This window comes from Leucoraja erinacea, chromosome 39, assembly GCF_028641065.1.
Source record: "Leucoraja erinacea ecotype New England chromosome 39, Leri_hhj_1, whole genome shotgun sequence".
Classification (NCBI taxonomy): Eukaryota; Metazoa; Chordata; class Chondrichthyes; order Rajiformes; family Rajidae; genus Leucoraja; species Leucoraja erinaceus.
This window is the reverse complement of record NC_073415.1, coordinates 421,976-710,333: the sequence shown is the minus strand read 5'-3', so window position 1 is coordinate 710,333 and position 288,358 is coordinate 421,976. Positions and strand designations below refer to the sequence as shown.

The 288,358-nt window shown below is 47.0% G+C and overlaps 10 protein-coding genes, 1 long non-coding RNA gene and 1 other non-coding gene across 12 annotated transcripts; 3 read left to right on the top strand and 9 right to left on the bottom strand.

Annotated features, from left to right (window-relative positions):
- Positions 1-3,833: 3,833 nt before the first annotated feature.
- LOC129714497 (calreticulin-like) lies at positions 3,834-25,802 on the bottom strand. The gene is made up of 9 exons (XM_055664140.1): positions 25,552-25,802; positions 14,375-14,476; positions 12,334-12,537; positions 11,765-11,859; positions 10,348-10,557; positions 10,142-10,255; positions 7,330-7,473; positions 6,251-6,343; positions 3,834-5,129 (listed from the first exon to the last, which is right to left on the bottom strand). Exons 1-9 carry the CDS (start codon positions 25,637-25,639, stop codon positions 4,926-4,928), a joined length of 1,254 nt encoding a protein of 417 aa, XP_055520115.1. The 5' UTR covers positions 25,640-25,802; the 3' UTR covers positions 3,834-4,925.
- A 30,722-nt stretch (positions 25,803-56,524) lies between these two features.
- On the top strand, positions 56,525-104,055 carry farsa (phenylalanyl-tRNA synthetase subunit alpha). Its single transcript, XM_055664157.1, has 13 exons — positions 56,525-56,824; positions 61,593-61,730; positions 63,417-63,515; positions 65,677-65,795; positions 71,116-71,208; positions 73,152-73,280; positions 76,294-76,409; positions 78,137-78,221; positions 80,542-80,641; positions 84,116-84,284; positions 86,022-86,099; positions 95,421-95,535; positions 102,947-104,055. The coding sequence occupies exons 1-13, from the start codon at positions 56,675-56,677 to the stop codon at positions 103,050-103,052; spliced, it is 1,497 nt and encodes a 498-aa protein (XP_055520132.1). The 5' UTR covers positions 56,525-56,674; the 3' UTR covers positions 103,053-104,055.
- An 11,237-nt stretch (positions 104,056-115,292) lies between these two features.
- Positions 115,293-156,840, top strand: LOC129714586 (synaptonemal complex central element protein 2-like). The gene is made up of 4 exons (XM_055664311.1): positions 115,293-115,829; positions 144,255-144,367; positions 154,440-154,659; positions 156,291-156,840. Exons 1-4 carry the CDS (start codon positions 115,788-115,790, stop codon positions 156,483-156,485), a joined length of 570 nt encoding a protein of 189 aa, XP_055520286.1. The 5' UTR covers positions 115,293-115,787; the 3' UTR covers positions 156,486-156,840.
- LOC129714585 (skin secretory protein xP2-like) lies at positions 127,103-139,927 on the bottom strand. The gene is made up of 2 exons (XM_055664310.1): positions 139,828-139,927; positions 127,103-130,911 (listed from the first exon to the last, which is right to left on the bottom strand). The coding sequence occupies exon 2, from the start codon at positions 130,782-130,784 to the stop codon at positions 129,132-129,134; it is 1,653 nt and encodes a 550-aa protein (XP_055520285.1). The 5' UTR covers positions 130,785-130,911; positions 139,828-139,927; the 3' UTR covers positions 127,103-129,131.
- Positions 156,841-160,987: 4,147 nt separating the features above from the next.
- Positions 160,988-163,970, bottom strand: LOC129714361 (uncharacterized). The gene is made up of 2 exons (XR_008726340.1): positions 162,346-163,970; positions 160,988-161,788 (listed from the first exon to the last, which is right to left on the bottom strand). It is a non-coding gene; the product is annotated as an uncharacterized LOC129714361 (long non-coding RNA).
- A 218-nt stretch (positions 163,971-164,188) lies between these two features.
- On the bottom strand, positions 164,189-190,000 carry LOC129714353 (glutaryl-CoA dehydrogenase, mitochondrial-like). The gene is made up of 11 exons (XM_055663903.1): positions 189,772-190,000; positions 179,833-179,871; positions 179,001-179,144; positions 176,716-176,778; positions 174,255-174,425; positions 172,726-172,855; positions 171,409-171,625; positions 170,043-170,146; positions 166,222-166,347; positions 165,970-166,130; positions 164,189-165,141 (listed from the first exon to the last, which is right to left on the bottom strand). Exons 1-11 carry the CDS (start codon positions 189,869-189,871, stop codon positions 165,068-165,070), a joined length of 1,329 nt encoding a protein of 442 aa, XP_055519878.1. The 5' UTR covers positions 189,872-190,000; the 3' UTR covers positions 164,189-165,067.
- A 3,118-nt stretch (positions 190,001-193,118) lies between these two features.
- On the bottom strand, positions 193,119-213,435 carry LOC129714357 (uncharacterized). The gene is made up of 5 exons (XM_055663906.1): positions 212,326-213,435; positions 205,754-205,856; positions 201,878-201,998; positions 198,298-198,364; positions 193,119-195,211 (listed from the first exon to the last, which is right to left on the bottom strand). The coding sequence occupies exons 1-5, from the start codon at positions 212,558-212,560 to the stop codon at positions 194,826-194,828; spliced, it is 912 nt and encodes a 303-aa protein (XP_055519881.1). The 5' UTR covers positions 212,561-213,435; the 3' UTR covers positions 193,119-194,825.
- On the bottom strand, positions 197,189-197,261 carry trnav-cac (transfer RNA valine (anticodon CAC)). Its single transcript has one exon. It is a non-coding gene; the product is annotated as a tRNA-Val (tRNA).
- On the bottom strand, positions 208,390-210,854 carry LOC129714352 (anoctamin-10-like). Its single transcript, XM_055663902.1, has one exon. The coding sequence runs from the start codon at positions 210,314-210,316 to the stop codon at positions 208,439-208,441; it is 1,878 nt and encodes a 625-aa protein (XP_055519877.1). The 5' UTR covers positions 210,317-210,854; the 3' UTR covers positions 208,390-208,438.
- Positions 213,436-214,291: 856 nt separating the features above from the next.
- LOC129714410 (uncharacterized) lies at positions 214,292-238,866 on the bottom strand. The gene is made up of 9 exons (XM_055663989.1): positions 238,386-238,866; positions 235,522-235,629; positions 234,333-234,527; positions 229,493-229,621; positions 225,305-225,427; positions 222,803-222,927; positions 218,007-218,232; positions 216,387-216,534; positions 214,292-214,533 (listed from the first exon to the last, which is right to left on the bottom strand). Exons 1-9 carry the CDS (start codon positions 238,533-238,535, stop codon positions 214,292-214,294), a joined length of 1,446 nt encoding a protein of 481 aa, XP_055519964.1. The 5' UTR covers positions 238,536-238,866.
- Positions 238,867-248,936: 10,070 nt separating this feature from the next.
- LOC129714358 (uncharacterized) lies at positions 248,937-255,146 on the bottom strand. The gene is made up of 4 exons (XM_055663907.1): positions 254,311-255,146; positions 252,983-253,071; positions 251,074-251,213; positions 248,937-249,297 (listed from the first exon to the last, which is right to left on the bottom strand). The coding sequence occupies exons 1-4, from the start codon at positions 254,517-254,519 to the stop codon at positions 249,100-249,102; spliced, it is 636 nt and encodes a 211-aa protein (XP_055519882.1). The 5' UTR covers positions 254,520-255,146; the 3' UTR covers positions 248,937-249,099.
- A 9,244-nt stretch (positions 255,147-264,390) lies between these two features.
- LOC129714354 (ankyrin-3-like) lies at positions 264,391-275,118 on the top strand. The gene is made up of 2 exons (XM_055663904.1): positions 264,391-265,236; positions 273,453-275,118. The coding sequence occupies exons 1-2, from the start codon at positions 264,532-264,534 to the stop codon at positions 273,825-273,827; spliced, it is 1,080 nt and encodes a 359-aa protein (XP_055519879.1). The 5' UTR covers positions 264,391-264,531; the 3' UTR covers positions 273,828-275,118.
- Positions 275,119-288,358: the final 13,240 nt, after the last annotated feature.

The following is a 288,358-nucleotide window of genomic DNA, read 5'->3' as shown; positions in this document are numbered from 1 at the left end:
TACTCGCAATATTAAACTTTGTATAAAGGGATCTTAAGAAGCCCTTTTTAATGTAAAAATAAACAGCCTACCTTCTGTTGTCTGCTGTATGAGACCCTGCCGGTTGCTGGTGGTCGCGGGTTTAGAGGTTGATTTTTAACCTACTATAACAATTATATAAAGCCTTTAAAACTAAAAATAGCTAAAACGACAGAATCTTCCAGCGATTTTCCGTTAATAATTAACTAGGCTGAACATCCTCAATTTGAACAGCCTAGTGAAAAATCGCGTTTTAAACCCGCCCCCGCTAAACGGTGCCAAAATCGCGCACACGGGCTGGGACAGATTTTCAGCGACGCTTCAGGTAGGCTTTGCAACATACCTACAGAGCTTGGTAGAAAGCAGAGATGACCCGAGATCCGTTCTGTTTGTATGCATCCACAATCACCTTGATCACATTATTTGAAGTTTCATCTAGTTCTGGCCTTATCTCTTTTGTAAAGTGGTCTCTTAATTGCAAGTATCTAAAAAAATCTTTATACATCGCCGTTATGCCTTTTTGTGCCCATTCTTTGAATTTTGAATCATACACTGCTGGCTTAAACTTTGAGTCATATGCAAAGCACTTCAATGCATGATAGGCGATAAAGTCTTTAGCAACTGGAAGACACAGTAGGTCTTGGCGGACTGAATGCAAGCATTCTGTGAAACTATCACCTGCTCTATGCTTATAATGGAGACTACATCTGGAGCATCAAATACAGCAGATGAGATTAGAGGAGAGGCGTGTGTACCTCCGTCTCACCTGGAAGTGCTGCTGGGGTCTGTGGATCCCATTTCCACTGACATTTCTGTCCACGGCCTCCTCCATTTTCAGAGTGAGGCCACATTCAAACTGGAGGACAAATAGTTTTGGATAGAGTGGATGTGGAGAGGATATTTCCACTAGTGAGTGGTCATCGCCTCAGAATTAAAGGACGCTCCTTTAGGAAGGAGACGAGGAGGAATTTCTTTAGTCAGAGAGTGGTCAACCTAATGGAATTCATTGCCACAGAAGGCTGTGGAAGCCAAGTCAGTGGATATTTTTAAGGCAGAGATAGATTCTTGACAGGTGTCAGGACCTCTTTACAGGTGTCAGAGGTCATGGGGAGAAGCCATTTCCTCCACAGATGCTGCCCGACCTGTTGAGTTCCTCTAGTATTTTATGATTTGCTCAAGATTGCATCATCTGCAGTTCCGCATCTGCTTTAAGCCCAGGTAGATCCCGATGACCTGCAGCTCCCACTCATGGCTCCAGCATTTGCTTAATCAGCATTTCCTAAGCAGCATGATTTCACCCATTACAGGTGTTTCAAAGTTGTACCAAAGTGCAGAAAGTTTCCTCCATTCAATCGACAATAAGTGCAGGAGCAGGCCATTCGGCCCCTCAAGCCAGCACTGCCATTCCCGTTCCTGCCTTCTTCCCATATCCCCTGACTTCGCTATCTTTAAGAGCTCAATCGAACTCTCTTGAAAGAATCCAAAGAACCTGCCTCAACTGCCTTCTGAGGCAGAGAATTCAAGATTCATAACTCACTGTGTGAAAAAGTATTTCCTCATCTGTTCTAAATGGCCTACCGCTTATTCTTAAACTGTGGCCCCTGGTTCTGCACTCCCCAACATCGGCAACATGTTTCCTGCCTTATAGATTTCCTCACGCTAGACTCCCCGTTACAGCCCCAGCGAGCCCGGTTCGATTCCGACGACGACTACTGTCTGAATGGAGCTTGCACGTTCTCCCCGTGACCGGGTGGGTTTTCTCCGGATGCTCCGGCTTCCTCCCACACTCCAAAGACATACACGTTTGCAGGTTAATTGGCTTCAGTAAAATTCTAAATTGTCTCTAGTATGTAGGATAGTGCTAGAGTGCAGGGATCACTGGTCGGCGTGGACTAGGTGGGCAGAAGGGTTTGTTTCCATGCTGTATCTTTCAACTAAACTAAAATTCAATGGATAAGTTTCTTTACCCACAGTATGTAATAGAAACATAGAAAATAGGTGGAGGAGGACATTTAGCCCTTCGAGCCAGCACCAACATTCATTGTGATCATGGCTGATTGTCCCCAATCAATCTACCTCCTTAATCTATTTTTGCACTTGTACATCAAGCACAATACTAAGACCAATATACCCTTCCAGAGTCATGATGGTGGCGTTGGCTTAACAGCTGCGGCCCACCTGCAGTCCGTCTGGTTTTTTTTTCTTTCTTTTTGTTCCTTTGTTATTTTCAGTTAATTTTGTTTTATTAAGTTGTGTATGTGTGTGGGTGGGGTGGGAGAAGCATGTTTTGGCCTCTTCCTTTGGGGGATGACTTTTTTTCTGTCGTATTCGCCGTCCCCGTCTCCATCTGTGCCGAGGCCTAATGGCGGAGCTGGCGGCCTTGGAGCTGTGGCGGCGGCAGCGGAGACCCGACTCGGCCCCGGAGCTGTGGCGGCGGCAGCGACCGCGGGATTTACCATCACCCGGTGGGGTCACACCACCTGGAGCCTGGATCACCTCGGCGCAGAAGGAGAACAAAGAGGGAAGAGACAGAGACTTTAAGATTTTGCCTTCCACCACAGTGAGGAGGTGTTTGGTGAACTCACTGTGGTGGATGTTTAATTTGTGTTGATTGTGTGTTTTTGTCATTTTTTATTATATGTATGACTGCAGCGAAACAGAATTTCGTTCAGACTGAAAGGTCTGAATGACAATAAACAAATCTAATCAGAATAGTGGAACCAGAATTACCCAAAGCCCCTTAGTGTTTAAATTGGGTATTGCACAGCAGTGGTGTGATTCCTATCCTTGTATGACAGTCGTTTGGCCAGAAAGCTGCAAAGGAATGCTGAGATTTACATAATAATGGTCTATATTTCAAAACAGTGCAGCTTAAAGAGGAAGCAAATGATGAACATTCATGAAGATGCATCAGCTATCTCCTTCAGCTTTCACGGACCCGTGGACAGTCCAACCCTGTGGAGGAGACCTCTGGCATCCCCGTGACCCTTTCAAACCGGGCTTCTAGTTGGCCACACTGGCACAGCTGATCGTCCCCCATCAATAACCCGTGCCTGCCTTCTCCCCATATCCCTCGACTCCACTAGCCCCTAGAGCTCTATCCAACTCTTAAATCCATCCAGTGACTTGGCCTCCACTGCCCTCTGCGGCAGGGAATTCCATAAATTCACAACTCTCAGGGTGAAAACATTTTCTCACCTCAGTCTTAAATGACCTCCCCTTTATTCTAAGACTGTGGCCCCTGGTTCTGAACTCGCCCAGCAATGGGAAATTTTGGGGAGGGGGTGGTGTCGGGGGATACTTTTTTTTCTTCAGATCCTTACCTTCTCGGAGAGGTGATCAAGTTTCGGATCACATTCTCCGGGGTCTGCGGCCTACCATCGCTGGAGCCGGGAGCCGCCTCAGACTGTCGTGAGCCCCAACGCTGGACACGGACTTAACATTGCAGCGGATCCCTTGTGAATCCCAGTGAATTTCACTACACTAATTGGTGTATGAGACAATAAATGAAATTATGAACTATAACCAGATTTTGCAAGTGCTAAACAAGGTGTAAATATTCGCCATGAACCTAGAAACAAATGTTCGATTCTTCCAAAATTAATATAGGCATCTCACAGGGAACACAGGAGCTCAGTGCATCATCCATCGAGACAGCATCTGTGATGTGTAGAAGTATGAAAATGTCACCCATTCCTTCTCTCCAGGGATGCTGCCTGTCCTGCTGAGTTACTCCAGCATTGTGTCTATCTTAAAATGGAGACATCTCCAACATTTGCCTCGGACAAGAACGAACAAGAAATCCACAAAACTCATCACTTCCATTTGGTATTTATTGTAGAAATGTGATCAAACGTATCTGTATTGCACACAGAACTTAAGTTTTCCAAAAACACGGTCATCGATTAATTCACCAATTTACAACATTTAAATAACAGATTAAAATGACAAACTTTAGTCTTGGTCTGTACAGAAATTAAGTTTTGTTTTGTATTTTTTGGAAATAAAGATTTTCCTCCTCCTCTTGAAACCCCTATATAAAGAATGCAAAATACAAAGTAGACCCTGGATTTGGAAAGAGCCAAAAAATTATTTAATCTGTGCAGTCCTGCAAGACCTAATTGTTCTCCAAATGAATGAGCAAAGGCAGTTGTACAATTACACTTACAGTTGAAGCCCGTTAATGGTAAACCCATGGAAGTGAAAATGTTCTAATTTAATTCAGATCATTCCCATTGAATGCAAAATACCCACCACCAGATTTAATCGTTTAAGGAACCAAGTGGTTGAATAAATCTGAACCAGTGCGTGCTGGAAAATCAACAGGCATCAACTGCAAAATTTCAGACAGGCTTAAATACACTCTTCAGTGTACAAGACACATAGAAACAAGTTAAATCAACAGCATGGAAACCCTACCAAGCCTGAAATGACTGCAAAACATTTTACTGAGGGGTTGACCCTTTCGAAAACCAAAGTGAAAATCCCCAGTCAAAAAAAATATTGATGAAGCCTGTATTGATAAATGCCGCTCAGTTGATTTCCAGACTTAAATTGTGGCTACTTCATTGCAGTCAAGTGGATGTCGTCATTGTGCAAAACAATCTAGTTCCACATTCACATTGGAACTGCTGCTTCCCCCAACCCACATTGAAGGCAAAACCTTCAGTAATTTAGTACTCAATTTCTAGATTAGTCCCTTCTGTGGATGCATTTTGTTTTAAACAGGAAATAAACTGTCCCTTGCTTCCAAGCCCAAACTAAAAGAACCCAAGCCACATGTTTGTAACCTTTTGTAAACAAAAATGAAAAGAGCACATTCCAATAAGGGGTCCCAATTGCTTGTGTAAAGGTTCTCTGTACATTGCCCTGCTGCCATTTCATCTCCCAACAGTATACTACATTCTTTACAACTCATCTTTAGGAACAGCTTCTGTTTCTTCTTCCTCGTCCTCCTCTCCCTCGTCGTCCTCCTCCTTTTCTTCTTCCTTATCATCATCTTCGTCTTCCTCATCATCACCCTCATCGTCCACCTTATCTTTCTTGTCCTCTTCCTCGCGTTTCTTCCTCTCCTCTTCATCCTGTTGCTCCTTCATTTTCTTTTCAGGATCCTGTGGACAACAAAAGTAATCAGTCGCGCACATAAAACAGCAGTCAAATATCCCAAAATCTTTTCATTATTGAATTCTGCCTAAGTAAATCATTTTACTCTATTGGGAAGTTGCTGGCAAATTTCTCACTAAGTAACAGTGGCACAGTGAACCTACAATCTATTGTGCCAGAATAAAAGCAAATGTAAGGAACCCCAATTCCATTAGGTAATTAAATATGAAGAACAAGGACTTGAAACTAAACACATTTGGGATCAGCCCCAGCAAGTAATTTAACAAATCCAATATTGAACATGCGGTATACATAAAGCCTATTTAACGGGAATCATTGTGAATCTAAACATAGGAAAACACAACCCTTTGTAGTAAAGGCACAATTCATTGCTCACAAACAGAGCACTGTATACAATCTGACTGCCCTGCTATAGGATGCCATTAAAACAAAGAGTGCAAAAAAGATAAGCTGGATCTTGCACGGGTACACAGTTAGAAAATGTTTGGATGGATATGGTCCAGATGCAGGCGTGGGACTAGATTGGTTAGGAACTAGTGCTGAAGAGCTGATTCCATGCTGTATACTGCCCTAATGTGGCAAAAAGAATCAACTGACAATTTTGTCAAAATTGAGTCATTGCTTGTTTTTGGGTATTTGAGATATGCTCTACACAATGGTGAACAAAATAAGTTTTCTCAAGAGTACAATTTGAAAATATTTATACCAGAGAAGTAAGAAATACTATCACAGGGAGCTGAAAGAAAAACACGTTTTCCTCATTTACAAGAAACCGCCTTTGTCAGTTGCTTCCTTTTGTCAAAGTAGGGGAGTATAGCTGTAGGACTTTCCACCCATTCTCCCCACCCCAAAAATGGGCTACAAGATAATTGAATTGTCAACAGTTATGCATGCATTTCCCCAACTACAATGCACTCGGGTTCGTTTTATCAGCATTTTGTTCCTAGAGGGGGCAGCTTCAATTCTTGAACCAGTTCGATTGGGAAAAGTCAGAAAGTCAATTTCTGCATGCTAGAAATATTTCATCCAATATTTTTTTTAAAACACTGCTGCCTAGCTGCAACCTTACTAATGATTTTCCTTCCTGCAGAGACAAGTTGCTTCTTACCTTGGTGTTTCCCCAGGTGTCCTTTCCAACCTTCTCAGCATATTTTTCATCATCTGTGATTAAGAAGTTATCAAATATTGTTCCAGATTTAACCTGAAAAGTTAAAGTATACATCGTGTGGTTATGACAAAATGTTGAACAAAATCAAGGTACCAACTCCAGATACAATGTAGCTGGCCCATAAACCATAAGGCAGCAAAACAAGGTGAAAACACAACTCTCGGTGCTTGTGGCAGTTTGATGTCCAGCTACATGCATCTTTGATCTTGATGCCAATTTAAAATAACGAAAGTGTAATGTTTAATTGAACTACAGCCAGTGGAAAGTTGAGTTGCTAAGAGTTTGAATGCATTTTAATATTTGACTTTGTACAATAATGACCAATGGAAGAAATTTGAACCATGAAACTTAATTTTCCCAAATACAAACATGCCACCATTAACACCATTGACTCTACAAATTAAAGCACTACACAAAATGCATGCAGAATCAAACTTGGTGGAAGACTGCTTTCCGTTACTGCAGTATGTGAATTGCAGATTGAAATACAAATTGCTGCTAGCCATGGTTTAAAATACATCGCAGGATGGAGGCGGCATTGTGGCACAGCGGGTGAGTTGCTGCCTTAAAGCACCAGAGACCCGGGTACGATCCCGACTACGGGTGCTGTCCGTACAGAGTTAGTACGTTCTCCCTGTGACCGCGGGAGTTTTCTCCAGTTATACATCAAAGACATGCACTTGTAGGTTAATTGGCTTTGGTTAAAAATTGGAAATTGTCCCCAATGTGTAGGGTAGTGTTCACGATCACCGGTAGTCGTGGACTAGTGCTCTCTCTCTAAACCAAACTAATATATTGCTAATTATGTAGTCGGAAGACCAAGATTGGGAATGTCCAATCCTTTGGCCCCAAGCTTCACTTCAAAACACGGAAAGCAAACGTGAAAATGAACTCAGCAACTGCATTACACAATAGACCTTAAATGCGTTCAAAATTAAAATGGTTTTTAGATACCAAGTCAAATTCTTTGGGCAGATATATTCTTTAGCCCTCTATTGTGGAACAAGCATTGCACTAACCTGCCACAAATCCAGGCCAATCACAGAGATATCTTTGTAACTGTACAGGTTGGAGTCTGGAGTATACTCTGGATTGTCAATTTCAGGATGAATCCATTTTCCTTTGTAATCTGGATTATCAATCTGTGCTGGTTTCCATTCACCCTGGTGAAAATAATAAAATCACATTAGTAACAAATGAATGCTGTTAAGACTGGTCAGGCAGCACTCCGAGAACAATACAAACTATAAACCCAGATTCCAATTAATCTTCATTTGATTTATAAACCTGCCTGCTAGAGGGTAGGAATCATATGCATTGTAAGTGCTGATTGATTCTACAGTGCCCTCCATAATCTTTGGGACAAAGGCCCCATCTATGCCTCTGTTATTTTTGCCTCTGTGGACTCCAAAAGGTTTGAGAGTTTGTAATAAGGCAGAAAAAAAAAAAAAAAATCTGTAGATCATTGACAAAAAAGTTAATTGCCAAAAGAAAAAGGCGGTGGAGACAAAAGCACCACAAATAGAAGCAAAGTCTCAGGCATGGTCAAAAACCAGGGAGTACAAATGTGTTTTAACACTGGATTTGAAGATGGACAGTGAGGGGGCTGTGAGATAGATTTTAGATTCTTGATTAGTACGGTTGTCAGAGGTTATGGGGAGAAGGCAAGAGAATGGAGTTAGGAGGGAGAGATGGATCAGCCCTGATTGAATGGTGTAGACCTGATGGGCTGAATGGCCTAATAGTGATTCTATCACTTATGACCTAATGACTCACACGGCCTATTCCTGACCGACCGACCACCAGCACCCACACGGGCTGTGTAAAGCTAGAATTGGAATGACTTGTTCACAATAAATCTCTGCCACTGAACCTGCAGTCAGCTAGAATAGAGAAATATACATTACCGACTGATTTACAATCAAGCTGAATCTAGGAAAATCAAGCTCAGCACTCAACTGTGACGAAAATGGTTGCAAGCTTGACATTAATTGCCAATGATAAGCCCAATTTAAGTGTGGCATCTAACAGTAGTTTTAAAATTTCACAGCTATATTTCAGACAGAATGTGAACACTGACAATTGCCATGCATCTCCATATGTTGGTTAGATCAGGTAGCGACTGTCAGATAACAAAAAGGGAATTCCAAGGAACTTAAGGGCTGCTCTTTAAATCTTCAAATCAACAATCAGCTAACTTGGCATCATTCAAGGGTCTTTATGTGCACAAGGGGCACTCATCAGACCACACAAACAACAAACACACACTTGATCTCATTTGTCCACAGGTGAGAAATTGAGAGACAAGATTGATTGTAGCAACCAGCCATTTTCTACTCATGCCATAATGAAACCGACCCACAGTAACCAAGGTTGCAGCCTAGACAATTCGTGTTTCCTAATGAAAATACCATTCAGCAAACCTGCTTCAACTTGCAACTCAGAATTAATTCCAAATCACGACATCAGGAAACTTGACAAACAAGCACAACTCTGGTCTTGTACATCGCAATAGAAAATGCACGTCAGGCAGCATCTGTGAGAAGAGGTGCACTTAAAACTGCCAAGGCACTTCAGAACTGGGAGAGAGAAACCACATGTTGAGGATGGAGGGGGAAGAAAAATAGAACAAAGGATATCTCCAAAACAGTGATAAGCTGTTGGCATCACTATTTTGGTTGATCTACAACTTAGACAAGGAATGTTTGCCTGAAATGCCAACTCGATTCCCACAGACGCTCCCCACCAGGCAAGTGTTGAAGTACCAGTATGACAAACTTAAGATAACTGTACAGCACAAGGACCTTGGGACATCCTTTGTCGTACAGCACAAGGTTAGAGTCATTCTTTAATGTATAGTAAGCTATATCCGTACAGCATAGTATTATCTTTGCTAAGATTAGATGTAAATAGAGGATCGAATAGCATATAGTTTTTATTAGATATTAATGTTTAAGAACATATTGCGATTGGTAATAAGGAATAAAAGTGTGCAATATTTCCATAAATCTGTATAAAAGTTGAAACTACGTGTCTGAATGCAAGTTGTCAAGAGCCCAGTGGATTGGCGACACTTCTTGAAGGCTCTGCTGGGAAAGCTAACCTTTGCTATACAGGAAAACAAAGTGAGCCCCATCGACTGGTCAGTCCCAAATCCATGCAGTTGAAGTATGCCATCAAATTGGTTGCCAAAGTGAGGGAGGGAGGATAGCATAGCAAAGAGAGAATAGTGATTGTGATGGGAGGTTTGGAAGCCTCCCTAAGATCCTGCCAGAACCGCAGCAGTTGAAGGTCCAAGTTGTCTACAAAGCAGGGGGTCGGTTCAGGTACCATAAACAGAATTGGGGGGGAGCTGCAGCAATCAGAGGTTAGAGTCACTGAGTGGGTACCTTTGGGCCGGGTCCCAAGAAGAACATGGGAAGGAGGACCAGTGCAGGCAAGAGTGGAATGTGTACGAACGTACTGCAGATGGTGGTTTAAACCAAAGATAGACACAAAATGGTGAGGTAACTCAGCGGGACAGGCAACTCTGGAGAGATGGATTAGGTGACGTTTTGGGTCAAGACGTCTGAAGAAGGGTCTCACCCTTTCCTTCTCTCCAGAGATGCTGCCCGTCTCATTGAGTTACTCCACCATTGTGGGTCTAGCCTTCAGGGTAAGAGTGGAAATTTGATCTTGAATCTAAGCTGGCATTCATGCAGCACATCCTCAGTACTATACTCTGGGGATGGTGCCTGACCTGCTGAGATGCTCCATGGATGATATATCGAACAATACGTTGATGCAGAATAGGCAAGCTGATGCAGTAAGGAAAGCAAAGTCAGGGGTTACCTTGTACTCGGGGTTCTGAATCATAGGTGGCTCCCATTCCCCATCCATCTCATCATCCCAATCTTCAGGTTTCTTGGCATCAGGGTCAGGAATATGCTCTGGCTTATCCCAGTCCTGATGGGGGTAAAGACAGACAGTAAAGAGACCACGAAGGAAATCACCATCTAAATACGCAATCACGCCATTACCGCAACAGCCCCAGTCACCTCAGGTTTTACATCCTCGGGATCATCAATCTTTGCACGCTCATCCCAGTCCTCTGGTTTCTTGGCTTCTGGATCTTTAATCGTCTTTGGTGGCAGGAAATCCCAGTCTTCTTCCAAGCTACCCGATTCTACTTTCTGGTTGTCAATTTTTACTTCGTAAGAATTGTCAGGACGGACGATAAGGGTATACAGATGTGTGAATTCATCATCCTAGAAAAAGGAAGAAAAGATGCTTCAGCTGGTTTTGAGCACAAGCAAGGCTGCAGCAGTAAACAGCATCACTTCATCTGGTCACTGTCACCAGAACTGTACAATTATCACTACAACAGCCACTTACTACAAAGCTGTGTGCAGTAAACAAGAAATCAACATTCAATATTTAATTTTACTTCCGTCACTAAGTATTTCCAATTTAATTTGTTCTAGCATCTGTACAGAAATGTTCCAAGACTGTGGCACAGTTGGGTTGCTGCCTTACAGCAGCAGAGATCCAGTTTGATCCTGACTACGGGTGCCGTCTGTACGGGGTTTGTACATTATTGTACATTATCCCTGGGTGTCCACCACACTCTAAAGATGTTAGGTTTGCAGGGGAATTGGCTTCTGTAAAATTGTCCCCAGAGTGCAGGACAGTGCTAGTGTACAGGGTGATCACTGGTCAGCAGACTCAATGGGCCAAAGGGGCCCCGTTTCCACGCTGTATCTCCAAAGTCTAAACTGAGTGCAAGTGATACCACAGGATTCTTTTGCGAACCCACTAACCAAGTCAACAAACAAAAATCGCCACACCATAATTGACGTCCCTGAAAAGCCCCAAAGCTAACATAAAACAATGGGCACTTCAACTCCCCCTCCCATTCCCAATCCGACCTCTCTGTCCTGGGTCTCCTCCATCCCCAGAGTGAGCAACACCAGAAATTGGAGGAACAGCACCTCATATTCCGCTTGGAGAGCCTGCATCCGGCGGGCATGAACATTGAATTCTCCCAATTTTGTTAGCCCTTGCTGTCTCCTCCCCTTCCTTAGCCCTCGAGCTGTCTCCTCCCATCCCCCTCCTCCTTTTTCCTTCCTTCTCCCCGCCACCCCCTATCAGTCTGAAGAAGGATTGGGGACCGAAACGTTACCCATTTCCTTCGCTCTATAGATGCTGCTGCACCCGCTGAGTTTCGCCAGCATTTTTGTGTACCTTCGATTTTCCAGCATTTGCAGTTCCTTCTTGAACATAAAAGAATGGGAGGTACACAAAGGTGCTGGAGAAACTCAGCGGGTGTAGCAGCATCTATGGAGCGAAGGAAATAGGCAACGTTTCTTAAATAAAAGAATGGGAGATGTGTATTATTTCCACAGTTTTGATGAGACCTTATGCCCAATATTAAACCCACAACTTTGATCACTCCTCCGAGCAGAATATATTCACCTTGCAACGAACATCCTTGGATATTAAGTGATTCTTTCCTTTGTAGTTGAAAATGACATGGACTTTCTTTGTTCCTGGGCCACAGATGTCAGGGCCTAGAATTTAACAGTAAACCGTTATTCTCATTCATCACCAGAAAATAAATTAAAACAGTTGAAACCTTTAAACACTCATCCCTGCAGGAAAGGATTTTCCCCAAATGTCCAATTTAACTCCACAGTTACAAACTTTTACTTCATAATTGTAATAGATGGATGTATAAACAGACTGTCTGCAAAATACTTCAGATACTGACAATCTTAATTATATTTAACAAAAAAAATCTTGGAAATATTTGCATCAGAACAGAGTCGCAGATCAAAACTTCCCGAGAAAGTGGGTTAAGTCGACAATTTCTGATGAAAATGCAAACAAAAGCTAGCTCTCCGCAAGTGCTAAGCATTTTCAGGTGTACGTATTATGGAACAATGAAGCCACATTACAGCTTGGGCCTTTCCGATTTCAAAGTGAATAATATCACTACCACCTGGCGAGCTATAGTGCTCTTGGGATAGCTTAGGGTTACTTACCAAACATAATATTGTAGACCGAGTCTCCATGCATATCAGCTTGGTCAAGGCCTGAAGGGAAGATCTTTACGTAGCCACCTCCGCAGTCGATGGTCTGCTCATGCTTGACTGTGAATTGGACAACAAGGGTCTTCCCTTCATTGCTGAAGGGGTCAAACCTTGCTGACAGTGCATAGAATCTGGCATCCTCACTTGTCTGGAGTCCTAGACATGGAATGCAGTCAGAGGATAATGAGTCCTGCTTAATGCTTGCCATTCAGTACTGATACTAGAGATACCACCTCATTCTTCCACACCATGCACCATATTACAATCACCAAGCACAAAATGGGCAATACTGCACAGGTACATTAGTTCCACCAGAAAGGGCTAGTGGCTAAACCAAAAAGTGGTAATGTTTGTAACAAAGTTAAAAACATTGTTCAAGCATAAGTACCCAATTATTTCTAGACATCCCAATTTTAACATTACTACTTTTATACTTTTTACTTAGGCAGTAGAGTTGCTGCCTCACAGCGCCAGAGACCAGGGCTCGATCCTGACTACAGGGGCCGCCTGCACAGTTAGTACGTTCCCGTGATGTTGCGAGGTTTCTCTGGGATCCATTTTCCTCCCACACTCCAAAGGCATACAGGTTAATTGTAGGTTAATGGCCTCGGTAAAATTGTAAATTGACGCTAATCTAGGAGTGCTAATGTGTGGGGAATTGTTGGTTGGCGTGGACTCGGTGGGCCATCACAGAAACACCAGTTCTCCTAGTCTCACTGCACCAGGGAGACAACTAACTAACAAAGAAATAAAGTACTGGAGGAACTCAGACGGCCTGGCTCAGTGACTAAAGCGAGAGGTGAATAGGAAACAAGGATGTCGGGCAAGGACGCGAACAGGATGCAAGTGCAAAGCCAGGGAGGGAACGATATGGGTGGAAGTGCAAAGGAGGTTAAAAGGGAAATGTGGGACAGCAGGGATAGGAAGTGCATACAGAGGAAGGGAAAGGAGCACATGACACGATGGTGGGAGACAGCGAGAGATGCATGTGCACAGGAGTGGTGGGGCAGGGGAAAGGGTCCAATACTTGAAATTGGATTGAAGAACAGTTATAGTCAGCTAGCTCAAGCTGTGCTGAACCATATCAGCATATCTGAACAACCTGCTGACCTGAACTTCTCAGCCAAAAGGAACCAGGCATCAAAAACACTGGGCGACAGTTCCATGTTCTTCCATCCCTTAGAGAGCCAGGTAACTCAAAATCTTCAGTTGGTTAACAATGGCCCAAACTCAGAATCTAATTGGCACCATCCAGTGGACTATCTAGACGGTGCCAATAAGCATCCGAGCTTGGGCCATCATTCACCAACAAGATTTTGGTACTGACCTCCCTGCCATTGAAGGGATCAACAAGAGCCACTGCCTATCAGAGGCAGCCAATATCGTAGACCCACACTGCCTGACCACAAAGAGTCCGAAAGCAGTGATCACCAGGTTGATAAATATCTTCTGGAATAACTATGAGGCGTTTGAACACTACAGAGCACTAATTTCAACCATGAACTCATGGACTCTTGATAGACAAAATGGTGAAGTCAGCGGGTCAGGTAGCATCTCTGGAGAAAATTAATAAGTCACGTTTCGGGTCAGGACCCTTTTTCATACTTCAATCTGAAGGGTCTTAACCCAAAACGTCACCCATTCCTTCACTCAAGAGGTTGCTTGACCCACTGAGTTACTCCAGAATTGTGTCCACCTTTCGTATAAACCAGCATTTGCTGTTCCTTAATTAACTTGTGGACCATCTTTTGGACTATTTCTACACACTACACCAAATCTAAGACTGTGCTTAAATTGAATGAGAGGAAGTCATACCAAAATTGCATAAATATAAAATCAAATTTTGTAGTACTGCATCAGTCACAGGAAACTTGCGGGGGGGGGTGGGGGGGGGGGGGGGGGGGGGGGGGGGGGGGGGGGGAAGTATTGCAGCAATGGAAGAGCTCAAACCATTTACTGTTAGTAATTTCAACCAAAACAGAAATTAGCCCACCTTTATCGTTCTCTGCATCACCGAAAAATTTGCCAGCAGTCAGCTTGAATTTTCCATAATCAGTTTTGTGCTTCGATTCAGCCCATCTCTGTGTCCAGGCATCTGATTCAAAGAAACAGAAACTATCATTACACTTCTCAAACAAAACCAAAACATCCTTAAGAATGAGAACTTGCAAATTGTTAAACACTGAATGTAACTCCATGTGTACACATTAATCAGGCCTCTAGGTGGCATCTCAATAAAATTATGCATTCTAAAAAAGTTAAAACACAAAATGGAGTAGCACAAGACTGAAACTCGACATCCACACTTAAAAAGGAATACATTAAACAGTTACGATGCCCTGACTTTGGACAGGATAAGAGTGTAGATTCTCCACAAAACTGCCCAATAGTTAGACAAGATAAGTCACTGAAAAATGCCAATAAGTACCATTCAACAAGGCCAACTGCCAGCCATGATTAGAATAACAATGACTAGGATACAACTTTATTTATCCCAGAGGGAACTTGGTCTGCCACTAGTCAAAAGATAGTTACAAAGTGTCACATACATAGTAAAAATGAAATTTAAGGGACCAGTTATTGCACAGCACATGTTGACGTCCACAGCTACCCAACACACGGCAGTGTAGAAGATAGAAGTTGGTACTGGCCACCATCCTTGATGGAGACGGGGGGGTGGGGGGGGTAGGGATGTTCCTCTCCTCCCAAAGTCCACAACTAACTCCTTGTTGGTGTTCAGCTACAGGTTGAGCTCCATGGATGCTAACCTGGTCCACCCACCAAGTCATGTCACAGCAATGCCATCTATTATGCATGAATGAGACTTGACATTGATTAAACCAGTTATCCATCTCTGGTAGTGCCATTGCATCACTTCTCCACAGTTCCACACAGAACACAGATCTTGGATCAGCCCCACTCCCTGAAAGTGACAGCCTCACAAGTAGAAAGTGGCAAGTGCTTGCCTAAGTACTGATAAGAGCATTGAGTATGCAAGTCAAGACATCATGATGCAGCCCTGAAAGCATTCTATCGGAAAGCATCACAGCTTGGTTTGGGAACAGCTCCATCCAAGGCAGCAAGAAATTGCAGAGTTATGGACGACGCCCAGACCATCACAACAAACCAACCTCCTTTTCATGGACTGCATTTATACCTCACACTGCCTCACCCTGGCCGCTCCCTCTTCTCCCCTCTCCCATTGGGCAAAAGGTATCAGGCAACTGAATCATCCTACCACAACCAGAGAGCAGTCCTGAACTAATTGGGGACCTTCAGACTATCTTGGATTGGACTTTATTGGCTTTACCTTGCACAAAACGTTATTCCCTTATGTAACTGTACACTGAATGGCTCAATTGTAATCATGTATAGTCTTTCTGCTGGCGGGTTAGCATGCAACAAAAGCTTTTCACCGCACCTCGCTCGGTACACGTGACAATAAACTAAATGGAACTGCAAGTCAGGCAGTCATGATGCAAATTTATTAGAGTTTGGTTAGGTCACATGGTGTATTTCGTAGAGAGTTAGATTTAGCTCCAAGTGCTAACGGAATCAAGGGATATGGGGAGAAAGCAGTGGCAGGGTACTGATTTTGGATGATCAGCTATGATCATATTGAATGGGTCAAAGGGACGAATGGCCTACTCCTGCACCTATTGTCTATGTTTCTGGTTGCTCCATCACCAGAAGGACATGGAGGCTCTGGAAAGGGTGCAGAGCTGGTTTACCAGAATGATGCCTGGATTAGGTGGTAGTAGTAAAAGGAAGTTGGACATATCTGGATTGTTTTCTCTGGGACTAGATTGTATTGTATTGTATTCAAATTTATTGTCATTGTCTCAATTTGAGACAACGAAATGAATTTTCCTTACAGGCAGTATCATTAAAAAAATCACAAAGAAATTATAAAAAATAAATAAATAATAAAACATATTAAAAAATAAAATTGAAATTGAATTAAAATTTTAAAAAAAGCACAAATACAGAAGTCCACGACACAACATAACATAAATGGCACCCAGGTGGACCTAGTGCCAGTGTGACGGGGATGCATTCAGGCCCTCACGCCGGGATGGTGGAACCCCGATGCCGAACCCCGACGGTGAGTATCCTCCTCGATGATGTTGGTGCAGCTCTCCGTGCTCCAAACGGCGACCCCCCGGTAAGGCATCACCAGCCCCGCGATTTCCAGCGCTGTCCCGCCGCTGCTGGATCCGGTCGATGGCCAATCCAGGTAGGTAGGGGGGGGGGGCCGCTGTGGGGGGGGGGGGGGGGGGGGGGGGGTGGTGGGGAGGACGCGAAGAATAATAGTCGCGTCCTCACCAGGAAGCGGCTGAAGTACGGTATCCCCTGCACCGTGCCCTCTTCCCCCACATAAAAAACACCAAAAAACACACTTTTACATAACTAAATAAACAAAAAAACAAAAAGATACCGGGCTGTAGGTGGAGGCTGCTGGCACCAGCGCCACCGGAAGTACAATACAATACTAGAAGTTGAGAGTAGTCCTGGTAAGTTAATTGAATTTTGTAAATTGTCCTTGGTGTGTGGATGCATTTGGGCTAAAACTAGCTCGAATCATTTATCGATGATCAGCATGGACTCAGTTGGTCAAAAGGTCCCGTTCCCATACTGCATTTGTCAATCCTATGTAAAACCAAATAGCTGGAGATAGATGTACGGGCAGGGAATTACATTAAATAATTGGATCATTAGATATTATCAATTATCCAACTACATGTTAAAGCTGACTTTAGATTGGGACACCAGCACCAACCTAAGTCTCAGTTACTATCTCATTTAGAATAAATATTAATAATAATACATTTATACTATGTTGAGCTCCGAATTATTCTTTTGGAATAATCTACAATTCAATTCATTTACTTCACTTACAGTATCGACTAGATTCTTCATTTTTAATCAATAGGCATAGATTCCTCAACTGCATAACATGTTCACTCTAGAAGCACTTGACCAAACAGAAAACAGTCTAAATCAACACTGCAGACTGCATTGTTATAGCAGTGGTTCAAAGGGCAAAAAAAACCCCCACAATTTTACCTCCCACTACAATTATTCCCCATTGACTCCACCTGAAACGGCACTGTAAATATCATGGTGTACTGGAAGCAGGCTCAGCTCTGACAGTCCTTGCACTTAAATGGTTGTAGAGTATCACTGGTGAACATTGACTGAGTGAAGTTAATGATGTCCACCATCATCCAAGGATATAGAAAAAAAAAACATATGCACACCATGCCTTCATCTCTAGGGACAAGAAAGAGGTTTCGAGACAAACAAAGTTTTTAGTTAAATAAAAAGCAGCACTAGTAGCAATCCAGTAGATGGGCAAATACTAGTCCATTTCACACAGCAATATATAGTATTGCTCCCTTGCTGCAATTCTCCCATTTCACCAACACTACCCATAAATTAACTTAATGAAATAGATACTGCATCCAGTCATTAATGAATTAAGACTTGGCTTGGAAAATGCCCACAGATCTGTGAGAATTAGTGTGTCAGGCGTCCAGTCAGGTCATTTGCCCTCTTAAAGGAAATACACGCATTTATATTAGAGTAACTGCAGGAGATTTCTGAAAATCTAAATACACCATATCTAATGGTTTCTTTTCAACTAGTCACATACTCAAAGACCTCTAGTAGATTGAAGACAAAAGAGGTGCTGTCATCTGGAACGAAGGAACTTGATGGGTCAAGTGGCACCTGTGAAAGCAAATGTGCAAATTGACATTTTTGGTGTCTGCCTCAAGAGCACAAAATTGCAATTAGGAAAATATGTAAATACTCATCAGATCCAGCAGCATTTGTGCAGGGACCATGGACTTCCAACGCAAGACCCAAGCAAGTCCACCTCCAGTTTAAATTCCATTTGGAATATTTTGGAGGACCAAGAAACCAAGCTTCAGCAACTGAATCGCATATCCTCCTGACTTAATGATTCAAGAGTTTCAGCTAAACAGCACTAGCCAGCACAGAGAAAAGCCAAATCTAAATATTAAAAACAAAATGTTGGAAATGTCAGCAAGTTAGCGGGCATACAAAAGAAAAACAGTCAATGTTTTAGGCCTGCAACCCTTTGTCAATCAATAGGAGCAGCACGGTTGCACAGCGGTAGAGTTGCTGCCTTACAGCGCCAGAGACCCAGGCTCAATCTCAACCACACCTTTCTCCCGGGTGCTTCGGTTTGTAAGGTAATTGGCTTCTGCAAATTATCCCTGGTGTGTAGGATAAGGCAAGTGTACAGAGATCACTGGTCGGCACGGATTTACTGGCCGAAGGGCCTTCTCCCCCCACAGTATCTTGGAAATAAAGAATTGTTGCCATTTTCCAGCGTTTTACTGCTCGCTCAGCTTGGACTCAATAGCCCTTGGAAAGGAACCTTTGGACACGCTAGAGGCAGAAAACATGTTCCCGATGTTGGGAGAGTCCAGAACCAGGGGGCCACAATTTAAGAATAATGGGTAGGCCATTTAGAACGGAGACAAGGAAACACTTTTTCTCACAGAGAGTAGTAAGTCTGTGGAATTCTTCGCCTCAGAGGGCAGTGGAGGCAGGTTCACTGGATGCTTTCAAGAGAGAGCTAGATAGTGCTCTTAAAAACAGCAGTGTCAGGAGATATGGGGAGAAGGCAGAAATGGGGTACTGATTGGGGATGATCAGCCATGATCGCATTGAATGGCGGTGCTGGATCGAAGGGCTGAATGGCCTACTCCTGCACCTATTGTCAATAACAGAACATCTAGAAATCCTTGCCAGCTCCGCTTAAAGAAAAAAATGACTAATTACTTAATATTTTTAACATTATAGAACCCAGACTTCAGTGGTTCATAGTAACCGTGGAGGCAAAAGGTGCAAGTCAAGTGTTTCAAGCAGAAACCCAAAACATCAATTTGCACATCTGCCTCCACAGATCCTGCTTGACCCACCAAGTTCCTTTGTTCTAGATCGCAGCACCTGTAATCTCTTTTGTGTTAACACTGGAGGTCGAAGAGTATGTGGCTAGTTGAAAGGAAAATGAGAAACCATTAGATATGGTGCATTTAGATTTTCAGAAATCTCCTGATAAAGTCCAACTGAAGAGTTTGGTTAGCAAGGCTATAGAGCACATGCAAATTGGGGTAACATACAGAGCACATGTAGAAAGGAACTGCAGATGCTGGTTTATACCGAAGATGGATAAAGGGGAGGTGCAACTCAGCAGTCAGGCACCATCTCTGGAGAAAGAGTAACATATACTGATACAAATTGAAAACTGGTGAATAGACAAATTAAAGTGGGGCAAATGGACCTTACACAAGTTGGAAGGCTACAAAGGCAAGAACTAAAGTGAAGACCCAGGCTATTTACAACCAATGTGACCAAGCAGACCAACTACAAAACCTCTGAGCTTGTTGATAATACAAAAGCTGGCAGGATTGCAATTAGGGAGAAGGTTTCAAGGACATACTGGCTAAAATGGGTAGGCTGGAGAATACTACAATGTAGAAAAATGCAAGCTCATACATTTGTACAATTTAAGAAAAATAGTGATGTTGGGAGCTGCTGATATTTAAAAGAGACCAGGTGTCCTTGTGCAAATCAGTGGAGGCCCACATTTTAAGTGCAAATACCAAATGGTGAGAATGGCCTTAAGTGCGAGAGCATCTGAATAAATATCTCTATAATTACAGATTATTTGTGAAACCACACCTAGACCATGCAGTTTTGGTTTCCTTGTCCAAAAATATCATTGCCATACAGGGAGCACAAAGGAGACTCACCAGCTTCAGGTTTGAGGTTGAAGATCAGCCATGATCTGATGAATGGCATGTAGGAACAGGAGGGCAGATACCCGCTCCAATATTTTTTACGTTCATACTCCCGGAGTCGCAATTACCCAGGGGGAAATGATTTGCTTTGGCAGAATAGCAGCCATTAAGTAACAGTGGATTTACAAGATAGACACAAAATGCTGGAGTAACTCAGCGGGTCAGACAGCATCACTGGAGAAAAGGAAGAGGTGGCGTTTTGGGCAGTTATCCTTCTTCAGATTCCTCTACAAGATAGATGTTGACAGGGCAAAAGTTTTGAAACGTATGCATGAGGCATCACAGAAGAAAATGGAGCATCTAAAATTAAAATTAAACAAACCAAAAGTAGGAGTTCCAGAGTAGACAAAAATGCTGGAAAAACTCAACAGGCTAGGCAGCATCTACGGAGTGAAGGAAATAGGCAACGTTTCGGGCCAAAACCCTTCTTCAGCTAATAGTAACCTATTCCTTCGCTCCATAGAAGCTGCCTCGACTGCTGAGTTTCTCCAGCATTTTTGCCTACCTTCGATTTTCCAGCATCTGCAGTTCCTTCTTAAACAGTAGGAGTTCCAAGTTCTTTTCCTCCCACACTCCAAAGGTGTACAGATATGCAGGTGAATTGGCTTGATGTACGTGTAAATTTCCCCGAGTGTGTGCAGGATAGTATTAGCATGCCGGGATCGCTGGTCAGGGTGGACTCAGTGGGCCAAAGGGCCTGTTTCCGCACAGTATCTCTAAAACGAAAGTAAAACCTGGTTTCCAGAACACTGGGCAAGGGAGAGAAAAGGTCAACAACTTCAAGCAATATTTTTCAGACTTGGATGACAAAACTATTTCTTTCTCCAAATTTCTTTCACCTTACCTGCAGTATATTTAAAATTGTGTGCTCAATTCATAGTGAGGTTTTGTTTTAACATGATTAAAAGCTGTGGAGAAAGTGTACATCACCAATAAAACAGATTGGTAGCAGTCACTTCAGTACCAAGTGAGTCATTGATACAAGAGCCGATATCACAGCCACCCAACTGCTCAAGTATTCACAGGCTTATCTTTCAAGAGAACAAAAAAATGAACTAGTTGGAAACCAGTGTTTTAATACAAGGTTAATCTATCTATTTTACACGAGATCCAGCAGTAACTACAATGGTCAATGGTACTGCATTGATACAGCAAAAGAGGCTGTATTTCAGACTAGAAAGGTTGTATGTTTGCCTGAAAGGTCTTGACCCAAAATATCAACTATTCCTTTTCTCCAGCGATCCCGTCTGACCCGCTGAGTTACTCCAGCTTTGTGCATCTTGGTCATAATCATATTTGTAAATCCTATCACACCTCTTTCTACTTTCAATAGAGATGACTCCACAACCCTTTGGTGTTCTCATCCCTTTACACTCAACCTGCCCCACCACAGGCACTTTCCCTTGCCTGGGACCCCATGCGAGACAGAGGTTTACATGCATCTCTTCCTACCGCCCATTGCATTTCAGTGCTCCCAATGTGGCCTCTTGTATGTCACCGAGGCCAAGCATAGACAAGGCACATAGATCAAACACTTACACCAAGGCATGCTGGCGTTCCTGGTTGCAAACCATTGTAACTCCTTCCCATACCATACCCCCCCTCCCAACCGCAGTGCACACACACACACATAGATAACTTCCACTATTGTCCATCATCCCAGTCACCCTGCTGCCTCCCCCTCTTCTGTCTGTACACTCATTTCATATTTTATTTTCCCCTTCCATCCATATCGCTCTCTCCAGGTTCACATTTAACCCCTCCCCTTTCATCACGACAACCTTTTGGCTTCTTTTCACTTCTAGCTTTTGGCAGACGGGTGGCGTAAGTGACAACCACCCCCTTCCTTTTCCCCAAACAATAGGGCACGCTTTACTCCAATCCCCATCACCTCATTTCCAGCTTCCTATTCCAATCTAAAGGACCTGACCCTAAATATAGCCTGTCCATTCCCTCCACAGATACTCAGGACCAGCTGAGTTTTGCATCCTCCAGTATTTTGCTTTTGCTCTAAACTGGTTGAAGTCTCAGCATTTGTACTGGCCCAACAATCATGTTCAACAGTGTGCCGCCATTTAATGAAGCTGCTCGGCCAACTCGTACCCACCAGGGTAGACACAAAATGCTGGAGTAATTCAGTGGGACAGGCAGAGATGGAATGGGTGATGTTTCAGGTCAAGACCCTTCTTCAGACTGGTGTCAGGCCATCAGCGCTGGAGAACATAGGCATTTGTTCTTCCAGACAGGAGATTGTTTCAGAGGGATCATCTCAACAAAAAACAAGTCAAGCCTGAGGAATTGGCTGACAACAGAAGAATTTAGAGAAGACATAGCTCATGGGGAAAAATAAAACTGGTTCATATCCTAGTGAATGGTGCCAAAACCTAGTCCTCAGAAGGTCCAGACTTCTTTCACAAAAATCCAGCTCTTGTAAAAAAAAAGCCTTCCATCCACCTGTAACCCATCAGTCACACCACTCAAACAACAGGTGACAGAGAATGGAGGCGCTTTGGTCCAAAATCAGTTTACATATAGGAAATGTTCCACTGTTATAATCTAATTAGACTCAAACCACCTCTCCCCATTACCTCAAGTCCAATTACAGATCACACCCATGACCACTTTCAACATTATCTTGGTGCTGGGAATCAATCTTAACCTGTGGAATTCCCCAAATCAGCAGGGAAGTGGGAATTTGCCAAGAACTAACGGACTTGATGGCTAAATGCTCCCAATCTAAATATAAAATAATCAACTCATTACTTCCTCCTTCCTTTAAGATATCCCCAAACCCATTTTAAGACATTGGTCCCAATGTAACCGCTTCCCTTAGGGACTTTCTGTTGCTTCACAAGACTCAGGATGTTATACAAATCCAAGTTTGTGAAAACCTAAGGAAGTATCTCTACCAAAGAACCAGGGACACAGAAAAAGTTCATCATCCTAGATAAGGCAACATGATTCCAGGATTAATACAAGTGGAATGCTACATTACCAAAAAATGCTGTGCACAACACTGCATTACACCACACAAGAAAACAAATAATTAAAAACTTATAGCCATCCGTAAATGGCATTTTATTCCTGCTTCCAGTACATTTCCCCATTTTATTCTCTACGAAACGGTAAGCCATCCTGTATTTCCCAAGTCAGGCAACTAATCGCAATTCTTTTGCACAGGAAAGCTCACGAGGAGGAACTGTCTGAATCTACAAAGGTCATTAGATTGTGGCAAATTATGTAGTCGAGTTTGAGTGAAACCATGCAGTTCCTCCAATCTTGCCGGTCACTCAACAGAGGCTAGTACAAGACACAAAGTGCTGGACTTTTGTACAACCAAACCACATCAAATATCACTAACCCAAAACATCGCCCATCCTTTCTCTCCAGAGATACTGCCCGACCTGCTGAGTTACACCAGCACTGTGTCTATCTTCAGAACAAACCACAAACTTGACAGTCTGAAGGGTCTCGACCCAAAACGTCACCTATTCCTTCGCTCCATAGACGCCGAGTTCCTCCAGCACTTGTCTACCTTCGATTTTTCCAGCATCTGCAGTTCTTTCTTAAACAAACTTGACAAGAGCATTATTTACCCACTAATCATTTATTGTTTTAGTTTAAAAGGATTTTGAAATAAGGATTCTTATAACTTAACAGTTACCTTTAAACCCTTCCCAATACATTCCATCAATACAATTCGTCAAGGACCCACACCACCCTGGCCACACCTCAGTTCAGTCCTGCCATCAGGTAGGTGATATAGCCTAAAAATCGTGACCTCCAGGTTCAAGAACAGCATCTCAGCAACCATTGAACGCGACAAACACTAACTAAACTTCAAACTAGTCTTGGATGCAACTAGGTATTTGGGGCTTTTGCTTCATACAATTTTGTTTTTATTGAACTTGTTTTCCCCTCATTTTAATTCTGTTATGAATTGTGTACTGTGATTAGAGACCTGTTATGCTGCTGCAAGAATGTCATTTCCTTTTAGAAAGAACTGCAGATCCTGGTAAAATCGAAAGTAGACAAAATGCTGGAGAAACTCAACGGGTGAGGCAGCATCTATGGGGAAAAGGATTAGACGACGTTTCAGGTTGAGACCCTTCTTCAGACTCAATGTCATTGTTCCACTTCAGTACATATGACAATTAGACACTCTTGGGTCGATGCTGCCTCCTGACCCGCCGAGTTCCTCCTGCACCTTGTGTTTTTTTGCGCAAGATTCCAGCATCTGCAGTTCCTTGTACCCAATTTTTGATTTGCTTTGCACAAAATAAAACACACTCAAAACTAACAACATAACGTTAAAATTGAATGGACGACTAGCAATGAACAAAGGCATCCGTTGGGCAGAGAAGGAAAGCATGCATTTAAAACTTACAATTTTACAAAAAGCTCGCTCAGATTCAAACATTATTAAAAGTAACATGTTGGTAAAACCCCTAAAAAGAGGGGTCGAATTTGACGATCTTCAAATTTGAGATTCAATGTTTCTGATAACTGATGTTTTACTTACCACAATCTGCTAAAAGCAGCATTACAAGTGAAGATATATTTTAATAGAAATGCAGATTATTCTGATCCGATCCGCTCCCCACCCCCTCAAACCCATCTTTTCTTTTAGTTTGATAACCTCCCCCCCCCCCCCCCCCCCCCCCCACTGAGCGCTGCCGGATCACAGGCCACACACTGCATGCCCGGGGCCGGGCCACAGCTCCGGCCCAAGGGGGGGGGGGGGGGGTTGGGGGTGAAGCTGTAGATACAGAGAAGAGGGGGGAGGGGTGAAGCTGTACATACGGGGGGGGGGGGGGGGGGGGGGAGGGTGAAAAGCTGGGGGGGGGGGGGGGGGGGGGGGGGGGGGGGGGGGTGAGGGTGAAACTGTACATACGGGGGGGGGGGGGGGGGGGGGGGGGGGGGGGGGGGAGGGTGAAGGGGGTATATACGGGGGGGGGGGGGGGGGGGGGGGGTGGGGGGGGTGGTGGGGGGGGGGGGGTGGGCGAAACTGGGGGGGGGGGGGGGGGGGGGGGGGGTGAAGTTGTACATACGGGGGGGGGGGGGGGGGGGGGGGTGAAAGCTGTACATACAAGGGGGGGGGGGGGGGAAGCTGTACATATAGGGGGGGGGGGGGGGGGGGGGGGGGGGGGAAGCTGTACATACGGGGGGGGGGGGGGGGGGGGGGGGGGGTTGAAGCTGTACATACGGGGGGGGGGGGGGGGGGGGGGGCGGAGAGGTGGGGGGGGGGGGGGGGGGAGGGGGGGAGGGGGGGGGGAGGAGGGCGGTCGGCTTAACGCGGCCCAGCCCCCCCTTCCCCGTCCACCCAACTCACCTCCATCGTTAAAGTTCTCGGTAAAATAGACGCTGGGCTCCGCCGCCACCGCCGCCACCAGCAGACAGAACAACAACCTGGTCTTCATCTTTTCAGTATTGTGTGGGGCTTTTCCCCGACCTGTAAATGTATGTGTTTAGCTGGTGCGGGGCCGCCACACACACACACACACACCGACGGACCGAGGGAGGGAGCGAGAGCCGCCGACGACAACGAGCGGCGCTGGTCACGACTGAAGCCACCGGGAGAGAAGCGGTGTCCGCCCGCCCCTTATATACCCCCGCGCCTCACACAAACCTCCCTCCCGAGTCCCGCCCTCCGCTCCCATTGGCCGCCGCCCGCACTGCACCCGATTCCCCGCTCCCCCATTGGCCGGCGCGCCCGCCACTCACCCGCCCCCCCGCCGCCAGCAAGCTAGGTTGCGCCGCTGCCCAGATGGCTGCTGCTGATTGGCTGCCGGCAGCGTCATGGCGACCGGCGCCGGCCAATGGGCATCGACCACATGTTCCGACGTCGGGCTGGACCGGAAGTCCCGCCTTCCCTCCGGGTGGTCACGGGTGATTGGTCAGTGCGCCCGTCAATCTTGCCAGGCAGAGCAGGCTGTCTTCTCAATACAATGCTTGTAAATTGCAAAATCAAACCTTCTGCATGCAGCACGCACACCAGCATATGCATCTAACCACAGCTGGGGAAACCTATTCACCTATTTTAAAGAATATTAATTCTATTATGAACATATATTCCAACATGTTATGTAGCATTTCAACAGAACATTGCACAATTTTCCACCAGGCTCTGAAAGATACATATGTAGGAAGCAACTGCAGATGCTGGTTTAAACTGAAGATTGACACAAAAAGCTGGAGTAACTCAGTAGGACAGGCAGCATCTCTGGATAGAAGGAATAGGTGACGTTTTGGGTCCTGACCCTTCTTCAGACCTGACTGAACTGAAGAAGGGTCTCGACCCGAAACATCACATATTCCTTTTCTTTAGAGATGCTGTCTGACCCGCTGAGTTACTGCAGCTTTTTGTGTCTTATCTTCTGATAACCATATAACAACTACAGCATGGAAACAGGCCATCTCGACCCTTCTAGTCCGTGCCGAACACATAATCTCCCCTAGTCCCATATACCTGCGCTCAGATCATAACCCTCCATTTCCTTCCCATCCATATAACTATCCAATTTATTTTTAAATGATAAAAACGAACCTGCCTCCACCACCTTCACTGGAAGCTCATTCCACACACCTACCACTCTCTGAGTAAAGAAGTTCCCCCTCATGTTACCCCTAAACTTCAGTCCCTTAATTCTCATGCCATGTCCCCTTGTTTGAATCTTCCCTACTCTCAGTGGGAAAAGCTTTTCCACGTCAACTCTGTCTATCCCTCTCATCATTTTAAAAACCTCTATCAAGTCCCCCCTCAACCTTCTGCGCTCCAAAGAATAAAGCCCTAACTTGTTCAACCTTTCTCTGTAACCTAGTTGCTGAAACCCAGGCAACATTCTAGTAAATCTCCTCTGTACTCTCTCTATTTTGTTGACATCCTTCCTATAATTAGGCGACCAAAATTGTACACCATACTCCAGAATTGGCCTCACCAATGCCTTGTACAATTTTAACATTACATCCCAACTCTATACTCAATGCTCTGATTTATAAAGGCCAGCACACCAAAAGCTTTCTTTACCACCCTATCTACATGAGATTGCACTTTCAGGGAACTGTGCACAGTTATTCCCAGATCCCTCTGTTCACCTACATTCTTCAATTCCCTACCATTTACCATGTACGTCCTATTTTGATTTGTCCTGCCAAGATGTAGCACCTCACACTTATCAGCATTAAACTCCATCTGCCATCTTTCAGCCCACTCTTCCAACTGGCATAAATCTCTCTGTAGACTTTGAAACTCTACTTCATTACCCGCAACCCCACCTATCTTAGTATCATCTGCATACTTACTAATCCAATTTACCACACCATCATCCAGATCATTGATGTACATGACAAACAACAGTGGACCCAACACAGATCCCTGTGGCACCCCACTCGTTCGATAGAGACATCTTGGGTTGCAGAATGGGAGTGCTCTCCCCACTGCCTGCAACCTCTTCACTGTGGCTATTCCCATCGATTTTGCCTGGAAGGCAAAGCAAGCTCTACTGACACTTCAATGTACTTCCGAGGATACACTTCATCTTACATTTATCACAATGCCATGCCATTGTCAAGGCTAGTATTTAATGCCCACCCTTCCTTGTCCTTGAGAAGATGGCAGTGAGCACTTCCTTGAATTGCTGCCTTCCTTCTGGTGAAGCCACCCCTACAATGTTATTGAGTGTCATATGTACAATGAGATTATTCTTTGCTGCAACTTAACAGGCCCGTAAATACAGCAATTTGTCTGTAATTTGTTGACATTATTTGATAGATATTTGTCTTAGAACACAATCAGGACATTGAAGCCCTCCAACATATACTGTGGTTCAAGGATCATGTCAACCGGTATCTAAGCTCACAGGTACATAGGGTGTTTATTTTAGTTTAGAGATACAGAGCTGAAACAGGCCGTTCAGCCCACCGGATCCGTGCCAACCAGCGATCACCACACCACCATGCACATACTAGGGACAATTTTACATTTATTCCAAGCCAATTGACCTACAAACCTGCACGTCGTTGGAGTGAGGGAGGAAACCGAAGATCTCGGAGGAAACTCACGCACGTCATGGGGAGAATGGTCAAACTCTGTTCAGGCAGCTCCCCTAGTCAGGATCTAATCTGGGTCTCTGGCGCTGTGAGGCAGTAGTTCTACCCATTGGCCTTCATCAGTCAGAGTATTGGGATGCAAGCAGAAGCCTCCATGTGGTGCATCCCGGGCAGTGCTGACGACAGGAACTGTACCACAGTGACTGACTGAAGTAGCCAAATCTGCAACCAGCGACCGTCAACCGTCACTGACCGACCTGGAAAGATGTGATATAGAAGATGGCCGGACACGAGGAAGATGAAGTCAGAGTATTGAATATAGAAGTGGGGAGGGTCATGTTACACTTGGATAAGACATTGGTGAGGCCACACTTAGAGTATTGTGTTCAGTTTTGATCAAGTTATATGAAAGATGTTGTCAAGGTGGAAAGGGCGCAGAGAAGATTTACGAGATATTGCCAGGACTTGAGGTCCAGAGCTATAGGGAGAGGTTGAGCCGGCTACGACTTTATTCCTTGGAGAGCAGGATGATGAGGGATAATCTTATAGAGGTGTTCAAGATGATGAGAGGTATGGATTGGGTAAATGTACAATCCTTTGGCCAGAGTAGGGGAATCAAGAACAAAAGATGAGGGGGGAAAGATTTAATAGAAACCTGAGGGGTAACTTTTTTACACAAAGAGTGGTGTGTGTGTGTGGAACGAGCTGCTAGTGAAGATAGTTGAGGAAGGTACTATGGTTTTACGTTTACGGGACATTTGGACAGGTACATGGATAGGATAAGTTTAGAGGGTTATGGGTCAAGCGCAGGCTGTTGCACTAGTGTAGATGGGGCATGTTGGTCGGCGTGTGCAAGTTGGACCGAAGGGCCTGTTTGCAGGCCTTTTTCTTGTCGAGTCCACACACAAGATTAGAAGTTGTTCAGACAGAACTGAACACACTTCTCGGCATCTGCATACAATGGTGTCTGTCTTGTCACTTCTTGTGGGTGGTGGTGGAAAGATTGGTGGAAACAGGGCCGCGATCAACGTGAACGCTCTTTCCTTGACCCCGTTTCCAGGCGGTATGTCTCTATGTCATGGTGGCAGAGGTAATTTCGACCGGGCCCTAATGCAGCCTCTGATGCTGTAGATTACAAATGGAGATTACAAAAAGTGGTAGGTAGACAAAAATGCTGGAGGAACTCAGCGGGTGAGGCAACATCATAGAGTAATGCATCATAGATGCTGCCTCACCCGCTGAGTTCCTCCAGCATTTTTGTCTACCTTCAATTTTTCCAGCATCTCCAGTTCTTTCTTAAACAATAATCAAGAGTGTTTAATTGTCATATGTACCAACAACAGAATAATGAAATTCTTACTTGAAGCAGCATTACTGACCTGTAAACATAGTATTTATAGATAACGTATAATAAACTAAATAAATCAATAAATTGACAACCCCTATACTATTGCATAAAAAGCCCAAAGTCATTAATACAACTAAAGGGCCTGTCCCACTTGGCGATGTTTACGACAACTGCCGGCATCATTGCCTGACGTATCAGGTCACTGACAAATTTGCGGCGTGATGCAGCGGCGACGGGGCGTGACGATGTTTGACGCGCGGCGTTTTTTTCAAGTGCCGCTACATTTGTTTTGTCGCCACTGGATTTTAAAATGTTCAAAATCTTTTGGCGACACTGATATGACGCTGGCAGTCGCCGAAAAAATCTCCACGTGGGACCAGCCCTTTAGACGGTCCATAATTCATCATTTTGTTGGTGTTGTGCAGCGTTCAAGAGCTGATGGTTGTTGGGAATAAGCTGTTCTTGAACCCAAGAGGTCACAGTTTTGAGCCTGGCCACACTTCTTCCCGATGGCAGAAGTGTGGTCAGGCTGGTATGGATCTTTGATGATACTGGCTGCCCTTTTGAGGCAGTGCTTTCTTTGGATCCCATCGATGGCGGTGAGGTCACAGTACCTGTGACGGACCAGATGATGACCACCATTTTTGACACCTAAAAAAAAGGTTCCTGATTTTTGTATAAGAAAGAACTGGAGATGCTGGAAAAATCGATGGTAGTCAAAAATGCTGGAGGAACTCAGAGGGTGAGATACATATGAGATACAAGTAGCCCAACTGAGGTGTGTGTTCATTTAAGGCCTCAACACAGCCTGCCACAACTATTAGAACCTAGAACTCGGTGGTGCAGCGGAAGAGTCACTGCCTCACAGCACCTGACAACGTGTGCTGTCTGTATGCAGTTTGTACCTGCCCCCCGTGACTGCGTGGGTTTCCCCCGGGTGCTCTGGTTTCCTCCCACATTCCCAAGACGTGCAGGTTTGTAGGTTAATTGGCTTCGGTAAAAATTGTAAATTGTCCCTAGTGTGTGTAGGATAGTGTTAGTGTGCTGGCATCGCTGGTCGGCGCGGACTCGGTGGGCTGAAGGGCCTGTTTCCGCGGTAGACCAAAAGTACAGAACAGGAACAGGTCCTTCGGCCCACAATGTCTGTGCCAAACAACATCCCAAGGTAAACTCTACCTTCATGTATTGATGTCCCTCCATTCCCTGCTATAATCCACATGGAAGCAAAGAGTAGGAGTAAACGGGTCCTTTTAACAATGGCAGGCAGTGACTAGTGGGGTACCGCAAGGCTCAGTGCTGGGACCCCAGCTATTTACAATATATATTAATGATCTTGATGAGGGAATTGAAGGCAATATCTCCAAGTTTGCGGATGACACTAAGCTGGGGGGCAGTGTTAGCTGTGAGGAGGATGCTTGGAGACTGCAAGGTGACTTGGATAGGCTGGGGGAGTGGGCAAATGTTTGGCAGATGGTATAATGTGGATAAATGTGAGGTTATCCATTTTGGTGGCAAAAAGGGGAAAGCAGACTATTATCTAATTGTTGGCCGATTGGGAAAGCGGGAGATGCAGCGAGACCTGGGTGTCATGGTACACCAGTCATTGAAGGTAGGCATGCAGGTGCAGCAGGCAGTAAAGAAAGCGAATGGTCTGTTAGCTTTCATTGCAAAAGGATTTGAGTATAGGAGCAGAGAGGTTCTACTGCAGATGTACAGGGTCTTGGTGAGACCACACCTGGAGTATTGCGTACAGTTTTGGTCTCCAAATCTGAGGAAGGACATTATTGCCATAGAGGGAGTGCAGAGAAGGTTCACCAGACTGATTCCTGGCCTGTCAGGACTGTCTTATGAAGAAAGACTGGATAGACTTGGTTTATACTCTCTAGAATTTAGGAGATTGAGAGGGGATCTTGCAGAAACTTACAAAATTCTAAGGGGTTGGACAGGCTAATGCAGGAAGATTGTTCCCGATGTTGGGGAAGTCCAGGACAAGGGGTCACAGCTTAAGGATAAGGGGGAAATCCTTTAAAACCGAGATGAGAACAACTTTTTTCACGCAGAGAGTGGTGAATCTCTGGAACTCTCTGCCACAGAGGGTAGTTGAGGCCAGTTCATTGGCTATATTTAAGAGGGAGTTAGATGTGGCCCTTGTGGCTAATGGGATCAGGGGGTATGGAGAGAAGGCAGGTACGGGATACTGAGTTGGATGATCAGCCATGATCATATTGAATGGTGGTGCAGGCTCGAAGGGCCGAATGGCCTACTCCTGCACCTAGTTTCTATGTTTCTATGTTTCTATGTAAACTCTGCCTGCATGTGATCCATGTCCCTCCATTCCCTGCATATCCACATGGCCTGTCTAAAATCCTCTGAAACGCTACTATCACATCTGATTCCACCACTCTCCCTGGCAGTGTTCCAGGCACCCACCACCCTCTGTGTAAACAACTTGTCCTGCGCATCTCCTTTAAACTTTGCCCTTATTGTTACAACCAAGAGTAGTTTGTCACGTGGCAGGATCCTTAAAGCGGTTACAACCTTGAGGTGAGGAGAGAGACCCGACTTGGGATATGGTACAAAGTGTTTTTTAGTTAGTATTTTTACTGAAGGGGGACACAAATGCTGGAGTAACTCAGCGGGACAGGCAGCATCTCTAGAGTGAAGGAATAGGTGAAGTTCAGACTGCTGATCAGATTTGGGCCGAAGGGTCTGTTTCCATCCAGTTTCACTCTATGATTAAGTAATTTGCACCCCTCAGTTCAATGGCCATTTGAAAGCGATCAACCTTGTGCCTTTATTCCCTCCCCAAACATCAGCCCAGACGTGCATTCTCATCAGCAGCATGGAACAGCCTTTAGACGTCAGAGATACAGCGCAGAAACAGACCCTTCGGTCCACCGAATCCATGCCGACCAGCAATCACCGTGTACACTATCCTGCACGCGAGGGACAAAATACAAGTTTTACCGAAGCCAATTAACCAACAAATCTGCACGTCTTTGGAGTGTGGGAGGAAACCGAAGATCTCGGAGAAAATCCACACAGGTCATGGACGTACAAACTCTGTAGAGACAGGGCCGGAGTCGGGATCGAACCCGGGTCTCCGGCGCTGCATTTTGCAGTAAAGCAGCAACTCTATCGCTGCTTCACCGTGACTGCCCAGGGTACCATCCAATTCACCCTTACCCATTGCGGACATCGGACTTTGTCTGTGGAACTGATGCGCTACAATGCTGAGAACTATATAATGCACTCTGTATCTTCCCTTTTACTTGATTGCGACTTGATTGTATTGATGTCCAGTATTATCTGATCAGATAGCATGTAAAACAAGGCTTTTTTCTGTACCTCGGTACTCATGACAATAATAAACCTCAATGTAGATCTTGCACTCTTGTTAGCACTTTACTCAGTTAACAGAATCAGGATAAATGAGTCAACCAGGGCATAATAGAATTTCTCTCCAGTATTCAGAAGATAATTCTGCATGTCTTCTACCTCCGACCTCCTCCCCCCCTCCTCCCCCCCCCCCCCCCTGAATAGCAGAGGAAGGGTCTCTGTACACAAACTCTTCTCTATGATTGTCTCGATGTTTTCATTTCTTTTCCCCCACTCTCTCGACTTCACCATATTGGATGAAGTTCCACCACGTTCTGAGCCTCCTAGTTATTGCACTTTCAGCAGAAGTCAATTGTGTTGTGGAGTATAACATAATCCCACATTGTAGATGAGGCCCACACTCGTGTCTCCTCGGTACCCAGCAGCTCCGCTCTTGCTCCCCCTCCCCCCAGTTGCAACAGGGACAGAGTCCACCTAGTCGAACTTCTTGTACTTCCGGTGGCGCTGGTGCCAGCAGCCTCCACCTACAGCCCGGTATCTTTTTGTTTTTTTGTTTATTTTGTTATGTTAAAAGTGTATTTTTCTTGTGTTTTTGGTGTTTTTATGTGGGGGAAGAGGGCACGGTGCGGGGGATACCGTACTTCAGCCCGCTTCCTGGTGAGGACGCGACTATTATTCGAGTCGCGTCCTTCCCCTCCCCCCCCACAGCGGCCTACCTACCTGGATTGGCGCGGCCTTTCCTGCCGGGATCGACCGGAGCTCCAGCAGCGGCGGGACAGCGCTGAAACATCGCGGGGCTGGTGATGCCTTACCGGGGGTCGCCGTTTGGAGCCCGGAGTGCTGGACCTGCTGCACCGACATCACGGAGCTGCGGTTTGCAGAGCTCCCAACGCGGGCGGCGCTGATGGACAGCGCGGGGTCCTGCGACTCTGCCCAGCTCGACCTGCGGACTCAGGAGCTGCAGACTCCGGCAGTGGGAGGCGGCTGATCGGGAGGTCCGGGCCGCTGAGGAGGAGGATACTCACCGTCGGGGTTCGGCGTCGGCGTTCCACCAGCCCGGCGTGAGGGCCTGAACATCAGGCCACCCGGGGCGGCGACTGCGGGTGCTCGGAAGGCCCCGACTACGGATGAACACGGAGGGGAGGCTGGCTGGACTATGGTGCCGTCCTCACCTGGGTGCCATTTATGTTATGTTGTGTTGTGGACTTTTTGTGTTTGTGCTTTTGTTAAATTTTTAATTCAACTTCAATTTTATTTTTTAATATGTTTTATTATGTATTTATTATTTATTTTTATTATTTTTCTTGTGATTTTTTTTAACGATACTGCTGTACGGGAAATTCATTTCGTTGTCTCAAAGTGAGGCAACGACAATAAAATTTGAATACATGAATACAATACAAGAACCTTCCACGACGTTGGAGCTCACGACATCCACGGCCTCTCCCGAGACTGCGAGCGCACGATGTAAAGTCCGCAGGCCGCGGGTGGAGCAATCCCAGGCAAGGGATCGACTCCGATGTAAGTCCACGCCCCGCGGTGGGTCCCAAGGTCAGTCTGAGGAGGCCTCCAGCTCCATCGATGGTGGGCCGCAGAGCGACCAGAGAATGCGATCTGAAAATTAATCACACCTCCAGCAAGGTAAGAAACTGAAAAAAAAGTTTCTCCCTCCCCCCACATAAAACAAACCGGAGAACATTTACACAGACTTTAAACACACACTAAATATTTAAAAAGACGAAAAAACAACAGACTGTTGGCAGGCCTGCTAATCTTGCGGTGCCCCTGAAGGTCATACATACAGTGGCCATGGTGTGTCACATCAAATAGATTTTCCCAATCCTTTCAAGTCGAGTCAAGTTTATTGTCAGATGTACAGGTACAATGAGGCTCAGGTACAATGAGAAATCTCCCTTGCATCAGCAGCCCAGACTCAGGCAAATAACAACGACTAATTATCCATACAATTCTAAAAGAACGTCGTCTATGGTATTGCAAGAGGTACTCGTTACTGTTTCATTGTCGAGGTCAGATTAGGGTTCTGTAAGTTGTTTCAAAACAGTTGTAGGAAAGTCGCTGTTCCTGAGCCCAGTGTTGTGGGACTTCAGGCATTTGTACTTCTTACCTGATGGTACCAGCGAGAAGACGGTATGGCCAGGATGGTGGTGATCCTTGATGATAGTTGCTGCCTTCTTGAGGCAGCTTCTCATATACCTGGCTGAGTCCACTATCCTCTGCAGCCTCATGTGTTCCTGTGTGTTGGAATGGTCATACCAGGCCATGATGCACCCAGTTGGGATACCTTGTCGTGGCGGAGAAGCTTATGTGGACTTGTGTGGACCTGAGATCCTGAGAGCGATGCCGTCTGGAGCTACACTCCTGGTAGGGGCCACCCATGGCGGTAAGGTCGAGGGGGAGGTCTCTGACAAAGAGCAATCCAACCAAGACCTCAACATTAGAACAGGCGGAGGACGATGGCTGACCTTAGTGGAGCGTCACAACGGCTGGGAAGGCGGATGAAGGCTGCAGCACAAAAGGGTCTCCGGTCGTCTTGGACTCCATGCCACTGGATCCTGACCCAGATCTGTCAAGGACCGTGGGGTGGCTGTCTGTGCACCAGTCTCCCCACGTTAAACAAAGTCACGCACATGCATCCTCCATGAGAGGACAGTCACTCGTTTCGAGTGACCACCGAGGATGATGACATTCTACGGAGCGTCAATAACAGTTTGTTCGGTGACATGACAAACCTCTATAAACTAAGAACACAGGAGCACTGGAGTGTCGTCTTTATTCTGCCTCAACATTTTCCCACTAGTTTTCTATGCAATGTCAGTCTACTATAATTCCTACCTTGTAAGAGTTAATCCTGTTCAGACCTTTGCCTTTAGAGATACAATACAGAAACAGGCGCTGGCCAGCGGTCCCTGCACACCAACACTATCCTACACACACTGCGAAAAATTTACAATTTACAGAAGCCAATTAACTTACAAACCTGTCCTTCTTTGGCGTGCGGAAGGAAACCAGGGCACCCGGAGAAAACCCATGTGGTCACAGGGAGAACGTGCAAACTCCTTGCAGGCAGCGCCCATAGTCAGGATCGAACCTGGGCCTCTAGTGCTGTAAGGCAGCAACACTACCGCTGCACCATTGTGCCTTTCCTGTTTGTTCCAATTTGTACAGAGCATCGCTTGGCAATATTCTCAGCTTTAATGAGCACTTCTCTAATGAATACTTCTGGTTAATGCAGTAAGATCATAGCTGGTCCAATCTTACTGAAGCCCAAAACGTTGTCTGTCAATTCCACAGATGCTGCCTTGTCCTGCCGATTCATCCAGCAGCTTGTTTCTGGCCTCTGGTTATGCCTGTCTCCAGGGATATGGACCACATGCAGGCAGATGGGATTCATTTATTCTGCCCTTGTGGTTGATGCAGGCACAAGGATTGATACAAATTGCTGGAGTAACTCAGCGGGGGACAGGCAGCATCTCTGGAGAGAAGGAATGGGTGACATTTCAGGTCGAGACACTTCTTCAGACTGACAGTCAGAGGAGAGGGAGACTAAAGATCTAAAAGGGTAAGGTGTGAACATAACAGATCAAAGCAAATGAAGATAAGGAAATGTAGAATGTTTTATTGTTAGCTGAGGGGAAGGTGGCAACACACAATCAGTAATATTTGCTAATACCACCAGGTGGCGCCGTCAGTAATGGCACCCTCGTCTGTCTTTTTGTCTATCTTTTGTTATTTTTAGTGTGTTTAAAAAGTATGTGTTAATGTTCTCTATTTTATTTTATGTGTGGGGGTTGAGGGAGGGGATCGGGGGAAACTTGTTTTCAATTCTTGTCTTGCCGGAGATGCGATTGTTTTCCAGATCGTATCTCCGGTCGCTCTGCGGCCTAACATCGTGGAGCTCGAGGCCTTGCTCGGGGCTGACTTTGAGCCCCACCGCGGGGCGTGGACTTACCGTCGGAGCCGATTCCTTGCCTGGGATCGACATTAACATCAAGGATTTTGCAGTCTCGGGTAAGAGAACGGCGTTGGGAAGCTCCAAAAGCTGTACGACGTTTGACTAGTCCTGACCCGGAGATTCCCACCTGATGCATGCAGGAACTTGATCGCCCCGACGAGGAGGCCCACCACTGGCTACGGGAGTAAGATCGTCCCGTCAACGGAAGGTTAAAGGCCCCCGACTACGGGAGGACAAAGAAGGGAAGAGATTGAACTTTTTTTCGCCTTCCATCACAGTGAGGAATGTGGAGGAGTCACTGTGGTGGATGTTTATGTTAAAATGTATTTTGTGTGTTCTGCTGCTTTTTATTGGTATGACTGTACGGCAAATCAAATTCCTCGTATGTTGCAAAACACACTTGGCTAATAAAGTATGAACATGATTACGATTTAATCAGGAGGACAGTAGAACTAGGATGGCGGACGGACAGAGAGAGGGAAAGCAAGGAAAACTTGAAGTTAGAGATATTAGAATTCATTCTGCTGGGGTGTAAACTGCCCAAGTGAAATATGAGGTGCTGTTCCGCCAGTTTGCGCTGGGCCTCACACTCACTGGGCCTAATCCTGAGCTGGACTCTTCCATGTTCGATTGAGAAAAATTGATATTATGCTGGCCAGAGGTTCTTCTATTGGGAGGGATTGACTTTATCAAGTTTCCTCATCCGTAGATGCAGCAGTTTGTAATGTGTGCACAAACATTAGAGTGCTGGAGGAACTCAGCAGCTCATGCAGCATTTGTGGAAGCAAATGAACAGACAGACAGCGGGACCTGTCTTTGGGTCGGGACCTTTGGGTCGGGACCCTCCCTCAGGCTGCACTTTGTTTTTTGCTCAAGCCCTGATTATTAACTTGTACTCTCATTTTGAAGTTGTTCTTTTCACCATCATGTTACGCAAACATACTTGTCTCATATGTCATTCACCTCAATGTTACAGCAACCTCCCTTCTGTGGCTTTGCCTCAGCAGCTGATTCCCTTATATTTGGGGCACTATTTGACATTGGACTTACTATTTAATCCTGATTCCAGAGTCCATGTTTATCTGTTTTCTACAATTGAAGTACCTTGCTACTCTGAACTGATGCACTTATGACTTTAAAGACCTGAGTGTGGCCGGATGAACAAAGGCCCCGTGGGTCGCGGGCTGTAGGAGGAAGTCGCCAATCCGGCCCTTGTTCGTCTCCAGAAGACCAGAGAGGACGGACGCGAGGGGGGAAATCCGATCGAGAGTGATCCGGGGACTGGTCTTCGACACCCGCAAGGTTGGCTATGGGAAGCACTCCCGAGGCACAAACGTGGACGGGCGAGGAAAGGGACGGGGGTTCGCTGGACAATCCTGATGTTGGCTGGAGGCCCTACAGCAGCCTGGGGCATGCCTGGATCGGGCACCAGTGATAATACCTAGAGCACAGACCGCTCTATAATCTTTGGACTGGACTTCAAAAATGGCGCCAAAATCTGGCGCCTCATGCATGCCGTCTCAGTGGACTGCTTCTGTACACGTTATTAATCGGGATTGAGCTTAGGCATGGTAATACTTTACTGAAGGAAAATAATATAACAGCATATAATATAACACATGACAATAAAGCACCACTGATCCATTATTAATGACTTTTTAACTATGTTGACACATTCAATGGCTGCGGTCGAGTCAGCTGAGTAGGCCGCTGGAAGCCCTGAAGCAGCCTGGGGCTCCATTAGATTCTGCTCCGCTCCAAGTAGCTGAGCACGTGGATCAGACGCGGCTTACAGTGGCACGGAGCAGCAGCGCAGCGGTGGAGGACATCGACACGTCACCTGGCCAGGACAATCCTGGCTTGACCCTGGCAAGACTCGATGGGCCGAATGGCCTAATTCAGCCTCTGTGAGTTATGACCCATGCAACTCCATAACACAGTGCTGCCACCAGGACAACAGACCTTTGTGGCCAAGTTAAGACTCAAGATTTAAAAAAAATTCGGACTTGAAGGTTACAAGATGGCGCCTCAAACATGGCGTCCCTTGCGTACTGATGCAGTACGGTCTATTATCTCACACTCTTGTACTTAGTATGATGTGCCAAGTGTATAGTAGGACTGTCACTAAACTGTTGGCAAAAATAGAATTTCACTGTATTTAGGCACACGTAACAATAAAGTACCATTGGACCATTGTGCTAAATAACTCCCATTACTCGCTTTTCACAACGCATCATGGGATCTGCAATTGTCCGAATACATACTTATATACTGGAATTCTGTGTGGCTGCCAAAATTGTTTCAACTTTTATTTCTACAAATGGAATTATCTCGATTGCTAGTTTGAATGTCAAGTTTTGAAGGTTAAGTGGCAATCTTTATGACATTTTTCAGAATAACATTGCAGTTGCTGCATGTCTCAAGTCCTCACTGGTTAGGAGTTTCAGTTTCTGAAAGCATTAGACAATAGACAATGGGTGCAGGAGTAGGCCATTCAGCACTTCGAGCCAGCATCACCATTCAATATGATCATGGCTCATCCCCAATCTGTACCCCGTTCCTGCCTTCTCCCCATATCCCCTGATTTTTAAGAGCCCTCTCTCTCTTGAAAGCATCTAGAGAACCTGCCTTCACCCCCCTCTGAGGCAGAGAATTCCACAGACTCACAACTCTCTGTGAGAAAAAATGTTTCCTCATCTTCGTTCTGAATGGCTTACCCCTTATTCTTAAACTATGGCCATTGGTTCTGGACTCCCCCAACATCGGGAACATGTTTCCTGCCTCTACCATGTCCAAACCCTTAATAATCAATAAGATTCCCTCTCATCCTTCTAAACTCCATAGTGTACAAGCCCAGCTGCTCCATTCTCTCAGTATATGACAGTCCTGCCATCCTGGGAATTAACCTTGTAAACCTACCTGCACTCCCTCAATAGCAACAATGTCCTTCCTCAAATTAGGGGACCAAAACGGCATACCATACGCCAGGTGTGGTCTCACTAGGGCTCTGTACAACTGCTCCTATACTCTTTGCTCCTATACTCAACTCCTCTTGATATAAAGGCCAACGTGCCATTCGCTTTCTTCACTGCCTGCTGTACCTGCATGCTTACTTTCATTGACTGATGATTGTCGTTGGGGCCTAGCACCGTCGAGCGGCCTCCAACCGGAATGACCTGGGGGCTCAAGTCACGGAGCCTGCGGAGCTGCGGACCTACCATCGTGGAGCTGGCCGGCTTCGGAGCGTGGAGAGTTCGGAGTGTGGAGAGCTGCGGTGGCACGTGGCTGCGACCCGATGGTGACACCGGGAGCTCGCGGGTCCACGGTGGGAGACCGCTTTGCGGGGCACCGGCAACGGCGACTTCTCCCGCTCGAATTGCGAGGTTGAGAGTGACCTGGAGCGGGGCCTTACATTGCCCGGCGCAGCTTTAAATGGCCGCGGACTTGCTAGCGCCCGCCGGGGGCTTTGACTTTGACATCGGGAGAAGAATGGAGAGCACGGGAGAGACAAGACTTTGCCTTCCATCACAGTGAGGAGGAGATTCACTGTGATGGATGCTTGTGTAAATTGTGTTGGTGTGTGCCTTGGTTCTTTTCTTGTATGGCTGCAGAAACCAAATTTTGTTTGAACCTCATGTGAAGTTCAAATGACAAATAAATGGTATTGTATTGTATTGAACAAGGACCCCCAGATGCCATTGTACTTCCCCTTTTCCCAACTTGACACTTGATATCCTGAATTTACATATGTGCATATCTAAAAGCCTCTGAAATGCCACTATCATATCTTTCTCCACCACCACCCCTGGCAAAGTGTTCCAGGTCCCCACCTCCTTCTTTGCACAAAACCTGCCTCGCACATTTCCATTAAACCTTTTCCTTCTCACCTTATTCCTATGCCCTCTAGTGGTGAACAATTCCACCCTGGGAAAAAGATTATGACTGTCTACTGCGTCTATGTCTCCCATAATTTTATATACCTCTCTCAAGTCTCCCCTCAATCTCCGATATTGCAGAGAAAACAATCCACGTCTATCCAACCTTTCCCTGAAGGTGAAGCCCTCTAAATCCAGGCAGCATTCTGGTGAACCTCCTCTGCACCCTCTCCAAATCCTCTACAACTTTCCTATTATAGGGCGACCATAACTGCACACAATACTCCAAATGTGACCTAAACACTGTCATATAGCGCTGCATCATGACTTTTTTACTCTTATATTCAATGCCCCTAAGCATACCTTACACCTTCTTAACAACCCTTTCCACTGTGCTGCCACTTTAGGAAGTTATGAACATCGTGGAGCTGGAGGCTTTGCTCAGGACTGACTTTGAGCCCCACCGCGGGATGTGGACTTACCATCGGAGCCGGTTCCTTGCCTGGGATCGAGGCTCCAACCGGACTTTAACATCAAGGAGCTCGCAGTCTCGGGTTGAGACCGACGTCGGGAAGCTCCAAAAGCCACACGACGATCGACCCGGGGTAGACCCGGGGTAGATTGCCTGGCGCGGGGGAGTTGAGATCCCCCCCCGATGCAGGAGCTTGATCGCCCCGATGAAGAGGCCCGCTGCCGGTTACAGGAGTAAGATCGTCCCGTCCACGGAAGGTTCGAGACCCCCGACTGCTAGAGAACAAAGAAGGGAAGAGATTGAACTTTTTTTTGCCATCCATCACAGTGAGGAATGTGGAGGAGTCATTGTGGTGGATGTTTATGTTTAAAAGTATTTTGTGTGTTCTGGAGTTGCTCCTTTTAGTTCCTGGTATGAAGTTCCCTGTGCGTTCGGCCGAACGCACTACTCTCTGCAGAATCAGAGCAATTCCCAAACCAGATGGTATGTTTGACAAGATGCTTTCCACTTGGTAGAAGCACTAAATCCTCAGAGACACTCTGACTATGATTATTAAATGTTTAGTGATTACTTGACCCCCGACTCTCAAGATCCCTCTCACACATCAATGCTGTAAAAGTATTTGTGTAATCTTGCTTTTTATTGGTATGACTGTATGGCAAATCAAATTCCTCGTATGTTGCAAAACATACTTGGCTAATAAATTATGACTATGATTATTATGATTATGATTACTTGGACTCTCAAGATCCCTCTGCACATCAATGCTGTTAATAATCTTGCCATTAACTGTATATTCTCTCCTTACATTCAACCACCTCTTACTTGCTTGGGTTAAACTTTATCTGCCATTTTTCCACCTATTTCTCCAGCTGATCTATATTCCGCTGTGCAGGTCCTCCGCCATTTTTCCGGCACCATTGGTTCCAGAGCTTTGTCCTATTATCCATTTTGCCGGACCAACAGAGAACATACTGTAGCCTTGGGGGAGGGGAGAGATACTGGCTCTCAAATTCAGCCTCAGACGTCCGCTATGGGAATGGATCTGCTGGCTCCGGCCGGGCTGGAGTTCCAGTGCCCCAGGGTGATCAGCCGCGAATGTCTCAATGAGGTTGAGATCGGAAGCCTCATATATGCCAGCCAAGGTGTATAACACCCACCTTCACCCATCTCCTTTGTCATCTCCTCAAAAAACTTAATAAAGATACTGAGTCACGTCCTGCCGCCCTCCCTAATTAGCGCATTCTCTTCTGAATGAGAATAAATCTTATCTCGAGGAATTCTCTCCCTAGTTTCCCTACCACTGCCATGAGGCTCACCAGCCTAGAGTTCCCTAGATTTTCTCTGCTTCCTTTCTTAAACCAAGGAACAATAGTTTCTCTCATATTATCTGATCTGATTGGTTAGCATGCAAAACAAAGCTTTTCACTGTTGCTCAGTGCACTTATCACAATAAACCTAAACATATTAAAATGTACAATATGAATAAAAATATTAACTGTTACGAGTATCATAGATTTCACAATCCATGGAGAGGCGACTTTTTCCAGGTCGCCTCCCCCGTGGCCTAACATCAAGGATCGGTGCGGCCTTTCCCGGAGACGCGCTCAGGGCTTCAGCGGCGGGCGCAGCGTGGACACTCGTCGTGGAGCGGGTGAGCCTTCGCTGGGGCTCGCTGGAGAGGAGCGCTCCGTTTCGCTGGCCCGGGGCAGACGGCAGCCTGAAGCGCTGCCGCGGTCTGCAGAGTTCCAGCTGGTGCGGCGTCTACAGCCCGGGGTCCCTCGTGGGGGACCCGGGGGGGGAAGAAGAAGCCGCCACTGCCGGCCCGCGGCCAAACGTGAACTTAACATCACCCCTGGAGGGGAGCTTTGACCGCCGGCCCTGCAGTCTACGGTGCTTCTGGCTGCGGCGGAGACTTTAAATCTTGACCGCCGGCCTGCGGCCTACACCAACTTAAAGCCGCGGTCTCCGGTGAGGAAGAGCCGATCCTGGACTGACTCTGGACTCTGGTCCTGTCCACGGGGGGGAAATGGAGGAGGACTGGCCAAATTTTGTACCTTCCACCACAGTGATGAATGCTGTGGTGGATGTCTGTGTTACATTTTTATTGTGGTTGTGTGTTCTTTATTATTGTATCGCTGCTGACAACCCAAATTCCACCGACCCTGGTTGTGTGGCAAAAATTCTATCAAATTCTATCAATCAACGCTTCCCCGGTGGTGACAAGCTGGATGATACATTGTGCCGAAGGAACTGCAGATGTTGATTTAAACCGAAGATAGACACAAAAAGCTGGAGTAACTCAGCGGATCAGGCAGCATCTTTGGAGAGAAGGAATGGGTGACGTTTCGGGTCGAGACCCAGTCTGAAGAAGGGTCTCGACCCGAAAAGTCACCTATACCTTTTCTCTTCTTCTTCTTCTTCTTCTGCCGTATGTCTTTTAGACCTGCAGCTCCGTTGAGGCGAGCCAGGCCAACGTGTCATCGTCCAGGTCAATCAGACCTCGTTCACCATTCGGTGGCCGGTGTTTGGGGCAACTGGTGACGATGTGCTCCACTGTCTGTGTTGGGTCCCCACACTCGCTGGTCCACGAGGCCCCACCTCTTTATCCCTACTCCATAGCGTCCAATGCCTGTCCTCAAGCGGTTGAGGGTTGTCCACTGCTTTCGGGGCAGGTCCTGGCCAGGGACGTCCATGGGATCATCGATGTAATGGTGTAGCCTAGATGGTTCCGCTGACTTCCACTGGTCTAGATGCTGTCTGACCCGCTGAGTTACTCCATCTTTTTGGGTCTATCTTGGGTGATATATTGGATTGCTATTAACATAACTTGAAATTCAGAAATAAAACGTGCTGATGTTTGTTTGTCGACAGAGATATCCTTAGAAATGTGAGCCGTGGAACAAGAAGGGAATAATTGAGGAAACAGAAATAGTTGCACAATTCACTAGACAAGGGAATGTTGTTAAACCTGTGCGGTCAGGCAAAGCTTACGATAGTCAATGACGCTGTAATTAGGCTCCTGAGGGAAGAGGCTCTGGTCTCTGGCTATGTAAAAACAAGAAAAAAAAAAAATGTCCTTTGAGCCACGATGTATGTACTTCTTGTCCAGTAGATAAGGAGAAATTATTTCTGGTGATAACAGGGTTGATTTATTGCATTGGCAAATGAACCGGAGATGGTATGAAAAATAGATACAATTTCTACACGTGTTCGTTATGAAATTTTCTGACTGGAAGAATGACGGAAACAGAGTGGATACATTGAAAGACGTTGCAATAAGCCGTTAGGCTCCACAGGCATGTTCTGCAGTCAATAATATCACCGCTGATATGCATTATCACATTCAATAGGGGAATTAGGTGAAGATTTGGAAATGACAAGTTGCCAGCTGTGATAAGAGATCAGGGAATGGGATTAATTAGTTTGCTCTCTCGGGGCAGTTTATGGAACGGCCTGCTTCTGTATCACTGGAGGGACACACTAACAACTCTACTTCTTCAGAAGGCTATGGAGGTTCAACATGTTCATAATGACGGGGCACAGTGGTAGAGTTGCTGCCTCACAGCGCCAGAGACCTGGGTTCGATCCTGACTAAGGGTGATAGTCTATACGGAGTTTGTATACGTTTTCCCTGTGACCTGCATGGGTTTTCTCTGGTTTCCTCCCACACTCCAAAGACATACAGGTTTGTAGGTTCATTGGCTTGGTATCATTCTAAATTGTCCATAGTGCTTGTAGATAGTGTTAATATGCAGGGATCACTGGCCGCGCAGACTCGGTGGGCCGAAGGGCCTGTTTAAGCGCTGTATCTCTAAACTAAAAAACTCTTACTGCATTCTACAGCCCCTGTCCCACTTAGGAGACCTAAACAGCAACCTCTGGTGACCTTGCCCGCCATCCAAAAAAAAATCAAGGTCGAGGTGACCTGCAACCTCCTACCACCTCCCACGCACATGTTGAAAACCTTCCTCGGCTATGAAGAAAACCGGCTTCGACTAGACCTACGACTAAAAAATTATCGATTTTTGAAACGGCAACCTATTTTTAGTCAAGGCCGGTTTTAATCATGATGAAAAAATAGCAGCAACCTAGATGAAGCCTCGACTACGCGGAAACCACTTTCGACCATTAGGGAGAGTGACCAAAACCTCCGATGACCTCATGGAAACCTTGGGTGGCGAGCAAGGTCACCAGAGGTTGCTGTTTATGTCTCCTAAGTTGGACAGGGACTTACGGGAGCACAGTAGAGAGTATTCTATTGGGATGCATTGCAACTTAGTTGTGGAATAGCTCTGCCCAAGTCCGCAAGAAATTTCCTAGCCCAGTCCATCACGCCAACTAGTCTTTCCCCACCTACTCCACCTCTATCTCACATTACTTTAAAACGGTAGCCAACATATCCAAGGAGCACTCATACCCGGGTTCTTTTCTTTTCTCCCTTCTCCTGTCGGTTAGAGGACACAAAAGCTTGAAAGAACATACCATGAAATTCAAGAACAACTTCTTCAATGCTGATATGAGACTCTTGAACGGACCTCTTTTATGCTCTGTATGTATTTCGCATCTTCCAATGTACCCCTTTGTGGCCCTTGCACTTTTATAACCTGCACTTTCTGAACTGTAACACTAAATTCTGCAGTCTGTTTATTTTCTCTTTCGTGCAACCTGTTATATGGCATGATTTGCCTGGCTAGCACGCAAAAATAAAGCTTTTCACCGTTTCTCAATACGTGATAATAATAAACCAACGCCAATATCAAATGGAAGAGTGTATTAAATGAAATAGTACACTGAAACAAAGCAGCTATAATTGTTGGAAAATTTGAGATAAAACAGAAAATGTGAGAAACACTTGGCACATCAGGCAGCATCCGTGGAGAGAGAAAGCAAGGATTAGTTCAAGTTCAAGTTCACATTTATTGTCACATGTACCAATTGGTACAGTGAAATTTGAGTTACCATACAAATAAAAAGAACACAATACACGAGATATTTTAACATAAACATCCACCACAGCGGAATCAATGTTTCCCATTGGGATGGAAGGCAATAAAGTTCAGTCATCTTCCTCTGTGTTCACCCGTGGTCCGGGCAGTGAACCCTCTGCAGTCGCCGCTATGGATGGCCCGATGTACAGACCCTCTCGCCAGGATGATCGGAACCCCGGCGTTGGAACAGTGGTTCAGGTCCAGGATTCTGGATAAGGATCTTTGGAAGAAGGTTTTCTTTGGAAGAAGCTGAGCTAAAGCTTAACTGTGATGCATGAGGAGCCTAGATAAAAATAAATAAGAAAGATCCATTTTGATCAGCAGGGGTGTTACAAGACAGAGAGGCCATGGTTTAATGTCATTGGTAATGGAGAATTGAGGAGAAAGGTTCTCACTCAGTGGTCAGGCAGTGTGGGGTGAGAAGGTGTGATGCAGAAACCCTCATCACATTCAATAGTAAATGTATGTGTACTTGAAGAGTTTTCTGACCACCCGAGATATAAATCTTATTCTGGAAGTTAGCATTAGCACTTCTCTTTGAATGGGCATGAGCATGATAGGACTGAATGACATTCTCTGTCATATGTTTATAATTGAATTGAAATGAAAGATACAGCATGGAAACAGGCCCTTTGCCCCATTGAGTCCATGCTGACCATCAATCACCTGTTCACACAAGTTCCATGTTACCCCCATTTTCGCCTCTTCTCACTACACATTCGGGGAAATTTACAGAGGCCAATTGACCTACAAACAGTGTAGACGCTGGTTTAAACCGAAGAGTCAAACCCTTCCCGAAACCTTAACCATTCCTTCTCTCCAGAGATGCTACCTGTCCCGCTGAGTTACTCCAGCAATTTGTGTCTATCTTTGACCTACAAACTGCGTGTCTTTGAGATGTGGGAGAAAATTGGAGCACTCGGAGGAAACCCACACGTTCACAGGGAGAACATATAAACCCCACATGGTCAGCAGCCGAGGTCAGGATTTAATCCAGCTCTCTGGCGCTATGAGGAAAATATTCCATGATATAGACTAAGATTTGAAGGTACAGAAACCTGAAAAGGAGATATCAACAATACTACCGATAATTTATGGGATCCAATCATTTTCTATTAACTGAGATCTTCGGTTTCCTCCCACACTCCAAAGACGTGCAGGTATGTAGGTTAATTGGCTTGGTGTATGTGTAAAAAAATGTTCCTAGTGTTTGTAGGGTAGTGTTAATGTGCGGGGATCGCTGGTCGCTGCGAACTCGGTGGGCCGAAGGGCCTGTTTCCGGGCTGCATCTCTAAATTAAAAAACTAAGTAACAGAATTCACAGATGAAAAACTTTATTTCAATGAGCATATCTCAAAACTGGGTTTGTAATGTATTCCACCAGGTCTGATAGCATGTTTTATCCAATGAATATTCCAAAGGCCAGAGCTAATGATTAAGAAACTGTAGATCAGTGCATGTTCCTTTAACCATAGTGACCTCCCGTATTACTAACCACTCCCCATTGTCTCCAGTATAATTGTAGTGTCCCCACCTCTAGCTCGCTCTCTAGCTCCAGTGATGACCACGGACAGCTACAGCATAGTGATAAACAGTTACCTAAATAAATAGTTACAGTAAAAGACTTGTGTGTGCAGTAAGTCATTTTACATGGTGTCAGAAGTGGGATTCGAACCCACGCCACCCACGTGGTTGTCCTGACCGTCGCTCCGAACTGCCTGCTGGCGCCGCACCATATTTCCTCGTTCGCGACGAACTGGTGCTTCACGCCGGCGTGGTGGTAAAGGGTCACAAAGTCGTGGTGCCTGCCGCACTCCGGGATCATTATTTCCAGACTGCTCACAGCGGCCACCCTGGGGTGGAAGCTACTCTATCCCATGCCCAAAGCCAATTCTACTGGCCTGGCATGGCTCAGGACATCCGTGACAGGGTCTCCGCCTGCGCTGCCTGCAACACCCTGCACCCCCATCAGCAGCGCCAGCCTCTCCTGCAGCCGCCGGCTCCAGAGCTCCCATGGATGGCCGTTGCCACCGACCTCTTTGAGTGGCGCGGAAAGCACTTCCTGGTCCTGGTGGACTCCTATTCCAGCTGGTTCGAGGTCGACCAGCTGACCTCCATCACCTCTGCCGCCGTCATCGGGAAACTTCGCCGCCACTTCTCCACCTTCGGCTCCCCGGTGACCCTCCGGTCCGACAACGGCAGCCAATTCTCCAGCGACGAGTTCAAGACCTTTGCTGCCCGTTGGAACTTTCACCACATCACCAGCAGCCCCGAGTTTCCTCAAAGCAACGGACTTGCTGAGCGGGCCGTACGTAGCGCCAAGGAGCTGCTTGAACACTGCCGCCTGTTCCGTGCCGATTTCCACCTTGCCCTGCTCAACCTCCACAACATTTCCCGCGACCCCGCGCTCGGTTCCCCTGCCCAGCGCCTTATGTCTCGCACCACCAGACCTCCCCTGCCGGTCTCCCAGCAGTCCCTCAAGCCCTCCGTACAAAATCCTGCCACTGTCACTGAGCGCATTGCCAAAAAACAGGACACCCAGAAGCGCTCCTTCGACAAATCTGCCCGGCTACTTCCACGTCTGCTCCCGGGGCAGGTTGTCCGGATGCAATCCCCCACTGGCCACTACCACCTGGCCGTCGTAGTCGGCGACGCCGGTTCTCCGCGCTCCTACTTCGTCGACTACGAGGGGGCTATCTACCGTCGCTCCCGCCAGCACTTACTCCTTGTGAATGAGCCCGCTCCGCCTCCCGCGGATCCTTCTCACCCCCCCATCTCTTCTCGACCTCACGTTGCCCCTCACGCCCCGTCTACACCTCGCATGCCACGCACCCTACCCTCACAACTGTCCGCCCGTTCCCCTGCCTCGCCTGTCAAGCCAGCATCGCCCGCAAAACCTCCCTCCCCTGCCAAGCCTGTTTCTCCACCCGCAGCCCCGCATTCTCCTCCGCCCGCCTCCCCTGCCCATCCCCCGGCTGCTGTCCCTTCTGTTCCCGACGATGAGGAGGAGGGCGGTTTACGCACCCGCTCTGGCCGGCTGGTCAGGCCGCCTGTCCGCTACGGGGAACTCGCATAGTGTTGTACTGTTGCCGGTGCGGTTGGTGTTCGTAGCGTATGAGCCGTGGTCACTCTGTATAGTACCTGCCACGCTTTTGTTTCCAAGAGGAAGGATGTAGATCAGTGCATGTTCCTTTAACCATAGTGACCTCCCGTATTACTAACCACTCCCCATTGTCTCCAGTATAATTGTAGTGTCCCCGCCTCTAGCTCGCTCTCTAGCTCCAGTGATGACCACGGACAGCTACAGCATAGTGATAAACAGTTACCTAAATAAATAGTTACAGTAAAAGACTTGTGTGTGCAGTAAGTCATTTTACAGAAACCTTGGGAGTTCCAATCTTATTATGGCAGCTAGGGTACTGAAGCTCAACTAACTAAATAGATTAAGAATTCCATAAAAGTTTTGAATCAGTAATGGTGTCCACAAATTGGGTGGCACAGTGGCCCAGCGGTAGAGTTGTTCCCTCACAGCGGCAGAGTTTGAATCTGACTACGGCTACTGTCTGTACAGTTTGTACAGTACGTTCTCCCTGTGATCCATTGAGTTTCTCCAGGTGCTCTGGTTTCCTCCCACTCTCCAAAGGCCTAGAGGATAGTAGGTTAATTGGTTTCTGTAAAATTGTAAATTGTCCCTAGTGTTCAAAGGTTCATTATTAGTCACATATACCAATTGGTGTAGTGAAATGCGTATTGCCATTGCAGCACATAAAAAATAAACATAACGATAAAGAAATTTAAACATAAAAATCATCCCCCCACAATGGTTCCCATTATGAGTGAAGGCACAAAGTCCAGTCCCCATCCCCATGTCCACCCATAGTCAGGCCTGTTTTGGCCTCTGCAGTCGCCTTTATGGAGGCCCGATGTTCCAGGCCTTTCTCGCCAGATGATGGTGCTCTGGAGTCGGGAGAATCCTCACAGCTGCATGGGAAAACTGGAACGGCCGCTTCCGAAGCCGACAGGCCGTGCTGGACGGAGCTACCACCACTGGCGATCTCGGCGAGAGATCCCAGTCTCCCGAGGTAAAGCTCAGCACTGCCGCCCGTGGCTGGCCGCTCCACGGACCCGCAGCTCGGCGATGTTTTTATCAGCGGACTCAGCGCAGCGACCCAGGCAAGGCATCGCCCGCTCTGCGCTGTGCTGCTGCCGAAGCCGAGGTTCTGGCCTGTCCCCTCAGGAAACGCTGCTCCAAGCCCGCTGGTAGGCCGCGAGGAGGGGTCGAAGGTCTGGCCTGGAGAAAAGCTGCCTCTCCGATCAGGTAGGGACCCTGAAAAGCAGTTTCCCCCCCACCCCCAACATAAAAAAGACTAGAGCTCCAGAAACAAAACACTTGACTCACTAAAAATTTTAAAAAAAGGTGGAAAAACGGACAGCTGCAGGCTGGGCAGCCATACCCATACAGGACGGCGCCCCCTTTATAGTGTATAGGATGGTGCCAGCGTACAGGGGTATCGTTGGTTGGCAGGGACTCGGTGGGCCGAAGGGCCTGTTTCAACACTGTATCTCGAAAGTCTAAAGTAAAATAACCAAATGTTGATACAACTATTACTTGTTTCTGGAGGAAATATGCAGTTCCCTGCCTGTAGATGTTGACACATGATGCGAACTAATCGAAAAAATTCATCCAACTCCTTAATACAGCCTCCAGCCAGTGGTGGCAGTAATATAAACGTGACAGGGGACAACATGAATTTAAAATGGTCTCATTATTTCCCATCCTCCATCCTTGCGTTATTCTTAGCCGTACTTATAGAGTACTGTGTTCAGTTTTGGTCACCCTGCTATAAGAAAAATGCCCATAAGCTGGAAAGGATGCAGAGAACATTTATGAAGATGTTGCCAAGGCCTGCGAGCCTGAGCTACAGGAATAGGTTGGGCAAGCTAGGACTTTATTCCTTGGAGCGCTGGAGGCTGAGGAATGATCTTATAAAGGCATATAAAATTACGAGGGGAACAGAAAGGGTGAATGGGGTCTTTGTTCCAGGGTCGGAGAGATCGAGAACTAGAGGGCATCGGTAGAAGTGAGTGATACATACATAGACAATAGGTGCAGGAGGAGATGATTCGGCCCTTCGAGCCAGCACCGCCATTCAATGTGATCATGGCTGATCATCCATCAGTACCCCGTTCCTGCCTTCTCCCCATATCCCTTCACACTGCTATACCTTGACACCGCTGACACCAGGAAAACAAAAATAATTGCATTACTATGACTGTATGCACGTAAATATATTTATTTATTGCTCATATTCTATGTCGCTCTTCTAGGGAGATGCTAACTGCATTTCGTTGTCTCTGTACTGTACACTGCACAATGACAATAAATTTGAATCTGAATCTTTGAATCTGAATCTGAATCTTTAAGAGCTCTATCTAACTTTCTCTTGAAAGCATCCAGAGAATCGGCCTCCACTGCCTTCTGAGGCAGAGAATTCCACAGTGGGGAGAGATTAAATAAGAACCTGAGGGGCAACTTCACACGTAGGGAAGTGGATACGAGGAATTAGTTTCCAATGAAAGTGGGTGAGGCAGGAACTATAAAAGTCATTTGGACAGGTACGTGGATAGGAATAGTTTAGACTCACATTTGAAACTAGAGCTAGCTTTGATGGGGCATATTGGTCGTCATGGATGAGTTGGGAGGAAGGGTCTGTTTCCGTGTGATCCTGTGGCTCTACAACACATTTGGCTCAGTTTGTTTATTGTATGTAAAACTATTCCAAAAGCGAAATACTGTGGTTGCTGGATATTCAAAATTCCGATGAAACTTGATCGACCTGAAATGTTAATTCTCTTTTTCATTCCAGAGATCCTGTCTAACTCGTTGCAAACTATTTCCAGAATTTTTATTGCTTCATAACAATTATGGTCTTTTCATTATTCTGGTTACAATTTGCAGATAATTTAGTTGGATATTGAGGGAGAAAATGCCAAATCTATTAATTTTATTCTATGTTTCTTTCAAGAAGGAAGTGTGTGTTATTGAAGGAACAATTCTTCAGTGCATTGCTAATTTTCACTCGGAGAGAAAATTTGCAAAACAAACTTCAAATTTAACGGTGTATTGAAGACTAGATGAGCACTTTGGGATGCCCCAAACTTGCGATTCTACCCCCTCACTTGTGCCTTGCACCCCACTTGTACCTTCTGACGTTAGTTTAGTTTATTGCCACGTGTACCGAGGTATAGTGAAAATCTTTTGATGCGTGCTAACCAGTCAGCGGAAAGACAACATATGGTTACAATCGAGTCATCCACAGTGTACAGGTACACGATAAGGGGATAACGCAAATCTTCTTCTTTTGCGTATGGCGTGTACAGCCTAAAGTTGTAGATCAAGGGTAGACATCCAGGCCAGGACAGCATCAGTTACTGGGTGGATGGCTTTGACACCCCCAGGGAGAAGCCTCAGAGGGCAGTCATTCACGATGTGTGGGATGGTCTGGTCTGGATGTCCCCAGTCACAAGCAGGGCTGTCTGTCATCCCCCACGGATGCAGATGATGGGCTGTTCTTGCATGGAGGGTGCGGATTCTGCGGATTCTGTTCAGGGTTTCACTGTGTGTAGTCTGTGATGTTGGCATCTTTCCAGGCTCTGCCCCACTCAGTCTTGGAGTCAAAGTCTTCCAGGGATTTAAAGGAAGACCAGAAGGGTTTGCGGGACTTCAGGCGCATGTTGGGCAGATGGTTCCAGTCAGCATGGATGGGAAGGTCAGGGTTAGCCTCGATGGTGCACCAATCTTTCAACATCCTCTCCCTTCTGCGTATGCTGGGAGGGGCGATATGAGAGGGGACATGGAGCCACTGTAAAGGTGTTGACTTAAGCATCCCTGTGATGACCCGCATTGCAGAGTTAAGTACAGTGCCAACTCGTTTGGTGTAGCAGCTATTAGCCCAAACTGTTGAGCAAATCTCGGTTGTTGAGTAGACTAGGACTAAGCTTGCGGTACGGAGGGTGTGTGCATTGGATCCCCAGCTGTTGCCTGCAAGTTTCCTGATGATGTTGACCCTTGCTTTCATTTTATCAACTACCCTCTTCATGTGTTCGCGATAGGTGAGGGTGTGATCCAGGGTGACTCCGAGGTACTTGGGGAATTCTTCATTCTTCACCGGCTTACCACAAAAGGACACTCGGAAATTTGCACTGGCGAGCCGATTGCTGAGATGAAAGGCAGTGACAGTTGTCTTAGATGGGTTAGGGCGAAGTCGCGAGAAAGTGAAGTACTCCTCCATCTCCTTCAAGTCTTGGGTTAGCACTCTGCTGATATCCTCAAGGGCAGCTCCCTGGTAGGCAAGGGCAAGGTCATCTGTATATGCAAACTTCCTGGATGAGGTGGTTGGTATGTCACTCACATGAATAACGCAAATAATGTTTAGTGCAAGGTACTAGTGGAGAACAGGTGCAAGTGGGGTACAGGTTCAGTGAGTGTATCCCACTTGTACCTGTTTCGAAAGTACCTGTACTTCAATTGTACCTCCCCTCCCACTTGTACCTGTATCCTCTCTTGTACTTGAACATGGACCCGTTGCAGTTCGCATACCGTCCGAACAGATCTACGGACGATGCGGTCTCCCAGGTCTTGCACACCGCTCTCTCCCATCCGGACAGCCAGAAGGGGGGCTACGTAAGGATGCTGTTCATAGACTACAGTTCAGCCTTCAACACGATAGTCCCCACCAGACTGGCCGGGAAGCTAATAGAATTGGGGCTCAACACCTCCCTGTGTGCCTGGGTCCTGGACTTTCTCACCGCCAGGCCCCAGGTAGTCAAGATGGGAGGGAATACATCGAAGTCCCTCACCCTGAGCACAGGATCGCCCCAGGGTTGCGTACTCAGCACCCTACTGTACTCCCTGTACACACATGACTGTGTGGCTAGGTTCAGCTCCAACTCAATAATAAAGTTTGCTGATGACACTGTGGTGGTGGGCCTGATCTCAGACAACGATGAGAAGGCCTACCGGGAGGAGGTGGCTGATCTAGCACTCTGGTGCCAGGATAACAGCCTCGTCTTGAACATCAAAAAAACAAAGGAGCTGATCATGGACTTTAGGAGGGCACATCATCTGAGGACGTACACTCCATTGAGGATAAATGGGGATCCTGTGGATAGGGTGAACTGTTTTAAATTTCTGGGAGTCCACATCTCCGAAGATATGACATGGGCATCACACTCCTCAGCACTCGTGAGTAAGGCAAGGCAGCGCCTTTACCACCTCAGGCAATTGAGGAAATTCAGAGTGTCTCCGAGGATCCTCCAGTGCTTCTACGCAGCGGCGGTGGAAAGCATCTTGTCCAGTAACATTACCATCTGGTTTGGGAATTGCTCTGCCCAGGACAAGAAGGCTCTGCAGAGAGTAGTGCGTTCAGCCGAACGCACTATGGCCCCCCTGGGAACTATACATCAGGAGGTGCAACTCCAGAGCCAACAATATCATGAGAGACCCCTTCCACCCCTGCAACGGACTGTTCCAGCTGCTACGGTCAGGCAAACGCCTCCGTTGCCATGCGGTGAGAACAGAGAGGTTGAGAAGGAGTTTCTTCCCAGAGGCCATTCGAACTATAAACGCCTATCTCACCAGAGACTAACTCTACTGAACGTTTTTTCTTCCATTATTTATTATGTAATGGTATATGTGTGTTATGATTGTGTTTATAGTAAGGCAAGGCAGCGTTGTATATAGGTTGTTTGTCTTTTTGCACAAAAGTCCGCGAGCATTGCCACTTTCATTTCACTGCACATCTCGTATGTGTATGTGACAAATAAACTTGACTTGACTTGACCTGTATTCCACTTATATCTCTACCCCCACGTAGCTCTACCTTACTTCACCAGACTGATTCCTGGGATGGCGGGACTTTCATATGAAGAAAGACTGGATAGACTCGGCTTGTACTCGCTAGAATTTGGAAGATTGAGGGGGGATCTTATAGAAACTTACAAAATTCTTAAGGGGTTGGACAGGCTAGATGCAGGAAGATTGTTCCCGATGTTAGGGAAGTCCAGAACAAGGGGTCATAGTTTAAGGATAAGGGGGAAGTCTTTTAGGACCGAGATGAGAAAAACATTTTTCACACAAAGAGTGGTGAATCTGTGGAATTCTCCGCCACAGAGGGTAGTTGAGGCCACAGTTCATTGGCTATATTTAAGAGGGAGTTAGATGTGGCCCTTGTGGCTAAAGGGATCAGGGGGTATGGAGAGAAGGCAGGGACGGGATACTGAGTTGGATGATCAGCCATGATCATATAGGGTGATTTCACCAAATGTCAAATGAGCGTAGATCCCCCCTTATGGGACCGAAAAATTTAACTGGAGGACATATGTCACTTCGGTACATGTTAGTGAATGGGGAAACACGCACTTTCACACCCGTTAAAAACATGGAAAACAGCCGACTTTTGAGCTGAAATTTTCTGTGCTAGTCGGGGTGACCATGAAGTTTTGATGAAATTCAGCGAGCAAACGCTAAAATTTCCGATATTTTGGACCTTTAAATCTCCACGGCAAATGTCTGCTGTTCACTTCCGCTGTTTTTCCACCTTCAGTTCCCTCTTGTAATTACCTTACTTTCTATCTTTTATTTTGCCAGAAAATTTAGGTCGCTGTGCTTCACGGTCACCCCGACTAGCAGAGAAAATTTCAGCTCAAAAGTCGGCCGTTTTCCATGTTTTTAACGGGTGTGAAAGTGCGTGTTTCCCCATTCACTAACATGTGCCGAAGTGACATATGTCCTCCAGTTAAATTTTTCGGTCACGTGAGGGGGGATCTACGCTCATTTGACATTTGGTGAAATCACCCTATTGAATGGCGGTGCAGGCTCGAAGGGCCGAATGGCCTACTCCTGCACCTATTTTCTATGTACCTGGACCCCACTTGTTGTACAGTGTACTGATACACGATAAAGGGAATAATGTGAATAACGTTTAGTGCAAGGTACCAGTGGGGAACAGGTACAGGAATGTACCCCACGTGTATCTGTACCTCACTGCACCTGTACATGACAAATAGACTATCTATAAATATAAACGTCTGAAAGGTCCCGACCCCGAGCCATCGCCTCTCCCTGTGGTCCACAGACCCCGCGGGGTGACTCCAGCACTTTGTCTCCGACACATTTTCCACGACATTCTCGACCCTTCTTCCAGCAACTGAGGCGGCGTGGCCTCGCGTCACGTGACCAGGCCGAGCCCAACCAGTAATGCAATGTATTAAACGGCGTGGGGGATGTGAAAAGCCGAGAGTTGTGGTTGTCCTGGTGCCGCGGGGAGTGTAATTCTGTGGTGTTTTGTGTTTTATTTGTCGGTGTGCCCTGTGGCCGGGGGGGGAAGGTGAGGGGTGAGTGAGCAAGATGGCGGAGCGCGCGCTGCTGGAGACGCTGCTGCGGCGGCTGCAGGAGGCGGGAGATGGCGGCGCCGACAGCGCCCGTCTGGCCCACAGCCTGGACATCGACCACCAGGTGGTGGTGGGCGCCGTCAAGAGCCTGCAGACGCTGGGCGATGTGAGTGGGTCTGGGGAGAGGGGAGAGGGGAGAGGCGAGAGGCGAGAGGCGAGAGGCCGGCCACCGCCGCCGCCGCAGCAGCAGCTGTTGGTCTTCACCCCTCACCCCAAGGGTGGTGGTGGTCGTGGTGGGGCAGTAAAGGGGGTATGGTGGGTGGTGAGATAAAGGGGGGGGGGGTGTGGATGGAGGGGCAATGATGGGTGGTGGGTGGTAGGGAGGTAATGGGGGGGGGGGGGTGAGTGGAGGGGAGGTAAAAGGGGGTTTATTGGGGGTGTAGGGTGGTGTAGGAGGTAAAGGGGCGGAGAGTGTGATGGTAAAGTGGGGTTTAGGGTGGTGGGGGGGGTAAAGGGGGGGGGGTGATAGTGGAGGGGGAGGTAAATCTGGGTGGAGAGTGATGTGAGGGTGAAGAGGGGTATAGAATCATAGAAAATAGGTGCAGGAGTAGGCCATTCGGCCCTTTGAGCCTGCACCGCCATTCAATATGATCATGGCTGATCATTCAACTCGGTATCCTGTACCTGCCTTCTCTCCATACCGCCTGATCCCTTTAGCCACAAGGGCCACATCTAACTCCCTCTTAAATATAGCCAATGAACTGGCCTCAACTACCTTCTGTGGCAGATAATTCCACAGATTCACCACTCTCTGTGTGAAAAATGTTTTCCTCATCTCGGTCCTAAAAGATTTTCCCCTTATCCTTAAACTGTGATAGGGTGGTGGAGAAGGTAAAGGGGGGGGTGGGGTGGTATAGGGTGATTTCACGAAAGGTCACTGGAGCGTAGATCCGCACCCATGTGACCGAAAATCTGAAGTGGAGGACATGCTATACATCCGGTACATGTTAGTGAATGGGAAAACACGCACTTTCCCACCCGTTAAAAACATCGAAAACGGCCAGTTTTTGAGCTGCAATTTACTGTGCCAGTCGGGGTGACCGTGAGGCACAGCTCCCTAGTTTTTCAGTCCAAAAAAAAGATAGAAACTAAGGTAAATTAAAGAGGGAGCTGAAGGTGCCAATCCAGCGGAAGTGAACAGCGGACATTTGCAGTGGAGATTAAAAAGGTCAATAAAATATCGCGGCAAACGCGATTATTCCCGATATTTTGATCTTTAATCTCCACGGCAAATGCTGCATTTCGGCTAGATTTGCACCTTCAGTGAATTTACCTTAGTTTCTATCTTTTTTTTGGAAGCTGTGCCTCATGGTCACCCCGACTGGCACAGTAAATTGCAGCTCAAAAACTGGCCTATACGGGTGTGAAAGGGGCACTATGTACCGGTGCTGGGGTCAGAAGTGGGTGCGGATCTACGCTCCATGACCTTTCGGATCACCCTATAGGGGGCATGGGTGTGGTAAAGGGGGGGGGATAAAAGGGGGAAGGAAGGGTGGTGGGGGTTAAACGTGGGTTTTGGGTGGTAAGTAATTAGTAAGTACGCAATTGTTATTTATATAGCACTTTTAAATCAAAATCATGTTGAAGCCAAAGTGCTTTACAGCGAAAAAAAATTAGATTACCATACATCCATATAAAATAAAAAAGAAGAATAAAAGTCACAATACACGATAGGATTCAACATGAACGTTCCCCCCCCCCCCCCCAACAGCAGAATCAACGCTTTCCACTGTGAGGGAAGGCACCAAAAAGTCCAGTCCTCCTCCTCGTCCTAGTCCACCCGAGGTCGGCGCCTATTTGAGACCTCCACAGCCAGTCGCCGCAACGGTGGCCTGATGTTATATGTCTATAACATCGTGGTAAATGGTAAAGGGGTGTGGGGTGATAAAGGAGGTGTGGGTGGTGGGAGAATGAAGGGTGGTGAGGGCTTGGTGGGGATGTAGAGTGGACCGGTGTAGGTGGGGGTTGGGTGAGGTGGAGTTTGGCGTTTGTTGGGGGGGGTTGTGTGTGGTTTGGGGGAATGTGTAAAGGGTGAGCAGGGCATTGGTAGTGTGTTGTGGACTTTGGGTGTGAGTTGATGGGCTAGCGGGTTTGAAGCGGTGTTTGCGTTAGGGGTACTCAGATTGGATGGCACCCTGTGTCTAGACCCAAAGCGTCACCTGTTCCTTTTCTCCAGAGATGCTGTCTGACCCAAAGATAGACACAAAAGGCTGGAGTAACTCTGCGGGACCGGCAGCATCTCTGGAGAGAAGGAATGGGTGACGTTTCGGGTCGAGGCCCTTCTTCAGACTGAAAGTCACTGGAAATGCAACATCTGCAAGTTTGCGGATGACACGAAGCTGGGGGGCAGTGTTAGCTGTGAGGAGGATGCTAGGAGGCTGCAAGGTGACTTGGATAGGCTGGGTGAGTGGGCAAATGCATGGCAGATGCAGTATAATGTGGATAAATGTGAGGTTATCCACTTTGGTGGCAAAAACAGGAAAGTAGACTATTATCTGAATGGTGGCCGATTAGGAAAGGGGGAGATGCAACGAGACCTGGGTGTCATGGCACACCAGTCATTAAAAGTAGGCATGCAGGTGCAGCAGGCAGTGAAGAAGGCGAATGGTATGTTAGCAGTCATAGCAAAAGGATTTGAGTATAGGAGCAGGGAGGTTCTACTGCAGTTGTGCAGGGTCTTGGTGAGACCACACCTGGAGTATTACGTACAGTTTTGGTCTCCTAATCTGAGGAAAGACATTCTTGCCATAGAGGGAGTACAGAGAAGGTTCACCAGACTGATTCCTGGGATGTCAGGACTTTCATATGAAGAAAGACTGGATAGACTCGGTTTGTACTCGCTAGATCTTAGAAGATTGAGGGGGGATCTTATAGAAACTTACAAAATTCTTAAGGGGTTGGACAGGCTAGATGCAGGAAGATTGTTCCTGATGTTGGGGAAGTCCAGAACAAGGGGTCACAGTTTAAGGATAAGGGGGAAATCTTTTAGGACCGAGATGAGGAAAACTTTTTTCACACAGAGAGTGGTGAATCTCTGGAATTCTCTGCCGCAGAAGGTAGTTGAGGCCAGTTCATTGGCTATATTTAAGAGGGAGTTAGATGTGGCCCTTGTGGCTAAAGGGATCAGGGGGTATGGAGAGAAGGCAGTTACAGGATACTGAGTTGGACGATCAGCCATGATCATATTGAAGGATCATATTGAATGATCATATCGAAGAGCCGAATGGCCTACTCCTGTACCTATTTTCTTTGTTTCTATGAAAGGGAAAGGAGAGATATAGACGATGATGTAGAGAGATATAGAACGATGAATGAAAGATGTGCAAATAAGTAATGATGATAAAGGAAATTGGCCATTGTTTGCTGTTTGTTTGGTGTGAACGAGAAGCTGATACGACTTGGGCGGGGGAGGGATGGAGAGAGACGGAAGGCAGGGTTACTTGAAGCTGTAAGCTGCCCAAGTGAAATATAAGATGCTATTTGCATTTGGCCTCACGCAAACAATGGAGGAGGCCGAGGACAGAAAGGTCAGTGTGGGAATGGGAGGGGGAGTTCAAGTGTTCAGCAGAGAATATTTAGTTTAGTTAAGGGATCCAGGCCCTTTGGCACAACAAGTCAGTGCCGACCTGTGATCCCCGCACACTAACACTATTCTACATGCACACTAGGGACAAATTTAAAGCCAATTAACCTACAAACCTGTACGTCTTTGGACTATGAGAAGAAACTCATAGCACCCGGGAAAACCCAACGCGGATCACAGGGTGAACTTATAAACTGTACAGACAGCACCCGTAGTCAGGATTGAACCCAGGTCTCTGTCACTATCAAGAGTCAAGAGTCAAGAGTCAATTTAATTGTCATTTGGACCCCTGGAGGTCCAAACGAAATGCCGTTTCTGCAGCCATACAGTACACACAAATAGACCCCAGACACAACATAATTACATTTAACATAAACATCCATCACATAGCTGTGATGGAAGGCAAAATAAACTTAAACTTATCTCTCCACTGCACTCTCCCCCCCCCGATGTCAGAGTCAAAGTCATAGCCCCCGGCTGGCGATGGCGATTGTCCCGCGGCCATTAAAGCCACGCCGGGTGGTGCGAGGTCGCACACCGGGTCTTGGTGTTAGAGCCCCCGGTGTGCGCTCGTAAAGTCCCGCAGCCGTTCCAGCCGCGCGGGGCAATGGTGCTAGGCCCCGCTCCAGGAGCTCTTCGACCCCGCAACTCGGGCGGGAGAAGTCGCCGTTGCAGAGCCCCGAAAAGCGGTCTCTCTCCAGGGAGCCGCGGGCTCCCGGCGCCGTCGTCCACAGACCCGCAGCAGCAGCCTCCGACTCTCCGGTAGCAGCAGCAGCGGCAGCAGCAGCAGCAGTATCAGGCAGTAACTCCACTGTTGTGCCACCGTGCTGCCCCCTCAGCCTCAGCACATTCATGCAGAAACTGCAAGATATAGCAGGTTAACCTGTTGGTTGGATTTAAAAACAAGGATGGAAGTTACTAACTCCAGATATTTTCTACCATCAATTAAAGTAAACCTTCATGAATGGGGATGATGGGTAAATGTGATGGTGTGAGTTAGTATACAGATCTGCATGACCTTGGCTTTACATAAAATAGCACGAGGAAATCCAGCCAGGAATTTGGAGCAATAAATTGCTGGAGTTGCTCAGTCGGTCAGGCAGCACCTCTGGCGACATTTTGGGTTGGGCCCACAAAAGTATTGATAGGTGAAGGTGTAAGATGTGCCTGGTGGTTGAAATACTTTGCAGGCTGACATTTTGCAGTTGTAAGATGCTCCTTCAGAACACTGGTGCTGGACTGATTATTGATGCTTTAACTATGTTGGATGCTCTTGCTTGTTCCCCTGCAGATAATTGAAGCTGAGCAGCGATCCTACAAACATTGGGAACTGACCGAAGAAGGGAAGGACATTGTGGGGAAAGGCAGCCATGAAGCCCGAGTCTTTGATGCCATTCCACCAAATGGAATTACTCAGAGTGAACTAATGGTGAGCATGTTATCCTGGTTTCTGCACGTCTTGGCCTGCCGTGTGTAACATCAGACTCGCCCCTTGTGTCATTTAGGATGTGTATCCAAGAAAGGGCGGCACGGAGGCGCAGCAGTAGAGTTGCAGCCTTACCCAGGTCTGGTCCTTACTGCGGGTGCTGTCTGCGGAGTTTGTACCTTCTCCCCGTGACCGCGTGCGTTTTCTCCGGGTGCTCCAGTTTCCTCCCACACTCGGGGGATATGGGGAGAAGGCAGGAACGGGGTACTGATTGGGGATGATCAGCCATGATCACATTGAATGGCGGTGCTGGCTCGAGGGGCCGAATGGCCTACTCCTGCACCTATTGTCTATTGTCTAAAGACGTGCAGGTTTGTTGGTTAATTGGCTTTGGCAAAAATTGTAAATTGTCCCCAGTGTGCAGGATAGTGCTCGTGTATGGGGATCGCTGGTTGGTGCACACACACTTGGTGGGCCAGAGGGCCTGTTTCCATGCTGTATCTCTAAACCAGGTTTCAGCAACTTACGGCCCACGGGCCAAGTCCGAAATCATCCGGCCCGCAAGTGGTTTTTTTTTTCAATTTGTTTTTGCGACCTGTGAACTGCAGCCATCTCTGGGGCACGCAGGTGACCTGGGAACTGCAGCCAGTCCCAGGGCAGGCATCCTGGACGCTGCAACCAGTCCCGGGGCAAGCGGCCTGGGCTCTACAGCTAGTTCTGGGGCACGCAGGAGACATGGGAACTGCAGCTAGTCCCGGAGCACACAGGAGACATGGGAACTCCAGCTAGACCTGGGGACGAGAGGGATCTGGGAACTGCAGAAAACTAATTGAAAAACACATGAAAACTAATGAGAAAAACACCACTAGTTAGTATATATTATTAGGATGTATTATTACTAATTTATGTATTATTATGTATTATTACTAATTTAGTATGTATTATTACCTCTATTTATTAACTATGGCGATAGATGTGGCCCGCCATCCGCTCACAGACATGGGTCCTGGCCCCTATGCAGAACAAGGTTGCCGACCAAGGTGGTCTCCTAATCTGAGGAAAGACATACTTGCCATAGAGGGAGTACAGAGAAGGTTCACCAGACTGATTCCTGGGATGGCAGGACTTTCATATGAAGAAACACTGGATAGACTCGGCTTGTACACGCTAGAATTTAGAAGATTGAGGGGGGATCTTATAGAAACTTACAAAATTCTTAAGGGGTTGGACAGGCTAGATGCAGGAAGATTATTCCCGACGTTGGGGAAGTCCAGAACTAGGGGTCACAGTTTAAGGATAAGAGGGAAGTCTTTGGACCGAGATGAGAAAATCATTTTTTACACAGAGAGTGGAGAATCTGTGGAACTCTCTGCCACAGAAGGTAGTTGAGGCCAGTTCATTGGCTATATTTAAGAGGGAGTTTGATGTGGCCCTTGTGGCTAAAGGGATCAGGGGGTATGGAGAGAAGGCAGGGATGGGATTGTGAGTTGGATGATCAGCCATGATCATATTGAATGGCGGTGCAGGCTCGAAGGGCCGAATGGCCTACTCCTGCACCTATTTTCTATGTTTCTATAACCCCTGCTCTAAACTAAAGTAAACTAATCTACAGCAAATGCATTTTCAGTAGGGTGGTGTACAAAGTGTTAAGCTCTGCTTCCATGATAATTTTTTCCTCCTTTTGCGCAGAAACTCCCAAGTGGAAAAGTGGGATTCAGCAAGGCCATGTCTAATAAATGGATCCGCATTGACAAGACTGCTGAGGGGGGACCTCGGGCCTACAAGGCTGTAAGTGGACACCAAACTTCCACCTTGTGTGTGCTGTCACTTCTGGGAATATTTTGTTTAGAAACGGGATTCCAATTCAGGCAACACATGGTCCCGAGAGGCATGGAAATATTTCTGGTTGTCTACCAAACAATGAATTGCACTGCAATTTCTATCCCCAACCTAACTATGATAACTTTCAAATGCTGATTAACTGCTTTGTGCTTCCATCGATCCCTGTTCTGTTTCTCTTTGCCCCAAATTCAGCTTTTCTTCCATTATGTACAGAGTTTTGTCTTGGACTAGTTCAAGTCGAATGAAGTTAAGTTTATTATCACTTGCACAAGTGACAGTATTTTTGTCTACATTGGGTAGCTCTGGGATGACTGGATTTCAATATGAACAGACATTATCCAGAGCCTAAGATAAGATAAGATAAGATACAAATTTATTGTCATTTGGACCCCTTGAGGTCCAAAACGAAATGCCGTTTCTGCAGCCATACATACAAACACATAGACCCAAGACCCAACATAATTTACATAAACATCCATCTCATCGCTGTGATGGAAGGCCAAATACACTTATTTCTCCACTGCCCTCTCTCCCCCCCCCCCCCCCGATGTCAGAGTCAAAGTCAAAGCCCCCGGCTGGCGACGGCGATTGTCCCGCGGCCATTAAAGCCACGCCGGGTGGTGCGAGGTCGCACACCGGGTCTTGGTGTTAGAGCCCCCGGTGTGCGCTCGCAAAGTCCCGCGGCCATTCCCAGCCGCGCGGGGCGGTGATGTTAGGCCCCGCTCCGGGAGCTCTTCAACCCCGCAACTCGGGCGGGGGAAGTCGCCGTTGCGAGAGCCCTGAAAAGCGGTCTCCCTTCAGGGAGCCGCGGGCTCCCGGTGCCGCCGTCCACAGACCTGTCGTTGGGGCCTCCGACTCTCCGGTCGGGCCGCAGCAGCAGCAGCAGCAGCAGCAGCGCTCCTCCACCGCTCCACCCGCTCCGGACTCGGCCAGCCCCGCGACGGCGACGGTGAGTTGTAGCACCAGAGTCCCCGGCTTCTTCCTGTTGTAGGCCGCTCCTCGTTGCGGCCCCAACGACAACGGAAACCCGACGAGAAAAGGTCGGGTCTCCAGTGCAGGGAGAGATTTAAAAAAGTTTCCCCACCCCCACCCCCCACACACACACCCCAACAAAAAATAACAAAAACTACATTAAAACACAGACAGAAAATAAAAAAACGCGGACAGACTGCAGAGGCCGCTGCTGGCCAGAGCCGTGCCGCCCACCGGAAGCCTGGGTGGGATGTTGTACCAACTCTGGTGAATCTTGAGTTTTCCCAGCAGGTGGCTTAATAATGAGCTTGGCAACATTTGTCCACTTGACTGGGGAGGTGGAGTGAGTGGCAAGTAAGATGCACACTAGGAAGTGAGAGCTTTTCCCTCAGACCCACTGCACAGAGAAGCAAAATTTGGATAACATAGAATCTTGAATGGGTCGAAGATAGACACAAAATGCTGGAATAACTCATCGGAACAGACAGCACCTCTAGAGAGGAAAGGCTGACATTTTGGGTTGAGATCCTTCTACAGAATGGGTCAATCAACATAGTTTGAAAGTACAAAATCAATAGGGCTCTCCGAGCCACAATCGATCCATGATTACCTCTGCCAGAGTTTACTATCCCATACTGTCTGCCAGTTCTCCATATTTACTTTCTAAATAACATTTCGATTCAATTAAATTCAATAATTGCACATGACCATTAATCTATTTTCACTACAGCTGTTGAATTTGGAGATACAACATAGAAACAGACCCTTCGGCCGACTGAGACCACACTGACCATCCCTGTTCATCCTCGGTCGAAGTTATCCCACTTTCTCATTCACTCCCTGCACACTAGGCAATTTACAGAGGCCAATTAATGTACAAACCCGAGGGTCTTTGGGATGTGGGAGAATACTCAGATATCTGAGGTCAGGATCGATCCTGGGTCTCTGGCTATATCTGCTGCAGCGCCATGTCGACCTTACTCAGTGGCTTTTCAAAAATGCTAATTGCCCTGCTGTTGCCTTTTTTGTTTTACTGATGCTGTGGCACAGGAAATATAAAATAATAGATTTGAATAACCAAACTTGTTCTCATCTAAAGAACAATGCTCATATGTAACTGGCCTTTCCCTGACAGATGGATAGTATTGACGATTCGGTCAAAGCCAAGCTGCTGCTGATCCAGCAAGGTAAGGACAACGCCTTGGAAGACAAGGAAAAAAATGAACTGAAAAAGAGGAAGCTGCTGAGTGAAGTGTAAGTCTTCCAAACATTTTCTCTCCTTCACCAAAGTACAAACCGCTGGGGGAACTTGATGGGTCCAAATCATGAGGGGAATAGATAATAATAATAATAATACATTTTATTTATGGGCGCCTTTCAAGAGTCTCAAGGACACCTTACAAAAGTTTAGCCGGTAGAGGAAAAACATGTAAGGGGAATGAAATAAATAGTAGAGACATGACTAGTACACAAAGTAAATACAGAATTCAATACAAAACACATATAGGAGTACAAGCACAGTAATGAGGAAAGATCGGAGAGGCTAGAGAAGATGCAAAGTGCTGGAATAACTCAGTGGGTCAGGCAACATCAGCGAACGTCAATAGAAGATTTGATTTTTTTTTTCGCCTTCCATCACAGTGATGAATGTGGAGGAGTCACTGTGGTGGATGTTTATGTTAAAATGTATTTTGTGTGTTCCGTTAATTTTTATTCGATTTGGCAAATGAAATTCCTCGTATGTTGCAAAACACACTTGGTTATTAATAAAGTATTATTGTGATTGTGATGGTATTTCTAGTTGGGACCCTTCCATTAGGGGGCGCCGTCCTGTGTGGTATGGCTGCCCAGCCTGCAGCTGTCTGTTTTTCATCTTTTTTCTTATTTTTAATTAGTTGAGTGTTTTGTTTTTAGGAGTTCTAGCCTTTTGATGTGGGGGTGGGGTGGGGGAAGGGGGAAACTGCTTTCTAGGGTCTCCTAACTGGTCGGAGAGGCAGCTTTTCTCCGGGCTCCAGCGGGCCTGGAGCCGTGTTTCTTGTCGGGGGCCGCCCTGTACCTCGGCTTCAGCGGCGGCACAGCGCTGGAGCGCTATCGCGGAGCGGAGCGGGCGATGCCTTGCCCGGGTCGCCATGCTGGAGCTCCAGTGAGCTGAAGTCTGCCGAGAAAAACATCGCGGAGTTGCGTGTCTGTGGAGCGGCGGCGCTGAACTTAAACATCGCGGAGCCTGGAATCTCTCACCGAGATCGGCAGTTGTGGAGCTCCATCCAGCGCTGCCTTGTTGGCTTCGGAAGCCGCGGCCTCCAGTACGGAAGCGGCCGTTCCAGGTGTCCCAAGCCGCTGTGAGCATTCTCCCGACGCCGGAGCTACATCGCCTGGCGAGAACGGCCTGGAACATCGGGCTTCTGTAGAGGCGACTGTGGAGGCCTCAATAGGCCTGACTATGGGTGAACTGGGGATGGGGACTGGACTTTGTGCCTTCCCCCACAGGGGGAACCATTGTGGGGGGATGTTTTTATGTTTATTGTTAAATCTCTTTAATGTTATGTCTAATCTTTATCTGTGTGCTGCATGGCAAGACAAATTTCACTACACCATTTGGTGTACGTGACAATAAACGTCCTTTGTCCTTGTCCTTTGTCATGGTGAGTGAAGTCTGAAGTAGGGTTCCGACCCAAAGCGTTATCCAAAATGTTCTCTGAAGATGCTGCTTGACCCGATGAATTACTCCAGCACTTTGTGTTGTCTTTTGTAAACCAGCTTCTGCAGTTCCTTGTTTCTACTGGAGAGGCTAGATCGGTCCTCTCTGGAGTACAGGAGCTTAGCAGAACACGGATGAGGTGTATAAAAATATGTACAGATAGGGCAAACCTGCAGGAATCTTTTCCACATTTCAGAGGTAGATAAAGCTAGAAGGTGCAGATTTATGGTGAGGGGAAAGAGATTTAGAGAGGGGTCTGATTAGGATTGTTTTCACCCAGAGGGTAATGAGTACACGGAATGCAATGTTAAATAAAGTGGTGGAAACAGTCACTGACAGTATTAAGAGCCTAACTGAGCAGTTGAATCACCAAGGTGACAGGCCAAGTACTGAGAAATGACATTATATGCATGGGTGCCCATTTTTGGACCTGGATATGGTGGCTGAATGATCCTTTTACTTGAAATGCATCCGTGTTTTTAGTTTAGTTTAGAGAAACAGCGAGGAAACGGGCCCTTTGGCCCGCCAAGTCCGCGCCACAAGGCAATCCCCGCTTACTAAAATGTTACAATTTTAACCAAGCCAATTAACCTACAAATCTGTATGTTTTTGGAGTGTGGGAAGAAACCGGAGCACCCGGAGAAAACCCACGCGGTTACAGGAAGACTTTTGTCTGCACCTGCTGAGTTTCTCCAGCTCTTTTGTCCCATAGATGCTGCTGCATCCACTGAGTTTCTCCAGCACTTTTGTCTACCTTCGATTTTCCAGCATATGCAGTATGCAACAGAAGGCTTCTGATTGAGTCCGAGCCTGTGGACGGTGTGAGGCCGGTAACGGCTCCTGACTCGTCCGGATGGAGTCTTCTTGGAGTCTGGTTGCTTGTGAATGAATGGAGCCCAAAGCGGGTGGTAAACTCCATCTAAGGCTAAGGCATGATAGAGTGTCATAGCGGCAGAGTTGCTGCCTTACTATGGCAGAAACCTGGGTCGATCCTGACCACGGGTGCTGGCTGTACGGAGTTTTTTATGTTTGTGACCACGTGGGTTTCCTCTGGGTGTTCCAGTTTCCTCCCACGCTCCAAAGACGTACAAGTTTGTAGATTAATTTGCTTCTGTAAAATTGTAATTTGTCTAGTGTGTAGGATAGTGTTAATGTGCGGGGTGATCGTCGCGGACTCGGTGAGCTGATGAGGGTGTTCCACGCTGTTTCTCTAAAGCCTAAAGCAGACACAACAACCTAAAACGAGAGAGGAACAAGAGACCAGGATTTAAATGTACAGCTATCTGAAAGGCTTGTCGGTCACTGCCTGAATATTCCTCTTTTTCAAATTAATTTCCATCTTTTTAATGCAATACTGAGAATTTTTTTTATCATGGTTTCATCACCGTCTAGACTGTCTTCCCATAACCGTAACTAACCCACAGACAACCCCCCCCCCCCCCAATCTCCCTACTTCTTTCCCCTTACCTTGTGGGTCCAGTGCCTCTCCTGTATTCACAACCATTTCTCCCCTTCCCCCTCCCCTGCCATCCATATTCCTACCACAGGCTTCACAGTTCACACCTCTTCTATCCTTGTCTTCTCATCTCTGGACTTTGTTTACCCTCTGCCTACCAACCCCATCACCTGTATCCACCTTTTACTCTCCAGACCTTGTCCTGCCCCTCCTTTCTTCCAGCTTTGTTTCTCTCTTCCCACTCTATCATAATTATTCTGAAGAGGGGTCCCGACCTGAAACATTGTCTATCTATGTTCTCCAGAGATGCTGCCTGACCTGCTGCATTTTTCAAGCATATTGTGTCTTTTTTTGGCAACCAACATCTGCAGTTCCTTGTCTCTGCATTATCTTACCCATACTTTTTTTAAATCTCTTAGATAATTGCCATTCTGAGCTTGTTGACTTTGGGGATATTTGTGTGTTGCATGAGGAATATTTAAAACAGTTCTCGCATGATCAAAGCTTTTTGACATGATAAATGAGTTTTGCATGATAGAACTACCTTATAATGTTTCAATTACAGACTCATGAGACCACTCATGCACAAAGAAGCTATGAATCAAGCAGAATAATAACTTAGTAATTTATAGAGCCAATGACAACTAGTCTCTCAACCCCTAAATCATTCAGATGCTCCAATTTCCTCCCACATCGGTGGCACAGCGATAGAGTTGCTGCCCTTACAGCGCCAGAGACCCGAATTCAATCCCGACTACGGGTGCTGTCTGTACGGAGTTTGTACGTTCTCCCCGTGGCCGCGTGGGTTTTCTCCGAGATCTTCGGTTTCCTCCCACGCTCCAAAGACGTGCAGGTTTATAGGTTAATAGGCTTGGTATAAATGTAAAATTGTCCCTAGTGTGTGTAGGATTGTGTTAATGTGTGGGGATCGCTGGTCAGTGTGGACTTGGTGGGCCGAAGGGCCTGATTCAGCGCTGTAAAACCAAACTAAACTATCCCAGAGTCATGCGAGTTTGCAGGTTAATTGACCTCTTTTAAATCGCCCCTAATGTATTAAGAGTGGACGCGAAAGTGGGATAACATAGAACTAGTGTGAACGGGAGATCGATAGTCAGCATGGACTGGGTGGTCAGAAGGGCCTTTTTCCTCGCTGTTTCTCCAAACTAAAGTAAATAGGAACGTTGAAATGCCAGTCACACGGGTTGGTTTTGGCTTTGGTGTTGGTTTATTAATGAATTCAGATAATGCTACTCATTATTATGGACCTCCTAATAACAGATTTTGGTTCTAGCAGATGGAGTGTACCCACTGTAATCAAACAGCACTGTCTCTCTAAGAATACACTGGTAGTTACACTGCAGAGGCCATTGAAACTGACAAGCCATTGCTTCGATTGAACTTAACTCTATGAAACAGTGTTTATTTAGTACTTAGTACTAATATTTACTACTTTTAGTTTACAGTAACAAAAATACATTTTTAGCGGTTAAAGATAAGTTTGTACATTTAGCTAGTTAGGTAATAATAATAATGGATGGGATTTATATAGCGCCTTTCTAGATACTCAAGGTAGGGTCTTTGGAAGGAGAAACGGAGTTAACGTTTAAGGTCAATATCCTTTCACCCTGTCCGGGCGGGAAGTTGGTCGTGAGAATCTCATTTGGAATGGAAGAAGATTTCCTCACCCTGCCACACCGCCACCCCAACACCCCAGACCTCCCATCCTGCTCTCAATCCCTGAATGTAGGAATCAGCGGTGGGGCAGCGGTTATTGCCATTCCACAGCTGCACTGGACAAGATGGCTTCTTAGGCCACTGAGCTCTGTGTGGTGAGGGAGTTCATACCATTCTGCTTGGAATTTCCATCAGCACTTTAAGAAACTTCCATCATCGGATTTTCTGCTCATTGCCACATTGTTAAAGGGAATTTTATGTGAATAAATATGTTTAGTTTAGAGAAACAGCTTAGAAATGGACCCTTTGGCCCACGGAGTCCAAGCCAACCATCCATCGCTCACCTGTTCACACCAGTTCCACGTTATCCAACTTTCTCATCCACTCCCTACACATTAATGACAATTTGCAGAGGCTAATTAACCTACATACCCGCATGGCTTTGGGATGTGGTAGGAAATCGGAGGAAAAAGACATGGTCTTGGGGAGAATGCAAAATCTACACATACAGCACCCTAGGTTAGAATCTAACCCAGGTCTCATCAGTGTAACTACAAGCTGTTACACCACTGATGTTAAGAAACTAGTTTGATTGCTTTTAAAACATCTTTCAAGTCATGAACGTGAGGTAGAAATGTAAGTCCTGTCTCTTTTCTCTTTTTTTTGTTTCTTTGAGTTTGTCTCTTGTTCTGTGGGAATTCATGCACACGTCAATGCTTTAACTGTGTCACTCCACTTTTTTGTAGGACTTTGAAGACCTACTGGATTACTAAAGGAAGTTCATTCAGCACCACGGTGGTGAAACAGGACACTGACCTCACCCCTGAGATGATTGCCAAGTAAGATTTCAGAACTGTCAACTAAGCCGCCTCGCTTCTCCGTGACCATCCCAAATTAAGCAATCTTACGAAAGACAGTACAGATCAAAGAAAAGTAGTGGTTCGGTTTCTTGTGACGGGAATGTAGCACAGACCTGCACAGCTCGATGCTGCCATTGCGTTGAGCATGGGGTCATGCTGTGCCATAGTGCAGCATGGCGACTGATCTGGGGTAATTCAGCTGGTCAGGCAGTATCCCTAGAGAACATGGATAGGTGACATTTTGGGGGGCGTGTGGGGGGAACTCTTCTTCAGGATGATGCTTGACCTGCCGAATTACTGCAGCACTTTGTCTTTTTTTCTAAGCTAGCATCTGCAGTTCCCTGTTTTGTAATTTTGTCGGTGCCAGATGATGGCAGCCGAGGTGAGGTCTGCTATATGATTTTACCGAAGGGAGACACAAAATGCTGGAATAACTCAGCGAGGCAGGCAGCATCTCTGGAGAGTAGGAATGGGTGACGTTTCGGTGAAGTCTGAAGAAGGGTCTCGACCCGAAACGTCACCCATTCCTTCTCTCCAGAGATGCTGCCTGCCCCGCTGAGTTACTCCGGCATTTTGTGTCTACCCTCGAATTAAACCAGCATCTGCTGTTCTTTCAACACATATGATTTTACCGGGTAGTATGGAAAACAAAGCATTTCACTGTAGGTTACACAAAAAAGCTGGAGAAACTCAGCGGGTGCAGCAGCATCTATGGAGCGAAGGAAATGGGCAACGTTTCAGGCCGAAACCCTTCTTCTGAACCCAGCATTTCACTGTACCTAGGTACATGTGGCAATAATGTATCATTCATCATTGTTTCCACATTTTGGCTACTGATCAACTTCTACTTATCGAGTCCACACACAAAATTAGAAGTTGTTCAGCAAGAGCAGAACACACTTCTCGACATCTGCATACAATGGTGTCTGTCTTGTCGCTTCTTGTGCGTGGTGGTGGAAAGATTGGTGGAAACAGGGCCGCGATCGACGTGAACGCACTTTCCTTGACCCCACTGAGTGACAAAACTCGCACTTGGCAAATACCGCACCCTTAGTTTGAAGAGTTTCTTTTTCACTTTCGTTTTCTGTCACTTCTTTTGTCCTGAAATAGAACATAGAACAGAACAGCACAAGAACAAGTCCTTCAGCCCACAATGTCCCTGCCAAACATGTTGTCAAGTTAAATCAAGTTAAAGTTAAGCCCTCCTTAACCACCTCCAGTTTAAATTCCATTTGGAATATTTTGGAGGACCAAGAAACTAAGAACTAATCTCCTCTGCCTGCAAGTGATCCATCTCCCTCCATTCCCTGCCTATCCACTCATGCCTATCCTAAAGTCTGTGAAAAGTCACTATCGTATCTGCCTCCTCCACCACCCCTGGCATGTGTTCCAGGCACCCTGTAACTGAGAGCTTGCCTCGCATGTCTCCTATAAACTTCCCCCTCTGACCTTAAAACAATGCCCTCTAGTCTTTAACATTTCCACCCTGGGGAAAAAGGTTCTGATTCTCTAACCTATATATGCCTCTCATAATTTTAAATACTTCTACCAGTTCCTCACTCAGCCTCCGCATTGTAGAGAAAACAATCTAAGTTTTTAATCCAAATAAATCAGGCACGTCCACTTGATAGGTTTTCTGTGGGTTTATGTTACTAAAAGTATTGACCATTCAGCCTTGTTGGAAACGACTTCATATTGGAGAGGCAGACACGAGCATGTCAGTGAATGATTGCAGTGACTTTTCCCAAATGGGCACAGAGTGTTATTTTTTGGGGCAGTGGTAGAGTTGCAGCCTTGCAGCGCCAGAGACCCGGGTTCGATCCATAAGCAAAATGAGCTGCTTTCCTTGGTCGTGACTCGTAACGATCGCTGAAAGCAGTGCTGAGATCATAAAGCTTCATCTGTGTAAACTCTGTCCACAGCGGCTCATGGCAAGAGAGGAAGTTCAAGCCATACAACTTTGATGCCCTGGGCATCATTCCAGAGTGTGGACACCTCCACCCCTTGATGAAAGTTCGAACTGAATTCCGACAGATATTTCTGGAAATGGGGTAAGTTTTGAGCTGAATGCATCACAAGGCCACCAAATAATTTTGCTGATAATTAAGATCAATTTAACTAAGAAAAGAGTGGGTGCTTATGGTCGGTTGTAATGATGGCAGATGTGCAAACAGAAGGTGTTCCTTTGGCCCACCTGCCCATGTGGAAGTTGTCCCTCAGTTCTGTTATAGCCTTACAATCTTTTTATCTTTAAAGTATTTAGTGTCTTCTGGATCAATCCAACGTGTTGTTTTAAAGAGAAAATTCTCCTGATATCCATTTGTCTCTTTTGACCATCATCTTAAATTTGTTTCCTTGAGTTAGCGACCATTTTGGAAATGGAAACTGATAGGGGTAATAGGGGTAAGGGCTACATGGTGGTGTAGCAGTAGAGCTACTGCCTTACAGCGCCACCTACCCTGGTTCGATCCTGGCTACGGGTGCTTGTTTGTACAGAGTTGTACGTTTCCCCATGACCTGCGTGAGTTTTCCCTGAATTCTTCGGTTTCCTCCCACACTAAAGACGTACGGGTTTGTTGGTTAAATACTTTGCTTTAAATGTGAATTTGTCCCTTGTCAGTGTGGACTCGGTGCGCCCAAGGGCCAGTTTCTATGCTGTATCACTAAACTAAACTAAACTGAAAACACTTTATAATTCATCACTGTGTCCTCAGATCTTGGAAAAGCACCTTAAAGTGTGGTGCTCAAAATTTGCCACATAAATCAAGATGGTGCCTCACCATTTACTGTTATTTGCCGTTATTATGGTCATCCAAGTAAGATTGTTTAATGTTTGTTTCAGAATGCTTCAATCTGCAATAACTGAACATTCATTTCAGTTCTCTTAATTTTTAAGAAAGTTATGGGCTTTTGACTGTCCTCGATCACAGCTTTTGTGTTGGCAATGGAAAAGCAATAGAGAACAAGATGCTAATTTCCGAGTATGAAAATGGCCATAACATTTTTAATACTGAAGATATGAAAGTGAATTAGGTGTCAATTAAAACTTCTTTTTATGCTTTATCTGATGGGATAAATTGCAGACTTGATTTTTTAAATCTCAAAATTTTGTAACATTGCTAGTATGTGTCTCTTAATGAAGCCGGGGATCCCATATGCCTTTATTTTCAATCAACATCGTTTGCAATATGTGCTGATACCTTTAAATGTTTACGCATGTGCACCTGATGTCCCTGCATCTCTATCAATGGATTTCCACAGGCTGGAACCATCACTGTGCACATTGGAATGACTGTTTCTGTGGTTTCCACAAATCCCTTCAGATATCTGGTATATGTTTCACTCCCCCATCTTTACAACATAATAGATTACATCTTTGTCCCAATCTGCCCAGGATTCTAATTATGACATTAAAGTAGGAGGTATCCTAAACAGTCAAGATAGTTGTCAAAAATTACAACAGGATCTTGATCAGCTGAACAAGTGTGCTCAGTGCGCTTAATAATAATAATAAATACTTTATTGATCCCCTCAGGGAAATTCAGATGTCCAGAAGCCCCCAACCAACAAACCCACAGATTCAAAACGAATGCAGACAGAAAATACATAGACTACACTGTGGACACTACCTGAGAGCAATAAATACTTGAAAAGACCAATAATTAACAATTAAAAATTAAAAATTGCAAGAATGCATCCCCCTACAGCCTAGCGGTCCGAATTATAAAATCTAATGGCTACAGGGGTGAAGGATCTCCTGAACCGCTCCGTTCTACAGGGCAGGGAGAGGAGCCGATTGGTGTTCCGAGTGCTCTTTTGACTCTCCAGAATTACATGGAGGGGATGCCGGGGGTTTTTCAGGATGTCCTGCACCTTGTGCCTCATACGCCTCTCAAGCACATCCATCCATCCCAGAGTCTACTCTCCCCTCCAGCACTGAGCTAGCTCGTTTAACCAGTTTGACCAGCTTCTTAGGTACACAAAATTGCTGGAGAAACTCAGCAGGTGCAACAGCATCTATGGAGCGAAGGAAATAAACGACGTTTCGGGCCGAAACCCTTCTTCAGACTGTTTTTTTCACTAATACTGTTGCCCCAGCAGACAACAGCGTAGAAAATAACACTTGCAACCACAGTGTTGTAAAACATGTGCAGCATATCACTACACACATTGAAGGATTTGAGCCTTCTGAGGAAAAAGAGTCTGCTCTGGCCTTTTTTGTAGAGGGAAGTCAAATCGGGGAAGGGCCTTCACCGTGAATGGCAAGGACCTGTGGAGTGTTGTAGAGTAGAGGGATGTAGGGGTGCAGATACATAGTTCCTGGAAAGTAACAGGTAGGCACAGGTGTCCCTGGGAGCCCCGCGCATGGAGGTGGGAGTGTCCCTGTGGGCAGCGCGGGCCCGTTCCACTGAACAACCATGGCGCTGACGACCAGAACGAAGACGTGCCCTGGAAGGTCCAACTCCCCCACAGGCCTCCCGGGGACTGCGGTGAAGCCGGGCTGCGAGGCCTGTCTGGGCCGAAGGAGCTTTAGTGGCGGCGGCAACGCGGGCCTCGGTGGCGGTGGGGCCTTGCGGTCGATGAGCGTGAGGGAGGAGGGGAAGACAAAGAGGCCCAGCGTGGGGGGAACAGCCTTGAGGGATGGTGGTAGTACAAAGGGGGACCCAGTGTGGTGGAGGGGGGGGGTAGTTTGGAATCCTCTGACCAGGGGATAAAAGGCCTGTCCCACTTGGGCGTCATTTGCCCGTCATTACGCAACATCGTTTACGTGTCACGACACACGACGCGCGCATGGTGAGCATTACGCAGATATATACATTGAGGAATTCAAAGTTTTTGACTCCACCAATGATGAAGACAGATTTGTGTGTCCTTGTCCTTCCTGTTCCAGATATTCATTGCATTATGTTAGTGCACCCCCTTAGTTTATTAGAAAATACAAATTTTACGGCAATGGTCTGTATGTTTATTAAAATATCACGCCTGATGACTTAATACTGTTTTAAAAAAAAAAAAATTCTTGTCGGCCATGGAGAGACTTATCAATTTTTTTCCAATCTCTAGTTTCACAGAGATGCCCACCAATAACTTCATTGAGAGTTCGTTTTGGAACTTTGACTCGCTCTTCCAACCTCAGCAGCACCCTGCCCGAGATCAACATGACACTTTCTTCCTGTCTGGTAGGAATCAATGATACTTTATTGTCACATGTACCCAGATACAGTGAGATGCTCTGTTTTGTGTACAACCATTTAAATCATACAGCAGACCTCACCGAGGCGGTACACAAGAGTCGCCATGTTTCTGGTGCTGACAACGTTACAGTTCATTGAACAATCCTATCTTCTGCTCGCAGATCCCTCCTTTATCCTCGGTGCCACCCCCCCACCCCGCCTTGTCCTGCTACGTTTTCTGAGCCCAGCCACATCCCACCTTTGATCTCGGCGTCCCCCACCCCTCCCCGGTCAGGTCCCCCCTCGAAATAAGCGCCATCCCGCTGAATCCCCGCATCGATCTTAACGCCTCCCAGCTGGGTCCCCCCCACGTTGTTGGTGGCCCCCCCACCAGGTCCCCCACCTTCGTTTTCAGCTCGCCCCCCATCTGCCGGGTCCCCCTTCCTTCTTTCACTGACTCCTTTCTCTGGTTCAGTGGAAACGGGAGATTGAATGCTGCAACAATTTAAAGCATCGTCTTATGGGAGCTATGATGTCGCAATGCGGCGAGCTGATTTATTCATGGATGTTGCTCACCAGAAAGTGTGTGTGTGTGTGTGTGTGGAGTGGCCACAGAGTTCAGCTCAATAGAGATGTCCAGCCCAATCCAATATCTTGTTGAATTACAGAGGCTTCACTCTTCCCCACAGGGTGGGTGAGCCCCACTAGCCTGACCCAACTGCACAGTCCATGAGCAGAGCTGCCAAGTGGTACGGATTTTCCGTAATTTGTACGGAAATGCGATAAGAATACGATATACGGATTTGCATTGTAAAATACGGATTTTTTAAAAATCGGCCCGACTTCCTGTTTCATCTCGCTGCTTAAAAAATGCCAGGATATAAAAAGTCATACTGTAACTCTAAAAATTATAGCAGATTAAATCTATTTCCACAGATTTCCACCCCTGGCCTCGGTATTAAATTGAACACTGGAGGTCAGAGCGCTGGCCAAACACAGCAGGTGGGACTAGTGTAGATGAGGCAACTTGGCGGCGTGGGCTGTTTTCCATGCTGTTTGACTGGGATTGAGGTGAATTGGACAGCACACTCAGTTATGGTAGGACCATTGAGAAGCCTGATAGCGGAGGGGAAGAAGCTGTTATCGAGTCTGATAGTGTGCAGTTTCAAACTTGTCTGTAACCCTAGATTTTTGCGTTTTGTGTACCAACATTCCTTCGACTGACAAGTAGATTTGGTTCATCTTGTGATGACAAAATGGCTCTATGCTTATTTAACAGTGACTGCATGCCAAGGTCAATCCATGTGGAGTAAGTTGTGAACTGTCAGACATGCAATCATATACGAAGCATAGATCTTTTTTAAGCCAATCTTCAAATACAGTAACTTGAGTGCGCTGGAATTCTTTGCCACAGGCCGTTATTGAGTATTTTTAAAGCGCAGTTGACAGATTCTTGATTAGTACGGGTGTCAGGGGGTATGGGGAGAAGGCAGGAGAATAGGGCTGAGAGGGAGACAAATAGATCAGCCTTTATTGAATGGCGGAGTAGACGTGATGGGCTGATTGGCCTAATTCTGCTGTGATTTAGTGGAATGACAATTGCTGCATCCAGACAGGAAGCATCACATTGTTTCCCCCATGATTTTTTAGTGAGAACATTAATGACAAATTTTCTTTTTGAAGGATTGCGTGAATGTTCTGTTTTTCTTTTCCTCTTCCTTCCTCCCTCCCAGACCCGGCTGTTGCTACCGAATTTCCAATGGAATATCTTAAAAGAGTAAAAATGGTCCACTCGGTGGGAGGATATGGATCCCAAGGGTGAGTGTAATTACTTGTGATGCTGCATGTTTTCTGTGTCTTCATTGTTGCATGTCTTGGACTTCACAAATGATTGAGCAGGTAATATTATTCATGTGCAGTTAACATAACGGCAAGCCGTCACTTGAGATATGGAGCAATAATATGAGGGAGTTTGACATTATCTACAAACGACAGGGAGCTGAGAATATCTGATCTTTACCTTTTTTCAGTTTGTGGTTTGTTGCGTGGATTGCGGCGTTTCCTCTATTGCAACATTGAAACTTGCCGATGAGGGGATCTTTCCACTAATGGGAGAGTCTAGGACCAAAGGCCACAGCCTCAGAATAAAAGGACATACTTTTAGAAAGGAGATGAGGGACTAGTCCCTCTCACCAGGGACTAACTCTACAGAACGTTTTTCCTTCCATTATTTATTATGTAAAAGAATATGTGTGTTATGATTGTGTTTATAATTTGTTTGGTTGTTTTGTTGTTTGTCTTTTGCACAAAAGTCCGCGAGCATTGCCACTTTCATTTCACTGCATATCTCGTATGTGTATGTGACAAATAAACTTGACTTGACTTGACTTGAGGAGGAATTTCTTTAGTCAGACGGTGGTGAATCTAGAATTCTTTGCCACAGGCAGCTGTGGAGGCCGTTATTGAGTATTTTTAAAGCACAGTTGACAGATTCTTGATTAGTACGGATGTCAGGGGGTAATGGGAGAATGGGATTGAGAGGGAAAAAGATAGATCATCCTTTATTGAATGGCGGAGTAGACTTGATGGGCTGAGTAGCGTAAAGGCCCTGTCCCACTTTCCCGAGTTACAAATTCTCCCGCGTTTTCCCCTTGATTCAAACTCAGAGAATGTCCGTAGGCGTCCGTAGATATATTCGTAGCAGCTCGTAATGCCAGCCGTAGGTACACGGGGCATCAGGTAAGTCGGGACGTTTTTTCAGCATGTTGAGAAATGTCCACGAGTAAATAAAATAGCCCCGAGTACCTACGGCGGGCATCTCCGAGTTTGAATCAAGGGGAAAACTTGGGAGATTTTGTGAGTAACTCGGGAAAGTGGGACAGGGCCTATATTCTGCTCCGATAACATGTGCTTTTGAACATTGATTAAGTTCAAGAGCACTTCATTGCCTGTGCGGTGATGTGCAAGATTCTGAAAAAAATAGTTGTTCAATGAGCATCGGTGGAGAGTGTTGTTTTATGTTTGAGGGAACATAATCAACGAGAGCCAGTTTCCCCTCACAGATAGATATGAAGCATTGGGCGTTCATAAGTTCTAGGAGGGGAATTAGACCACCATCAAGTCTACTGCACCTTTCAATCATGGGTGATCTATCTTTCCCTCTCAACCCTATTCTCCTACCTTTGCCCCATAACCCCTGACGCCATTACTAATCAAGAATCTGTCAATCTCTGCCTTAAAAATATCAATTGACAACCTCCACAACCATCTGTGGCAATGATTTCCTCAGATTTCTCAGAACTTCTTTCCTCATCTCCTTTCTAAAGGTATGCCCTTTTAGTCTGAGGCTATGGCCTTTGGTCCGCGACTCTCCCAAGAATGGAAACATCCTCGCAACATTCACTCTATCCAGGCTTTTCACTACTTGGTAAATTTCCTCATCCTTCTGAACTCCAGGCAATACAGGCCCAGTGCCCTCAAACCTAATCATTCCTGGAATCATTCTCGTAAACATTCCTCTGGACCCAGCAGCATTTCTGGTGTTTGTCTCGGATTTAAAACAAACTTGAGTTTCTCAAAGTCAAAGTCAATTTTATTCGTCACATGCACCCGAAGTTTGGGCGGGAAAGAAAAGTGCAACTTTTATTTGAGATTTTGCTAGAGTGTATTCCCTGGAATGTGCGCGTTATAGGGTCTCAGCAGTTGGATGTCTAGCACTGCTGGTGAATGCAGCTTAAAGAGGCCTCTCGTTTAGATGATATTTGGATCATCTGAGGAAGTTATTGATGAGAGAAGTTGGGAAATGAAAAGAGTATTGTGAATGACTGGATTCTTTGCAAAAGTTCAGATTTGGGGAAATTACCACATGCAACATTGCACTCTTTATATCTAAGTTAGATAAAAATGCTGGAGAAACTCAGCGGGTGAGGCAGCATCTATGGAGTGAAGGAATAGGTGACGTTTCGGGTCGAGACCCGAAACGTCACCTATTCCTTCACTCCATAGATGCTGCCTGTCCCGCTGAGTTTCTTAAGCATTTTTATCTACCTTTGATTTTTCCAGCATCTGCAGTTCTCTCTTAAACAACTATTTATATCCACGTGCTCTGGTAATGTTTAGTGTTTGTGTGTGTATTCAGGTACAAATACGATTGGAAAATTGAAGAAGCGCAAAAGAATCTTCTGCGAACACACACAACGGCAGTCAGTGCACGGATGCTGTACAAACTGGCCCAACAGGTGAGATGATTCTTATCCGTTGACAACTAGTAAAAGTTCCAATCCCATGAAAAAGTGACTGCTCTTCACAGACAAGTCCTCTTGTGTGTACAGATTGCAGCAGTAATCTGGATGAAAATCTGTATTTTCCTGCCCTTCTACTTAGGGTGTTACAGTATTAGTGTTTCTCACTGTAAATTCAGCACAATTCTAGGGCAGCGCAGTGGTAGAGCTGAGTTCAATCTTGTCTACGGGTGCTGTCTGTACAGAGTTGTACGTTCTCCCCGTGACCATGTGGGATTTCCCAGAGTGCTACAAAGACGTACTTTGTAGGTTACTTGGCTTCAGTAAAAATTGTAAATTGTTCCTTGTGTGTAGGATAGTGCTATTGGATGGGGTGTTCGCTGGTCGGCATGGACTCGGTGAGTGATATAGACGGTGATGTAGAGAGATATGGAACAAATGAATGAAAGATATGCAAAAAAGTAACGATGATACAGGAAACAGCTCATTGTTAGCTGTGTGTATTTACGTATATCATGGTATATGGACACACTGATCTGTTTTGTAGTCAATGCCTACTATGTTCTGTTGTGCTGAAGCAAAGCAAGACCTTTCTTGCCGTATCCCCCGTCTCCGTGTCCGTCTGCGCTGAGGCCTATCGCGGAGCTGGCGGCCTCCAACTGCGACCGACCTCGAGGCTGCGGAGGCAGAGCCAGAAATTACCAACACGAGGCTGGCCGACTTCGGGGCTGTGGTTGCGGGGCGACCCAACTTCCGACCCGACTTTGGAGCCTCGGAGTCTCGGCCACGCGCCAGTGGACGACATCATCAGGACCTCGCAGGTCACAGGTGGTGACCTGTTTTCCGGAGCTCCTGCAACTACAGCTGCGTCCGCTGGACTGGAGGGCAGCAGCTTCGGCAGCTTCGAACGCCCCGGGCCGCGGAGTTTGAACCGGCCCGTTTGCGGTGCACAGATTCAGCCGCGGGACTTACTTACATCACCCGGCGGGGTCACAACATCGGAGGCTTGGATTGCCTCAGCGCAGAGGGAGAACAAGGAGGGAAGAGACAATGACTTTGGGACTTTAAACTGTGTTGAGTGTTTGTTATTTATTCTATGTTATGACTGCAGGCTAAACCATTTTGTTGCACTGAAAAGTGCAATGACAATAAATTGAATCAAATCCAATCCAATTCCATTGTCCCGCCAGGGACACATGACAATAAACTCTCTTGACTCTTGTCTTGACTCTTGACTCTGTTAGGTGAGAACGAATGCAGGCTATAATACTATGATACTGTTCTCTATCTCCTTCCTGTAGTCTGTCTTGCCATTGTTCATTATCTGGCCCACCACAGTGGTGTCATGTGCAAACCTGTAGATAGTTAGAGCAGACACAGTGAGTGCAGGAGGGGACCGATTGCATTCTTGCGGGGCACTGGTATTTAGAATTTTGAGGAGGATGTGGTCTCACCTATCCTTACTGATAGTCGTTTATGGGTCAGAATGTTGCAGAGGTGGGTGCTGACTCCAACATCCAGGAGCTGGGAGATGAGTTTGGGTGGGATTATGGAATTATAGTCAATAAATAGATGTCCGTGTTGCTTAGACGTTCCGGAGGTGAGCTTGGGGCCATGGAGATGGTGTCTGCTGTGCACCTGTTGTGACACTAGACAAACTGGTGGAGCAAAGCTGGCAGGGAGGCTGGAGTTAATGTGCGTCACGCACCAGTCTCTCAAAACACTTTGTGATGATGGTTTTCAGAGCCACTAGATGGCAGTTATTAAAGCATGCTACCTGCCATTTCTTTGTCACCAGCATGATAGTGGTCTCCTTGAAGCAGCACCTCATAATGGAGTAATGAGATCTTTGAATACCTCTGCAAGTTGAACCGCAAAGGCAGTGGCGTAGCGTGGGGGGGGCCAGTGGGGCGGTTGCCCCGGGCGCTAAATTTTTAGGGGCGCAAAAAAATTGTTGAATAAATTTGTTAAATAAAATTAAGAGGCCCGGGGAGCCGTTGGAGCGAGGAGGGGTTACCTGGAGCTGTGAGTATAAAAACAGCGCGGGCCAGGCCGCCGCTGCCACCGCCCCAGCTCCGAGTTCTGGTCGCCGCTGCCGCTGCCCCAGCCGCCGCTTCCTCTGCCCCCGCATCTGCCCCCTCTGCCCCCTATGCCCTGCCCTGCCCCCGCCCCGCCCGCCTCTGCCCCCCCCGCCCCCCCCCCCTCCCCCCCCGCTAATGAGGAGGCGCAAAACTTTAAACTGCCCCGGGCCCTCAAAACCCACCCTACGCCACTGCGCAAAGGTTTCGAGGACACTAAGGTGCCATCTTAGCACGTTTCCATATAGAAGAGGACTTTTAGATTAAGGGAGGTTAAAACAGATTAAAATGGGTGGAGTTGCTGCTTCACAGTGCCAGAGACCCAGGTTCGATCCTGACTACGGGTGCTGACTGTACATAGTTTGGCTGTGACCGTGTGGGTTTATCCTGGGTGTTCTGGTTTCCTCCCACACTACAAAGACGTGCAGATTTGGAGGTTATTTGGCTTTGGTAAAATTGTAAAAAGACCCCAGTGTGTGTAGGGCAGTGTTAGTGTACGGGGATTGCTGGTTGGCGTAGACTCAGCTTGGACTCTGCGGGCCTGATTCTGTGCGGCATCTAAAGTCTAAAGTCTAAAAGTAAAGGTTGAGAAGGTTGGCTAATACTCGAGAATGGTAAAAATGAGAGGTGATCTAATTAAAATGTGAGATTGTGAGGGGATGGGCAGGTGGATACTCTGAGCATGTTGTGTCTATGATGTCAGCATACAGACCGTTACAGCCTCTCACTAAAGGAACGTTTGTAATATTACCAAATCAGTAAGAAATTTAAGTAACTTCCACCTTGGCGAAACACTAATATTTTGCTTGCTCTTTGGATAGCATGCAGGAAGATCTGGTTAAACGGGCCTTTCTGGAGGCCAACTGTGGTTTGGGGTAGGATGGGATAAGAGGAACTCACAAACCACTCATATGATTACAAGGTGTCATTTTACATTTAAGCTTTAAACTATTTAGACTTCAGAGGCACAGTGTGGAAACAGACTCTTCGGCCCACCGAGTCAGTGCCGACCAGCAATTACCCTGCACATTAGCACTATCCTACACACTAGGGACAATTTACAATTTTACCAAAGCCAATTGACCTACAAACCTGTACGTCTTTTGGAGTGTAAGAGGAAACCAGAGTACTCGGAGAAATCCCACATGGTCACACAGGGAGGACGTGTAAATTCTACACAACAGCTCCCGCAATCCGGATCGATCCCGGGTCTCTGGCGTCGTGAGGCAGCAACGCTATCCTTACCCTTACCCTTGAATTGGGTAAGTTCTCCAGCTTACCTAATTCAAGAGGATTGCCTGAGCATAATTTGACTGTAAACTGCGTCTTATCCACATTTCTTCTCCAACTAACCCATGCAGTGATGCTAACGGTCTTTCTCCTTATCACACAGGAAGTCTTCACACCAGTGAAGTATTTCTCCATTGATCGTGTCTTCCGCAATGAAACGCTAGATGCCACTCACTTAGCTGAGTTTCACCAGATCGAGGGGGTGGTGGCCGATTATGACCTTACCCTGGGTGACCTAATGGGAGTTCTTCAGCAGTTCTTTACTAAATTAGGTAAGACTGTATCTGTATGGTTTCTGCCCTGACATGAGTCAAGAAAATAATCAGTGCAGCTCGTATGTGAGAATTGTGGAATCATGACCACAATATGGGGCGGTACTGTGGCTCAGCGGTAAAGTGCCAAAGATCCGGTCAAGCGGTAAAGTGCCAAAGACTTTACAGCGCCAAAGACCCGGCTGCGATCCTGACTAGGGGTACTGTCTGTGTGGAGTCTCATGTGACCTGCGTGGGTGCTCTGTTTTCCTCCCACATTCCAAAGACGTGTCGGGTAGAACTCGTATATGGGGCTAAGGGGTCAAAGGGCCTGTTTCCACGCTGTATCTCAAACCAAAACTAAACTCTGATTCACTACAGAGCTCGGAATTGAGTGTCTTTGTGAGTCTAGTGCAGGAAGTGTAAACCACATGGATTTGTTGACATTTATTCTTTTATGAATGACCGTGTTAGAAAGGAGGCTGGGTGGTGCTGCAGTGACTGTAGTTACCTGTAGAAATAAGGCTTTCTGAATATTTCAGCAGGCCATGTCAATTCATCTCTTAAACCATCACCCTCATTGTCTGTGTGAGCTGACCAATGGTATTTCCCCCTCCTTGTGGTGTGGTCTGTAGTGGTAAGGTTGGGATGCGTTGTACAATTCTAAAACTACCATGAGAAAGTGTTTGCAATAGGTTGATGCAGCTCTGAATGCATCCAACTGAACAGATCACTTCAGAATAGATACAAAATGCTGGAGAAACTCAGCCGGTCAGGCAGCATCACTGGAGAGAAGGATCAGGTGACCTTTCGGGTGGATACTCATCTTCAGACTGAGAGTCAAGTGAGAGGGAAACTAGGTGTGAATCGGTTCAGAACAAATCAGCCAGTACAGATGGCCAAGGAAAGGTTTAGTTTTAGTTTAGTTTACAGATACAGTGCGGAAACAGGCCCGCTGGGAACTGACCAGCGATCCCCGCACATTAACATTATCCCACTAGGGACAATTTTTACATTTACCAAGCCAATTAACTTACAAACCTGTACGTCTTTGGAGTGTCGGAGGAAACCGGAGATCTCGGAGTAAAAACACGCAGGTCACGGGGAGAACGTACAAACTCCGTACAGACAGCACCCGTTGTTGGGATTGAACCCGGGTCTCTGGCGCTGCATTCGCTGTAAGGCAGCAACTGTACCACTGCGCCAATGTGACCAGTGGTCCCCACAATGGTCCATTGTTGGCTCTAGAAAAGGCGATAATGAAGGGATATGAACAGAGAAACTAGCAGGATGACAGGAGTGGGGAGAGAATGCAAGGGTTATTTGAAGTTAGAGAAATCAAAATTCAATATTCAAAGGTCTGTAATTCTCCTTTGCTGAAATATCTTGGTGGGCCTTAATACAAAATTATTATTAAGCATTTAAGTTTACATTATTTTAGAATGAGGCTTGAACTTAAATTTTCAATTTCCAGATTGACCAGATTCTAGACCTCTGATCTGAGTCCATTAACAGAACCGCAAAATGATCTTTCTTTTGCATTTCTCACCCTCCCACTGAAAATCAACGTTTAGTCATTTGTGTGAATGGCTTAGATTCTAATTCTCTGATTGCAGAGCCTGACTCTAAAGGTCGACCATCTCTCTGCTCCACAGACGCTGCTTGACCCGCTGAGCTCCTCCAGTGGTTTGCTGTACGCTCTAGAATTCCAGTTATTCCATTAAGATTTTCCTTACTGTATCTTTTTCCACTTGACAGGTATAACCAAACTGCGTTACAAACCAGCCTTCAACCCCTACACTGAGCCAAGTATGGAGATCTTCAGCTATCATGAAGGTACAGTTGACATGAGAAATGGATGACAGGACTGTTAAAACCATGATATAGTTGTTAAGATAGACAAAGGTTAGGTTAGGTAAGGGGGAGCTACAGCGAGACCTGGGTGTCCTTGTACACCGGTCACTGAAAGTTGGCGTGCAGGTACAGCAGGCAGTGAAGAAAGCTAATGGAATGTTGGCCTTCATAACAAGAGGATTTCAGTATAGGAGTAGAGAGGTTCTTCTGCAGTTGTATAGGGCTCTGGTAAGACCACATCTGAAGTATTGCGTACAGTTTTGGTCTCCTAATTTGAGGAAGGACATCCTTGTGATTGAGGCAGTGCAGAGTAGGTTCACGAGATTGATCCCTGGGATGGCGGGACTGTCATATGAGGAAAGATTGAAAAGACTAGGCTTGTATTCACTGGAGTTTAGAAAGATGAGGGGGGATCTTATAGAAACATAAAATTATAAAAGGACTGGACAAGCTAGATGCAAGAAAAATGTTCCCAATGTTGGGCGAGTCCAGAACCAGGGGCCACAGTCTTAGAATAAAGGGGAGACCATTTAAGACTGAGGTGAGAAAAAACTTTTTCACCCAGAGAGTTGTGAATTTATGGAATTCCCTGTCACAGAGGGCAGTGGAGGCCAAGTCACTGGATGGATTTAAGAGAGAGTTAGATAAAGCTCTAGGGGCTAGTGGAATCAAGGGATATGGGGAGAAGGCAGGCACGGGTTATTGATTGGGGACGATCAGCCATGATTGCAATGAATGGCGGTGCTTGCTCGAAGGGCCGAATGGTCTCCTGTACCTATTTTCTATGTTTCTAAGCTGGAGTAACTCAGTGGGTCATGCAGCATCTCTGGAGAGAAGGAATGGGTGACGTTTCGGGTTGACCCGAAACGTCGACCATTCCTTCTCTCCAGAGATTCTGCCTGTCCCGCTGAGTTACTCCAGCTTTTTTGTGTCCATCTTCGGTTTAAACCAGCATCTGCAGTTCCTTCTTACACATATAGTTGTCAAGAGCAAGGTTAATAGGTGGATAATGAACCCTCCTGTAATCTGGTGTATGCTTGAACAACCTTATTGTCAATATCTAAAGACAGCTTTAAAGAGTGCAGAGAAGAAGGATGTTGCCTGGACTGAAGGGCCTGAGCTGTATGGAAAGGTTGGGCAGGCTGGGACTTTATTCCTTGGAGCACGGGAAGCTGAGCGGCAACCTCATAGAGATGTATAAAATCATGAAGCAAATAGTTAGGGTGAATGCACAGAGTCTTTTACCCAAGGTAGGGGAAATTAAAAACCAGAGGACATAGGTTTATGGAGAGAGGAGCAAGATTTAAGAGGAACCTTTTCAGAAGGTGGTGGGAATGTGGAAGGAACGTCCAGAGGAGGTGGCTGAGGCAGGTACTATATAACAGCATTTAAGAGACACTTGGACAGATACATGGATAGGAAATGGTTTAGAGGGAGGGGGCGGCCTGCGGCTTCACACACACACTAACCACCCCCGCCAACACACACATGCACACTAACCACCCCCCTTGATATTATATTAATATTATTTATTTGCTCCTTTTACCCCATCCCTCGCCCCATCCACTCACGCATAGCCCCCAACCCGCAGGCGTGGCTAGAGAGGGAGGGGGGTAGAGACGGAGAGGGCAGAGGCACAGGCCCGACTATGACATCCATTTCATTCTTTATTTCAAAATGTATATTTCACTTGCATAAGTTGAATGAATGTAGCTGCATTTGGCTCCCTCCTTGAGGAGCGAATTAGTGAGATTTCAACAGTCCTGTCCTCTTACTTAAGCTGCCGTTGGAGGGTAGGCACTGTCGGCTGGTCGCATGTCTACGGGGGAATCGTCAATGATTTGTGTCTCCTTGTGACACAGTTTTCTTGCCTTCCACCAGGAGCCGTTGTTGCAAACTGAATTGTTGCAGCAGCTCCATAATCAGGAGCAAGCAAGTGTGCTCTTCCTCAATGAGGGGGCGATAGAATGCTTTATGTTTGGTGCAGTAACAGCCCACCACACAAGTGTAACATTAACACAGCGTCGCAAACATTCGATTTATTTTCGATGCATCGTACATTACCCTGATGTGGCAGCGATTTAGTGCACAAGATGATCCCAACGATGTGGCAGATGAAGGAACTGCAGATGCTGGTTTACACTGAATATAGACACAGAATGCTGGGGTAACTCAGGGATGGGCAGCATCCCTGGAGAAAAATAATTGGTGACGTTTCTGGTCAAGACCCTTCATCAGACTGAGGGTAGGAGTATGTGGCTGGTCCTGATAGTATAATTGTATATTTTGTGTAGTATTTAGATACATAGGAAATAGGTGCAGGAGTAGGCCATTCGGCACTTCGAGCCGGCACTGCCATTCAATATGATCATGGCTGATCATCCAACTCAGTATCCCGTACTGGCCTTCTCTCCATACCCCCTTATCCCTTTAGCCACAAGGGCCACATCTAACTCTCTCTTAAATATAGCCAATGAACTGGCCTCAACTACCCTCTGTGGCAGAGAGTTCCACAGATTCACCACTCTCAGATTCACCACTCTCAGATAAGGGATTTCCCCCTTATCCTTAAACTGCGACCCCTTGTCCTGGACTTCCCTAACATCGGGAACAATCTTCCTGCATCTAGCCTGTCCAACCCCTTAAGAATTTTGTAAGTTTCTATAAGATCCCCCCTCAATCTCCTAGATTCTAGTGAGTATAAGCCGAGTCTATGCAGTCTTTCTTCATATGAAAGTCCTGACATCTCTGGAATCAGTCTGGTGACCCTTCTCTGCACTCCATTTCCAGGCAGGTAGCAGTTTAAAATCTGAAGTGTGATCACCTGACAGTGCAGCAGTAGAGGGTGGAAGGAAAAGTTCATAGTGAAGGTAGTGGGTGTATGGAGCGAGCTGCCAGAGGAGGTAGTTGAGGCAGGTACTATAACAGCATTTAAAAGACATTTTGACAGCATCTCTGGGGAAAAGGAATAGGTGATGTTTCGGGTCGAGCCTTTTTCAGACTGAGAGTCAGGAGAGAAGGAAACTAGAGGTATGGAAAGGTCATCGGGTACACTCATATTAAAGTCTTCGAGGGATATGGGCCAAATGGCATTATAGTACAGATGGAGCATTTTGCTTGACATGGGCTAGTTGGGCCAAAGGGCCTGTTTCCATGCTGTATCACTGACTTTATGCAGTGTTGCCTCAGCACCAGAGTGTTGGTCAAGTTTGATGCTGAAGTTTGTAGTGGAACTGGAATAGACAGTCAAGGGATGAAGGTTATTTTCTAAGATAAATGCTATAGTAAATAAAATCTTAATAATTCTGTTTTTAATGACATTTAGAAAATTGTTTTAATCCAGATTTCCCTTTTTTTAAAACATTGCCCTGATTGCCCTACGTTTCAAAAAAAAATTGGGATTATCTGAGCAAACTATATATGCAGTTATATAGTACCTGCCTCAACTAGCTCCTCAGGATGTTCACTAGTTACTAGATTACTGCATGGTAGTGCTACGGTAGAGTTGCTGCCTTACAGCGCCAGAGACCTGGGTTTGATCCTTGTCAGAGGTACAGCGCTGACAGTTTCCTCACTGCTTCACTGGGAGGAGCCAGACGCTAGTCTAAGGAAGAGCAGGGGGTCCATCTTCCAGTACATAACCAGCAGTGAGCCCCCAACCAACAACGCCACACCTGGATGTCTATTCCCATTGCTCCTTCTGGGATCTTGCTGTGCATGAATGGTCTGCCACATTCCCCACCCTCTGCTGACACCATCCCCTGGGATTGAGGTTGACTTTCAATCAGGGCGGCCCGGTGCCGGAGATGGCTAGAGTTGCTACTTCACAGCGCCAGTGTCCCGGGTTCCAACCTGACCTCAGGTGCTGTCGGTACCGACTTTGTACACTCTCCCTGTGACCGTGTGGGTTTTCTCCGGGTGCTGTGGTTCCTCCCACACTCCAAAGACGTACAGGTTTGCAGGTTATCGAGTGGGGTATCATTGCAAATTGTCCCTAGTGTGTGTAGTAGAGTAGTGTTAATCTGCGAGGATCGCTGGTCAGCATGGACTCGGTGGGCCGAAGGGCCTGTTTCTGCGCTGTATCTTTAAACAAACTAAAAGGTTATTAAGACACAAGCATTTTTTGTTTTGCAATCTTTTTATAAATTGGATGACTGTGGGGGGTCCCTCTGGTAGAATCGTCATGCATGAAGCAGTTCCTGTTTGTGTAATACATTCATTAGGGATGGTAACCTTTGCCTAGCTACCTTTGGTCAAATTCAGCCATAAATCCTATGCTAAAGGCTGATTGGAATTTAAAAAATCTGCCGCTACCTGTGAGGAAATATATCAAACTGTACTATGGAAATTAAAAACCAAGCTAACTATATTATAGCTCGCAGGACAAGGTTGTTCAGGTCCTTGAGCACAGAATCTCCAGTGCCAATTCATCACGGTAGCAAGGCAGGCCAATCTTTGTGCCAACCATCCATCTCAATCTCGATTCCTTTTGTGGACCTAGTACCATTCCACACAATGCTGCTCGGAAATGAAAGGTGTTGCAAGCTAATACTTGAGTTACCATGTTTAGTTTGGTTTAGAGCTACAGCGTGGAAACAGGCCCTTCGACCCACTGAGACCTCGCCAACCAGGGATCCCCACACACTAACACTATCCTACGCACATGAGCGACAATTTACACCTATACCAAGCCAATTTACTTACAAACCTGTACGTCTTGTGAGTGTCGCAGGAAACCAGAGATCCCGGAGAAAACACACACGGGTCAGAAAACCCTCCCTCCTCTGGCAGCTTATTCCATACACACACCGCCCTTTGCATGAAAAAGTTACCCCTCAGATTCCTATTAAATCTTTTCCTCTTCACCTTAAACCTACCTCCTCTGGTCCTCGATTCACCTACTCTGGACAAGAAAATCTGTGCATCTACCCGATCTATTCCTCTCATGATTTTACACACTAATATCTGTTAGGTTAGCTTAGGTCAGCCACTTGAAACTTTAGAGATACAGTGTAGAAGCAGGCCCTTTGGCCCACCGAGTTCGTGCTGACCAGTGCTCACCCTACAAGCTAGCACTATCCTACACACCAGGGACAATTTATAATTTAGCAAAGCCAATTAGCCCACAAACCTGTACGTTTTTGGAGTGTGGGTGGAAACCGTAGCACCCGTCAAAAATCCAAGCAGTCACAGGGAGAACGTACAGACAGCACCTGTAGTCAGGATGGAACCCAGGTCTCTGGCGTTGTAAGGCAGCAACTCTACCGATGGGCCACTGTGCCAATATACTGCCTACAAATGTCCAGCCAATATTCTGGAATTGGAATGGCATTACCTTTCCTCTTTCATTGCAAGGGTCAGTATCCTGGAGCTTCCCTCGTCTACAGTACTGCACAGATTACTGTTCACATGGTGTTCATCACCACCTCAAGGACAGCTGCGGATTAGCTATCAAGAGCCAACAGTGTTTAATTGTCACTTCAATTGATATTTTGAGAAACTCTCTGCTTTCATTTTCTTTCTGTTATTGTTGAAAATATTAAGCAATGAATGTCAAATGATGTTGGGGAAGTCCAGGACAAGGGGTCACAGCTTAAGGATAAGGGGGAAATCCTTTAAAACCGAGATGAGGAGAACCTTTTTCACACAGAGTGGTGAATCTCTGGAACTCTCTGCCACAGAGGGAAGTTGAGGCCAGTTCATTGGCTATATTTAAGAGGGAGTTAGATGTGGCCCTTGTGGCCAAGGGGATCAGAGGGTATGGAGAGAAGGCAGGTACGGGATACTGAGTTGGATCAACAGCAACATGATATATTGTCACTGGCGGTGCAGGCTCGAAGGGCCGAATTTCCTACTCCTGTTATTGTTGAAAATATTTCTATGTTTCTCAAACTAAGAATATTAAATGAAATTTGAGTCTGAGGAAGGTTCTCGACCAGAAAGCATCACCTATTCCTTCGCTCCATAGATGCTGCCTCACCCACTGAGTTTCTCCAGCATTTTTGTCTACCTTCGATTGTTCCAGCATCTGCAGTTCTATCTTAAACATTATGGAATCAAGGTCGCTTATCCTCATTATACATCTGATCCTGTGCGAGCTTTATCTTGATGAGCACCTGGAGATCAGATCTGTAGAAGGGGTTGAAGACTGAAATGTTGGCTTCAGACTGGGGAATGCAACAGAAGTGGATAAGCTGAACACGCAGGCGATCAAGTGTGTATTTTGTGTGTTAGGTAGTTTGCTTGAAGGGAGCAGTTGCGTTATGTTTAGAGATACAGCATGGAAACAGGGCCCTTGGCCCACCAAGCCCACGCCGACCAGCGATCACCCCATAAACTAGTTCTACAAACCTGCACATCTTTGGAGTGTGGAAGGAAACCTGAGCACCCAGAGAAAACCCATGTGGTCCCAGAGAGACCGTACAAACTTCACATATACGTCACCTGTAGTCAGGATCGAACCCAGGTCTCTGGCGTTGTAAGGCAGAAACACTGCCCATATGTTATAAAGAAACCCGATTACATAGAAAATAGAACAGTACAGTACAGGAACAGGCCCTTCAGCCCACAATGTCTGTGCCGCACAGGATACCAAAACCATCACTTATCTGCCTGCACATAATCCAGATCCTGCGTATCCATGTGTGTGTATCCTAAAGTCTCTTAAAAGCCACCTTCATATCTGCCACCACCACCACCCCACCCACAAGCCACCAAAATAAAACAAAGCTTGCCCCACATATCTCCATTAAACTTTGCCCCTCTCACCTCAGAGTCTCTAATATTTGATATTTCACCCTCGGGAAAAGCTTGTGACTGTCCACCCTAACTATTGATTGATTGTGTGCCCCAAAGCAGTGCATCGCTAAAAGGATGAAAGAGCATTAAATTTGTCAGATATGAAACCTGACCTGTAACAACCTGGAGTCAGTCACTAGAAAGGATGATGGACATTGACTTGGCTTTGGTGTCAGTTCTGTTTGTAGTGAGGGGTGGATGTTGCTTTTTCTGAGACCTGCCCTGTCAGACATGTCTTCCTGCTGATCGTCCAATATGAAGATAGACACAAAATGCTGGAGTAACTCAGTGGGCAGGCTGCGAGAGAAGGAATGGGTGACGTTTCAGGTTGAGATATATATAAAAATATCAAGTTTCTTGCCACCCTTGATGCCGTCCCCACACAAACCAGCGGTAAACTGCATAGAGCCACACCGTGTGGAAATAGGCCCTTTGGCCCAACTTGACTACATCAGCCAACATGCCCCATCTATACTTGTCCCACCTGCCTTTGTTTGACCCATATCCCTCCTAATCCTATCCAATCCATGTACCTGTCTAAATGTTTCTTAAACCCACCACCCTTTATGATATATATGTGATGGATATGTGAAGTTTACACCCACCACCCTTTGTGTAAAAAAAAAAGTTACCCCTCAAGTTCCCATTAAATCTTTCCTATCACTTTAAACCTATGTCCTCTGGTTCTCGATTCCCCCACTCTGGGCAAGAGCCTGCGTTTACCCGATCTATTCCTCTCATGTTTTAGTATGCCTATAAGATCACTCCCCATCCTCCTGCGTTGCAACCTGCTCGGCCTCACCCTGTAGCTCAGGCCTTCGAGTCCTGGCAACATCCTCGTAAATCTTTCTGCACCCTTTCCAGCTTGACAACATCCTTCCTCTAACATGGTGCCCAAAACTAAACACAATACTCTAAATGCTTCACCAACATCTTGTATAACTGCAACATGGCCTCCCAACATCGATACTCAATGGTCTGATGAAGTTCAATGTGCATCTACTTCTAAAGATAGACACAAAAAGCTGGAGTAACTCAGCGGGACAGGCAGCATCTGTGGAGAGAAGGAACGGGTGACGTTTCGGGTTGAGACCCTTCTTCAGACTGGTTAGGGATAAGGGAAGCAAGAGATATAGACGGTGATGTAGTGAGAAAAAGGACAATGAATGAAAGATATGCCAAAAAGTAATGATGATAAAGGAACAGGCCATTGTTAGCTTGTTGGTGAAACTGGTTTGACTTGGGTGGGGGAGGGATGGAGGGAGAGGGAATGCCGAGGTTACCTGAAGTTAGAGAAATCAATATTCAGACCACTGGGCTGTAAACTACCCAAGTGAAATATGAGATGCTGTTCCTCCAATTTGCATTTAGCCTCACTCTGACAATGGAGGAGACCTCGGGCAGAAAGGTCTGTGTGGGAATCGGTGCATCGATTTCAACCTGGAATCTAGTTTTATGCAAAATGGTTGCAATAACTGTAACTAGAGGCTAACAATGACTTTAAAATGAGAAATGGAGGGTATTACGAAACAAATGGCTTTCCCCTTTTAATCTGCATGCCCTTAGCTTGACTGCTGTAAACCAGCACAAATTGTTTTCAGGTTTTAGTCAGATTCAGCATGCAGACAGATTTAGATGTAATCCTACAGCCAGCTGATGAATATGATGTTGAGGGCAGACTTCATTCCTCCTTTATCCTCATCAGTGTGGAGGACAATATCTGCAGCTGTTTAAATGCAAGGCGTGGCCTCACTGCTAGATTCACTGCTATCTATCCATGTTGCTGGCTAGACCAGTATTTATTGGCATTCTCCACATCAGCAACGGAGCCGTTGCAGGCTTGGGGTGTCATTGGGAGGTAACATTGGGAGATAACAATGTCCTCCCAGGAGTTTTAATAGACCATTCAACTGTGCGAAAATAGATCCCTTCATAAATAGTCCACATGTGCCACATGCTGGCGTAGCGGTATAATTGCTGCCTTACAGCGACAGAGACCCGGGTTCCATCCTGACCATGGGTTCTGTCTGTACGGAGTTTGTACATTCTCCCTGAGACCGCATGAGATCTCTCAAGGTTCTTTGGTTTCCTCCCACACTCCAAAGATGTACCGGTTTATTGATTAATTAGCTTCGGTAAAAATCGTCCCTGGAGCGTAGGATAGAACTAGTGAACGTGAATCACTGGCCGGCGCGGTGGGCCGAAGGGCCTGTTTCCATGCTAGGTCTCGAAACTAAGACGATGTGTATGAAGGAACTGCCGATGCTGGTTTAAATGGACGATAGGCACAAAAAGCTGGAGTCAATCAGCGGGTCAGGCAGCACGTTTGGGGAAAAAAGGAATTGGTGACGATTTGGGTTAAGTCCCTTCTTCAGACCTGTGCGGCAGGACTACAGAGCATCGATCTGATCCACCAGTTCCAGGATCATGCACTTTGCCTGTAAGGTGGTACTTCTGATGGGTTATCCTGCTGATTTAAAAGGAGATGTGTTCTGCTTCCTCCAGGGTTGAAGAAGTGGGTGGAAGTTGGAAACTCTGGTGTCTTCCGCCCAGAAATGCTGTTGCCCATGGGCCTGCCGGAAGGTGTGTGTGTGATAGCGTGGGGTCTCTCTCTGGAACGGTAAGTGGCAACGTCTACTGGAAGTCAAGTTTATTGTCACGTGCATGACAACGGTGTGGTAGAGGTACAACGGAAATCTTGCAGCAGCCTCACAACATGGAAGAAAGCCCTTTGGTCCACGATCACCCAACACCTATTAACACTAGTTGTGTTATCCCACTTTCTCATCCACTCCCTGCACACCAGGGACTATTTACAGAGGGCCAATTGACTTACAAACATGCACGTCTTTGGAGTGTGGGAGGAAACTGGAGCACCCGGAGGAAACCCATGTGGTCATTGAGAACATGCATACTCCACGCAGACAGCACCCGAGTTCGGGATTGAACTCGGGTTTCTGGCACTGTGAGGCAGCAGCTGTTCCACCTGTGCACATAAACACAGACAAAACACCAAATCATTTTTTGAATAAGTAGATTTTCAGGTTGAATTTGTTGCCACCTGTATTTCCCTGCAGGCTTTTTTATAAACTCCTATCATGCCTTTCTTGACTGAGACATTCTGGTGAATCACGGAGACTGTGCTCGCTGCGGTAATGCCGGGATTAGTGGTCAGGAAGAACCAGGGCGTAGAATGCGTAGAAACAAGTTAAAACTTGATAGGAAATAGCAGTGTTATTTCAGTAATCAAGAAGCCTGTGTGAAAGCAGACTTAAATTAGCACTCACAGTGAAGTCGTGGAACGGCTGGAGCAGGAGTGGGTTGCTAAGGATCTGAAGCGGCTGATGGCTTTTCCCGAGCACTTTCACACCTCCAATTACTCTTGGTAGAAAATGTTATGAAAACTGTCCTTAGAATTATTATTCTGCATTTATGTCTCCTGGAAATGCCAAGAAATCGACTAGGTTGTTCTGGGTCCATAGATAGACACCAAATGCTGGAGTAACTCAGCGGGACAGGCAGCATCTCTGGAGAGAAGGAATGGGTGAAGGGACTTGACCCGAAACATCACCCATTCCTTCTCTCAGAGAGATGCTGTTACTCAAGCATTTTGTCCCTATCTTTGTTTAATCCAGCATAGAAACATAGCATTTGCAGGAGTAGGCCATTGTCTGCACCGCCATTCTTTGGTGATTCCAACTCATATCCCGTACCTGCCTTCTCTCCATACCCGCCTGATCCCCTTAGCCACAAGGGCCACATCTAACTCCCTCTTAAATATAGCAGATGCGAAAGCTAACATACCATTCGCATCTGCAGTTCCTTCCTACACTGTTGTGTATCCATAGTTACACAGACCAGGGACAGTAAGTTTATTTCCTGAGAGGTGCCAGTGGCTTTTGGACTTTAGAGTTACAGTACGGAACGAAACAGGCCCTTCGGCCCATCGAGTCCGCACCGGCCTGCAATCACCACTTACACTAACACTATCCTGCACATTAGGGACAATTTACAATTTTACCAAAGCCAGTTAACCTACAAATCTGTACGTCTTTGGAGTGTGGGTGGAATCCGGAGCACCTGGATGGGGTGAACATAAAAACTCCATACAGATAGCACCCATTGTCAGGATTGAACCCAGGTCATTAACATTGTTAGGCAGCAACTCAACTGCTGCACCACCATTGTGCCCTCATTTAATTGTGAAAAGTGTTTGTTGCGTGCTAACCAGTCAGCGGAAAGATAATACATGATTACAATTGAGCCGTCCACAGTGTACAGATACAGGATACAGTTTAGTCCAGTACGATTCGATCAAAGATGGTCCGAGGGTCTCCAATGAGGTAGAGAGTAGCTGAGGACCGCTCTCTAGTTGTTGGTAGGATGGTTCCGTTGACTGATAACAGCGGGGAAGAAACTGTCCCTGAATCTGGTGGTTTCACACTTCTATACCTCTTGCTTGATAGGAGAGTAGAGAGTGACCAGGGTGAGACTGGCCCTTGATGATGCTGCTGGCCTTGCTGAGGCAGCGTGAGGTGTCGATGGTTAGTTTGTGCGATGGTCTGGGCTGTATCCACAATTCTCTGCCATTTCTTGCGGTCTTGGATGGTGGGGTTCCCAGACCATGTTGTGATGCATCCCGATAAAATGCTCACAACGATGCATCTGTAGAAGTTGGTGAGAGGGTGTTGGGGACATGCCGAAAGCGCTGCCAAGGGTGGTGGTGGAGGCAGGTACGATATTGGTGTTTAGGAGGATTTTAGATAGCCATGGATACGCAGGGAAAGGAGAGGTATAGATAGATCAGTGACGTGTTGGGACCCTTCTTCAGAACCAGGAAACTGGTTTAATGGGCCACACCTGGTTATATGATCCAGAGACCTGATTCATCCTGCAGCTGAATATGCAATGTTTGTCCTGGTATTGAGTCCCAGACAATTGGGAAGTTCCCTTTCTTTACCTAGCCCTTCTGATTTCCTGTTTAAGAGCTCAAATGACCCTAAATGAACAGAATTGTGGGCAGCAGGAAAGGGAACATTGCAACCTACATGGCCCTAACATTTGCGGCTTCCCTCAAGATAAGCTGGTGTGCACAGACTATGTTTGCATTTCAGTCCAATCATCACCTCCTTTCCCGTTTCACATGTTTAGCTTTGAAAATAAAATTCACTTCCCACAACAGCTGTGAAAAATGCCAGTGGGGTGAGGTTTTCCGCTTCTAACGATTATGCATATGTGCTGTGGTGCAAACTCTCAGCAGTCCCTGAATTCACATATTCCTTTTCTCCAGAGATGCTGTCTGACCAGCTGAGTTACACCAGCTTTTTGTGTCTATCTTCGGTTTAAACCAGCATCAGCAGTTCCCTCCTACACCTACTAAATAGTCCAGGCTGGATTGTCATCAACCAAATCTAAATAATTTCCATTAGACTTTAGAGATACAGCGCGGAAACAGGCCCTTTGGCCCACCGAGTCCGCGCTGACACATTAAGGACAATTTTACGGAAGCCAATTAACCTACAAACCTGTACGTCTTTGGAGTGTGGGAGGAAACTGGAGAACCCAGAAAAAATTCACATGGTCACAGGGAGAACGCACAAACTGTGTACAGACAGCACCTGTAGTCAGGATGGAACCCGGGTCTCTGGCGCTGTGAGGCAGCAACTCACCGCTGCATCACTGTGCTGTCCTGGTGTATGTAATGCACTAACAAAGAACATTCTCCACTTACACCAATATCATACATCATATCATCCATTTTCTCCAGAGATATTGACCTGTTGAGTTACTCTAGCACTTTGTCTTTCAACGTGGTAGTGTTTTTTTTAAAGAAAATGTGTTTTTATGGCAAAAATGCTCGGTTAGCATATTTTCTTGCTTTCCTTTGGAACTGTGCTGTCAAATCTGTTACGTACACCTGAACCACATCTTGGAGATGGTTTAACATTGGTGTCAAGAATGCAGCATCACTTCCAATGCAGCTGTCCTTAAATTGGGTTGGGCGCTGAAGCCTCTGAAGGGTGGCCCTGAATGGGATGAGAGTTTACAACTTACTGATCCTCAGCTGACACACGGATCCAAAGAAAAGGAAGAGTGAGGATGGAGATGTTATGTGAGAAGTTTGATGAACAAAGTAACATTTTAAAGGGCCTGTCTCACGATGCCAATTCACCCAAGAGCTCTCCCGAGTTCAAACTCGCGAGAGCTCTTGGGTGAAGCCGCATCATGGGACAGGCCCTTTGAGGAAGGGGACTGTAGATGTGGAAACTATGTTGTCATCATACCATTGCCCCTATTGTTGGTGGTGCAGCGGTAGAGTTGCTGCCTCACAGCGCCAGAGACCCAGGTTTGATTCTGACTACGGCTGCTGTCTGTACGGAGTTTGTACGTTCTCCCTGTGACTGCATGGGTTTTTTCCGGTTTCCTCCCACACTACAAAGACATACAGGTTTGCATGTTAATTGGCTTTGGGGCAAAAAAGTACATTGTCTCTAGTGTGTAGGATAGTGTATGGGGATCCCTGGCTGGCATAGACGGTGGGCTGAAGGGCCTATTTCTGCCCTGTCTAAACTAAACTAAACTTAGAAGCTTTCTGTGCAAATTTGCCTTCAATCCAAGCTGTGCTCATACAGCAGTAAGTTGAGCTGTAATATCTCCCCTACACCAAGTAAACCTTGACACCTACTTCACAAAAGCAAATGAGAAAAGGAAATATCTTTAAAAAGAAGACTACAAACAGATAGCGCCTACTCATAATTCCCTTACAGGAACTTTAAGATTTAAAAGGTTAATTCCCGGGATGGCGGGACTGTCATATACTGAAAGAATAGAGCAGCTGGGCTTGTACACTCTGGAGTTTAGAAGAACGAGAGGCGATCTCATTGAAACATATAAGATTGTTAAGGGCTTGGACACGCTAGAGGCAGGAAACATGTTCCCGATGTTGGGGGAGTCCAGAATCAGGGGCCACAGTTTAAGAATAAGGAGTAAGCCATCGAAACACTAAACGGAGACGAGCAGATCACTTCCAAAAGACGTGGTTTTTGGAACTCACAGAGAGTTGTAAAACATGTGAACTGTGGAATTTTCTTAATGCCTCAGTTTTGAGTTACAATAGGCATTGTCTCTCTGGATGCTTTCCCTAGAGCACCACGAGCTTGCTTACTTTCCTTATAGGGCTCTTTTTTAAAGCTCAAAAATTGCGGAGTCAGTAATAAGATATATGGATGTATTAATGTGATTTACTGTACTGCTAATAAAAAAAAAATTAAAAAAAAAAAATAGCGGAGTAAGGGGATATGGGGAGAAGGCAGGAACGGGGTACTGATTGGGGATGATCAGCCATGATCACATTAAATGGCGGTGCTGGCTCGAAGGGCCGAATGGCCTACTCCTGCACCTATTGTCTATTGTCAATTATGCTTTTTTATGACCAGTGACCTCCAAAGCAAGAGTCATGGCAGACAACCTTGTGGCAGTATTATGTGATAATCTTTATGGAAATATATGATCAGGTCTCTTGCATTGTTGCCTCGCTGAATATGTGGAATAGCATCAGCAGTGTCCGTATGGTTTTATCTCATTAAGAGTCCCTGAATATAGTTGGCGCCAAGACAGGGGAACATTGGGACACAGCCAAGAGTGAGAAGCACCTTGGGGGCTGTTTGCTGTCACTGGACCCACAGTTCGATCCAAAGAATGTCCTCTGCACCTCAACAAAAGCACATTACATCAATGCTCCAATTCCATTTATAAATACTGCAGACACATTCAGCTGATTGTGTTTCCTACAAGGCAACAAGCCACAGCATTGACCCGAAAGTTTATGTGCTGTCAGCAGCTTCAAATAAGGGCCAGGATCAATTATTTAATTTCCTGATCGAGGATTCACTGATTTTGTGATTTAAAATAAATTTGTCCTTAATTCCTTGTAGTTGCCATTGTCGCCAGAAGTCTCTCTATCCTTCAACTAAAATAAAAGGTGAAATGTTACGCAATTAAAAGTGAAGTTTTCAAGAATTCTAAAAGAACTTTATTTTGTACCTGGTTTCTCGGATTGCCATGATAATTCAAGGCTGATCAGGTGGATGGATCAGGTGTTTCTGAAGAGGTGAAGCATTCAGTCCCATTGGGATGTTTGACTTATCAACCCTGGAAACCTTGGAGAACGGTTCCGAATCTTCGCGGCAGCCATGACCTGGTTGGTCCAGAAAGGCTCTGGAACCAAGGGTGCCAGAAAACCAGTGGTGGACCTGTCGGATGTACTAGTGTTTGGTTTTAACGGGGCAACCTGTGAAAACTCCAAACTAAATCATGGCACAAGCCAGAAAGTTGCTGGCCCCGACTTTGATCTTCACCAATTTAGCCAACCCAACGTTAAATGTTGCTGGTAAAATAGCCTGGGAGCAGATGAGAATGTCTTACATTATTGTGTTGAACTCGTCTGATCAGGAAGACGCTGTCCAAAAGAGAGGTGGGAAAATATTTATTTTTGACCAACAAAAAAGAATTGGATAAGTACTTAGTAAGGAGTGGAACTAATTTGTAAGTCTTTCAAAGAGGTAGCACAGGTATTCTGGACCACATGTCCTCCAGTGTTGTAAGATTTTATTTGATTCTTGATCACCAAATAACTTTCAGCAGCATTAAACTAGTACAAGTTGTCTTCATTGACAGAGCGCACATTGTATTATAATTCAATTTTACATTTTATAAAGTGCAGCAGGTAGATGTTTAGTGGCACGGTGGCACAGCGCCAGAGACCTGGGTTCCATCCTGACTACGGGAGCTGTCTGTACAGAGTTTACATTCTCCCAGTGACCTCATGGATCATTCAGTCTGCCTGGACCGACCTGATCTCCCAATTGCCAAACACATTCATTCCACTTCCCATTCACACACTGATCTTTCTGTCCTAGGCCTCCTCCATTGTCAGAGTGAGGCCAAATGCAAATTGGAGGAACAGCACCTCATTTCCTTTGGGCAGTACTTGTTCTCACCTAACAGCAAACAATGGCCTGTTTCCTTGATCATTGTTACTTTTTTGTGCAAATCTTTCATTCATTGTTCTATATCTCTCTACATCACCGTCTGTATCTCTCCTTTCCCTTTCCACTGACTCTCAGTCTGAACAAGTGTCTCGACCCGAAACGTCACCTATTCCTTTTCTCCAGAGATGCTGTGTTACCCGCTGAGTTACTCCAACTTTTTGTGTCTATCTTCGGTTTAAACCAGCATCTGCAGTTCCTTCCTACACATTTCATCCAGTCACTACTCTTTCCTCTCACACTCCAAAAACTTGTAGGTTTGTAGGTTGTCGGTACACAAAATTGCTGGAGAAACTCAGCGGGTGCAGCAGCATCTATGGAGCGAAGGAAATAGGCAACGTTTCGGGCCGAAACCCTTCTTCAGTAGGTTGATTGGGTTTGGTAAAACATTGTCAATTGTCCCCAGTGTGTGTGTGATAGTGCTAGTGTACAGGGTGATCGCTGGTCAGTGCGGACTCGGTGGGCCAAAGGGCCTGTTTCCACGCTGTATCTCTAAAGCTGAGCAATCTCTGGCGTGGAATCTGCAAGTTAACTCCATGTTTAGGATATCACTGGTGCAATTGGCACCAGTCCTCAATTAAGTGTTAAACATTTTTTAATTCTACCATAAAAACTTATATGTAATGTTCATTAACATTAGCCTTTAAAACATCAATCCCATGACTATGTTTAAACCATGTTGTAGGAAGGAACTGCAGATGCTGGTTTAAACTGAAGATAGACACAAAAAGCTGGAGGAACTCAGTGGATCACACAGCATCTCTGGAGAAAAGGAATAGGTGGCGTTTTGGGTGAAGAAGGGTCTCGACGAGAAACGTCACCTATTCCTTTTCTCCAGAGATGCTGTCTGACCCGCTGAGTTACTCCAGCTTTTTGTGTTTGAACGAAACCATGTTGATTTAGTTCTACTGTTTGTTTGATTAGATCATTTTGTTTGCCAACTATGAATGTAAGATGCAAAATCTATTTTTAATTTCCTCCTAGACCAACCATGATCAAGTACGGAATCAACAACATCCGTGAGCTTGTGGGGCACAAGGTGAACTTGCAGATGGTGTACGACAGCCCAGTGTGCCGCCTGGCCTCCTAGCATTCAGCCTCAGACACGCACTGCACTGCAAGACACTTGAAGTGTGTGCTTGACACTAGCCTCAGCAAGGTTTCACTTTCATTCAATTCAGGGACTGTGGGGGAGGAAGAATCAAAAGGTTTGGCTTTGGAGCTCGGGGCGTATCATTGTTCAAGCAGTCCGTTCATTCTCACTGCCTCGAGCACTCCTGTAATATGTTAACGCAAGTCATCGCAGATGCTGGAATCTGGAGCAATAAAAAGTGCTGTATTAACTCAGTGGGCCAAGCAGCATCTTAGGAGACAGAGGGATGGTCCACTACAGTTGCGAATCCTGCTTGACCCACTGATTCCCTGCAAAATACCGTGGCCTCTTGTTCTGTTATTTCATATTCATATTTGATGGTTCCAAAAGCCTGACAAGTTTGCACAGCTGAAAATTTGTGCTCGAAACAGAAAAGGAAGCAGGTCAGAGACACGAGCAAGTGCAGAGGCGGGAATCTTGAGCAAAACACAAAGTGCTGGAGGAACTTGGTGGGGTCGGGCAGCATCTGTGTAGGGAATGGACAGTGTTTTGGATCTAGAGTCTGAAGAAAGGTCCAGACCTGAAATGTCATCTGTCTGTTCCGACCACAGATGCTGCCTGCCCCACTGAGTCATTCCAGCAATTTGTGTTTTACCTTGCAGATTAACTGGAGCACGTTACCTTAAAGTTACAACTATAATCTAAACTCCACTGATTAGAGTCAATAGAGATCATTGTTCTGGGACTAGTAGTTCCTAGCTGCTAAATGAAAAGGAAATAAATCTCGGTGTGAAGTAATGAAACCTTTGAAGGATGGTGGTTTTGGTCACAATCGAGCCTGCCTTGTTGATTACATTGGAATGCTGTGGCTGCAGCACTCGCGTCATTGTCAAGCCTTAACATACCTTGGTTTCCAAGGAGTCTGCTTACGACATCTGTCTTGTTTCAGAAAATGGAAATTGTAAATCTAATGCAATAAAAGGAGCAAATCTGAAGTGTATTCCATGGTGCTTTTCTCTGTCAACCAGTCATTCCTTCTTAGAAACATAGAAATTAAGTGCAGGAGTAGGCCATTCGGCCCTTTGAGCCTGCACCGCCATTCAATATGATCATGGCTGATCATCCAACTCAGTATCCCGTACCTGCCTTCTCTCCATACCCTCTGATCCCCTTAGCCACAAGGGCCACATCTAACTCCCTCTTAAATATAGCCAATGGACTGGCCTCGACTACCCTCTGTGGCGGAGAGTTCCAGAGATTCACCACTCTCTGTGTGAAAAAAGTTCTTCTCATCTCGGTTTTAAAGAATTTCCCCCTTATCCTTAAGCTGTGACCCCTTGTCCTGGACTACCCCAACATCAGGAACAATCTTCCTGCATCTAGCCTGTCCAACCCCTTAAGAATTTTGTAAGTTTCTATAAGACGGATTCTATAGAAGGATTGTTTATATTTGAGTGATGGAATGAGTGCAGGCTCCTCTACTACTTCAAACATGTCACATCAGCTCACCAAGTCCCACCGACCAGAGATTCTCATACACTTGCACTATCCTACACACTAGGGATCATTTACAACTTTACCGACGCCAGTTAACCTACAAACCTGTACTTCTTTGGAGTGTGGGAGGAAACCGGAGCACCCGGAGAAAACCTATGCGGCCAGAGGGAGAACGTACAAACTCTGTACAGACAGCGCCTGTGGTCAGGATCGAACCTGGATCTATGGCACTGAAAGGCTGCAACTCTACTGTCGTACTTACCTAGCTCACGGTTATTGTAGCCAATTATAGTATCCTTTTAACGCCCTCGCAAACTTGCTAACTCCAAATAGACCCATTCAGGGTAACATCTGCATAATACAAGTAATTAGTACACTTACCAAATCATGTGCCAAATCTTGAAGCCCAGCGTAGCCGTAATATGATCGGCCTTGTGCATGTGCTAGAAGACGTCAGATTCAACCAACTCTCACATGCTGAGTAATAGCACTTAGACATTTGCTGGTTGTTGGCATATTAGGGATCAATTGCAAGCTGGCTCTTTTGAAACAGGCCCTTTGGCCCACTGACCTTCGATCACCCATTCACACTAGTTCTGTTATCCCATTTTCTCATCCACTCCTTGCCCACCGGGAGCAATTTACAGAGGGCCAACTAACATACAAACCTGCACGTCTTTGGGATGTGGGATGAAACCAGAGCACCGGGGTCACAGAGAGAATGTGCAAACATAGAAATTAGGTGCAGGAGTAGGCCATTCGGCCCTTCGAGCCTGCACCGCCATTCAATATGATCATGGCTGATCATCCAACTCAGTATCCCGTACCTGCCTTCTCTCCATACCCCCTGATCCCCTTAGTCACAAAGGCCACATCTAACTCCCTCTTAAATATAGCCAATGAACTGGCCTCAACTACCCTCTGTGGCAGAGAGTTCCAGAGATTCACCACTCTCTGTGTGGAAAAAGTTCTTCTCATCTCGGTTTTAAAGGATTTCCCCCTTATCCTTAAGCTGTGACCCCTTGTCCTGGACTTCCCCAACATCGGGAACAATCTTCCTGCATCTAGCCTGTCCAACCCCTTAAGAATTTTGTAAGTTTCTATAAGATCCCCTCTCAATCTCCTAAATTCTAGAGAGTATAAACCAAGTCTATCCAGTTTTTCTTTATAAGACAGTCCTGACATCCCAGGAATCAGTCTGGTGAACCTTCTCTGTGCTCCCTCTATGGCAATAATGTCCTTCCTCAGATTTGGAGACCAAAACTGTACGCAATACTCCAGGTGTGGTCTCACCAAGACCCTGTACAACTGCAGTAGAACCTCCCTGCTCCTATACTCAAATCCTTTTGCAATGAAAGCTAACATACCATTCGCTTTCTTTACTGCCTGCTGCACCTGCATGCCTACCTTCAATGACTGGTGTACCATGACACCCAGGTCTCGCTGCATCTCCCCCTTTCCCAATCGGCCACCATTTAGATAATAGTCTGCTTTCCCGTTTTTGCCACCAAAATGAATAACCTCACATTTATCCACATTATACTGCATCTGCCAAACATTTGCCCACTCACCCAGCCTATCCAAGTCTCCTTGCAGTCTCCTAGCATCCTCCTCACAGCTAACACTGCCCCCCAGCTTAGTGTCATCCGCAAACTTGGAGATATTGCCTTCAATTCCCTCATCCAGATCATTAATATATATTGTAAATAGCTGGGGTCCCAGCACTGAGCCTTGCGGTACCCCACTAGTCACCGCCTGCCATTGTGAAAAGGACCCGTTTACTCCTACTCTTTGCTTCCTGTTTGCCAGCCAGTTCTCTATCCACATCAATACTGAACCCCCAATGCCGTGTACTTTAAGTTTGTATACTAATCTCTTATGTGGGACCTTGTCGAAAGCCTTCTGGAAGTCCAGATACACCACATCCACTGGTTCTCCCCTATCCACGCTACTAGTTACATCCTCGAGAAATTCTACAAGATTCGTCAGACATGATTTACCTTTCGTAAATCCATGCTGACTTTGTCCAATGATTTCACCACTTTCCAAATGTGCTGCTATCCCATCTTTAATAACTGACTCTAGCAGTTTCCCCACTACCGATGTTAGACTAACTGGTCTGTAATTTCCCGTTTTCTCTCTCCCTCCCTTCTTAAAAAGTGGGGTTACGTTTGCTACCCGCCAATCCTCAGGAACTACTCCAGAATCTAAAGAGTTTTGAAAGATTATTACTAATGCATCCACTATTTCTGGAGCTACTTCCTTAAGTACTCTGGGATGCAGCCTATCTGGCCCTGGGGATTTATCGGCCTTTAATCCATTCAACATCACATACAGACAGCATCCGAGGTCAGGATCGAACCAGAGTCTCCGGCGCTGAGAGGCAGCTGTACCATTGTGCCACTCTCTGGGGGCAGGCAATTTTGAAGATGTCGCACAAGTGTTTTGTGATTCCATTTCTAACAGAGACGTGTTATTTGTGTACCTTTTCACATGCCTTACCATGAGTGTTCAACAATTAGTGAATGAAACATCTACAGTCCCAACTTTTCATGGTCAACCACCAATGCTTGGATCAATGGACAACCCTTCCTTCATCTGTGGTATCAGATGGACTGGTACATATTTAGAGGGTGCAGCCTTGCTGCAATTAGAAGCACAATGTAAAATGGGTAAAATCAAAGCACGACTGCTCGGGACTCGATAATTACATAAATGTTTATTTTCTTTACAAAATATTGAGTGTATGTAGACAACTGGTGGAATTGCATTGAAGTTCGCCAATAATATCTGCAACAACATACATGAAAACCGTTCAGATTTTAGAATCAAAATGTATAAATTAAGCAGAATTTAGCAGTCATTTATATTTTTAAGTGTGAAGTTTAGATGCAGAAAGCAACGGCAGTTCCCGGTGATACTGACGATGAACAGACCACAAATTAATGTTAATTAGTAAAATGGAGGGAAGGCTTTCAAAGTGGTAATGTTACTGAAGCTTATAAAATATTCAAAGATTAATGAGGTTAAGACAAGTATTACTTTTAAATAAGTCAGAATATTGAATGCAATATCTGAGTGAAAGAGCAGCTTTATACAAAAGAGTCAAGAGAGTTTATTTGTCATGTGCAAAGGATATGAACCCGAACAATGGAATTCTTACTTGCTGCAGCTTTTCAGGCAATAAAAGGTGATAACTATCTGGACTAATCTGACAGGCAGGAAAGTAATATTGCAAACATGGTTGTATTCTAGTCTGGCAAGGTTTCAATACTGAAAAAGAGAGTACATTAGCCTAATAATCCTCCTGTGAAGTGCCTTGCTTGTTTTGCTTCATAAATAACAGGGCAGGTTGTTGACTTGCTCTTGTCCTTCACAGCTTATTGTATTTGGAAGTCGGTCGGCCAAACGATATGTGTATAATGGCTACTGTTGTTTTTGTGTCTGCACATTTAATTATTTATTTGGGTTCTTCTAGCTCTGCAAATACATCAAGGATTATTTATGTTTCAAGGATTGAAAATGCCATCAGTAATTCTGACAGATTTGTTCACAAATCATCAATTAAATAAAACAGAAGCGTGTTAGTGAAGGTGATGCATTTGAATGGGGTTGGTTGGTGCTACTGATGGAATGAGGCTTTCGTTGTCAGCTTCTTCTTTGGTAAATCCATCTCCGCATCCCGTGTCTGAAGTCACGTCTCCTGAGGTAGATGCAGGGTCTCCTCGGCTGGGATTCGGATTTCCTCCTGATTCTGGAGAGGGTATGGGAATGCTTCAGGAGTGACGCACTTGAGGTCATTTCCAGACTCAATTTCCTGCTGTCTTGGTCCAAATATACAATCTATTGAATGGAAACAATAGAATGAATGTCGCTTGCTTTAATCAAAGTATTACTAACAAATATATATTGCTTACAATGCTACGTAATAGGAAGAAGCCTCGTCTTCCATCGTTGAATTTAGTATCACATCTTTACAAATACTTGCCCACCAAGTAGTTATCTATTCACAAAAGTCCCAAAAGCAAAATACCAATGGTGGTATAGAAATCCAAAATTAAAGCAGAAATTGTCAGAAGGTCAGGCAGCATCAGTGGAGAATTAGTTAGTTTCAGGACAATAACCTGCTAGATGAAAAGTAGTATTCCTTAAACCTGAACTTTTACGAGGTTATCTGCAGGACAATTTGGTCTGTTTTCATGTTAAAATAATCTCATCTCGGCCACATTTATTTCCTGTTATTTGAAGGATTTGTTTGCTTGGAGAAGACAAAACTTACCTTTTACATCCGGCACCTCTTACGAATTCAATACTCCAAAGCACATAATGTGATTATTTTTTTAAAGAAGATATTCATTATATAAGAACGTGTTACGCCGTTTGTGCAGAGAAAATCTTTGCACGCGGCAATGAGATTAATGGCCAGTTAATCTTTCATGGATCTTCTGATTAAGGGATCAATGTTGGGTAAAAGATTAGGACTATTCTTTGTTAATGCATGAATAATAGCGAAAGAAGAGCAGAAAGAAGATGAGATGTTGAATTGAATATTAAATTGAATTGAATACTTTATGGTCACATGTGACAAGTCACAGTGAAATTCTTTGCTTGCACACCCAAGGTATGCAAATAGTCGGCAATAAAGGCCGCATACAAAGTTACGAAGTATCCCGCACCAGGTCCACCCTTGTTCCCCACCACCCCTTCACAGTGGTCCCTTCATGCCGGATCCCCCTTGGTTCTTGTGTAGGAAGGAACTGCAGATACCTGTCCCGCTGAGTTACTCCAGCATTTTGTGTCGATTCCCCTTTGTTCTTCACCCCACCCCCCCACAGCATTCCACCACACTGGGTTGTGGTTACACTCCTTTGGGAATGCATTGTGGCATCAGCTGGGATTCCCTGTTGGAATGTATAGCCTGAAGGACTCTGTGGATGTCAGTGGTGCTCGACATGAGAGCACTGGACATGTGCAGAGATGCTTAGTAAACCTGTATGATTTTTGCTTCTGAGCAGTTGGGGAAAGTGACTTTAAAGAAGAGATCATCATTGCGAGGGGAAAATTAAATTTGACACCTCACTAAATATTAACACAAATGATGTACACCCAGAGCTTCCTTGTAGGATGTGATCATGTAGGAAAGCTAATTATGCCCCTGTCCCACTTAGGAAACCTGAACGGAAACCCCTGGAGACTTTGCGCCCCACCCAAGGTTTCCGTGCGGTTCCCGGAGGTTTTTGTCAGTCTCCCTACCTGCTTCCACTATCTGCAACCTCCGGGAACTGCATGGAAACCTTGGGTGGGGCACAAAGTCTCCAGAGGTTTTTGTTCAGGTTTCCTAAGTGGTTCAGGGGCATTACATTTCAATAGAATATAGAGGTGGATGTTCTTGATTATGCCTTGATCTGAGGTCTAGGGATGGTTTGGTTCATTTTGTCTTGGTTATGACTGGAATGGCATTGCAGAGCTCGAGTTCAAATGAATTCAATAAATCTGGGGACTCATAAGAAACGTAACAATCTGGCTGCTATTTGTAGTTAATGTGCTCCTAGTTCCTTTCTCTAGGTACGCACAAATATTTCATCCTTCAAGAGTTTATCAAATTCCCCTTAGAACGGGTTTACAATGTAATTTGCAGATATTACTTTCAAGATTACAACAGCTTGCAAAAAATCTCATCATCCCTGTTCTCAATCCCTCTTTTCTCTTTTAAAACCAATTATATAACACCCCGTGTCCTGTGATTACTACCCTCCTGGCAGTGAAAACCATTTCTCTTTATTGACTCTGTCAAAGCTCCTTATGATTACTTACATTAAATCTTCCTTTAACCGTCTCCTTTCCGCGACCAACCCTTGTTTATCATTTCTCTCCCCTGTAACTGAAGTCCCCAGTCACAGGGTATAGACAAAAATGCTGGTGAAACTCAGCGGGTGAGGCAGCATCTATGGAGCGAAGGAATAGGTGAAGGTCTGAAGAAGGGTCTCGACCCAAAACGTCACCTATTCCTTCGCTCCAGTTGATGCTGCCTCACCCGCTGAGTTTCACCAGCATTTTTGTCTACCTTTGATTTTTCCACCATCTACAGTTCTTTCTTAAACAGTCACTGGGGATGCTCTGACAAATGTCCTCTCTGCCCCGGTGTAGGAAGTCTAACCCAGTCACAAGGTGACTAGGGATGGTCAATGAAGCCTTTATCAGTGCCACCCACATATTGGTGGATTGGGTTCTTCCTGAGCTGCAGATGCCCAGGCTTTGCCCAATAATGAAACTTCTGGCACACTGCAACACACAGCTCCATTTTCACATTGGACAATCGTTGGGCATTAGAGTTAATTTTTGGAAATGATTCCTGCATTTAAAGAATAACATATCAACTGAAAATAAACAACTATTTGAGCAAATTTACATTATTGTTGTGTGATTGTTAGGATTGAAGGTTTTTCATTGTACAGGTAGTTGAAAATAGACACAAATAGCTGTGGAGTAACTCAGCGGGACAGGCAGGATCTCCAGAGAGAAGGAATAGGTGACGTTTCGGGTCGAGACCCTTGTGGTTGATATCCCTACTCACTGCTCAAACTACATCAGAGGCGTGTGGTTGGCTCCAGAGAATGGTCTATTGTAGTTATGTATGCAGAGTAAGTTTTTTCTTACATGTGACAGATTTGGCAGGTAGACAAAAATGCTGGAGAAACTCAGCGGGTGAGGCAGCTTCTATGCAGCGAAGGAATAGGTGACGTTTCATGTCGACGTGATTCTTCAGACGTGATTTGGCATGATGTTGTCCTGCTTGGCTGGAGTTATGTACCATTGGTGTAGCACCACCAGGGCACACAGTTTGATTAATAGAAGTAGACATATTCTTAGGTTAATTGGAGACTAACCACTCTTAATTCAGGCCATACCATAAGAGATTATAATGCATGTGTGTTTGTATGTGGACTTAAAGCTCCCAGCATTGTGCAAAAATTGCATGTGATTTATTTCATCAATGGTAACATTGGATATTACAGACTCCCAGTGGAGAAGTGATTAAACTGTCACGTCAGTTCCACAGACTGGGATGTAGAAGCTTTTAGTTTAAATTGACATGGATTAAGTCTGGGTCATTCCCCCCCCCCCCCCCCCCCCCCCCCCCCCCCCCCCCCCCCCACAGCACATTAACTGAGTGGGTTCAAGCAATCATGCCGAGCAGCACACCCTTTCAAAGTAATCTCCTCGCCAGTTTGATGGTTAAAGCCCGCAATTCAATCGGATTTCATTATTTCTGATGAGCTGAGATAGTAATCGTCCCCTTATTTTCAGCCTGGGTATCTGACAACCCAAAACCCAATAGCATGAGAACTGAATTCTCCAATTTCAGGCAACCCTTTTTCATCGACACACTAACCTTACAATCGCGCATACCCTTCTTTCCACTAACCCCATCACCCAGTTCCTTTCCCCCATCTGCTAACCTCCTTATCCCACACCTGTCTACTCCAGGTTCCCCATTCTCCCTCTGTACCCTTCCAACCAGTCCTCTCCTGTTCTACATTTCACTCCTACCTTCATTCTGATCAGCTTCCACCATTTGCACCCTAGTGTCTTCCCCACTCCAAGCTTGGTTACTGCCTTCACCCTTCTCTTCCCCCACCTAAATCCTCTGCCAATCAACCCCTCCTTGCTTGGATCCACCTCTCACTCACCCTTCCTCTCCCCTCTTTTTATCTCCCCATTACTCCATAAGTCTGAGAAAGGGTCGCAACCCCAAACAGTACAGAGACAACAAAATGCAGTTGTCTGCCCATCTCCCACAACAGATGCTGACTGTCCTGCTGAGATCCACCAGCAGTATGTTTTCCACAAAATTACAGGATCTGTTTCTTGAGCTCATTAATGTATTGAGTATTCCCAGCAGTTCTGTTTTTATTTGATTTTTCATCATCGGTAATATTTTGGCTGGTGACCAGATTACCACAACCCCTGTTTAGTTGTCCTCAACATAACGTGACTAATTAGATTACTAAAGTCAGAGGGGAAAGATTTAAAAGGAAATTAAGGAGCAACTTCTTCACACAGTGGGTATATGGAACAAGCATCCTGAGGAGCTGTACAGGAAGGAACTGTAGATGCTGGTTTAATCAGTAGACACAAAAGGCCGGAGTAACTGAGCGGGTCAGACAGCACCTCTGGAGAAAAGGAATAGGAGGCGGGTTTTAGGTCGAGACATTTTTTCAGACTCTTCTTCAGAGAAACATCACCTATTCCTTTTCTCCAGAGATGCTGTCTGATCCACTGATTAATCCAGCTATTTGTGTCGAGCTCCCAGAGGAGATAGCTGAGAGGTACAATAACTACATTTAAAAGACATTTGGATAGGTACGTGGATAGGAATGATTTAGAGGGATATGGGGCAAACCCAGGGAAATGGGACTAGAGTAGATGGAATCTTGGTCGGCATAGGCAAGTTGAGCTGAAAGGCCTTTTCCGTCCTGTGGGACTATGATGGAATGCACATCTCCATGTTTTTCCTTGACAATCTCTTGTAACATCAGTTGAATTAACAGTGGTTGGTGTCAAAACCGTGGTTTTGTTGGGTCCTCGCTGTTGATGTGTGGCCCATGGTGACATGACTCATCTCTGTGCAGGCAGTGTTGCCCGCAACACCCCCTGAGGCAGGGAGGTGAAATATCTCTCCCCAAGATACAGTTTGGCACGCTCTAAACTGATGCTCAAATCACCCACTGATATTCAAAGAATGGTTGCTTAAATAAGACAGACCCCACGCAACCGCTGCTTCTTATAGAAACTTACAAAATTCTTAAGGGGTTGGACAGGCTAGATGCAGGAAGATTGTTCCCGATGTTGGGGAAGTCCAGAACAAGGGGTCACAGTTTAAGGATAAGAGGGAAGTCTTTTAGGACCGAGATGAGAAAATCATTTTTTACACAGAGAGTGGTGAATCTGTGGAATTCTCTGCCACAGAAGGTAGTTGAGGCCACAGTTCATTGGCTATATTTAAGAGGGAGTTAGATGTGGCCCTTGTGGCTTAAGGGATCAGAGATTATGGAGAGAAGGCAGGTATGGGATATTGATTTGGATGATCAGCCATGATCATATTGAATGGCGGTGCAGGCTCGAAGGGCCGAATGGCCTACTCCTGCACCTATTTTCTATGTTTCTGCAAGAGTCCAGATTTGGACAGAGAGTGAGACTCTTTGTATCAATGTCTCCAGGGTGATAGAAAGGCAACTGAAACTGCTTTGTGCACCTCACTTAACCAGGTGCTCTGTACTTGCCTTCCTTTAGGGAGCTTCAGAGGCTGAGGGGAGACCCGATGGAGATAAATAAAATGATGAGAGGCCTAGATAGGTTAGACAGTCAGAACCTTTCTCCCAGGATGGAAATGTCAAAGACTAGAGGATAGAGGGGGGGAGGTTTAAAGATGAGGTATGGGTCAAGTTTTTTTTACGTTGAGTTCCTGGAACGCACTCTGCCAGGAGCGGTGGAGGGGGTAGCTATGATGCTGCCGTTTAATAGGTTTATAGATAAGTACATGGATATGGAACATCTGCAGACAGAGGTGATCAGTTTGGCATCATGTTCGGCACAGACTTTGTGGGCTGAAGAATCTGTCCCTGTGCTGCACTATTCTCTGTGATCCACAGTGTCCCTGTCATAACCCCTCAAGTCCTATATTAATGTGGCAAACTGAATATTATTCGGATTCCATCGGGGACCTAGCTTGGAGGAGTTCCTAAACCCAGCACATTGCAGAATCTTGTAATATTACCATCAATAAAATATATAGTTGCTCATGTACGGGTCACCAAACAACTTTGGAATGGATCTGGGGGGGGTTCATAATCTAATCATTTGATAAAACCTGCCAGTACAGCCAGATTTGAGCATGTTAGCATGCAAATGGTTAACAACAGGAATGTTTGCGGTTCTCTTGTCATGTCACCACAATTAGTTGCATTTAATCTTGTCTAATGCATTTCGTTGTCTCTGTACTGTACACTGACAATGACAATTAAAATTGAATCTGAATCTGAATCTGAATTAGTTCTTAAGAAAATATTTGCAGGCAGGCGAGATTGTGATCGCATTAAACAGTGTATGTGACCAGTAAATAAGGGGTGTTGTATGTTCTTTGTGGTGTCGGCTGAGATTGACACTTTGACCAGGGCTTAAGTCTGCAGTCTTCAGACAGGGTTGGGAGAACTTTGAAGGACTATTGAGCAAGTAAAAGGCAGCTGAGTTTAAAGCCATTGTTATCTGACAGTGAAGCAGTATCTCTGTGTGGAGAACGGTGGGAGCAAAAGATTGACAATCACTTTCTGATTCCTACTCATTCTATCAATCTTACAACACAGCTTAAACCTTTTAGAATAAGAAATAATGCTGAAGCTAAATTACAAAGCGATATCCATCATTTCAACTTTTATTTTAGATAATAATTGATCTGAACTCACCTGCAAAATCCGATGCAAGATCTTTGATGATATGGCCAACGATGGCATAAGCCACTGCCACCACCACCAGGGCAGCCATGAGCAGGTAGAGCACAGCCTTGGGTAAGGGGATCAGCTCCCTCTGAGGTGGGGTGTAGTCGTTGTACAGTGCATCACTGGAGGAGATGGAGTACTGATACGCGTGGCCCGCTGTCTCAGTCAGGTTGGTCGCATTGCCCGTCAGCGGAGTTGGCGCTTGGTCCATGGCTGAAAATCCTTCCAGGCGACAATTGACTTTAAAACCAGAGGACACACGGTTATCTGCTTTGTTGCTGAAAGTGGGAAGTGGGAAAAGGATGGTTCTCAGATTCAGATCACAACAGGGTTTGACAGTCCCGTTTCTACAAGGTGCCGATCTTTGTGTGATTTCCCACTTTACAGAGAGCTGAGCAGGGTAGCCCACTGCCTAGGCATGTTCAGGTGCTGGATAAACAAGTAACTGGGCAATTCCTGCTTTGGAGCATACATCTGACTCTGCTGCAGCCCGTGTAATGACAGGCTGGCTGGCCACCGTTAACTGGCACTGATTCTCTTGCCTGGTCCCTCCTCGATTGCCAGCGAAGGAGATTTAAAAAGCTCAGGAGCTTTATGAGTATTTGTCAGAGCTCTGTGCACCCCCTGCTGAGATTACCCATGGTTGTTTGCCAACAAATCACATTGCTTACGGAAAGTCTCTTTGCTTTTTGGATTGTTTAGAAGAGAGAAGAATGAAAGAAGAAAGGAAACTAAAACAATGGCGAAAAAGCAATCAGACCAGAAAATACCACATGGAAAGGTAAGAACCGACAACAGTACTACAAAAATAATAAAATTATATTAAAATTGCAGCAAAGGAATGAGTCAGGCACGATGTTTAAGAAGGAACTGCAGATGCTGGAACAATCGAAGGTAGACAAAAAATGCTAGAGAAACTCAGCGGGTGAGGCAGCATCTATGGTGCGAAGGAATAGGTAACATTTCGGGTCGAGACCCTTCTTCAGACAGGAATTGAGGACAATGGAGGAATAGAGAAAACAAGCAAAAGCAATAGAAAAAGACTTGGCAGCTGGGACCTAGTTTCACTGGGAAACCTGAGCCGTAAATACATGTTAAGCACAAGGCATTGGGGGTTCAGTATTGATGTGGATAGAGAACTGGCTGGCAAACAGGAAGCAAAGAGTAGGAGTAAACGGGTCCTTTTCACAATGGCAGGCAGTGACTAGTGGGGTACCGCAAGGCTCAGTGCTGGGACCCCAGCTATTTACAATATATATTAATGATCTGGATGAGGGAATTGAAGGCGGATGACACTAAGCTGGGGGGCAGTGTTAGCTGTGAGGAGGATGCTAGGAGACTGCAGGGTGACTTGGATAGGCTGGGTGAGTGGGCAAATGTTTGGCAGATGCAGTATAATGTGGATAAATGTGAGGTTATCCATTTTGGTGGCAAAAACGGGAAAGCAGACTATTATCTAAATGGTGGCCGATTGGGGAAGGGGGAGATGCAGCGAGACCTGGGTGTCATGGTACACCAGTCATTGAAGGTAGGCATGCAGGTGCAGCAGGCAGTAAAGAAAGCGAATGGTATGTTAGCTTTCATTGCAAAAGGATTTGAGTATAGGAGCAGAGAGGTTTTACTGCAGTTGTACAGGGTCTTGGTGAGACCACACCTGGAGTATTGCGTACAGTTTTGGTCTCCAAATCGGAGGAAGGACATTATTGCCATAGAGGGAGTGCAGAGACGGTTCACCAGACTGATTCCTGGGATGTCAGGATTGTCTTATGAAGAAAGACTGGATAGACTTGGTTTATACTCTCTAGAATTTAGGAGATTGAGAGGGGATCTCATAGAAACTTACAAAATTCTTAAGGCTAGATGCAGGAAATTTGTTCCCGATGTTAGGGAAGTCCAGGACAAGGGGTCACAGCTTAAGGATAAGGGGGAAATCCTTTAAAACCGAGATGAGAAGAACTTTTTTCACACAGGGAGTGGTGAATCTCTGGAACTCTCTGCCACAGAGGGTAGTTGAGGCCAGTTCATTGGCTATATTTAAGAGGGAGTTAGATGTGGCACTTGTGGCTAAGGGGATCAGGGGGTATGGAGAGAAGGCAGGGATGGGATACTGAGTTGGATGACAGCCATGATCATATTGAATGGCGGTGCAGGGTCGAAGGGCCGAATGGCCTACTCCTGCACCTAATTTCTATGTTTCTATGTTAAGTTTAACTGAGGAGGAAACCTGGCTAGTGGTGAATAACTCGAAACCATCCAATGCCCAGTTTTCCATTTGAGGTTAGGCACAAAATGCTGGAGAAACATTTTGGGACAGGCAGCATCTATGGATGGGTGATCTTTCGGGTCGAGACCCTTGAAGAAGGGTCCAGAGATGCTGCCTGTCCCGCGAAACTACTCCAGCATTTTGTGTCTCTTCGGGGGTAAACCAGCAACTGCTACACCTTCCTACACCTTTCCATTTGAGGTTGTGGGTTTGATAACAAGTGCCCACGAGCAATCTTATTCCTCGGGGGTTCTGTGTGTAAAGTTTTGTTTTTGCCACTGCTCTGAGTTAGTACACGTAGGGATCATATCCTCTGATTACTATGACACAGTACCACACCACTTAGTCTATTTGATCATTGAACCAGTCTAGAAGACCCTTGCTAAATGTTTACCTAGAAAAAAAGTTAATTGAATAATTCATCTCATCATTGGAAGCTACTGGCTGAACCTGATCATGGAATTCGCTGTAACCTGGTTAGGAAATTAACATTGTAAGTAAGTAAGTTTGAATTTGAATTTGATTTGATTCCTTTATTGTCATTCAGACCTTTCGGTCTGAACGAAATTACGTTGCCTGCAGTCATACACAGTAACAATAAATAACAAAACATACAATAAACACAAATTAACATCCACCACAGTGAGTTCACCAAGCACCTCCTCACTGTGATGGAAGCAAAAGTCTTAGTCTCTGTCTCTTCCCTCCTTGTTCTCCCTCTGCGCTGAGGCGATCGATCCAGGCCGAAGATGCCGCTCTCCAGTCCAGCGGACCTCCGTGGTGATGTCGCCGCTGCCGAGTGCCGGAACGCTGTCTCCGCTCCGAGTCGGCCCGCCACAGCCTCAGCTCCGAGTCTCGCTGCATCAGCTCCGAGTCCCGCAGCCTCAGCTCCGAGTCCCGCTGCAACAGCTCCGAGTCCCGCTGCATCAGCTCCGAGTCCCGCAGCCTCAGCTCCGAGTCCCGCTGCATCAGCTCCGAGTCCCGCTGCAACAGCTCCGAGTCCCGCTGCAACAGCTCCGAGTCCCGCAGCCTCAGCTCCGTCTGCTGCATCAGCTCCGAGTCCTGCTGCAACAGCTCCGAGTCCTGCTGCACCAGCTCCGAGTCCTGCTGCATCAGCTCCGAGTCCTGCTGCACCAGCTCCGAGTCCTGCTGCATCAGCTCCGAGTCCCGCTGCATCAGCTCCGAGCCCCGCTGCATCAGCTCCGAGTCGCTGCATCAGCTCCGAGTCCCGCTGCATCAGCTCCGAGTCCCGCTGCAACAGCTCCGGGCCGCTGCATCAGCTCCGAGTCCCGCTGCAACAGCTCCGGGCCGCTGCATCAGCTCCGAGTCCCGCTGCATCAGCTCCGAGTCCCGCTGCATCAGCTCCGAGTCCCGCTGCATCAGCTCCGAGTCCCGCTGCATCAGCTCCGGGCCTTGCATCAGCTCCGAGTCCCGCTGCATCAGCTCCGAGTCCCGCTGCATCTGCTCCGAGTCCCGCTGCATCAGCTCCGAGTCCCGCTGCCCCAGCTCCGGGCCTTGCATCAGCTCCGAGTCCCGCTGCATCAGCTCCGAGTCCCGCTGCATCAGCTCCGGGTCCGGCTGCATCAGCTCCGAGTCCCGCTGCATCAGATCCGAGCTCCACTGCAACAGCTCCGAGTCCTGCTGCACCAGCGCCGAGTCCCGCTGCATCAGCTCCGAGTCCTGCTGCACCAGCTCCGAGTCCTGCTGCATCAGCTCCGAGCTCCACTGCAACAGCTCCGAGTCCTGCATCAGCTCCGAGTCCCGCAGCCTCAGCTCCGAGTCCCGCTGCATCAGCTCCGAGTCCCGCTGCATCAGCTCCGAGTCCCGCTGCAACAGCTCCGAGTCCCGCTGCATCAGCTCCGAGTCCCGCTGCATCAGCTCCGAGTCCCGCTGCATCAGCGAGTCCCGGGCCACCGCTGCATCAGCTCCGAGTGCCACTGCCTCAGCTCCGGGCCGCTGCCGAAAGCTGGAACGCCGCATCAGCTCCGAGTCCCGCTGCATCAGCTCCGAGCCGCTGCATCAGCTCCGAGTCCCGCTGCATCAGCTCCGAGCCGCTGCATCAGCTCCGAGTCCCGCTGCATCAGCTCCGAGCCGCTGCATCAGCTCCGAGTCCCGCTGCCTCAGCTCCGGGCCGCTGCCGAAAGCTGGAACGCCGCATCAGCGAGTCTGGCCACCGCTGCCTCGGCCCCGAAGTCGGCCAGCCTCACGTTGGTAAGTCCTGGCTGGCTCTGCCTCCGGAGCCTCGAGGTCGGTCGCAGGTTGGAGACCGCCAGCTCCGCCATTAGGCCTCAGCGCAGATGGAGGCAGAGATGGGGGATACGACAAGAAAAAGTCGCATTCCACGAAGGAAGAGACAAAAAAAACATGTTTCACCCCCCCCCCCCATAACACAACCTGATAAACTAAAACTTAGCCAAAACAAGACAAAAAAACAACAACAAAAGTAAAGACAGACGGACTGCAGGCGAGCCGCAGCTGTTAACAGCGCCGGAAGTTTATTGGCCAAGTATTCACATACAAGGAAGTTGCCTTGGCGCTCCGCCCACAAGTAACAACATGACATACAGTGACAGTTACGAATGACTCAGAAAACACTAAACATTAATGATAATAAAACATTAATGATAAAACACCATTGATCAAACATGTGAACCAACAAAATACCAGATCAAAGGGAGGCTACAGATTTTGGGCTGTTGAGTAGAGCAACTACTCGTGGATAAAAACTATTTTTATGTCTGGCTGTGGCAGCTTTGACAGTCCGGAGTCGCCTTCCTGAGGGAAGTGATTCAAAGAGTTTGTGGCCAGGGTGAGAGGGGTCAGAGATGATCTTGCCCGCTCGCTTCCTGGTCCTTGCAGTGTACAGTTCATCAATGGAGGGAAGGTTGCAGCCAATAACCTTCTCTGCTGATCGGACGATTCGCCGCAGCCTCCAGGTGTCGTGCTTGGTGGCTGAGTCAAACCAGAACAGAAGGAATTGCACATGATGGTTTAAATTGAAGATCAGACACATAGCTAGAGTAACTCAGTGTGTAAGGCAGCATCTCTGGAGAGAAGGAATAGGTGACGTTTCAGGGTTGGTCTCAACCCGAAACGTCACCCATTCCTTCTCTCCAGAGATGCTGCCTCACACACTGAGTTACTCCAGCATTTTGTGTCCATCTTGGGAAATGAACATTTGCGACTGTACTCAGCAGCTACTTAGTGACAGGATCAACAATACAAATCTAAGCAACAAATCTGGTGACGAAAGCTACTATGAAATATTGAGAAAACAATATAAAGTCACAAATAGCCGGGCACTGGTTGAATGAGAGACTGAGCTGGGCAAAATGACCTTGACTTCCTTGTTCAAAAAAATCTATTGATTTGGAACACAGTTCAAAAGTCTCACTGACAGATAGATGACCTTTATTGTTCTTTTAATAGTTCAAGCTGGTTAATGAAACATGGCAGAAGTCCCAGATCTTGCAGTGTTTATTTCTACCAAATTGTGTGCTTCAAATGTAATGTTAGAGTATTTGAAACAAAAAGGAATCGTAATGTGGCTAACAAATGACAGCTTGACTTAACTGATCACGACATTGTCATGGATAGAAGTTTGCTTGCTCTAGACCTGATTACTGCTGAAATTCCATTCATATATTATCATTCTAGTCTCTATATTGTTTCAGTTTCTGACATTTAAGGTGCGGAGTTAAAATGTGTGTCGCAGTCACGGGTAAGAGAGCTCACGGCACAGTTCAAAGCGCATGGGGTCACTTACCATGGGGTCCTGATTAAAGCCAGATTACCCAACCATCAGGGTGACACTATCCTGACTACTGGTGCTGACTGTATGGAGTTTGTACGTTTTCTCCAAGATGTTCGGTTTCCTCTCGCACTCCAAAGACATACAGGTTTGTAGATTAATGGCTTGGTATAAATGTAAATTGCTCCTAGTGTGTGTGGGATCCTGTTAAAATGCGGGGATCGATGGTCGGAGCAGACTCAGTGGGGCTAGAGGCCAGCTTCCGCGCTGTATCACTAAACTAAAATGTGCAGTCCTGGTTCAGTTTTGTTGCATATTAAATAAATACCATCTGTCTTATAGTTCATTATTATTCAGTTAATTTTGTTCTGAAAAGTTCCATCTGTCCAAGCCACGTGCTGTGTGCAGAATGTAACAGTCAGGCTGAGATTTCCAATGCAGAACTGAGGCAGTGTTGCACTAGCAGAGGTGATACCTTTCGCACGCCTGACTTCAACTGTGGCCCCATCTGCACTCTTAGGCAGATGGAAGAGATGCCATGAAAATATTCTGCAGAAGTTATCCACTTTGGTGGTAAAAACAAGGGGGCAGATTATTATCTCAATGGGGTCAGGTTAGGTAAAGGGGAGGTACAGCGAGACCTGGGTGTCCTTGTACACCGGTCACTGAAAGTTGGCGTGCAGGTACAGCAAGCAGTGAAGAAAGCTAATGGGATGTTGCCCTTCATAACAAGAGGATTTCAGTATAGGAGTAAAGAGGTTCTTCTGCAGTTGTATAGGGCTCTGGTGAGACTACATCTGGGTATTGTGTACAGTTTTGGTCTCCTAATTTGAGGAAGGACACCCTTGTGATTGAGGCAGTGCAGCGTAGGTTCACAAGATTGATCCCTGGGATGGCAGGACTGTCATATGAGGAAAGATTGAAAAGACTAGGCTTGTATTCACTGGAGTTTAGAAGGATGAGGGGGTATCTTATAGAAACATGTAAAATTATAAAAGGACTGGACAAGCTAGATGCAGGAAAAATGGTCCCAATGTTGGGCGAGTCCAGAACCAGGGGACACAGTCTTAGAATAAAGGGGAGACCATTTAAGACTGAGGTGAGAAAAAACTTTTTCACCCAGAGCGTTGTGAATTTATGGAATTCCCTGCCACAGAGGGCAGTGGAGGCGAAGTCACTGGATGGATTTAAGAGAGAGCTAGATAGAGCTCTAGGGGCTAGTGGAATCAAGGGATATGGGGAGAAGGCAGGCACGGGTTATTGATTGGGGACGATCAGCCATGATCACAATGAATAGCGGTGCTGGCTCGAAGGGCCGAATGGCCTCCTCCTGCACCTATTGTCTATGTTATAAGAGGGCAGTTCACCACCAATAAAATGATCTGGTTACGATTCTGTGTGTTAACTTGCTGTGTGACAAGGATTGTTACATTATGTAGAAACATGGAACTGCACCAAAGGACACAAAGTGCTGGAGTAATTCAGCGGGTCAGGCAGCACCTGTGGAGAATAAGGATAGGTGACAGTTAGGGTCAGAACTCTTCTTCAGAATTCAGGTCTGAAGAAGGTCCTGACCCGAAACGTCACCGATGCATGTTCTCCAGAGATGTTGCCAGGGCCGCTGAGTTACGTCAACATGTTAGTACATTAAGTATTTTTTGAAGTGTGCTATCTTCATATTTTGACCCGAAATGTCACCCATTCCTTCTCTCCAGAGGTGCTGCCGTCCCGCTGTTACTCCAGCTTTTTGTGTCTATCTGGTTTAAACCAGCATCTGCAGTTCCTTCCTCCACACTTTCTCAATACTGCCTGATTTAAGTAACACTGATTGAGGTGATGGAAAGCACAATATAATTAATTGCCAGTTTTCTCTATTATGTTGGTTGGACTGAGTGCTTCACTTTAACTGTTTGTGAATGGGTAGCCATGGGCTGAGAGGAGGTGTGCTCAAACAGTGCTTCAAGACCTCTATCAATGATACAGGCACTGGCTGTTCCAGCACATTGTTGGAAGACTAATTGCTGGCTAGGTTACTAGAGCAACGAGCCAGCAAGCCACTGTGTGATTGCTGTCACTCTGCCTGACTGTCGTGAGTGTGTGAAATGAAGAGAGGAGGAAATGTGAGAGATTGGAATCTGTGGCACATAGCCCGGGACAAAAGATTGTGGGAGATGCTGAGAAATAGGTGATGTTTGCTTTAAACAAGTGACAAGTTTAAGTAACCCAAGCTTTTAATCCTCCTCAATCTGGGGTCCGTGGAATGGACTGAAGCATGCCATGCAGCCCAATGAGTCTCTGATGTTTTTATTCCACTGAAGCCCCTTCCCAGCCAATGCATCAAATGTAACGTTTCCATTTGTACTCACGTACTTCTCACACTTGTCTTTAACCTGTCCACTGCCACCTCCGAGTATACTCAGGTCATGACCAATAGTGGAAACAAATCTTGGCAGTGAGCGGGTCTTCTATTAGTCTTACCGTCTTCAACTATGAAGCCAGTGGAGGAGCTGTGGTTGTTTCCAGGAGCAAAGGTAACGTAGGGTTTAGATGTATCAGATACTAATCCCTTCAGTGCTGGGGAGTGGCTTACGTTGCAAATTTTGAAAAAAAGATACAAAGGGGTTGTGGGGAAAGAGCATTTCTAATATAAAGCTATCATCAGCAACTTGTTGGGGTCGTTAAAGTTGCAAAAGTATGTCAACTCTTAAAGTCGTATGTTCCAGCCTAGCTAATTGTTTCTGTAGTTTCATCTAATTAATTCAGCAAAGTCAGTTTTGGCAACTTTTTACCATTCTTCAGTGTATTCCAATCTTACTTGTGCATGGCGATCAGAACTACCTAAGGAAGATCACTGAGAAGTACCCTTGTGAGCGTATTGTACCCAGACAAAGATGAAATGCAGCAATTCTGATCGAATATGATGAAGGAAGCCTAAGAGCAGCAACATTGAACTCTGGAAGCTAATACTTGTCCCATCTTTGAGTAATGAAATCCAAGTTGATGATGCGATAAGTTGGAACAGTCTTAAGGGGCTGTCCCACTTGGGTGACCTAATCTGCGAGTTTAGAAGAGCGTCTTCGACCTTCAAACTCGCAGCATGGTCGACACGTGGTCCTAGGAGGTCATATGAGGCTGCTGGAACTCTCCTTCATGCTCGAGGGAAGTTCCCGATTACTCGTGGCCTCAGCTAGGTCGCAGCAACACTTTCAGCATGTTGAAAAAATTTCCGCAAGTTAAATTTGGTCGGCATGGGTCTTTTGAACTCGTAGTGCAGTGGAGTGGGGTCGCTATTTAGTTACAGGCAGCGAGGGCAGCCGTAGGCAATCTCCTTCGCTGACCGGGCATTTTGATTGGCTCATTGGAGTTTTCAGGACCAAGGAAAACCGACCGGTAGGTAAAATGCCCGCTAGACTTTATTAAACTTCTTAAAAGTGTCTCCACTCCTTCTCGCGGATTAGGTCGCCCAAGTGGGACAGCCGCCTTAGTGGCTGCCTCCTAGTGGGCAAGGTGTTAACTTAGAATGACATGGAATATACAACACAAAACTGGTCCTCAGCCCAACTGGCTTATGCCTGGGTTTATACTTCACAAATTTCTCCTGCTACATTTCTCTCTTTCAACATACCATAAAAACAAGGCAGACAAAAATGCTGGAGAAACTCAGCGGGTGAGGCAGCATCTATGGAGCGAAGTAATAGGTGACGTTTCGGGTCGAGACCCTTCTGAAGAATGATCTGGGGGGGGGTCGGGAAGCAGAAAGGAAGAGGTGGAGACAGTGGACTGTGGGAGAGCTGGGAAGTGGAGGGGAAAGAGGGAGAAAGCAAGGGCTACTTGAAATTGGAGAAGTCAATGTTCATACCGATGGGGTGTAAACTACCCAAGCGAAATATGAAGTGCTGTTCCTCCAATTTGCGGTGAGACTCACTCTGGCTATGGAGGAGGCCTAGGACAGAAAGGTCGGATTCAGAATGGGAGGGGGAGTTGAAGTGCTGAGCCACCGGGAGATCAGGTTGGTTATTGCGAACCGAGTGGAGGTGTTGGGCAAGTCACTATAGCCTCTCGTGTCTGCTTCTCTGCTCAAAACCTTGGGTGTCTTAATTATTGACCTCAACCACACTTGTCGGATTCCACACAACCTATGATTCCTCTGCAGCATAATCGACCCTGGTGTTGAGTATATTTAATGACAGCATTTGTGAGGTGGAGAATTCCACAAGTTTACAATTATTATAGAGAATAAATGTTTCTCGATTCGGTCTTAAAAGAGTGTCCTCTCCTGAGACAAAGTTCCTGAGTGCCAGACCACCCCACCAGTGAATACACCTTCTCTATACCCATTCTATCAAGCCCCCAATAAGATAAGATCTGTCAGTCTTCACAACTCCAGGAAGTAACAACCTGATCTTATCGTTGAAGTTTTGTAACCTCTTTAATTTATTTGATAATATTATAATGAAAAGATCTAAGTTTTTGGCTCAACCAATTTATTAGGTAACAAGTTCCTTATTATCACCACTTTGAGTATACACATTGCTGCCTAATGTTCTACTTGACAATTAATTATCTTGTACTTAAGGATTCTAGTTTTGGACCTTCACACATTCCATGGCATTCTTTTCCTATCCATGCTGCACAACCCAAACATAATATTAAGAGCCTTTTATTAAATTGACTCTACATTTTTCTTTCCCGAGAAGAAATTACAACTCTTAGCTCCAGAACTTATTTCCAGTGTTTCTACATTGTGGTGAAAATTGAGCATATCTAAGAAATATGAGATGCAAACCCAGGCAACTCTTTGTGTGCTAGCCAGAGGTGGATCTGTACTCACATATTACAATCGCTCCACTCTTTTAAATCTCTACTTGTGTATCTGTATAATGAGGATGGATCGATTGTAATCATGTATTGCCTTTCCGCTGACTGGTTAGCAAACAACAAATGTTCTTCACTGTACCTTGGTACAAGTGACAATAAACTAAACTCAACTCAAATAGTCAGAGCACCTGACCAAAGTTATGCATGCTTGATGTAGCATCTGACATGTTAAAATACCAAAGATTAGGCATGAAGAAAATAGTAATGAAAAGTTATAACAATGTTGCACCATCATATTGGAATTCTTGATAAATAGGTAAAATGTTCAACTTCCTTGGCTATTGACTTATTGAGTACAAGATTAGGAAGAGAGGAAGATCAGACAGCCATCATAGCTTATCGACATAGCAAAGGTGTGCAGTTCCTGAAACTGCCTGCCATACACACTGCCATTTATGTCTCTCTGGCTTCTGGCTCTTGTGCGCAACTCAGAAGTATATTCTCTGTGTTGGGTCCACTATGTGTGAAAAATTTCTTCTCACTTTGTCCCTTAAATCTTCTTTCACTATTTGAATCTGTTTTCTCTTGTCCTGTTCTTATGACTTACCATAAAGGGACATTTTTTTGCCAAGAAATTGCAGCGAATTGTGGATGTAGCCCAGACCATCACAAAAACCTAACTCCATTCATACCGCACGCTGCCTCGACAAGGCCAGTAGCATAATTAAGGACGAGTTGCACCCTGGCCACTCCCTCTTCTCCCCTCAAAAGGGAGAGAAGTGTGAAAACGCACATCTCCAAATTCAGTGATTTTCTTCCCAGCTGTTATCAGGCAACTGAACCATCCTACCACAACCACAGAGCAGTCCTGAACTACTATCTACCTCGTTGGTAACCATGGACTATCCTTGATCGGACTTTACTGGCTTTACTTTGCACTAAGCGTTATTCCCTTATCATGTATCTGTACACTGTAAATGGCTCGATTGTAATCATGTATTGTCTCTCCACTGACTGGTTAGGACGCAACAAAAGTTTTTCACTGTACCTCAGTACATTTGACAATAAACTAAACAGTAAATCAAGTTGTTTTCATTCCTTTCATTGTTCATATCTCAATTTTTGTCCCAGGCAATGACCTTTGTGAGAATATCCTGTGTGTTTTAGTCGCTAGATTTGCTGAGGACTCCTGGTATAATCTAATAGACATGTGGTTAAAAGAGGAGTGTGAGGGGAATGGGAAGAGAGCAGGAAATGTGATTTGAATCTTCATGATTGTGAAGTAGGCTTGATGGATTGATTGGTCTACTGTTTCTTGTGTTCTTTTGACCACAGTTGTTTAACTGAAGCTTAACTAATTTAATAGTGTTGTTTATTACCTGTACTTGCTTTGTGGATTACAGCAGTTGACAAAAGTCCCTTAAAAAAAAGTACAGCAAGACACAGAGTCGGAGTCAAAACTCATTTCTTTATTGCTATCGTATTCAAGGCTGTGTTTTGAATGATTACTTGCCATGAAGTTGTTATCATGAACCATGATCAGCGGTGGTACTCTTCAAACATAATCAGTTAGCAACAATGGTCTTGATTCTGGCATCTTGAAGAGATGTGGAACGGTGCACAGAAGGAACTGAAGTCTTATGTTCTAGTCTTATGTTCGACCAAACTGATTTACCTGTTGCTTACTTTGCAAATGTGCTAACTATGTTCATGTGTGTTTTTCTAAGGTTTCTGTCCAAGAAAAATGGCAGTAAGAAATGAAAAATGACATGTTTTTTTGACAAGGATTTTTTGAGATTGTGCCAATGAGCCTAATTTAAGTATCGAGCTGTAAAAACGAGACAATGGTATTCAATGAGAATGGGTTGAGTGATCTTAATTTGAAACAATTTTGAGTAGATTTGATGTAGAGAAAGGGAGTGTTACTTTACATCTGGCAGCACTCTGCTTGAGCTGGATGCATTCTAGACTTTCCAATCATAATGATGCTGTCAATAGAATTAAATGTCACACATGATGGGAAGGTTGAGATTAACGCAGTTGCTGAAGAAGTTTTAATCTGTAAGGATACTAATGCATTGGAACCAGTGCAGGTAGACGATGTGAGCAGGTAAACTTGGTGCTGACATTGCAATGCTCGAATAGGGGAGAAAGTTCACAGCTCCATCAGATGACTATTAAAATTGCAATGAAAGCAAATTAATTCACTAATTAATGGGATGTGTGTGAGATGAAGCAAGTTTCAAAATGGACGGATAGTTGTTTATTCATATGTTTCATATTCAGCATTGAGCTGCTGAACTTAATGCAATTGGTTTATTGGCCTACTTCTGTTTCTATATTTTCTATTACTTGGGACACGTGCACCATATCTGACCAGAGAGAACTTGGTGCTGACATTGCAATGCTCGAATAGGGGAGAAAGTTCACAGTTCCATCAGATGAGTATTAAAATTGCAATGAAAGCAAATTAATTCACTAATTAATGGGATGTGTGTGAGATGAAGCAAGTTTCAAAATGGACGGATAGTTGTTTATTCATATGTTTACCTTTTCCCTTCGCGTTTAACATCTCCTTTCCATGGTTATCTGAGATACCAGCCAGGTTTAGTGCTTTGGGTGGAAAAAAAGGAATTTATATAAAAACAGTGAGACATTGATTCTCTTAGTGTGGATACTGTTGAAGTATTGAGGCAGGTTTGTGTTACTGATAAGATGAAATCATGTGTAATTCAGTGAAGGAAGATGTGTCTGTGTTCTGGTTTTGGGACTGGTAACTGTTTCAGAATCTATGATATTCTACACCCACCCTAACCTCGCACCTCTTGTTCCCATGGATACCCTAAAGCCTAAAGCAGGCTATATCATGGGTGCTCAGGTATTTAGGTGCATCCCTCCCCACTTACTGCACAGTTTTCTACAGACTCAATATTAAAATATTCAGGACTTTCTTCCATTAATCAATGGACATTTTTTGTTGATTTTTGGTGGGCTTATGGTTCTGGTGAGTTGATAAGAAGTTATTTCTATTTCAAGGTTTGGGGAAAGGAACATCTCTGTGATTTAATATTAGTGCCACATACTCTAAGCTCAGTTGTTAAACGAAGAGTAGAATCCCTGCTCAGCCCCATGTTGCGAAATTTTTTCATAGCATTTATCCATCCTTTAGGGGTTGTTTTGTGCTGTACGTCTATGTCAGAAAGAAGCTGGGTTGCAACTTTACCAGTTCATTGGGAAGACAATCCTGCTGCTTATTGCTTTGATTTCCCAGAGGTTTTGCCTCCTGTTTTGGGGTCTTTACAGCCACAGATGACTTTGGGTGGACTTCCACAGGTTTTGGCTCCAGCTGGCTTTGGCCTTCCACATCCACAGACCTCTGTTCGCTGATCACTTCCCCAGCATTTGCTCGATTTTGATCTTGCAGAGGTTGGAACTGATGTATCAGTGGCGTCTGATGGTGATTTGAATTTACAGCCACAGGGCTCTGCCTCTTTTGGTTTTGAGCAAGGAGTAACATCTTTGTTTGTAGAGGAACTGACTGGTGCAAACTCAGCATTGTTGGAGGGGCTATCTACTGGTGGGTTGAATTTACAGCCAGCACCCACAGCTGCTGCTTTAGCACAAGGAGCGCAAATTTTTGTTGGCTTTGCTTTGTCACTCTCTTCTGTTTGTTTTGTTTCTGCCTCCTTTGATTTTGTATCAGCGCCATCGTTTGCTGATTTTCCACAGATACCTTCTGCTGGTTTTGGTTTTTCACCAGCGCTCTCTTCTGGTTTAGATTTTCCGCAGGGGCCTCCTGCTGCTGGTGCTGCTGCTTTATCATCAGCGGCTCCTTTTTCACCAGCGCTCTCTTCTGGTTTAGATTTTCCACAGGGGCCTCCTGCTGCTGGTGCTGCCGCTGCTGCTTTATCATCAGCGGCTCCTTTTTCACCAGCGCTCTCTTCTGGTTTAGATTTTCCACAGGGGCCTCCTGCTGCTGGTGCTGCCGCTGCTGCTTTATCATCAGCGGCTCCTTTTTCACCAGCGCTCTCTTCCGGTTTGGGTTTGGCACAGGTGCCCCCTCCTTCTGCTGCTGCTTTATCATCAGCGGCTCCTTTTTCACCAGTGCCCTCTTCCGGTTTGGGTTTGGCACAGGTGCCTCCTTCTGCTGCTGCTTTATCTTCTTTAGCCTTGTCTGCTGCCTTTGCTTCCTCTTCGCTCTCTCCCGGTGGCTTGTCTGGTTTTTGACAAGTTTCCCCCTCTTCCCCTTTTGCTGCTTCCTCTGGTGCTTTCTCCTCTTTCGCTGCTTCCTCTGGTGCTTTCTCCTCTTTTGGTGACCCTGCACGAGCTGCCTCTTCCGCCGGTGCCTCTTTTGGTGACTCGGCACGTGCCGCCGCTTCCTCCGGTGTCTCCGCACGCGCTGCTTCTTTTGGTGACTCTGCCCGTGTGACCCCCTCTTTCGGTGATTCTGCGGGTGTTTTCTCCTTTGGTGACTCTGCACGTGTTCCTGCCTCTGGTGACGCTGCAGGTGTGGCCTTTTTCGGTGACTCTACAGGCGTGGGCTCCTTTTTCGGTGATTCTGGCTTGGGTGATCCCGGAGGAGTTGCCACCGTTTTCGGTGATTCTGCAGGTGTCGCCGCTTTCGGTGATTCCGCAGCTGCTGCCTCATCTTTTGGTGATTCTGCGCGTGCTGTTTCTTCCGGTGCTGCCTCTGGTTCTGCTGGAGCCTCCTCTGGTGCTGCCTCTGGTTCTGGTTCTGCCTCTGCCTCTGGTTCTGCCTCTGCCTCCTCTGGTGCTGCCTCTGGTTCTGCCTCTGGTTCTGCTGGTGCTTCTTCCTCATTTGCTGGTTCCTCAGCTGCCGCTTCGTCAGGTGCTGGTGTCTCCTCCTCACCTTCCACGGGTGCTGGCGCCGTCTCGTCCTCCATTGCCACAGGTGATAGTTGGCTTACAGTTGACACAAACCTTCATGTGCACACCTGAACAGTGAGTGCTGGCAGCTTGATGGACCAGGGGCATCACAATGAAGCTTAGTCCTTTTGTCACTTGTTTGGACTACAGGGGTGAAGAGGGGGAGGGGAGGAAATGACTTAACCTCTCCTGTTTACAAGATGCTGAACATTATGTTTTAACGCCTCTTCCTGCCACCTCCAATCACACCAGCTAAAAGACTCAAAATTGGAATCTACCCAAGGTATCTGCTGATGCGCAAAGAGCCGCATCACACATGACTTTGTTGTCAGTTCCTTAGCAACCTTCTCTCTTGACGCTCTGATTCTGGGATGTCTTTACTGATCAATGATAATACTCACTTCCGTTTGACTATTATAATTGTTTTTCCTCTGGTTCCACTATTGCTGTTTCTATTGCTTCCCAAAAGGAAAAATCAAGGGGAAAGTAACGGTTGATTGAAGTTATTCTGCAGTATTGCGTAATGCTGAGAACGTAAAGGACATTGGGAGATTTAATAAGGATCATGAAGTGTTTTCATAAGTAAAATAGGAGAAAATCTTTCCAGTTGAAGATAAGTTAAATGGTAAAGGATTAGAGAAAGGCAAGGAGTCTAAAGAAGGGTCCTGACCAGAAACGCCACCTATCTATATTCTCCAGAGATGCTGCCTGACCCACCGAGTTACTCCAGCACTTTGTGTCCTTCAGAGACAAGGAGAATTTGTTCTGATGTAGGTAATTCAGCAAGTCAGGCAGCATCTCTGGATAACACGGGTAGGCAACGTTTCAGGTTGGGACCTATCTGAACGTCACCTATCCATGTATTCCAGAGATGCTACCTGACTTCTGAGTTACTCCAGCACTCTGTGTCTTTTTTAATTTAAAAATAGTTATTTTTCAATAGACTATAATGAATTACAGGCAGTATGATTGGAGAATTTATCATTATGAAAGATTAGAAGAGACTGGGTAGAAGATTGTTTCCACTAATAACAGAGGTATGGAAGTAATTTCTTGGAATGGCAAATGAGCCGGAAAAAATGTTAAGTCTTGCCGTTAGATTGGATGGATGAAGAAGATGGGATGCATAACGGGTGCAAGCACAGATTACTCAGAGGTAGCCTGAATCACTGGTATCTGATCTATTCCCTTCAAAGGGAGATGCGTGCTGCAATATTTATGTTGATTCATGTTCTTTTTTTTTCTTTCTATTGTACAATTTTTGTCTGAGAACCTTCTGAGTTTCAGCGTTGTTCCATTCGCTTCCTTTTGCCCCATCATTGGTACCAGTACTTTCAACTGTTCACGCTGTTACCACTGGAGTTCCCTTCCCAAACCTCACTTCTTCTCTGTCCCTCTCTTCTATAAAATGCCACTTCAAATCTAAATCTAAATTTTATTAGTTATTTAAGTTATGACATCGGATGGAAGCTGAATACCAAATCTCGTTGCGCTTATGTGCAATGACATTAAAAGATATTATTATTATTATTATATTACATCACCAAATCTTTCACCAATAGTCATAATGTCTCAATTGACTTGTATTAACTTTTATCCTATGTGCCGCATTATCTTTCATAATATAAATGTTGTCGTGTTAACTTTGGTAATGTTTCATTTCACACGTGACACACTGGTGTTCTGAAACCTGTGGGATTCATATCTCAGCGAAAATGCAGTGGTTCAAAGTAGAACAATGGAAAGATGATGCAGAATAAAAATTTAAACCAGTATCTGCAGTTCTTTCCTATACAAAATAAAGATTTGCTTATTCCTATATTTCAGAATCTGAGAATCAGTGGTAAGGCCAACAGTTATTGCCCATCCCTGGTTGCTCTTGAGATGGTGGTGAGCTCCAGCCTTGAACCGCAGCAGTCCCTCTGGTGAGGATACTCCTACAATGGTATTAGGTGGGGAGTTAGATTTAGACCCAGGAATAATGAGGATGGTGAGCCACTTGGCATAAACACTACCGATGTTGGTATTCCCATGCATCAGCTGTTCATGTCTTTCTTGATGGTGAAGGTTGTGGGATTGGGAGGTACAGTCACAATATCAAGTGAGTAACTGAACGCATTTTGTGGACAGTATACACTAACTACAATCACTGTGTCAGGGAAGTCAAGGTTGTGAAGGAAATTAATGCCTCGGATGGTGGTTAGGGTGACAATCAGTGAGCTCCTTTGTTCTAGATGGTTTCAAGCTCTTAGAGTGTTAAATGTTATGTGGAGAGTGGTCCACTCACTGCTGACGTACCTTGTAGGATTGTAGAAATGGTTTGGACTTCCAGGAGAGAAGGCAGGGTACAATATTTCTAAAATGCTCTTGTGTCCACAACATTTATTGTCTTGTTCTGAAGAGTTCTCCCGGAATGTTGATGGTGGTGGAGTGAACAATGACAATGCCATTGAATGTTAAGGTTAGGAGGATAGATTGTCCCTTATTGGGGATGGTCATTATCTGACACTCACAGTGCAAATGCTATCTGCAATTTAAAAGCCTACTAGACCCGTTGGGTCTGCTCCCCAACGCAAGATTCCACCACTCACCCCTTCCCCCAACACAATTTTGCACCACTCACGCATCGCCCCCAACTGCGCAGGCGTGGCTCATTTCTCCTCATCCCCCAGCACTCCCTCCTGATGGGGGGTAGAGAGAGGGATGGGGGGTAGGAGAGGGGGTAGAGAGGAAGGGGGTAGAGAGGAAGGGGGGTAGAGAGAGAGAGGGGGGGGTAGAGAGGGAGGGGGGTAGAGAGGGAGGGAGGGGGGTAGAGAGGGAGGGAGGGGGTAGAGAGGGGGAGAGAGGGGGGTAGAGAGAGGGAGGGGGGGGGGGGGGTAGAGAGGAGGGAGGGGGGTTAGGGGGGTAGAGAGGGGGGGGGAGAGGGGGGATAGAGAGGGAGGGGGGGGGGGGGGGGAGAGAGGGGGAGGGGGCGTAGAGAGAGGGGAGGGGCGTAGAGAGGGAGGGGGGGGGGGGGTGAAGAGGGGGGGGAGAACACAGGTCTCAGGGGAGGGGGGTAGGAGGAGGGGGGTAGGGATGTGAGGCAACAGTGCCATTAGCTGTGCACCTCTGCCACCTCAAGTGCACATTGAACTGAAGTTCATGTTATAACTATAGCAAATATGGTACAAGCATCAAAAAACAGCAAGGCGAAAAGAACTGGATTAATCACTTCTTTGGTTTTGTTGATTACAGATAACATTTTGATGGGATACTTTGGAAAACTCCCAATCTGTTGCATATTGCCTTCAGTTTACAGTGTTACAGTGGCCCGAACAGCTCCACATTAAGACACAGGTCCAATTGTTAACGAGAAGGCAGCAGGAAGTGTCCATGAAGTGTTGTTAAACTGATGGGACGGGGGCACCAACATTTAGCATTGGCACCAATAAAGGCAGCAATCATTTCCAGGTGTGCAACTTGAAAAGGAATGGGTAGATGAAAATAGACGTTTGCGTCTGTTTTTCTTTCCCTTTTAGATAGTGGAGGTCAGATGTTTGGAAGGTTCTGCTGAAGCAGCTTTGGCAAGTTGCCATGCTGCAACCACAGTCTGCTGGTGTTCGAGAGAGTGAGTGATGAACAGATTTGGAGCTTGATAGCCCTAGAGTATCAAGAAACCCAATCTAAAAGCAGCAATTCGGGGCAAGGACTATACAGTTATAGTCATAGAACGTGGAAACAGGTCCTTCATGTCCTATGTCCAACCGACCAACATGTCCCATCTAAACTAGTCTCACCTGCCTGCGTTTGGTCCATATTCCTCTAAACTTATCCTATCCATGTACCTGTATAAATGTTTCCTAAACATTGGTATAGTACCTGCCTCCTCCGACAGCTTGTTCCATACGCCCACCATCCTTTGTGTGAAAAAGTGACTCCTCTGGTTTTTCTATTAAATCTTTTCCCGCTCACCTTAAACTGGTCCTCTGGTTCTTGATTCTCCTACTCTAGGCCAGAGATAATGTGCATCTACCCGATCTATTCCTCTCTTATTTTGTACACCTCTATAAGATCACCCCTCATCAACCTGCGCTCCAAGGAATAGAGTCCTAGCCTGCTCAACCTCTCCCTGTAGCACAGGCCCCCAAGTCCTGGCAACATCCTCATAAATCTTCTTTGCACCCTTTACATTGAACATAGATCAGAGCAGCACAGGAATAGGCCCTTTGATCCAAAAAGACTGCACTGAATATGATGCCAGGTTCTTGACATTGTCTGCTTTGATCTGTCCTTTACACACCTTACCCCTTCATATCTCCAGTCTCCCTCTCCCGACTCTCAGTCTGAAGAAGGGTCTCGACCTGAAACGTCACCCATTCCTTCTCTCCAGAGATACTGCTTGTCCTGCTGAGTTACTCCAGCATTTTGTGTCTACCTTCGATTTAAACCAGCATCTGCAGTTTTCCTACACATGATGCCAAACGTAATTAACATCCTCCGTCTGCACGTGATCCATATTCCAACATTCTTTGAGTATTCATGTGCCTATCTAAAAGCCTCTTAAATGTCTTTTGTAACTGCCTCCACCACCACACCTGGCAGTGCATTCCAGGCACCCACCTTGCTTTGAGTTTTAAAAAGACTTGTGCCGCATATCTCCCTTAAACTTTGCCCCATCCCCTTAAAGCTATGCCCTCTTGTCCCTTGCTGCCCACAACTCCACCAATTTGGAATTGTGTGGATAACTTACTAACCAGCCCATCTCCATTTCCATTCAAGTCATTTAAATATATCGCAAACAACAGAGATCCTAGCAAAGATCCCTGCAGAACTCCACTAGACACAGACCTCCAGCCATTTCTCAAATAACATATTATTTGCTCCATTATGTCAGTTCTAGCTAGATGATTCCATCTGATAACATTATAGTTGTGGAGCTGCCACTGACATGGGAAGTAATAAATATCCAGCTTCCATTAGGCTCAAAGGCACAAATAATTTCCTGCTGTTTACTGTGTTATGATCAAACCAGAAAGTCTTTATCAAAGTTCTATTTTACACATTACAGAATTACACAATGGTAAAGAAGCTATTTTCACCATTGTTCCTGAACCCACTCTTTGAAAACTTTTAAATTAGCTCCCACTCCTCACACTCATTCCTTTTCTCTTTGTGTACTTATCCAATTCTTTGTTCGAAAATTACAACTGAATCTGCCTGTACAGATGCAGGAACTGCAGATGTGGGTATAAAGTGAAGATATGCCCAAAATGCTGGAGTATTCCAACAAGACAGGCAGCATCTCTAGAGAGAAGGAATAGGTCTCCAGCGTTTTTTTGTGTCTGTCTGCCTGTGCAGATTGACAATCTGTTGCACAAAAGCTTTCCTCTTCGTACTTTATTCCCTTTTGTGCCTTCTATTTACTCGTGCTTCAGCAAGGATGAATAATTTCTTGTATCTACTCAATCCTTGGTTATTTTGACACCTCTAATAAATCTCACCATAGCCTTCTCTAAGAGCAACAATCCCAGCTTACCTCGTCTCTCCAAATAACAGATGTCCCACATCTCTGATTGTGCAAAACCTAACAGATATAAAATGCTCCAGGATGTTTATATAAGGTGTTAATAAAACTGAAGTTTTCATTATCTCTACTGCACTTTAAAATCTTGCTGGTATTCTAGATGGATTGTCATCTTTCATTTGGGTTTCACAATAATAAGAGGCCTTGCAGTTTGATCTAAAATGAACCTTTATGAATCTGAAAACTATTTTCTCTCAAGAGTCCCGAAGAGGAATAATGTTATTAGAACCAGGCCTTTTGGGGGTGCTCTATAAGTCTTGTGAAGATCTTGGTTAATCTAAGTATAATCTCAACTCTGCATTTTCACCAACCCCAGGGCCCTGAGTCCATTTCCCTCCGTAGATGCTGCCTGACTTGCTGCATTCCTGCAGCAGCTATTTTTTTTAGTTCCAGTCTCTTGCCCAGAGTAGGGGAATCGAGAATCAAAGGACATAGGTTTAAAGTGAGGGGGGGAAAGATGTAATAGGACCTTGAGAGATAACATTTTCACGCAAAGGGTGGTAGGTGTATGGAACGAGCTGCCAGGGGAGGTAGTTGAGGCAGGGACTTTTTACGGACATTTTCAACCTCTCACTTCTGAGGTCCCCACCTGCTTTAAAAGGGCATCAATTATACCGGTGCCCAAGAAGAGTAAGGTGACGTGCCTCAATGACTATCGACCAGTGGCACTAACGCCGGTGGTGATGAAGTGCTTTGAGAGGTTGATCATGGAGCAAATCAACTCTTACCTCGACAAAAACCTGGACCCACTGCAGTTCGCGTACCGCCACAACAGATCAACGGTGGATGCGATCCCACTGGCTCTCCACTCCGCACTGGACCACTTGGACAACAATAACTCATATGTCAGGCTGTTATTCATTGATTATAGCTCGGCATTTAACACAATCATCCCCTCCGAACTGGTTAGCAAACTCGCAGAACTGGGTCTCTGCGCATCCCTCTGCAACTGGATCCTCTACTTCCTCATCCACAGACCACAGTCTGTTCGTATTGGTGGAAATGTGTCAGCCTCAATAACAATCAGCACGGGAGCACCTCAAGGCTGCGTGCTCAGCCCCCTGCTGTACTCACTCCATACCCATGACTGCGTAGCGAACCACAGTGCCGACTCCATCATCAAGTTCGCTGACGACACCACTGTTGTGGGATGTATCACTGATGGGGATGAGTCAGAATACAGAAGAGAGATCGAGCAACTGTCCATATGGTGCCAGCGCAATAACCTGGCCCTCAACACCAGCAAAACCAAGGAACTGATTGTGGACTTTGGAAGGAGTAGGAGGGGAACCCACAGCCCCATTTATATAAACGGGTCGATGGTTGAAAGGGTCAAGAACATCAAATTCCTGGGCGTGCACATCTCTGAAGATCTTTCCTGGTCCGAGAACACCAACGCAATTATCAAAAAAGCTCATCAGCGCCTCTACTTCCTGAGAAGATTACGGAGAGTCGGATTGTCAAGGAAGACTCTCTCTAACTTCTACAGGTGCACAGTAGAGAGCATACTGATCGGTTGCATCGTGGCTTGGTTCGGCAATTTGAGCGCCCTGGAGAGGAAAAGACTACAAAATGAGTAAACACTGCCCAGTCCATCATCGGCTCTGACCTTCCTTCCATCGAGGGGATTTATCGCAGCCGCAGCCTCAAAAAGGCTGGCAGTATCATCAAAGACCCACACCATCCTGGCCACACACTCATCTCCCTGCTACCTTCAGGTAGAAGGTACAGGAGCCTGAAGACTGCAACAACCAGGTTCAGGAATAGCTACTTCCCCACAGCCATCAGGCTATTAAACCTGGCTCAGACAAAACTCTGATTATTAATAACCACTTTCTGTTATTTGTACTTTACCAGTTTATTTATTCATGTGTGTATATATTTATATCATGATATATGGACACATTTATCTGCTTTGTAGTAAATGCCTACTATTTTCTGTGTGCTTAAACAAAGCAAGAATTTCATTGTCCTATACAGGGGCACATGACAATAAACTGACTTGAACTTGAACTTGACTATCGCAATGTTTATGAAACATTTAGACAGGTACATGATAGGACAGGTTTAGAGGGATATGGACCAAGCGCAGGCAGGTGGGACTAGTGTGGATGGAACATGTTGGCCGGTGTAGGCAAATTGGGCCTGTTTTCATGCTGTAAGACTATGACTCTATTTTGTTTCTGAAGCATAAATTCTTCTTTTGTATTCAGTTCCCTGGCAATAATGATTTCATCAACCACCGCCAACTTCCACCTAGCCTTCAAATACAATTGGACTATCTCTGACACCTCTCTGTTCTTTCTTGAACTCTGTCTCAATTTCAGGGGATAGAATCTCTTTTAGTTTAGTTTAGAGATACAACGCGGAAACAGGCCCAATGAGGAAACAGACCAAGTACACGGCAACCACACTAACACTGGGGACAATTTTACATTTATAGTAACCAAATTAACCTACTAACCTGTACGTCTTTGGAGTGTGGGAGAAAAACAAAGATCTCAGACTCGGAGAAAACCCATGCAGGTCATGGGGAGAACATACAAACACTGTGCAGACAGCACCCATAGTCAGGATCGAATCTGGGTCTCCGGCGCTGAAAGCGCTGTAAGGCAGCAACTCTACCGCTGCACCACCTCTTCTTCGACATCTACTTCAAACTGATGCCAACTCTACCTAGTTCTTGCAAGGCCACCACCCCTTTCTCATGGTCTCTATGTCCATGGTGCATCCGGTCTCTTAAAGATGAGGCTTTCCCATAATTCTCTTTCTTCAGTAAATGCGGTTTCCTCTCGCAGTTGTGGATGGAGCCCCATCTTCCCTGTTTCCCAGTTCTACTTTCACCCATTTACCTCTGGAAAACAGGGATTCCCTTGTCCTCGCAGTTCACCCCACCAGCCACCAAATCCAATACATCATGCTCTGCTATTTATGCCTCCTTTAACGCAATCCCAACACTAATCAAATCTTCTCGTCCCCACCCTTTTCTGATTTTCACACAGACCTTTCTCTTCAGAGCTCAATGGCTAGATATATGGGTAGCACAGCAGCACAGCTGATAGAGCTGATGCCTCACAATGCATCAGACCCGGACAAGAGACCTAAATACGATCCTGACTTTGGGTGCTGTCTGTGTGAGGTTTGCACGTTCTGTGACCAGGTGCTGCAGTTTCCTCCCACATCCCAAAGACATGGATTTGTGGGTTAACTGGCCTCTGCTGGAAATGGATGTAAACGTGGGATAACATGGAGCCCACATCTTTTATCTAATTGAAATGTTATGTAATCTATATATTTAAATTACGTAAAGTATCCTGAGGTTATGGAAATGACCAATGTCAGTGTTTCTTATTTTTGTTTTAGGGTGGGAGGGAGAGCTGTGTGAAATTTGTATGTATAAACTTTGAATTAGATGTGCAAAGGACAAGGTGGATGAGCCTAATCCAGAAAGACAATGGCTAGATTGTGTTTATGGTCAGATAACTTATTATTCATACCACAGGCTTGTTGCTGCCGCAGCTCAGAACTCAGCACATCATTCAGCCAGAATTGTTCTCGAAGTTTTCAGTCAGTGGCATCTTCACAGACCGTTGGTGGCAGAGAAGAGAAAACAAACACCTTTTGGATCAATTATGCATTTCATGGTGTAAGCGTGAAAACACGATCAGAGAGCAATAAAATGTTGCAAATTGATTTGTGAAGAAGAATCTGACCAACGATTTTTACATTAAGAAATATACAGGAATGTGTAAATCACAGAGCCACAGCCTCATGAGGTATTGCAGTGATGATAATGAAGCGAATATTGCTGCATTCTTATCAGGACTAGTGTGGCAGTGAGAGCAGAATGACCACCCTCAGCAAGACTTTGGGTGTTTGAAAGTTGGCAGGTTGGTGAGGATGAGAATCTCAAGGGCATTCATAGACAATGTGGCCTGCCATCTCAGCCGGATATCTCCATTGACAGCCAGGATTGTTGCAGAGACCCCCAAGGGCACTTGCCTCAAACTGTCCAACAATTCTGAACACCTTAAGCACTACTATACAGGCAAGTGTATTTATTTGCCATATGCACCAAATATGAACTGGAACAATGAAATTATTACTTGTAAAGGCATATTAAATAGACAATAGATAGATTGTCTAGACAAAGGACAGCAGACAAAGGACAGGAACAATGAAATTATTACTTCATGAAGTTGTAAAGGCATATTAAATAGACAATAGATTGTCTAGACAAAGGCAGCAGCAAATAAATAAATGTACAATAATTTCAGTTATTCTAAGTAAACTAAATCATGATGGTTCTCCCAACCTAAGGAGCAGAGACCAGTGTCAGTAGAAATATTGAAGACTGTCAACTCATAATATTGCCACCTAAATGGATTGTTTTTCGGCAAATAACACTTTTCACCTCAGGGCATCGCAACACAGCCGGTAAAGCCCACCCCCGCCCGCCCGCTCCCTCAGACCCACCGAGCCCACCACCACGGGGGAGGGGGAGGCCCGACGCCGCGTTCCCATGGCAACCGCTGCCGGGGCGGCGCTGGCCCAACGCGTGTTCCCGTACGCGGCCCTTTCCCCCAGTGTTTTCCCCGCTGCAATTCGGTTCGGTGAAGTACCTCAGCATCCCTCCATCTGAGGGAGCGCCCCAGTGGGGGCTGGGGCTGCTGCTTCGAGCGGAGCGGTGCGGAACCTGCCGTCCGTCTCCGTCTCCGTCTCCGTCTGGTCCGGGCCTCGGCCTCGACCTCCCGCATGCCGCGAAAAGCGCGGGATGCGCGGCGTCTGACGTCACGGGGGGGGGGGGGGTAAGAGGCCGTCTGACGTCAGGGGGGGGGGGAGAGGCCGTCTGGGGGGGGGAGAGGCCGTCTGTCTGACGTCACGTGGAGGGGGGAGAGGCCGTCTGACGTCACGGGGGGGGGGGGGGGAGAGGCCGTCTGACGTCACGGGGAGAGGCGGTCTGATGTCACGGGGAGGGGTGAGGGGGACGGGGAGGCCGTCTGACGTCACGGGGAGGGGGGAGAGGCCGTCTGACGTCACGAGAGGCCGTCTGACGTCACGGGGAGGGGGGAGGCCGGGGGACGTGGAGGCCGTCTGACGTCACGGGAGGGGGAGCGGCCGTCTGACGTCACGGGGAGGGGGAGAGGCCGTCTGACGTCACGGGGCCGGGGGGGGGAGAGGCCGTCTGACGTCAGCGCGGCCCTTGGCAACGGACCTGGGGGGAGGGGAAGGGGGCGGGGGCGGCAGAGGGGGAGGTGGTGGGAGCCATCCATGCCTTGGCCCAGGAGCGACGGTGAGTGAGACGCCATATAGGCCTGGTCCCAGGGAAGGACGTGAGCTCCACACACCCGCGCGGGCGGGGCAAAGCGTGGGCGACCATGGGCAAAGACTCAGAGTGGTCCGGCCCTGGGCAAAGGATGGGTGGCCTTGGGCATCGTGAGGGAGGGCCCTGGCCAAAGGGAGGGCAGCCCTGAGCAAAGGGTGAGCTCAGGGTCTGCAGGCGAGGGGTCGGATATCCCACCACACTGTACCTTATCCTTCAGCCCACTGACCACTTGGTGTGGCTGCGTTTCTCTTCTGGGCCGCTGCAAAGGACAGTCCAGTCCGTCACTTTACTGTGGTCTAGAGCCACATCAAGGGCAGAGAATGAATGAAGATCTCCACACACAATGTGGTACTGGCACAAAGAGCCAACAGCTGAGGAACCTCAGCTTGTTGAGCAGCATCCCTGGGGAGGCAGAAGGATGCTTGGCATTTCGGTTGGTGATCAAGCATCAAGAGTTATTATTGTATGTTTATTTAATATTTCGTGGCGTAATTGAAGCTCTTGCCTCCCGATCATTGGCTCAGGTGTTCAGATTCCAATCCAGTGATTTAACAAATTCAATCTTTAACTTTGTTGATTATTTGACCTAGCCATTTCCCTTTCTCTCCTCCGCCTTCTGCGAGGAGAGCTTGATAGCCTGGACATCCAGACTTAAGAACAGTTTCTTCCCCATTGCTAGAGACTCCTGAACAAATCACCTATTTTACACACTGAACTTTTTTTTCCCCTCTCGTTTATCATATTGTTTACAGTGTGCTATGTTTACATATTCTGTTGTGCTGCAGCAAGTACGAATTTCTTTGTTCTGTCTGGGACACATAACAATAAAACACTCTTGACTCCCTTCCCGGAGGTTCTGCCATGTACTTATATTCTCAATACCTCATTCAGTTACCTCATTCAGGATTTTTGTACTATTTCAGATGGCACTGCAATCTTTGCACTGTTCTGCTGTTCTTGCATTTATCAATCTGTTTATTGTGTACTTACTGTTTACTTTCTGAGCTTCACGAGAACAAGAAATTTCATTGCACTCTGGTGTACATGACAGTAAATTAATCGGAATGTAGGAACCACAGCAATGGAGATTGACTCCAAATGTTTACTGAAATGGCTCACTTCGAGAAATTATTGTTAGCTCTGCCAGTGGTGTCCAGAGCCTGCATATGAACAAACAAAATAAATACTGAAAGACAGAAAAATGCTGGAGTAACTCAGAGGGTCAGACAGAATCTCTGGAGAACGTGGATAGGTGACATTTCGGGGTTGGGACCATTTTTCGGACTAATTGTAGTAGAGGGGAGAAAGCTGAAAGAGAGATTGGGGCGAGACGAGCTCTGGCAAGTGATAGGTGAATACAAGTGAGGAATGTTTTCAACTGGATGTGTGGACAGGCCAGTGATGCAAAGAAGACAAAAGGCTGGGAAGGGGTAAAGGAGAAAGGAGTGCACATGCTGATGGGGCATAGGAAAGAGAAGGGAGGAGGGGAGGAGGTGGTTGAATAGTAAAAGTGCACAGTTGTCATATTCAATTTGCATCATTGGGGCTTTGAGGGATGGCTGCACAGATATCAATAATGCATGGGAATACCAAAAAATTCAGGAATTTGCTTGCCGATAGCTTGCATACAGGGCTGAGTTGGTTACAAACTTATACAGACAAACCAAATGCAAATTGTATATTCCTTTCCTAGAATCTCCGCAGATACTAAGAAACCCGACTTACTAAGTTCCTCCGGCACTTGTGGTTTGCGCAAGGTTCCAGAATCTGCAGTTCTTCTGTACCCATATAATATTGCAGTTCTGAAGAAATCCATTCAGGAAAATGTTCACTTCCTTTTTCCTTCCCCATGGCTATGGTGCGAAATCATAAATGACCAACAGTTTGCATCATAGAGTGATACAGGGTGGAAACAGGCCCTTCGGCCCAACTTGCCCACACCGGCCAACATGCCCCAGCTATATTCAATTTGCACCATTGGGCTTTGAGGGAGGCAGTTTCAAATTAATCATTTGTTTGATGGATGAGAGAGACTTGTTTTCCTGTCTGGAAACCTTGTAGCAGCATCAGGTTGTAGAATTACTTGAGGCTGCCTGCGTTTAGCCCATATCCCTCCAAGCCTGTCCTATCCATGTACCTAACTGTTTCTTAAAGGTTGGGATAGTCCCTGCCTCAACTACCACTTCTGGCAGCTTGTTCCATACACCCACCATCCTTTGTGTGAAAATCTGAGGTGCTGTGGATTCAATTTATATTGCGGCAATTTATATTGAGGGAAGAACATACTACCAGAACCCAACTGAGCTACAGTGACAATGGAAGCCACATGTTCAGGTCATTATCTGCCATCAAAGTGTGTGACGTGGGGGTGGAACTTGGGTTTCCTGTTCATGCAATTCACAGAATCTCTGCTGACGAGCATCACAAAGTTAGCACTCGAGTGAAGCACCAAATTGTGGTCGGACCCCATGGTATTGTAACACAGCATCAGATGGTGCTTTGCGCTGAGGAGAAAACCAGTAAAGATGAAACCCGAATGAATCGCCAGTTCTGTTCTGATCTTATCGGAAGCAAGCTGTTAAACTCTCCTGCTTTCAGATCAAGATGGCTGAAAAAGATTATGATGGTGAACAAAAGAAGGGCAACATTGATGAAAACAGGCCACAAACCAGTGGTTACAGGAAGACTCTATACACAGAGGTCAATTTAAGGTGAGTGAGCCTGGAATTGTTCTTTATTTTTATGAGCGGGGGTGATGTAGCACTAAGCCACTATAGGTATGAATATTGATTTCTCTAAATTCAGGTAACCGTTACTTTCCCTCTCTCTCCATACCCCCCACCCCACCCTCGTTCTCCGACCAGTTTCACTGTCATCTTGATTAATTTTACTGATTGTATGGTTCGTTGTCACCTTCCCCTCAGCTAACAAGCCGTTCTACATTTCCTTGACCATCGTCTGCTTTGATCTGTCCTTTTCACACCTTACTCCTTCATATCTCTAGTCTCCCTCTCCCCTGAATCTCAGTCTGAAGATGGGTCTCGACCGAAATGTCACCCATTCCTTTTCTTCAGAGATGCTGCCTGTCCCGCTGAGTTATTCCAGCATTTTGTGTCTATCCACCACAGGTTCTATGTACTGATAGTGTTGATCTGACCAGTAGGTTTTTATTAGCAGGACAGTAGTTGTATGAGTGCTTGTTCTTGGTCCACATTTGAGTTGCACCTGAAGTATTTTCTGTCATTAACGCGACGGCAGCCCTTAATGCCAGCGATACACAGTGGTCATCAACTGATGGCAGACCTTTAACTTTTAAATAACCTTAAGGAACATGCACTAAACAGTTGGCTAGTCCTGGGTTCTAATTTTATATATTTACTACTAACAACAAAAACAATGTAGAAAGCAGGGCGGGCCCATGGTGCGGCAAATTTCCCTGAGAACATTGTTTGGTTCATCCAATTTGCAATGGATTTGCCCAAGCCTAGAGTTACAGCTAATGAAGATCAGTGGTCTTGTGAAACCTCAATGAAAAATAAATAATTAATTACCTGAGAGTGACTCAGCGGGTCAGGCAGCATCTTTGGATAGAAGGAATGGGTGATTTTTCGGGTCGAGACCCTTCTTCAGAACCCAAAACGTCACCCATTCCTTCTATCCAGAGATGCTGCCTATCCCGTTGAGTTACTCCAGCATTTTGTATCTATCTTTGGTGTAAATGAGTATCTGCAATTCCTTCCTACTAATTAATGACATGTTTATTTCTGAAATTCGGTGTAGTGGAAATCTATCACAATCTGAAATTAAAATGTTATTGTTTATTGTTTCTGAAAAAAGATTTGGTTACCCAAACTCGCCCCCTTCCTTCCCCCCAACCTCTCACAGATATAGTCTGCTGCCCCATTTGGCAAAATGGGGGGTGGAAAATGATCTTAAATAGGTGTATAAAATCATAGGGCTGCCAGCATTGGGTAAGAGTTGTGAGTGAGAAATTGTGTTTTAATGCATTGTAGAAGTATGATTTCAATGTTTTTTGTTTGATGTATTTTTAAGAGGTAACTTTTTAAGGGGTAACTTTTTCCACACAAAGGGTGATGGATGTATGGAACAAGCTGTCAGAGGAGGTAGTTGAGGCAGGGACTATCCTAACATTTAAGAAACAGTTAGACTATACATGGATAGGACAGGTTTGGAGGGATATGGACCAAAAGTAGGTAGTGTAGCTGGGATATGTTGGCGGGTGTGGGCAAGTTGGGCCGAAGGGCCTGTTTTCACACTGTATCACTCTATGACTACATTATACCTCCATCATGCATGAATGCTTCAAAATAATGTGGTCGAGTTTTGTTGCCATATATTCAAGCATAGAAACATAGAAAATAGGTGCAGGAATAGGCCATTCGGCCCTTCGAGCCAGCACGGCCATTCAATATGATCATGGCTGTTCTTCTAAAATCAGTACCTCTTTCCTGTTTTTTCCCCATATGCCTTGATTTCGCTTGCCCCAAGAGCTAAAACTCTCTCTTGAAAACATCCAGTGAATTGGCCTCCACTGCCTTCTGTGGCAGAAAATTCCACAAATTCTCAACTCTCTGGGTGAAGAAAGTTTGTCCGTATCTCAGTCCTAAATGGCCCACCCCTTATTCTTAAGCTGTGTGATCCCTGATTCTGAACTCCCCCTAACATTGTTCCTGCAGTTACAGTAAGTGAAAATCTATCAGGCAATCAGGATGCTTTCTCCAACCCACTCTCATTTGAAGGCCACTATCTTCCACCCAGCGCTTGGTACCTACTTCCAGCAGCCACTGGTTGTCCTCCAGGATGCACCGAGCCGCAGCCTGGTCCATGCCGGTCACCAGGGCGAATTCGGCACAGAGACTCTCACGGCAGCAGCGCAACGCTTCCGACCCCTCCGACGGCCCGGGACTCATGAACTAGGGTGCTCCATGGCCGGAGCTGCAGCGAGCGACTCGCCATCCCGGCAAACACTCGCCAGCCCGGCAAACACTGGCCAGCCTGGCAAACCCCCGCCAGCCCCGGCTCCCCGTCCGCATCTGTCCCCGCCGCTGCTTCTGCTTCCATCCCTCCCTCCGCCCCGGCTCTCCACCCGCAGCCCATGCAGTTGAAATTTTCGTTGATCACCGAATTTCTCACGACAGAGCGTGAGAAATTCCGTGACCAGTGTGAGAGCGTGAGAATTTGGTGAAATGCGTGATTCTCACGCTCAATGCGTGAGAGTTGGCAGCCTTGAAATCACGAGGGACATAGATAGAGCGTGACGAATAGAGTAGACGAATCAAGAACCAAAGGACAGAGGTGAGAAGGAAAAGATTTAATAGGAACATGAGGGGCAACTTTCCCACCTCGAAGTTGGTGTTATATGGAATAAGCTGCGAGAGGAGGTAGTTGAGGCAGGTACCACAACATTTAAAAGGCATTCAGACAGGTACCTGGATCGGAAAGGTTTAGAAGAATATGAGCCAAAAGAGGGCAGGTGGGACTAGCGTAGATTGGGCATCTTGGTCAGCACGGACAATCTGGCCCTAAGGGCCTGTTTCTAAGACCCTAACATTGAATTAGTGTGAATGGGTGATCGATGGTCGGCGTGGACTAAGTGGCCCAAAGGGTGCCGGGCTGGATGTGGACGCTGTAAGGTGCAAGATGCGGATTTCGGAAACACTCTATATTCTGTCTGGGCAGGGGGGAGGAAGTGCATCTGAGGGTTCCATCAAATATGGCCGAGGATAAGTCAAAGAAGGAACTTGACCCGAAATGTCACCTATCCATGTTGTCCAGAGATGCTATCTGACCTGCTGAGTTACTCTAGCACTTTGTGTCCATATTGACGAAAGATAGAGGATATTTCATTGGATGTCTCATTCATTCCCTGAGACCGTGTGGATTTTTTCTGGGTGCTCCAGTTTCCTCTCATACTTCAAAGACGTACAGGTTTATAGGTTAATTGGCTTCAAATTGTAAATTGTCCCTAGCGTGTAGGATAGTGTTAGTGTACGAAATGATCACTGGTCGGCGTTTCCAAGCTGTTTCAGTAAAGTCTAAAGATGCAGCAGATAAACATAAATGCAGGTAGTTTACGCTGCAACCAAAACCTCATCTTGAGAGCAGCACATAGTTTTCTTACTACATTACAAGAAAGTTGTGATTGCACTGCTGAACGTGCAGCAGAGATTATGGATATTGCAGGTCTGGAAGTTTTCAGCTATGAGGAAGGGTTGGATAAACTGGAGGCAGATTTATTTGAAATGCATAAAATTAAGAGGTGTTAAAAGTTAAAGTACAGGCTGTCCCTGGGTTATAAACACTCAACCCACTCGTGTTATTGAATACTAAAGTCCAACACACATGCATGCATTCGTTGCTATAAATGGCAGAGCTAGTTTCCCTCTCCTGAATCTCAGTCTGAAGAAGGGTCTTGACCCAAAATGGTTTTCTCCTTATTCTTAAACTGTGGCCCCTGGTTCTGGACTCCCCCAACATCAGGAACATGCTTCCTGCTTCTAGCGTGTCCAAGCCCTTAACAATCTTATATGTTTGAATAAGATCTGCCTCTCATCCTTCTAAACTCCAGAGTGTACAAGCCCAGCTGCTCCATTCTCTCAGCATATGACAGTCCCACCATCCCGGGAATTAACCTTGTAAACCTACACTGCACTCCCTCAATATCAAGAATGTCAAATTAGGGGACCAAAACTGCACACAATACTCCAGGTGTGGTCTCACTAGGGCTCTGTACAACTGCAGAAGGACCTCTTTGCTCCTATATTCGATTCCTCTTGTTATAAAGGCCAACATGCCATTCGCTTTCTTCACTGCCTGCTGTACTTGCATGCTTACTTTCATAGACTGATGTACAAGGACCCCCAGATCCTGTAGTACTTCCCCTTTTCACAACTTGACGCCATTTAGATAGTAATCTGCCCCTGTTTTTGCTACCAAGTGGATAACCTCACATTTATTTGCATTAAACTTCATCCGCCAAGCATCTGCCCACTCCCCCAACCTGCCCAAGTCACCCTGCATTCTCATAGCATCCTCCTCACAGTTCACACTGCCACCCAGCTTCGCGTCATCTGCAAATTTGCAAATGTTACTTTGAATCCTTTCAACCTGTGCGGGAGATAAGGAAACAGCTTTTCACCCAGAGGTTGGTGGGTGGTCTAAAACTCACTGCTTGAAAAGGATTGAGGCAGAAACTCTCATTCAATTAGTAAAATACATGGATGTGTACTTGAAAAGCTGTGACCTGCAAGAAAACAGACCTAGTGTTGGAAGATGGGACTAATAGCTAAGAACCAGTAGATCTTTATTGAAAGCGTGGACATGGTAGTTAAATGGCCTTCTTTTGTATTGTCGATCTTTCACTATTTTATGATTCGAAACAAATGCAGGAGAGAGACCCGAAACACTATCCATTCCTTCTACAGTGGCTGCGTGGCCAGCACTTTGTTTTTGTTCAAGATTCTGGCATTTGCAGTTATGACTCCAGGGAAGGTTGTTATTGCATTTCACTTGGGGGGAAATAAACATATTTTCAATTGCCTTATTCTGAAAAAAGCAGCATTGCCAATTGAATTTCTGAGCATTAATGTCAGTTATAACTATTAAAGAGGTTTATCTGCTGCTTTGAGTGGAGCATGTCGGCGGACGACATGTTGGTGATGATTTTGTTAGCAATGACATTTTGCACTTGGGTGTAATAATGCCAGCTGGGAGTAACTGAACATTAGATTATTTTGTTACAGCAAAACATCATGTATTCAAGCACGCAAGGCCAAAAAGGATGGATGGACAATTTAGTTATAAAAGATAAAATAAGCTTTGTTAAAAGGCAGAAATGGGGGAAATGTCCATTGGTGTTTTAAGTCTGGGAGACTAAGCCAAATGCAATCCATGTCGCTATTTAAAAAGCTAGTGTGACTTTGGCAATGATTTAAATATTGAACACAGATATTACTGATATTTGGAGATTTAACAAACGCTTCATGTTTCAGCAGCACCATTTTCTAACACACAGCAGGTCCTGCAACTGCAGCTATCCATCGCTGGAACAGTACAGCACAGGAGCAGGCCCTTCAGCCCACAACATCCGTGCTGAACTTGATGCCAGGTTAAACTAATCTCCTCTGCCTGCACATGATCCATATTTCTTCTGTGTTTAAGAAGGAACTGCAGATGCTGGAAAATCAAAGGTACACAAAAATGCTGGAGGAACTCAGCGAGTGCAGCAGCATCTATGGAGCGAAGGAAATAGGCAACGTTTCGGGCCGAAACCCTTGCGGGTTTCGACCCGAAACGTTGCCTATTTCGTTTGGGTTTCGGCCCGAAGCGTTGCCTATTTCCTTCGCTCCATAGATGCTGCTGCACCCGCTGAGTTTCTCCAGCATTTTTGTGTACCATCAATATTTCTTCTTTCCCTTTATATCCATGTGCCTAGTTAAAAGCTTTTTAAATGTCACCAGCATAGCTGCTCCACCACCACACCTGGCAGCACGTTCCAGACACCCACCTGAGTAAAACAAAAACTTGGGCTGCACGTCCTTTAAACGTTGCCCCTCTTACCTTAAAGTTATGCCCTTTAGGTATTAACATTTCCACCCCTGGAGAAAGGGTCTGACTGTACCCTATCTTTGCCTCTCAAAATTTTATAGACTTCCATCAGGTCTCCCCTCAACTTCCGATGCTACAGAGAAAAGAATCCAAATTTGTCCAAACTCTCCTTTGAGCTAATACCCTCTAACCCAGTCCCCATTCTGGTAAAGCTCTTCTCTACCCTCTCCAAAACCTATACATCATTCCTGTATGGAATGTCATCTGTGTTTGAATACACATTAAAAAATCTTTTCTCTGCAGTTTGTGACTACTGATAGATAGAATTATCCAGGTAACATATTGTTTAGTTTAGTTTAGTTTAGAGATACAGCGCGGAAACAAGCCCTTCGGCTCACCGGACCCACGCCGAACAGCGATCCCCGCACACTAACACTCTCCGATACCGACTGGGGACAATTTTTACATTTACCAAGCCGATTAACCTACATACCTGTACGTCTCTGGAGTGTGGGAGGAAACTGAAGATCTCTGAGAAAACCCACGCAGGTCACGGGGAGAATGTACAAACTCTATACAGACAGCGCCCGTAGTCGGGATCGAACCCAGGTCTCCGGCACTACATTCGCAGTAAGGCAGTAACTCTGCCGCTGTGCCACCGTGGCTGAGATTGAGCAGATAGTATCAACCAAACAGAACCAGTTCATACACTCTCACTCACAATGCAGCTCTTACTATCACATGTAATCCCCTCAATGTCTTTATAGTTGGTTATAGAGTCATGGAGAAAGACAGTACAGAATCAGGCTCTTCAGCCCCACTCATGCATACTGACTTAGATGCCCATCTAAGATAGTCCCATTTGCTTGCATTAGGCTGGTATTCCTCTAACCCTTTTCTATCCATTTCTATCCTATCCAAGTACTTTAAATGTTGTTATTGTACCTGTCTCAACCAATTTTACTGCTGGCTCCTTCCATATACCACCATCCTCTGTGTGAAAAAGTTGCCCCTAAGTTCCCTATTAAATCTTTCCGCCTTCACCTTAAACCTATGCCCTCAGAATTAAAGGACGTTATTTTAGGAAGGAGATGAGGAGACATTTCTTTAGTCAGTGGGTGGTGAATCTGTGGAATTCATTGCCACAGAAGGCTATGGAGGTCATAGAAACATAGAAAATAGGTGCAGGAGTAGGCCATTCGGCCCTTCGAGCCTGCACCGCCATTCAAAATGATCATGGCTGATCATCCAACTCAGTATCCTGTACCTGCCTTCTCTCCATACCCCCTGATCCCTTTAGCCACAAGGGCCACATCTAACTCCCTCTTAAATATAGCCAATGAACTGGCCTCAACTACCTTCTGTGGCAGAGAATTCCAGAAATTCATTGTTCTCTGTGTGAAAAATGTTTTCCTCATCTCGGTCCTAAAAGATTTCCCCCTTATCCTTAAACTATGACCCCTTGTTCTGGACTTCCCCAACATCGGGAACAATCTTCCTGCATCTAGCATGTCCAACCCCTTAAGAATTTTGTAAGTTTCTATAAGATCCCCCCTCAATCTTCTAAATTCTAGCGAGTACAATCCGAGTCTATCCAGTCTTTCTTCATATGAAAGTCCTGACATCCCAGGAATCAGTCTGGTGAACCTTCTCTGTACTTCCTCTATGGCAACAATGTCTTTCCTCAGATTAGGAGAATAAAACTGTATGCAATAGGGTGATTTCACTAAAGGTCACTGGAGCGTGGATCCGCACCCACGTGACCAAAATTCTCAGGTGGAGGACACAGGGGGGTTCTGGTACATGTTAGTGGATGGGAAAAATCGCATTTTCCCACCCGTTAAAAACATAGAAAACGGCGAGGTTGAGAGCTGCAATTTACTGTGCCAGTCGGAGTGACTGTGAGGCACAGCTACCTAGATTTACAGGGAAAAAAAAAGATAGCAAGTAAGGTAAATTCAAGAGGGAACTGGAGGTGCCTATCCACCGGAAGTCAGGAGCCGACAATTGCCGAGGATATTTAAAGGTCCAAAATATCGGGAAATATCGCGTTTTCCCGCTGAATTTCATCAAAAGTAAGGCATTATATACTTTTTTACCTTTATTCATTTGTTAGATGAGAATTTTTAAAAGTGAAAAATCACTCAGTAAAAGTTCAAAATCGGCCATGGTTCTCAGGTTGGTTTTAACATGCAAAATCAAAACGCCTCTGAAGCTGCATTTACCATTTAAATAATGATAAACTATCAATGCATTTTTAAATAAATTTCACTCAGATGCAAGCTAAGGAATGTGATAATTATCAGCTGTCAGTTGGACAAAATTAGGACATTTTATTATTTGCCAAAATATATTTCTCAATGTTTCTTGTTTAAAGCCTGCACATTCACCCAATTAATACATAAATGAATTCACCCAAACAACTTATGTATTAATTGGGTGAATGTGCAGGCTTTAAACAAGAAACATTGAGAAATATATTTTGGCAAATAATAAAATGTCCTAATTTTGTCCAACTGACAGCTGATAATTATCACATTCCTTAGCTTGCATCTGAGTGAAATTTATTTAAAAATGCATTGATAGTTTATCATTATTTAAATGGTAAATGCAGCTTCAGAGGCGTTTTGATTTTGCATGTTAAAACCAACCTGAGAACCATGGCTGATTTTGAACTTTTACTGAGTGATTTTTCACTTTTAAAAATTCTCATCTAACAAATGAATAAAGATAAAAAAGTATATAATGCCTTACTTTTGATGAAATTCAGCGGGAAAACGCGATATTTCCCGATATTTTGGACCTTTAAATATCCTCGGCAATTGTCGGCTCCTGACTTCCGGTGGATAGGCACCTTCAGTTCCCTCTTGAATTTACCTTACTTGCTATCTTTTTTCCCCCCTGTAAATCTAGGTAGCTGTGCCTCACAGTCACCCCGACTGGCACAGTAAATTGCAGCTCACAACCTCGCCGTTTTCTATGTTTTTAACGGGTGGGAAAATGCGATTTTTCCCATCCACTAACATGTACCGGGACCCTCGAGTGTCCTCCACCTGAGAATTTTGGACACGTGGGTGCGGATCCACGCTCCAGTGACCTTTAGTGAAATCACCCTATACTCTAGGTGTGGTCTCACTTAGACCCTGTACAACTGCAGTAGAACCTCCCTGCTCCTATACTCAAATCCTTTTGCTATGAATGCTAACAGGTCAAGTGAGTGGATATATTTAAGGCAGAGATAGATAGATTCTTGATTAGTACGGGTGTTTGAGGTTATGGTGAAAAGGCAGGAGAATGGGGTTAGGAGGGGGAGATAGATTAGCCACGATTGAATGGCAGAGTCGACTTGATGGGCCGAATGGCCTAATTCTACTCCTATTCCGTATGATCTTATGACTCTCTAGTTCTTGATTCCCCTACTCCAGGAAAAAGATTATATTCACATTATCTCTGCCCTGCATGATTCTATACACCTCTCTAGGGTCATGCCTCAGTCTCCTATGCTCCAGAGAATAAAGCCTTAGCCGGCTCAAACTCACCCTATAACTCATGTCCTTGTGTGCTGGCAACATTCCTGTAAATCTTTGCACTCTTTCCAGCTTAATTATGTCTGGTTAAGAAATAACTTGACTATCAGTATCATGGTCACCTATGATACCATGGTCACCTGAAGAAGGGTCTCGACCCGAAACGTCACCCCAGTGGCTCAGCACTTCAACTCCCCCTCCCATTCCGTATCCGACCTCTCTGTCCTGGGTCTCCTCCATGGCCAGAGCGAGCACCACCGGAAATTGGAAGAACAGCACCTCATATTCCGCTTCGGGAGTCTGCATCCTGGGGGCATGAACATTGAATTCTCCCAATTTTGTTAGCCCTTGCTGTCTCCTCCCCTTCCTATCTCTCCCTCAGCCCTCGGGCTCCTCCTCCTCCTTTTTCCTTTCTTCTCCCCGCCCCCCACCCCCTATCAGTCTGAAGAAGGGTTTTGGCCCGAAACGTTGCCTATTTCCTTCACTCCATAGATGCTGCTGCACTCGCTGAGTTTCTCCAGCATTTTTGTGTACCTTCGATTTTCCAGCATCTGCAGTTCCTTCTTAAACACGTCACCTATTCTTTTTCTCCAGAGATGCTGCCTGACCCGCTGAGTTACTCCAGCTTTTTGTGTCTATCTATGGTCTCCCAACAGTCTGATTCTGTTTTTCCATTCTCTTGCAACAGAGAGGAATCTAACAGCTTAATGGATGAAGCCATGACAACCTCTGATATTGATGATTCCACACTTGACTTCAATGGCAAGCCCTCAAACTGTTTTGTGGGACCTGATTCTAGTGTAGACGGGATATGTGAAAGAACAAAACAGCTAGTGAACGAAATAAATAAAAGTAGAATAAAAGATCATAAGTTGATGAGCAACTTTAAGGACACTCTCGTTATGAAGGTAATTATGCATCTTTCCTATTAACAACTGAATGTTGAAAACCTATAATTTATGTATAGCAGGTTTTTGTGTGAAAATGTTTAAGTGTTTGTGAGTCGAGGGAATTATCTCATTCACAGGACTTTCTTCTTCATGGAAATCTTTAGCTGTTCTTTGTGAGTGTCAAGTTCAACAAAGGTTGTGACAAAAGAAATCTCATACACAATCACTTACCTAATTGGATGTGTGGAGCATTCTTCTTTCATAGTGTCATACAGCCCTTTGGCCCAACTTGTCTATCCCATGCAAGATGCCCGAAGCTACGCTAGTCCCATTTACCCATGTTTGGCCCATATCCCTCCAAACCTATCGTATCCATATACTAGTCCAACTGTCTGTTATATGCTATCATAGTATCTGCCTAAACTAGCTCCTCTGGCAGCTCATTCCATAAACCCACGACCCTCTGAGTGAAAAAAAATTGCTTCTCGGGTTCCTACTAAACCTGCCACTGTCACCTTTAACCTAAGCCCCCTGGTTCTTGATTTCCCCTACTTTGGATAAAAGACTGCACATTCACCCAAATGATTTAATACACCATTTACCCCAGACCTCTCATGATTTTATACATCCACCTCGTTTCCAGAGGACGCAGAATTTGGTGATATGCCCCAGTTGGACTCAGTATTTCTCAGTGCTGCAAGGGAAATAAATATCACCTTAATCTGTAGATAGGTACATAAAGCTGGAGTAACTCAATGGGTCAGACAGCATCTCTGGAGAAAAGGAATAGGTGACGTTTGGGGTCGAGACCCGCCTTCAGACTGCCTCGTCCCGAAACGTCACCTATTCCTTTTCTCCAGAGATGCTGTCTGACCCGCTGAGTTACTCCAGCTTGTGTGTGTGTGTATCTCCGCTTTAAACCAGCATCTGTAGTCTGATGGTTGTCAAGTGAATCAATCCCGCATCTCAAAACGCAATTGGAATGAATCTTGATGATGTGTGTTCACTCTCTAACAAGGTGGGCAATGGACCACTTGGTTAAGGAGATCTGGGACTGCAAGCACCATGCACATGATAGCCTAGAAAGGGCAAGAGATGTGAGAACAGAGATTGGTGAACTGTACACTGCAAGGGCCAGGAAGCGAGCGGGCGAGATCATCTCTGACCCCTCTCACCCTGGCCACAAACTCTTTGAATCACTTCCCTCTGGAAGGCGACTCCGGACTGTCAAAGCTGCCACAGCCAGACATAAAAACAGCTTTTGTCCACGAGTACACAAAAATGCTGGAGAAACTCAATGGGTGCAGCAGCATCTATGGAGCGAAGGAAATAGGCAATGTTTCGGGCCGAAACCCTTCTTCAGACTCTTTATCCACGAGTAGTTGCTCTACTCAACAGCCAAAAATCTGTAGCCTCCCTTTGATCTGGTATTTTGTTGGTTCACATGCTTGATCAATGGTGTTTTATCATTAATGTTTCATTATTATTAATGTTTAGTGTTTTCTGAGTCATTCGTAACTGTCACTGTAGGTCATATTGTTACTTGTGGTCGGAGCACCAAGGCAAATTCCTTGTATGTGAATACATGGCCAATAAACTTATTTACTTAAAATTGGGACAAAGCCATTTAATCTTTTGTGACTTTTAAGGTTTCAGAATTCTCCACGAAGATAGAAGAAGGCTTGTTTGAAATCTACAGCAGTGAGAATAAGTTGATTGAGGACACACTGCAGGAGCTGTTGACTATCCTGGAAAGAATCAGATGTTTAGAGTCTGAACTTAAACAGACGTGCAATGCCATGGCTACAGTCTACAAGGACATGTGTTCACAGCCAGAAGTCTAAGTCATATCTTACAGCAGAAGTTGCTGTGCAGAGTCAGTATTCATCTTGTATTTTCTCCTTTTTTAGAAGAGCTTGGTGTAGTAAGTAAATTCCTTTGTGGCCACTTGGTTTGTGCTGTGACTTTATAGTTTTTTTGCAAACCAGTAGTTAGGCTTTGGACCATAAAATGGAAGAACATGCACTCTTCTGAGATCTAGTTTCTCAACCTTACAGCTATATTTAATTAATACTCAACATGAATTTTTATGATGGACATTGTTTGGCAGGTTTGCCTCTTCTAACATTTGTAAAATAAATTGTAGCTTTGGAAATTGCTTCAGATTAGAGTTTGCAAAATTAAAAAAGTGAAAACAAAGGTGGGGCAGTTGTAGTGTTTTTGCATAGTGCATAGTAAAATGGCTTCCTGCACTACCTATTTCCAGTCCCAAATAATTTATAGATTATTTATTTACTCCCCTAAAACACACATACATGATGGTAGAAACATGGATTACATAGGAAATAACTCATTTTATGTAAATTCTGGTGTGTATCTAACTTTAAAAGTTCATGACTGGGCAAGAGTATGCATTAATGCCTTAATTCTGCAATGGACAGGTGGATGGATATTCACACACAGTCAGCCTCTGTATTTACTCTTTCTTGCTGAGAAAACAGTGAATTCTGTAATGAGAATCTTCACTTGGATCATTGAAGGGAAGAAATATGAATGCTCTAAATAACTGATTTTCATGAGATACATCTGAGGGTTTTGGTAGGTGGTTTTTAATCAACTATTCCATAGATCAGTGCTACGGAGGAGGGTCTAAACTAGAAAGGTTGGTGCAGCTGGGAACCAAAATTGGAAGGAGCGATGGAAAGGAAGAGGTTAGGACCAGTAAGTCTCAAAGGAAGGATAGCCAGGGAGAGGTGAAGAAACATGGTGAGGTATTTATTTCAATGCATGCAACTATTGTGGAGAAAGCAGATGTATTTAGAGGCAGGACATTGTGGAAACGTGCTTGCGAGAGGGAAGGACTGGCAGCTCAATGTTCCAGGGTTTCGATGTTTCAGCCGTGATCGAGGTGGGGGAATAAGTGAGGACGTTGCATTGCTAACTAGGGAGTCTGTCACAGCAGCACTCAAAGTGGATATACTGGAGAGAATGTCTGTTGAGGCCACATGCGTAGAACTCAACACTCGCGAATGGGATTTACTATAGGGCCCTTGCACTGAGAGCAGTTGTTATTGGGTAAGTTTACATCTGACGTGGGAGTCGTTTAAAGGCCATTTGATCAAAGTTCAGGGACGTCATGTTCCAGTGAGGAGAGGGGATGGCAAAGCAATCGAGCCATCCGCAGTGTACAGATACAGGATATTAGGGAATAATGTTTAGTGCAAGGTAAAGTCCAATTAAAGAAAGTCCCAGGGTGTCCAGCTGTTAATAGGATGATTCAGTTGCCTGATAACAGCTGGTAGAAACTGTCCCCGAATCTGGAGATGTGCGTTTTCACACTTCTGTACCACTTGCCTGAGGGGAAATCAGGGTGAGATCCGGATGAGAAAAGTGCAACAAATTATGAGATTATCAGTCGATCATTCTGCGTCCTCCAGCCGTTCAGCTGTGCATTTGACAGCACGACAATTGTAAGCTGTGTGACAGATTTATTGTCACGTTGTAATGTAAATTCACGCATAGTTTTGTCAGTAAACCCGATGCTCGCATCATCCAGTGGCAATGGTTGGATAATACAGAAACAGCATGGTTCTTTAACACAGAATATTGCTCAGAAATAGGCCACCTTCCAATTGATCATTGCCTCTGTTAAGCTCCACACAAACCTCTTCCACCACTATTCTGTCTAATCTTCGTAAAATATAACATTTTCTGCAATAATTTACTCTGCACATTAATTCTGGCTAAAAGTCTCGGCTCAGTAAATTTAAATTAATTTGGCCGCACATGACACTCAGCTGACTGCAGGAGCACATTCAACAAAAGGTGAACACATTAACTCTACCTGATATCCAAAAGATGCACAAAGAAGAGTCTCGACCCGAAACGTCACCCATTCCTTCTCTCCAGAGATGCTGCCCGTCCCGCTGAGTTACTCCCGCATTTTGTGTCTATCTTCGGTTTAAACCAACATCTGCAGTTCCTTCCTACACATCCAAAAGCTGCACCCTTATTCATTGTTTGCATCTGGGTAGAACTTAAGAGCCTGAGCCTTGGTATATCCTCCTCGTTCCTGCAAAAACTATTACACAAATCAGACCAATATTTACAGGGCAAAATAGTTAAAGTGGGACATGTCATGTTCAGAAAATCAGAATCAAACTTAACTGCAGAATGTTCCCCTTTCACATGTGCGATTTGTTTAACAGGTAAACTCTTGCATAAGTCTGTGGTATTGCTTTACAGTGCAATTTGAGGAAGGACATCCTTGTGATTGAGGCAGTGCAGCGTAGGCTCAAGAGATTGATCCCTGGGATGGCGGGACTGTCATATGAGGAAAGATTGAAAAGACTAGGCTTGTATTCACTGGAGTTTAGAAGGAAGAGGGGGGGGATCTTTAAGAAACATATAAAATTATAAAAGGACTGGACAAGCTAGATGCAGGAAAAATGTTCCCACTGTTGGGCGAGTCCAGAACCAGAGTCTTAGAATAAAGGGGAGGCCATTTAGGACTGAGGTGAGAAAAAACTTTTTCACCCAGAGTTGTGAATTTGTGGAATTCCCTGCAACAGAGGGCAGTGGAGGCCAAATCACTGGATGGATTTAAGAGAGAGTTAGATAGAGCTCTAGGGGCTAGTGGAGTCAAGGGATATGGGGAGAAAGCAGGCACGGGTTATTGATTGGGGGACGATCAGTCATGATCACAATGAATGGCGGTGCTGCCTCGAAGGGCCGAATGGCCTCCTGCTGCACCTATTTTCTATGTTTCTAATGCTGTTTGTACCTTGTCACAATTTTCCGGGTTGAATGCCATATAGTTCAGTTCTCTTGTCAGCTTTATCCATTATTCATTGAAAAATTACTGCTCGGAAAAAGGCCATTTGATTGATCAAATTCATGCTGGCAAAAGCAACCCACTTACACTCTTCCTAATGCCCTGCACCCCCTCGTGCATTCACCCTGTCTATTTCCTCATGATTTTATACACCACCATAAAAATGGCCTCCTCAGCCTCCTGCGCTCTGAAGAATAAAGCCCAGCTTGCCCAACCTTTCCCAATAGCTCAGACCCTGGTCCTGGCAATATCCTCATAAATCTACTCTGCATTCCTTCCAGCTTAATGACATCCTTACTGACAATTATATCTGCTTTCTCCACCACATGGAGCGGTGTATTCTGGATTCTAGTTGCTGCATAGAGAGCTTTCTTTATGTTCCTTTTTACAGCAACCACCTTCATTCTGATCATTCTGACTGTTGAGCCTTCCACCAATGGGAATAATTTCAATCTGGACCGATAGCTGAAATACTTATCAGATTCATAGAGTGATACACTGTGGGAACAGGCCCACATCAGCCAACATGTCCCAGCTACACCAGTCCCACCTGCCTGCGTTTGGTCCATATCCCTCCAAACCTGTCCTATCAATGTAGATCCCTTCTCATCTTCCTGATTCAAGGAAAACCTCCCCAGATTCTCCTGTTGATCCACGTTTCCTAATTTGTTATCCATGCTCTCAAAATACAGGCAGCTCAGAGAAGCATTTTGGACCCTGATCTTACTGTCCACATGAATCTCTGACCTGTCCTGGCAGTAGGCAGGTGTCCAGGTCTCCGGCTTGCATGGGGAAAGGTCCCACACTCAGTTTTTGAAGTAAAGGTTATGTAGTACAATATATTAATTTCAAGACAGAAATGATGATTAATAAATTGACAAATTAATAGGAGAAAAAGGAAGGAAGGCATGGTGGACGAAAACATTCATTAGACCATTGTGGGTAGATAAAAATGCTGGAGAAACTCAGCGGGCAAGGCAGCAATCTGGAGCGAAGGAATAGGTGACGTTTCGGGTCGAAACCCTTCTTCAGAAGGGTCTCGATCCAACACGTCACCTATTTCTTCGCTCCATAGATGCTGCCTCAGCTGCTGAGTTTCTCCAGCATTTTTACCTACCTTCGATTTTTCCAGCATCTGCAGTTCCTTCTAAAAGCCCTGTCCCACGGTGCGAGTTCATTCCAAGAGCTCTCCCGAGTTTAAAAAAAATCAAACTCGTGGTAAGCACGGAGAATGAACGCAGCGGGTACGTCGGAGCTCGGGGACATCTCTTAGCGCTGACGGCAGGTACTCGGGAAGACTCGCTAACGGCAGGTAAGCACGGGAAGACTCGTGAAGATTTTTCAACACGATGAAAAATGTTCACGAGAGCCCCGAGTACCGACGAGTGGCCATTACCGTAAATCTCCGAGTTCAAATCAGGGCAAACTCGAGAGAGCTCTTGGAATGAACTCGTACCGTGGGACAGGGCTTTTAAACATTAGACCATTGTAGCTCACAGTGAACACAACATTTCTACGAAAAAAATCTTTATTATTCATAAATCTTTAAAATTGTGCCAAAATCTATTATTTGCGCAGGATTTACAAAAGAACATTTTCTTCAAAGTCACACGTCAATCTGCATTTTATCATTACATTTATTCGGCTTGTATTTTTGTTGCTCTGAAAACAATGCTAACTTTACAATCAACGTGTTGGAAGGAAGATGTCAGCATTTTTCTTGAACAGGAGCTCAAGCTTCAACATGCTGCAGGGTGTTTTATACATTCAGTGTCAGTTTAGAGCACTCTTAATCCAAACTCCGGGAGCGGCTGTTGGAGGCAAGCATTTTTACACAGGAGAAAGATGTAAGAACAAACGAGTCAGCGTGGCTTGTTGGAAGAAGCAGTTTGCAGGGAAGTCTTAAGGGCTTGTCCCACTGTACGAGGTAATTCAAGAGCTCTCCTGAGTTTAAAAAAAATCAAACTCGTGGTAAGTACATAGCAGGTACGTCGGAGCTCGGGGATGTCTCATAGCGGCTCGTAATGCTAACAGCAGGTACTCGGGAAACGCGGTAACTATACGTTTTTTCAGCACTGTGAAAAATGTCCACGAGAGCCCCCCCCCCCGAGTACCTACGAGCGGCTATTACCGTAATTCTTCGAGTTCGAATCAGGGGAAACTTGGGAGAACTCTTGAATTACCCCGTACAGTGGGACAGGCCCTTTAGGGCAGAAAGACTTTACAGCAGGTTGGCAAGAATAAACTCAATTGATTTGTGAATAACCGCAGAGAAAGGTTTTCTTTGAAGACAGACACAAAAAGCTGGAGTAACTCAGCGGGATAGGCAGCATCTCTGGAGAGAAGGAATGGGTGACGTTTCGGGCCGAGACCCTTCTACAGATTCTTAAGGTTTTCTTTACCTTATAATAAATTGTTATTGAGCCAAGATTCTCAAATCTCTCGAAGGTCGGAGTCTTGTTAGTGAGGCAGTCTAATTATTAGCATTCTGTGTGCAGGTTACTTTGATCAGCTGGGGGCGTCTATAACAAAACACCCCGTGTCATGTTTCGCAATCTCCAAGTCAAAAACGACCATTATTCCACAGGTCTGTCTAACATTGTGAGGCAGTCATTTAACAAGAGTGACTTGACAACTGTGTAAAGGATAGCAACTGAGGTAAATTCCAGAGCTTCTTGCACAACAGTATTGTGGCTGCACCTTCACCAGATAGACGGAAGCAGTTTAAGAAGGTTGCCACTATCTACAAGGACTGTTATTCATAGACAACATATAATGATCATGGTGACGTTTCAGGCCAGGACCCATCTTCAGACTGAAATGTCACCTATTCACATTCTCCAGAAATGTGGCCTGACCCGCTGAGTTACTTCAGCATTTCAGGTGGGTTTTTTTGTGAACCAGTATCAGCAGTTCGTTGTGCCTATATAATGGATCTGGCAGCTGCATCCACACCCAGAGAAAAAAAAACCTGCCCTTCCACATTCCAATAGTGAATTAATCTGGGTTAACAAGAACATCTTCAAATTTAATTCCAAACAAAAGTGATTCATGTTGAAGGGATTTGGGGGTTGGGGAAAAGGAGGAGGAGGAAGGATTAATGCAATTTCCTCCATTCTGCACCAGCTCCAAAGCTTTCCAAATCAGTAATTTAATATACATTGGCAACTATTTCCTGGAATTAATCCTACCAATCTAGGTTTGTTATCTGGGACATCAGAATTTGTTCTTTAGATTGCAAAGTGGTAATCACAATACAATCTAAAATGTCTGCTGACATATAATAAAAATGATTGCTTCCCCAGTGTGCTACAAAGATGTGCATTGCTGTCAGAGGGTACAAGATAGAGCTCTAGGGGCTAGTGGAGTCAAGGGATACGGGGAGAAGGCAGGCACGAGTTATTGATAGGGGACGATCGCAATGCCATGATCGCAATGAATGGCGGTGCTGGCTAGAAGGGCCTCCTTCTGCACCTATTTTCTATGTTTCTTTATCTTTGGATAGTTATATGGACGGGAAGGGAATGGAAGGTTATGGTCTGAGCGCAGGTATATGGGACTAGGGGAGATTATGTGTTCGGCACGGACTAGAAGGGTCGAGATGGCCAGTTTCCGTGCTGTAATTGTTATATGGTTTATTGTAACACAATTTAGATGACACAAAGTGCTGGAGTAAATCAGCGAGTCAGGCAGCATCTCTGGAAGACATGGATAGGCAGACATTTCAATTTGGAACCCTTCCATCTGAAGAAGGGTCCTGACCCAAATCATTCACTGGATGTGGCCTAACCATGTTCTCCAGAGCTGCCTGACCTGCTGAGTTGCTCCAATACTGTGTGATTTAAAAAAAATGTAAACCAGCATCTGCAGTTCCTTGTGTCTATTTAATTTAGTACTTGTGTACGAGGACAACAAGGCATATATTTAAAAAGCGAAGCAGAGTTCAAGTGGCTTATAATGACCATTTAAGCAACTGGCTTATATAGTGCGATGCTTACTCAGAAGAGTGAAATAAAAATCAAATTTTCTGGGAAATGTTTAATTTGATACATCAAATTTATGACTTGCTGCACGAACAAATTCAGGAGACACGTAAGTTTAAATTAGGGTTCAGGACTGAAGGCATGAAAGGATAAGAGGGAAGTCTTTTAGGACTGAGATGAGAAAAACATTCTTCACACAGAAAGTGGTGAATCTGTGGAATTCTCTGCCACAGAAGGTAGTTGAGGCCAGTTCATTGGCTATATTTAAGGGGGAGTTAGATGTGGCCCTTGTGGCTAAAGGGATCAGGGGGTATGGAGAGAAGGCAGGTACAGGATACTGAGTTGGATGATCAGCCATGGGCCGTGGCCGATTAGGAAAGGAGGAGATGCAACGAGACCTGGGTGTTATGGTACACCAGTCATTAAAAGTAGGCATGCAGATGCAGCAGGCAGTGAAGAAGGCGAATGGTATGTTAGCATTCATAGCAAAAAGATTTGAATATAAGAGCAGGGAGGTTTACTGCAGTTGTACTGCAGTATTGTACAGGGACTCCTAATCTGAGGGTGAGAGGGACCAGAGAAGGTTCACCAGACTGATTCCTGGAGTCAGGACTTGCAGAAAGACTGGATAGATTGTTTGTACTCGCTAGAATGAAGATTGGGGAAGTCTTATAGAAACTTACAAAATTCTTAAGGGGTCACAGTGCAGGAAGATTGTTCCCGAGAAGTCCAGAACAAGGGGTCACAGGTTAAGGATAAGGGGGAAATCTTTTAGGACTGAGATGAGAGAAGCATTTTTCACTCAGAGAGTGGTGAATCTCTGGAATTCTCTGCCACAGAAGGTAGTTGATGCCAGTTCATTGGCTATATTTAAGAGGGAGTTATGGCCCTTGTGGCTAAAGGGATCATGGAGAGAAGGCAGGTACAGGATACTGAGTCGGATGATCAGCCATGATCATATTGAATGGTGACGCAGGCTCGAAGGGCCGAATGGCCTACTCCTGCACCTATTTTCTATGTTTCTAAGAAACGATTTTTAAACAACTTAAATCTAGAATGTAGAAGCTTTTAAAAAATGTGCTAATTGTGTGTTTTTCACTACAAACGATATTTCCTACCAAATGATGGGCTCAAACGCAGGAGAATTCAAATTCTTGCTGCTTTCAATCTTTACCTTTGAAAGAAAGTTTGATTCTAGGGAAGAGAGAAAAACAGCACAAGCAGTTGCGAAAAGCAGCAGCAACTGAACCAACACAGCCCACCTGACAACTGCCGAGAAATGCGACCATGTTAGATTTTAAAATAAATTGGCGGAGATGAGACTGGCTTAGAAAACAAAGCTAAACATGAAGTGGGAAAGCAGGATGGAAATATTTTCAATGGTAACTTTTAAAATTCAGACGAATAAATAGTTGGAGAAAAAACTGTTGAGGTTAGAGGTGAAGGAGTAGGAGCTTAGTATTAAATGCCGACTCCCCAAACTAGCTCTATGGACTTCAAGGTCATGCAGCAGATTAGTGTTTGGACAGCCGACAGATGCCAGCTCATCTTAACCAGGGTCGTGAATCCAGAAACAAACGGAGAAATTGCCACTTCTCCGAACGTGGGATTAATTCTCTACTGTGAAAGACTGCAGGCCTGTGATCGCTTTTCCAAGAATCAGTGCGTGGATATCATGAGTCCCTGAGGAATGAAACAGTAAAGGAGACAATGTTAGCTTTAAATACGATGCAGACATCTCGATAATGTTGCTCTCCTGTGCTTCTGATAAACATACAAGGTTATTAAGGGTTTGGACACGCTAGAGGCAGGAAACATGTTGGGGGAGTCCACAACCAGGGGCCACAGTTTAAGGATAAGGGGTAAGCCATTTAGAACGGAGACGAGGAAAAGCTTTTGCACACAGAGTTGTGAGTCTATGGAATTCTCTGCCTCAGAAGGCAGTGAAGGCCAATTTGCTGGATTCTTTCAAAAGAGAGTTAAGGGCCTGTTCCACTTACAGGCAACCCCTGGCGACATGCCGCGGGTGACCTTTCACAACCACAGGAGCCCTCTCACGAACATGCAGCCTGTACGGTCGTGTGAGGTCACCAAAGAGTCGTAGTGTCTTTCTGGTTGCCGCTGAATTTTCAACATGCTGAATAATTTGGTGACTAATCACGTTGTCGCCTGTAAAGTTCGCGCAAGTGGGACAGGCCCTTTAGATAGCGTTAAAAATAGCCGAGAGAAGGCTGGAACGGGGTAGATTGTGGATGATCAGCCATGATCACATTGAATGCCGGTGCTGGCTCGGGGCCGAATGGCCTACTCCTGCACCTATTGTCTATTGTCTACACAGAGGGTGGCGAGTGCCTGGCGGTAGGTATGTTAGTAGTGTTTATGAGGCTTTAGGACATGCAGGCAGGGAATGGAGGGATATGGATTATGTGCAGGCAGATAAGAGGTGGTGTTGGGATCATGTTCGGCAGGGATACTGCAAAACTGGGCCAGAACATGGAGGAGGCACCTCACCTTCGTAAGTGTTCACAGCCTCCAGATTCATCACGTGCCGAATCACATGGTACTCGTCCGAAATCCCGTTCCCGCCCAACATGTCGCGGGCTTGCCGGGCAATGTCCAGGGCCTTCCCGCAGGAATTCCGCTTCAGCATCGAGATCATTTCGGGCGTGGATCTACGGAGAGGAGTGGAAACAACTCGTCAGCAAACCAGCGGGCTTGGCTCTGCTCCCAGTGAACGAGGGCGGCGTTTGCAGCGGGACTCACTTATCTTCATCCTTTAAGCGACCCAGTTGGACGCAGGCCTGGAGGCCCAGGGTGATCTCAGTCAACATGTCCGCCATCTTCTTCTGGATCAGCTGGTTACGAGCGAGAGGAACTCCAAACTGAACCCTGTCACGGAGCGAGAAAGACCGATGAATATCACTGTTGGGGATGGCTCGACTTTCCTTCTATGACTGGTGCCAGGAAGGTTACCACTCTGCTCAACAAACCCCTTCCCAGTTCCTCTTTGTCATATCATTTGCAATTATATTATATACAACAGTACAGCACAGGATCAGGCCCTTCGGCCTGCAATGTCAATAGACAATAGGTGTAGGAGTAGGCCATTTGGCCCTTCAAGCCAGCACCGCCATTCACTGTGATCATGGCTGATCATCCCCAATCAGTACCCCGTTCCTGCCTTCTCCCCATATCCCCTGACTTCGCTATTTTTAAGAGCCCTATCTAGCTCTCTCTTGAACACATCCAGAGAACCTGCCTCCACCGCCCTCTGAGGCAGAGAATTCCACAGACTCACCACTCTCTGTGAGAAAAAGTGTTTCGTCGTGTCCGTTTTAAATGGCTTAGTCCTTATTCTTAAACTGTGTGGCCCCTGGTTCTGGACTCCCCCAACATCGGGAACATGTTTCCTGCCTCTAGTGTGTCCAATCCCTTAACAATCTTATATGTTTCAATGAGATACCCTCTCATCCTTCTAAACTCCAGAGTGTACAAGCCCAGCTGCTCCATTCTCTCAGCATATGACAGTCCCGCCATCTGGGAATTAACCTTGTAAACCTACGCTGCACTCCCTCAATAGCAAGAATGTCCTTCCTCAAATTAGTCTGTGCAGAACATGATGTGAAGGCCAACTCTTGCCTGCACATGATCCATATGCGTCCATTCTCTGTCTATCCAAGTCTCTTACTATTTATTGTACCTGCCTCCACCACCACCTGCAGTGCATTCCCGGTACTCACCACCCTGTGTTAAATAAAACCTGCCCCCGCACATCCCTTCTCCTTCATCCCATACATCACGCAGCAATTTGCAGCTCAGGGGTGTGCAATGGGATCTCCCTTCCTGGCTTTTACAGATGCACCAGGTAAAACATACGGTTGGGTTGGAACACGGCTTGGTTTGGGACCAAGACCGCAACACATTTTTTTTTTTAAATGGCAGAGTTGTTGATGATAAAGCCCAGTCCATCTCACAAACCAGACTCCCCGCCACTAACACGATGTACACTTCACGCTACCTCGGGAAAGCAGCCAACACAATCAAAGACGTCCCACCACGATCATTCCTCCTTCTCCCCGTTCCCGACGGGCAGAACCTACAGAAGCTTGAAAGCCCACACCCCCGGACTCAGGAACAGCTTCTTCCCCTCTGTTATCAGGCTTATGAACGGGCCTTCCATAAGCTAGGGTACTGTCCCATTCACCTCTACCCCATTGCGGACATTGGACTTTGTCTGTGGAACCGATGCTCTACAATGCTGAGAACTATATTCTGCACTCTGTATCTTCCCCTTTGCTCTACCTACTGTACTGGAGTTTGACTTGATTATATTTATGTACAGTATTATCCAATTTGTTCGATAGCAGGCAATACCAAGCTTTTCACTGTACCTCAATGCATGTGACAATAATCTACCCTAGCCTGTTCACTGGATGTGGAAATGTGAAACTTCCCCAATAGGGAGCATAATATTGAACAGGAAAAGGCAGGAACATGAGAAATATATATAAATACAAATAGAAAAGAGTGTCTACACCAGCCCTTTGTGCAGTTCCCCCATCCACTTCCCTTCCCAGCCCAATCCCAGATTCTCTGAACCCCTTGGTGTTCAAATCCACAGAGGAGGATCTCTGGATAAACGTGGATCTCTCCACCCATCCACCAGCAACTGTAGGACTGTAGCAAACCATTAGGATAGACAATAGACAATAGATGCACGAGGAGGCCATTCGGCCCTTCGAGCCAGCACCGCCATTCAATGTGATCATGGCTGATCATCCCCATTCAGTACCCCGTTCCTGCCTTCTCCCCATATTCCCTGACTCCGCTATTTTTAAGAGCCCTATCTAGCTCTCTCTTGAAACTATCCAGAGAACCCGCCTCCACCACCCTCTGAGGCAGACTCACAACTCTCTGTGAGAAAAAGTGTTTCCTCGTCTCCGTTCTAAATGGCTTACTGCTTATTCTTAAACTATGACCCCTGGTTCTGGACTCCCCCAACATCGGGAACAGGTTTCCTGTCTCTAGTGTGTCCAAACCCTGAACAATCTTATATGTTTCAATGAGTTACCCTCTCATCCTTCTAAACTCCAGAGTGTACAAGCCCAGCTGTTCCATTCTTTCACATATGACAGTCCCGCCATCCTGGGAATTAACCTTGTAAACCTACGCTGCACTCCCTCAATAGCAAGAATGTCCTTCCTCAAATTAGGGGACCAAAACTGCCCACAATACTCCAGGTGTGGTCTCACTGGGGCTCTGTACAACTGCAGATGTTTGAGAACAAGCTGTTCTAGCATTCAGTTTTGCCCAGTGTGTCTCCCACCTGGAGACAAAGCCAGATAACAGCCATTTCAAACTTCACCAATAGCTTGCTAAAGAGAGAGGCACGGTGGTGCAGTGGTAGAGTAGCTGCCTCACGGCGCCAGAGACCCGGGTTTGATTCTGACTACAGGTGCTGTCTGTACGGAGTTTGCACGTTCTCCTTGTGACCACGTGGGTTTTCTCCGGGTGCTCAGGTTTCCACCCACTCCAAAGATGTGCAGGTTTGCCGGTTAATTGGCTTTGGTGAAACTGCAAATTATCCCTGGTGTGTCGGATAGTGCTAGTATATTGGTTGGCGCGGACACGGCGAGCTGAATGGTCTCTTTCCCCGCTGTAACTCTAAAAGCTGACGTTAAGGCCGTCACGGGAGTAGGCTTGGACACCAAAATGAAGCCTTCGTCGTAGCAGAGTTGTTAGACTAGGAACTTCCCGGGTTTAATCCTAGTCTGCGCAGTCCGTTTTCTCAGCAAGACACTCAAAGAGCAGACACTGAAATTCCCAACTGATCATGGACACAGATTTTGGGAAGTCTCGTTGATGGATAAGTCGTAAAATACACTGTTGTGCATTGCCATGGAAGTTTAACAAACCAAGGTCAGATGCTGCAGGAGCAGCCATCAAGAGCTGGGCTTGCCCCAGTATCAGACCCTGGGCTCAAACAAAGGTGGCCACAGCAACCTGCATCTCCACCGTTCCAAGTACCGTAAACCCTCGTCATAATGGACCATGGGGAAAAGACAAGGGTGGGAAAATGGTTCTTGATTTTCTGCTTTCATTGAGTACGGATTATCATTTAAAAAAATAGTGGAAACAAATAATGGTTGATACACAAAAGGATTCATGGTGTTGGAGTAACTCAGTGGGTCCGGCTGCATCTTTGGAGAACATGGATGGGTGACGGTTAGGGTCGAGACCCTCATTCAGACTCTGGGATGGAACTGGGCCTGGAATCCAGGCGAGCCCCGGGCTACTGGCGGATGGGGAAGTGTCGACGATCGGGAAAGTTGATGGCCGGAGTGCAGACGAGGGTCAGCGGTGGAAGGATGACTGGCCTGGCAGCAGACGGGGAGGTGGTACGTGTCGGGGGTAGTGTGGGCAGCCATCAGTAGGTCAGTCCGATATAAACTGTTATAAAGAGGTCCGTTGAAACGAGGGTTTACTGTACCGGCTGTACCTTGCAAATGGAAGGTGGAATTCAACAGAGTTGTTCTAACTCAACTCACTGCAAGGTTTCATAGTCACATCTCCCCCCTCTTCACCTGTCCAGAGTGTATTGTCTGGCCGTTTCCAAACAGAACTCCGCCGCTCCAAGAACACCCCAGGAAATTCCATAGCGTGCATTGTTCAGACACCCAAACGGACCCTAGAAAAACAGAGGCATTACAATAGTTGCAGTTCAGAGCTGGGAGATATCCTAGGCTGCTACACATGGATATTAGTGATAGTATGGCACGGTGGCGCAGCAGTAGAGTTGCTGCCTCACAGTGCCAAATACCCGAGTTCCATCCTGACTACAGGCGCTGTCTGTACGGAGTTTGTACGTTCTCCCCGCGACCTGTGTGGGTTCTCTCCGGGATCCCTGGTTTCCTCCCACACTCCAATTGAGACCCTTCTTCAGACTGATAGTCAGGGAGGGGTAACTAGAGGTATGGAAAGGTACAAAGCCCAACAGAGTGTATCGATGACTCAGGAAATGTGGACCCATAAGGGTGGATCCCCGAGTCATCAGTGCAGGCCGTTTTGTTCTGCACCTTCCTGTTCCGCTATGAAGGCCATTAGCACTGACAGGGTCTAGTGCCCATTGATGTAGAGCTCACTGCTCATGTGAGCAAGATCAGAAAGTCATGTGATAGGAGTAGAACTAGGCCATTCAGCCCATCAAGACCACTCCGCCATTCAATCATGGCTGATCTATCTCTCCCTCCTAACCCCATTCTCCTGCCTTCTCCCCATAACCCCCGACACTAACCCCGTACTAATCAAGAATCTATCTATCTCTGCCTTAAAAATAGCCATTGACTTGGCCTCCACAGCCTTCTGTGGCAAATAATTCCACAGATTCACCACCCTCTGACTGAAGAAAGTTCTCCTCATCTCCTTCCTAAAAGAACATTCTGAGGCTGTGACCTCTAGTCCTAGACTCTCCCACTAGTGGAAACATCCTCTCCACATCCACTCTATCCAAGCCGTTCACTATTCTGTATAGTTCAATGAGGTCCCCCCTCGCTCTTCTAAACTCCAGCGAGTACAGGCCCAGTGCCGTCAAATCAGTGGAGTGACTCAGTTAGAGTTTAGATTGTCACGTGTACCGAGGTACAGTGAAAAGCTTTTGTTGTGTGCTATACATTCAGCATATAGACAACACATGATTCCAATCGAGCCATTTACAGTGTATAGATACATAATAAGGGAATGTGTTGGAAGGAACTGCAGATGCTGGTTTAAACCAAAGATAGACACAAAAGGCTGGAGTAACTCAGCGGGACAGGCAGCATCTCTGGAGAGAAGGAATGGGTGACGTTTTGGGTCCCTCCAGAGATGCTGCCTGTCCTGCTGAGTTACTCCAGCTTCTTGTGTCCATCTCGTGATAAGGGAACAAGGTGTGTGTGGTGCAAGGTAACTCACCTTGAGTCCCGCCACGTTGGGGAGCAGGTTGTCTGCAGGGACCTCAACGTCCTCCATCAGTATCATCCCGGTGGAGGAAGCCCGCAGTGAGAACTTGCCTTCGATCTTTGGCGTGCTCAGCCCTTTCATCCCCTTCTCCAGCAGGAAGCCACGCACCATCCCATCCTCACACTTGGCCCAGACCACCAAGACGTCAGCTGTCGGAGAGTTGGTGATCCTGACACGGGGGAAACAAACCTCAGAGGGACAGCACAGGAACAGGCCCTTCGGCCCACAATGTCTGTTCCCAACATGATGCCAAGACCATGTTGGTCGGCACGATGGCGCAGCAGACGACTTGCTCCCTTACAGCGCCAGAGACCGCGGTTCGATCCTGACCACGGGTGCTGTCTGTAAAGAGTTTGTACACAGTGAGTGGTGAATCTGTGGAATTCTCTGCCACAGAAGGTAGTTGAGGCCAGTTCATTGGCTATATTTAAGAGGGAGTTAGATGTGGCCCTTGTGGCTAAAGGGATCAGGGGGTATGCAGGAGGATGAAGGGTGATCTTATAGAGGTGTACTAAATCATGTGAGGAATAGATCAGGTAGACACACAGAGTCTCTTGCCCCAGAGTAGGCGAATCGAGAACCAGAGGACATGGGTTTAAGCTGAGGGGGGAAAAGATTTAATAGGCACCAGAGGTGTAACCTTTTCACACAAAGGGTGGTGTGTGTATGGAACGAGCTGCTGGAGGAGGTAGTTGAGGCCGGGACCATCTCAACGAAACATTTAGACAGGACAGGTTTAGAGGGGTAGGGGGCGAACACAGGCAGGTGGGACTAGTATAGATGGGACATGTTGGTCGGTGTGGGCAAGTTGGGCTGAAGGGCCTGTTTCCACACTGTATCACTCTATGACCTCCCTTGTATCCGCCTCGAGCATTACAAGCTGTGAGCCCTTGTGCTTTAGGTAATCACAAGTAACTTGCCCACCCTTCACCCAGGGCGGCACAGTGGCGCAGTGGTAGAGTTGCTGCCTTACAGCGCTGGAGACCCGGGTTTGTTCCTGACTACGGGCGCTGTCTGTACGGAGTTTGTACGTTCTCCCCGTGGGTTTTCCCCGAGATCTTCGGTTTCCTCCCACACTCCAAGGATGTACAGGTTTGTAAGTTAATTGCCTTCAGTAAAAGTGTAAATTATCCCTAGTGTGTGTAGGATAGTGTTAGCATGCGGAGATGGCTGGTTGGTGTGGACACGGTGGGCCGAAGGGCCTGTTTCCGCGCTGTATCTCTAAACTAGACTCCATGCTTGTATGAAGAAGCTGTAGATGTCACGTACCAGGTCTTTGACCCATTGAGTGTATACGTGTTGCTGCTGGCGTTAAACCTGGCTCTGGTTTCCATGCCGGACGGGTCACTCCCGTGATTGGGTTCCGTTAGCCCAAAGCAACCCAACAATTCCCCTTTGGCTACAAGGGGACAAGAGCAGAAAGACACGACGCCTGGTTAGGTTGTGTCAGAAGCAAGCTGCAGATGCTGGTTTATAACAAAGATAGACACTAAATGCTGGAGTAACTCAACATTTAGGACAAGCAGCATCCACTGGAGAGAAGGAATGGGTGATGTTTTGGGTCGAGACCCTTCTTTAGACTGGGGGGGGGAAGGAAGGGAAACGAGAGATTTAGACGGTGATGTAGAGAGATATAGAACTTCTTCTTTCTTGCGTATGGCGTGCACAGCCTAAAGTTGTAGGACAACTTGTTCTATTTGATTGTGCACGTCACGTTGATTGCATTCGTTGAAACAGGGAGGACCATGTGAAGGTTGCAATCTCCCACCCCAAGAGATATAGAACACAGGCCATTGTTAGCTGTGTGCTAGGTGAGAAGGAGAAGCTGGTGCGACTTGGGTGGGGGAGGGATGGAGAGAGAGGGAATGCCGGGGTTACTTGAAGTGAGAGAAATCAATATTCAACATGGATTCAACAGTGGCTGAATGGGAGATGCCAGAGAGGCCAGTGAGGCCAATTCTGGAGTATGGTGTACAGTTTTGGTCGCCTAATTATAGGAAGGATGTCAACAAAATAGAGAGAGTACAGAGGAGATTTACTAGAATGTTGCCTGGGTTTCAGCAACTAAGTTACAGAGAAAGGTTGAACAAGTTAGGGCTTTATTCTTTGGAGCGCAGAAGGTTAAGGGGGGACTTGATAGAGGTTTTTAAAATGATGAGAGGGATAGACAGAGTTGACGTGGAAAAGCTTTTCCCACTGAGAGTAGGGAAGATTCAAACAAGGGGACATGACATGAGAATTAAGGGACTGAAGTTTAGGGGTAACATGAGGGGGAACTTCTTTACTCAGAGAGTGGTAGCTGTGTGGAATGAGCTTCCAGTGAAGGTGGTGGAGGCAGGTTCGTTTTGTATCATTTAAAAATAAATTGGATAGTTATATGGATGGGAAGGGAATGGAGGGTTATGGTCTGAGCGCAGGTATATGGGACTAGGGGAGATTATGTGTTCGGCACGGACTAGAAGGGTCAAGATGGCCTGTTTCCGTGCTGTAATTGTTGTATGGTTATATGGTTAATATTCACATCACTGGGCTGGAGGATGCCCAGATGAAATATGAGATGTTGTTTTTTCCAATTTGCATTGAGTCTCACTGACAATGGAGGAGACCTATGACAGAAAGGTCAGCGTGAGAATGGGAAGGAGAATGAAAGTGCGTGGCAACTGACCCGGAAGATCAGGTAGGTGTAGGTGGACTGAGCGAAGGTGTTCAGCGAAACGATCGCCCAGTCTACGTTCGGTCTCGCCGATGTATAAGTAACGGGAGCTGCTGGTTGGAGCACGGCTGGGGGAGTGACCCACCTAGCTTTGGAAGGAACCGCTGCTTCTGCGCTTCAGTGCCGTAGGCGGAGATCGGGTGCATGACGAGGGAGGACTGGACGCTCATGACGGATCGGTAGCTGCTGTCCACACGCTCCACCTCGCGAGCAATCAGACCGTAGGCCACATACGAGGTCCCCGCACACCCATAACCTGCAACACAATCCATCCTGAGGCACTCATAGTAACATAGAAAATAGGTGCAGGAGGAGGCCATTCGGCCCTTCCAACCAGCACCGCCATTCATTGTGATCATGGCTGATCGTCCCGTATCAATCCCTGCCTTCTCCCCATATTCCTTGACTCCACTAGCCCCTAGAGCTCTATCTAACACTCTCTTAAATCCATCCAGTGATTTGGCCTCCACTGCCCTCTGTGGCAGGGAATTCCACAAATTCACAACTCTCTGGGTGAAAAGGTTTTTTCTCGCCTCAGTCTTAAATGACCTCCCCTTTATTCGAAGACAGTGGCCCCTGGTTCTGGACTCGCCCAACATTGGGAATGTTTTTCCTGCACGTAGTTTGTCCAGTCCTTTTATAATTTTATATGTTTCTATAAGATGCCCCCTCATCCTTCTAAACACCAGTGAATACAAGCCTAGTCTTTTCAACCTTTCCTCATATGACTGTCCCGTCTAAACGCTAAAGCTATCAATCTCCGCCTTACCCAATAACTTGGCCTCCACTGCCATCTGTGGCAATTAATTCCACAGATTCACCACTGTCTGGCTTCCAAAATTCCTCCTCATCTCCATTCTAAAGGCAAGTCCTTTTATTCTGAGTCAGTTCCTCTCTGGTCCTAGACTCTCCCACTAGTGGAAACATGGACTTGATGGGCCGAATGGCCTAATTCTACTACTATCACTTATAACCTTCTATTATTACAGGTGGCAGAAGTTATAGGGAGAAGGCAGGAGAATGGGGTTAGGAGGGAGAGACAGATCAGCCATGATTGGATGTCGGAATCGACTTGGTGGGCCGAATGGCCTAATTTTACTTGTATCTCTTATGATCTTATCCTCTTCACATCCACTCTATCTATCGATTCCATCACTTAATTTGACAACACCAGAGCTCACACCACCTTCAAACAAGGAACTCAACAGGGATACAGTGAAAAGCTTTTCTCCGCATTATTCATCTATCAGATCAGACTATACACAAGTACAATTAAGCAGACACAAGTACAACAGGCAATACAAAGAGAAAAAGACCAAGAATACAGAATTTAGTGTCACAGGGTAATAGCGTTACCGTTACAGAGGGAAAATGCAGATTTAAAAAGTGCAAGGGCTGTAATAGGGTTGGTTGGAAGATTGGGCCTGGTGGACTGCTGCCTACAAGACCTCAACGGTGGAACAGGCGGAGGACGATGGCTGACCTTAGTGGAGTGTCACAACAGCTGGGAAGGCGGATGAAGGCTGCAGCAGAAAAGGGTCTCCGGTCGTCTTGGACTCCATGCCACTGGATCCTGACCCAGATCTGTCAAGTACTGTGGGGTGGCTGTCTGTGCACCAGTCTCCCCACGTTAAACAAAGTCACGCACTGGTGTCCTCCAACCTTGGAGACACCCATGGTCAGCCAAGACCGAAGGGGGCCAAAGAACATATCGCTCCAGTACTTCAAACATGTAGACCCATCTTTGCACTTATTTTATTTGTTGTAAATGGCGCCAAAATATGCCGACTGTGCGTTTGTGGATTGTGCAAAAGAATTTCAACATGCTGTGCATACGTGACAATAAATAACCTTTGAACCCAAGTTTATGGGAGAACGGTTCACTAGTCAGATACCAGTGGGGAGGAAGCTGTTTCTGAATCTGGTGGTGCGTGCTTTAAATCTTCTTCCCATGGGGGAGGGGGGGGTGGAAGAAGGTATGACTGGGGTGCAAACCGAGTGTGTAACCCCCTCTTATTTACCCACTTTAATAAAAAGGCATGTACTCCCTTTATATGTTCTTCAATGATTCAAACGTTAGATCTCTTGTCTTATTTAAGAAAGAACTGCTGATGCTGGAAAAATCCAAGATAGACAAAAATGCTGGAGGAACTCAGCGGGTGAGGCAGCATCTATGGAGAGAATGAATAGGCGACATTTTGGGTCGAGACCCTTCTTCAGACTGATGTTGGGGGGGTGGTGGGAAAAAGTAAGGAAGAGGCAGAGACAGTGGGCTGTGGGACTGGGAAGGGGAGGGGAAGGAGGGAGAAAGTAGGGACTACCTGAAATTGGAGAAGTCAATGTTCGTACCGCTGGGGTGTAAACTACCCAAGCGAAATATGAGGTGCTGCTCCTCCAATTTGCGCTGGGCCTCACTCTGGCCATGGAGGAGGCCCAGGACAGAAAGGTCAGATTGGGAATGGGAGGGGGAGTTGAAGTGCTGAGCCACCGGGAGATCGGGTGTCTTGGTCACTGAGTGGATAAAGCAGGCTGTGAACATGCATCACCTTTAATTGTGGATCCCAGTACTCCCAACTCTCCCATCTCGTGTAGAATGTCACGGTGAAACACTGAGGAGACAAAAAGAGTCAATTATTATATATGGTCATCCAACAAGAAGCATGTTTGAATATGGGCTGAATGGTTCGTGTAGTTGAGAGATACAGCGCAGAAACAGACCCTTCAGCCCACTGAGTCCGCACCGACCAGTGATCCCAGCACGCTTCTCCTTCTTCTTCTTGCCTGTGGCGTGAACAGCCTAAAGTTGTAGGACAACTTGTTCTATTTGACATTATTTGATTGTGCACGCCAGGCTGATTGCATTCGTCGACACAGGGCTGTCCACTCTGAAGAAGGGTCCCGAACAAAACCGTCACCCATCCCTTTTCTCCAGAGATGCTGCCTGATGCGCTGAGTTACTCCAGCACATTGTTGGCGCATAGGCCTTCATCAGTCAGAGTATTGAGTATAGAAGTTGGGAGGTCACGTTACAGTTATACAAGACATTGGTGGGGCTGCATTAGTCTGAAGAAGGGTCGGCCCGAAACGTTGCCTATTTCCTTCGCTCCATAGATGCTGCTGCACCCGCTGAGTTTCTCCAGCTTTTTTGTGTAACCTTCGATTCTCCAGCATCTGCAGTTCCCTCTTAAACACTGCATTAGAGTTTTGTTTAGTTTAGAGATACAGAGTGAAAACAGGCCCTTCGACCCACTGAGTCTGCACCGACCAGCGATCCCCGCACACTAATACTACCCTACACACACTAGGGACAATTTACACTAATACCAAGCCAATGAACCTACAAACCTGCACGTCTTTGGAGTGTGGGAGGAAACTGATGATCTTGGAGAAAACCCACGCGGTCACGGGGAGAACGTGCAAACTCCGTACAGACAGCACCCGTAGTCGGGATCTAAACCCGGGTCTCAAGGCAGCAATTCTACCGCTGCACCGCCCTGGAGTATAGTGTTCAGTTTTGGGTACCATGTTATGGGAAAGATGTTGTCAAGCTGCAAGTCTGAAGAAGGGTTTCGGCCCGAAACGTTGCCTATTTCCTTCGCTCCATAGATGCTGCTGCACCCGCTGAGTTTCTCCAGCTTTTCTGTGTAACCAAGGGTGCAGAGAAGTTTTGCAAGGATGTTGCCAGGACTCGTGGGGGGGGGGGCTTTGCTATAGGGAGAGGTTGAGCAGGCTAGGACTCTATTCTTTGGAGCGTAGGAGGATGAGGGGTGACCTTAGAGGTGTACAAAATCAAGAGAGGAATAGATCGGGTAGATGTACAGAGCCTCTTGCCCAGAGTAGGGGAATCAAGAACCAGAGGACATAAGTTTAAGGGGAAGGGGAAAAGATTTAATAGGAACGCGAGGGGTAACTTTTTTTTTACATGCACACAAGATGTTGGGTGTAGAGAACGAGCTGCCAGAGGAGGTAGTTGAGGCAGGTACTATCACAACGTTTAAGAAACAGTTAGGCAGATACATGGAGGGATTATGGATCACACACAGGCAGGTGGGACTAGTGTAGATGGGACATGTTGGTCGGCGTGGGCAAATCAAAGGGTCTGTTTCCACGCTGTATGACTCTTTAGGATGGCACGGTGGAGCAGCGTTAGAGTTGCTCCTGACTACGGGTGCTGTCTGTACGTTGCTTGTACGTTCTGCCTGTGACCTCGTGGGTTTCCTCCGGGTGCTCCAGCTTCTTCCCACACTCCAAAGAAATGCAGGCTTGCAGGTTAATTGGCTTTGGTACAAATTGTAAATTGTCCCTAGTGTGTGTGTGTAGGATAGTGTTAGTTTGTGGGGATCTCTGGTCGGTACAGATCCTTTGGGCCGAAGGGTTCCATTACACGCAGTGTCTCTAACTAAACCTATCAACAGGTACATGGATAGGACAGGTTTAGAGAGATATGGGCCATAGGCAGGGAGAAGGGACTAGATGGGACATGTGTAGGAAGGAACTGCAGATGCTTGTTTATACCGAAGATAGACACATAAAGCTGGAGTAACACAGCGGGGACAGGCAGCATCTCTGGAGAAAAGGAATGGGTGACATTTTGGGTCGTGTGGGTTTTTCAGACTCATCTGATGGGTCTCGACCCGAAACGTCACCCATTCCTTCTCTCCAGAGATGCTGCCTGTCCCCATTGAGTTACTCCAGCTTTTTGTGTCTATCTTCTACTTGGTTGGTGTGGGCAAGTTGGGTCGAAGGGGCCCGTTTCCACGCTGTATCACTTGATAACTCCAACAGGATAATTTACTGAGCGAGAGGGGGCAGAGGTGCGGGCTGGTCTGACCTTCGTTGCGGTTTGCCAAGAGTATCCTGGGCATCAGCTTGGCTTGGCAGTAGGCATGGAACGTGTCTCTGATCAGGATCTCCTCCTCCGTCAGCTGGTCCTCCAGGTTCAGGGCGTCTCGCCAGTCAAACTGCACTCTGGCCGCTGTCGGGAGACGAGGTCAACATGAGGAAACATCCAAACAAAGCCAGTGACCCATGATCGACACAAACCCAAATACCTTGCCTGTCTGCTGGCTGATCAACTTCTAATCTGCCCCATCTTAACCAGTTAAGTAACTGCTGAAATAAGTTCATGTGAACGGCTTTCAAGAGATATCTAGGTAGAGCCCTTAAAGATAGTTTGTACCCTCTGGAGTTTAGAAGGATGAGAGGCAATCTCATTGAAACATATAAGATTGTTAAGGGCTTGGACACATGTTCCCGATGTTGGGGGAGTCCAAAACCAGGGGCCACAGTTTAAGAATAAGGAGTAAGTCATTTAGAACGGAGACGAGGAACTTTTTCTCACAGAGAGTGGTGAGTGTGGAATTTTCTGCCTCAGAGGGTGGTGGAGGCAGGTTCTCTGGATGCTTTCAAGAGAGAGCTAGATAGGGCTCTTAAAAATAGCGGAGTCCGGGGATATGAGGAGAAGGCAGGAACGGGGTACTGGCTGGGGATGATCAGCCATGATCACATTGAATGGCGGTGCTGGCTAGAAGGGCCGAATGGCCTACTCCTGCACCTATTGTCTATTGGCTGCAGCCTCAAACCCGATCTCACACTAAATTAAACCATAAAGTCCGTAAAACAATATTCATGCAGTGGAATAAGATTTAAATTGCATGACTTACGTTTTGAAGCTTTTATCTCTTCCGTTTTTTCATTTTTCTCTGTGTGAAGGAATGGAAAGGCGATATAAATAATCTGTTTGAATGTTTACCTCAGTGTACATCAAAGCAAAATGTTGCAACTGCTCTGACATGTGGTTTTGTTTAGAGATACAGCATGGAAACAGGCCCTTCGGCCCACCGAGTCCATGCTGACCATCGATCACCCGTTCACACCAGTTCTATGTCATCCCACTTTCTCATCCACTCCCTACACACCAGGGACAACTGCACAGTGGAATTCTCTGCCTCAGGTGGAGGCCGGTTCTCTGGATGCTTTCAAGCGAGAGCTAGATAGGGCTCTTAAAAATAGTGGAGTCAGGGGATATGGGGAGAAGGCAAGAACGGGGTACTGATTGTGGATGATCAGCCATGATCACATTGAATGGCGGTGCTGGCTCGAAGGGCCGAATGGCCTACTCTTGCACCAATTATCTATTGTCTAATTAACCTACAAATCCGCACGTATTTGGGACAAGAGAGGAAACCCAGGCGGTCACAGGGAGAGCTTGCAAACTCCAGACAGACAGTACCCGAGGTCAGAATCGAACCAGAGTCTTTGGAACTGTGAGGTACTTGAAGGACAGAATGAAGGAAGGAAAAATTCTATTCCATTTCTTTAAGAGAGTAACTCTTTTACTTAACATTTGACTTCATTAAAATTTAGCAGCCACTAAAAATAAAAACATTTAACACCATAGTCCTCCATCATTTAGGGAACTTTTTCCTTTCATCAGGAGCGCCAAAGGTGTTTAGGTTCAGTTGGGAGACAGCACGGAAACAGGCCCTTCGGCCCATTGGGTCCACGCCGACCAGCGATCGCCCGTCCACACTAGTTCCATGTTACCCCACTTTCTCATCCACTCCCTGCACACTAGGGTCAATTTCACAGAGGGCCAATTAACCGTCAAACCTTCATTTCTTTGGCATGTGGGAGAAAGGTGGAGCAATCCCGCACAGTCACATTTCATCGTCGCGTGTACTGGCAACGGAATCATTACATTTGTACTTGCTGCGGGTTTACTGGACCCATTAATGCAATTACACACAAATAAAAATCCAATAATCAATAATCAGTAATACTCGGTAACAACCAGGATACAATAGTGCAAAAATTGGTCAGTAGTGCAACCAGTCAAGTCACATTTATTTATATAGCACATTTAAAAAACAACTCTCGTTGGCCAAAGTGCTCTACATTTGTTATAAGAATAGTATAAACAAACAAACTACATACATATAGCCCTCGCTCAGTGGACGTCAGGAAAGGCTTGGGAGTATAGATAAGTTTTTAGTGTTGACTTAAAGGAGTCGATGGAGGGGGCAGTTCTGATGGGAAGGGGGATGCTGTTCCACAGTCTAGGAGCTGCAACCGCAAAGGCGCGGTCGCCCCTGAGCTTATGCCTAGACCGCGGGATATTCAGCAGCCCCAAGTCGGCCGATCTGAGGGGCCTGGAGGTGGAGTGGTGGGTGGGAAGACCTTTAATGTAGGAGGGGGCAAGCCCATTGAGGGCTTTGTAGACAACTAAAACAAAGTCCACGGAAGATCATGTTTACGAGGTCTGAAGAAGGGTCTCAACCCGAAACCTTGCCTATTTCCTTCGCTCCATAGATGCTGCTGCACCCGCTGAGTTTCTCCAGCATGGAAGATCATAGTTGCTGGGATTAATGTTCAGTGCAGTGTTCAAGAGCCTGACAGTTGCTGGGAAGAAGCTGTTCTCGAACCTTGCGGTCATAGTTTTCAGGCACCTGTCCCTGCTTCCCACTGGTAGCAGCGAGATGAGAGCGTGGCCAGGGTGTTGTGGATCTTTGATGATGCTGGCTGCCTTTTTGAGACAGCAACTCCTGTAGATCTCTTCAATGGTCAGTTTAGAAGTGTAGAGTATATTCTATAGGCTTGGTATAAATGTAAATTGCCCTTACGTTGTAGGATAGTGTTAATATGCGGGCATCGCTAGACTTGATGGGCCAAAGGGCCTGTGGATGTAATTATGGTGAACAGATGTAGTATTCATGTCCATAAATAGTGATACACAGACCACTTATAGCTAATACACAGACCACTTATGGTCGAAGCCTCGTCAGCAGCTATGAGCACTGGCACGTGACATCACGGCTAGGGGGAGTGCCCTGCTACATAATCTCACCTTGAGACGTAGGGAGTCCAAGAGTACAACCTCGCTCAGCTACAGCAGCAATGATAATTACGTTAGCGGACCAACATGTAACACCTGAATAAAACTACTGTTTGAACCTGCCTGACGTCTGGCCTTATTCACCACGTTTGGTGCCGTTACAACAGGAGCAGAATTAGGCCATTCGGCCCATCAAGTCTACTCCGCCATTCAATCATGGCTGATCTATCTCTCCTCCTAACCCCATTCTCCCACCCCGACACCTATACTAATCATTGTACTCAGGTTTGTGCTGGAGTTGTGCAACTTTTAAAAAGTTTCCATACCCAATAAGAATTACCTATGCTTGCCAACGGTCGGATTACACATTTACAAACCAGATTGTGCAAACGAGCAAACACGCAGCAAAAAAAAAAAAAGCAAATGGAACACACCGTGCGACTGGTCCCAGTTGAGCCACACACTCACACATTACTGAACCAGACCCCCTCCCACAGCAGCTTTCCCGACCATCGCCATTTAAAAAAAAATGTTTTAATCGAAATGGCTGTGAGGAAGTAGCTATTCCTGAACCTGGTCGTTGCAGTCTTCAGGCTCCTGTACCTTCTACCTGAAGGTAGCCGGGAGATGAGTATGTGGCCAGGATGGTGTGGGTCTTTGATGATACTGCCAGCCTTTTTGAGGCAGCGACTGCGATACATCCCCTCGATGGAAGGAAGGTCAGAGCCGATGATGGACTGGGCAGTGTTTACTACTTTTTGTAGTCTTTTCCTCTCCTGAACGCTCAAGTTGCCGAACCAAGCCACGATGCAACCGGTCAGCATGCTCTCTACTGTGCACCTGTAGAAGTTAGAGAGAGTCTTCCTTGACAAACCGACTCTCCGTAATCTTCTCAGGAAGTAGAGGCGCTGATGGAGAAGGTGCATACTCCGTACCGTTAGTACCCGTAGTCCGGATTGAACCCGGGTCTCTGGTGTATAAGGTAGCAGGTCTACCGCTGCGCCACCGTGAAGAGTATTTTATATCGATGAATGAAGCTTGCAGTGCCAGGGGCGAGGCAGATACAACGGTGGCATTTAATAGGCTTTTAGATTGGCACATGGATGTGGATTACATGCAAGACAAGAGCTGGCCTTGACAAGTTCTACATGGACATTGTGGGCCATAGAGCCTGTTCCTGTGCTGCATTGTTCCATGTTAACTTCAACCTCTTGGTTTAAATGCAGTGAAGCAAAATACAGTATTCAGTCTCCTTGGTCCCTTATGCCCCTGTCCCACTTAGGCGATTTTTTCGGCGACTGGGCTGTTTTCACATTGGTGAGTCGTGAGTCGTCGTGAGTTGTCTCCTCAAGTCGCCTAAAGAGTTGTAACGTTTTTCTGGTCATTTTCTGGTCAAATGTTCAAACCTATTCTGCGACTGTGGGCTTGACGTAGCTTGTCTTCTCCTGCCGTGGGTGGTCGCCAGGTGACGTTGGTTGTTGCCGGGTGCTGGCTTTGGTGAATTCCATTGGCGACTACCTACGTCAACTGTCGTTGGTGTGGTCGTAGGTGGACGTCCTAAGTGGCGAAGATTGGGTCACCGGTTGTCGGTAGCTTGCCGTAGACTAGGAGGTAGGTTGTCGTAGCCACTGTCGTAACATTTCAATCTCCAGTGGCGACCAGAATAGCGTTACGACTCTTTAGGCGACTTGAGGAGACGACTCATGACCATACATGAGTCAACCCGCGACCATGTGAAAACAGCCCAGTCTCTGCTGTTTCGGCAACCTGCTACAACTGTGACAGTCACTGAAAAAACATTGCCCAAGTGGGACAGGCCCATTATTCTGACAAGAAACTAGTTTGTACGAACTCGGATTTGCTCCTTCCTGCAGGTGGAAATATAGTGGCGGTAGGCCACAGGTCACAGGTTAAAGGTCGCCCAAAAGAGATTTTTTTCCCCCTTTTTATTTTAAATGGCCAAATGGGACGGACCCACTTCTTTACCACTCTATCAACTGCTTCAGCCGCCTTCAGGGATCTATAGACTTAATCCCCTGTCCCACTGTACGAGGTAATTCAAGAGTTCTCCCGAGTTTTCCCCTGAATCGAGAATGCCCTAGGCGGGTCCATCAGAGTCTGTTGATGTCTCGTAGCGGCTAGTATGAGTATAAAGTAACCATTTTTTTCATCACAAGTATTTTTTTTTACTCGTGGACATTTTTCAGTGTTGAAAAAACGTAACGAGTTTACCGGATTTCCCGAGTACCTACTGTTACCCGTACGAGCCGCTACGAGACGTCCACAAACTCGCTACGGACATTCTCCGAGTTCGAATCAGGGGAAAACTCGGGAGAACTCTTGAATTACCTCGTACAGTGGGACAAGCCATTTAGACCCCAAGATTCCCTCTGTACATCTTAGTGTCTTGCCATTGGTATAATGTCCTCTCACATTCAACCTCCAAAATTCTGACACCTTATACTTAGATTAAACTCCAATTTAAATGTTAAGATTCCATTTTCTTACACAAGAAATATACTCTGACTTCCTGTCTAACTCATCTTAATCACAAATTCGCACCACCAATCAGCAAAATGAACCAGGTAAGCAATTATTATCAAATGTAAAACATTTGGGGCCAGGAATAGTTAGATGACCAAGGACTTGCTACAAGAGACAAATGTTACAAAATTACCCACAGAGAGAGGCAGGCAGGTTTCTGGAAAGAATTCCAGAGCATAGACCCTTGAAAGCTGAAAATGGAACAATTAAACAACATGAAAGACAAGAGACTTGAACTGAAGCAGCGGAGATATCTAGGAGAGTTATAGAGAAATGTAATTTTGCATTATTTTCATTCATTTGTTTCCCTTTCCCCTGACTTTCAGTCTGAAGAAGGGTCTGGACCCAAAACGTCACCCATTCCTTCTCTCCAGAGATGCTGCCTGTCCCCGCTGAGTTAAGGGACCGTCCCACGAGCATGCGTCTCCATGCGGCAAGCGCGACCTAAGCGACTCCATGCGGCAAAGCGCGACCCAACCAGAAGCGGGGGCCGCGCGGAGGTCGAGTGAGTGACATGAAGTGCGAGCGACGTCCGCAGGAAGTTCGCGCGTGACGTACGGCGTTGAGGTGGCTGCGGGCCGGCAGGCCATCGCCGGGCGGAATCTTTGAACCGGGTCAGTTTTTCGATGTTGGGACCAGCTCCGCACAACTCCATACGGCTCCGGCGATCGAAGTGGGACCGGCCCCGCGAGGCCGTACGGCTCAAGCGACCACGTTAGGTAGCGCTTGCCGCATGGAGTCGTGGGACAGGCCCTTTACTCCAACATTTTGTGTCCATCTTCGGTTTAAACCAGCATTTGCAGTTCCTCCCTATTGAGAATTTAATGATTTAATTATGTGACTATTGTCACATGTACCTAGGTACAATGAAATGCTTGGTTTTGCATGCAACCCGGTAAAATCATACAACAGACCTCACTCACCTAGTCTGAAGAAAGGTCTTGACGCAAAATGTCGCCTATTCCTTTACTCCATAGATGCTGCCTCACCCGCCGAGTTTCTCCAGCATTTTTGTCTACCTTCACGTAGACAGTACACAAGTCGCTACGTTTCTGGTGCTAACTAAGTACATCGAACAGTTGAAGAGATATGAGGAGAAAACCGAACGAGGCATCCATGTACAAGGATGGGAGTTTTAAAAAACAACACATTGGTTAACAAGAACCATATTTTGATGACAAAAGTGCTGGAGAAACTCAGCGGGTGCAGCAACATCTATGGAGCGAAGGAAATAGGCAACGTTTCGGGACGAAACGTTGCCTATTTCCTTCGCTCCATAGATGCTGCTGCACCCGCTGAGTTTCCCCAGCACTTTTGTCTATCTTCGATTTTCCAGCATCTGCAGTTCCTTCTTAAACACCATATTGTGATGGGTGACCTAAATGCACATTACATTCGGGTGACATGGTTGGGCTACTGCCCCACAGCGCCAAAGACCCAGGTTCGACCCTGACTAAGGGTGTCGTCTGTCTGGAGTTTGCACGTTCTCCCCGTGACCGCGTGGGTTTGCTCCGGGTGCTCCGATTTCCTCCCACACTCCAAAGACGTACAGGTTTGTAGGTTAATTGGCTTGGTATAGCTGTAAAATTGTCCCGAGTGGGTGTAGGATAGTGTTAATGTGTGCGGGGATCGCTGATCGTGTGGACTCGGTTTCGCCGATGTGTCTCTAAACTAAACTAAACTAAACAGTACACAACTAAACTAGACAGTCACCACATTTCTGGTGCCAAAGTAATTTACAAAATGACATCGAACAGTTGAAGAGGCAAAACCAACCAAGGCGTCTATGTATAAGGATGAGTGTTTTGAAAAACAAAACATTGGTTAACCAGAACCTCATTGACTCGGCTTGTACTCGCTAGAATTTAGAAGATTGAGGGGGGATCTTAAAGAAACTTACAAAATTCTTAAGGGGTTGGACAGGCTAGATGCAGGAAGATTGTTCCCGATGTTGGGGAGGTCTAGAACAAGGGGTCCCAGTTTAAGGATAAGGGGGCCATCTTTTAGGACCGAGACGAGAAAAACATTTTTCACACAGAGAGTGGTGAATCTGTGGAATTCTCTACCACAGAAGGTAGTTGAAACCAGTTCATTGGCTAAATTTAAGAGGGAGTTAGATGTGGCCCTTGTGGCTAAAGGGATGGAGAGAAGGCAGGTACAGGATACCGAGTTGGATGATCAGCCATGATCATATTGAATGGCGGTGCAGGCTCGAAGGGCCGAATGGCCTACTCCTGCACCTATTTTCTATGTTTCTATCTAGATGCACATCACACAGGCAGAAAGGTCTTCGATAACATCACGTTCACTGATCATGGAATGAAGGCGGCCAGACAGGAGTGTGGTGGATTAGTCAAATAATAATGAAAGACTTCTGCAACAAATGGAGGCAGGACAAGTTCTGGAGATGGACGTAGAGATGATATGGATGAGGTCCAAAACTCAACTCAGATTCAAATATGTGGGAAGGAACTGCAGATGCTGGTTTACACTGAAGATAGATACAAAATGCTGGAGTAACACAGCGGGACAGGCAGCATCTCTGGAGACAAGAAGGGTCTCGACACGAAACATCACCCGTTCCTTCTCTCCAGAGATGCCTCCGGTCCCACCGAGTTACTCCAGCATTTTGTTCTACCTTCAGATTCAAATATTACACTTGGATAGGTTTGATGATGTTGGGTGCTTGTCTGAGGCACAAGAGCTAATCCTCACCAACTACTTATCTCACAAACCTCACGCACTAGTTTCACATGAAAACATGCGGCCTTCAGTTCCCCTTTCTCATTGAGATTCATGGTTCTCTGATATTTCTGGAAAGTTGTTCCAAGTTCTTCTAAGAAAAAGGACAGTCATCTTTTAACTCCTCTGCCATTTCCTCATCCACATTATAAATTCCCCCGTCTCTGCCTGATTTCCCCCCTTTTGCACACTATCAGAATCATAGAATGATACAGTGTGGAAACAGGCCCTTTGGCCCAACTTGCCCACACCGACCAACATGTCCCAGCTACATTAGTCCCACCTGCCTGTGTTTGGTCCATATCCCTCCAAACCTGTCCTATCCATGTACCTGTCTAACTGTTTCTTAAACGTTGGGATAGTCCCTGCCTCAACTACCTCCTCTGGCAGCTTGTTCCATACACCCACCACCCATTGCGTGAAAAAGTTACCCTTCAGATTCCTATTAAATCTTTTCCCCTTCACCTTGAACCTATGTCCTCTGGTCCTTGATTCACCTACTCTTGGCAAGAGACTCTGTGCATCTACCCGATCTATTCCTCTCATGATTTTAGACACCTCTATAAGATTACCCCTCATCCTCCTGCACTCCAAGGAATAAAGTCCCAGCCTATTAAACCTCTCCCTAAAGCTCAGACGACAGTGAGAGAATAAACCAAACCAGAGAACCTTAACACAAACTTTTAACACACACTAAAAATACAAAACGGACAGACTGTTGGCGAGGCTGCCATCGAAGAGCCACCCGGTGGTATCAAGGTCGGTCCATTTCAAAACGTCCGCTATCCATGCTCTCCAAATATACAGCTGGACCTGCTGAGTTACGCAACACTTGGTATTTGTTTTGTAAACCATCATCCTTGGATGATCCTTGCTTGTGCATTTAAAAGATCTGGCCCAAAATGTCACCTATCCATATGCTCTCAGAGATGCTGCCTGACCTGCTGAGTTACTCCAGCACTTTAGGTCTTTTAAAATGTTGTTTTGCGCAGGACTTCAGCACCTGCTGTCTGTGCTGAGCCACCTCCCTCCCCATCCCCCGCCTGACAAGGTTACACAACTGACACTCCAACTAATTGCGTAAGAAGGAAATACAAGATGCTGCTTTACACACAGAGAAGCTGGAGTAACTCAGCGGATCAGGCAGCATCTCTGGAGAAAAGGAATACGTTTTGTCTGGTTTAGTTTAGAGATGCAGTGCAGAAACATGCCCCTTGTCCCACTGAGTCCGCGCCAACCACATTAACACTATCCTACCCGCACTAGGAGCAATTTACCCTTATACCAAGCCGATTAACCTACAAACCTGTAGATCTTTGGACTGTGGGTGGGCACCGAACATCTCGGAGAAACCCATGTGGTCACGGGGAGAAGGTACAAACTCCGTACAGACAGCACCCATAGTCTGGATCGAACCCAGAACTCTGGCGCTGCGAGGCAGCAACTCTACCGCTGCGCCACCGTGCCGTTAGTGTTAGTTAAACCCGTGGCGGCCGACTAATAATAACACAGCCCATCAGATCCTCAGCTTGATCCGAATATAATACACACATTCGTACCAGCTTCAAAGTCGTCATTGTCTATACTCGTTCTCACCGAGACCAGTTATCAACTGCCCACTTCCTTCATCAACTTTACTTTTTTTGCATCTTTCATTCATTTGTTCTATATCTCTCTACATCACTATATCACTCATTTTCCTGTCCCCTGACTCTCAGTCTGAATAAGGGTTTGCACAAGACTAGGCTTGTATTCACTGGAGTTTAGAAGGATGAGGGGGCATCTTATAGAAACATATAAAATTATAAAAGGACTGGACAAGCTAAATGCAGGAAAAATGTTCCCAATGTGGGGGCAAGTCCAGAACGAGGGGACACAGTCTTAGAATAAAGGGAAGGTCATTTAAGACCGAGGTGAGGAAAAACTTTTTCACCTAGAGAGTTGTGAATTTGTAGAATTCCCTGCCGCAGAGGGCAGTGGAGGCCAAGTCACTGGATGGATTTAGGAGAGAGTTCGATAGAGCTCTAGGGGCTAGTGGAGTCAAGGGATATGGGGAGAAGGCAGGCACGGGTTATTGATTGGGGGACGATGAGCCATGATCACAAAGAATGGTGGTGCTGACTAGAAGGGTCGAATGGCCTCCTCCTGCACCTATTTTCTATGTTTCTATGCTAAACACAGTCAGTCAATGAGAAAAAATATGTACACATCCAGAATCAACAAATGTACCCCCTGGGTAGGCAAAATTGACCCCAGGTTGGGAACCCTTGTCATAAGTAATAGGAACAGAATGAGGCTATTCGGCCCATTGGTCTGCTCCAACCGCATTCTCCTGCCTTCTCCCCTTAACCCCTGACACACGTATTAATCACCTTGACCAGAGTCTAATCAACACACAAGGACACAAGGTATTATGTCCCTGACGAGTGAGGACTATAAATAGGAGGCCGGCCGGCCGCCATGCACGGCGAGGGCCGCTCACCTCTCAGCGCCTCCACCGTCCCCTGTGTCCTGAAGCAGCCGCTCGCCACCGTCAACCTGGCGGGCAGCAGGAGCCCGCGACCCGCTCTCAGCAGGGCCATGGTGGATGCAGGAGGGGCAGACGTCTGGCCCCCAGACAGAGAGACAGACACACCGGGGATAGCAGCAGCAGCCGCGGACACTCGGCCAGCGTTCAACTTGTCACCCAATGTAGCCGATTAATGTAGCCAACGCCCCCTCCCGCAGCCAATCAGCGCCGCCCTCTCATTCCGGCCCACCTAGCAACAGGCGGCGGGGACAAGAGACGCCGCCTTCCATTGGTCGGCGCCTCGAAGGTCGCGGTGCGCTCCCCTTATTCATTATTGTTGTCCTCACCAGCAAAGATAGACCGGCCCTGGATGGACCAACATGGGGCAACAGATACACTTGTCACTTACACTTATACAGCCGGCGAAACAGGCCCTTCGGCCCAACTTGCCCACACCCACCAACATGTCCCAGATACACTAGTTTACACTAGCTACACTAATCCCACCTCCAGTTTAAATTCCATTTGGAATATTTTGAAGGATCAAGAAACCACTAGTCCCACATACCTGTGTTTGGCACACAGCCTGAACCAAAGATTGTACAGCTCCGCTCTATGATCTTTGGTCTGAAGAAGGGTTTCGACCCGAAACTTTGCCTATTTCCTTTGCTCCATAGATGCTGTCTCACCCGCTGAGTTTTTCCAGCATTTTTGTCTACCTCCAAACCTTGTCCTATCCATGTACCTAAGATAGACACAAAATTCATGGATTCCTCTTCTTGAATCTTGGTCCTCCAAAAATATTCCAAATGGAATTTAAACTGGAGGATATTCTTCAGATTCAAGAGTCTGAAGAAGGGTCTCGACCCGAAACATTACCCATTCCTTCTCTCCAGAGATGCTGCCTGTCCCGCTGAGTTACACCAGCATTTTGTGTCTATCTTCGGTTTAAACCAGCATCTGCAGTTCCTTCCTACACTATCCATGTACCAATCTGTTTCTTAAATGTTGTTTTAGTACCTGCCTCAACTACCTCCTCTGGCAGCTCGTTCCATACACCCACCACCCTTTGTGTGAAAACTCAGGTTCTTATTAAATCTTTTCCCCTACAGCTTAAACCTATGTCCTCTGGTTCCCTATTCACCCACTCTGGTGGGCAAGAAACTCTGTGTGTTTACCCGATCAATTCCTCTTGTGTGTGTGTCTCACAGACCTGTTGGGTCGAAGGGCCTGTTTCTGCGCTGAATCTCTAAACTAAGTGCACCTTAAATATATGTTCTCGGGCTCTCGATTCAGGGCAAAAGGCTCAATGCATTTACTCGATCTATTCCTCTCATGATTTTGTACCCCTTTATAACATCACCGCTCATCCTCCTGCACTCCAAGAAATAGTCCTAGCCTGCTCAACCTCTCCCTATAGCTTATTCCCTCAAGTCCTGGCAACATCCTTCTAAATCTTCTCTGCACCTTTTCCAGCTTGACAACATTTTGCCGATAACATGGTGTCCGAAACAGGACACAATAGTCTGAAGAAGGGTTTTGGCCCGAAACGTTGCCTATTTCCTTCGCTCCATAGATGCTGCTGCACCGCTGTGTTTCTCCAGCATTTTTGTCTACCCACAATAGTCTAAATGTGGCCTCACCAACATCTTAGATAACTGCAACATGACCTCCTAACTTCTATACTATCTTGTCACAGGCCAGCCCGTTGCCAGGGAGACGCAGTTTTGAAATGTGCTAAAATGTAGAAACAAAAAGCTTCAGATGCTGGTTTGTAGCAAAGATACACACAAAGTGCTGGAGTAACTCAGGAGATCAGGCAGCATCTCTGGAGAAAATGGGTGGGTGATGTTTCGGGTCGGGACTCTTCTGCAGACCCATACCCGTTTAAACAGAGTGACAGTTCCACAGACATAACAGGCCCTTCGGCCCAACACATCCCTGCCGACCATCTACACTAGTCCCATTTACGTGCGTTTGGCCCATATCCCTCGAAACCTCTCCTGCCCATGTACTGTGCAAATGTCTTTTAACTGCTGTCTCCTCTGGCTGTTGGTTCCATACATATGTGAAAAAAAAAATCCCTCGTCAGGCTCCTATTAAATCTTGCCCCTCTCACCTTAAACCCTTGTCCTTTGGTTTTTGAGTACCCTACTCTGGGTAAAATAGTCTGTGCATTCACCCCATTTAGTCCCCCTCATAATTTTCGTACACCTCTATAAGATCAGCCTTCTGTTCCAAGTTATAAAATCCTAGCCTGCCAAACCTCTCCCTATATCCCAGGCCTTAGAGTCCTGGTAGCATCCTTGTATATCTCATCTGCACTCTTTCCAGTTTAATAGCATCCTTCCTGTAGCAGGGTGACCAGAACTGAAAACAGTATGTGGCCTCACCAATGTCTTATACACGGCATCACAAAATGCTGGAGTAACTCAGCGGGACAGGCACCCTTCTTCAGACTGATGTCAAGGGAGAGGGAGATACATAGATAAGGAAGTGTAAGGTGTGAAAATAGAACAAAGTGAATGGAGATCCCAAGGAAAATGTAGAATAGATCTTTGTTAGCTGGGAGAAGGTAACAACACAGCAAACAGAGATAAAATGTAGTCAGAGACAGTAAGGCTGGTTTGAGAGCTGGGAAGGGGGAGGGATGGAGCGAGAGGGAAAGCAAGGATTACTTGAAGTTAGAGAAGTCAATGTTCATACCGCTGGGGTGTAAGCTGCCCAAGCGGAATGTGAGGTGCTGTTCCTCCAATTTGTGCTGGACCTCACTCTAACAGTGGAGGAGGCCCAGGACAAAAAAGGTCAGTGTGGGAATGGGAGGGAGAGCTAAAATGTTTAGCATTCAATACCATACTCTCTAGAATTTGGGAGATTGAGAGGGGATCTTATAGAAACTTACAAAATTCTTAAGGGGTTGGACAGGCTAGATGCAGGAAGATTGTTCCCGATGTTGGGGAAGTCCAGGACAAGGGTCACAGCTTAAGGATAAGGGGGAAATCCTTTAAAACCGAGATGAGGAGAACTTTTTTCACACAGAGAGTGGGGAATCTCTGGAACTCTCTGCCACAGAGGGTAGTTGAGGCCAGTTCATTGGATATATTTAAGAGGGAGTTAGATGTGGCCCTTGTGGCCAAGGGGATCAGAGGGTATGGTGAGAAGGCAGGTACGGGATACTGAGTTGGATGATCAGCCATGATCATATTGAATGGCGGTGCAGGCTCAAAGGGCCGAATGGCCTACTACTGCACCTAATTTCTATGTTTCTATGTTTCTATGTTTCTATGTCTGATGAAGGCCAATGTACTAAAAGCCTTCTTTACTATGACACCACTTTCAGGGAACCATGTTCTCTCCAGAGGTGCTGCCTGGCCCGTTGAGTTACTCCAGCATTTTGTGTCTATCTTCGATTTAAACCAGTTCTTTCCTACACTTCTCGGAAGCTTAGATCCCTCTGCTCTGCAACACTCCACAGAGCCCTGCCATTCACTGTGAAGGTCCTGCCCTGGTTTGACTTCTCAAATTCAACCCGTCACAGTCATCAGGATTGAAGTCCATTAACCATTCCTCAGCCCACTCGAGGACCTTTCAGTTGCCCGATAACAGCTCTTGAATAATCTGATCAAGAGCGTGCTGCCATTTTTAATAACCATCTTCGCTATTTAGCTTTGTAATGACAGCATTTAATTTAGTGTCATCTGCAAATTTACTAATCACTCCTTGTTCATTCTAATCAAAGCATTGATATATTTCTTATTGCTTATATAGAGAGGATACACCTTTGGGATATTAACTGGGAATGAAACACAAAGAATATATGCATTTATGAGGATTTGCTTCCCGTCCGGCAGAAGGTACAGAAGCTTGAAACATGCACCACCAGACTCAGGAACAGCTTCTTCGCCTCTGTTATCAGGCTTCTGAACGGTCCTTCCATAAGCTAGGGTACTGTCCCATTCACCTCTACCCCATTGCGGACATTGGACTTTGTCTGTGGAACTGATGCGCTACAATGCTGAGAACTATATTCTGCACTCTGTACCTTCCCCTTTGCTCTACCTACTGTACTGGAGTTTGGCACTGGTTGTATCTATGTGTGGTACATCTGATCTGATTACATAGCAGAACAAAGCTTTCACTGTACCTTAGTACACGTGACAATAATAAACATAATAATAATAAACGTAAAGGACATCCCATTCATTATTGCAAATGTAAATTTTATATGTTGAAAAGACTAGGCTTGTATTCACTGGAGTTTAGAAGGAAGAGGGGGCATCTTATAGAAACATATACAATTATAAAAGGACTGGACAAGCTAGATGCAGGAAAAATATTCCCAATGTTGGGCGAGTCTAGAACCAGGGGCCACAGTCTTAGAATAAAGGGGAGGTCATTTAAGACAGAGGTGAGAAAAAGCTTTTTCACCCAGAGAGTTGTGAATTTGTGGAATTCCCTGCCACAGAGTGCAGTGGAGGCCAAATCACTGGGTGGGTTTAAGAGAGAGTTAGATAGAGCTCTAGGGGCTGGTCGAAATAAAGGGATATGGGGAGAAGGCAGACACGGGTTATTGATTGGGGACGATCGGCCATGATCACAATGAATGGCGGTGCTGGCTCGAAGGGCCGAATGGCCTCCTCCTGCACATATTTTCTATGTTTCTATATTTGGCTACAGATCGACAGATTTTGTGTCTCAGAGAAGAGTAAACTGCTGCAAAGTATATAATAAAATGCCACTGTCACAATATGCATTATTACGACTTTGAATTCTACCACCGTTCTTTATTAGTGCGGGCGTCAGGGGCTATGGGGAGAAGGCAGGAGAATGGGGTTAGGAGGGAGAGACAGATCAGCCATGATTGAATGGGGGAGTAGACTTGATGGGCCGAATGGCCTAATTCTGTGCCTATCACCAATGACATGACCGTTCGCTGCAGTTCATCGAGTGGCTTGAAGTAAATCAGCAATGTGGACGCTCAGAGCGGCTGTTCCTCTTTGGGATATGTAGCGCACATCATTCCGTCATCACCAGCTGTCCAGAGCTTCCCTGCTACTGTAGATCAGCGGTGGAGATTCTGTGCCAGTGCAGTGTCTAGTGCTCACCACCGCCGCTGCGTCGGGCCCCAGTGCATGCGGTGCAGTGGTGGGTGCTTGCAACACGCTGCCGCTCTTGTCGAGGGTCTGCAGCAGCGACTCCACCTCAGGGCACAAGGCGTGAATCTCCCAGCTGACCACATCGGCCACAGCCCGGCACATCACAGCGACATCCTGCAGCTGGTCAACGTTGGCCCTTCCACCAACAGCCACTTGGATCTTGCTCAGGGCAACCTCCAGAAAACCAGCTGGCACTGGGCAACGCTCTCTGTCGAGTGTGGCCTGCAGAACTTGCTGGTACATCAGCAGCGCCTCATCTGCAAGCAAAGACAAGCAAGGCTTCACCAAAAGTCATCTATCTGCGTTCTGTTTGAGGGCGGCACTGTGTAGCAAAGATAATATAGCGAGCAAGATAGATCACTCGACGACAAAGACGTGGTACGGTCATGGGTAATTTTCGGCCCCATTTCCGTAACCGGCTTCCGTCTCCGCACCAAAGATCCCGTAGCGGAGCAAAGATACTAGTGTGGAGACGGAAGCCGGTTACGGAAACATCCTCGTAAAAATAAAAGTTATTTGGTAAAAATCTTCTCCTCATTTTCAGAATTTTAATTTATTAACACACACTGTTCCCCGCAACGTTGATTACACTGCGAGTCGGGTCGGGTCGGGTTATTGAAATGGATGGAAAAAAGGCCCATGTTCTGTTCCGTTGCGTACTACATGTCAGCCCATTGCATTTAGAAGGAGTGGTCTATCTTGCTCCGCTATAGGATCTTTGCTGGGTAGAGCTGCTGCCACACACTGCCAGACAAAGATCCTATAGAAAAGGGGGAATTGTAGACCAGTTAGCCTTATATCGGTAGTGGGGAAGATGCTGGAATCGATTATTAAAGATGTTATAGCAGCGCATTTGGAAAGCAGTGATGGGATCGGTCAAAGTCAGCATGGATTCATGAAGGGGAAATCATGCTTGACTGATCTTCTGGAATTTTTTGAGGATGTAACAAGTAGAATGGATAAGGGAGTGCCAGTGGATGTGGTGTATCTGGACTTTCAAAAAACCTTTGACAAGGTCCCACACAAGAGATTAGTGTGCAAAATTAGAGCAGGGTATTGGGGGTAGGGTATTGATATGGATAGAAAACTGGTTGGCAGACAGGAAGCAAAGAGTAGGAATTAACGGGTCCTTTTCAGAATGGTAGGCAGTGATTAGTGGGGTGCCACAAGGCTCAGTGCTGGGACCCCAGTTGTTTACAATATATATTAACCATTTTAGACGAGGGAATTAAATGTAACATCTCTAAGTTTGTGGATGACACAAAGCTGGGTGGCAGTGTGAGCTGCGGGGAGGATGCTAAGAGGCTGCAGGGTGACTTGAATAGGTTGGGTGAGTGGGCAGAAGCATGGCAGATGCAGTATAATGTGGATACATGTGAGGTTATCCACTTTGGTGGCAAGAACAGGAAGGCAGATTATTATCTGAATGGTGTTGTATAGGAGAAGGGGAGGTGCAACGAGACATGGGTGTGCTTGTACATCAGTCACTGAAATTAAGCATGCAGGTACAGCAGGCAGTGAAGAATGGCATGTTGGCCTTCATTGCGAGAGGATTTGAGTTTAGGAGCAAGGAGGTCCTACTGCAGTTGTACAGGGCCCTGGTGAGACCATACCTAGATTAGTGTGTGTAATTTTGAGGAAGTACATTTGAGGAAGGACATTATTGCTATTGCGGGAGTGAAGCATAGGTTCACCAGGTTAATTCCAGGGATGGCGGAGCTGACATATGATAAAAGAATGGGTCGACTGGGCTTGAATTCGCTGGAATTTAGGAAGGGAGGGGATCTTATGGTAGAAATATATAAAATTCTTAGAGGATTGGATTGGGTAGATGCAGGAAAAATGTTCCCGATGTTGGGGGAGTCCAGAACCAGAGGTCACAGTTTAAGAAAAAGGAGTAGGCCATTTAGGACTGAGATGAGGAAAAACTTTTTCACCCAGAGTTGTGAGTCTGTGGAATTCTCTGCCACAGAAGGCTGTGGAGGCTAATTCACCAGATGTTTTCAAGAGAGAGTTAGATTTAGCTCTTAGGATTTAGGGAATCAAGGGATATGGGGAAAAAGCAGGAACGGGGTACTGATTGTGGATGATCATATTGAATAGCAGTGCTGGCTTGAAGGGTCGAATGGCCTACTCTTGCACCTATTTTCTATGTTTAGTCAAGATCAAACCCGGGTCTCTGACGCTGTTAGGCAGCAACTCTTCCGCTGCACTGCCGTGCCCGTCCAAAATGCTGTTCCAACCCAGGATCGAACTGGGGACCCTCCGCATGTGAGGTGGACATGATAACCACTACACTACAGAAACCACCACACATTGCTATGTCACAATGTGACCTAATCAAAGACCTATAAATGCAGTTAGATGCACAGAGTCCTTTGCCCAGAGTAGGTGAATCGAGGACCAGAGAACACAGGTTTAAGGTGAAGAGGAAACAATTTAATAGGAATCAGAGGGGTAACGTTTTACCCACAGAGGGTGGTGGGTGAATGGAACCAGCTGCCAGAGGAGGTAGTTGTGGCAGGGACTATCCCAACGTTTAAGAAACAGTTAGACAGGTATATGGTGCCGTGGTAGTCTGGCGCGTCGATCTCTACAAAGCTGAGGCCACGCGCCAACTCTCGGACACCTCCTCCTACTTACCCCTGGACCATGACCCCACTGACGAGCACCAGGCCACCATCTCTAGCACCATCACCGACTTCATCAACTCCCAGCCCCCTGCCCGACCGAGCCTCCAACCTCATCGTTCCCCAGCCCCATTTTACCTTCTCCCCAATATCCACAAACCTGACTGTCCCGGTAGACCCATTGTCTCTGCCTGTTCGTGCCCCACCAAACTCATTTCCACATACCTTGACTCCATCCTATCCCCCTTGGTTAAATCCCTCCCTACCTATGTTCAAGACACCTCAGACACTCTCCGTCGTCTCCGCGCATTCCATTCTCTAGGCCCTCACCCCCTCATCTTCACCATGGACGTCCAGTCACTCTACACCTCCATCCCCCACCAGGATGGTCTCAAAGCCCTCCGGTTCTTCCTCGACCAGAGAAGCAACCTATACCCGGCCACTGACACTCTCCTCCGCCTAGCGGAGCTGGTCCTTACCCTCAATAACTTCACGTTCCTTCTTGAAGACAGGTACATGGATTGGACAGGTTTGCAGGGATATGGACCAAGCACAGGCAGGTGTGGCTAGTGTAGCTGGGACATGTTGGCCGGAGTGGGCAAGTTGGGCTTAAGGGCCTGTTTCTGCGCTGTAAGACTCCATGACTCTAAGTTGCATTGTGGTACTTGATGGGATAAGGAGAACAATATCACCCATTAGGCAGAAGAACCTACCTAATATTTTGCCCGGCGGTGGCATGGATGACTTGACAACGCTCACCTTTTCAACCGATAGCAGTTCCTGAGTGTAAAACAAAATGTAGATCAATGCACAACTTCTCTTGTATGTTTGACCGAAACAGAAGTGGGGCAAAACAATGTCACTTTAAATCTTCGGCCGCCGGCCTGCGGCCTACACCAACTTAAAGCCGCGGTCTCCGGTGGGGAAGAGCCGACTCTGGACTTACCTGGACTTGTACCTTGTCCTTTTACCATCTGGACGCCCGCAGCGGCGGGCTGCGGAGGGTTGAGGTCCCGACCACGGGGGAAAATGGAGGAGGACTGGCCAAATTGTGTGCCTTCCACCACAGTGATGAATGCTGTGGTGGATGTTTATGTTAAATTTCTATTGTGTTTTTGTGTGTGTTCTTTATCATTGTATCGCTGCTGACATATTCATTTCACTTGCACTTTTTGTGCAATGTGACAAATAAACCGTATTGTGTTGTATTGTATATTGTATTGTCAGAAGTAGACAGTGGTCTCAGTAGCTCCTGAACTGGGGAGTGGGATTCTTCGTCTTCTACCGTGTGTCTTTTAGACCTGCAGCTCCGTTGAGGCGAGCCAGGTCAACTTGCCATCGTCCAGGTCTATCAGACCTCGTTCACTATTCGGACGCCAGTGTTTGGGGAAACTGGTGACTATGTGCTCCACTATCTGGGCATATCTCCATCATATTTTTTCTCATTTCTCTCTTTTCTTCTCGTACTTCTTTTTGGCATTCTCTCTCTTTGGCATTTTTCTTCATTCTTTCATTTTTCCTCTTTTTTTGTGATTTATGTATTAATTTATAAAAATGTTAAAAAAATGAAACTGTACGAAAATTGTACAACTCTCATGCCGATTGCTTTATTCTAGTACAATTGCTTCTAATAAAATAAATTCAAACAAAATAATAATAATATCTCCCGCACTCCAAAGACATACAGGATTGCAGGTGAATTGGCTTGGTGTAAATAGAGGAGATCTCATTGAAACCCACCGAACAATGAAAGGCCTGGATGTGGAGAGAATATTTCCAGTAGTGGGAGAGTCTAGGACCAGAGAGCACAACCTCAAAATAAAAGCATTCAAGATTCAAGATTCAAGATTCAAGATTCAAGATAGATTTAATTGTCACGTGTGCCAGATGGCACAGTGAAATGAATTCCCATACAGCCATACAATAAAAATAAACAGGACACAACACACTATAGGGTTTGACATAAAACATCCCCACACAGCAGAATCAAAGTTTCCCACTGTGTGGGAAGGCACCAAAGTCAGTCTCTTCCTCCATTGTTCCCCGTGGTCAGGGCCTCCCCGTGCCCTCCACAGTTGCCGCTACGGGCGGCCCGATGTCCACGACCGCTCGCCGGGGTGATACAAGTCCGACGTCGGGGCTGCGGGACGTCCTCAGCGGCGTAGACACAGAGTCGGCCCCCTCCTACCGGAGTAGGCGGCTCCTAAAGTCCGCAGGCCGCGCCGGGTGGAGACCGCTGCTGTAGACCCTCTGCAAGGCGCCCCAGGACTCCACGATGCCATTCAGCGCCGCCCACGTTGGAAGCTCTCCGCACCAGAGCTCCACGATGTTGGAGCAACGCTCAACGCTCCGGAGCTCCAAACGGCGACCCAGGTAGGCATCGCCCGCTCCGCGGTGACTCCAGCGCTGGGCCGCCGCTGTAGCAGCCCTGGTCCGGTTCCCGGTCCCCGGCAGGAAAGGCCGCTCCGATCCAGCTGGTAGGCCGCGAGGTGGGGGGCGAGGACGCGACTCGGAGAAATAGTCGCGTCCCCGCCAGGAAGAGACTGGGAGACGGTTTCCCCCTTACCCTGCCCCCCTCCCCCACATAGAAAAGTTAAAGTTTCCCCCTAAAACAAACTTTAGACTAACTAAAAATAATAAAAAAGATAGAAATAACAGACAGGCTGTAGGGAGAGGCTGCTGCCAGTGCAGCACCCCTAGTGGACCTTTAGAATGAAGATGAGGAGGAATTTATTTAGTCAGATGGTGGTGAATCTGTGCATTCATTGCCACAGACGGCTGTGGAGGCCAAGTCAATGGGTGTTTTTAAAGTGGAGATTGACAGATTCTTGACTATTCAGGCTGTCAGAGGTTTCGGGGAGAAGGCAGGAAATTGGGGTTGAGATGGGAAAATAGATCAGCCATGATTGAATGGCAGAGCAGACTCGATGGGCCCAATGGCCTAATTCTGTTCCTGTGTCATGGTCTTCCTCATCCCCTCCCTTCACACGAGGGTGAATATACAGTATTATATAATATACAATGAACCTTTTTCCTGTAAGGTTCCTTTACATTTACCCCAAGCAAGGACGATTGTGCCTGAGGTTATTTTCCAATTACCTTCCAAGGACTTTATTTCTTGGATGATACGAGGATGAGGAGTGATGAGGTATACAAAATGACATAGAAACATAGAAACATAGAAAATAGGTGCAGGAGGAGGCCATTCGACCCTTCGAGCCAGCACTGCCATTCATTGTGATCATGGCTGATCGTCCCCTATCAATAACCCGTGCCTGCCTTCTCCCCCATATCCCTTGATTCCACTAGCCCCTAGAGCTCTATCTAACTCTCTTAAATCCATTCAGTGATTTGGCCTCCACTGCCCTCTGTGGCAGGGAATTCCACAAATTCACAACTCTCTGGGTGAAAACGTTTTTTCTCACCTCAGTCCTAAATGACCTCCCCTCTATTCTAAGACTGTGGCCCCTGGTTCTGGACTCGCCCAACATTGGGAACATTTTTCCTGCAACTAGCTTGTCCAGTCCTTTTATAATTTTATATGTTTCTATGAGATACCCCCTCATCCTTCTAAACTCCAGTGAATACAAGACGAGAGGAATAGATCTGGTAAATGTCTTTTACCCAGAATAGGGGAATTGAGAACCAGAGGACATAAGTTTAAGGTGAGGGGGAAAAGATTTAATAGGTGATAACCTTTTTACACAAAGGGTATGGAATGAGCTGACGGAGGAGGTAGTTGAGGCAGGGACTATCGCAACGTTTAAGAAGCATTTAGACAGGTACATGGATACGACAGGTTTTGAGGGATATGGGCCGAATGCAGGCAGGTGGGACTAGTGTAGATGGGACATGTTGGTTGGCGCGGGCTAGTTCAGCTGAAGGCCAGTTTCCATGTTGTATAACACACACAGTTTTAGTGAGACCAAGCAGGGAGAGCAAAATTGTATTGTATTGTATTGTATTTTAATGACCACACAGCCAGGTTATTAACGAAATAACACTTGAATTATGTGCGTACTTAGTCGGGAATAAACGATATGAGCTGCTGTCGTCGTGAGGAGCACTAACTACTGAACATACAGAAAAGCCCCAGAACCAACCCCTAGTCACTTGACTGTCCCGACCAGTGGCGAGGTTTCTGAATACCCAGCTTCACCACTAGATGCCGCTACACAGTCATAGGCATAGAGTGATCCAGTGTGGAAACAGGCCCTTTGGCCCAACTTGCCCATACCGGCCAACATGTCCCAGCTACACTAGTCCCACCTGCCTGGGTCCAGTGAGGCTCACCTGAAGCATTTCATTCAGTCGGTTGAGGCCTTCCAGTTGAGCGGCCAAACTGTGCAGCATTCGCCAGCATGCTGGGACAATATCGTAACGCTGGATAATCAGGCACTTCAACGCTACTAACCTAAACCAACAGGAACATTGTGTGAGGAGAAGATCATAATATCATTAGTGATAGACAATAGACAATAGGTGCAGGAGTAGGCCATTCGGCCCTTCGAGCCAGCACCGCCATTCAATGTGATCATGGCTGATCATCCCCAATCAGTACCCCGTTCCTGCCTTCTCCCCATATCCCCCGACTCTGCTATTTTTAAGTCCCCTATCTAGCTCTCTCTTGAAAGTATCCAGAGAACCTGTAATTGTACAAGGCATTGGTGAGGCCAATTCTGGAGTATGTACAAACCTAATTATAGGAAGGATGTCAACAAAATAGAGAGAGTACAGAGGAGATTTACTAGAATGTTCCTCGGTTTCAGCAACTAAGTTACAGAGAAAGGTTGAACAAGTTAGGGCTTTATTCTTTGGAGCGCAGAAGGTTAAGGGGGGACTTGATAGAGGTTTTTAAAATGATGAGAGGGATAGACAGAGTTGACGTCGATAAGCTTTTCCCACTGAGAGTAGGGAAGATTCAAACAAGGGGACATAACTTGAGAATTAAGGGACAGAAGTTTAGGGGTAACATGAGGGGGGAACTTCTTTACTCAAGAGAGCGGTAGCTGTGTGGAATGAGCTTCCAGTGAAGGTGGTGGAGGCAGGTTCGTTTTTATCATTTAAAAATAAATTGGATAGTTATATGGATGGGAAAGGTATGGAGGGTTATGGTCTGAGCGCAGGTATATGGGACTAGGGGAGAATACGTGTTCGGCACGGACTAGAAGGGTCGAGATGGCCTGTTTCCGTGCTGTAATTGTTATATGGTTATATGGTTATAACCTGCCTCCACCGCACTCTGAGGCAGAGAATTCCACAGACTCACCACTCTCTGTGAGAAAAAGTGTTTCCTCGTCTCCGTTGTAAATGGCTTACTCCTTATTCTTAAACTGTGGCCCCTGGTTCTGGACTCCCCCAACATCGGGAACGTTTTGGAGCCCCGCGCGATGTCGCGCACAATTCCATACCCCTCCGCGCTTCTAAGTGGGACCGGCCCCGCGCGGCCATACGATGCCCGTGCGCCTCACATTTGCGTGCTAAGGACACTTAAGTGGGGCAGGCCCTTTAGAATTGGCTTAACCTTTGGCGCTAATATTGTGGCCAACCACCCTCTGTAGGCCAAGCCCCACCGTGCCGCCCGACCTGCTCCGCAAGATCTTAGACGGTGGAGGCGATGCTCGAGCCTACAGTTCATCCAGGGCTAACCTGAAGAGGGGCATCAAGAAGGCCAAGCACTACCATCAGCTCAGGATTGAGAAGCACTTCAACAACAACTCCGACCCCCGACGCATGTGGCAAGGCATCCAGGCCATCACGGACTACAGACCCTCCAACATCACCCCCACATCCAGCGACGCCTCCTTCCTTGAGGAGCTTAACCACTTCTATGGCCGCTTCGACAGGGACAATCTAGAGACAGCCATCAAGGCTGTGCTACCTGCCGATCACCAACCCCTCACACTCACCCCCCACGACGTGTACGTGGCACTGAGTAGGACTAATGCACGTAAGGCTGCTGGTCCTGACGGCATCCCCGGGCGCGTGCTCAGGGCCTGTGCTGCGCAGCTGACAGACGTCTGGACTGACATCTTCAACCTGTCACTTGCCCAAGCAGTTGTCCCCACTTGCCTTAAAGCCACCTCCATCGTGCCGGTGCCAAAACACTCCACTGCGGCAAGCCTCAACGACTTCCGCCCAGTTGCACCATCCCCCATCATCACCAAGTGCTTCGTGAGGCTGGTCCTGGCACACCTCAAAAGCTGCCTACCCCCCACACTGGATCCCTATCAGTTTGCCTACCGCAAGAACAGGAGTACGGAGGATGCCATCTCAACGGCACTTCACTCCGCCCTCTCCCACCTCGACAACAGAGACACTTACGTAAGAATGCTGTTCATTGATTATAATAATAATAATAATAATAATAATTTTATTTATAGAGCACTTTAAAAACAAACATAGCTGCAACAAAGTGCTGTACATCACTAATCATTGACAAACAAGTTAATACACACCAAAAATAACAATCAAAAGAAATAGTAGGAAAAGACATGTAAAATAAAGAAACATCAAAAACACCACAAACAGAAGCAAAGCCTCAGGCATGGTCAAAAGCCAGGGAGTACAAATGCGTTTTAACACTGGATTTGAAGATGGACAGTGAGGGGGCCTGTCTGATGTGCAGCGGCAGGGTGTTCCAGAGTGCCGGAGCAGCAACAGAGAAGGCTCTATCCCCTCTGAGCCTCCGACTAGACCTCGGTACCTCCAGGAGCAGCTGACCAGCTGACCTGAGGGACCGGGCAGGAGTGTATGGGTGGAGCAGCTCAGAGAGGTAAGGCGGGGCGAGCCCATTCAGAGATTTAAAAACAAATAACAGTAACTTAAAATGAACCCGAAAGTGCACCGGGAGCCAGTGTAGGGAGGCCAGAATTGGCGATATGTGCTCCCTCTTTCGAGTCCCTGTCAAAAGGCGAGCAGCAGCATTCTGAACCAACTGGAGACGAGCCAGTGAAGAACGAGCAACACCAAAATAGAGCGCGTTACAGTAATCCAGCCTAGATTACAGCTCAGCATTCAACACCATTATACCATCTATACTGATCACCAAACTCGGTAACCTGGGCATCGACCTCTCCCTCTGCAACTGGATACTGGACTTTCTAACCAACAGACCCCAGTCTGTGAGGTTAGACAAGCACACCTCTTCAACCCTCACCCTGAACACCGGCGTTCCACAGGGCTGTGTGTTGAGCCCCTCCTCTACTCCCTCTTCACCTATGACTGCACACCTGTACATGGTACTAACACCATCATCAAGTATGCAGATGATACAACGGTGATTGGCCTCATCAGCAACAACGATGAGTTGGCCTATAGGGAGGAGGTCCAGCTCCTAGCAGCATGGTGCGCTGACAACAACCTGGCCCTTAACTCCAAGAAGATCAAGGAGCTCATTGTAGACTTCAGGAAGTCCAGAGGCGGCACGCACACCCCCATCCACATTAACGGGACGGAGGTGGAACGTGTTTCTAGCTTCAGGTTCCTGGGAGTCAACATCTCCGATGACCTCTCTTGGACCCACAATACCTCAACTCTGGTCAAGAAGGCTCATCAGCGTCTCTTCTTCCTGAGGAGACTGAAGAAGGTCCATCTGTCTCCTCAGATCCTGGTGAACTTCTACCGCTGCACCATCGAGAGCATCCTTACCAACTGTATCACAGTATGGTATGGCAACTGCTCTGTCTCCGACCGGAAGGCATTGCAGAGGGTGGTGAAAATTGCCCAATGCATCACCGGTTCCTCGCTCCCCTCCATTGAGTCTGTCCAAAGCAAGCGCTGTCTGCGGAGGGCGCTCAGCATCGCCAAGGACTGTTCTCACCCCAACCATGGACTGTTTACCCTCCTACCATCCGGGAGGCGCTACAGGTCTCTCCGTTGCCGGACCAGCAGGTCGAGGAACAGCTTCTTCCCTGCGGCTGTTACACTACTCACCAATGTAACTCGGTGACTGCCAATCACCCCCCCCCCCGGACACTCCTCCCACCAGGAAAAAAAATACTATGACTAAGCACGTAAATATATTTATTTATTGCTCATTATTCTATGTCGCTCTTCCAGGGAGATGCTATTGCCGAGTCTGTGCGCATTTCGTTGTCTCTGTACTGTACACTGCACAATGACAATTAAAGTTGAATCTGAATCTGAATCTGAACTGGAGACACAAACCTGTAGGTACTTAGAATCTCTTCCTTCAGAAAACTCTTCCCAATATCAGCGTCCAGCTCCAACATCACGGTATGGAGGTTTGTTCCACTGAATGGGTTCCCCACTAGAGCAAAGACACATTCCAAGGCATGAAATGCACGAAAACATGCAGAATCTTTCAAACTTCACAATAAAAATTATAACCATGGGGTATTACTGGTGAGACCACCCCTGGTGTAGTTCTGGTCGGCCAGCTATAGCAAATTTAGTTTAGAGATGGAAATAGCAAGGAAATAGGCCCTTCGGCCCAAACAAATTACTTCCGACCATCGACCATCGCCACAGGGCGAGCGTGCAAACTCCGTACAGACAGCACCAGAGGTCAGGATGGAACCCGGGGGTCTCTGTCGCTGTGAGGCAGCAACTCTACCGCTGCACCACCGTGCTGCACTGTGTAGTTCTGGTCGCCCGGCTGCAGCAGGAATCTCCTGAAGTTTAGTTTGGAGATACAGCATGGAAACAGGCCCTTCGGCCCATTGAGCTCACGCAGACCATCGATCACCCGTTCTCATTAGTTCACTATGTTATCCCACTCCCTACACACTAGGGGGCAATATACAGAGGGCCAATTATCCCACAAACCGGCACGTCTTCAGGAAGCATGGGAAACCCACGCGGTCACAGGGAGAACGTGCAAACTCCACACAGACAGCACGTCTTTGGGATGTGGGAGGAAACCGAATATGTCCTTGGTCCAGTGGGTGATCACGGACCGGTGGTGCAGCGGTAAAGATGCTGCCTTACAGCGAATGCAGCACCGGAGACCCGGGTTCGATCCCGACTATGAGTGCTGTCTGTGCGGAGTTTGTACGTTCTCCCCGTGACCCTGCGTGGGGTTTCTCCATCACTGCACCGCCCCAGTGTCAGTCGGATTAGTGTGTTCAAATCCCAGGAGTGGATCTCAAAACTACGACGTATGGAGTTGGAGGCAAAGAAGGGCTGTGTACCTTTAAAACCAGAACTAGCTGAGGATAGCACAGTGGCGCAGCGGTAGAGTTGCTGCCTCACAGCGCCAGAGACCCGGGTTCAATCCTGACTACGGGTGCTGTCTGTACGGAGTTTGTATGTTCTCCTTTTGTGACCTGCGTGGGTTTTCTCCGGGTGCTCCGGTTTCCTCCCACACTCCAAAGACGTACAGGTTTGTAGGTTAACTGGCCGTCTGTAAATTGTTCCTAGTGTGCAGGACAGAACTGGTGAATGGGTCGGTGTGGACTTGGTGGACCAACAGGCATGTTTCCATGCTGTATCTCTAAATTAAACGCTAGCGAGAGTGTAGCATGCAGAGAGGAACGAGAAGCACTGTGACAAAAGAAAAGGTGTAAGGTGGGACCTTTGGAATGTAGTAAAGACCAACTTGGAAGGATGATGTGTGGGAAGGAACTGCAGATGCTGGTTTACATCGAAGATAGACACAAAATTCTGGAGTAACTCAGCGTTTAAGAAAGAACTGCAGATGCTGGGAAAATCGAAGGTAGACAAAAATGCTGGAGAAACTCAGCGGGTGAGGCAGCATCTATGGAGCGAAGGAATAGGTGACATTTCAGGTCGAGACCCTTCTTCAGTCTGATGTGGGGGGGTGGTGCGGGAAGTGGAAAGGAAAAGGCGGAGACAGTGGGCTGTGGGAGAGCTGGGGAGGGGAGGGGAAGGAGGGAGAAAGCAGGGACTATCTGAAATTGGAGAAGTCAATGTTCATGCCGCTGGGGTGTAAACTATCCAAGCAAAATATGAGGTGCTGCTCCTCCAATTTGCGGTGGGTCTCACTCTGGCCATGGAGGAGGCCCAGGACAGAAAGGTCGGATTCGGAACGGGAGGGGGAGTTGAAGTGCTGAGCCATCGGTAGATCAGGTTGGTTATTGCGGACCGAGAGGAGGTGTTGGGCGAAGTGATCGCCAAACCTGTGCTTGGTCTCACCGGGTCAGGCAACATCTCTGGAGAAAAGGAATAGGTGACGTTTCGGGTTGGGACCCTTCTTCAGGCGAGTTCAGACTCATTCAGACCTATTCCTTCTCTCCCGAGATGCTGCCTGACATGCTGAGTTACTCCAGCAATTTTTTTGCCCATCTTTGAAGGATGATATTCAGTAGAAAAATAGCAACATAGAAAATAGGTGCAGGAAGTAGGCCATTCGGCCCTTCGAGCCTGCACCGCCATTCAATATGATCATGGCTGATCATTGCCTTCTCTCCATACCCCGTGATCCCTTTAGCCACAAGGGCCACATCTAACTCCCTCTTAAATATAGCCAATAAACTGGCCTCGACTACCTTCTGTGGCAGGGAATCCCACAGATTCACCACTCTCTGTGTGAAAAAAAAAGAAGGTGAATTTATGGAATTCCCTGCCACAGAGGGCAGTGGAGGCCAAGTCACTGGATGGATTTAAGAGAGAGTTAGATAGAGCCCTGGGAGCTAGTGGAATCAAGGGATATGGGGAGAAGGCAGGCAGGCACGGGTTATTGATAGGGGATGATCAGCTATGACCACCATGAATGGCGGTGCTGGCTCGAAGGGCCGAATGGACCTCCTGCACCTATTTTCTATGTTTCTAAGGTGCTTGTCTGTTGACCGGTGAAAAAGCCACCACCGCTGGTCTAAAAGAGAACTGCTTTAATGATTCTGAGAGTCGTTAGATACTTCTGAAGGACCCTCATCGACACGATTCATTATAGAACATAGCTCTTCTGCACTCTAGCTCTATCTTGTTCAGCTTGACCTCCATGTCGGCGGGTATCTCCGGGACGGCCAAACGCAACACCCGCTGCATGCCGAAGAACCCGTGCTCCAACGCCACAGCCAGGAGGAAATAGTGGAGGTCGGGGAGTTCCGAGAAGAGGTTCCTGAACTCGGGCGACATGCTGATCAGTCCGCAGTTGGTGATGATGGCCAGGGTGGTGAGGTACTCGAAGGCCAAGCGCCAGGCGCTGATGTTCGACGAGGGGACCGGGAACTGCCGCTGCAACACCTGGCTGAACTTCATGCTTTCCAACTTGATGCCCAGGAGGTTGTTGAGGAAGCTGAAGGAGCCGGCCAGCGGGTAGACGCTGGAGAAGAGGGAGACAAAGCCAAACTTGATGAAGAGCTCCAGGTAGTCCTCCAGCAGGCTGCCTTTGTTGTCCCTCATGTTGCCCTCGGCCTCGATCAGGTGCAGGCCGGCATTGGCGTCAGGCTGGGCCTTGTTTAAGCGCCGGAGCCTGATGCTGGTCATGGAGTACGGGAGCACGGTGTCAAAGAACTGTCCCACCACCTGGTGGACGAGCAGCTGGGCGGAGAGGATATCGGCCAGCAACTTGAGGTCCTTCAGGTAAAAGGCCACGTAGTAATGCATGCCAAAGTTGTTGATGAGGTAGAAGATGAGGACTTTGGCGATCAGGTGGTTCTCGTGGGTGGACACCAGGCGATGGTTCTCCATCTCCGTCACCACCTTGGCCATGGCGAGATACACCCTGTTGAGGACCTCCACTGTGACACTGTAGACCAAGATGGGCATGTACGTCATCAACAAACTCCGCACCGACTCTTCCTTGGTATCCATTTCCCGGGCCATCTTGTCCGCCTTGATGAACATCACGATGAGCCCCACGCTGATGACGAGGCTTCCCACCAGGAACGGGACGGATCGGAACGCCATCTTGATGCTCCGTTGGCGGTCCAGCATGGCCGTCTCCGGGATCAGGTCGGCGCCCAGCTTGTCCATGTAGCCGGCTCGCACCTTGTCGAAGCTCTCCATCTGACGCAGGGTCCCCCATTTGAAGGCCAGCTCCGAGCTGCGGCGCTTCCAGCCCTCGAGGAAGACCGTGGACCACAGCATGTTGTAGAGGGCGCACACAATGCACCCGCCGCGGTCCTTCAGCTTGGTGACGTAGAAGAAGAGCTCAAGGAGTGTGCGGAAGGCCAGGCCCCAGGTGAAATAACCCAGGAAGTTAAAGTACAGGGCCACAGACTCACCAAAGTAGCTTCTCAAGGCCTGCACAGGCTGGTCAATGAGGTAGCTACGATTCCTCCACAAGGCTTTAAGCTTCTCCAGTTCCTCCCGGTTGTGCATTGGGTAGAGTTTGGTCAGCAGTTTGCTCTTCCACAGAACCTCAAAGATGGGTTTGCCAGGCTGAAGCTTGGACGTTGGCTCTCCGGGGATGTGCTCCTCGTCTTTAGCCTTGAGGTTGTCCAGCTGGAACTTGATGATGTACAGCATCTCGGCCGTGGTCAGGAGCTCGGTCTCCGTCTCGCGGAAGCTGGCGCGGTCGGCGAAGCTGAAGGGCCGGAAGTTGCCGTCCTGGTAGACCTTGACCAGGGCCGCCTCCTCGGCCCCCCGCAGCAGCCTCTCCAGCGTGGCCCCCACCAGCAGCACCGTCCCCTTGGCCTCCGAGCGCTCCACCACCTTCACCTTCAGCTCCGCCCCGTCCGAGGACCTCGCGGCTTCGATCCGGCCCATCAGCCAGTCCACCGTCTCCTGCTGGACCTTGGGGGCAAGGTCGAGGACCACCAGGGCCAAAGGGAAGACAGAACTACTCTGGGAGTCATCATCCATCTGACACCTTAGTTATTGCTGCCAGTCCTTGCTGCTTCTTCCTGAGACTCTACTGAAGGCGTCACATCTATTGCATGAACAAGGGGTGACTGAGATCTTCTTATACCTAGCTTTAATGTACATTGCTGTTTGGTTGAATTTTAATTTCCTTGGGAGTTGAGTGAATTCTGGAGGATTAAGGCTTTACCAGCCATTAACTAATCATGTTTGTGATGTCATTGAGTATGTCATCGGTTATCAATGCGTTTGCTTTCCTCTGGGGGGCAGTGTTTAGTTTAGTTTAGTTTAAGGTACACAAAAAAGTTGGAGAAACTCAGCGGGTGCAGCAGCATCTACGGAGCGAAGGAAATAGGCAACGTTTCAGGCCAAAACCCTTCTTTAGTTTACTTTAGTTTTACAGATTCAGCACAGAGACAGGCCCAGTGGAAATGTCAATCACAAGAGGCCATAGCTTTCAGCCAAGAGGAGATGTGCGGAACAGGTTTTTTTTACACAGAGGGTGGTGGGTGCCTGGAACGCACAGAACCATTATACTGTTGTGTGGTGTCTTTTTTAAATTGATGTTTTTTTCCTTTTTCTTCCCTCCCAGAAATATGTAATATGTGAATATGTGATTCTGTTCCATTCTGTTTGATTGTTTGTTTTTTTGCACAAATCCGCGAGCATTGCCACTTTTCATTTCACTGCACATCTCGTATGCGTATGTGAAGAATAAACTTAAGACTTGACTTGACAGGGGAGGTGGTGGAGGCAGACACGATAGTGGTGTTTAAGAGGTTGTAAGGTGGGCACATGGATATATATGTAGGGAGTGGAGGGATATGGATTCTTATTTACTATCAGGACACCCAGGGCCCTCTGCACCTCTCAGCCTTTTGGTAATAAACCTCTAGTGAACAGTGGGCGAGTGGGGCCAAAAAAGGCCGTTTCCATGCTGTACGTCTCCCAGTCTGAAGAAGGTTCTTGACCCGAAACGTCACCCATTCCTTCTCTCCAGAGATACTGCCTGTCCCGCTGAGTTACTCGGTGCAGGAGTAGGCCATTCGGCCCTTCAAGCCAGCACCGCCATTCAATACGATCATGGCTGATCATCCAGAATCAGTACCCTGTTCCTGCTTTCTCCCCATATCCCTTGATTCCATTAGCCCGAAGAGTTAAATCTAACTCTCTCTTGAAAACATCCAGTGAATTAGACTGTGGAGAGAATACAGAGGAGATTTACTAGAATGTTGCCTGGGTTTCAGCAACTAAGTTACAGACAAAGGTTGAACAAGTTAGGGCTTTATTCTTTGGAGCGCAGAAGGTTAAGGGGGGACTTGATAGAGGTTTTTTAAATGATGAGAGGGAAAGACAGAGTTGACGTGGAAAAGCTTTTCCCACTGAGAGTAGGGAAGATTCAAACAAGGGGACATGACATGAGAATTAAGGGACTAAAGTTTAGGGGTAACATGAGGGGAACTTCTTTACTCAGAGAGTGGTAGCTGTGTGGAATGAGCTTCCAGTGAAGGTGGTGGAGGCAGGTTCGTTTTTATCATTTAAAAATAAATTGGATAGTTATATGGACGGGAAGGGAATGGAGGGTTATGGTCTGAGCGCAGGTATATGGGACTAGGGGAGATTATGTGTTTGGCACGGACTAGAAGGGTTGAGATGGCCTGTTTCCATGCTGTAATTGTTATATGGTTATATATGGTTATATGAATCGGCCTCCACTGCCTTCTGTGGCAGAGAATTCCACCGATTCACAACTCTCTGGGTGAAAATGTTTTTCCTCATCTCAGTCCTAAATGGCCGACCCCTTATTCTTAAACTGTGTGACCCCAGGTTCTGGACTGTCCCAACACCGGGAATATTTTTCCTGCATCTAGCCTGTCCAATCCCTTAAGAATTTTAGATGTTTCTATAAGAACCCTCTCATCCTTCTAACTTCTAGTGAATACAAGCCCAGTCGACCCATTCTTTCATCATATGTCATAGTAAATAGGAGTGTACCAACTCCAGCAACTCACCCAGCCTCTGGCAGTGAAACGCTGCTGCTTGCTGTGAAAGGAAAACGGTTTGGTAAAGTCCGAAGGTGTTGTGCTGGGGGAAAGATTGCCAGCACTCCTCTGGACCCTCGAAGTAATACAGCACAAAGTACTTGACAACAGGAAGAATTTTCCACGGAGTGAGTGGTGATGACAGGAGCACCTGTAATAGGAAAATAAGACACAAAGTGCCGGAGTAACCCAGCGGGCCAGGCATCAATCATCTCTGGAGAACGTGGATAGGTGACGTTTCGGGTCGGGACCCTTCTTCAGACCAAAGATCCTATAGCGGAGCAAGATAGACCACTCCTGCTAAATGCAATGGGCTGACGTGTAGTACGCAACGGAGCGGAATGTGGGCCTATTTTTCATCCATTTCTGTAACCCGACCCGACCTGACCCGACCCGCAGTGTAATCAACGTTGCGGGGGAACAGTTTGTGTCAATAAATAAAAATTCTGAAAATAACCATATAACAATTACAGCACGGAAACAGGCCATCTCGACCCTTCTAGTCCGTGCCGAACACATAATCTCCCCTAGTCCCATATACCTGCGCTCAGACCATAACCCTCCATACCTTTCCCGTCCATTTAACTATCCAATTTATTTTTAAATGATAAAAACGAACCTGCCTCCACCACCTTCACTGGAAGCTCATTCCACACAGCTACCACTCTCTGAGTAAAGAAGTTCCCCCTCATGTTACCCCTAAACTTCTGTCCTTTAATTCTCAAGTCATGTCCCCATGTTTGCATCTTCCCTACTCTCAGTGGGAAAAGCTTTTCCACGTCAACTCTGTCTATCCCTCTCATCATTTTAAAGACCTCTATCAAGTGCCCCCTTAACCTTCTGCGCTCCAAAGAATAAAGCCCTAACTTGTTCAACCTTTCTCTGTAACTTAGTTGCTGAAAATGAGAAGATTTTTACCAAAGAACTTTTATTTTTACGAGGATGTTTCCGTAACCGGCTTCCGTCTCCGCACTAGTATCTTAGCTCCGCTACGGGATCTTTGGTGCCGAGACGGAAGCCGGTTACGGAAATGGGGCCGAAAATTACCCACGAATCTGCCCATGACCGTACTATGTCTTTGACGTCTACTACTATCTTGCTCGCTATAGGATCTTTGGTCCAGACTGATTGGGGGGGGGGGGGAGAGAGAGAAAGCTGGAAGACATGGAAGGTGGGGGTGGGACAAGGCTTGGCGAGTGATAGGTGGGTACAGATGGGGTGTTTCGATGGGCGGATGGTTGGACAAAGGCCAAAGTGAAAAGACAAAAAAAGCCTGAGATAAGGATGGGAGAAGAGTGAAATGTGAAGCTAGAGGAAGGAATATAGGTATGGGGAGAAGGGGGAAGGAGAAAGGGGTGTGCGTCCAGGTGAATGAGGGGGAATAAAGAGAGGGGGACAATAGGTTAGGCAGGAGGTTGTGGATTAGATACTAAAATTGGAGCATTTTATGGTCATACTATGGGTTTAGTTTAGTTTAGAGATACAGCGCAGAAACAGGCCCTTCGGCCCACCAAGCCCGCACTGACCAGCGATCCCCGCACACTAACACTATCCTATACACACCAGGGAACATTTTTGAATTTACACCAAGCCAATTAACCTACCAACCTGTACGTCTTTGGAGTGTGGGGGGAAACCGAAGATCTCGGAGAAAACGCACGCGGGTCACGGGGAGAACGTGCAAACTCCATACAGACAGCACCCATGGTCGGGATCAAACTCGGGTCTCCGGCGCTGTGAGGCAGCAACTCTACCGCTGCACCACACTGGTCAAATTGTAAATTGTCCCTAGTGTGTGTAGCATAGTGCTAGCATACAGGTATCATTAGTCGACGTGGAATCGGTGGGCAGAAGAACTTGTTTCTGCGCTGTATCTCTAAACTGAACACAGTGCTGCAAGTGCAGCCTCACCAGCGAATTATCACTTAGGGAGCGGTTACTTCAGGTCAGTGAGTAGCCATGGTGGGCTGGCGGGCATTTTTCGACGGAGGCCATCTCCTATGCTCACCTTCAGGTATATTTGTTGTCCTCTGGCAGCGCTGTCAGCGAAGGCCTCGATGAATGCTGACTGATAGGTCAGGATGTCGGACTCACTCCAGTGCTGACCCTCGGAAAGCTGCACTCTGAATGTCAACATCCCCTTCACTTTGCCAAGCACCTCCTTCAGATGGCCCTGTACTGGAAACGCACACACACACACACACACACACACACACGCCTCTGATCTTCAGGTGATTCCAAGATCCACAGTGCCCACCAGCCTGAATCTCCACTTTTCATAACTTCATTTCAGTGGAGCAGAATTAGGCCATGCGGCCCATCTATATCATTCAATCATATCTGATCTATCTCCCCCTCCTCACCGTATTCTCCTGCCTTCTCCCCATAACCCGACACCCAAATGCCCCTGTCCCACTTAGGAAACCTTAACGGAAACCTCTGGAGACTTTGCGCCCCGCCCAAGGTTTCCGTGTGGTTCTGGGAGGTTTTTGTCAGTCTCCCTACCTGCTTCCACTACCTGCAACCTCCGGCAACCACCTGCAACCTCCGGGAACCGCACGGAAACCTTGGGTGGGGCGCAAAGTCTCCAGAGGTTTCCGTTCAGGTTTCCTAAGTGGGACAGGGTCCTTACTAATCGAGAATCTATGTATTTCCACATTAAAAATATCCGTTGACTTGGCCTCCACAGCCGTCTGTGGCAATGAATTCCACAGATTCACCACCCCCTGGCTGAAGTGATTCCTCCTCATCTCCTTTCTAAAGGTAACTCCTTTTATTCTGAGACTATAGCCTCTGGTCCTAGACTCTCCCACTAGTGGAAACATTCTCTCCACATCCACTCTACCCAGGCCTTTTGTAACTTTTGTTCCGACGGGAGGCCATTCAGCCTATAGAGTTTGTGCTGGCCCATTCCCTCACTAAATTTCCCTGCCATGTATTCTCCCCACATTCCTATTGACTCTATCCCAGATTTCACCTCTTCCTACACACTGGGGGAATTTTACCTGCACACATAGGAATTTACATGCCTGAATTTACGCATCCAAATTTACACACCAGCGTTTGTTTACCCACCTGAATTTTACACACTCAAATATATGCACCTGCATTTACACACCTGAATTTATACACCTGAATTAAATTTTCCCAATGGGTTTTCTCCGGGTGCTCCGGTTTCCTCCCACACTCCAAAGACCTGCAGGTTTGTAGGTTTTTAAGAAGGAACTGGAGATGCTGGAAAATCGAAGGTGGACAAAAATGCTGGAGAAACTCAGCGGGTGCAGCAGCATCTATGGAGCGAAGGAAATAGGCAACGTTTCGGCCCGAAACCCTTCCGGGTTTCGACCCGAAACGTTGCCTATTTCCTTTGGGTTTCGGGCCGAAACGTTGCCTATTTCCTTCGCTCCATAGATGCTGCTGCACCCGCTGAGTTTCTCCAGCATTTTTGTCTACCTCAGGTTTGTAGGTTAGTTTGTAAAATTGTCCCCAGTGTGTGTAGGATAGTATTAGTGTGCGGGGATCGCTGGTCGGCGCGGACTCGGTGGGCTGAAGGGCCTGTGTCCACGCTGCATCTCTAAACCAAAGGGGATTGCATCTGTCACGGACATGTCTGTATCAGCGCATAGACAGCAACTTGAGCCCAAGACCCTCTCAGCCGAGACGGCCTAATGCCCCAATTCCAAGGGCAACCGTTTGGTTTAGAAATGCAGCGCGGAAACAGGCCCTTCGGCCCACCCTGTCAGTGCCAACCAGCAATCCCCACACACTTACTCTATCTACACACACTAGGGACAATTCACACTTACGCCAAGCCAATTAGCCGACAAACCTGTACGTCTTTGGAGTGTGGGAGGAAACCGGAGGTCACGGAGAAAACGCACGCAGGTCACGGGGTGAACGTACAAACTCCGTACAGACAGCACCCGTAGTCGGGATCGAATCCTGGTCTCTGGCGCTGTGAGGCAGCAACTCTACCGCTGCCCCGCCCTTGGTCTAGACTCTAAACCCACCCACTGGTGCCTCCTCCTTACCTAGTTGTGCATAGGCCTGAAGTGCTTCTCTGTAGCAGCCTGGAGGACCTTTAAGGTAGTAGAATTCAGTCAGTTCCAAAACTGTAAGGAATGGACTTAAAGAGCCAAGCCAGGTAGTTGAAGTGTTCACACCCAAACACAAGGCCACCTAAGAGTGAGATTGGATAAAATAAACATCAGAGAGGTACGGGTATGTTTAGATTGATTATTTTCTACATCTTTCTAGGAAGCATTTGATCCTTTTGTAGGCTAATTGGCTTCTGTAAATTGTCCCTAGTGGGTGAGACTCCTTCCACCCCAGCAATGGACTGTTCCAGCTGCTACGGTCAGGCAAACGCCTCCGTTGCCATGCTGTGAGAACGGAGAGGATGAGAAGGAGTTTCTCCCCAGAGGCCATTAGGACTGTAAACTCCGATCTCACCAGGGACTAACTATACTGAACCATTCTACTGTTGTGTGGTGTCCTGTTAAAATTGCTGTTTTTATTTTTCTCCCACAAATATGTAATATGTGAATATGTGATTCTGTTCCATTCTATTTTGTAGTCTTTTTGCACAATCCGCGAGCATTGCCACTTTTCATTTCACTGCACATCTCGTATGTGTATGTGAGGAATAAGCTTGACTTGACTTGAAGGATAGTGCTCGTGTACGGGGTGATTGGGATTTGGAACATTATCAATTGTCCCTGGTATGTCGCATGGTATTCAACTCACGTCGCAGCGGCCTCTGCAGTCCGTCTGTTTTTTGTTATTTTTTTGTCCCGTTTTAATGTAGTTTTTATTTTTTTTTTTGATGGGGTATGTTTATGTGTATTGTGTGTGTGAGTGTGGGGGGCGGGGGGTGGGGGGGGAAACTTTTAAAATTTGCACGGAGAACCCGACCTTTTCCCTGTCGGGTCTCCGTTGTCGTTGGGGCTGCAACGTGGAGCGGCCTCCAGCAGGAACGACCTGGGGCTCCAGTCACGGAGCTGCGGAGCTACTCACCATCGTGGAGCTGGCCGAGTCCGGAACGGGTGGAGCGGTGGAGGCGCGCTGCTGCGACCCGACCCCGGGGATTCGGAGGGTCCAACCGCAGGTCTGGCAGACAGTAACACCGGGAGCCCGCGGGTCCCTGCTGGGATACCGCTTTTCGGGGCTTCCGCAACGGCGACTTCTCCCGCCCGAGTAGCGGGGTTGAGGATGACCTGGAGTGGGGCCTGACATCATCGCCCGGCGTGGCTTCAACGGCTGCGGGACTTGCTAGCGCCCGCCTGGGGCTCCAACAACAAGACCCGGAGCATGGCCTTGCACCACCCGGCGCGGCGTTAATGGCCGCGGGACAATTGTTGTCGCCCGCCGGGGGCTCTGACTTGGGCTCTGACTTTGACTCTGACATCGGGGGGAGAGGGAAGTGCAGGGGAGAGATACGTTTTTTTGCCTTCCATCACAGCGAGGTGGAGATGCGCTGTGATGGATGTCTGTGTAAATTGTGTTGTGTCTTGGGTCTTTTTTTCTTGTATGTATGACAGCAGAAACAACATTTCACTTGAGCCTCTATGAGGTTCAATGTGACAAATAAATTGTATTGTGTATTGTGTATTGTATGTATGATATGTTATTCTCATTGACACTGGTCCTACCTTGAAGTCTTGGTACCGATGTGGGAAGCTGCTGTTTCCCAGGAGGGAGGTCACCCCAAGGATACTCTGGAATGTGTCAGGATTCAACGTGCTCAGAGCAGTCTTGAACCCAAACGCCGGGATGCCCGGAACTTGGAAGATGTGATTCTCATGATCAACCAGCTCTGGGGCGCACTGAAGGATCTGACGGAGTATGTCCTCATCTCCCATCTGCCACAGGTCCATCCTGTTGGAAGGAAAGTCAACAACAAAGTCTTCACTAGAATGAATAAAAACTTAGAGGGCAGCCACGGTGGCGCAGCGGTAGAGTTGCTGCCTTACCCCGCTCGCAGCGGCGGAGACCCGAGTCCGATCCCAACTACGGGTGCTGTCTGTACTGAGTTTGTACATAGAAACATAGAAACATAGACAATAGGTGCAGGAGTAGGCCATTCGGCCCTTCGAGCCTGCACCGCCATTCAATATGATCACGGCTGATCATCCAACTCAGTATCCTGTACCTGCCTTCTCTCCATACCCCCTGATCCCTTTAGCCACAAGGGCCACATCTAACTCCCTCTTAAATATAGCCAATTAACTGTGGCCTCAACTACCTTCTGTGGCAGAGAATTCCACAGATTCACCACTCTGTGTGAAAAATGTTTTTCTCATCTCGGTCCGATAAGATTTCCCCCTTATCCTTAAACGTTCCCCCGTGATCACGTGGGTTTTCTCCGAGATCTTTGGTTTCCTCCCACACTCCAAAGACGTGCAGGTTTGTAGGTTAGTTGGCTTGGTGTATGTGTAAATTGTCCCCATGTCAAGAGTGAGTTTTATTGTCATGTGTCCCAGATAGGACAATGAAATTGGTGTGTAGGATGGTGTTAATGTGCGGGGATCGCTGGTCGGCGTGGACTCGGTGGGCCAAAGTGCCTGCTTCCGCACTGTATCTCTAAACTAAACTAAACTGATATGTTTAAGATTGAACTGCAGATGCTGGAAAATTTGAAGGTAGACAAAAATGCTGGAGAAACTCAGCGAGTGAGGCAGCATCTATGGAGCGAAGGAATAGGTAACGTTTCGGGTCGAGACCTTTCAGGTCTGAAGAAGGGTCTCGACACAAAACATCACCTATTCCTTCGCTCCATAGATGCTGCCTCACCCGCTGAGTTTCTCCAGCATTTTTGTCTACCTTTAAACTAAACTAATGATGATTAGGGCGGTCTTGAGAAAAGCTTGGACACTACGGGCTGAACGAACCACTTGGCTGACAATTCCTCCAAGTCCAAATCTTCAGTTGAGTCGAAACTTGGATTATTTTCTCTGGAACACCAGAGGTTTAGGGGGCATCCTGATAGAGGTACATAGAATGATGGGAGACATAGATAGGGTGGAGAGGCAGACCCAGTTTCCCAGATGGAAATGTTGTGGCATACTCCAGTGGTACTCTGAAACGATATCATGTATAACTTCAGAAAAAAATCAGGAGTGATACTGTTGAACCCTTGGTTAAATTTGATAAGACTTGGGGAAAATTTATTGAACATTTTGATACAACATAAATTGCACCCTCTTTAACCATTATAAAAATTATTTTACCTCTATAGGGTGGAACGGACATGTCGACAAACAGACTAACATCGTTGAAATTCTCAGTTCAGTCCAGTTTTGCTTTGCTTTGTTTTTTTAATCTATTTTATTTTTATGCGTAATTTATTATTATCAATTTTTCTCTTTTTTTTTTCTTTCTTTAGTTTTTTTTTTTTTTTTTTTTTTTTTTTTTTTTGTCCTTTTTATCTTTGTGGGTTTTTTTTACATTTATAAGTTTCCTTTTAAAGATTTAATTATATTTACATAGAGACCGGGAGGTCTATATTCAATGTGTATTTTGACACTGGTCTCATATTTAGGTTATACCTGTTATTAATGTAATCCTGATCCCCATGTATCAGTATCATTGTTATGTTTATCATTATTCTTTTTGCTCTGTTTTTTATGTTTTATTTTTGCTTTTTTGGAAAAAAAACAAATAAAAAGATTTAAAAAGAAAGAAAGGAAATGTTGTGGGATTGAGGGCATATCTAGAGGGTAGTCGAGACCAGTTCATTGACTATATTTAAGAGGGAGTTAGATGTGGCTCTTGTGGCTAAGGGGATCAGAGGGTATGGAGAGAAGGCAGGTACGGGATACTGAGTTGGATGATCAGCCATGATCATATTGAATGGCGGTGCAGGCTCGAAGGGCCGAATGGCCTACTCCTGCACCTAGTTTCTATGTTTCTATGTTTAAGGCAAGAGGGCCAAAGGTTAACGGAGATGACTGGGGCAAGTTTTCTTACTTTATTACAGACTCAAGGTCAGATAAAAGACAAGGCTTTACATAGAATAAATTGCATAAAATAACACAGTAAACTATATACAAAAGCATGGTTTAAGATCTAGAATAAAAAGAATCAGTGTCCGACAACGAGCCAACTATACCAATGTCTCCACTGCTGGGATTGGTAGCGTGTCATGCTAAACCTTATGTTTGATAAGGTCAAGATGATTTCATTTTTAGAATCATTAATCTGGCAAATAAATTTATACATAAAATTTCTTTAGACAGTTTGTAAAGTATTGATTCCTGTAGCCACAACCATTTCACTTGCACTATACATAGAAACAGAAACATAGAAAATAGGTGCAGGAGTAGGTCATTCGGCCCTTCGAGCCTGCACCGCCATTCAATATGATCATGGCTGATATATACCATCTAGGTCTCTTCAGTAATATTCTCATGGCTACTTTAAACCCCTGTCACATGGCATCACATGGCATTGCCTATAAATATCCTCATCATCTGTCATTTGTTTTGTGATAAAATGTTCTTGACAGGAGACTTAAGGCCCTGTCCCACTTTCCCGAGTTACTCACAAATTCTCCCGTTTCCCCTTGATTCAAACTCGGAGATGCCCGCCGTGGGTACTCGGAGCTATGTTGTTTTACTCGTGGACATTTTTCATCATGCTGAAAAAACGTCCCGACTTACCTAATGCCCCGTGTACCTACGGCTGGCATTACAAGCCGCTACAAAATATCTACGGACCCCTACGGACTCGCTACGGACATTCTCCGAGTTTGAATCAAGGGGAAAACTCAGGAGAATTCGTGAGTAACTCGGGAAAGTGGGACAGGGCCTTAAGTCTCTGTCAAGAACATTTTATCACAAAACAAATGACAGATGATGAGGATACTTATAGGCAATGCCATGTGATGTATGCCCAAGTAAACATTCGCTTACGCAAGTTTAGTGCGTGTACAGATGGAGTGAAGATGTCTATGTTCAGAGCATATTGTACACCACTCTATACTGCACACCTGTGGTCAAACTACTTGCCAGTTTTTTCGGCGACTGCCGGAGTCGTTGACTGACGTACCAGGGTTTGCCAAAGATTTTGAACATTTCACAATCCAGCAGCGACAAAAAAAATGTGCGACACTTGAGGAAACGCCGCGCGTCAATACGTCATCACCGCCGCATCACGCCGCGACCTTTCGGTGATGTGTTACGTCAGTCAATGATGCCGACAGTCGCCAAAAAAATCCATCTGTACACGCACTAAACTTGCGTAAGAGAATTTGTTTAAGAAGGAACTGCAGATGCTGGAAAATCGAAGGTAGACAAAAGTCTGAAGAAGGGTTTCGGCCCGAAACGTCACGGGGAGAACGTGCAAACTCCACATAGACAGTACTCCGTAGTCAGGATGGAACCCGGGTGTTTAAGAAGGAACTGCAGATGCTGGAAAGGTAGACAACAGTGCTGGAGAAACTCAGAGGGTGCAGCAGCATCTATGGAGCGAAGGAAATAGGCAACGTTTCGTCCCGAAACGTTGCCTATTTCCTTCGCTCCATAGATGCTGCTGCACCCGCTGAGTTTCTCCAGCTTCTCTTGCCTAAGAGAATGTCTGCTTGTGCATACATCATACGGCGTTGCCTGTAAATATCCTCATCATCTGTCATTTGTTGTGTGATAAAATGTCCACAGAGGCCTGGGACACACGTTGTTGGGGCAGGGTGAGCAGGTTGGGAGAAATGTGTGTGCACTAGGGTGAGGGGGCAAGGGAGAGGGAGGGGGATAAAGGGGCTGTTACCTGAAATTGGAGAAGTCAATGTTCAGACCGTCGAGGTTGTGAGCTACCCAAGCCGAACACGAGACCTCCAGTTTGTGTGTGGTCTCACTCTGTTGGTGGAGGAGGCCCAGGACAGAAAGGTCAGTGTGGGAATGGGAAGTGTTTGGCAACTGGGAGATCCAGCAGATCTTGGCGGACCAGGACAAAGTTAATAAGATCATAGTATAACTGATAGGAGCAGAATTAGGCCATTCGGCCCATCAAGTCTACTCCGCCATTCAATCATGGCTGATTTATCTCTCCCTCCTAACCCCATTCTCCTGCCTTCTCCCCATAACCCCTGACACCCGCACTAATCAAGAATCTATCTATCTCTGCCTTAAACATATCCACTGACTTGGCCTCCACAGCCATCTGCGGCTAAGAATTCCACAGATTCACCACCCTCTGACTAAAGATATTCCTCCTCGTCTCCTTCATAAAAGAACGTTCTTTAATTCTGAGGCTGTGACCTCTAGTGTAGACTCTCCCACTAGTGGAAACATCCTCTCCACATCCACTCTATCTAAGCCTTTCACTATTCTGTACGTTTCAATGAAGTCCCCCCCCTCATTCTTCTAAACTCCTGCGAGTACAGGCCCAGTGCCGTCAAACACACATATTGGTAGAATCTGAAACGTATCCTTATTTATGTTTCATATCTTACCTTAGGGATGCCTTTATGAATTCCGAAGCTACTATTGGGTAAGGATTAGGTGGGAGAGGTGATTCCGAGAAGATTGCCTGTAAGCATTGTTCCCAGTGCCAGTCCAGCCGGCAGTCCACACAGAACTGTGAAGGAAGGAGAGATGGCACAGTATACAACATGTCATTTGATCGAAGACAGACACAAATGCTGGAGTAACTCAGCGGGACAGGCAGCATCTCTGGAGAGAAGGAATGGGTGACGTTTCAGGTCCAGACCCTTCTTCAGACATTTGATCGGCTGTAGATACAAGGACAGTACACAGCTTGCACCTCGTATTGCGTAGGGCGTAATGTTTTAATCTGTGTAGCAGTCCAGGCATGAATCCCGATCGAGGGCTCACAAACCATGACTCTATGCTGAGATCTTGGTTGGCATTTTGGACGGCATGGACATATTGGGCCGAAGGGCCTGTTTCTGTGCTGTATCACTCCACGACTCCATTTAAATAGTGTAGGGAACTACTGGATTCATAGTCATACAGCATGGAAACACACAGCATGGAAACAGGCCCTTTCACCCACACCGGCCAACATGCCCTGTCTACACTAGTCCCTGCCAGCCAGGGGTATATATGCCTTTTGTCTTGACTTTGCACAAGTGGGCACTGGTATATGGATAAGTGAGTGTGGGATGTTTGCCATGCGGTATAGTCCTTCAACTGTTTAGTTTAGTTTAGAGATACAGCATGGAAACAGGCCCTTCGGCCCACCGAGTCCACACTGACCATCGATCACCCGTTCACACTAGTTATATGTTATCCCACTTTCTCATCCACTCCCGACACACAGAGAGAGGGCCGATTAACCGACAAACCCGCACGTCTTTGGGGGTGTGGGAGGAAACCCGAACACCAGGAGAAAACCCACGAGGTCACTGGGAGAGCGTGGAAATGAGACACAGACAGCAGCTGAGGTCAGGATCGAACCCGGGTCTCTGACGCTGTGAGGCAGCAGCTCTACCCGCCGTGCCAACGTAACTCCCTATATTGTTTGTGAATGGTTTCCTCTGTTATAAGAGCTCGAGAGCTTGTATACATAAACAGGGATGTAACGCTGAGGCTCTACAAGGTGCTGGTCAGGCCGCATTTGAAATATTGTGAACAAGTTGGGCCCCATATCTGAGGAAGGATGTGCTGGCTTTAGAGAGGGTCCAGAGGAGGTTTACAAGAATGATCCCAGGAATGAGTAGGTTAATCTATGATGAGCATCTGACGGCACTGGGCCTGTACTCACTGGAGTTTAGATGAATGAGGGGGGGACCTCATTGATTCTTACAGAACAGTGAAAGGCCTGGATAGAGCGGATGTGGAGAGGATGTTTCCACTAGTGGGAGAGTCTAGAACTAGAGGTCACAGCCTCAGAATTGAAGGACGTTCCTTCAGGAAGGAGATGAGGAAAAATGTCTTTAGTCACAGGGTGGTGAATCTGTGGAACTCATTGCCACAGATGGCTGTGGAGGCCACGTCAGTGGATATTTTTAAGGCAGAGATAGATAGATTCTTGATTAGTGCGGGTGTCAGGGGTTATGGGGAGAAGGCAGGAGGATGGGGTTGGGAGGGAGAGATAGATCAGCCATGATTGAATGGTGGAGTAGACTTGCTCCTATAATTTAGATTCCCTCACCATTGTATGTGCCTTTGGACTCAGTGAGGATATCCTACTGTGCAGGAAGGAATGCAGATGCTGGTTTAAACTGGAGGTAGATACAAAAAGCTGGAGTACCTCAGCGGGTCAGGCAGCCCTTTCCACTCCTCTCCACCCCCTTCCCCACCGCTCACATCATTCCATCTCCATCCTTTCCGCCTTCAGTAAAGACCTTTCCCTCCGCAACTCCCTGGTTAACTCATCCCTTCCCACCCAATCCAAGATGTGGACTCTTATACATCGGCGAGACCAAACATAGACTGGCCGATCGTTTCGCTGAACTCCTCCGCTCAGTCCGCCTGGACCTACCTGATCTCCCGGTTGCCAAACACTTTAACTCCCCTTCCCGTTCCCACACTGACTTTTCTGTCCTGGGCCTCCTCCATTGTTAGAGTGAGGCCCAACGCAAAATGGAGGAGCAGCAGTAATATATTTCACTTGGGCAGCTTATACCCCAGTGGTATGAACATTGACTTGTCTAACTTCATGTAACCCTAGTATCCCCTCTCTCCCTCCATCCCCTCCCCCATTCAAGTCGTACCAGCATCAAAGTCATCTTGTTCAATCTCATTGTGCTGGTTTTCACCCAACAAACAGCTAACGGCCTGTTTCCTTTATCAGCGTTATTTTTTTGTAGATCTTTCATTCATTGTTCTTCATCTCTCGACATCACCGTTTCCCTCTCCCCTGACTCTCAGTCTGCAGAAGGGTCTTGACCAAAGATCCTAGAGGAGCTCCTGTATAATCTTTGGTCTTGACCTGTTCCTGGTCCTTTTCTCCTGATGTTCTGCTGTTACTGGGCTTTGATGCCACCTACCTTCAGGAGGGCAGTATTGTGTTCATCGTGTTGCCCATTAGATACATTGCCAGCCACATCGATGCTCTGTGCCCCGTTGACCGGGAGCTTGGTGACACCGTGGGGTGGATATTCACTGTAAACCTGCGGTAAGATGGAGAGAGGATCAGTCCCCTTGTACAGACACTAAAGAGCCTGTCCCACGAGCATGTGACTCCATGCGGCAAGCGCGACCTAACGTGATCGCTTGAGCCGTACGGCCTCGCGGGGCCGGTCCCACTTCGATCGCCGGAGCCATATGGAGTTGTGCGGGGCTGGTCCCGACATTGCGCGGGGCTCCGAAAAACTGACAGTGTTCAAAAATTCCGCGCGGCAACGGCCTGCCGGCCCGCAGCCACATTGAGGCCGTACGCACCGCCTCGTACGCAGCGTCTTGACACCGTACGTCACGCGCGAACTTCCCGCGGACTTCGCTCAACTCGTGTGGGATCACTCAACCTCCGCGCGGCCCCCGCTTCCGGTTTGGTCACGCTCGCCGCTTGCAGTCACATGCTTGTGGGACTGGCCCTTAAGTAAAGAGCAACACAGGGGAAGTGAAGGGTAGAATCTGTACTCACTTGTTGTGTTTCGTGACAGTTTGCAGATCAATTTCCCTCCTGGGATAAATAACGTTCTATTGAATCGTACCGCATTGAGTCAGGAAGTTTGGTGAGGCTGGATTTGGAGTATTGCATGCAGTTCTGGTCACCCCATTACAGGGAGGCTATGGAGACTTTAGAAAGGGCACAAAGGATCACCATCATCAGTGGTGGACTGGCCAGGGTGCCAGCTTGCCCAATGGCAAGTGGGCCCCTGATGAAGTGGGCCCCCTTTGTCTCCTGGCAACCAATATTTTTAGGCCCAGTCCGCCACTGATCATCATCATCATGGTTGAAAACATCAGTGGGCACGGGTGCCTTACAATGCCGTGTACGACACTGATCGCAACTTCTACTGAAGTGTGGATGGCCGTTGGCTCGCTAGGAGCTCATCCGCCCTTTGGCAGCTCTTTGTTTTTGGTCCTGCTGGGGGTCCACAGCCCCCTCCTCACCTGGCAAACCAGGTGGGGGAGACGGTTCAGTCGCCGACTATCCGACCACGGATCAGGTAGCGCGGGATTACGTGGTCAAGAAGAAGCAAGATTCAAGAGAGTTTATTGTCATGTGTCCCTGATAGGACAATGAAATTCTTGCTTTGCTTCAGCACAACAGAACATAGTAGGCATTGACTACAGAACAGATCAGTGTGTCCATATACCATTATATAAATATAATATCCAACATGGTACCCGTGGCGGAGGGAACTCCCCCCCATCCTGAGCTGAAAGGGTTACCAGAATGATGCTTGGATTTGGGGGGGGTCTTAGCTACAGAGAGGGGTTGGACACACTAGGATTGTTTTCTCAGGAAGGCCAAGCTGCCAGAGGAGGTAGTTGAGGCTGGGACCATCCCAACGTTTAAGAAACGGTTAGACAGGTACATGGATAGGACAGGTTTGGAGGGATATGGACCAAGCGCAGGCAAGTGGGACTAGTGTCGCTGGGACATGTTGGCCGGTGTGGGCAAGTTGGGCCGAAGGGCCTGTTCCCACGCTGTATCACTCTGTGACTATGACCAGAGGTTGTGGGGAGATCTAATGGAACTAAATACAAGTATGAGAGACACAGATAGGATAGACAATCAGAACCATTTTTTTCCAGGATGCCTGTATCAAATACAAGAGGGCCTCGCTTTAAGATGGGAGAGGCAGTGTTTGAAGTAGCTTGTGTGTGGGGCAAGGTTTTTTACATATATACTGAATAGTGACAGGCTTGTGTAGAGTGGATGTGGAGAGGATGTTCCCACTGGTGGGAGAGTTTTTTTACACAGAGGCTGCTTCCACCACCACCCCTGGAATAGACTGTGTAGGAAGGAACTGCAGATAGATGGTGGTTTAAACCGAAGGTAGACACAAAAAGCTGGAGTAACTCAGCGGGTCAGGCAGCATCTCTGGAGAGAAGGAATGGGAGATGCTTTCGCTCCAAACCCACTGGAATACACTGGGGGAGGCAGATGTGGTCAGGGGTACCCAGGTCATTGATTCATTGAAAGGTACAGCATGGAAACAGGCCCTTCGGCCCACCGAGTCCATACCGACCATCGATCACCCGTTCACACTAGTTCTATGGTATTCCACTTTCTCATCCACACCCTACACACTAGGGGCAATTTACAGGGGGGCAATTAACCTACAAACCTGCACGTGTAGCATGTGGGAGGAAACTGGAGCACCCGGAGCACACCTGAGACTATCAGGCCGCATTTGGAATATTGTGAGCCATTTTGGGCCCCATATCTGAGGAAGGATGTGCCGGCTCTGGAGAGAGTCCAGAGGAGGTTTACAGGAATGATCCCAGGAATGAGTAGGTTAACCTATGATGAGCATTTGACGGCACTGGGCCTGTACTCGCTGGAGTTTAGAAGGATGAGGGGTCACCTCATTGAAACCTACAGAATAATGAAAGGCCTGGATAGAGTGGATGTGGAGAGGATGTTTATACTAGTGGGAGCGTCTAGGAGTAGAATTAGAATTAGATTAGAATTAGATCCTTTATTTGTCATTCAGACCTTTCAGTCTGAACGAAATGTCATTACCTGCAGCCATACATACAATAATACAATAATACACAACAGAACAGACAGTAAACACAAATTAACATCCACCACAGTGAGTTCACCAAGCACCTCCTCACTGTGATGGAGGCAAAATCTTAGGGCTGCAGTCTTTTCCCTCCTCTTCTCCCTCTGCGATGAGGCGATACCCCACCGGGTGATGGTAAATCAGTCCCGCGGCTCACCGAGCTCCGCGAACGGGCCGGTTCAAACACCACGGCCCGGGGTGGTCGAAGCTGCCGCCCTCCAGTCCAGCGGACGCAGCTGTTGACGATGTCCCCGGACTCAGGCCGCCGCTGCCAAAATGGCGTCTGAGCCACCGGAGCACCGTTCCAGCCCCGAGCCGGGTCACCCTCACGTGAGCGTCTCAGCCCCGCGCCAGGCCTCCTCCACAGGAGCGCCGTTACCCTCGAGCTGGGCCACCCCGCACGGGAGCGTCTCAGCCCCTCACGGGAGCGCCGTTCCAGCCCCGAGCCAGGCCGCCCTCACGGGAGCGAGCCCAGGGCGAGTCCTGACAGGCTCTGCCTCCGGAGCCTCGAGGTCGCCAGCTCCGCCATTAGGCCTCAGCGCAGACGGAGGCAGAGAAGAGGGATACGACCAAAAAGTCGCATTCCCCCGAAGGGAGAGACAGCAAGCCATGTGTCAACCCCCCCCCCCCCCCCCCCCCACATAAACACAGCCTAAAACCAAACACTTAGCTAAACAAAACGAGAAAAAAAACAACACAAAAAAGTAAAAACAAATGGACTGCAGGCGAGCCGCACCCGTTCACCAGCGCCGACACTTCTGGAATCTGACTAAAGGTCACAGCCTCAGGATTAAAGGCAGGAGAATGGGGTTAGATACTGTAGATCAGGCATGTTTGACTGGCAGAGCAGACTTGATGGGCCGAATGGCCTAATTCTGCTCCTTTCACATATGACCGTATGAAACCTACACGGTCACAGGGAGAATGTGCAAACTCCACATAGTCAGTACCCAAGGTCAGGATTGACTCTGTTGTGAGACAGCAGTTTTATCTGATGCATCATTGTGCCACCCACAAAATAATCACTCATTTTATTACAGTGTCTTTTAATTAACGCATAACACAGAGAAATAGACAATAGACAATAGCCAATAGGTGCAGGAGGAGGCCATTCAGCCCTTCGAGCCAGCACCGCCATTCAATGTGACCATGGCTGATCATCCACAATCAGTACCCCGTTCCTGCCTTCTCCCCATATCCCCCAACTCCGCTATCTTTAAGAGCTCCATCTAACTCTCTTTTTGAAGCATCCAGAGAATTGGCCTCCACACTCACAAATCTCAGGGTGAAATGGATTTTCCTCATCTCCGTTCTAAATGGCCTACCCCTGATTCTTAAACTGTGGCCCCTGGTTCTGGACTCCCCCAACATCGGGAACATGTTTCCTGCCTCTACCGTGTCCAAACCCTTAATAATCTTATATGTTTCAATGAGATCCCCTCTCATCCTTCTAAACTCCAGTGTATACAATCACTTCCGGTTTGCCGTTACCTGATTGTTGCCCGGGATTGTCCCTCGCGACCCCTCTTCTGCTTGCGCCTTCATGTGGGTTAGTACAGGTGTCCAGGGTAAGGAGTGTTCCACAGCTTGAATCAACATGACTGTGCCAATGCACAACACCTGTGGGCAGACACACACGTCAGGTTTGCATCGCAGGAGTGAATCTATCACTTTAAAGGGCCTGTCCCACTTACGCAACTTCAACATGTTGAAAATCCAGCGGCGACCAGAACCCGATACGTCTCTTTGGGCGACTTCTCACGACCATACAGGCTTCACCCCGTGACATGTCGCCAGGGTGTCACCTGTACGGTCGTGAGTCGTCTCCTCAGTCGCCCAAAGAGTCGTAGTGTCTTTCTGGTCGCTGCTGGATTTTCAACATGTTGAAAATGTTCGACTACCTCCGACGACCTATGACAGGTGCCGGCAGTCGATGGAAAAGTCGCGTAAATGGGACAGGCCCTTTAGAGACACAGCCGGGCGGAAGATTGCAACCTTCACATGGTCCGCCCTGTTTCGACGAATGCAATCAACCTGGCGTGCACAATTAAATAGAACAAGTTGTCCTACAAATTTAGGCTGTGCACGCCATACACAAGAAGAGGAAGAGACACAGAATGGAAACAGGCCCTTCGGCCCACCGAGTCCACGCCGACCATCAATCACCTAAGTCTATGTTATCCCACTTTCTCATCCGCTCCCTACACACCAGGGGGCAATTTACAGGGGGCCAGTTAACCTGCAAATCCGCACGTCTTTGGGGTGTGGGAGGAAACCGGAGCACCCGGAGGAAACCCACGAGGTCACAGGGAGAACGTACTACACGTGATCAGGATCTCTTCTTGTCGAGTCCACACACAAGATTAGGAGTTGTTCAGCCAGAGTTGAACACATTCTCGGCATCTGCATACAATGGTGGCTGTCTTGTCGCATCTTGTGCTTCTTGAGCGTGGCGGTGGAAAGATTGGTGGAGACAGGGCCGCGACGTGAACGCTCTTTCCTTGACCTCTGGTCAGTATGGAACCCGGATCACTGGCGCTGTGACATCACTGGTGGCCACCGTGCCTCCAGTACACTGTGAACATCTCAATTACAATCCATATTGTCATGTAATCATGCATTACAATCCCTGCACTCTTTTAAACCCCCATCTGTACACTGTGGACGGCTCGATTGTAATCATGTGTTGTCTTTCCGCTGACTGGTTAGCACGCAACAAAAGCTTTTCACTGTACCTCGGTACACGTGACAATGAACTAAATTCCCAACATTGCCCACACCCCCATTCCGTGATTCCCGTAATGAGAACCTGGGCGATTGGAAATCACAGGGACCAGGCACTGAAGGGGGCCATTTGGCCCATTGCAACTGTACTGGTGCTAGCCCCTAAGGTTCTTTCCATCCCATTTCACCGTTTCATTTAATATTCTCTTATTTTTTCAAATACCATATATAACCATATAACAATTACAGCACAGAAACAGGCCATCTCGGCCCTTCTAGTCCGTGCCGAACAATTACTCTCCCCTAGTCCCATCTACCTGCGCTCAGACCATAACCCTCCATTCCTTTCCCATCCATATACCGATCCATTTATTTTTAAATGATAAAATCGAACCTGCTTCCACCACTTCCACTGGAAGCTCATTCCACACAGCTACCACTCTCTGAGTAAAGAAGTTCCCCCTCATGTTACCCCTAAACTTCTGTCCCTTAATTCTCAAATCATGTCCTCTTGTATGAATCTTCCCTACTCTCAATGGAAAAAGCTTATCCACGTCAACTCTGTCTATCCCTCTCATCATTTTAAAGACCTCTATCAAGTCCCCCTTTAACCTTCTGCGCTCCAAAGAATAAAGACACATTGAGGGTTCAAGTGGATGTGGTTTTCTCAATGGCCAGTTGTGGTGAAGTGCTTCCTCCATGATCGGCCCTTGACTGTTCTCACTTCCCCATCTATTCTGTCAATGATTGTATCAATGGCCTCTGCTGCTGCAGCAGCCCCAGTGGAGATTCACCACTTTGCCATATTAATAAATCCTCCCTGGATCCATGATTGCTCTCCTCCGCCCACCAAGGGAACAATATTCCTGAGCTTCCCTGGAGATAACTCACTTCTTGATCTGCACAACAAAACAGTTTCACTCAGCAAGTGACACAGAGTGCTGGAGTAGCTCAGCGGGTCAGGCAGCATCTCCGGAGAACATGGATAGATGACATTTCGGGTCAGGACCGTTTAGACTTTAGAGATACAGCATGGAAACAGGCCCTTCAGCCCAATGCGTCCATGCTGACAATAGACAATAGACAATAGGTGCAGGAGTAGGCCATTTGGCCCTTCGAGCCAGCACCGCCATTCAATGTGATCATGGCTGATCATCCCCAATCAGTACCCCGTTCCTGCCTTCTCCTCATATCCCCTGACTCCGCTATCTTTCAGAGCCCTATCTAGCTCTCTCTTGAAAGCATCCAGAGAACCTGCCTCCACCGCCCTCTGAGGCAGAGAATTCCACAGACTCACCACTCTCTGTGAGAAAAAGTGTTTCCTCGATCACCCGTCGATCACTCGTGCTGACCATCGATCACCCGTTCACACTAGTTGTGTGTTGGTGGAAAGATACTTTCACATCCGCTCCCTACACACTGGGGGCAATCTACAGAGGGCTAATTAACCTACAAACCCGCCCGTCTTTGGGATGAGGGGGGAAACCGGAGCACCCAGAGAAAACCCACCTGTTCACATGGAGAACGTACAAACTCCGCAAAGACAGCACCCGAGGTCGGGATCGAACCGGGGGCCTCTGGCGCTGTGAGGCAGCGGCGCCATTGTACACAGTGTTGCAATAGTCAGCCCTGAAGATTGTCACAAATCAAACTCCGGACTGATGCTCCTTGAAGTGCTGACTGTTTGAAATGAGTGCGTTCTGACTGTCCCAAAGGTTCCTGGGGTTTAACATGGCTGTTGGTGAGGAATGACTGGAGTCGTTGGGATGATGCAGAATGTGTCAGGCCTGGGGGGGAGGGGGTGCCTCAGAGCGGTTGAGGGAGGGGCTGTAGATTAATCTCCCCGTCAGGCCTATGGAGAAGCCCCTCGTGAAACCCGTGCTGGTTGAGTCATCGCCTGCTGGGAACCTCCGTTTGACTTTTGGGCCTTGAACTTTGTGACCTTTGGGCCTGGAACTTTGTGACCTTTGGGCCTGGAGCGGGGCCTTACATCGCCCGGCGCGGCCTTAAATGGCCGTGGGACTTACCATCGCCCGCCTGGGGCTTCGTCATTGGGAGAGAAATGGTGCAGGGGAGAGACAAGACTTTGCCTTCCATCACAGTGAGGAGGAGATTCACTGTGATGGATGTTTGTGCAAATTGAATTGTTTGTATGTCTTGTAGGAATTGTCTTTGTTTGTACGGCTGTGGAAACGGAGTTTCGTTTGAGCCTCACTGAGGTTCAAACGACATGGAATAAAATATTGTGTTGTATAATTGTATATTGTATTGTGAAGGCTGTACCTATGGCAGCATCACCTGTAAAGAGTGCCGCTGAGGGGCTGTACTGGACGGACACCTGCAGAACGGGTCTGCAAGCTTGGGTTAAAATACAAAGACTTTAGCGAGAGGCAAATCCTGGACCATATCTAACTACAACTGTCATTACTCATATTGCATCCTCCACCACTTCACTGTAGATGATAGTTAACTTTATATCCTTATATATTGTGTCCTTGCATGCTTTATATTTAACCCATAAAGGACCCGTCCCACATTCCCGAGTTATTCACAAATTTTCCCGAGTTTTCCCCTTGATTCAAACTGGCAGGATGTTCGTAACGGGCTATAGGAGTCCGTAGATAGATATATCGTAGTGGCTCGTTCTGACAGCCGTGGGTACTCGGGGCAGCCTCCCGACTATTTTTTAGTCATGGACATTTTTTATCGGGCTGGAAAAAACGTCCCGACCTGCGGTGCGCCACCGTGAAAGCACATAAAGCGTTCTTATTGTGTTACAGGCAGTTCAGAAAGGTATTGGTAAAAATTGTAAATTGTCTCTAGTGTGTATAGGATAATGGTAGATGGCTGGTTGGTGCAGACTCGGTGGGCTGAAGGGCAAGTTTCCGCGCTGTGTATCTCTAAATCTAAAGACGAAAAGGGAACTATAGGGTGATTTCACGAAAGGTCACTGGAGCGTAGATCCGCACCCACGTGACCGAAAATCTCAACTGGAGTACATGCTATACATCGGTACATGTTAGTGGATGGGAAAACACGCACTTTCCCACCCGTTAAAAACATCGAAAACGGCCAGTTTTTGAGCTGCAATTTACTGTGCCAGTCGGGGTGACCGTGAGGCACAGCTACCTAGATTTACAGTCCAAAAAAAAGATAGAAACTAAGGTAAATTAAAGAGGGAGCTGAAGGTGCCAATCCAGCGGAAGTGAACAGCGGACATTGCCGTGGAGATTTAAATATCGGGAAATATCGCGTTTGCTCGTTGAATTTCATCAAAAGTAAGGCATTATTGACCTCACGGTCACCCCGACTGGCACAGTAAATTGCAGCTCAAAAACTGGCCGTTTTCGATGTTTTTAACGGGTGGGAAAGTGCGTGTTTTCCCGTTCACTAACATGTACCGGATGTATAGCATGTACTCCAGTTGAGATTTTCGGTCACGTGGGTGCGGATCTACGCTCCAGTGACCTTTCGTGAAATCACCCTATAGGGTTTCCCCCAGTCAGCGTGTCACGGTGGGGAACCTGTAGGCGGTGGTGCCCCCCGGCCCTCCCAGCTGATCAGAGTCACGGGTTGGAGATAAGATCATTACAGCGACTCCACCCACCACTTTGAAGTTGTTGATAAGTTTTCTGTGCGGCCCTTCCAACAAAACACACAATGAAGTCTCCAGCTCCCTCTTCCAACGTCTACTGAGGGTCACAAAATCAGACGAGACTTTGCGGTAATCAGAATCCAGAAAGTCAGAAATCAGCTTCCTGCATTTTTCGGCCAAGATGGTGTAGACCTCTCTGCAGCTGACCTGTGGCAATGGAAAATGACAGTCATCCAGAAGGCCCCATAAGGTCATTAAATCTGAGGTCAAACTTGCTCTGTCTTTACCTTTCCCAATAGCAATGTTTTTGGACAGTGTCAAGAATCAAGAGTGTCATATGTCCCGAACAGAACAATGGAATTCTTACTTGCAGCAGCACAACACAATATGTATACATTATAGTAAAGGAGAACATTAAAGTTCAGGATATACTGTATATACTTGTGTGTGTGTGTGTGTGTGTGTGTGTGTGTGTGTGTGTGTGTGTGTGTGGTGTGTGTGTGTAAAGTGTGTGTGTGTGTGTGTGTGTGTGTGTGTGTGTGTGTGTGTGTGTGTGTGTGTGTGTGTGTGTGTCTATATATTACTAAAAGTCTGATCTTGACCACTTCCTGTTGACCTGTATATTGATTTTAGAAAAACGCTGCCAGTTGCGGCTGTGATTTTTGGCCATCTTACTCAGAGTCCCCCTCCGCTGTGCAGGACAAGAGGATTTTTCCCATCGATGAAAAATAAAAGTTATTAGTGTTTAAAAAATGTTGAAATTCTCACTCCTGTCAATCACGCCATGAAGGCTACGCCCCTTCTGGTGGGAGGGGGTAGGGACTATAAAACCTAGAAGTGTGGGAGTGGCTCAGTCTCTTCAAGATGGAGGAGGGAGAGGTCACGACTCACTGTCTTTAGTGGCCCTGCACCCTGCTTGAAATGGAATTTCAAGGAATAGCCGTGAGTCAACTGCCAGCCCACCAGCCGTGAGTGAGTGAGCTGCCAGCCCACCAGCCGTGAGTGAGCTGCCAGCACAACAGGCTTGAGTGACTGAGCCGCCAGCCCAAGAATCCATTCGGCCCACAATATCCATACTAGCGCTCTGGAAACCAGTCCCTTCAACACCCATACTAGCGCTCCAGAACCCGGAGGGCTGCAAGCTCTGTAAGGCAGCAACTCTACCGTTGCGCCCCAAAGTTAAGCTTTGATTTGCCAGTACCTGTGTGTCCTCAGAGTCCAACAAGGAGCAGATGGTCTGGGTTAGGCTGAGCAGCTTCCATATTTGAGAGGCGGAACCGTGGAGAAATCTGTGAAGTTGCATCAAGGCCTGGAGGATAAGGAAAGGTCCATGTGAAACAGCCCAGGCAATCTGCTGTCTAGCCCCGAACACAAAGTGCTGGAGTAACTCAGCGGGTCAGGCAGCATCTCTGGAGGACATGGATAGGTGACGTATAAGTTTAGTTGTACAACATAGGAACAACCCCTTTAGCCCACTGAGTCCACGCCGACCATTGATCAGTCATTCAGACCAGTTCTATGTTATTCCAGTAGAACAGATTTAGGAAGGAACTGCAGATTTCGTTTTTGTTTAGAGATACAGTGGAAACAGGCCCTTCAGTCCATCACCGACCGACCAACCCTTACCCATACACTAGTTCTATCCCACGCATTAGGAGTAACTTTATAGAAGCCAATTAACCTACAAACCCACATGTCTTTGAAATGTAGGTGGGGACAGACGCACCCGGAGAAAATCCACGCAGGTCACGGGGAGAACGTTTAACCTACAAACCTGCACGTCTTTGGAGTGTGGGAGGAAAGCGAAGATCGCGGAGAAAACCCACGTGGGTAAAGCGTACAAACTCCGTACAAACAGCACCCGCAGTCAGGATTGAACCCGGGTCTCTGGCACTGTGAGGCACCAACTCTACCGCTGTGCCACCGTGCCGCCTGCTTTTTCTGTTAGGGAGATGCTGGTTTACAAAACAAGACACAGTGCTGGAGTAACTCAGCAGTCAGGCAGCACCTCTGGAGAACATGGACAGGCCTGATTTCGGGTCGGGACACTTCTTCAGAACGGAGTCTAAAAACTGCCAGTCTGAAGAAGGTCCTGACCCGAAAGGTCACCTGATCCGTGCCCTCCATAGATGCTGACTGACTCGCTGAGTTACTCCAGCACTTTGTGCTCTATGCAAAATTCCAGCATCTGCAGTTCCTTGTGTCTACAATTCACTGCTGACTGACCCATTCAGTGAGATACCGGATATTTTGTTGTTGCTTTGTTTTGGGCAAAGGGAGATGGGAATTTATGAGATTATTGATGATGTTCCCATTGGGGGACTGTGGGGAAGTCTGCAAACATGTGTAGTTCAGGCCTGGTTCAAACCCTTCTACTTGAAAGGGTTCAGTGAAGATTTAGGAGGATGTTGCCCAGACTCGATGGCCTGAGAAATGGGAGGAGGTTGAGTAGGCTGGGTCTCTATTCCTTGGAGCGCAGGAGGATGGGGGGTAATCTTATAGAGGTGTACAAAATCATGAGAGGAATAGATCAGGTAGACGCACAGAGTCTCTTGCCCAGAGTAGATCAAGAACCAGGTCGAAAATGCGGGGGAAAATATTTAAGAGGAATCTGAGGGGTAACTTATTTACATAAAAGGTGGTGGGAGTACGGAACGAGCTGCCAGAGGAGGCAGGTACCAGAATGACATTTAAGAAACATTGAAACATGGATAGGACAGGTTTGGAGGGATATGGGCCAAAACAGGCCCTTCAGCCCAATGGGTCCGTGCTGACAATAGACAATAGACAATAGGTGCAGGAGTAGGCCATTCGGCCCTTCAAGCCAGCACCGCCATTCAATGTGATCATGGCTGATCATCCCCAATCAGTACCCCGTTCCTGCCTTCTCCTCATATCCCCTGACTCCGCTATTTTTAAGAGCCCTATCTAGCTCTCTCTTGAAAGCATCCAGAGAACCGGCCTCCACCACCCTCTGAGGCAGAGAATTCCACACTCACCACTCTCTGTGAGAAAAAGTTCCTCGGCTCCGTTCTAAATGACTTACTCCTTATTCTTAAACTGTGGCCCCTGGTTCTGGACTCCCCCAACATCGGGAACATGTTTCCTGCCTCTAGCATGTCCAAGCCCTTAACAATCTTATATGTTTCAATGAGATTGCCTCTCATCCTTCTAAACTCCAGAGTGTACAAGCCCAGCTGCTCCATTCTCTCAGCATATAACAATCCCGCCATCCCAGGAATTAACCTTGTAAACCTACGCTGCACTCCCTCAATAGCAAGAATGTCCTTCCTCAAATTAGGGGACGAAAACTGCACACAATACTCTGTACAACTGCAGAAGGACCTCTTTGCTCCTATATTTGATTCCTCTTGTTATAAAGGCCAACATGCCATTCACTTTCTTCACTGGCGGCTGTACCTGCATGCTTACTTTCATGGACTGATGTACAAGGACCCCCAGATCCCGTTGTACTTCCCCTTTTCCCAACTTGATGCCATTTAGATAGTAATCTGCCTTCCTGTTTTTGCTACCAAAGTGGATAACCTCACATTTACCCGCATTAAACTTCATCTGCCATGCATCTGCCCACTCCCCCAACTGTCCAAGTCACCCTGCATTCTCATAGCATCCTCCTCACAGTTCCCACTGCCACCCAGCTATGTGTCATCTGCAAATTTGCTAATGTTACTTTGAATCCCTTCATCCAAATCATTGATGTATATTGTAAATAGCTGCGGTCCCAACAGCCATCTAGGACCAGTCTCACCCCGGTCACTCCCTCTTCTCCATTCTCCCATTAGGCAAGAGGTACAGAGCGTGGGAGGAAACCGGAGCACCCGGATAAAACCCACGAGGTCACGGGGAGAACGTACAAACTGTGGCCAGGATGGAACCCGGGTGTCTGGCGCTGTGAGGCAGCAACTCTACCGCTGTGCCACCGTTAAGGTTGAGACTGAGAAAGGTGAGATACAAATTCCAGGCAAACTGGGACTTAAAGTGTGCATGATCCTGTCTCATTGTCTGTAACTCATTTTCACCTAGCCCACGGCCACCCTCTCTCACCTCCAACAGTTGCAGCTCTTTGTCCGTCATCGGAGATCCGTGTTCCTGATTCCCAGAGTTTCCCAGCTCCATGAGGGTGATGAGGATGGAGTAGAAGGTCATGTCGAACGCTCCGGTGTTCAATGGGATGGAGGCGATTCTTTGCAACATGCTGGCTTTGATGGGCTCCAAGATGCTGCTGGAGTCCGGGCAGTGCCTGCCCCCTGCCGTGTATTGAAAGCCGTGGAGAGGCACTTTGGACGGAGTCGAAACTCGTTCCCGAGAGTTCCTGGGCCACTCTCCAGCTCCAGCTATACAACACACAGTGAGCAGAGAGTTAGAGTGGCACGGTGGCTCAGCGGTAGAGTTGCTGCCTCACAGCGCCAGAGTCCCGGGTTCAATCCTGACCACGGGTGCTGTCTGTACACAGTTTGTACGTTCTCCCCATGACCTGCGTGGGTTTTCTCCGGGTGCTCTGGTCTCCTCCCACATGGTAAAGACGTACAAGTTTGTAGGTTAATTGTCTTTGGTAAGGATTGTAAACTATCTCTAGTGTGTCGGACAGCGCTGGTGTGCGCTTGGTCAACACGGACTCAATGGGCCGAAGGGCCTGTTTCCACGCTGCACCCCCAAACTAAACTAAACTAAAAATCACTTTCTGTCTTTAGAAAAGGTTCAGAGGAGTTTTACCAGAAAGATAGACACAAAAAGCTGTAAAAACTCAGCGGGACAGGCAGCATCTCTGGAGAGGAGGAATGGGTGACGTTTCACGTTGAGACCCTTCTTCAGACTGAGAGTCAGGGGAATGGGAAACGAAAGACATAGACATAGTTGATGTAGAGAGATATGGAACAAATGAATGAAAGATATGCACAAAAGTAGGGATGATAATGGAACCGGGTCATTGTGGGCTGGGTGAAAATGAGTTACTGACAACGAGACTCAACACGAACAACAACTTGGGTGGGGGAGAGATGGAGAGAGAGGGAATGCAAGAATTACTTGAAGTTAGAGGAAAGATCCCTGGATTAAAGTTACTTTGGCTACAAGGAGAGGAGAAAGACAGACTTGGTTTCCCCTGGATCATCGGAGGTTGAAGGTGGACCTGATAGCAGTTAATAAAATGATGAGAGGTGTGGGTAGGGTTGACAGTCAGAACCTTTTCCCCCAAGCCTTAAGGTGTGAGGGGGAAAGATTAAAGGGAGGTGCAGAGCACATTTGTTTACACGGTGTCCGTGCCGACCAGCAATCACCTTGTCCACTAGCTCCATCCTACACACTAGGGCAGTGGTTCTTAACCTTTTTGGCACTAGTACGCCCATACGTGAACAAAACACTGTATGTGGCAAAATGTACCTTTGTTAGGTTTCTAAACATGGGCTCAACAAATTGATATGTTATTTGTGTCCCCTTCATGACCCCCAGCAAAGCCCCAAACGACCCCTACAGGGGGTCTCGACCCCCAGGTTAAGAACCACCGCGCCAGCGACTATTGTTTGGCGGACGTTGATTAATCTGCGCACCTGCACGTCTTTCGAATGTGGGGGGGAAACCGGAGCACCCGGAGAAAACCCACGCAGGTCACGGGGAGAACGTGCAAACTCCACATAGACAGTACTCCGTAGTCAGGATGGAACCCGGGTGTTTAAGAAGGAACTGCAGATGCTGGAAAGGTAGACAAAAATGCTGGAGAAACTCAGCGGGTGCAGCAGCATCTATTGAGCGAAGGAAATAGGCAACGTTTCAGGCCGAAACCCTTCTTCAGACTGAAGAACCCAGCTCTCTGGCGCTGTGAGGCAGCAACTCTACCACTGCACCACCTGGGATAGGTTTGAATGGTGGCATAGACCTGACGGGCTGAACGGCCTGGAGGGACACACGATATTGATACGATTTTATTTATCCCAGGAGGGAAATCGATCATAAAACACAAAACCACAAAATACATGAAATGTGAAATTAAAGTGAAGAGCGGAAAGGATAGTGGATGTGTAAAGATTGGGGGGAAGTCAGCCTCACTCAGTCTCACACATGTATGAATGGAGGATGCAGTGAAGGGTTTGAGACCCACCGCTGTGAGTGGCCTTGCTCCGACGATGCTGCACATCCTTGTCCATCGCTTCCTCCCTGGGAATGAAAATCCCACAGTAGGCTTCCGCGTGGCTCTGCTGCAGGAAAACACTGGAATACACGTGGATCAGTGGAAGCTCAGAGTAATCCACAACCCTGCGGAGAGGGGGAGAGGGGGAAAGGGGAGAGAGAGAGGGGGAGAGGGGGAGAGGGGGAAAGAGAGGGGGAAAGAGAGGGGGAGGGAGAGGGGGAGGGAGAGGGAGGGGGAGGGAGAGGGGGAGGGAGAGGGGGAGGGGGGAGGGGGAGGGAGGGGGGGGGGAGAGAGGGGGGGGGGGGGTGAGGGGGGGGGGGGAGAGAGGGGGAGGAGAGGGGGGAGGGAGAGAGGGGGAGGGGGGGGGGGGGGGAGAGGGGGGGGGAGAGGGGGGGGGAGGGGGGGAGGGGGGGGGGGGGGGGAGAGGGGAGGGAGAGGGGGGGGAGAGGGGGGGGAGAGAGGGGGGGGGGGAGGGGGAGGGGGAAGAGAGGGGGAGAGAGGGGGAGAAGGAAAAGAGAGGGGGAGAGGAGAGGAGGAGGAGGGAGGGGGGAGAGGGGGAGGGAGGGGGGGGGGAGGGGAGAGGGGGGGGGGAGGAGGGGGGAGGGGAGAGGGAGGGGGGGGGGGAGGGGGGGGGAGGGGGAGGGGGAGGGGGAGGGGGAGGGAGAGGGGAGAATGAGAGGGAGAGGGGGAGAGGGGAGAGAGAGGGGGGAGAGAGGGGGAGAGAGGGAGAGGGGGAGAGAGGGGGAGAGAGGGAGGGGGGAGGGGGGAGAGAGAGAGGAGAGAGAGGGGGAGAGGGGGAGAGGGGGAGAGAGAGGGAGAGAGGGGGAGAGGAGGGAGAGGGGGAGGGAGAGAGAGAGACGGGGAGAGGGAGAGATGGGGAGAGGGGGGGAGAGAGAGGGGGAGAGAGAGAGATGGAGAGAGAAAAAGAGGGGGGGAGGGGGAGGGGGGAGAGGGGGAGAGGGGGAGAGGGGGGAGGGAGAGAGAGGGGGAGAGAGAGAGGGGAGAGGGGGAGAGAAGAGAGAGGAGATGCTGAGTTAGGATGTGCTTGTAACCCATCTAAAGGACACAGAGTGCTGGAGTATTTCAGCAGGTCAGGCAGCATCTCTGGAGAACATGGATAGGTGACGTTTATGGGTGGAATCATTCTACTGACTTGTATTTGCCGCATTGAGGGTCTGGGATTGAGATACAGCGCGGAAACAGACACTTCATCCCACCACAGGTCTGCACCGACTAGCGATCTCCACACAACAACACCATCCTACACACACTACACAACCTGTGCGGACCAACTGGCGGGAGTTTTTACGGACATTTTCAACCTCTCACTTCTGAGGTCTGAGGTCCCCACCTGCTTTAAAAGGGCATCAATTATACCAGTGCCCAAGAAGAGTAAGGTGACGTGCCTCAATGACTATCGACCAGTGGCACTAACGCCGGTGGTGATGAAGTGCTTTGAGAGGTTGATCATGGCGCAAATCAACTCCAACCGCGACAAAAACCTGGACCCACTGCAGTTCGCGTACCGCCACAACAGATCAACGGTGGATGCGATCTCGCTGGCCCTCCACTCCGCACTGGACCACTTGGACAACAAAAACTCATATGTCAGGCTGTTATTCATTGATTACAGCTCGGCATTTAACTCCATCATCCCCTCCAAACTGGTTACCAAGCTCTCAGAACTGGGTCTCTGCGCATCCCTCTGCAATTGGATCCTCGACTTCCTCATTCACAGACCACAGTCTGTTCGTATTGCTGGAAATGTGTCATCCTCAATAACAATCAGCACGGGAGCACCTCAAGGCTGCGTGCTCAGCCCCCTGCTGTACTCACTCTATACTCATGACTGCATAGCCGGTCACAGAGCGAACTCTATCATCAAGTTCGCTGACGACACCACTGTTGTGGGACGTATCACTGATGGGGACGAGTCAGAGTATAGAAGGAGATCGACCGACTGACCAAATGGTGCCAGCACAATAACCTGGCCCTCAACACCAGCAAAACCAGGAACTGATTGTGGACTTTGGAAGGGGTAGGAGGGGGACCCACAGTCCCGTTTATATCAACGGGTCGATGGTGGAAAGGGTCAAGAACTTCAAATTCCTGGGCGTGCACATCTCTGAAGATCTTTCCTGATCTGAGAACACTAATGCAATTATAAAGAAAGCTCATCAGCGCCTCTACTTCCCTAGAAGATTACGGAGAGTCGGTTTGTCAAGGAGGACTCTCTCTAACTTCTACAGGTGCACAGTAGAGAGCATGCTGACCGGTTGCATCGTGGCTTGGTTCGGCAACTTGAGCGCCCAGGAGCGGAAAAAGCTGCAGAAAGTTGTGACCACTGCCCAGTCCATCATGGGCTCTGACCTCCCTTCCATCGAGGGGATTTATCGCAGTCACTGCCTCAAAAAGGCTGCCAGCATCATCAAGGACCCACACCATCCTGGCCACACACTCATCTCCCTGCTACCATCAGGTAGAAGGTACAGGAGCCTGAAATCTGCAACATCTAGGTTCAGGAATAGCTACTTCCCCACAGCCATCAGGCTATTAAACACAACTTCAACAAACTCTCAACTATAACAGCCTATTGCACTTTATCTGTTTAATTATGTGTGTATATATAATATATAGTCTATGGTATATGGACACACTGATCTGTTCTGTATTTATGCCTACAATATTCTGTTGTGCTGAAGCAAAGGAAGAATTTCATTTTCCCATCTGGGACACATGACAATTTACACATACACCAAAGCCAATTAACCTGCAAACCTGCACGTCTTTGGAGTGTGGGAGGAAACCGAAGATCTCTGAGAAAATCCACGCGGTCACGGGGAGAACGTACAAACTCCGTACAGACAGCGCCCGTAGTCGGGATCGAACCCGGGTCTCAAGCGATTTGAGGCAGCAACTCTACCTGCTGCACCACTGTGAAGCCACTCTCATGTGTAGGGAAGAACTGCAGATGCTGGTTTACACCGAAGATAGACACAAAGTGCTGGAGTAACTCAGCGGGACAGGCAGCATCTCTGGAGAGAAGGAATGGGTGACGTTTCAGGCCGAGACCCTTGTTCAGACTCTTCACCCCAGTCTGGAGAAGGATCTCGACCCGAAACGTCACCTATTCCTTTTCTCAGGGATGCTGAGCTACTCCATCTCTTTGTGTCTATCCAGTGTCTATGTAGCAACATGGCCACGATCATGTGTTGGGCTGGACTAAACCTCACAGGTTGGCCTGGGTTACGCCAGTGTGGGCATGGGATGCCAGCACTCGTACCTCTCATCCGCACCACCCTCAGAGGGCTGGACGATGGTCAGGCCGTACAACTTCGCTCCCCGGGCAAAATCCTCCCCCTTGGCGTTCAGTCGCCACAGGCACTCCAGACGGACGGGCTGCCTCACCAACAGGGCGGCTGGGACACAGGAGTGGAGAGCATCCGCCTTGCCCATCACCTCCTCCTAGAGACACAGGGCCAACAGAGCAATCAGTGACAACACAGCACCCTGATACAACATGCAACAATGCACCACAGGATCATGCATACTGCCATAGAACATGCAACATGCAACATGCAACATGCAACAATGCACCACAGGATCATGCATACTGTCATAAAACATGCAACATGCAACAATGCACCACAGGATCATGCATACTGTCAAAGAACATGTAACATGCAACAATGCACCACAGGATCATGCATACTGTCAAAGAACATGCAACATGCAACACTGCACAGCACAGGATCATTCATACGGTCATAAAACATGTAACATGCAACAATGCACCACAGGATCATGCATACTGTCAAAGAACATGCAACATGCAACACTGCACAGCACAGGATCATTCATACCATCATAGAACATTGAACATGCAACAGTACAACACAGCACAGGAACATGCATACCGACATAGAACAATGAACATGCAACATAGAACATGCAATAGAACAGGATCATGCATACCATCATAGAACATGCAACATGCAAAATGGAACATGGAACAGTGCAGCACAGCACAGGATCACGCACACCGTCATAGAACACTGAACATGCAACATGCAACAGGATCATATGTGTCATATTGTCATATGTTGACAGAATGCAGCGGCTGGGTTTGTATACACTGGAGTTTAGAAGAATGAGAGGATATCTTATCGAAACATATAAGAACATTAAGGGATTGGACACACTAGAGGTAGGAAATGTTCCCGATGTTGGGGGAGTCCAGAACCAGGGGCCACAGTTTTAGAATACGGGATAAGCAGGAACGGGGTACGGATTGGGGGTGATCAGCCATGATCACAGTGAATGGCGGTGCTGGCTTGAAGGGCCGAATGGCCTACTCCTGCACCTATTGTCTATTGTCTATTGATCATGCATACCATTATAGAACATGCAACATGCAACATAGAAAATCGGTACAGGAGTAGGCCATTCGGCCCTTTGAGCCAGCACCAGGCAACTCAGCGGGTCAGGCAGCATCTCTGGAGAAAAAGGATGGGTGACGTTTCAGGTCTGGACCCTTCTTCAGACTGCTACTAGAGAATGGTCCCAACCCGAAATATCACCCATCGATTTTCTCCAGAGATGCTGCCTGACCCGCTGAGTTACTCCAGCACTTTGTGTGTGTTGCTTAAAATTTGAATGACATTTGGACAGGCGCATGGATGGGAAAGGTGTTGAGGGACATGGGCCAAATGTGGGCAAATGGGAATAGACTAGCTTTGGTGGGGCATGGACAAGTTGGGCCAAATGGCCTGTTTCCATGCTCTACAATCATATCATCTTTTGGGTTCAGACTTGAGATTTTTGTAGTCAAGTCTACCTCCTGAGGAGTTTCCTTCATCGCACATTCAAGACCAGCGACCGTCGATCTCACATCACTTGGGAGAATCTTCACCACGTTGTGGTGGCCCAAGAGGTCCACTCAGACCACCTACTCAAAGGCCAGTCACTGGTGGGCAGGAAATGCTGGACCTGCAGTAACGTCCACATCACTCAAAGTAATAGGGGCGGCACGGTGGCGCAGCGGTAGAGTTGCTGCCTCACAGCGCCAGAAACCCGGGTTCCATCCTGACTACGGGTGCTGTCTGTACGGAGTTTGCACATTCACCCCGTGACCGTATGGGTTTTCTCCGGGTGCTCTGGTTTCCTCCCACACTCCACCTTGTACCTTGTGGGTATCACTTTTGAAGTGTCCACCAGGGACTATACTGGAAGCTGGACTATTGTTACATTTGCCAGGCCATTTAACCTACAAAGCTGTACGTGTTTGGAATGTGGGAGGAAACCGGAGATGGGAACATCGAGAAGCATAGAAAATAGGCGCAGGAGGAGGCCATTCGGCCCTTCAAGCCAGCATCGCCATTCATTGTGATCATGGCTGATCGTCCCCAATCAATAACCCATGCCTGCCTTCTCCCCATATCCCTTGACTCCACTAGTCCCCTAGAGCTCTATCTAACTCTCTCTTAAATCCATCCAGTGACTTGGCCTCCACTGCCCTCTGTGGCAGGGAATTCCACAAATTCACAACTCTCTGGGTAAAAACGTTTTTTTCCTCACCTCAGTCTTAAATGATCTCCCCTTTATTCTAAGACCGTGGCCCCTGGTTCTGGACTCGCCCAACATTGGGAACATTTTTCCTGCATCTAGCTTGTCCAGTCCTTTTATAATTGTAATTTATAATTGAGAGTAGGGAAGATTCAAACAAGGGGACATGACTTGAGAATTAAGGGACAGAAGTTTAGGGGTAACATGAGGGGGAACTTCTTTACTCAGAGAGTGGTGGCTGTGTGGAATGAGCTTCCAGTGAAGGTGGTGGAGGCAGGTTCGTTTTTATCATTTAAAAATAAATTGGATAGGTATATGGACGGGAAAGGTATGGAGGGTTATGGTCTGAGCGCAGGTAAATGGGACTAGGGGAGAATACGTGTTCGGCACGGACTAGAAGGGCCGAGATGGCCTTTCCGCGCTGTAATTGTTATATGGTTATATGGTATATGTTTCTATAAGAACCCCCCTCATCCTTCTAAACCCCAGTGAATACAAGCCTAGTCTTTTCAATCTTTCCTTACATGACAGTCCCGCCATCCCAGGGATCAATCTTGTGAACCTACGCTGCACTGCCTCAATCACAAGGATGTCCTTCCTCAAATTAGGAGACCAAAACTGGACACAATACTCCAGATGTGGTCTCACCAGAGCCCTATACAACTGCAGAAGAACCTGTCTACTCCTACACTGAAATCCTCTTGTTATGAGATCCCGGAGAAAACCCACGCAGGTCACGGGGAGATCGTACAAACTCCGTACAGACAGCGCCCGTAGTCGGGATCGAACCCGGGTCTCCGGCGCTGCATTCCGCTGTAAGGCAGCAACTCTACCGCTGCGCCACCGTGAATGTGCGGGGATGCCTGGTCGGCACGGACTCAGTGGGCCGAAGGGCCTGTTTCCACGCTGTATCTCTAAACTAAACTAAACAAGAAAGGAATTGTGTTCTTCATCATCAACTCTTCATTCACAAACAGAACTGACAGCGAGATACTCACCTTGGAGAACACTTTCTTTTGTCCATTTTGGTCCAGGGGGATAACCAACCTGAAACAGTAGAGGATCGGACCAGAGGGCACGTTAGTGATTCAGGCGTAGACGTGAACCATAGACGCTATTTAGTTCTCTCTCACAGCGATAACAATTCTCCTCATTCTTCTCGGCATTAGTTTTAGACAGATCAGGTTCCAGGGTCAGGGTTGGAAAATGTGTAGGAAGGAACTGCAGAGGCTGGTTTACACCAAAGATAGACACAAAATGCTGGAGTAACTCAGCGGGACAGGCAGCATCTCCGGGGAGAAGGAATGGGTGACGTTTCGGGTCGAGACCCTTCTTCAGACTGACAGTCAGGGGAGAGGGAGGCACAGAGATAATGAAGGGTAAGGTGTGAAAACGAGAGATCTAAGGGAACAAATATAAAGGAAAATGTCGAATAAATCATTGTTCGCTAGGGGAAGTTAACAATGAAGCATAAAGAGGTAAAATTTAATTAGGAGGACAGTCAAACGTGTTGGAGAACTGGGATGGGAGAGGGTTTAAGAAGGAACTGCAGATGCTGGAAAATCGAAGGTAGACAAAAGTGCTGGAGGAACTCAGCGGGTGCAGCAGCATCGATGGAGCAAAGGAAATAGGCAAAGTTGGGGCAATTGGTTCAATGTGGAACACAATGCCAGGACAAACTCTTATTTGTCTGCACATAATCCGTGTCCCTCACTTCTCTGCATATCCATGTTTAGTTTAGTTTAGAGATACAAACGTTGCCTATTTCCTTCGCTCCATCGATGCTGCTGCACCCACTGAGTTTCTCCAGCACTTTTGTCTACCTGGGATGGGGGAGGGATGGAGAGAGGGAAAGCAAGGGTCACTTGAAGTTAGAGACTTCAATGTTCATACCGCTGGGGTGTAACATATGCCCAAGCAACATATGAGGTGCTGTTCCTCCAATTTGCTTTGAGCCTCACACAGAGAGTGGAGGAGGCCCAGGACAGTGTGGGAATGGGAGGGTGGGTGTGGGGGGGGAAATATTCTGGATACAACTGATAGAGACCGGGAGTCACAAAGCACAGAAACAGGTCCTGAAGCAAAACAACCCGCACTCTCATCAACCACCCACTCTCACCGACGCCACTTCAAACCCATTTGTATTCTCCACAGAATCCCATCCTAACCCCACAGATTCTACACACTTGGGGCAATTGGTTCAATGTGGAACACAACGCCAGGACAAACTCTTATTTGACTGCACATAATCATTTCTCTGCATATCCATGTTTAGTTTAGTTTAGAGATACAACGCAGAAACAGGCCATTCAGCCCATCCAGTCGACACCGGCCAGCGATCCCCACACGCTAACACTACCCTACACACACACACTAAGAACCATTTTACATTCATACCAAGCCAATTAACCTGCAAACCTGTACGTCTTCGGAGTTTGGGAGGAATCTGGAGATCACGGGGAGAAGGTACAAACTCTGTACAGACAGCACCCGTAGTCAGGATGGAACCTGGGTCTCTGGCGCTGTGAGGCGGCAACTCTACCGCTGCGCCCCCGTGCCAGTCAGTCACTGATGAGGCAGTCACGGTGGCGCAGCGGGAGAGTTGCTGCCATGCAGCGCCAGAGACCAGGGTTCGATCCTGACTACGGGTGCTGTCGGTAAATAGTTAATACGTTCTACCCAGGGGTTTTCTCTGAGATCTTCGGTTTCCTCCCACACTCCAAAGATGGACAGGTTTGTAGGTTAATTGGCTCGGCATTAGTGTAAACATTTTCCCTAGTGGGTGTAGGATAGTGTTCGTGTGCGGGGATCGCTGGTGGGCACGGACCCGGTGGGCCGAAGGGCCTGTTTCCGCGCTGTATCTCTAAACTATGGCGAGTCTTGCATGCTGTTTCTGTGGACTATTTCGTTGTACTAATCGGGTTTTGTGCTTATGTACGGCAATACTTTACTAAACTGTATTACTGAAAAAAATAATGTCCTTGCACTTCTGTACCTGTGATAATAATAGACCATTGGTCCAAGGTGCGTACTGCACAACATTCCCAATCCCATTCCCGTTTCTGGGAGTTACCTGAAGACGAGGTGATGTTGCTGTTTGATTGTCCTAATCACATCATTGCGGAGACATTCCACAAAGCGGGACACGGCTCTCTGTACGTCTGTCCCGATGATGACAAAATGTAGGAGAATATCGACAGCGGGAGGCAGGTCATAGAAGGTTCCGGTGAAGATGCCCGGCCCTGTGAGACCAGAGAATACCTGGACCTGGAATTGACGCAGGAATGTTCAAAATGGATTTGTTTACGGATGAAATGATCCAAATGTCTTCGATGACAAACTGAGCCTTTAGTTTAGTTTACAGATACAGCGTGGAAACAGGCACGTCGGCCCACTGAGTCCGCGCCGACCAGCGATCCCCCCCCTCCCTGTACACTAACACTATCATATACATTAGGGCCAATTAACACGGTGGCGCAGCGGTAATGTTGCTGCCTTAAGGGATTGGAGTAGACCATTCGGCCCATCGAGTCTACTCCGCCATTCAACCATGGCTGATCTCCGCCTCCTAATCCCATTTTCCTGCCTTCTCCCCATAACCCTTGACACCCGTTCTAATAAAAAATCCTCTTCCTCTGTCTTAGAAATATCGACTAACTTGGCCTCCACAGCCCTCTGTGGCAATGAGTTCCACAGATTAATGCCCCTGTCCCACTTAGGAAACCTGAACAGAAACCTCTGGAGACTTTGCGCCCCACCCAAGGTTTCCGTGCGGTTCCCGGAGGTTGCAGGTGATTGCTGGAGGTTGCAGGTAGTGGAAGCAGGTAGGGAGACTGACAAAAACCTCCGGGAACCGCACGGAAACCTTGGGTGGGGCGCAAAGTCTCCAGAGGTTTCCTAAGTGGGACAGGGACATAAGGGTCTCGATCCGAAACGTCACCCATTCCTTCTCTCCAGAGATACTGCCTGTCCTGCTGAGTTACTCCGGCTTTTTGTGTCCACTCCGCCATGCAATCATGGCTGATCTATCTCTCCCTCATAATCCCATTCTCCTGCCTTCTCCCCATAACCCCCGACACCCGTTCTAATCAAGAATCTATCTATCTCTGCATTTAAAATATCCACTGACTTGGCCTCCACAGCCTTCTGTGGCAATGAGTTCCACAGATTCACCACCCTCTGACTAAAGAAGTTCCTCCTCATCCCCTTTCTAAAAGAGCGCCCTTTAATTCTGATGCAATGAGCTTCTGACTGTACTACGCGTGTGGCTGTACATTCCTCTGTCCTGTTGTAGCTCCCTATAAGCCTTTTCTTGATTCATACATTCTAGGAGTAGAATTAGGCCATTCGGCCCATCAAGTCTACTCCGCCATTCAATCATAGTTGATCTATCTCTCCCTCTCAACCCCATTCTCCTGCCTTCTCCCCATAACCCCTGACACCTATACTAATCAAGAATCTATCTATTTCTGCCTTAAAATATTTCCATTGACTTGACCTCCACTGCCTTCTGTGGCAATGAATTCCACAAATTCATCCCCCTCTGATAAAGAAATTCCTCCTCATCTCCTCCCTAAAGAAAAACCCATTAATTCTGAGGCTGTGACCTTTGGTCCTAGACTCTCCCACCAGTGGAAACATCCTCTCCACATCCACTCTATCCAGGCCTTTCATTATTTGGTAAGTTTCAATGAGGTGCCCCCTCATCCTGCTAAACTCCAGCGAGTACAGGCCCAGTGCTGTCAAACGCTCATCATATGCTAGCCACTCATTCCTGGGATCATTCTTGTAAACCTCCTCTGGGTGTCAGAGGGTTGGTGAATGGGTGGGATTAATTATCACAGATGGACAGTTCCACGCTGTATCACTTGTGGGTCAAGGTGAACTGTTTCCACGCTGGGTGGGAAGGAACTGCAGATGCAGGTTTAAATCGAAGATAGACACAAAAAGCTGGACAGGCAGCATCTGTGGAGAGAAGGAATGGGTGAGGTTTCTGGCCGAGACCCTTCTTCAGATTGAGTCAGGGGAGTGGGCGGTACTCACGGAGAGTGCGCTGGTCTGGTGCAGGCTGGCAATGGGAGGGGTGGCGTTTGCCAGCAGCCAGCGGTACTGCTGGAGGTGAGCAGGGGAGACGCAGCGTAGGACAGCGGGTAGTCCCCACACACGGGACGTGTGGCCGGCACCTGCGGGATGCAACAAGAGGGAACATTATGGAGAGGGGGTCAGCGTTCCGGAAACTGCCCACAGGGGCCTTGGTGCCAGCTGCCTGGCACTGGGCAATGTAAAGATGCTTTCTCCCCATATCCCTTGATTGCGTTAGCTAAGAGCTAAATCTAAAGGGCCTGTCCCACTTGCCGATGTTTTCGGCAACTGCCGGCATCATTGATGACGTATCAGGTCGCCGTAAAACTAGCGGTGTGATGCCGTTTGATGCGCGGCGTTTTTTCAAGTGTCGCAACATTTTTTTTGTCACTGCTGGATTTTTAATTGTTCAAAATCTTTTGCCGACCCTGATATGACGCCGGCATTCGCCGAAAAAATCTCCAAGTGGGACAGGCCCTTAACTCTCTCTTGAAAGCTTTCAAGATCTTCTCTTCTCTTGAAGATTTTCAAAGGGGCAGATTTTCACCGGGTTCAGTGTTTTTCATTTACACAGAGAGCTGTTGTCATTAGTCAAGTCTAAGTCTAAGTCTAAGTCTACCCTAAGTCTAAGTCCAAGTCTAAGTCTAAGTCTAAGCCTAAGTCTAAGTCTAAGTCTAAGTCTAAGTTTAGTTTAGTGAAACAGCATGGGAAACACTGACCCATTCAAACTAGTTCTATGTTATCCCACTTCCTCATCCACTCCCTACACACACTAGGGGTAATTTACCCAGGCCAATGGACCTACAGACTGGCACGTCTTTGGGATGTGGGAGGAAACCGGAGCACCCAAAGGAAACCAAACGCAATCACTGTGAGAGCATGCAAACTCCACACAGATAGCACTGGGGACAATTAACCTACATATCCCCACGTGTAGTTTAGTTTAGTTTAAAGATAAGGCATGGAAACAGGCCCTTCGGCCCACCGAATGCACGCCGACTATCGATAACCCATTCACACTAGCTCTGTTATCCCACATTCTCATCCGCTCCCTACACACTAGCGGGCAATGGACAGAGGGCCAATTAACCTGCAAACACGCTCGTCTTTGGAGTTCGGGAGGAAACTGGGACACATGGAGGAAACCCACGGAGTCACGATGAGAATGTGCAAACTCCGCACAGACAGCACATAGACACGGCGATTAACGTACACAACCCCACATGTTTAGTTTAGTTTGGAGATCCAGCATCGAAACAGACCATTCGGCCCACCGAGTCCACACTGACCCATTCACACTAGTTCTACGTTATCCCACACACTAGGGCCAATTAATAACTACACATCCCCACATCTTTAGCTTAGTTTAGTTTAGGTTAAAGATAAGGCATGGAAACAGGCCCTTCGGCCCACCGAGTCCTCACCGGTCAATGATCCCCGCACACTATCACTATCCTACACACACTAGGGACAATTTACAATTTTACCGAAGCCAATTAACCTACAAACCTGTCTACCTGTGTAGTGTGGGAAACCAGAGCACCTGGAGAAAACCCACACGGGTCACAGGGAGAATGTACTAACTCTATACAGACAAGCATCGGTAGTCAGGATGGAACCCGGGTCTCTGGCGCTGTGAAGCAGCAACTCTACCGCTGGGACTAGTCCAATGTGCCAGCATGGTTGGCATGGTTCAGGTAGTCGGGAGGGCCTGTTTCCACACAGTAAACCTAGATGATTTTCGGACTGTAACAGCAACAGCGAGAGGTTGATATCTGGTGGGGGACCTCGGTCGTGGTGACCCTGCGGAGTGCCAGTGACCGTGAACATCGCTGGGTGACCCCAATGTCTGCGCCGCGCGTTACTGCACCTGAGATGTATCCAACCGCCGTGGAAAATGTGGGCCAACTCAGATCGGAAAGGATCCTTTCAGGTGGCGTGGAGTTAGTTAAGCGAAACCTAGGGGTAAGAAACACAGCGAAGAAAGCACAGTATTGTAATGGTTAGGAAGGAACTGCAGATGCTCGAAAAATCGAAGGTAGACAAAAATGCTGGAGAAACTCAGTGGGTGAGGCAGCATCTATGGAGCGAAGGAAATAGGCAACGTTTTGGGTCGAGACCCTTCTTCAGACTGATGTGAGGGGGGAGGGGGAGGGCGAGAAGAAGAAAGGAAGAGGCGGAGAAAGTGGGCTGAGGGAGAGCTGGGAAGGGGAGGAGAAAGCAGGGACTACCTGAAATTGGAGAAGTCAATGTTCGTGCCGCTGGGGTGCAGACTGCCCAAGCGGAATATGAGGTGCTGCTCCTCCAACTTATGGTGGGCCTCGCTCAGGCCATGGAGGAGGCCCAGGACAGAATGGTCGGATTCGGAGTGGGAGGGGGAGTTGAAGTGCTGAGATCAGGTTGGTTATTGTAATGGTTCTCACTGCAGAACAGCAAACCATATGCACTCAATTCATTATTTGAGTCACACAGCACAGAAACAGGCCCTTCAGCCCAACTCGTCCATGCCAACAAAGATGCAAGATTTCAAGAGAAAGTTAGAGTTAAGGGCCTGTCCCACTTACGCCACTTTTACATCAACTGCCAGCACCCGTCATAGATCGTTACATATCACCGAAAATGTTCAACATGTTGAAAATCCAGCGGTGACCAGAACAAGGTACGACTCTTTGGGCGACTTCTCACGACCATATAGGCTTCATGTACCCCGCGGTGCAGGAGTAGGCCATTCGGCCCTTCGAGCCAGCACTGCCATTCAATGTGATCATGGCTGATCATCCCCAATCGGTACCCCGTTCCTGCCTTCTCCCCATATCCCGACTTCGCTACTTTTAAGTCCTATCTAGCTCCCTCTTGAAAGTATCCAGAGAATCGGCCTCCACCTCCGTCTGAGGCAGAGAATTCCACAGACTCACCACTCGCTGTGAGAAAAAGTGTTTCCTCGTCTCTGTTCTAAATGACTTACCCCTTATTCTTAGACTGTGGCCCCTGGTTCTGGACTTGGATAATCAGTCCCGCCATCCCGGGAATTAACCTTGTAAACCTACGCTGCACTCCCTCAATAGCAAGAATGTCCTTCCTCAAATTAGGGGACCAAAACTGCCCACAATACTCCAGGTGTGGTTTCACTGGGGCTCTGTACAACTGCAGAAGGAATGTGTGTGTCCAGGATACAGGAACAAGCCCCCTTATTCCTACCTCTCTGCCTGCTGCTGTATCTGACAGAGAAGTCCCGGATACGGGTTTGGTGGTAACTCCGTCCTCCTCAGTAGCTGGGCACTGATATCCTCCATGCACTTCTGAAGCCCAGTCGCATCTAAGTATTTCTGTAGCTGGTTTAATCTTCGAGCTACGCGCGGATGAGCGGACTGTGGTGCTCTGGGTCGCTCCGAAATCTGGCCCGACATCTCCTTTACCCCAGCAGACCACAATCCACTGCTGCTCACAGGAGCCGGCCTGGCTGCAACATTGCAGCTGGTCTCCAAAGGTGTTGAAAACCCTCGGTGGCTGTGGAGAGAGACACAGTTAGTGTTTCCAAACAGTGATGGGGTCTGAGGATTGAAGGGTCCAGCATAGGACCCAGGCCCTTCGGCCCACCAAGTCCATGCCGACCAGCGATCGCCCGTTCACACGAGTTTAGTTTAGAGATACAGCATGGAAACAGGCCCTTCGGCCCACCGAGTCCATACCGGCCAGCGATTGCTCATTCACACTATCTGGATCTGGATCTGGATATAGTACGCTGGAAAACTGTAAGTAGGGCATCACTCAGCACTATGACCGTGGTGGATGTACTAGTCGAGATGGAGGTGCCTTTGGAGTTACATCTTTGTATGTGTTGATGTTTTGGAGATCTCTGATGCTGGCTGGCAGGGTATTCCAATCCTTTGCTGTCTTGAAAACACTTGTTCTATGTCATCGCACTTTCTCATCCACTCCCTGTCACAGTCTGCCCTCTCCTCATTCTCATCCACTTCACCTCCCAGTACTTTTCCACCGGTCCCTCCTTCTCCTCGCCTGCCACTCCCCTCTCATCAGCCCAACTCTCCTCACCTGTGGCACTCAGTTGCCTCTGATCACCTATTAACCCGGTATATAACTCTCCTCACCGTTCACACAGTGCCAGATTGTTCTCAGCATTCATGCAAGACTCTCCAGCGATTTCCTGACTGCCTACACGGATTTGAACCTGCCTGCCCCTGACCATTCCGTCCTGTCGTCTTCCCGGATATCACCTCAGCCTTCTGTCCCCGACCACGGCCTTCGTCCCGTACCTCCTGGTTTCTGTCTGCCTCTCTCCTGGGCTGTTTGGTGTATCCCTGCAACGGCTCCTCGACTTCCTGCCTGGCTTCGACTCTCCTTTCGTCTGTCCCTCGCTGGTTTGTTTGCATCGTGTGTTGGATCTCCTGGTTACCAGACCTTCTGATACCCCGACTACGTCTCCTGCCTTCCCCTCTTCGGAACCCTCGCTCAATCCTGAGCCTCTGTGTGAGTACGGTGTACCCATTCCTGTGTTTCTACTCTGGGTTACGGTATCGTAATAAAGTTCATTACCAATTATACCTGCCTGATTCTGTGCTGCTATTGGGTCCAAACTATACTCATTACACTCCCTGCACACTAGGGACAGTTCCACAGAGGGCCTATTAACTGACGATCCTTCATTTCTTTTGGCATGCGGGAGGAAACCACAGGAACCTCCCCAGGGTCATAGGGAGGACGTGCAAACTCCGCACACAGACACGCCCAAGGTCAGATTCGAAGCTGGGGCTCTGGTGCTGTGAGATAGTAGCTCTACCAGCTACGCCACTGTGACAATAGACAATAGGTGCAGGAGTAGGCCATTCAGCCCTTCGAGCCAGCCATATGTTCATGGCTGATCGTCCCCAATCAGTACCCCGTTCCTGCCTTCTCCCCATATCCCCTGACTCCGCTATCTTCAAGAGCCCTATCTAGCTCTCTCTTGAAAGCATCCAGAGAACCTGCCTCCACCGCCCTCTGAGGCAGAGAATTCCACAGACTCACCACTCTCTGTGAGAAAAAGTGTTTCCTCGTCTCCGTTCCAAATAGCTTAATCCTTATTCTTAAACTGTGGCCCCTGGTTCTGGACTCCCCCAACTTCGGGAACATGTTTCCTGCCTCTAGCGTGTCCAAGCCCTTAATAATCTTATATGTTTCAAAGAGATCCCTTCTTATCCTTCTAAACTCCAGAGTGTACAAGCCCAGCTGCTCCATTCTCTCAGCATATGACAGCCCCGCCATCCCGAGAATTAACCTTGTAAACCTACGCTGCACTCCCTCAATAGCAAGAATGTCCTTCCTCAAATTAGGGGACCAAAACTGCACACAATACTCCAGGTGTGGTCTCACTAGGGATCTGTACAACTGCAGAAGGATGTGCCACCCTAAAAGATGATGATGATGTGGAAGCATCGGCCTCTACAGATGCTGTCTGACCTGTGGAACATTTGCAGTCTTTTCTGCCATTTGATTCTGGTCTCTGCGGTATTTTCCGTCTCCTGTTCTGTGGTCACCAAGGTGTTGCAGGCATTGACCAGTGACCACTGTCACCGCAGAAAGTAAAGGTGACTTCCTTCGGACAAAAGAAGTGATGAAGTCAAAGACTACACGCAGGAAGCACCATGAATGCTCAGCATGGCCCAGTGGTAGATTTGGTACCTCACAGCACCAGAGACCCGGGTTCCATCCTGACTACGGAGTTTGTACGTTCTCCCAGCGGGTTTTCTCCGGGTGTTCATAAAAGGTCAAGGTCAAAAACTTTATTTGCCATTTGTGCTTACACACATAGGAACTCTTGTGCGGTTGTTCAGAGAGTCAAGTCAAGTTAAAAAGACACACAGAAGACACATAATCTATAAAAACATATACTTCTCTAGAACTAAAAAAGAAAGAAAATGCCTAAAAGATAGGATCAGAATTAGGCCATTCGGCCTATCAAGTCTACTCCGCCATTCAATTATGGCTGATCTACCTCTCCCTCCTAACCCCATTCTCCTGCCTTCTCCCCATAACCCCTGACACCTGTACAACCCCTACAAGTCAGTGCTCCAGTTTCCTCGTAAATTCCAAAGACGTGCGGGTTTGTAGGTTAATTGGCGCTAGTTGTCAATGAGTGGGTGAGAAAGTGGGATAACATAGAACTAGTGTGAACGGGTGATCGCTGGTCGGCGTATCTTGCAATCAAACACGTCTTCGTGTGTAGGAAGGAACTGCAGATGCTGGTTTACGCCGAGGATAGACACAAAGTGCTGGAGTAACTCAGCGGGGCCTGCAGCATCTCTGGTTAAAAAGGAATGGATGACGTTTAGGTATGAGACCCTTCTTCACACTTCTTCATTTGAGAAGTAGGGTCGCAACCCGAAACATCACCTATCCATGTTCTTCAGAGATGCTGCCTGGCTCACTCCAGCACTTTGCGTCTTTTAAAAAAAAGTAACAGCATCTGTAGTTCCTTGTGACTCCTCATTTCTTCTGCGTTAGAATAATCTTCTGAGTGTATTCAGGACCATGTGTGGATGAGTTGCAGTATCGGGCACAGCCACCGGGTGGGAGTGTCCGACACCGCCCAACATTGTTTAAGAGGGAACTGCAGATGCTGGAGAATCGAAGGTTACACAGAAAAGCTGGAGAAACTCAGCGGGTGCAGCAGCATCTATGGAGCGAAGGAAATAGGCAACGTTTCGGGCCGAAACCCTTCTTCAGACCTGTTTCACCTCCCCCAGCCACTGGGTTACATCACCAAGCCAAAAGACTCCATGCGCTGTACAGAGACACCACCCAAGGTCAGGATCGAAACCGGGTCTCTGGTGCTGTGAGATAGCAGATCTACCAGCTGTGCCACCTTGACACAAAAATGACAAAGGAGATTTTCAAGCAAGATGTTTAGGAAGGAACTGCAGGTGCTGGCTTACACTGAAGATAGACACAACATGCTGGAGTGACTCTGTGGGTCAGGCAGCATCTCTGGAGAACGTTCAGATGCTGGTCGACACTGCAGATAGATACACAATGGAGAGTCGGGTGGGGGATAGAGGTGTGAAAAGATACAGAACATAGGTATAAATACAAATCAAAGCCAGCTAGGGTGATCAAGGAAAGGTGGAGCCCACAATGGTCCGTTGTTGGCTGTGGATAAGGTGATAACGAGTGGATAGAAACAGTGAAACTAAGCAGAACGATGGTTAGGGTGGGTGAGGGGCGGACAGTGAGGGGATGCAAGGGTTATTTAAAATTAGAGAAATCAAAATCCATACCTCTGGGTTGTCACTGACTGTCTCCAGGGACTCCCGACAGTGCTTTCGGGTTAGGCAGAGGTTCACTAACACTTCCTCCAACCTCATCTGCTCGCTTCTAATTTTCACCCAACAAACAGTTTACAATGTGTTACAGAGTGACCTGTTTCCTTTAACAACGTTATTTTTTTTGCCTAACTTTCATTCATTGCTGCCTCACAGCGCCAGAGACCCGGGTTCGATCCTGACTGCGGGTGCTGTCTGTACGGAGTTTGTCCGTTCTCTCCGTGACCAGCGTGGGTTTTCCCCGGGTGCTCCGGTTTCCTCCCACACTCCAAAGGTGTAGAGATTTGTAGGTTAATTGGCTTCTGTGAAACTACTCCGAGTGCGTAGGATAGAGGGGGGATCTTATAAAAACTTACAAAATTCTTAAGGGGTTGGACAGGCTAGATGCAGGAAGATTGCTCCCGATGTTGGGGAAGTCCAGAACAAGGGGTCACAGTTTAAGGATAAGGGGGGAATCTTTTAGGACAGAAGGTAGTTGAGGCCAGTTCATTGGCTATATTTAAGAGGGAGTTAGATGTGGCCCTTGTGGCTAAAGGGATCAAGGGGCATGGATGATCAGCCATGATCATATTGAATGGCGGTGCAGGCTCGAAGGGCCGAATGGCCTACTCCTGCACCTATTTTCTACGTTTCTATGATAGATCGCGTGTATGGAGAATAGTTGGTCGGTCGAAGGGCCTGTTTCCACTCTGCAGATTTAGTTTTAAGTTTAGAGATACAGTTGCCTGTCTCCACTGGGATAACACAGAACTGGTCGGATTGACTGATCGATGTTTAAGAAGTAACTACAGATGCTGGAAAATCGAAGGTAGACAGACAAAAATGCTGGAGAAACTCAGCGGGTGAGGCAGCATCTATGGAGCGAAGGAGATAGGCAACGTTTCGGGTCGAGACCCTTCTTCTGACCGATGGTCGGCGTGGGTCCCGACCCGAAATGTCACCTATCCATGTTCTCTACAGATGCTGCCTGACCCGCTGAGTTACTCCAGCACTCTGTGAAACGTCACCTATCCATGTTCTCCAGAGATGCTGCCTGACCCGCTGAGTTACTCCAGCACTCTGTGCCTTTTTCACCCCCTAAGAAATGTATTAAGAAGGTCATTTGTTGCCCCATATTAAATCCACCGCCGCCAGTGCTGTACTTACCCGGGAGCACGGTTGCTGCTGCTGGCGTTTGTTTGTGCAATCCCTTGGCAACGCTCAGCGACTGTGGACAAGAAACGCTGGAGTAACTCAGCGGGACCGGCAGCGTCCGTGGAAAGAAGGAATGGGCGACGTTTCGGGTCGAGACCCTTCTTCAGACAGAAAGTCAGGGGGGGGGGGGGGGGGGGGGGGGAGAGGGACACAGCCTGGGATTTCTATAAGTTCCTCCCTCATCCTTCTAAAGCCTAGTCTTTTCAATCTGCAGATGTTGGTTTAAACCGAGCATAGACACAAAATGCTGGAGTCGCCCACTCCTTCTCTCCTGAGAAGATGCCTGTCCCGACCCGATACGTTGCCTGTCCATGTTCTGCAGAGATGCAGTCTGACCCGCTGAGTTACTCCATCTATTTTGTACACCAACGCACAGTCCATCGATCACCCGTTCACACTAGTTCTACGTTAACCGACTTTACAAAGGTCCGATTAACCTACACACCTGCCTGTCTTTGGGATGTGGGAGTAAACCGGAGCACCCGGGGGAAACCCACGCGGTCACAGCGGGCAAACTCCACACAAACAGCAGCCGAGGTCAGGATGGAACCCGGGTCCGTCGAGTCCACGCTGCCCATCAAGCTTCCGTGCACAGATTCACTTTAGTTTAGTTTAGTGATCCAGCGCGGAAACAGGCCATTCGGCCCGCCGAGTCTGCACCCACCACCGGTCCCTGCACACACCAGGGACAATATATATTTACACCAAGCCAATTAACCTACAAACCTGTGCGTCTTTGGAGTGTGGGAGGAAACCGAAGATCTCGGAGAAAACCCACGCGGGAGAACGTACAAACTCCGTACAGACAGCGCCCGTAGTCGGGATCGAACCCGGGTCTCTGGCGCTGTGTGGCAGCAACACTACCTCTGGGCCACCCTATGTATTATCTTTTGTAAACTAGCAATCGGCATTTCCTCCTGCTTCCTGAATGGCGACCAGGCTCCAATTCTTTCTGCCACACTATTTCACATGCGATTATCCAGCACTTTCAGCGCCGTAGAAATGATTCCAATACTAAACGCCTTGTATCACGGCCTAGATCCTATCAACATGCCGATGCACCACCAGAAGCCTCTGGGTGGAACAATGTATTCGGGAAGATAGACCAGTCAATGAGTCCAGCAGGTGGAGGCCTTAAGACCACGTCCATAAGTTTAGAGATGAGCTAATTTGGTATGGACCATAGTCTAGGGCTTCCATCTGGCTTCTAGACTCCTTGACTGGCAGACTTCAGATGCATATATCTCTCGTTTCCCTTATCCCTAACAGCAGTCTCGGGAAGATTAGGAACCTGCTTACTCCGTTGTTTATTCTAAGCCTCCAGTTGGTAAATAGTATCTACTTTGGACCAGTGGAGACATTTAATATTTTCAATAACCCAGTAAACCTCCTTGGTGACACTTTTCCCTTCTGCCTTTCCCTTAGAAAACAGCACGCATCAACAGTCTGACGCTGTCATTCCCTTTGTCCTATTTTCACACCCTACACTTCCTTATCTGTGTATCTTCCTCTCCCATGACGTCAGTCTGAAGAAGGGTCTCGACCCGCAACGTCACCCATTCCTTCTCTCTGGAGATGCTGCCTGTCCCGCTGAGTTACTTCAGCTTTTTGTGTCTATCTTCGGTTTAAACCAGCATCTGCAGTTCCTTCCTACACATTGGACTGGGGAATCGCGGGCATACAGTATTTGACACCGACAACACACCGTATACATCTGGCACGGCGACCGAATCTACTTCTAACAGCCGCAAACCTGCGCATCCACAAGCAAAACACAGCAGCTGATGTGAAATTAAAACGGAAAATGCCAGAAATACTCATTGGGTTAAGCAGCATCTGCGCCGTGAGGAATGGGAGAAGGTTTCATATGTAAACTCCGACCAGTCCCTCCCTCGGGAGGAGGTCGAGTTAGTTCTCAATAATAATTGGTCAAGGTTCTGCTCTGAAACCTGCCTGTAGATAGAAACATAGAAAAATAGGTCCATTTGGCCCTTCAACCCAGCACCGCCATTCAATGTGATCATGGCAGATCATCCACAGTCAGTACCCCGTTCCTGTTTTCCCCCTATATCTCTTGATTCTTTTAGCCCTAAGAGCTATATCTAACTCTCCCTTGAAAACATCCAGTAAATTGGCCTCAATTGCCTTCTGTGGCAGAGAATTCCACAGATTCACAACTCTCGCAATGAAGGCCAACATGCCATTAGTTTTCCTCACTGCCTGTTGTACCTGCAAGCTTACTGTAAAAAAGAATGCTTACGTAAATATAGGGTGGGAAGGAACTGCAGATTTTGCAGGGGGAGGGGGTGGGGCTGACTTTCAGTCTGAAGAAGGGCCTTGACCCGAAGCGTCACCTATTGCTTTTCTCATCTGACCCGCTGACCTTTTTTTTGTGTAAAAAATATGGGTCATGGTTTGTAAATAGTCGCGATTTCATCTTGCAAACGTGACAACACGTTTAGCTTTTCACTGTACCTGTGCTAAACTGAACTGATCGTGGTGGCTCAGTCCTTGCCTTTGTGTGTGTGTGGGCACAGTCCCTCGTTGTCTCTGGGCAGGAAGAGGCTCTGGCATCTCTGGCTTTCACCGGCCACTCAGTTCATAGCCTCAGTAGAATTATTTGCCACAGACGGCTGTGGAGGCAAAGTCAATGGATATATTTAAGGCAGAGATAAGATAGACTCTTGATTAGCATGTGTGTCAGAGGTTATGGGGAAAGACAGGAGAATTGGGTTCAGAGGAAGAGATGAATCTGCCACGAGCGAATGGCGGAGTAGACTTGATGGGCCGAATGGCCTAATGCTACTATCACATGATCTTATGAACATATTTAAAAAAAACTCTTCTGTGAAACGTGTCGGGGATACATACCCTTCGCTGCGTTGAATGGGGGCAATATAAACGGAACATATCGATTATTATGAGTGCTGGGGGAACTCAGCAGGCCAGGCAGCATCTGTGGAAGGAATGGACACATGACATCTCGGGCCAGGACCCTCCTTCAGCCTCTCTATGATGTCCACGACGCAGTTCTAGTCTTAAACTAACAATGTTCCCGGTGTTGGGGGAGTCCAGAACCAGGGGTCACAGTTTAAGAATAAGGGGTAGGCCATTTAGAACTGAGACGAGGAAAAACTTTTCCACCCAGAGAGTTGTGAATCTGTGGAATTCTCTGCCACAGGAGGCAGTGGAGGCCAATTCACTGGATGTTTTCAGAGAGAGTTAGATATAGCTCTTAGGGCTAATGGAATCGGAGAAAGCAGGAACGGGGTATTGATTGTGGATGATCAGCCATGATCATATTGAATGGCGCTGCTGGCTCGAAGGGCCGATTGACCTACTCCTGCACCTATTGTTTATGTTTTTATATGTAAAAACAAGGAACCTCCGATGCTGGTTTATACTTAAAGTAAACACAAAGCGCTGGAGTAACTCAACGGATCAAGTACAATAACTGGAGAACATGGATAGGTAACGTTTCTGGTCGGGACCCTTCTTCACAAGAAGCCCCTGAAGAAAGGTCCCGACCCGAATCATCAGCCAGCCTTTTTTCTCCAGAGATACTGCCTGACCCGCTGAGTTACTCCAGCACTTTGTGTGTATCTTAAGCGAACACAGTTTGATTCGGGGCTGAGCCTGGAGCGAACAACAGAGGCCCCGCGATCGAGCGTCCCGAAGCCTTTTGTCGTTTCCAAGTGAACTTCAGAGGCAGGCAGGGAAAATACCGAGTAAATGGGACTATCTTAAATGGAGCAACTTGGTCAGCAGGGATGCGTTGGGCCGAAAGGCCTGTTTCCGTGTGCTATATGAATTTGAGGTTCTAAAGTGCTGGAGGAATTCGTTGGATAAGGCAGCGTCTCTGGGGGAATGGACAGACGATTCCTCTCCCTTAAGGGCCTGTCCCACTTACGTGTCCTTGGCACGCAAATTACGCGACCACGTGGTCGCGTTGAGCCGAAACGGTCCCGCGAAGGTCCCAGCTGAGGTTCTTCATCAAAACACAAACTGTCGCGGAGTAATTTAACGGGTCAGGCAGCATCTGGCGATCATGACTTGGGACATTGTTTTTGTCTTTGGACTTTATTGTTTATTTGTTTACATATATTAAACTTTGTGTCGTTTATTATGATGTCTATGGAGTGCAATGTTTACATGTGTTGTGTTGCTGCGCGTAAGACTTTCATTGTTCCGTTTCGGGACATAATTATAAAACACTCAGATTGGTTTTACTTCAGATTACCAATTCTGCAGCTGTTTGTGTCCTCAAAAAAAACAAATGCGAGTTACAGAAAGCTTGCGGCACCTGCACCGCAGAAGGATTGCGTTTATTTTGATACTGCACGCCCAGGCTCAGTGATCAGGGTGGACACGGGCTCCGGCTTTGCGCGGCCAGAGGCTCCTTCCTTGCTCCGGGTTCAGCTGCAGGCTCCGAGCGGACAGGGGCTCCAGCTCCAGGCGGACAGGGGCTTCTCGCTCTGGGTCCAGCGTCCAGGCTCCAGTCTCCGTGTTCCATCTGAGGGCTCCGGCTCCAGGTCGGTGTTCAAGGCGGACAGGAGTTCCAGCTCCGGGAACAGGCTCCGTATTTCCAGCTACGGGCTAGAGAGCGGACTTGGGCTCCGTTGTCCAGGCTCCGGGCTGAGGACGACCAGACGATGCTCGCTCCGGCTCCAGGTTCAGGGCTGACAGACAGCTCCAGACTCGCTTCAGGGGTGACAGACGCTCCAGCTCCAGTGTCCGTGGCTGACAGGACGGACCTCGCTCCAGCTCCAGCTCCAGGCTCCGTGTTCAGGGCGGACAGACACTCCTTGCTCCGGCTCCAGGCTCTACGTTCAGGGCGGACAGACACTCCTTGCTCCAGCTCCGTGTTCAGGGCGGACAGACACTCCTTGCTCCAGCTCCAGGCTCTATGTTCAGGGCGGACAGACGCTCCTTGCTCCAGCTCCAGCTCCGTGTTCAGGGCGGACAGACGCTCCTCGCTCCGGCTCCAGGCTCTATGTTCAGGGCGGACAGACGCTCCTTGCTCCAACTCCAGGCTCTATGTTCAGGGCGGACAGACACTCCTTGCTCCAGCTCCATGTTCAGCTGTTCAGGGCGGACAGGGATCTTTGGACAGGGGAGTCCCCGCGCCTGCGTCCGGGGGGTGGGGGGGGAAGTAACAAAAACACATGACGTCAGGCGGCATTGTTGCCATTGGCGCCGGCGCCGCGCTCTGATTGGTCCACGGCCGAGCCTCCGAACGCCGTGTATCCATTTCACGCGTTGCCAGGGGCGACGGCGGCCGCGCGGCGCGGGGATTGGGCGGCGGGCTGTCACTCAGTCGCCCAGCGCTTCCGGGAAGGTTGGCCGAGCAGAGCCGAGGCTGCGGCTGCTCTTCTCTATCCCCACTCTCTCTGTCTCTGTCTCTCTCTCTCTCCCCCCCCTCTCCTCACACCGGCACTCTCCGGCTCTGTGCAAGGGAGAGAGCGGGGGCAAAGCAAACAACAGCATGTACGGCGCCAAAGAGCTAAGCAGTGCTGCGGTGCTAGGCAACTGGCGAGAGGTAAAACGTCTTCTAAACGAAGAGAAGGTGAATGTCAATGCGGTTAATAAATACGGACATACCGCACTGCAGGTTGGTGCCGCCTCAAAATAAGTCACATCAATGTATAGTCTTTGCAGATTATCCCGGGCTGTGGGAAAGTAATTATGAATTTCGCATTTGCAAAAAAAAAAAAGAATCCGTATTTTTCCTCTTTCTAATCGTATTTTATTGTATTCCGGAGATTTGTTGAATTTAAAGCTCTTAAGAAAATTACGTTCCTGCTTAATTAATAATTAATAATAACTGCAGATGTATTTACTGCGTGTGTATGTATTTGAGCTGTCAACGCCTCTGATATGTTGTGAACATCAGTCGCTGTTCGTGTAAGCTTGCTCGGGAACATTCATCTCTGGCTGTGTGTGTGTATGTATGTGTGTGAAAAGGCGGCGGGTAAACAGACGAAGGTTTGAGCGCAATTTTTTAAAATTTGTAACCCCCCCCCCCCCAATGTATCGTAACATTTTGTGAATGAAACTGCCTCCCGGCTCGCTTTGGGACCGCAATTCCAATTTGGAAACTCGCCGGCCTTTTAAAACAGACGTGTTATTTTCAGAGTTGCCAGGGTGGATGAGATTCGTGGAACAAGAGACGTAGCCGAGAGATCCGGCTGTTAGATTTTTTTTTTAAAAGATTTAAAAGGCACCATCATTGTGAAATACATCAGTGACACATTACTATTGAAAGGGCGGAGCCAGAATCGGGCGGATAGTGGGTGTTGGCATTCTTCATCAGTGAACGATCGGCTAGTTCCTGGAATTTAAAAAAATACACTACTATCGCTTCAGTAGTTGTAAAATAATTTGAAACGCAACCCCTGTGCTCTTGTGTCATTAGTCTGGGGTTACGCCACAGTGTTGCTCCGCGCCCATTATAATTGATTCTTTAATTCAGAAGTGACAAGTTCTAGATTTTTAGAATCGTAACAAGTCTTTAAATCTGGAATTAAGATTGAATATGTGGAGGTGGTTTGAAAGCATCGTAATTCACGTTTCATGAGAACCAGCACACAATGTAGGGGAAGGAACTGCCCATAGATGCAAAATACTGGAGTAACTCAGCGGGACAGGCGGCATCTCTGGAGGGAAGGAATGGGCGCCGTTTAGGGTCGAGACCCTTCTTCAGACTGCAATTGCTGGTTTAAACCGAAGATAGATCCGAAACGTCACCTATTCCTCTCTCCAGTGATGCCATCTGGCCCGCTGAGTTACTCCAGGGTTTTGTGTCTGAAGAATACAATGACAACAGATTTAGATTCAGACTCAATTTTAATTGTCATTGTCAGTGTACAGTACAGAGACAACGAAATGCAGTTAGCATCTCCCTTGAAGAGCGACATAGCAAACGATTTGAATAAAAAAATAATAAGTGTCGGGGGGGGGGGGGGGGGGGGGGGGGGGGGGGGGGGTGGTGATTGATTGGCAGTCACCGAGGTACGTTGTTGAGTTTCAGAAGGATAGACTATTGGCAGAGGTGTAGTAAGAGGGGATTGGAACATTAAACAATGTGTAGGAAGGAACTACAGATGCTGGTTTATACCAAAAAAAGACACAGTGCTGGATTAATCCAGTAACACAGCGGCATTTTCCTACCTCCGGGTATTCCACCCCACTCTAGTTTCAGTCTGAAGAACGGTCCCGACCCAACACATCGCCCATCCAAGTTCTCCAGAGATACTGCCTGACCTGTTGAGTTACTACTGTGTGTAACTTTAGCATCTCTGGAGAATGTGGATGGGCAATGTTTCTGATCGGGGCCCTTGGTCAGACTGGCGTTTCAGGTTGGGACCCATCTTCAGCCCCCTGAGGAAGGGTCCTGGCCCAAAACGTCACCCATCCACGTTCTTCAGAGATGCCAGCTGTCCCGCTGAGTTACCCCAGTATTTTGTGTCTATAACTTAATGTCATAGGCATGGTCAATGATCTTGGTCTTCCTGACGCTGTTGGCCTTCAGTCCAGTGCTGTGTCTCCTGAAGGTGTTGGGTGTAGACCAGTCCAATGAAAGGCCTGGATAGAGTGGATGGTGGAGACGATGCTTCCACTAGTGGGAGAGTCTAGGACCAGAGGACACAGCCTCAGAATTAAAGGACGTATCTTTAGGCAGGAGATGAGGAGGAATTTCTTTAGTCAGCGGGTGGTGAATCTGTGGAATTCATTGCCACATCAGGCTGTAGCAGCCAAGTCAATGGATATTTTAAAGGTGGAGAATGATAGGTTCTTGATTAGTAAGGGTGTCAAGGGTTATGGAGAAAAGGCAGGAGAATGGGGTTGAATGGGAAAGATAGATCAGCTATGATTAAATGGCGGACTAGACTTGATGGGCCGAATGGCATAATTCTGCTCCTACAACTTATGACGGTGGTCCAGTTTCCGATGGTGTGATCATGGTCGATCTACTTTTCCCTCTCAACGCCACTCAAGTCATGGCAACATCCTTATAAATCTTCTCTGCGCCCTTTCCAGCTTAACAACATCTATATTACTAAAACTAAGGTCTTGACCACTTTTTGACTTTCTGTTCGTGATTTCTGAAAGAACGCCGCCACTTACGGCTGTCATTTTTTGCCACCTCGCTCAAGAGTCCCCCGCCGCCGGATTGGACTGGAGGATTTTTCCCATTGATGAAAAATCAGAGAGTTATTAATGTTTTTCAAAATGTCGCCATTCTCTCTGCTGCCCGCGCTGGTGGCAGGGGGGAGGGACTATAAAACCCAGCGAGATGGAGGAAGCATGGAATATTGCGTTGGGTGACCAGCCCTCATGTGTGATGCTGGGACCCAACGGGTCCCACTTAATCTAGTCTTTCCTATAACAAGGTGACCAAAACTGAATACAAACTCTACATGTGGCTTGTGGCGCGGCGGTAGAGTTGCTCTTACAGCGAAAATGCAGCGCCAGAGACCCGGGTTCGATCCCGACTACGGGCGCTGTCTGTATGGAGTTTGTACTTTCTCCCCGTGACCTGGGTGGGTTTTCTCCGAGATCTTCGGTTTCTTCCCACACTCCAAAGACGTACGGGTTTGTTGGTTAAATGGCTTGATAAATGTAAAACTTGTCCAGTATAAATTGTCCAACTTCCAGTAAAGTCCCTGGTGGACACTTCGGAAGATAAAAGGCTTCACGAATGTCTCATGAGTCAACATCTGGCTGTTCCTGGATGGGATCCTTACAGAGTGTGGAAGATAAGCTACTGTGTTGAATGCTGCAAAACTTTGAACGCCAGACCTCATTTGCTGCAGGAAACACTTTTTTAATTGTGTGGTTTATGCCGAAGATACACATTAAATGCCGGAGTAACTCAGCGGGACAGGCAGCACCTTTGGAGAGTAGGAATGGGTGACGTTTTGGGTCAAAACCTTTCTTCAGACTTCGAGTGAGGGGAGATGGAAACTCGATATATGGAAGGTTACAAAGACATTTATGGTGTGAAAAGGACAAATCAAAGTGGACAATGTTCAAGGAAATGTAGATTGGTTCATTGTTGGCTGAGGGGAATGTGGGACGAATTAATCAGGCCAACAGTGAAACTAGATGGAGAACTAGGGTGGGGGAGTGATGGAGAGAGGGGGAAAGCAAGGATAACTTGAGGTTAGAGAAATCAATATTCATACCACTGGGCTGTAAGCTGCCGAAGTGCTGTTCCTCCAATTTGCGTTTGACCTCATTCTGTCCTGGGCCTCCTCCGCTGTCAGAAAGGTCACTTTTTTTACTGTCTGAAGAAGGGTCTCGACCTGAAACGTCACCCATTCCTTCTCACCAAAGATGCTGCCTTTCACGCTGAGTTACTCCAGCATTTTGTGTCTACATTTTTTTTTTCTTGTTAAAGCTCTTGAGAACGTCTCTTGCCCAGTGCGGAAGGATTGACTTGGTAGAAGTCGTGTGCCTTGGGGTTGTTATTGGAGCCAGATCATCACAATGCAGGGTGAAGGTAGTAATTGAGATGTCTGCACTTCTCCGCAGCTGCGAGAGGCAGGCAGACAGGAAGACGGGCGCGGAGAATGTTGACATTATCCTCCAGCTGTGTTGCAGGGAGGGGACAGTGAGGTTAATGGGGACACACGCGCACACACACACACACACACACACACACACACACACACACACACACACACACACACACACACACACACACACACACACACACACACACACACACAATTTCTCTCACACACACACACACACACACACACACACACACTCACACACACATATACACACACACACACACACACACACACACACACAATCTCTCTCACACACACACACACACACACGCGCACACACACGCACACACACACACACACACACACACACACACACACACACACACACACACATAATCTCTCACACACACACACACATGCGCACACACACACATCTCACACACACACACACACACACACACACACACACACACACACACACACACACACACACACACACAACACACACACACACACACACACACACACACGCATACACACACAATCTCTCTCAAACACACACAATCTCTCAAACACACACACGCACACACACACACACACACACAATCTCTCTCACACGCATACACACACACACACACACACTCACAATCTCTCTCACACACAATCTCTCACACACACACGCACACACGCACATACACAAACACACACACACACACACAATCTCTCAAACACACACACACACACACACACATACACACGTCTATGATGACAACAGTTATACAGGGAAAGTTGCCAACTGATGCCAGACCTCCCCCATCCTCCCTCCGCCACCAACCCTTCCCCCTCCTCCTCCTCTCCCCAGCTGACTCTATGTTGCCACCATGGGGCACATCACTATTTTGACAAATGGACAAACGTATACTCCAAAGATAGACACAAAAAGCTCGCCCTGAAGAAGGGTCTTGACCCGAAACGTCACCCATTCCTTCTGCCCGGAGACGCTGCCAGTTCCTCTGACTTACTTCAGCATTTTGTGTCCATCTGCGGTTTAAAGCAGCATCTGCATTTCCTTCCTGCACAAATGTATATGCCATCTGACAGACACAAACAGCTGGAGTAACCCAGCGGGTCAGACCCTTCCCTCGACCCAATAAATCACCTATTCCGTTTCTCCAGAGATGCTACCTGTCCCTCTGAGTTACTCCAGCATGTTGTGTCTATCTTCAGCATCTGCGGTTCCTTCCCACATGATAATCCATATGACTTTTGTTTTTAAACTGAATGTAACGGGAAATACATTAGACATGTACTGGCAGAGAGGGTACTATTTGCATTGTGGTGCCCTCTAATTATGCAGTCGGAATCCACCCAGCAGTTAAACTTCTATCCTCTGGTTCCTTCTCTAATGTTCAGTTTTAAAATAACACCCTGTGCACCAAAGCCCTTAGAACCCCAACCCAATTCTCCAGATCCAGCCCTCGAGTACTGTCAGACCATCACTGTGAGCCTTTGGGAGGGAAACTGACTAGTCATGTTCTTGACAGACACAATGAGCTGGAGTAACCCAGCGGGTCAGCCAGCAGCATCTAGAGTCATGCAGAGTAGAAACAAGCCCTTCGGCCCAACTTCCCCTCACCAACCAACATGTCCCTTCTACACTAGTCCCACCTGCCCATATCCCCGTTTGGCCCATATCCCTCCAAACCTATCCTATCCATGTACCTGTCTAAATGTTTCATAAACGCCATGATAGTATAATAGACAATAGGTGCAGGAGTAGGCCATTCGGCCCTTTGAGCCAGCACCGCCATTTAATGTGATCATGGCTGATCATCCCCAATCTGTACCCCGTTCCTGCCTTCTCCCCATATCCCCTGACTCCGCTATTTTTTAAGAGCCCTATTTAGCTCTCTCTTGAAAGCATCCAGAGAACCGACCCTCTGAGGCAGAGAATTCCACCAACACAGTGATGCAGTGGGTAGAGCCAAATTCGAACCTGACTTCAGTTGCTGTCTGTGTGAAGTTTGCATATTCTTCCTGTGACTGCATGGGTTTCTTCCACATACTCCGGTTTCCTCCCACATCCCAAACATATGCAGGCTTGTATGTTAATTGGCCTTGGGGAGGTTACTCCTAGTATGAAGGGGGAGTGGATGAGAAAGTGTGTGTAGGAACTGTTGAATCCCACGACAGCAAGCAAAGAACAAACGCCTCTGAGCTGAGCCAGCCACCTTGTGTCACGTTCATTCCACAAGCCCCTTCTACCTACATTCTCATCAATCATAACCAGTCTGTAGATAAGGCCAATTAGTGCATCTGACCTTGGAATTGTTACTGAGCTCTTGTGGCTGGACCTTGTTGTAAGGCTGCTGGCAATGGCTGACTAGCTGACAGGCTGTATGCAAAATCCAAGTGTAAATAGATGGACGATGGCCAGCATGGACTCAGTGGATCGCAGGGTTTGTGTCTTTGCTGCATTGGTCGTCTAAACCGACTCACTACTTGTAATAAAAAGGTACTGCTGATGCTGCTTTATACCAAAGATAGACACAATGTGCTGGAGTAACTTAGCGGGCTCTAGAGAGAATGAATAGGTGACGTTTGGGTCGTTATTTGTGAGCGGTGCTGTCAAGGCCAGGATTTATCATCCACACACATTGCCTCGTCAGGGGTCAATGCCCTATCGGCTGTCTATTTCAAAAGCCTTGGTGATCTGTGGTGTTGGTGGTTGCAAGATTTGGGGCTGTCCCACTGTACGAGCTAATTCAAGAGCTCTCCTGCGTTTTCCCCTGATTCGAACTCGGAGAAATACGCTAATAGCCGCTCGTAGGTACTCGGGGCTCTCGTGGACATTTTTCAACATGTTGAAAAATCTTCACGAGCTTACCGCGTTTCCCGAGTACCTGCCGTTAGCGTTACGAGCCGCTAAGAGACGCTCCCGAGCTCCGACGTACCCGCTACGTACATTCTACGTGCCTACCACGAGTTTGATTTTTTTTTTAAACTCGGGAGAGCTCTTGAATTACCTCGTACAGTGGGACAGGCCCTTCAGGCAGAAGATTGAAAGCGCGCACCACCAGACTCGGGAACAGCTTCTTCCCCTCTGTTATCAGGCTTCTGAACGGTCCTTCCACAAGCTAGGGTACTGTCCTATTCACCTCTACCCCATTGCGGACATTGGACTTTGTGGAACTGATGCACTACAATGCTGAGAACTATATCCTGCACTCTGTATCTTCCCCTATTGTACATGTTTGCCTTAATTGTATTGATGTGTAGCATTATCTGAAGATAGACACAGGGTGCTGGAGTCAATCAGCGGGTCAGGCAGCACCTCTGGAGTAAAAAGATGGGTGACGTTTCGGGTTGTGAACCATCTTCAAACCCATATATATGACAGCGCATTAATTAAGTCGTATAGTATTATCTGATCTAGTTTAGTTTAGAGATACAGCACAGAAACAGGCTCTTTGGCCCACTGTGTTTGCATCGACCAGCGATCCACTCACATTAACGCTATCCTACACACTAGGGACAATTCTATATTTATACCAAGCCAATTGGCCTACAAACTTGTATATCTTTGGAGTAATGTGTTTGGATAGCATGCAAAACATCATCCTTATCTACCTCTGATGACCCTCGGACTATCCTTGATCGGACTTCGCTGGCTTTACCTTGTACATAGAAACATAGAAAATAGGTGCAGGGAAGAGGCCATTCGGCCCTTCAAACCAGCACCGCCATTCATTGTGATCATCACTGATTATCCCTATCAATAACCCATGCCTGCCCTCTCCCCATACTAAACGTTATTCCCTTATCATGTATCTATACATTGTAAATGGCTCGATTGTAATCCTGTATTGTCTTTCTGCTGACTGGTTAGCACGCAACAAAAAGCTTTTCACTGTACCTCGGTACACGTGACAATAAACTAAACTGAACTGGTCTCTGTATTGACTGAAATAATGGAAACTCGGTAACAGAGTGGCTGGCTGTTGGCCCTGCTACCAGGGACTCTGGTTTAGACCTGGCCTCGGGTGTTGCCTACGTGGAATTTGCATGAACTGTGTGGGTTTCTCCCTGATGTTCCAGTTTTTTCGCACATCCTTGAAGCCAGCTCGAGCTCAGCACGGATGTTGCCGGCTGAATGGCAACAGTACAAGTGGTACTGATATAACATTTACAATGATGAAGGTAAACTGGTGCAAGGACTGTTACGCAATCTGATGTGGTACAAAATTAAACTTGAATTGCTAAACCGAAGCACGGCATCCTAATCTCGTGTCTATCTCCCCCTCAGGTGATGATGATGGGCTGCAGCTTTGTGGCTGAGGAGCTGCTGAAGAATGGGGCGGACCCCAACATCCAGGATAAGAATGGCTTCACCCCAGCGCACGATGTGGCCCGTACGGGCTTCCTGGACACCATGATGGTCCTGGTTGAGTACGGCGCGAACATGGACATAAAGGACGCCTCGGGCTGTCTGCCGATCCACCTCGCCGCCCAAGAGGGCCATCTTGGCCTCGTTCAGTTCCTGGCTACGAAGTCGTGCTTCTGGCGCAAGAACTCCAGTGGGCACACCGCGCTGGACATGGCGAGGGCTTCCGGTAGAACTGAGGTGGCGGAGTGGTTGGAGGAATACTTGCAAGCAACGGGAACCCAGTTCCTGCACTGATACACAGGTGGCTGCAACACTGACTAACATCTCCTCACTTTAAAGGGCCTGTCCCACCTTCACCACCTAATTCACAACCTTTTTTACTCGTGGACATTTTTCATCAGGCTAGAAAAAGGGCCCCGACCTACTTGATGCCACGAGTACCCACGATTAGCATCACGACCTGGTACGACCTACCTACCTACGACCTCGTGACGACCATGCTGCGAGTATAAGTCAAGGGCAAACTCGGCAGAGGTCGTGAATTAGGTTGTGAAAGTGGGACAGGCCCTTAACCTTGCCAAACCATGCTTGTGGTTGACTACATTTTTGTTTTTAAATCGCCGAACTAGAGTAGAAGCTCCGACTCAAAATATTTGATGGCCATCTGACCCAAAAAATAATATCCAAATGGCTTAAAAAAAAAAATAATGTCATATTTTTTTTTTTTTTTTTTGCTAGTGTAAATTTGAAAGGGAGTAAATTTTAAATTTAAAACTGACTTTGAACTCTGCTGCGCTTTTTGAACCGAGGCTTTTTGCACGTTGCCTCGGGAGCCCTGGGCTTTGCCGAGCTTCCCTGCAGGAGAGCTGGAAGCAGCTCAGCTCCCACAAACTTGGTCTTCGGGGGAAACAAGCACCTTTTGTCGGACTGTCCACAGATGGAGACGCAGGGATGTCCCTGGGCAGAACGCCGCTGGGAGCCACTCAGTCACTGCATCTGGAGACCTGCACTGAACAACGAAATCTCTTGGACAATGAGTGGTGGGGAGAGATGAGGGGGGGGTGGAAGGTGGGGGGTGAGCTGAAATCCGCTGTTCCCCCCCCCCCCCCCCCCCCCCCCCCCCCCCCCGGTTCAGCCACAATCACGGGCGCCTCAGGGAAAATAGTGTCTCTAAAACAGGAATATCCCATGTACGAGCTGGCGATCGAAGTCTTCATGCCTTATCTTAACCAATGTGTGTTTACATTGATTTAAAGTACTGTAAAAAAAATAATGAGTTGTGCTTTACAGATTTTTCTAAGTTAGAATGGTTTTGTTGTTATTATTTCCCCCCTTTTTTTGTTCTTTTAACGGAAACAGCAGTTAATGTAGCAATTATCTTTTAAGTCCTGGGTGTTTTAATGATTCATAAGGTGTGTGTGTGTGTGTTCATTTATACTGTTTAATTTGAAAATTAATTTCCCATTGTACAAAGGCAAAGCTATAAATGCCCCTTTTTAATAATGTTTAAAAAAGGGGATGCTTATGTCCCTGTCCCACTTAGGAAACCTGAACGGAAACCTCTGGAGACTTTGCGCCCCACCCAAAGTTTCCGTGCGGTTCCTGGAGGTTGCAGGTGGGTGCCGGAGGTTGCAGGTAGTGGAAGCAGGTAGGGAGACTGACAAAAACCTCCGGGAACCGCACGGAAACCTTGGGTGTGGCGCAAAGTCTCCAGAGGTTTCCGTTCAGGTTTCCTAAGTGGGACAGGGGCATTAACCTTCCAGAAATCGTGTAGCACTTAAAAGTTCTGGGTTTAACAGCATTGCGCATGTGCAGGCTATCTTTGTATGTTTTCGGGTTTCGCAGAATAAGTAGATAAAAGTGTGGACTCAGGCGGAAATTCCAGAACAACGCTTGACCATTCTCTCCACAGATGCTGCCTGACCCGCTGAGTTCCTCCAGCACTTTGTGTTTTGATTCGGAGATTCCAGGAGCCAAGGGCTCATCATTAAATTGGACGGTAAATTCTACCAGCATTTGTGTAACAAGAAACTCTCTATAGTGCTGGAGTAATTCAGTGGGTCAGACAGCATCTCTGGGCGACGTGGATAGGCGACCTTTCGGGTTGGGACCCCCTTTAGATGAGGGGACAGAACCCGAAACGTCACCTAACCATGTCCTCCATAGATGCTGCCTGACCTGCTAAATTATTCCAGCACATTGTGTCTTTTTTGTAAACTAGTATCTGCAATTCCTTGTTTAAGAAAGAACTGCAGATGCTGGAAAATCGAAGATAGACAAAAGTGCTGGAGAAACTCAGCGGGTGCAGCAGCATCTATGGAGCGAAGGAAATACGCAATGATGCCTATTTCCTTCGCTTCATAGATGCTGCCTCACCCACTGAGTTTCTCCAGCACTTTTGTCTATCTGCAATTGCTTGTGCCTGCATAAAAAGCATGGATCTTCATAAAGGGGGAAAGTAGAGATCTTCAGCTACTCCTCCACCCACCCCTACCCTCAGTCTGGAGAAGGGTCACCTACCCTTTTCTTGCAGAGATGCTGCCTGACCCGCTGAGTTACTCCAGCACTTTGCGTTTATCTTTGGTATAAACCAGCATCTACAGTTCCTTGCTTCTACGAGTAGAGATCTTGTTTATCCGGAGTGAATGGATACTTGCAGGAATCCCCCGAACAGTATCACACAGTTGCAATGCTGAAGGAATAGTCCCTACTGAGTGAACAGCAGTCTCGGGCAGATTAGGAACCTGCTTACTCCAGCTGGTAAATAGTATCTATTGCAGTTAAGCTTTGGACCAGTGGAGACATTGAGGGAACTGAAGGTGTATTAATGTTTTTAATAACCTGGTGAACCTCCTTGGTGACATTTTTCCCTTCTGCCTTCCTTAGAAAACACCACGCATCAGCAGTCTGACGCTGCCATTCCCTTTGTCCTATTTCCACACCCTATTCTTCCTTATCTATTTATATCCTTCTCCCATGACATCAGTCTGAAGAAGGGTCTCGACCCGAAACGTCACCCATTCCTTTTCTCCGGAGATGCCGCCTGTCCCGCTGAGTTACTCCAGCATTTTGTGTCTGTCTGTCTGCTGCCAAAGTCATGACCTGTTTTCAGAGATGGCTTACATTCCCCTCAATACTTTTAATAGTACTGTAAGAATAAACAAAATGTTGGTAACACCCTGCAGAGCAGACAGTGAAATCCAGTCAACATTTCAGACCAATAACCGCCCGTCTGAGCAGTGGTGCTGTAATTATAGGGATCTTGCGTCTATTAAACTTGCCTCAATTGTGGATGGGTGTGGCCACAGATGTAGCTATCTCCCAGCCCAAATTTCCAAATAAGGCATGTGCAAAATGCAAAAACAAGTTGCGTATTTTGTTCGTTAGTCATGGTCATAAAGAGCGGAAACAGGCCCTTCGGCCCAACATGCCCACGTCGGCCAAAATGTCCCCACTACACTAGTCCCTCCATATCCCACCAAACCTGTCCTATCCATGTACCTGTCCAACTGTTTCTTAAACGATGGGATAGTCCCAGCCTCAACTACCTCCTCCGGCAGCTCGTTCCATACACCCACCACCCTTTGTTATCAATCCCGCTCCCACTTGCTGGTAGACTGAGCAGCTAGTGTTTTCCCATGGAATGTAGTGCCTTTAAGAGTGCTCTGCTCGTGAGGAGAACTCCCAGCTTCTGAGTATAGAAAGAAGGAACTGCAGATGTTGGTTTGCACAAAGTTGTGCTGGTGCAACTCAGCAGCATCTCTGGAGAACATGGATTAGTGACATTATGGGTCGGGACCTTTCTCCAGACTGATGGTGGGGTGGGGTGGGGGGGGGGGGGGGGAAAGAAAGCCTTGGGTTGGGAGTGGACACAGGCAAGGGGGTCTGGGGATTGATAGGCAAATGGTTGGAACAAAGGCCAGGGATGAAAACAGAAGGTGTGAGGCAGAAGGAAGGAAGAGTTGCAAATTGTGAAGCCAGATGAGGGAAGAAAAATCGATGACAGTCCAGGTGGGGTACGGGGGTGGGAGGGGGAGTGGGAAGAGAGGGGGTGGGGAGGGAAAATTAGGAGGGGGGGTAGGGACAAAAGTAGAGGGGAGTTAATTATAGTTTGCCCTGATTCTGAATCGTGGACATATTCAGTGATCTAATCTCGGGCAAGACCAAGCGCAGGAAGGACAAAAGTGACCTTGTCACCTCTTAACTGGGGTTGGTAGGGATCCTATAGGCTCCCCCCCTATCCCAGTATTCCCCGAGGAGGAAGAGAGAAGGTCTAAATAAACATATTAACACAGAAACATAGAGACATAGAAAATAGGTGCAGGAGTAGGCCATTCGGCCCTTCGATCCAGCACCACCATTCAATGTGATTGATTTATTGATTTATTGATTTCTTTCTGTACTGGTGCTCATTTGCATTTCTGTATAATTATCTGTGGAGAGTTAGGATGTTGTTAACTTTACTAATGCTGTTTAAACGTGTTGCTGTTGTTACTGTTCAGCATGAGTTTGGAGTTTTAAAGTCTATTCGTGGCTTGCAGAGATAATTAACTTAAAGGTCCCTGACATTAAGAACAGGGGTTGGGACTGCCTGCCAATGATGGTAATCCCACGAGACAGATTCGGCAGGGAGAGGAGAAGAAAATGAGTTGGAAACATTCTGAAGGCTTTATTGGTTGATGTTGCACATGTAATTATATTTATGAAGTTGAATTTAATGTTGAGTGGATTATATTTTTTAAAATTGCAAATAAATTATGACTTGTGGAAATTTAAACGAGTACCTGTGGATACATGCTTTTTATTTTGGAGCAACACTGTGACTGGTTGGTACGGCTGCCAGCATGAAATCACGGGAATGGGATTTGGCCGCTAAGCCTTGTCGAGATATTGTGCGTTCATGAGAGAACAACAGCATACGGCATAGAAGCAGAGACCCGGGTTCGATCCTGGCTTCGGGCGCTTGTCTCTATGGAGTTTGTATGTCCTCCTCGTGACCTGCGTGGGTTTTCTCCGGGAACTTTGAAGGTTAATTACCGGGATGGCGGGTCTGTCATATGTTGAAAAAAATAGCTGAGTCAGGGGATATGGGGAGAAGGCAGGAACAGGGTACTGATTGGGGATGATCAGCCATGATCACATTGAATGGCGGTGCTGGCACGAATGACAAATGGCCTACTCCTGCACCTTTTGTCTATTGTCTATAATGGAGAAACTGGGCTTGTACACACTGGAATTTAGAAGGATGAGAGGGAATCTTATTGAAACATATAAGATTATTAAGGGATTGGGCACGCTAGAGGCAGGAAACATGTTCCAGATGTTGGGGGAGTCCAGAATCAGGGGCCACACAGTTTAAGAATAAGTGGTTGGCAATTTAGAACCGAGATGAGGAAAAACTTTTTCACCCAGAGAGTTGTGAATCTGTGGAATTCTCTGCCTCAGAAGGCAGTGGAGGCCAATTCTCTGGATGCTTTCAAGAGAGAGTTAGATAGGGCTCTGAAAGATAGCGGAGTCAAGGGATACGGGAGAAGGCAGGAACGGGGTACTGATTGCGGATAGTCAGCCATGGCAGTGAATGACAGTACTGGCTCGAAGGGCCAAATGGCCTACTCCTGCACCTATTGTCTATTGTCCTCCCACACTCCAAAGAAGTATGGTTTTGTAGGTTAATTGGCTTGGTATAAATGTAAAAAATTGTCCCCAGTGTAGGATAGTGTTAATGTGCATAGATCGTAGGTCGGTGTGGACTCAGTGGGCCGAAGGGCCTGTTCCTGCGCTGTATCTCTAAACTAAGCTAAGCAGGTGGAGTTCTTTTGCCCTTCGAACCATGCTCTCCCATTCCACAGGATCTGGACTGAACTCTTGCTGCTGCGCATGTAAGCAAAATAACACAATTATACAGAGGAATATACAACGTAGGGGCAGGAGTAGGTAATTTGGTTTGTGGACCCTCCATACATTCACAGCGGATGTGACTGCAACCTCAGCTCTCTGTTCCCACCCCGCTCCAACAATCTTTCACCTACTTCCTTACCAAGGCTCTGCCTTAAAAACATTGAAGTCTCTGCTTGTGCTGATCCCAGAGGAAGACCGTTCTAAAGATTCATGGCTCCTGCGAGAAAAGGAATTGCCTCAGAACACACAACGTAAAACATGATGTCAAGTTACACTTATCTCCTCTGCCTGAACGGGATCCATATCCCTCCTTTCCCTTCATATAGTCATAGAGTGATACAGCGTGGAAACAGGCCCTTTGGCCCAGCTTGCTCACACCGGCCAACAATGTCCCGGCTACACAGGTCCCACCTGCCTGCGCCTGGTCCATATACCTCCAAACCTGTCCTATCCATGTACCTGTCTGTTTCTTAAACGATGGGATAGTCCCAGCCTCAACTACCTCCTCTGGCAGCTTGTTCCATACATCCACCACCCTTTGTGTGGAAAAAGTTATCCCTCGGATTCCTATTAAAACTTTTCCCCTTCACCTTGAACCTATGTCCTCTGGTCCTCGATTCCCCTACTCTGGGCAAGAGACTCTGTGCATTTACCCGATCTATTCCTCTCATGATTTTGTACACCTCTATAAGATCACCCCTCATCCTCCTGTGCTCCATGGAATAGGGACCCAGCCTACTCAACCTCTCCCGATAGCTCACACCCTCTAGTCCTGGCAACATCCTCATAAATCTTTTCTGAACCCTTTCAAGCTTGACAATATCTCTCCTATAACATGGTGCCCAGAAATGAACACAATATTCTAAATGCAGTCTCACCAACGTCTTATACAACTGCAACATGACCTCCCAACTTCTGTACTCTGACTGATATACTATATAAGCCTCACATATAGAACAGTACAGCACAAGAACAGGCCCTTCGGCGCACAATGTCTATGCCGAGCATGATATAAAGACCAATTCTTATCTGCCTGCCTATAATCCATGTCCCTCTGTTCCCTGCATGTTCCTGAGTCCATATGCCCTCTGCCCTCTAGACTTTGACATTTCCATCCTGGGACAAAGGTTCTGACTGTCTTATTTGGATGACCACTGCCTTTTGAACAGTGACCCTCTAGTTCTACAATAGATTCCTCCACAATGGGAAAGGGCAGATAAAGGGCCCTAATCATGCATGCAATTATCATACGATTAGCATCAGTTGCCGATCATAAGGTTTATTTTTCTCTTCTCTGGGCTCAACATAAAAATGCAGATTGTAGTATGAGTCAGCCCGTCACGACTGCTCTGACATTCGATAAGTCTAAAGGGACCCGACTCTAAACGTTGCGTATCCATGTCTTCCAGAGATAGAACTGCACAGTGGCGCAGTGGTACAGTTACTGCCTAATGTCCCTGTCCCACTTAGGAAACCTGAACGGAAACCTCTGGAGAATTTGCGCCCCACCCAAGGTTTCCGTGCGGTTCCGGGAGGTTACCGAGGTTCCCGGAGGTTTTTGTCAGTCTCCCTACCTGCTTCCACTACCTGCAACCTCCGGCAACCACCTGCAACCTCCGGGAACTGCACGGAAACCTTGGGTGGGGCGCTAAGTCTCCAGAGGTTTCCGTTCAGGTTTCCTAAGTGGGACAGGGGCATTACAGCGCTAGGGACCCAGGTTCGATCCTGACTATGGGTGCTGTCTGTACAGAGTTTGTACATTCTCCTTGTAATTGGCGTGGGGGTGGGAGATTGCAACCTTCACGTGGTCCACGCTGTTTCAACAAAGGCAATCAACCTGGCGTGCACAAACAGAAGATCAAACAGAACAAGTCATACGCAAGAAGAAGAAGAAGTGATCAGCGTGGGTTTTCTCCGGGTGCTCCGGTTTCCTCCCACACTCTAAAGATGTACAGGTTTGTAGGTTAATTGGCTTTGTTAAAATAGTAAATTGTCCCCAGAGTGTGGGATGGCATTACTTTACACGGATCGCTGGTCGGTGTGGACCAGGTGGCCCGAGGGGCGTGATTCCACGCTGTGTCCCTAATCTAAACTTAAAACAAAGATGCTGCCTGACCCGCTGACTTACTCCAGCTCTTTGTGTTCCACTGCCATTCAATAAGATCAAGGGGCAACCTAATGGTCCAGAGATTCATTGCCATAGACACTGTGGTCTGAACAATTAAATTCTTACTTGCTACAACTTTAGTAACTCATCTGAGTATAGGAGCAGGGAGGTTCTACTGCAGTTGTACAGGGTCTTGGTGAGACCACACCTGGAGTATTGCGTACAGTTTTGGTCTCCAAATCTGAGGAAGGACATTATTGCCATAGAGGGAGTGCAGAGACGGTTCACCAGACTGATTCCTGGGATGTCAGGACTGTCTTATGAAGAAAGACTGGATAGACTTGGTTTATACTCTCTAGAATTTAGAAGATTGAGAGGGGATCTTATAGAAACTTACAAAATTCTTAAGGGGTTGGACAGGCTAGATGCAGGAAGATTGTTCCCGATGTTAGGGAAGTCCAGGACAAGGGGTCACAGCTTGAGGATAAAGGGGAAATTCTTTAAAACCGAGATGAGAAGAACTTTTTTCACGCAGAGAGTGGTGAATCTCTGGAACTCTCTGCCACAGAGGGTAGTTGAGGCCACTTCATTGGCTATATTTAAGAGGGAGTTAGATGTGGCCCTTGTGGCTAAGGGGATCAGGGGGTATGGAGAGAAGGCAGGTACGGGATACTGAGTTGGATGATCAGCCATGATCATATTGAATGGCGGTGCAGGCTCGAAGGGCCGAATGGCCTACTCCTGCACCTAATTTCTATGTTTCTATGTTTCTATCAAACACAATAATGAAATGAACAGTAAATTGTCAGTTGTACCAGGTAAACCAGATCCTGTCCTGACCTAATTCACCACCTCTGCCGAGTTTGCCCTTGACTAATACTCGCAGCATGGTCGTCACAAGGTCGTAGGTAGGTCGTGATGCTAGTCATAGGTACTCGTGGCATCAAGTAGGTCGGGGCGTTTTTCTAGCCTGATGAAAAATGTCCCCGAGTAAAAAAAGGTTGTGAAGTGGGACAGGCCCTTTAGGCATGTGGTTAACAGCAAAGATCCTATAAGATCTTTGGTTAACAGTGTGTAGAGTGGTTTAAGTGCCTGTTAGTTGCAGGGAAGTTTTTGTTGTTTCTGAACCTGGAGGTCATGGTTCTTGGGCTCCTGTACCTTCTTACCAATAGTGCATCAAGAAGAGAACATGGCCAGGGTGGTGTGGGGCTTTGTTGATATTAGTTATTTCCTACAGATCCCTTTGAATGCGGGGAGATCAATATCCAGGCAGTGTCCACTACCCTAGTTTCCTTCATTGCTGGATGTTTGAGTTACTGAACCAGGCCATGATGTGACCATGATGGTTATGTCTGCTCTCCACAACATTACCACCCCCGATGTTATCACTGCCTTCCGCAACCTCCAACCTTAATGTCCCCGAGCCCAGCATGGCCCGGTTTTATCTTCTCCCCAAATTCCCTCAACAGAACTGCCTTGGCAGACCCATTGTTTCTGTCTGCTCTTGCCCTACTAAATTCATTTCAGAACGGGTCTCGACCGGAAATTTCACCCATTCCTTTTCTCCAGAGGTGCGGCCTGACCCACTGAGTGCTTCCAGCATTTTGTGTCTATCTTCGGTGTAAACCAGCAACTGCAGTTCCTTCCCACACATGATGCAACCAGTTAGCGTGCTCACCACCATACACCTGGAGATACTCAATAAAGTATTTGGCGACTTGCCGAATCTCTTCAAACATCTGAGGAAGTAGAGGCGTCTGTAACATTTATTTGAGATTTAATCAGTGTTGGTTTTTTATGCCTTCAACCCTTAATATCAATGGACCAAAGACTGACTCTTTATTGTGGTAATGAATATATCTGTGAGGTAAATGGGAGATATATGTTTGTATATTTATGTATATATATGTGTGTGTGCATATGTGTCATATGTGTGTATGTATGTGTATATATATGTGTGTATGTGTATATATATGTGTGTATGTGTATATATGTGTGTATGTGTATGTGTGTGTATATATATATATATATGTGTGTGTGTGTATGTATGTATGTGTATGTATATATATGTGTTTATATACATACATGTATATGTGTATGTATATGTGTGTGTATGTATGTATATGTATATGTGTGTGTGTGTGTATATGTGTGTATGTATATATGTGTATATATATACACATATATATATGTGTGTGTGTGTATATGTGTATGTCTGAGTATATGTGTATATGTGTTTGTGTGTGTGTATGAATGTGTACATATGTCTGTATATGTACAAATATATAGGTATTTATAGGTTCTTTATTGTCATTATAACATGTAAACATGTACAACGAAATTAAAAATGCCAACCAGTCAGTGCACCATTCACACATTATCTAAAAGCTAACGATACGTACAAGATGCAATGTATATGTGTATGTATATATGCACAAACACACGTCCATTTGGCCCATCCTGCCTATGCTGGTGCTCATGCACACCACACAAGCCTCCTTCCGCCCATGTTATCTCACCCTTTCCAATGCTTCCTCCTCTTGTGTTTATCTTGCTTCCTGAATTCATCTTTGCTATTGGCTTCAACCGCTCCCTGTGGTAGCAAGTTCTACATTCTGTGGACAAAGATGTTTTGTTTGTACTTCCTGGTGGACTTATCGGTGCACCTCATGTTTGTATAGTATTGTTAAATATCTAATTACTCAATGAGGTACCATTTTTACACAACAGCTAAGTGTTGACTTTCAAAAAGAGGGATGCTTCTGTCGTGTCAACAGTTGCTGCTACAACTTCATTTCTGATCTTGTTTCGAGCAATATCTGTTGCAATAATTTTTTCAAGAAGTCTTGCATCTGCACACACTTCCTGCCTGTAAAATATTACTTCCAATTATCTGTTTCCCTTGACAGTAATCTCTGGTTTGCTTTCTCAGATGCACGCAAATGATACCAAGGCAGGATCATAGAGTCATACATACAGCATTGTCCCAACTTGCTCATGACAACCAGGATGCCCCACCTATGCTGAAGAGAGATACAAAAAGCTGGAGCATCTCAGTGGCTCAGGCAGCATCTCTGGAGAAAAGGAATAGGGGCCCCCACACTCTCAATCTGAAAAAGGGTCTTGACCCGAAACGTCACCTATTCCTTTCCCCAGAGGTGCTGCCTGACCCTCGAAGTCACAATTTTTGTGTCTGTCTTTGATTTAATCCAGCATCTGCAGTTCCCTCCTACATATTTCTCCTGCCCCATCTATGCTAGTCCCATATGCCCACATTTGTATTGCGCACAGTTTTGGTCTCCAAATCTGAGGAAGGACATTCTTGCCATAGAGGGAGTACAGAGAAGGTTCACCAGACTGATTCCTGGGATGTCAGGACTGTCTTATGAAGAAAGACTGGATATACTTGGTTTATACTCTCTAGAATTTAGGAGATTGAGAGGGGATCTTATAGAAACTTACAAAATTCTTAAGGGGTTGGACAGGCTAGATGCAGGAAGATTGCTCCCGATGTTGGGGAAGTCCAGGACAAGGGGTCACAGCTTAAGGATAAGGGGAAAATCCTTTAAAACCAAGATGAGAAGAACATTTTTCACACAGAGAGTGGTGAATCTCTGGAACTCTCTGCCGCAGAGGGTAGTCGATGCCAGTTCATTGGCTATATTTAAGATGGAGTTAGATGTGGCCCTTGTGGCTAAGGGGATCAGAGGGTATGGAGAGAAGGCAGGTACGGGATACTGAGTTGGATGATCAGCCATGATCATATTGAATGGCGGTGCAGGCTCGAAGGGCCGAATGGCCTACTCCTGCACCTAATTTCTATGTTTCTATGTTTCTATCCCTCTAACAATGGGATAATTATTAGAGATATGTCAATATCAATATCAGTTTTATTCATCACTTGCACATAAAGTGCAGGTGAAATGAATTTGTCAGCAGTGGCACAATGAAAAAGAACACACAAAAACACAATACAAAATTTAACACAAACATCCACCACAGCATTCATCACTGTGGTGGAAGGCACAAACATTGGCCAGTCCTCCTCCATTTCCCCCCGTGGTCGGGACCTCGTATATATGGGATATAAATAATAATTTCCTATTCATCTAGCTGCCCAGGTGTCTTTCAAATGCTGTTGTATTATCCGCAGCTCAACTACCTCCACTGGCAGTTAGTTCCATACACCCACTACCCACTGAATGAAAAGTTGCCCCTCAGGTTTGTATTAAATCTTGCCCCTCTCACCTTAAACCTATGTCCTCTTATTTTTGATTCTGCAATCCTTGGAAAAAGACTGTGTGCATTCATCCTATTAATCCCCATTGTGATTTTATACATCTCTATGCTATCACCCCTGCACTCCAGAGAATACAGTTCCCGCCTGCCCAACCTCTTACTATAGCTCAGCCGCTCAAGTCCTGCATTCATTGTTGAAGAAGAACAATGGGGTTTCTCCTCAACACATTGATCAATATTTATTCCTTAATCAATGTGATTGAAAGACCGATTATCCAATTAATTCCATATGTGGGAGCTTGCTTTGTACAAACCAGCTGTTTTTGCCTTTACTTTAGAGATACAGTGTGGAAACAGGCCCTTCAGCCCACCAGGTCCGCGCCGACCAGCGATCAGCCCGTACACCAGCACTATCCTACACACTAGTGTGTACGTACATTAAAAACTTAAGCATGTCACTGCAAACCTTGAAGGAATGAAATGTCTTCCATAACAATCTGGTTATATATGACTCTTGTGCACTCCTATAGATTGATTGTCACTCTGAGCTGACTAAATATTCCAATGTGGGAACTGTGCTAATTCTATCCAGTGTTGCGATGAACAACTCATATCCTCAAATTCGAGCAAGAATATGGACCCTAAAGAGAATGTATACCAGATTACAGTGTGTAGCTGGCTTTGTGGAGCTATATCACAGCACAGCCGTTATCACTCTGATTCAATGAAAGACAATGGGTTTATTAGCCTGCAATAGTTCCCATTTTGCTTTTTTTTTAAAGGTAGAGACAAAATGCAGGGGTAACTCAGCGGCTCAAGCACCATCTCTGAGAGAAAATGGATAGATGATGTTTCGGGTTGGGACCCTTCTTCAGACTGAATCAGGGGTAAGGGGGTGAAGAGCTGGAGATGAGAAAAGACCAGGGCCTTTCAATGCCGGCCACAAATGACCTCGGGCAGGGCTGTGCTTGGTAAACCCATTGTTGGTTAAGGAAGGTGTGATCTCACGAGGGAAACAATGTGGAGAACTGTGCAATTGGTAAAACGACTAGGGTGGAGGAATAGGGCAAAGGAAGAGTGGAAGTAGAAGTTACATCGTATTAGAGAATTTAATGTTCATACGGCTGGGTTTTATGCTATCCAAGCAAAATATGAAGTGCCGTTCCTCCAATTTGCAACTTCACTGTGGCAATGGAGCCTTTTGTTCTGGAGTTGATGTTCTGGACTATACTTTCTCCCACCCTGCCTCTTGCAAAGATGCTCTCCCATACTCTCAATTTCTCCGTCTCTGCTGATACTGCTCCCAGGATGAGACTTTACATTCAAGGACATCTGAGATGTCCTTTTTCTTTGGAACGTGGTTTCCAACCCTGCTGTCATAGATGCATCCCTCACCCGCGCGTTTTCACTGTGGCCCCATATTTCTACTCTCGCTCCCCCTCACCCCAATGGTTTGATGATGGATGACATTGAAAGGGGACAGAGACATTAACATTAACTGACATCGGGAAGCTCCAAAAGCTGCATGACGTTTGACTAGTCCTGACCCGGGGTAGATCGCCCGGCGCGGGGGGGAGCTGAGATTCCCCCCCGATGCAGGAGCTTGATCGCCCCGACGAGGAGGCCGACCGCTGGCTACAGGAGTAAGATGGTCCCGTCAACGGAAGGTTAGAGGCCCCCGACAGCGGGAGAACAAAGAAGGGAAGAGATTGAACTTTTTTTCGCCTTCCATCACAGTGAGGAATGTGGAGGAGTCACTGTGGTGGATGTTTATGTTAAAATGTATTTTGTGTGTTCTGTTGCTTTTTATTGGTATGACTGTATGGCAAATCAAATTCCTCGTATGTTGCAAAACATACTTGGCTAATAAAGTATGAATATGATTAAAAATAATGTTGAGTTTCTGTTGCAAGCCCATTCAAAGTTATTTTAAAAAAAATTTCCCCTAAGCATTTTAGGTCCAGAGACAAATTGAGCATTTGTTTAATCCAGAAGTAGTATTTCAACTACAAATTGAGTATGTTATTGTCCAGAAGTTGTATTTCAGCTACAAATTGAGCATCTTTTTTGTCCAGTTCTAATTCAGCTACAAATTGAGCATTTTGGGGGTTCAGGTCGCAATTTTCTCATCCAGAGTGATATGGTCTATGGTATATTAAGACACACTGAACTTTTATCTCCTGTTCAAGATTCAAGAGAGTTTATTGTCATGTGTCCCAGATAGGACAATGAAATTCTTGCTTTGCTTGGTTCTTGGTTTCTTGGTCCTCGAAAATATTCCAAATGGAATTTAAACGGGAGGGCTTAAGCCAAAAAGGGTTATTGGTAAGAAAGAGCTACTTTAAATTTAGTTGCATCTGGTTGGGTAACTATAGTTGGGTAGAGATTATTCCATGCTTTAATTGTGCAGGGGAAGAACGAATTGCTGTACACATCTGTCTTTGTAGCTGGGATCACAAATTGGATTGAATGCCCTCGTCTGCTCCTAATTGGTTTGGGTTTGGTGTAGGTCTTGTAATTCAATTCAATTCAATTCAATTCAACTTTAATGTCATCGCACAAATACAAGTATGAGTACAAC

Excerpts from the sequence above, each read along its gene's own strand:
- LOC129714497 (XM_055664140.1), bottom strand. The coding sequence starts at position 25,639 with ATGAAGACCAGGTTGTTGTTCTGTCTGCTGGTGGCGGCGGTGGCGGCG. Across the intron at positions 14,477-25,551 it reads CGAGAACTTTAACGATGGAG|ATGCCTGGACACAGAGATGG; the intron begins GTGAGTTGGGTG and ends TCTTTGAATCAG. Across the intron at positions 11,860-12,333 it reads GGTCTACAATATTATGTTTG|GCCCTGACATCTGTGGCCCA; the intron begins GTAAGTAACCCT and ends GTTAAATTCTAG.
- LOC129714357 (XM_055663906.1), bottom strand. The coding sequence starts at position 212,560 with ATGCCTGGCCCGCTGGGTTACTCCGGCACTTTGTGTCTTATTTTCCTA. Across the intron at positions 201,999-205,753 it reads GAGATTCTAAGTACCTACAG|GTTAGTAGCGTTGAAGTGCC; the intron begins GTTTGTGTCTCC and ends CTGTTGGTTTAG. Across the intron at positions 195,212-198,297 it reads ACCGCCGGGCAAAATATTAG|ATGAGGCGCTGCTGATGTAC; the intron begins GTAGGTTCTTCT and ends CTTTGCTTGCAG.
- LOC129714354 (XM_055663904.1), top strand. The coding sequence starts at position 264,532 with ATGTTCAGGGCGGACAGACGCTCCTTGCTCCAGCTCCAGCTCCGTGTT. Across the intron at positions 265,237-273,452 it reads ACGGACATACCGCACTGCAG|GTGATGATGATGGGCTGCAG; the intron begins GTTGGTGCCGCC and ends TCTCCCCCTCAG.
- LOC129714586 (XM_055664311.1), top strand. The coding sequence starts at position 115,788 with ATGGCGAAAAAGCAATCAGACCAGAAAATACCACATGGAAAG. Across the intron at positions 115,830-144,254 it reads AGAAAATACCACATGGAAAG|ATCAAGATGGCTGAAAAAGA; the intron begins GTAAGAACCGAC and ends TCCTGCTTTCAG. Across the intron at positions 154,660-156,290 it reads AGGACACTCTCGTTATGAAG|GTTTCAGAATTCTCCACGAA; the intron begins GTAATTATGCAT and ends GTGACTTTTAAG.
- LOC129714410 (XM_055663989.1), bottom strand. The coding sequence starts at position 238,535 with ATGTTGCAAAGAATCGCCTCCATCCCATTGAACACCGGAGCGTTCGAC. Across the intron at positions 218,233-222,802 it reads TTCATAAAGGCATCCCTAAG|GATGGACCTGTGGCAGATGG; the intron begins GTAAGATATGAA and ends TCCTTCCAACAG. Across the intron at positions 216,535-218,006 it reads ATCGGTACCAAGACTTCAAG|GTGGCCTTGTGTTTGGGTGT; the intron begins GTAGGACCAGTG and ends TCTCACTCTTAG.
- farsa (XM_055664157.1), top strand. The coding sequence starts at position 56,675 with ATGGCGGAGCGCGCGCTGCTGGAGACGCTGCTGCGGCGGCTGCAGGAG. Across the intron at positions 65,796-71,115 it reads AGGAAGCTGCTGAGTGAAGT|GACTTTGAAGACCTACTGGA; the intron begins GTAAGTCTTCCA and ends ACTTTTTTGTAG. Across the intron at positions 95,536-102,946 it reads TGGGGTCTCTCTCTGGAACG|ACCAACCATGATCAAGTACG; the intron begins GTAAGTGGCAAC and ends ATTTCCTCCTAG.
- LOC129714352 (XM_055663902.1), bottom strand. The coding sequence starts at position 210,316 with ATGGATGATGACTCCCAGAGTAGTTCTGTCTTCCCTTTGGCCCTGGTG.
- LOC129714358 (XM_055663907.1), bottom strand. The coding sequence starts at position 254,519 with ATGTCGGGCCAGATTTCGGAGCGACCCAGAGCACCACAGTCCGCTCAT. Across the intron at positions 253,072-254,310 it reads ATACAGCAGCAGGCAGAGAG|GTTTCGCTTAACTAACTCCA; the intron begins GTAGGAATAAGG and ends TCTTACCCCTAG. Across the intron at positions 249,298-251,073 it reads ACCAGACCAGCGCACTCTCC|GTCCAGGTATTCTCTGGTCT; the intron begins GTGAGTACCGCC and ends CGTCAATTCCAG.
- LOC129714585 (XM_055664310.1), bottom strand. The coding sequence starts at position 130,784 with ATGGAGGACGAGACGGCGCCAGCACCCGTGGAAGGTGAGGAGGAGACA.
- LOC129714353 (XM_055663903.1), bottom strand. The coding sequence starts at position 189,871 with ATGGCCCTGCTGAGAGCGGGTCGCGGGCTCCTGCTGCCCGCCAGGTTG. Across the intron at positions 179,145-179,832 it reads AGAGATAAAAGCTTCAAAAC|CGGCCAGAGTGCAGTTTGAC; the intron begins GTAAGTCATGCA and ends GTCTCCCGACAG. Across the intron at positions 171,626-172,725 it reads CTCAATGGGTCAAAGACCTG|GATCACCAACTCTCCGACAG; the intron begins GTACGTGACATC and ends CCCCCGTGTCAG.